The 226,534-nt window shown below is 40.4% G+C and overlaps 1 protein-coding gene and 2 long non-coding RNA genes across 9 annotated transcripts; 1 reads left to right on the top strand and 2 right to left on the bottom strand.

The window, feature by feature from the left end:
- Nucleotides 1–5,420: 5,420 nt before the first annotated feature.
- On the bottom strand, nt 5,421–7,273 carry LOC144017487 (uncharacterized). Its single transcript, XR_013283192.1, has 4 exons — nt 6,921–7,273; nt 5,974–6,217; nt 5,690–5,873; nt 5,421–5,589 (listed from the first exon to the last, which is right to left on the bottom strand). It is a non-coding gene; the product is annotated as an uncharacterized LOC144017487 (long non-coding RNA).
- Nucleotides 7,274–8,179: 906 nt separating this feature from the next.
- Nucleotides 8,180–174,073, top strand: celf6 (CUGBP Elav-like family member 6). Of its 7 annotated transcripts, none has more exons than XM_077519732.1 (13): nt 8,180–8,461; nt 21,316–21,398; nt 112,783–112,831; nt 125,774–125,896; nt 132,626–132,705; nt 146,382–146,555; nt 148,330–148,477; nt 150,871–151,020; nt 153,394–153,456; nt 155,066–155,146; nt 156,430–156,573; nt 162,308–162,457; nt 171,092–174,073. In XM_077519732.1, the coding sequence occupies exons 1-12, from the start codon at nt 8,209–8,211 to the stop codon at nt 162,433–162,435; spliced, it is 1,476 nt and encodes a 491-aa protein (XP_077375858.1). In that variant the 5' UTR covers nt 8,180–8,208; the 3' UTR covers nt 162,436–162,457; nt 171,092–174,073. The 7 variants fall into 7 exon arrangements, with proteins under 7 accessions (XP_077375858.1, XP_077375861.1, XP_077375860.1 ...); XM_077519735.1 differs by having other exon boundaries at nt 125,774–125,902; nt 146,382–146,525; nt 148,333–148,477; nt 155,069–155,146; XM_077519734.1 differs by having other exon boundaries at nt 125,774–125,902; nt 146,382–146,525; nt 148,333–148,477.
- On the bottom strand, nt 143,296–145,722 carry LOC144017812 (uncharacterized). Its single transcript, XR_013283260.1, has 3 exons — nt 145,348–145,722; nt 144,605–144,714; nt 143,296–144,511 (listed from the first exon to the last, which is right to left on the bottom strand). It is a non-coding gene; the product is annotated as an uncharacterized LOC144017812 (long non-coding RNA).
- Nucleotides 174,074–226,534: the final 52,461 nt, after the last annotated feature.

Genomic DNA, 226,534 nt, shown 5'->3' with positions numbered 1-226,534 from the left:
GTTTAGTCCTAAAAATTGCACAAATAATTTATTTGTGCTTTTGCACATTTAGAAAAATGCTGCAGTATATAAACAAAATGTATTTGTAATATGGCAGTAGGGTTATTATAGTTTTGGAATTTTTCATTTTAGTTAGTTTTTATTAGCTTTCAGAGTGGTTCTGTTGGTTTTTATTAGTTTAGTTCTTTAAAAATGCTTAGTTTTAGTTTACTTTGTTAGTTTCAGTATTAGTATTAGTTTTTTTATGTGTATTACTTGTGCGCAATATTTAAAAAACATCATGGCTGCATCTGAAGGTGCTTTTCTTTTAGCTGCTGCTAGATGACGTCACTTCTGTGTGACATACTTTCAAATGTCATTATTCTGGTTTATATCCAAATAAATCTAAAATAAAAATAAATAATAAATCTACTAAATAAATCTACTAAAAATCACATTTAAAATCAACCCCAAAGGTTCATGCATTTAATTAATTACCAAAGACTAAAACGAAGGACATGTTTGCTATAATTATAGTTAGTTTTAGTTAGTTTTGTAAACATAAAATGTAGTTTCAGTTAGTTTTCGTTTTTTAAGAAGCATTTTTGTTTTTATTTTATTTCGGTAACAATATTGTTTTTTGAATTTTAGTTTTAGTTTTTTCATTAGTTTTAGTTAACTAAAATAACCTATAATGGCACCTCTTTTTCGATACCCTCCCTTCTTACTTTGAACATCTCCAAACATTTTTGTTCTGTTTATTTCATTTGAATTGAGTCAAATGCCATTTTTAGCATATGCCGGGGGCCACTGAAAAATGGACGGCGGGCCGCAAATGGCCCCCGGGCCGTAGTTTAGACACCCCTGATTTACAACTACGTCAACAAAATAAAAGTACGCATTTTCACAAACGACACGTTAAATGACACAACGAACAAACAAACTCAAGGATGTTCAAACATCGCACACGTCTCAGCGCTTTGTAAGCTAGCATGCAACCCTCATTAGCGGCACTCTTAATTGACTTGCGACATGCAATCAATTATTGATACATGATACCACGCCATCGCATCTAACTTAATTACCCGTATCAGCGTGGGGGCCAGGCTGCCCTTGTATTGACGCCACATCCCCGACTGCGCTAATTATTAAGCCTCTCCATGTGCGGCTCGCACGCTCACACTGACAGGTCACATGCCAATTTATATCACTCACTAACAATTTCTCTTGACATCACTGGAAATAAAGCTTGCCCGCAGTGATCTCGAGATTTAAATAAAGGTTTGGAATTGAATTGAATCATATACAAATAACTGTGAGAAACATATGGCTTGTGGCCCATACATGGCCCGACACAGCAGTTCATCTGGTCCACCGTGCAATGCTAAAATGCTAAAAAAAAGAAGCTCAGAGGATTCTTAACTCATTCACTCCCAGCTGTTTTACTGGATTTTGACTGATTTTGCAAAGGCCCATAGAATATTGTGTTCTATTTGTTGTAAAAACATGGAACCTACCAAAAGAAGGCTGAGCATCTCTTCTTTCATTAGGAAAAAAAATATATACATATATTTCCGTTTTGCAGCAATTAGCATCAGAATATAGCTAAGTTTAATCATTATTCACAAATCTGTTTAAAACAGTGGGGAAAAGAGTTTTTTGCAACATGGCCCCGATTGATCTCGTATACTCTGCTGCCACCTGCTGGCCGTTTTTGTAATAACTACTTTTGATTCCAGCGTTCTCTTCAGTTCAGAGGCTGCATGAAAGCCTTTTGTATGCTCTAGCATACAAAATACAAAAAACATATAAATACGTCTTTGGGAGCAAATGAGTTAATTGCTTGTATACAAATATGTGCACATCCATCAAGTGTAATTTGGCGGTTTGCTGCCTCCAGGAGTGAAAATAAAATCAATGTTAGACTGGTGGCTCAAAATTCACCATTCATCCCCTTTTTAGGTTATACAGCAAAAAAAAAACAATGACTTTCTGCACTGTGGGGTTTTTGTTCGCATCAAGTTATTGTGTGGTAACATTCCAGCACCCTACTCTAAAAATGTGATGCTCTTTATGTGCAAACCCTCCAGGGATGCCATTTATGAGCTGACCTTGACGCCCAAAGAGGTCCAAACACGTGTCTGTCTCCCCCCCTGTGGGTGCAAGTGGATGAATTGGTGTGCCACATGACCTCTGTCTTTATTTTCATTTCTTTTTAGGGGGAGTCCACTTCTGCTCGGTTGTGACTCAGTCAGTCAGTCAGTAAACCATTGATCCGTCATTGCTTGAGAATGTCATATAAAATCCCCCCAAAGACTTACTGTGTATTAAAGTCTTTTCAGAATTGTGTTGGTCCCAGTCAATTGTTTATTTCACATATCATAACATGGCATATGGAAGCTTAAAGCCCCAGTGTGTAGCTCACGACCGCCATCTATCGGTCAAACAAGATAATGCAATGATTTTAAGCACACGAACTACGGCGTCCCAGAGAGACCCTACTTCAACAGCCTACCACCAATTTCACCGGAACAGAACGCAAACAACTTCTGGTATTCCCTCGAGTGATGACGTAAGTGAATTGCATTTGTTAGACATACTGTACAGATCCCTAATAATTGTGATTTAGTCATTTAATTTCAGAATTAATATTTTTGTCGGCATTGTTTGGAAATACTGTACGTCAGCTAATGATAATGGCTATCTATGTTCATATTTGTTAGTGCAACTAAACTATGCAACAGAGAACACACAGTTATGTTGTATGTTTTATAGACATGTGGACCATCTCAAAGGGGGCGAGAGAGACGACGAGGAAGAGAACGCGGTGCCTCGTAACGTACAATTATGTCATCATGGAAAAATAATTCCATTCGAGCATGCATGTGAAAGGCTCAAAACATACCTTTGCTTGGAATATGTGGTATTTAGATTACATCGTTTGCTGATATGTTTAGTATATCGTACAAAAATAATGGTGTTAACTGAACTACACACCTGCAACTCAGACTCGTAATTCCCCCCGTGTCTTGTTGCTACTAACCACTCAGAAAAGTGCTGCTTACAAAAACATTTGAAACCCTTTACTCAGATATCGATTTGTCACCATGTTGAACAATTTTACCTAATAAATATCACTAAGCAACTTAATTAGTTTTGATTGAAGATACAACAGCTTCCTTGTACTTCGATGTGCAGGAATTTACATGGCTTTCACAAATAGTCTTGCTCATGTAATAATGTACTTCATTGGCTCAGTGACTTTCAGTTCATTGTTTGGTACCTCATCTGACATACAATTGTTACCTTCTTGCAGAGACTCGTACAGGAAATGACCATGGAGGAACATGAAGATATCCAAGTCCAGCTGATAGACTGACACCAAGAAATACTTTTTGACACATTGCTGACTAGAGGTGTGCAAAATTTCCGATTCTTAGATTATTCACGATTCGGCCGTGCAACAATCGAGAACGATTCACAAATGTCCAAATTCCGATTATATAAATATGCCAAGGGAAGCGAAACGAGCGAAAAGTACGCGGAACTGAAACGCAGTAGCGCGCGCGGTCTTCGGGACGCTTTTTGGGACGGACCGAGAGTACACATCCACAACTCACGCCTCGAGATTCAAAACAACAACAAGCATGGCTGAGCTGACCAACCCACCTCTTCGTGAGATCAGACCTGCTCCGAAAAGGCAAACAACTTCAGGCGGAAGTATCAGCTAGCTGGCTGCAGTGCGTCGGTTAGCGTTCTACAGGGCGCCGCGCAGTGATACGAACGAACGAACGAACAGAAAAGTAGTGGCTGGCGGTAATGGCGTCTGACTTTATTCAGAAAAGAGTATTGTGGTGGAAATGTATCACGCTTTTGAAAACAAATAGTTTTTAGAAGAAAAACGCTTTATTTCCGAGACCCCAGCCAGCTTGCTGGACTATTTTCCTCTCGTCCAACGCCGAAGTCAGCGCTGATCGCACACACGGGAGGTGAGGATCAAATTGAGATTCATGTTAAAAAAGCCGAACGATCCCATTAATGTTTACACCTTCATGTTTACACAAGTTAAAAAGCAGAAAAGCACTTGAGGTTTTTTTTTTTTTTTGTACCTCTGAGAAACTTTAATGTTTACATGTTCATCTTTAAACAACTTAAAAAGCAGGAAAGCACTTTTTTTTTAAGGCATTTGTATTGAAGTAGTAGTTCACATTGTCTTTCATTTATACCTCAGTGCACTTTTGAGTGGATAAAAATAATATATTTTTGCTCAATGCTATGTTTTATTCTGTTGAAGACTGAATATACTTAAAAGCTGTTGTTACAGAATGAGGACTTGAGTATTTTATTTACTGTTTTGAACTGTTAACTTGATACTGAAATAGTAGTTTATTTAGGCCTGAGAGGACTTTTGTACTATTTTTGTAACTAATGTACGAAACATTAAAAGCGCCAAAATACATTGTTTTTTTTTCTGCTGCCTGGGGGGAAATCAATAATCGTTTTATAATCGAATCGTCGCCTCTGAATCGTAATCGCAATCGAATCGTGAGGTGCCCCAAGATTCCCACCTCTATTGCTGACACATCAGCACCACCATGATTTCCTGTACCTGGATCCCACATCAGCACCACCATGATTTCCTGTACCTGGATCCCAGACTGCAGCACCTTGGTGACTTGTGGCAAATAAGTGACACTTTCCCAGATCCTCGAGGACAATACAAAGGTTTTTTTACCTGGCATATAATTTGGCCATGTCTGACACTTGTTGTTGTAGTTTGTATAACTTGTATATTGTTGTTGTGTGTTAATTTGTACATTTTGAATAACTAAAAAATACTATTTCCTTTGGCGTCAACACGCAGTGTTCATTCGACACCTAACCTAACACTATTTTACATGACCAGAAATTTAAAACATCAAAAGCCTGGAGAATTATTATAAATGCTTGCAATGACAAGGAATTCTTCATTGGCCAATGAATGTAAGGTACAGTACATGAAAATGAATAAATAAAATAAAGTAAAATAAAAGTCTACATGAAATGAACATATTAACTACAAAAAAAAAAAAAAAAAAAATGGTGTTAGAATATAATGAGCTACATGAATTGCAGTTGTTCCAGAAATTTACCAATACGCTGTGCATTTCAAAATATGGAAAATAGACATACAGGTTTGGGCCAAAAGTAGTGTTACAGAGCAGGTATGTGTTGTACACAGCTAAAATATCTGATTAACTCAATACCATGATGTTTTTTTGTGTGTGTGTGTGTGTGTGCTGACATTGCCCCCCATTAACATTGCAACATTCCTCAAACTCTCCCGAACACAGTATGATCTGTAACACTACTTTTCGCCTACTCTATGATGTTATTGGGGCAAAATTAAGGAAGGCTTGTCCATTGATTGTGTGAACAGACTGCAGTAAAAATGAAGTCACTTCAATGTTTGCTGGTTTTATTAAGTTTGACATGCTCCTTGACTGCACAAGTACATGTTATGGAGTGAGGGCATGTTCCCACCAACGATGATATCATATTCTTCAAAGGCTTGCTGAGGAAAGTGAGGGAGGAGTCACTCCATGGCTTCAGACACCTGGTCAGCAGGTCCTGTGTAAAATAAGTGGTGCTTGTACATGTGACCATTACGTATTGCTTCACACAAAAAGTTCATGTAGTGTGCAATGCCGTCCATATGTAAATGACATACCAAGACGTCGGCTGACTTCAGTTTGTTGCAGCTCAGATATGGTAGGTGGAGATACTGGTGGTACAACACCGAAGCCTTCTGGGGTCCTCCATTCAAGTGTCCTCATTCGGGGCATTCCAATTTGGCTGCTGAGGAAAGTGAGGGAGGAGTCACTCCATGGCTTCAGACACCTGGTCAGCAGGTCCTGTGTAAAACAAGTGGTGCTTGTACATGTGACCATTCCGTATTGCTTCACACAAAAAGTTAATGTAGTGTGCAATGCCGTCCATATGTAAATGACATACCAAGACGTCGGCTGACTTCAGTTTGTTGCAGCTCAGATATGGTAGGTGGAGATACTGGTGGTACAACACCGAAGCCTTCTGGGGTCCTCCATTCAAGTGTCCTCATTCGGGGCATTCCAATATGGCTGCTGACTCTCCTCTTGATATTTTTTTTTCTTGCAGGTCGGTGATGTATTTAAACGGTGCATGAATGCTTGTATACATCAGAATATGGTTCTGGAAGCCCTCAAGTTTGGCTGTTGATCTAGTGTGACACAAACAAAAACAAAATTATAATATAAAATAAAATAATTGATGATACTACTATATGTCACCAACTTTCCAACAAAGCCCCCAAAATAGAGGTAAGATCTTTAGTTTTTGGGCCCAAAACATTGTATTAGCTAGATAAAAGTAACTTGACTGCATACTGCATAGAATATGCAAAGGCTGCTTGCTTGTCGAATTTCCGTGGAAAACGTGGCAGCCTGTAAATTCTTGTGCACCCAATTACACAATGGACCAGTACACACTTGAGTGAGAGAGTTCAGACTCTAGCAGTGCTTACGGTACAGCCAGCATTTAAGTCCAGAAAGTTATTCCCTGCCGAAAATTAATTTCGAGAACACTATTTTCACCAACCACAACGAAAATAATTTTCAACTCCTCCACTAATACACTATGCTTTAGATTCTCCATTGAAGTTATGGGCAAATATACCTCCGAAATCACAGTTACATTACATTACACAATAACTTGCGCATTTACTCTAAATATAACGTGCCAGCGGGAATCTTTTTTTTTTTTCAAAGCAAGTATTTACATAACGAACTCGTTCGAGTGGTACGAAGTTGCTAATCAACAGATACAGTGATCGTAAAACAAAGGTACGAACATCGTATTAATTAGTACAGTGTATACTTTTTCTCTCGCTCTCAAAACGTAAACACAAATGTACTCTTACTTACCGGTCAAGTAGAAAGCAGTCGAAGGCACCGGCACGTCCCAAACCTAGTCTGTTCCTCATTTCTCTCCATCTGGCAAATGCGGCTACAATATAAACTCTTGTTTTGTCGCGCTGAAATAAAATAAATTCCCAAAGTAAGTGTGATGCTTGATAATGCTCTCTTCGGGGACCGGAAACTCTTCTTCTTCGTGGACATGCGGTCGCCATACAAACCGGAAGTGCGTTCCAAAAACGCGTTAAGAAATGGAGCGCTGAAATTTGTCTTTGACGGCACCCGTAGCAGAAAGATGGCGGCGAAACATGGCAGACACTAGCAGGCGAGGCGCGGACATGTAAGATAATTTGCGATTTCTAGACTAACCGTTATATTTTAAAAAAGTACGTTTATGCGATACAACATATCTTTTTACATACTACTAACACAAACAATTGTGTGTTTTTTTCGAATGATTTATTATTTCACCACTAGATGCCACTGTATAATACTGAGTGTACCTTTAAAAGAAAAAAGGTTAATCAATCAAAATTATTAAATAAATTAATATGATTTGATTGTCTTGTCTTTTCGAGAAAAGCCCACAATTGTTCATCATAAAAATATTTATCTGTCTGTCTCAGTTTGCCAGTCTGGCAGTATATTTTTAACTAAAGAACACACAACAGGGTGCTAGTTTCATGAACATAATACATACTGTATATAACATTAAATACCAACTGATTAATTCCACCACTGATTCATCTGACGAGCCACCAATTTATCTATAGTTAAACCCATTAATTCAATACAATATTTGTGCACAACAGTGTACAGGGTGTCTAAATAAATAGGTTGATTTGATCATTTTATGAAATAAAAGTATGCATATATCATTTTGATGTATTCATATGAATAGTATTATTTAAGCCAATACCATGGAAAAACGTATTTTTTCATATATAAATGAAAACAAAGGTATTTCGAAAGAAATGTACATAATATGCAAGCGGTGGAGTTTACGCTACTGTTTGCCTTCTGTGCTAAACCCCGCCCCTTGTGGATCCTTCCCGCTCTCCTATTGGCTCATGAGGCGGGCGCTTGCTATATGCAAATGAGACTATGGGTGGCCGCGTCTGTTTGTAAAAGTGACGTCACAAAAAACGACGAGGAAAAGGAGAGGGGAGGGGCGACGGGAGAAGGGGGGCGTGAATGTAAGAAAGAGAGCGAGCGAGCGAGAGAGAGCGAGAGAGAGAGAGAGAGAGAGAGAGAGAGAGAGAGAGAGAGAGCCCCGCCGGCGGCCCATTGAGGAAAGATGGCCACAGTCAGTGCAAACGGAGTGCTGCGGGAGAATGGATTCAGCACCACGGACAGCGGCGGCAGGATGAACGGGCTCGGCCTCGGTAGTCAGAACACCATCCCCATGAAGGACCACGACGCCATCAAGCTCTTCATCGGCCAGATCCCCCGCAACCTGGAGGAGAAGGACCTCAAACCGCTCTTTGAGGAATTCGGCAAGATTTACGAACTCACAGTACTGAAAGACAGGTTTACCGGGATGCATAAAGGTTGGTTCTGGACGCTTTCACTTCTTTGCCATCTTTGGCGTAACTGTGCAAACAGGAAACTGTGACCTCATTTTGTTTTTGTTTTTTTTGTTTTTTTTGGGTGGGGTAGTAGTGGGGGCGCGGACTGAACTATTTAACACGTGCATGTGGTTTTGGCGCGTGTTAATTGCATGAGCACGTGAATGAAGGCAGCGACTACATGCTTTTGTGCGTGTGTATGTGTTGTTTACATTGACAATCATGAGCGTGGAAGGGGGCGGGACCCCGCTGAGAGGCTCGTGCGGCTTCAACAACACATAGCAGGCAAAATACATCAAAAATGGATCGTGGTGAACTTTTAGGGCAGGGGCATGGCATTGTACAACCCCTTAAAAAATTCTATATATATATATATATGCACACACGATAAGTCAAATGGATGGTGGGTGAACTTTTAGTGCAGGACAGGGGTCACACAACCAAGCACAGGCACACACAAACACAATGTTTTTTGCAAGGCGAGCATTATGTACAGAATAAATAGATCATTATGAATGATCATAATGCTGATGTTATGTAATCACAATTAAGTCACTATAATGCAAAATAAGGACAGATATTAAAGAAGAAATGATAGCTTGACTTTTTCTGTGCATAGCATAAAATGACAGAAAAATGAATTAAGATGTAATAATAAAAAAAAAAAAAAAGTGCATTAAAAATATCTCCCTAATGTTAAGAAAACAATGTTAAAAAAAGAAAGAAAGAAATCTTCCACCTGTTTCTTTCTAGCCGGTCATTGCAGACCCCTGTTGAGGGCACAATATTTCCTCATATTATGGCCATTTACTCAACTGCAGATGGTGGAGGCATCTCCAAAGGACAAATGCTTTTATTTTCATGTATTTATCTGGTAGAAAGCAACAAGAACTGAGGCAGATTGGGCGGAGCTAATACGTCACAAAACTCCCTGGAGCATAAACTTGTACACACACAACGTTGTGGAGTGTCCACATATAGTGACTGTCTTTACATGATGCAAGATCACTTTTATTACTGTCGAGAGGGAAAGACAAAGAAATGGCAATGGCTGGGGCAGACGGGGCAGGGCTAATAGGTCACGTAACTTCCCGTAACATACACATGGACACATACAATGTTGTGGAATGAGCACATATCAGTCACCTGGAAATCAGATGATAGTTAAAGATGCCTTCTCAACTTAACATAAAAACAGGCAAGTCATACCACACTGAAAGTCAGCAAAGATACCCTTTTACACATCAGTAAGTGCTGCTGTTTTGGCTAGCAACATCGTTCAAATTAGCTTAGCAATTTTGTGTGAATTTAGCATCTGAGATAATTAGACTGACTTTTGTTATTTTCCCTCATTTGGAGTGTGGCATTTACTTGTCCCCTATTAGCATAGTGGGCCACTATTTGATGAATGTTAGACAGCACCTTGACTGTTCAGCAGTGAAATGCTGCAAAACAGCGGCGACGCCTTCTGCTCACCGTCCCTCCCGACTGAGCGATCAGTAATCACCTCGTAATTACGACGACAAGCCGCTGATTACGCAGAGATCGATCACTTCTTAATGATAACCAAAAAGCGAGGGTGCGAGACTTTTTCTAGGCATGGGGAGCCATTAAGTCCAAAGTCCATTAGGCGGAACTTTAATTGCTTTCTGCACTTTTCCTATACGTTCAACGCACGTCTTCTGCCAGGATAAATGGAATGAATGTGTTTGTTTGACACTGAGGGTTGACTGTAATACATTTTGTGATTGTTTCTTAATTTAGTTCCAGTTTCTCAAATTTTTCAATTTTATTTGTGTTCATTATTTAGAATGGTAATACGTTTTCATTTGATTTAAATGCTACTTTCCCCATTATAATCATCACCTTTCTTTGCTGGTTATAGGAACTCATTTGCTTCTACTGTGAGGTGTTTCTTCTGACTCAAGTTGCTAAATATAGTTAAAGAGCTTCTTATATTGAGGACATCTGCCTGTTTGTTCATTTATAGCAGATAATGACTTCACAGGCTCTTTTGGATCATATAGCTCCAATGTGGAAAATATGCAGTCACATTTACAACTTTGCTTTATCATATTGCAAAAAAAAGATGGGATCACACTACGATACAGCAGTAAGATTTGTAAATGTACTGTAGAGGGCAGATAAATTAAGGGAAAATGAACCTATATATTTGACTTTATTTCAATAATAAGTGAAAGGAATCCACTTTTTTAACGATAAATTTGAAGCATTTTCAAAAATGTGATAAAACTATCATTTAATTTTAGAACGTAAGTAGACCTTTTAAAAATAACATTTCTATTTTGATGTATAATTACAATGTACATTTCTTTACTTATTTTGGATGTGGACATTTTGATACAATAATTCCCATTATCAAGGTCTATAGCACTACCAAGTTATTATGAAAACATTCATCATTATTCCTCCATTTTATGCTCTTATTAGGATATGTATTAGGATATATCACAATATGTATCAAATTGAATACAAGTCAAGGTTGCATGGCTACGTTTGAAAAATTGAGTGTTAAAATTTCAGCGTTATTTTTTTGGGAGTTTATTTTAACTCCTAAAGTGTAATTTTAACATTTTCAGAGTTAAATGATCCAGAGTTGATCACCTATCGTTAAGTTACCTCCGCATTTAGCACTTTCAAAAGTGTTGTTGTTGCTACATTTAATATGGGCCAATATAAACACATTTGAAAACTTCAATTTAACTGTAGATGCTGAATGAATACTGCCGATTTTTCTGTGCATGTGGTTTTGAGTCTACAGATTATCATTACTAACACTTAAATGAAGTGTTCAAATTCATTTGTGTTTTAACTCGCTGGACATTCACTTTTTTTTAATGAATAGGATATGTAAGGCAATATTCATTTGGAATTATTATCAATATTTTTCTTTGCTGATTGGCTGAGAAAAAAAAATCACATGATCTTATAGTGAGGCGTCCATTTCAGTTATCAAATATGGCCCGTTGCCCTAAAATGGCTACTTGTCAGTCATTTATACATTAGTATTGGCATTAGCATTCATCATCATTCCCCTCAGTGCAAGCCGTCAAATTATGTATGATATGTAAGTCGGTGGCTACAGTTCATGATCTTATTGATCGCGTTGAGATGAGTTCAGCTCAAGCAGCCTTGAAAAGTCTCCCCCACCCTCCTTCCGCACCACCTGTTCCTCCTGCGCTCCACCTCTTTTCCCGCCGTGATCGATTAAAACAATTTCTCCTGTTGCCGTTGTTTACGCACCGTCCTCGGTCATCCCTGAATGTCAACACTAAGGATGAGCGAGGTCTGACTTGTGAAGAGAGGGATAATCCTGTTCCGAAGACCGACCTAAGCGGAAGCAAAAAAACAAAAAAAAACAAAAAAAAAAACACCCACCCGCCTCGGCATTCATTCCTGCCGATCAGTCCCATGTGAGATTCAAAGTCACTTTGTGTGCACTTTTAATGAGATTTCACCAATGCATTACAGGGATGAGTTTTTGCTCATGTAACACGTGTTCATGTGGTAGTACGGACCCGAGCAGGATGCAAGAAAATGGGATTAGTGTCATTAAGGAAAACCAAAGTAGGTGAAGTGAATCAGCAGCTGTGTCGCCCCAAGGGTGGGGCGCCCGCTAAGGGACAGACATAAGCTCTCATTGGATGAAAGCATTGACACTTGTAGAATATAAAGACCTTCAGTATACATTCACAGTCTCGCCAGTGTGTTCAGTATTCAGCATATTTTGATTAATTTGAAATGTTTTGCCACCCATTTTTTTCCTTTTATCCTAAAGGAACTTCATAATCAAGACTTCATATTCAGATTAAAAAATAAAAGCAAGTTTTTTAAATTTTTTTTAATCCTTTTTAATGTCCAAGGTTATAAGGCGGTACAGACCAAGTTTGAAGTCAAGTCTCTTGTACACTGGGTGCAAAACTTGGACCCCTGTAAATGTGATAAAATTTTAGGCTATGACTACTGAACACTTTATGTATGTCTCAAGGTGCTACATATGCCTACCAATTTTCATAGCCCTAGGTCAAACATAACAATAATAATAATAATAATAATAATAATAATAATAATAATAATAATAGGTTGAAAATTTTGGACATGATTCCAAAAATATGTGTGCTCAAACACAACACCGCTCATAACCAAAAGAACACCTTACCTACAGTGAAATATGGCCGCAACAGCATATGCATTTTTTGAAGCCATGAAAAGCCTACTAGAACAGCAGACATTTCGGTTTAATCACATGCACTTGTGTGCTGTGTCCTATTTAACTTAGTTTGAATGTGATTGGTTAATTCTGAACACAGCTACATTCCATATATGTTAGCGGGTGTGCACACTTGTGCAACCATATTTCATTTTCGTTCTCTACTTGCTGGACGTGACAGATACTGTAGGAACTCTTGAGTAGGAAAAAAATGTATGATATTTTAAAATATTTATGACTACTTTTACTACTAAGGTATATTGTTTTTCTTCTTTTGAAATGTTGCACTACCTAAAATGCGGAGCCGCTGGCTACCGCCGCCCTCGACTGCCCCATGCGACGCTAGTGGGCCTTTCATATAGTCAGGCTAGATTGTGCAGACTTGTTTTGAAAACCAACCTTTTAAGGATTCCTGTGAGTACCACATAGTTGACCAACACAGACACTCAAATACGGAGGACATGCAGAAGCAAGTGGGGTGTCAAGACATCCTTCTTCTAGACGCACGGCTGGGTGATAACTATATAGATGTAATTAAAAATAGTACCACCCGTAGTTCCTCATAGTTGGCAGGGAGTTGCGTCCAAAACAAGTAGAAGCCTAAGGGTAGTAAACCTAACTCAACCTTATTCAAATTTATTTAATGATTATTGGAACAAATAAAGATACAAAATAAAATGTAATGATGATTAATGATTTTATTTGTCTCCACTGTGTCGTTACTGGAGACCAAATTCTCATCGAAATTTTGCTGGTTTCCTGTCGTTGTGTCAACGGCGTGTTGGCCGTCTCAAGCTGTGTCAAGTTGTGGTCAGATTCCCCAGAGGCGGGGTTGGGAGGAAGAGGAATGCTTCCGTCACACTGTCAGAAAGGAGATGCAGAGTTGTAGTTCCTCTTTTTTCACTTTGTACATGTGAAGTTGTTCGTAGAAGACAGAGAGGAACATGGTTGAATTAGTGATGGGAAAATGAAGCTTCATGAAGCACTTGCGATACTTGCGTACTCTTCTAAATGGTCATCTCGGGTTAGTCAGTGCAATGGAAACTGATTAAAATGCAACTGCATCTTTAACTCAACTCAACTCAACTCAACTCAACTCAACTCAACTCAACTTTATTTATAAAGCGCTTTAAGAACAGGCATTGCTTTATACAAAGTGCTGTACATAAACATAAATATCGGTTGTGCAGTAAAGAAGAAGGTAACAAAACAAGAACAATACATTTTACATCAGTAAATTAATAAGAAGTAGGCGAGTGAATAAATAAATAAATAAATGCATAAATAAGTAGACTAAAAATCTAATTCATACACACCACAAAAAAACACATCAAGTCTCATGGTGCACCAAAAGCCAAAGAATACAGATGTGTTTTAAGACGTGTTTTAAAAGAGGATAAAGAGGGGGACTGCCTAATATTTAGTAGAAGGTCGTTCCAAAGGGAGGGACCGGCAACAGCAAAGGCTCAATCTTCTCTAACCCGCTTAGCCCTCGGTACCTCCAATTGAGTCTGGTCTGCTGACCTGAGCCACCGGGCAGGTATGTAGGGGTGCAAGAGCTCGGCGAGATAAGGTGGGGCAAGACCATTTAGCTATTTGAAAACAAATAGAAGAATCTTAAAGTGTACTCTAAATTTCACGGACAGCCAGTGAAAAGAGGCCAGAATAGGAGTTATGTGTTCCCTCTTACGGGCACCAGTAAGGAGACGAACAGCAGCATTTTGGACAAGCTGGAGACGCTGGAGGGAGGACTGGCTGATTCCAAAGTAAAGTGCATTACAGTAATCCAGCCAAGATGTAACAAAGGCATGGATTATCGTTTCTAAGTGTTCCTGAGATAAGAGATTTTTTACTTTAGCCAGCTGCTTAACCAAAACAAAAACAAGAGTGCCATCTCGAGGAGTAAAAAATAAAAATAATAAATTGCAAGTGCTTCATGGAGCTTCATATGTTTATTTCTAGTTACAAGGGAACTAAATGGCACTGTGAAAATTGGGATTCACATGATTTTTTTTTTTTTCATTAAAAAAAAAGACATTAACAACTACGCTATATATGCTAGAGTTGAAAAGTTTGCAGTCAAGATATTTTTAACTTATTTTTTTAACCATATCAGCAATGTCTATACTATAGGTGAAAATATGCAAAATATAGAGAAACCATTAAAAAACTGACTTCACACTCCTTCAGGGCATGGCGCTCGTCAGCCCAGGTTGCGCTGTTGAACATCCATCATTTTGGCCCGCCACTACATTATCATAACACTTAGTGTCAGCCATGGAGCCCGTGCGCGCCCCTCAGACATGCTGAATGATGGCGGGGGGCAAATCCTTTGCTTGAGTAGCGTTATTTATCAATCCGTCCGCGACGCTGAGAGGAGATGCAGCGCACAGCAGAGCACAAGGAAGAGCACGTACAAAAAGAGCCTAAATGTCCTCATCCATTGTGCGCTCATCGGAGGGTCCGCGCATGCTATAAACACACCAAGAACCGAACATAAAACCCTCGTAGGCATACCATTAATAAAACATCACCTTTCAAAAAAGTCATCACATGGAATGTTTTGTTCGTGCTACTTTTTGATTTGGAGAATGACAGACTGCAGCGCTAAAGCTGGAAGCGTGACAAGTGATGGGTCATGTATGTTGCAGTCAAGTGAACTGTGTGTGAACCAGACCGCTTGCGTTATAATGCCCGGAACGGATTGTTCTAGACTGAAGGATGTAAAAACACTCCACGGGCGCGGCGTCACCGTCTCGTGAACGTCTGGAGCTCAGCGGCTCCAAGTCGGTCACGGCCATTTCAGAAGAATATGGTTAATACAGTACATCAAGGTGGGCAAATAGCTACCATAGACAGTGATAGGACATAACTGTTTAGATTCCCGGCTAGGGCTCCAGTACCCAACCATCCAAATAAAAAATAAACGGGTTGCATCAGGAAGGGCATTCCACGTTAAACTGTGCCAAACAAATCATTCGAGTGACTCACAGTCATGACCCCAAATGGGAACAAGATGAAAGTCACAACAATAACAACCATTAGTCAGATACAGCTACAATACACTGGAATGCTAAAGTGCTGATTCCTGCTTACCAATAAATACCTGATGCATTCATCCTTTTCAATATTTGTTTAAAAGTCCTAAAAAAAATGCTGTCTTTTGTAACTTGGGTGCCCAAACAAGCTTGCTAAGGACAGGGAGAGATGACAGGAAAAAGATGTGAACAGGCACATCTATGTAAAGTGGAACTTCTCTGACATTCAGTTTGTTTTAATGTCACAATTTTCTCAGAGGAAATGGCTGAAAATGAAGAACTACTGATCATGGGGCATCATCGTAAAAGTAATTTAACGAACGGTTTAATTCTGAAAGGTCATGCAAGTATAAATAGATGACTACTGTTATTAGTGAAATGTGGAAAAAATAAAACTTTTCAAGGGGTCTTTCCAGGATTAACTGGTCTTTGAGATTTTGAATGAATGAATCTTATTGTCATTGCACATGTGCAATTACTGAGCAACAAAATTGACTTAACTCAACCCATCCAAGAAAGATGAAAAATTGCTATTGCCAGATTAGAGCATTGTAAGCCTAGAATTTATTTTTTTTCACACATGCAGCACATACAGACATTACAACGAATCTGATAAACTTGTACATGTACAATTGTGCTTGAAAGTTTACTTGCCCTTGTGGTATGTACGGTAAACTTATGAGCACAATTGCAAATGTACAAAAGCTAAACGTCACTCAATGACAAAAATGGCATGAATCGTCACCAAAATTCACATTCACCTCTCTACTCATGTCAACGTCAACTAAAATAACAAAACAACTGCCACAATTTTCCCATGTTTTTCTGTCCATGGGACATTTTGACAGAGCACACCAGGAAACTTTTTGAAATTATGGGAATGGAAAAAAAAAAACATGCATACTTTAACATACACTTATGGCCAAAAGGTTTGATACAACCAAAGGAGAGCCATGCTAGTGCTTTCATTTGCATCATCTTCTCCGCTCAGATGAACACTGTAAAAAGCCAATCAAATAGGTCTTTATATGTCTTTACAAAAATATATACAATGTCTGCATGGTTGTAATTGCGAGTTCATACTTAGTTTCCATTTTGAAAAACATGCCATTAGGAAATAAAGTTTTGAAAGTAATCAAACAAATCACGTTGGAACTACTTCACTTTTCCATTTAAATGGAATTTGTGGGACTTTTGTTGCAATGATGGAAAAGTAAATTGTCCCCACCCCACTTAACCTGCTCATCACAGGACGCCGCCACTTCCTCTGTTGAACAACCGCCACACTTTATATCCCTCATTTCCCAGCCTTTGTCCATTTAACGCCGCCAACTTTCACGTCTAATTGCTTCAGAAACTTTCAATATTGACATAGCTGAAAGAGCCTTTCCAACATATATAATTAAGTGATTATTTTTAGTTTGGAATCAAGAACAACAAATGTTTAGTTTTTTCGTCAATTTGAGGTTCTGTCTTACGAGAAATATGTATAATTAAATAGTGGAAAATAAAGGGTAGGGTCATCATAAGTTCTCTGAACTTCTACCTACTCCTTTTGCCAAGTTTGGTAACTTTTGTTGTAAGTTTTTTTTAACTTGTTTTTACTCAAATAAATGGAAAAAAAACTGAATTGAATTGAATAAATACAAAACGAAATAAAGCATTTTGTTGAAGTGCTCCTAACTATTCACCATTTAGTTTTTACAGAACAGTCTTAAACTCTGTTGGAATTAGTTTATTATTTTTCATTTGATGAATGCATAGTCTTTTGGAGGACCAAAATATATAAAACGTAAAAACGTGTGCAACCGGATGAAAATGTTCTTTATAAACATGACTGTGAGAATTGTCCTAAACAATCCCCAATCAGAAGCAGGCAACAAGAACTGACACAAAATTAGGTTTTTGCCTAATTCTCTTGAATTGTTCTATCCAATTAAGATCTGTTTTTTCATAAACCAAAATTCTAATGTATTGGGTAAGAGAAGCCGGTCTATAATTAAGCCACAAAGACCTAGAGAGGGGTAATATCATTTTTTTGATCATTTTTCAGCGAGAGTGATTTAAAGTTTTATGGCTGCAATCACATCTGGGGGATTTATACCTCAGTGATTTATATGACAATGAATAATTGTGCTGTATACTTGATTTTAGAGAAAATGTGGTTTTTCTTTAGATTTAGACTTTTGGCCAATTTTATTACTCATAATTATTACATTTATTTTTTATAACAATAAATACATTTATTAATTATTTTTATTAAAAATAATTATTTTTTACTATTAAAGATCAAATGAATACTATTATATAGACGATGTAAAATTAATCATTATTTTAATTATTCTTTATAATTAGTACTTTTAATTGTATTTATTTTTTACATATTGCGAGCATTTCAACCATTCTTTTACCGGTATTACAAGTCAGAGCAATATTAATTTTGTTGCTAAGTTCAAAGACGACTTAGGCAAGCGCGTCAAATTACACTTGAACTCCTTCCAACCGTATGGGAATACCGTTTTGTAAATGTGCAAGAATTCCACATGCTTTTGATGCTGAAGTTTAATGTGTTATCCTGAGCAATGCCATGTGATTTTTGTAGGACTTTATGCCTTCAAAATCCCATAATAATAATAATAATAATAATAATAATAGCAACAACAACAACAACAACAACAACAACAACAACAACAATAATAATAATAATAATAATAATAATAATAATAATAATAACATAGCAATAATCCTATGTAATGAGATTCAATGCACTTAAGGACAAAAAGCTCCAACAGGAAACACAATGACAGCCAGATGTGACCGTTCCACAACTAATATATATTATCATCACAGGATCCATATTTACCTGGTGGAATTCATCCTGACGTGTCAGTTGTTACAGAGGCATCGTCATTAGTCAATTCACAGGTTTTACGCTGACAGCAACAACCTGCCGCCAGCTGCTGTACTCCACTTAAATGTCCCTTCTCCTCCCATCACTTCCCAAAACAAGCCTTCTCAATCACAGTCCTTTGGGCTTAAGCCACCAGAAGCAGGACTACAGAACTTAATGGACACGAATCTCACTGGAAGCCTTGCAGATGGTCTGACAATTTAAATACTTCATACAAGAAAAATTGAAAGTGACATAACAGGTGAGAAAATGAAAGTAGACATGGTTTGTGCTTTGTGGTATTGTAGATGGAATGTTCTGGAATTGCTGTTCTATATTAAATCATGAATGCTTTGAATTTTTAATGAAGATTCAGAGAAGGCTTCAAAAGCATTTGGAATGAATTACATTGGGGGCTTGAAGTTCAGTTGATTTTGAATGATATGCTATTAGGATAATATTGTGTTGATGAGAATGACAAAACAGTGTGAACAACACCAGTAGCGCCAACTACTGTCGAGGAGGACTTCCACAATATCAGACTTTCTTTGTATTAAGTATAGGTAGACTACCAGTTGGTATCAGCAGCCTCCACGACAACCCGATACCTGAAAATAAGGTCGCCCAACTAATAAATGACTTGACTTGACTTGAATTGACTAGTTCTAAGATATGTTAAAATTTGGGGGGCACTATTGGCCTTTTTGAGCAATTTGAGCTCCCTGGCATTATATTTTCGCCAGTGATCAACATTTGAATCCCCTCATTGGCATGGCACGCTAATATTTACGGGTTTGTTTGTTATTCCCGGGGTGAATTCCCACCCCTGAAGTGAGGCGCGTCCTCTGATGCGTTTCCAATCATCTTATTATTGCTGGCGTTTGTCAAAGCGAACCACATGTGACACCAAGACAGCCGGGGATCGCCTCCCGAGACGCCGACACGCCCACCCCGCCTCATCCCGAGGCCTCGCCTCACAGTTTTGTAACGTGGAGGAGGTTGAAGAGCGTTTTCCTCCCCCCCGGGTGGCTCCCAAACTTTTTCCGCTTTGCTCGCACGGCATGCCGTTTCATCAGTGTCTCCGGGGGTGATTTTTTTTTTTCCTCCTGACTAAGTGCCTGGTAGCGGGTGAAGGTTGTCGTGAAAGGGAGCGTTCTTGGCCGGGTGCCAGTCGCTCGGCTTCGGGGGCGACTATATGCTGTGAGTGGGTTATCATCGCCGTGTGTGCGTGTTGGTGCATGTGTGTGTGTGTTGTGCTCCTTCTTCTCTCGTGGGAATGCTTGGCAGCCGCTGTGACATGTAGTAATGGGAAATTATGCTGCACGGTGCAAAACCTCAAGCTGAATGGGGTCACCCACTGTCAGCTGTGCACCCAACACACACGACACGCTCCCTGACGGAAGCTGTCGCACATTTGTTAGCGCCTTGTTTATCCGTGCATGTTTACCTCCTGCAACTTTTTTTTTTTTTTTTTTTTGCTGAGAAGTCTCCAGAGAGGATGCAAGTTTCATGTCATAGCTGCTTTTTTTTTTTTTTTCCTAATGACTCATGTGTTTGAAACGACAAAAGAAAAAAAAAACAAAAAGGCCAGATTGAGTTTGACCCAGTATGGAGTTATAAATAAAGCTTATGCTCGTTATATGAAGTTATGAGGGGGTCAAAAATCAGCCATTTGACTTAACATCAGAGATGTGAGACATTTCTAGTATAACTTGCCAACTTGCCCTTTTGTGTAACAGGAACAGCCTCAGACTATACTCTTAGCAAAATAGGTTTGATGGTATTGATGTTTTCTTTGGATTTAATTAATTTAAGGGGGAAGTCAACCCAAAAGTATCCTTTACAATATTCTATGCGCCTTCACTAGTCGAAACGCAACATTCCGATTACCATTGCGTTTGTAGACTGGAGCTTGAGAACATCACGTGAGCGGTGATTGGTTGTTACTGCATGAGTAACTGTGATGTCATTTGCAGCTGACTGCAAGTGGCAAAATGGCCGCCCCCTCAGGTAGTTAAAAACAGGTGGATTTTGCTGCTTAATTCACAATCCACAAACGCAAGATTAAACAGAATGTCTTGCTGAGGGGCCACATAAAACATATTATTGTGAAATAAATTTTGATTTCCCCTTTGGAGATTAATAAGAGTTATTTATAAAGAATAAAATTATTCTATTGAACCGCAATTCAAACGCGTCAAAAGTCTGAGATTCATTGGTTAATTTTCATAAAATGTGCAATTATTATTATTATTATTATTATTATTATTATTATTGTTTTTTCTTTAACAGAAGGGTACCAATAATTTTGCCCACATTGGCAAGATCTAAGTTTAGCCTGGGTTGTGATTCAAAGTGATGGAGAGTCTTCGCCTCACGCATGCACAATTGCACATGCACTTTTCTCTAAATCAACCATTTGTTTTTAAGTTTTATGTTGATAAATGAGGTCAAAATGATATGAAACAGTTTGCGGATCGTAGTTTGTGGTATGTATTGTTATGGGTTAAACTATTAATATATGCATTTTTAGGACATTTTGGAGCGGCATCAATTACAATTTTTCACTCTTCTGGTGTCTATTACCCACAAATTCAATGAGAATGATGCAATGTGCATTCTTTATTTATGATCCAGTCCTTGGACTGTTTGAATAATATCTTTCTTGTCTGTGCAGGATGTGCCTTTCTTACATACTGTGCCAGAGAGTCAGCACTGAAAGCCCAGAGCGCCCTCCATGAACAGAAGACTCTGCCAGGGGTAAGTTTATCCTCCCGCCTTATCGTCCGTAAACCTCGGGCCGAAGCCCTCTCCGAGTCCCCGGTTGACCAGGTTGGCATGGCGACTTATACAGACATCCACCTGTGTCACCCCCATAAGTAGGAGCGGTCTACCTCACCTTGTGGGCTCTTACACTAAATGATCTGAGTGAAGATATTTGATCAGCGCTGCTTCATAACATCCGTCCTTCCCCACGTCCTCTCACAATATGGCAGCCGCAAACACTAATTGCCTTGAGGAATCCCTCTCTCATTATCACATATAATCAAACAGTAAGTATAAACAATTATTTTCACCATGTATATCGCCATCTGCTGTTTTTGTTCTCGTTTATTTTCTCCCTTCGTCCTCCGTCTTGTCTTCAGCGAATGGATAACTTTCCAATTCAAGTAATGGCTGAATGACGAAAAAGGTTAAAAAAAAAAAAAAAAAAAGTGCCTGGTGGTGGGCGCCTCTTGCATCCGGCCTCGGCGCGGGTTGTGTCTGCACTCTGTGCGCGAGTACATCACATCAGGGGGAATTATCGAGGTGTGATTGAATTACGCCTACGGGTCCTAAAGCAGGAGACGCCACCCAACCCCCACTTTTACCCACCCTGCCAGGTTGAGGCTTTAATCAGAGCCGTGGGATCTTAAACCACCAGGGGGCTGGAGGAGGTTGGGGACCAAAACCAATTGTGTGCAAAGAAGGGGGCCAGAGGTGTTTGATGGACTTTCGTCGTCTCCCTCCTGCTTTTGGATTAATCACATGTTTGCACTCAGCAGCATATCGCAGGTACTTCAACCCGCAGCCCAAGAGCACCCCCCAGACTCGCTTCTGCTGCACCATCTCCCCACCCCACGCGGCTTAATAATGAGATGATTGTCGTGATGCTTTCTGTCTTTATTGGCCTCAAGATGGGACACTCTTGTTTGTCTTGTCTCAAAAGAGGTTAATGGCCTGCTCTGCCAGCTTTGGGTAAACATTGGCCCTGTACACAGCTCAGTGAGGGGTCACTCCTGCAATCTCATGCAGAGCCCAGGCTGCACACGAGGGCTAATAAAGATGTCCTGACCTTCTCTGTGTTTGTGTGTGTGTGTGTGTGCTGTAAAAGTAAGGCCATAAACATGTGGAGAAAAAGACAGGAGGACTTCTCGACAAGCCTGATTGTTATTGTCCTGGCCTGATGCTTTGTGATGGTCGGTGCTTCAGTGGCTTTTCCTTACAGAGCATGATTGAGTCTGCTTGTGTGTGGTTGTCAGGCAACACAAAAGCCTTTTTTTCCCACACTCCCGCCTGTCATTGAACGAATGAAAATAACTAGCAGTGATTTTAATCTGATTGGCAACTCTACTATATCCTCCAGATGTTTTAATGCTAGGTGTTAGTTAGCAGGTTTAATCTAGGCTATGCTACATGACTGATATATGGAGCATGAACTAATTTTGTTAACTGTAGTTATCAAACTTTTAACCTTTCCCTCTCACTAAATGATCCATAAATCTTAAAGGGATACTTTACTTATTTAGCCATTTTTGGCAGTCAAACATGAATATTTAGCCTATAATAAATGTGATATTTTCTTCTTTTCTTATGTACAATTAGTACTTTTAAAAACACATTTTGCAACTTGCTGTGGACTGAAACTGACATCACAAGGGCTCGGTTAACCAATCACAGCTCAGCTTGTCAATGTCACATGACCAAACCTAGAAAACAGGTAAGCTGTGATTGGTTACCTGAGCCCTTGTGATGTCAGTTTCAGTTGACAGCAAGTTGCAAAATGTGTTTTAAAAAGGTATTAATTGTCCGTGAAAAATAATGAAAGTATCTAATTAATTATAGACAAAATATTAACTTTTTATTGCTATCATGGGCTAAATAAGTGAAGTATTACATAATGGCCTTTTAAAGTCTGGTATACACATAAAGACTGTTTTGCACATCCTCGTTTAAGGATGCCTGACTATCTTTTAAGATTACCCTGTGAAATTATGCTGTACTTCTGTCTGTGGTATGTTCGGAGTGTATTTTTCCCCTGATAATAGGATGGTCCAACAATCTTAAATATTAATTGTGTCCAATATTACTTACAAAGCAGAGTGTGGTCTTGTGAACTCGCTAAGTACCGTCTTCCTTAGTATCCAACCGATGCATCCTTGGTTTAAGGTAGCTGAAAAGAACACCAGCCGAGTGTTCCATGCGTTCCTAGTTTATTCGTACTTCCAATTAGAACAGTACTTGGGCTACGACAGCTGACGTTTCACAAGATCACAAGGACGTAAGAACGGACAAGAATTCCAATTGAGAAACTGCTAATGACTGCATGACCTGTAATGTCAACGGAATGAAGCCAATCAAAGAAAACACCCGAACTTATCTATTTGCAGCACTGTTTGGAAACACATCTGGTAACATCTGGTAAATGCTGGATTTTTAATCTCTATGTGTGGGGGTCTATAACAGATAAGCAATCTTTTAAGACCTGAAAAATCCTTATGCGTGCCCCAGGCCTAAGTTGGACTTTCCCTCTTTTGTTGTCTAGTGTATAAAGTAGTGAGTGATGTGTGGTGAGGGGCTGTTCACTCGCAAATTTTCTTGTTTTGGACTTAAGCACAATTACTGTTTACTTTGACACTTTTCAGAAACTGTGATATAAAAAAAAAAAAAATATATATATATATATATATATATAAGTACCAACTCTTGTTACATCTCCCATACACTTATTTGATGGGAAAACAGTGTGAAATTGGTCTTATACGGGTACGTTACATGCAAATAACCTAGTAAAAATACTTTTGTTTCCATGTTTTTATTTTTTATTTTTTAAGTTTCATTGTGTACACCAAGTGCCTTTCCATCTGAGTCACGTCTAAATATATACAGTAAAATGTATACTCATTAATTATACTTCGATACATGTTATCAATATTACCGTCCGATAATATTAGTTGAATACATTTTGAAAAGAGCCACTGAATGTAACCTGAAATGGCCTCAATCTCATTTAACACAAGTTTGTCTCACCATATTTATAAATTGGCCTCCTATAACAAGTCTTCTTTATTTAAAAAATTTCACTCTCTCACACTGTGCTATTTTCTTATTAGCACATTGCACGCCTTCTCACAATATTTGAGACAACTTTGGGCCAAACACTGAGATGGAAAAGAAGCAGATATATACAGTGTGTGCGTGTGCATGAGCGAGTGCTGAAATTTGCAGGAAGTCACGATTATTACATCATCGCCGTACTGGCTGAGAATCTTCAAGTCTTCCTTAATTCGCTCTAGCTTATTTACTTAATCTCGCAGTGTTGTGGGAATCGCACAAGAGGGAATGATGCTGGTTCTCTTGCAGCAAACTTCATTAGCGTTATTTGATGAGTTGTATGGAAAGACCATCATGAGCAGCGTTGAATGAATAATAAATGTATTCAACTGAGTGTAGTATACAGCGTGTTTTCACATTTTTCTGCATTTTCCGGCTCTCACTCTTGTCTTCATGCAGTAGCTGGTCTCACATGTCAATCATTATACAGAAAAACATACAGTAGCTTATTCAATTAATATTGGGGCACGCATTTTAAATGTGTCTTTTATTTCAATTTAAGAAAACACAAGTACATTTGACCCCTAAGTCCGTCCTAGTGCCCAAATACTTGGCCTTTGATTGTTCAAATAGTCTATACAATCATATTTTGCCGTTCAGTCGTTCTTCATGAAGTGAATGGTTTCACATAAAAGTATTAATATTAGTATTAGCATTAGTATACCAGCAATACTGATGGTTATGATAACTGTATCTGTACCTAAACCACAACTACAGTATTAATTGGTAAGCTATGTGACAACCTTAATATCAATTTTGGTGAATATGTCTCTAAAATGACCACAAGGACATTCGCACTCGGGATGTAACAATATCCAAACATCACGGTACGATATTATCACGATATGAAGGTCACGATACGATAATTATCACGATATTGTGGGGAGGTTGGTGATACCAAAAAGGTCACAATATTGTAAAAAAATGAGCTCATACTAAAAAAACAACACAATATGGTGTTTTAGTACATTATAGCAATGCATAATAAACAACTTACTATCTCTAATAACACTTCATATTGAGGTACTTACTTGATAATGTACGCACACATTGAATTCCTCCACATATTGACATTACGTGCCCCTTCACCTGACCATTAGCGTGGATTTTAAACATAGAAGAGCCAAAACATGTCTTGTGAAAATTAAACTGCACTAAAAAAAAAAACTAGCCACCGGAGGGTGCTAGAACTGCACAAATGGAAATCAATCAGACTTTTTAAACAGATGTTCAGCTTTTAATATCGTGACATGACGACGACGATATATTGTGGCAGTTTTAATATCGCAATATCATGATATTGCCGTTATCGTTACATCCCTAATTAGCACTGAGTTAGCAAGCTTCTTTCTTGCCGGTGATCTACATAGAATATTAAACATATTTTGGGGCGATACGTAACTACAGGTTTGTGTGATTGATAAACAAAATGCTAAGAAGAAAACACATTTGACATGTTTGAAGTCGAGTTCCCCCTCAAAGTAAGTCCCAATGCCTTTTTGATTGCCCAAACATTCTACAACAATCATATCCTCCCATTCGCAACGCCATCTGGCCATAAAGGCGGCACGGAAGTGTAACTAATATTTGCAGTTGCCGCTGCACTGAAATGTTTCTTACAAGTGTTTGCCAAACACCCTCCTGACATTGGAGGAGCTAATCTTCAAATGAATGCTGCTCTCTCCTCTCGGGGGCCACGCCACCCTCTCCTCTCGGGCCAATTAGCTGCTAGTGTTTGCGTGTAACAAGCATGCTAATTGGGTGCGAGTGAAGCCCAAAAGCCAATTATAATGTTGGGGGATAAAAAAAAAGAAAGGCTTCTCTTTGTCTGTCTTCCTCCTCCCATCATGCATAATATCTCTTCTGCTTTTACTTCCACCCCCTCTCCTCACTTCACACTCTGTGTAATGTGATGAGTTCTCATATATGTAGAGTTGTCTTTGTTGGGATGGGAAGCTGGGGGGGAGTACAATCAGCACCTGTCTGCTGTGTTGATGATGAAACCGCCAAATGAGCACACTGCAGGGGGAAATGTGTCCCAAAATCTTGGGGTTGCTTTTTTTTTTTCCTTCCCCCAACCATGTAAAATTCCAAAGATTGACTCATGTATGCATCATACGAAAATGGGGTCAGGAGGAGATTGGGTGTCGTCCCACAGCTCCTGTAATCATGTGTGCTTGCTGAAGGGCTCTTGGCATGTGTGCTGCTGTATTTGCAAATGTTGTATTTGTCTTATAATGCGTTTTGGCTTAATAATCTTAATTATTTCCATTCATTCTAAAAAAAATACAAATTTAAAAAATAATGTGCTCCTGTAAACATAGAGCAGGGTGGGTGCACGATTCTGATATAAAATGATCTTTGTCTTTTTTTTTTTAAATATTTATTTATTTATTTATTTATTTTTTTTTAATTTTTTTTTATATTTGGGTATAAATAAAATCTCATCCCCCCATTTAACACTATTTTATTCTTAAACAAAATATCGAATATTTAATGTGCAATAAACATGTACCATTTTAAGTAAAAAAAAATAGTAATAAATGTTAACATTTGTATTCTGTTTTAATTCTTCTTAGCAAGTCACACCACTATCCCATCACTGGTGAGCTATTTTTAGAACAGACCCATGGGCTACTCATGATGTCCTTGGGGCTAAATAGTACCAGCTGGCACTTATTGTTACATTGTTTTCTTTAGGACAATGCACATTAATCACAGCAAAAAAAATAAAAAATAAAAAAAATAAAAAAGGAGAAGGAGAAATACAATAATTGGGGCTATTAACTTCAAAGAGATGGCAAGCAACCAATCAATATGTGCACTGCTTTGAAGTCGTCTTAAAAAAAAAAAAAAAAAAAAGCTAATTGCTGGTGATAGCCAGTATTTTTGCATAGTTTCCAAAAAGTGTGAGAAAAAAACAAACAAAAAAAAAAAACAATAAAATCAGCGCAATGTTAAAATGCCATTATTCCACCCCACCTACCACCAAAAACAAAAAAACAAACAAAAAAAAAAACCCCAAAAAAACCAAGTAATTCATTTTGGGCTCTGAGAGTAACTTGATCAAAACTGAAAAGAGTATTGTTAATAAATTTTCTTGATTTTGAGTTTAGCATACGTGATTTAGCACAATGAAATAAATATATGCAGTGTCAGGTTTCCTGTCTACAGGCTTCCAGGTGTATGTTTTACACAGAGCTCCAATAGATCAATTTTTCCTCTTTACTTGGACACCACAGTTCCTTTATGTATCCTTTTATGGGACTAATTGTGTCTGCTGCTGATCAATTTGTCCTTAGTGTGAGATTATTCCGCCCCCGGAGCCCCCTGAGCTGTGGCAATTATGCTACAAAAGGTCCAGTTTAAAAAAAAAGAAAAAATGTTGAGAAACTGGATGCGAGAACTCTCCAAACGATCCCTGTGCTCTCCTAATCATCAATTAAGTCGGTATCATTTCCCTTCTACTGTCCGCTTTAGAAAAGAAATTAAAATGGCCTATTGTCTTTCTTATCCCAGCGGGATGAAGGCATTTACTCCACCGTCGCGCTGTGCAGAGCCATTCCGCCTATTTCGGGAGCGAATGGACTCACAATTACGGTACGAACTTGGCATTGTCCCCTGTTATGTGGCCGGTGGCCCTCCTTATTGTGCAGAAATTAATTTTGTTCCATCTGATGGGATTTTCAACCTTGGAGAGTGTTAAATGGTAATCCTGACAAACAAATCGAATGGGGGAGGGGGCAGGACTGTTATTTTTTATTTTATTTTTTATGACAAAACAGTTGATTTTTAGAGGCAGCCAGTAAATGTGGCAGACCCAACTGGACGGACGGATAGCGGTTTTATAGTCCTCGAGGCTGAAGAACTCTCGGGCAGGAAACGATATCGAGAACGAACAGTAAATCCTCTTGGGTTAAACAAATGCGGAAATGAACAAGAACAATGTTTCTATTTCCACATACTCTCCTTTTCTACACCATTGGACAGAAAGCTGATAAAACGTAATGGCTATGCTAAGGAAGTATGAAGCCTTGGTAGGGATACAAAACAGAGCCAACATTAAGTTTTTTGCTGACATAGACTGGTTAGTAGGATGAATGATGTGTGATGCCAACTTTGACCTCAAGAGACATTTTTTATTTATTTATTTTTTGCCATACTAGAATAAAGTGTAATTGCACATCCACTACTGTAGGTGGCAGTGGCGCTTTCATTGTCAAAGAGTGCAAGCAGTATTGTATCCTCTGCAGAGGTGTATTTGTACCAATTTTGTAGACGAATGATAATATTTATAGTTGTGCGGAAGGATCTTTTCTTGTCTTTGGGGAGGGTGTAACAAAAAAATAATTGAGAAGCACTGGGTTAAACTAATCGAAACAACACCAAACAACTGTTGGCGACCATCTTTTGTCAACATATCTCAAGAGAATAAGGACTGAATGTAACGGCTAGTCCTTTCATTAGACCATGACATTTTACGAGAATTATTCGCGAGACGGGACGTTGCGATAATTATGCCTCAGAAGCCAAAGACTAGAAATTTTATCGGAATTGTAGAAATGTTGTTTTTATTATGCGAAAACCTGTAATGAAAACACAGCTTGAGCTGTCGTGTAGAAAACAAATTCTCATTTTCAGTTTCTTTTACATTATCTTCGAATCATCCCATTTTTGTGCTGTACTGTCCTGGCATTAAAATATTAAAAAGGATCGTGATTGCGAGATAGAAAAGCCCGCATGTAATGTCCTTGCATAAAGAAGCAGGGTCGCAGCAGGTTAATTTATGACAAGTTCTTACCCTGCGCTTATGAGACCGACCTTCCTTTCCCCCCCGAAATGACCAGAGGGACAAATTAAGAAGGGATTATCGACTAAATCTTTCAAGATAATAAAAAAAAAAAAAAACTGGGCCAGACACTTTTGATCGGTCAGCAAATATTGCCTCTGCTGTAGAAACGTCGCTAATAATGAAGCAGACGCTAGAAGATGAGAAGCCGGCCTGGTTTGGTTAATAAGCGTGTTCAAGTAAGCGCTTCCTTTACCTTCCCTCCCCTTCGTCGCCACCCTCTCTTCCCCTGGCTGACAGGTGCACGCTCTCCTGCACTAATTTAGCCGCTTCTTTAGCTGTAATGAGGCAGAACTGGTAAATGTAGGGGGGGACAGCATTGTTAACATCCCTGCTTCACAGAGAGAGCGAGAGCCAAAGAGTGGGGAGAAGGCTGACAAATAGCGAGGAATGGAAATGAGAGTGTGGGTGCTGTCATCGTTCCAGGAAGGAACGCTTCGAAGTTTCTTAACTTTACTTTCGCTCGGGCTGGGCCGCCGCTTCTAAGCCGGGCTGCCAGCTGGGCGAGTCCACTTCCTCAAGCAATTAAAGCCCGTTAATCAAAGCCCGTTGCTGCAGCAAGATCAGCCAGTTGACAATAAATATGAAAAATAAGAACTTTTTTTAAATTTTTTATTTAAGTTTCTTTTCGGGCTGGAAATAAACTTGCTGATTAAGGTGAACCCAGAACTTCTTGAATGTGAGACATGCTAACCACGAGTCAGCATGCTGCCAGCAGCATCCATGCCAAAGCAAAAATAAAACGTTGCACCAGTGAGATTGTTTGCTGAGTCACAATGAGAGAACGAAAATATGAAACACAATTATGAGCTCAGCATCACCGGGACAAACTCCTCCATCAGCTTGTCCGAAGGATTAACCACATGCACGTTCCTCTTATCTCCCGCCGTTTATAGTGAAAGGAAGACAATGACCTTGCGCTTGTTTACGCGCTGATTAAAGACAGGAGGGCAGACAAGGAGAAATGGCGGGAAAGTCAAACGGTAATTGGGAGGAAGTTTGCTCGGGAAGTCAGATTGTGCGCCGGCACAGCGAGCGGCCGCAACATACAGCATTAAAAAACTAAACAAAAAACAAAAAAAGAACGCCGCGTAGCAGGATAACGAGCAATGAGTGGGCTGGGACGAAGCGCGTGTGTGCATGTGCGTGTTGTTTGTGAAAGTTGTGTGTGTGAGATTTAAAAAAAAAAAAAAAAAAAGTATGCTTTGTGTGTGGGTGGTTCCATTAGTTAGTCTGCCTGTTTTATTGCACTGGGAATAACTGCTGATGGTGGGCTCATATGAGTCACACTGTACACTACACTACACTACACGCCACTACAGTGTGTGTTAATATTTCTTTCCTTAGGCACGTCAAACTTTTACAGGAAAATGTCCTTTCTGTATGTAACAGTGTATTTGAATAATTTTTATTAGGCATATAAAAGTAATACATAATGCAACAAGGCAAAACAAATGCTATGCTATAATTTGTGTCAAAGTGCAAGAGGTCTGAATTAATTGAAAAGTGCATTCCTTATTCAACTCCCAGCAAGATAAACAAACTAAAAAAATAAAAAATAGCTTGACTGAAAAGAGAAAAACAAGTATTAACTAGGGCTGTCAGTCTAACAAGTTTAATCGTAATTAATTGCAAGGCTTCAATAATTATCTCATGATTTGGGATTTTTTAAAGAAAAATCTTGTTTTTTCCTTCCATGAATCAAAACAATATACAAGAAACCACTTTGGAAATGTCTTCAAATATTCATATCTGGAGTTTGAGAAAAAAATAGTTTACACACAGCACATCCTTTTCAAAATATTCTACTTCTAATATAATGCAGTTGTTTTTTTGTATGATTAATCAGAGTTTTATGAGAATTCTCAAAAAAAGTAACAGTATGTCCAATTGTCCACAATTGTTTGTGTGCTGCAAAGCTTGTTTTGCATGAGCCTGGAAATGCGAACAACGCAAGACTCTTGTCATGTTATATCCTCCTGACTACCAACAATTCAAATTTGTCCTCTGTAGTGGACCTTTTTAAATATCTCCCACCCAGTGCATACGATTGAATTAACTCCTTTTGTGCTCTATAGAGGACATTCAGAGCTTTCCAATGATACCAAATGTGTAGGGGTGGGGCTTTGCTACCTTTGGTTGTATCATAAAGAAAATGGCTTCCCTCAGTGCAAGCACTTTTTAGGGAAGAGGAAAAGTAAGTGTATAACACTTTTTATTGAACAAATTTAGGCTTTAAATGTTGTTAGCATGTTTTCTATAAGACTCTTGAGAATACATTAAAGTATTGTTTGAATTATTTTAACGGTATTTGAGCCTAGCATTGAAGTTTTTAAAAATGTCCTCTGTAGTGGACACATCATAGCTTAAAAATAAAAACAACTTTTTTTCAGAAATGTATTTTGCAGTATTCCAGTTACTTCACAAAGATTGGGGAATATCAAAATAAACATGATTGGACAATATTTTTTTTCCTGGTCATCAGGAGGATATGAACATGATCTGGTTTTGTGCAGTTTTCTACTAAATTCCCTTTCTTGGTCATGTGGAAGTCTGTGATTCCTAAACAAATACCATGTTTAGATTAGTTGGGTCACAAGAACATGTTTTACTTGACTACTCTTTTAGGTGATGTTGTGAACATGACTGCCACGTCTGTCTCCATATGTGGCTTATGATTGACTGGCGACCAATCCAGGGTATCATCTGTCTTTTGCCTCATGTCAGCAGAGACAGATACCAGCTAGCCTGGAACAGGACAATTGTTAGAAAACGGAAGGTTGGACGGACGCCTTGATGGATTGACTCAATCGTTAGATTTTCACATTATTGCAGTCAAGTTCTTGTTTTAGTCCAATCTGAGTGAAACTTTCCATATCGGAGGGAAAACTCTTTACCTTTGCCTGAAATCTTTTGCGAGATGGAGGTTGCAAGCGTTCGGCACACGGAGTCCTTGGTGGCGACAGAAGCTCCTGCTTTTCCATTTAAACTGTACCATTAAAAGGGGAGACGGCACCTCCATAGCTCATAAAGCGCGAGTGCCACCGCAGCCGAGGAGCCACGCACGGATGCTTTTACAGCGAGCCAAACACCCCCCCACCCATCCACCCCCTACTCTCAAATGCGTTTAGATGATATTACTCACTCTCCGTTCCCCTACTTTTTTGTGCCCCTGCTAAGTATTGACCGATATCTCAACTGCCCCCTTTAGAGTGCTGCCTTTTTCGATGTCAAATTTCCCACAAGGAGGAGTCAGAGCGTAACATTGAAAGGGTATAATCAAGGTGTGTGTGTGTGTGTGTTGGGGGGCACTCAGGGAACCCATTTGAAGCATGCTGCAGGGCAGAGTTGATTCAAGGGTGTAGATTGAGTCAAGCCTCATTTCGCATCCCCCCCAATTAGTCATCCAGCTTGTGCCCTCACACCACCTCCCCCTTCCCTCAGCCAGACGTCCTCCCATTTCACACTAAACTACCGACGAGTTTTATTTGAGTTATTTTACCATGCAATAAGACATAGCCGTTTAGTTCCCCTCCTCCCGTCTCACCTGCTTCTCACCTTCGCCGGGATAAGCCGCAGCAAAACCCTCCTTCTCCGCAAACCCTCCTTGACTTCCTCCTTTTTCGCTCGCACCTCTCCAACTTTTTCACCCTGCCACTCGTTCTCCCTCCGCCATAAATCTCCACTCAAATCCTACTTAAACCTGCATCGGCAGCTGTCCTTAAAACTCCATTATCTACAATTACTCCAGCATTAGGGAGCCGGAGCACTCCTGCCCTCACATAAAAGCGCCTTGCTTTACAAAAAATGAAGAAAAATATTAAACCTGCCCAAAAGGGATTTTATGTTTTTTTCATTATTTGTAGTACCTGGGCTGTAGGCGCCCCCGCGGCAAAGCTCGGTAACAGAAAAAATGCCAGCAGTTGGGATTAGCGTGGTGAGGAGTGGGTGGGTGTGAGTGTGCATGCACAAAATTTAGTAAGGTGTCTAGTGGGGAGACATGCCCAAAACTACAGACCATAGAAAATCTAATTTGTTTCCAGCTGCAAAGTGACAGATAATTATTCCTTTTAATACTTTTACTATTTTGCAAATTGTAATTGTTTTTCAGTGATTTGTATGTTGTTAAAGGACAATACAGTTGTTGATGCTCTTCAGCCGCTTTATTCCCACAAACCAATACCGGCCACAGCTCACACCAAGTCACTCTGCACATTGACTGCCTCACTTAGGCCAACATTCAAGATTATATACCGTATTGTAGCGCTCATACCCTTTCATCTGAAATGTTCCTTTGATCATTTGATCCTTTCATCCTCGTTCCTTTGCTCTTCCATCTCCAAAGACATCACAGACACGCTTATGACAAAGCAAATAATGAGCAACTTTTAACTTATTACGATTATATGCGACTATTTCAAGCACGCTGGGAAATACGTGGCTTCACCATTGCGGCAGTATATTATATATATTTAAATAATTGTCATGCAAAAATAAAGTTAAACAGTGCCATTAAACTGAATAAAATTAAAACTACTTTTGAAGACGCCTTACAGATAGGTAACAGAGAGGGAACAAAATAAATCAAATATATAATAATGTCGATGTATATCTAATATTGGGTAGTTCGTTGTTTAAATAACTGATAGTTGTGAAATACACATGGGCCCTTAATAAGTATATGTTGGTTATTAGCCAGGGCGGCACGGTGGTTGAGTGGTTAGCACGTCCGCCTCCCAGTACTGAGGACGCAAGATCGAGTCCGGGATCCTTCCTGGGTGGAGTTGGCATGTTCTCCCAGTGCCTGCGTGGGTCCTCTCTGGGTACTCCGGTCTCCTCCCACATTCCAAAGACAAGCATGGCATGTTAATTGGGCACTCTGAATTGTCCTTAGGTGTGCTTGCGAGTGTGGCTCGTTGTTTGTCTCTGTGCGCCCTGCGATTGGCTGGCAACCAGTTCAGCGTGTACCCCGCCTACTACCCGAAGCCAGCTGGGATAGGCTCCAGCACCCCCCACGACCCTAGTGAGGAAAAGTGGTTACGAAAATGGATGGATGGTTATTAGCCATTCTGCTTTCGGATACCTGTTGTTTTAATTAATCTAATTAATTTATCTGTTTGGTAAAATCAATTTGCACACATAATTGATATTAAATTGCTTGATGTCCTGGCGAATAAAATTCAAATGTCAAATAAAATTAATAACCCATAAAGCAACCCCATTTTTTGTTGGTGTTGTTTTGTGGGTTATTCATTTGACTCAACTTTTTGGGTTAATTCATCCATCCATTTTCTTGACCGCTTATTCCTCACAAGGGTTGCGGGGGGTGCTGGCGCCCATCTCAGCTGGCTCTGGGCAGTAAGCCGGGGGCACCCTGGACTGGTTGCCAGCCAATCGCAGGGCACACAGAGACAAACAACCATCCACTCTCACAAGCACACCTGGGGACAATTCGGAGCAACCAATTAACCTGCCATGCATATCTTTGGAATGTGGGAGGAGACCGGAGTACCCGGAGAAGACCCACGCGGGCACGGGGAGAACATGCAAACTCCACCCAGGAAGGTCGGAGCCTGGACTCGATTTTTGGGTTAATTGCATAACCTAATCAAAGTGGGTCAAAAACGAACCAACCCAACTTAATGAGCTATTTAACCCAAATTGTTGGGTCAAATTACATTAATTAAAACAACAAACAACAACAACCCAGTTTTGTGGGCTATTCGTTTACTTTTGGGGTCAGTTGAAGAGCCCAAAAAGTTGGATCGGTTTCTTTTTGACCGAAGTTTAGGTTAACATTGATCCACCTGTTTTTAATGTGAGGTTTTCAGCCAATAACTAAGGAGCGGTACAACAGTAGAAAATGCCAATTGGTGAATTTGTGATTAGCGAACCACAAATAAGTGAGTGTACACTGGACATTTGTAAAACCCAATTTCAAAATGTTGGCATTTCTAGGCTCCAAAACACCATTGTCGTGTAAGGGCCAAAATTACTTTCTTTTTTCTTTTTAATCCGTGTTCAATAGAATAAAGTATTATGTAAAATGCCTGTTTGGTGGTTAGGTGACCTGATCTGCTGCGATTGACAGCAATGGTAGATTGGTAGATAAGAAGCAGGGCTGCAAGCAAATATAACAGCCAAGATTAGCACCTTGTCCCAACCACCCTTTACCCCTCACACGCACGCACACCGACAGGGTGGAAAAGTCCACATTAAAAGTGACAGATTGAGATGTCGATGCAGAAAGGTCTTGCCTGGTGAACGCAACATGATGCAAGACTTTTTTTTTATTGTACACGTGTGCTATTGTGCATCAGATTGTTGAGTGTCCGCTCTGAGGAGGAAAAGGAGGCTCGCTAATGAGCTCATAATCCAAGCGGCTGCCGTTTCCTGGGCAACGCCGCTGCACACTCATGAGTAGCAAACAGATGCGCTCACTCGTCTAATTCTGTCTCCTTGTGCCCCTCTCGCCATCCCACTCAGCAACCACCACCACCACCCTTCTCACCCTGTTGCTTCCTCCTTCCTGTCAGCGCAGGCCCTCCTGTCAGCTCTAATTCTCGGCTTCCTCCGTCATTCCTAATGTCTCTGTTCACTTTTTCCCCTCTCCCATTCGCCTCTCCTGTGATCACAGCGGCCCCCGAGCTTGCCCTAGCACTTCCACCAATTTTCTTCCCGCATCAAAACAGGCCTCTCACCGGCCTAATTCACCTTCTTCTTCCCGTATACACTCTTTTGTCTTTGCCTACCTCTTGTCCGAGGCTGGCTGTGGCTGTGCAGGGACGCTGGAGGCACGGATGAAGGCTCACTGGGAGATGATTATGCGGTCGGGACCCTGCAGCCTCCTCCCCCTCCTCCTCCCATGCCCCGCACCGCTGGAGCTCAACTGGGCTTCTATTTAGTCCTGTCGTGTGCATGTATGCAGCATGGAAAGTGAACTTTTTTTATTTTTGCGGGAAAGAAAACAAACATGATTTTATTATTTGTGAATGTGAGTGCAAAAAAGATGCATGCTTATGCTGTGGTTGTTGAAAGGTCAGTAGGGTTGAGGTTCTTTCTGTGTTGTTGAATACAGAGATATAAAGCATATTTTCAATGTCCTCTTGGCCGTTTCAGTCTGATTAAATGCAAGCAAACACATTAACCCCAAAAGCTTTGTTAATTTCAAATTGCTTAGTTCAATTGCTTGCCGGCTACATTAGCAATTTTTGATGACATGCATGTATGTTAGGGTGACTTTAAAAAAAAAAAAAAAAAAGATTAAAAAAAAAGTCCAGTTTTCATTGCACGATAAATGGGAGGCGAAGTGCATTCCGTTACCGCGACTGGTAGAACGGACACTGGTCCCAAGTCAATCACGAGTGGTGGTGGGGGGGAAAGTTGGATTTTGTGGGTGCATGTTACTATTGTTATATATATATATTTTTTTTTAAAGAAAAAAAGTAGGTCAACTTTTTATGTACCTCAATTCTTAAGCGTTCAAATAAGGCCCAGGGCTGTGCCGGCAGCCCAGAATTTTAGCTCAGTGGTAGCGCTCTGTGCTGGAAACCTGGTCACGGCGCGGGTTCGAGTATGTTACAGGAGACGTTCCGACTGATGCGTTCCATGTGTTTTTTGCAGTATTATTTTGCAGTGTGAAATCAACCACATTAGATTAGATTGAGCTGGTACTATCATGACTAGGGTCATGCAAGTGTTACGTTTGGGTCATGACCGTTTGGTCAAGTGTCTGTTTTGAACTGAGGTCAAGTGTTTGTTTTGAACTGGTGTAACCAGCATCTCCAGTTTCAACTGGTAGACGCTATGTGATGTCAGAAGCTATGTGATGTCAGGAATTTTTAAATCTCTTTATCTGGCCAACAGCCAATTAGATAATTCCATGTCAGTCCTGTTACCCACATGTCTAGCCACAACTAATCAGATCGATTCACTGTCTATATAAGCCTGTCTGAGAAGTGTGTGTTTTTGTCGGATTATTACCTCTATTCCTCCGTGCAACTCTTGTTGTTTCTCGCCTAGTCAAGTTTGTTCCACGCCTTTCGATGTGAATAAATAGTTAGGGTCTTATCTGTGTCTGCGTTTTTGGGATCCAACTCTAGAACATAACAGGTACTACGCCATGGAACATCGGAACTGTGGTGTAAATACAAGTAATGTACTAACTGAACTTCCGTTTTTCCTCTTGGCCCACTTTGACCTACGGAGCAACAGCAAGCAGAGGTTGGGCTGAGCCTCGGGTTCCACACAGTCAATCGACCGTCTTCACGGAACGAGCAGTGGACATGAAAGGAGTTTGACAAACGGCCGGCTATTTGGCCTCTAATTGCAGCCCTTTAAAACGTCTCGCCGGTGATTGGAGAGAGCTTTGACTCAAGTTAGCCGGATCAAAGTAAAGAGGGGAAGATTAAATCACGCCGGGGCGGCTGCGCTTCGACTAACAGCGCATCTTCCACTGGTGACCCCGCGTGGCCCCCACGGCGCCGGGAATGGTCAATATTCCACGCCTCACATCCAAATAAATCAAAGTCTCGGCGAAAAGCTATCTTATCATGAGTTATGCCAGATCCTGGATCCTGTTGCAGTTAATCATCATTGCTCAACTTCAGCCCCATTATTGCTTACTACATCTGAATAAATGTGAAAGGATGGCAGGAGGCGGAGATGGGCTACGTGAGAGTTACTCATACTCTTGTAAAATACATATATTAAAAAAAAAATGTGTTATGGTAATAAAAGGATAAATATTCAATTTGGTCACATAATAAGAATCTTGTTGGTACTCTGGCTTATGGACCAACTAATTGGTTCTGTTGCCTTCTATTGTCAGTTACAGAGATAGAATTGTTACTAAATTTACTGTTCAGAATTGTGGACAGTATTTGTTCTGTATATCATTTGATGGTATAATCAAAAAGGGTTACCGGTAAATGGATCCTCACTGACATTGACATAAACAGTAATCTATTCAGTTTGTCTCTAATTCTGCGGTCACCATGAGCTTTGTAACTAATAGAAGAATTAATAAATATCATTTATGAGACACTTACATTTATGACTAAATAGCAAATATGGCAACAAAAAGATAAATGTCACCATCCCACATCTGCACCTGTTCCTCTTACAATTGGACATACCGTAATGATCACATCCAACTTCTGACACTTATTTGTAACCAAATTCTGAACACTCAACGCAGATTTAAACATTGGGTTATGTTGGGTTAAAAATCTACAGAATGGGCACCATACCTAACTCTATTCACAAGGTTCACCTGTGTCAAGGACGCTTCTAGTTGGGCATGCCTGAAGGAACTCTGAACTAGCAACCCAGATCTGAAGGGAAGGCACAGTATATTGGTTTAAACAAACTGTAGACTTAACACATGTATTTCTCAAGGTTAACTTGTCCTTCAAACTGGCCCTCCACCAATGGACTCATGGCAAACCATTCCAGTTCTGACACCATTCTCTCATTGAACTCTCACACTGGATATTAACCAAGTTCTGTTGGGTAGAAAAACCTGCACACTGGTCACAACACCAAAAACAACACCAAAGAGCCAAGGCATGAGAGCCAGATTGCCCACACAGATGTAGCAACGGTATTCTCCGTCCAAGTTACAATTTATTGGACTTAACTTTGTCCATCATTTCCTGAAGCTCTGATATTGAATATCCACAATATGAAGGCTTCCCGATTTCAACAAATAGGTCACTAGACAGCCATTTAGTCACCGAAGTCTGTCCAAAATCCAATCTCTTACTAACCTCGCCTCTTCCGTCTTGTCAATAAATGCACATTCACCGCACGTGATTTGTACTGTATATATACCACAGTGGCTTCTATTCGCTTTTCCTACTGCTGCTTTAAAAGCAAAATATAACCAGCATACATGGAAGCCATTGTATAGGGAAAAACAAAACAATAATAAAGACAAATGACAGTCAAACAAAGGCAACATCACTGTTAGAGCGCTGAGTGTGTGCGTGTTGGCTTGTGATGGAGACAAATGGGGTTAGTTCACAAGGAGCCATTAGGACAACGGCGGCGGGGGGCGAGGCCAGTCGGGAGGAGAGCGAGAGCGTCGCCGGTCCACCTTAGCCTCCCTCGAGTCGTCTCGGAGACCATGTTTAATCGGGCCCGTGAACCCGCGAGGCTGAGGTCACGGCGTAACGCTCATTAGACCTGGAAGGAACGCTGCGCCACGACGGACGGGGCGCAATCGCCGCTCTGTTCATCCATCTTGAAAACACACATAATCACCTCCCACACACCCCTGAACTTTCATCCTATTACTTGCACGTGAACCCTGGGCTACAACAAACACACCTACGCCTCACACAACGAAGCCGCTTGCGCTTTGTGGCTTTGGCTGATCTACTGTACGCACTCTGGCCAGCAGCCAGGCATCTCCAGGAAAGATGAGCCTCTCCATTGATAAAGTGGGCAAAAGGAAATTACTCCATAATGGATGGCACACGGCTTGTAGGAACAAATAAATACAAGGCTCCAACAGCAACAGGAAGTCACCCTGTCCAAAATGCTCGAATGGCCCCGGCTAGTCAAAAAACAAGCTATGTTTAATCAATATGTTCGACCGTATTGAAAAGATTATTACTCCGCTTCTGACCCAAATGGGAAGTTGATCAAAACGAGACGGGCATGTTTGGACAAGCTAAGCACACACACACACAGTTCCGCGTGATTCCTCCAACTACGGTAAAGAGCGGTGAGATTTATTACCATGCAAATGACAGCCCACAGCGCATGCCAAGGAGTTAATTACATGCCAAGCTATCAGACGACAGACACCAAGAAAGTAGATGTGGCACCGGTAGATTACAATATAGGACGGGACTAGGTGGGGGTGAGTCATGGGTGAGTGGAAAGGATGGGTCATGGTGGTGGGACCGAAATACCAGATTTGGATGGGAGAAGCAGAGACAAGGAAGGGTTAAGCATAACTTTTGACTTGAGTTTCCAAACATGGTTCCTCTATAAATCAGAATTGGCTTTATTGGCCAAATATGTAATGAATTTGTCTTCACCGTCACAACCTGTCCGAGAACCATAAAACATAATGGCCAATAGAGGGAGACAACACGGTAAGCCTGCTGGTTCGCTACTGAGTTTTGCATGTTTCTTAGAAGAAAAAAAAGGAAATATGAGGAATGAGGGAGCGAAAAAAAATAAATAAATCAAAAAACAAGGCCCAATCTGTGCTGGAAAAAAATAATCCCGCACATGGCCACAAAATAATGAAATGCATACAATAAACTTCGAATACGGTGGGGGTGGGGGGGGGGGGGGGGGGGGGGTCGGACAACACCGCCACACTAACCAGCAGCTGCGGCTTTAATCAAGACGAGCATCCGTTGTACACCTGTGCTGTCACAGGGAGGATGAGGGTGTCGGAAGGTCAATGGAAGGCAGTGATAGATACATTATTACTGAAGATGGAATTTTACAAAAAAGTTACATTTATGTCATGTCATAATATGTCATCAGATAAGTGCCACCGCTACTGTTTTTAGATTAAATAAATCACTATTTTGAGGGATTTAGAAAAAAAAGATTTATTTTTCGGGGCAGCTTGTTGAAAATTTACATCTGGGAGCGGCTGTGAGTGTAGCACCTTAAAATTGGTTCAGTAGTATTTTTTTTTTTTCTAATGCAGCCACCTAAAGCTAGCTTCATTTTGCAACATGAAATTTCTACTAAAGAGATGGGCAATGAAAAACAGTGGGAGTTTTAGTTTGACTGTGACTTTTTATCCCCCGTCTCTCGAATTAAAATTATCATTCAGGGACGGCGCAAAGCAACATTAAGTGCAAGAACTCATTTGTGCATTTTATTTTCCGGATAAATAGTCACACTCAAAACTTTAACACGGTTGTTTTTCCTTCATTCTATATCTGCAAAAAAAAAAAAAAAAATATTAGACCTCCTCATTTTTTAATATAAGGCAATATAAAACCCGTTGTACATAAATGCAACAAAGCCATGTCTGCCATCTAATGGTAAATTGTGATATTACAACTTAAAACTACAGTCAAATCATATTCACAGTTCAGCACCTACCAATTTGCATATTCATATTATTTTTCAAATGTATTCATTAATTTATTCATTAAGTATTTTTTCCATTTTTTTTTCAAAAATATATATATATTTTTTAATCATTCGCTCAGGTTGTGGTCCCCTGTTGCTCATCCTTGAACTCGAAGGGCAAAATATGATGTTCCCAGTTACTAAATGAATAAACTATTTACAGATACATAGCAAGAAGTAGACAAGGCTGGTTTGGCCACTGTTAATCTGGTATAAAACTAACTTTCACTTTGTATGAGGAGGAACGGTTTATCAGTGGGTTTGACAGCAAATATCCCAGAGGTGGTCAAGAGAAATAAGTGGATTTGGACAGCTGCGGTGCTCTTATTACATCAAGTATTGAACAATAAGCTTTTTGGCAGACTTTTTATTGGCCTACCTCCACTTTGCCAGCTGACCAGTTGCAAATAATAAAATCCCTACACAGCTTATTCGATCCCGGGGGGGGTGACGAGAAGTGTCAACACAATGAGACAATATTTCCACTGGGCATGCAGCGGCAAGAAACAGGCAGAGGTGAGATGCATAGTGCAAAGGGAGAAAGTAGTATTTCTCTTATGGGGGGGAGAGCAAAACTGCTCCTATAAATCCCGCTCATGACAAGTGTGTAAATATTTATGTTCACAAGCCCGAGCCTGAGACTAACAGCGGAGGACAATGCGACTGGGCGAGCCAGAAAGGAGCCCGACGCCGCTCAGCACGTTAACTCAATATTCATCTTCTTCTTCTTCTTCTTCCCCCTCCACTCGACTTCTCGCCGCCTCATGCCTCCCGCTGCAGACCGCACATGTATATTCATTACTGACCTCCGACTGTCTCGTAAAAGTCACGAGCCCCGAAGGCTGGCTGGGACGCCGCCGAGAAGCCCATCATGAGCGCTCGGCAGCGGCGGTGGTGGCTTCGCTTCAAGTTATTGTGTGTTGTAAAAAAAAAATGTACAAAAGCAAGGTAATGGATCCCAGAAAAGATTTTCTGGAGTACTCATTTGTCTTATTTCAGTAGCTGTGTTAGTATATGGAAACAGGACGATTCTGGGGTAGCTTAGAGAGATGGAGGACATCCAGGGGTTGAAGTGGCAGTTAGTGTCTTTGATCTCGTATTAACTGGTGTCTTTGAGATATTGTACTGTTTGAGGCTGAAATTAGGGAAAATTTCACTTCTTACATGGGGGGGATCAGAAGCGATGATTTAAAGCTGCTGAAAATTCAATTTCAAATCGCTACTCCCATCTGTGGCCGAAAAATCAAACTACACACACCCATCTTCTAGTACACAATGTGCACATGATGTCACATCCGCAGACATAGGGTGGGAAATTCAAACCTGAATCCAGTCAATGCTGTTCAAACATGAAACAGATTACAACCTGTTTGTTAAATACATTGGCTCACAGACTGAAGTTATTTCCGACACTCATATAAGACTTTGGATGCAGCATCTTGTGTCTTGATTGTGCACGACATTCACTGATGTGTGACGTGTTCACTGCATGTCGAGCCAAGATATCCTATTGGCCCTTGAATGCTGTGAACCAATGGCAGGGAAGTTTTTTCATGTTAAAAAACAAACAAACTAGATATCGGTTACGGTATGAGGGCCAAAAAATGGTATCGCAACAACACTAGTCATACATGGTGAAACAAAAAGGCTATTGTAAATATTATATATGATATTTTGGGGCAAATTGTTCCAAAGAGCAGCTGTAAACACCATTTAAGGCTGTCCATCTGTCTCGTATACCTGCTTCCATTTGGATCTCATTTTGTGCACCTCAAAATTAGCTTTTATTATGCTAATCCAATACAGTTCCCAAAAAATGAGGCTTTTAGAAAAAAAAAAAAAAACTTTTAAAATGCTTGCACCACATTTATATATTGAAAAAACACACAATTTGTGCAAGACTAAGCCTCCAACTTTATGATCTTTTTAATCTTTTTTTTTTTTTATTCAAAATGGCACGTATCAGAGGCTGATCTTTGCGCTAATGCATCTCTCGCTCTCTGGAGAACTACTTAAATGCATTTTTTTTTCTTTCACATAAGATTGAATAATTAAATAGATAAATAAAGATGAAATTAAAGGGTCGCCTTGCAGACATACCGAACAAACTCGGCAAACAAAATCCTACTCAATTTTCATCTGAGCCCTTTAGCCCCTATGCTTTTTTTTTGTATTGTTTATGTAAATAAACACACATACAGTAGCATATTTTGTTAAATTGACTTTTCATTGTTTGTATACCAATAGTTGGGTGTGTGGGGAATATGATTTCAAGTAGCCAAGCGCAATTGCCATTCATTTGCAGTATGAATGCCGAGCGCCACTTTACCGGGTTGCTCAGCAACGTCATGGACACGGTGAGGCATATAAATCATGACACTATATGACTCATCTATTCATCCATCTATGCCAGCGACATACAGTGACACTTCCACAACATGGCATCATTGTTGATATCATTGAATTATATCATTGTAGTTCATAAACAGTCTCAGATTTGACTCTATGTAGATATTTTTGCAGTTGAAGTGAGACGAGAAAAAAAAATATCTTATTTGACTTTTGTTTGGCGGTGTGCTGTGAAATTCTGTAAATTTATTAATGTGTCTTGACTCAAAAGGCTGAGAAACACCGTGGTCAAGAATTCCAACAGAAACATCAAAATAAAGGACTTGGGTGCTGAGAGACAGCCATAATCAATATTTGACACTTTTGTAGTGATGCTATATCTGAACAAAAAACATCATATTCCTATTTCTACTTTATATGCAATCCATCATGTGAAAATCTGAAAAACAGTCCACACGTTTTTGTCAGGGCGATGGCAGAGCAGGTGTGTGCCTGCGTGTGTGCGTGTCCAATCGAGTGTTGTGGAGATAAAGGGGACCATTCTGGCCGACGGGAGACAGGAGGTCTAACGAGGATGTATGGCAGCTGCAAGCATCCGCCCTATGACTTTGTTTTGTGCTGTCATTCAACTTCGGCCCGCTCACTTTCTCTCTCTCCACAAACACACACACGCTTGCTCCCCATTCACACCTGAAACCTTCGAACACTTTAGTCACATAACAGCGGCAAGGGAAAATGGCTAATTGGCCCCAATTTGAAGATTTTTTACTCAGGGGTGTGCTCACTTTTGTTGCGAGTAGTTTGGAATATAATGGCTGAATGAAGTTATTTTTAGAGGAGAGTACATTTACACTGTTTAATAAAACCTTTTCACCGAGTACTTTACATTATATACATTTAGAATTTCTAACTTGTAAAAAATATATATATATATCATTGAATGTGTGGACTCACTTTTGTGAGATACAGCAGAAGTAGTCCAACTTGCAACCACTTTTAGAACACTCACTCTTGAATCTGGACCAGCATGAGATACTCAAGAGTATTGTCTTTTGACTCTGATATGGAATTGGAAAAAACAACAACTTTATCAGTACTTTTTGCTGCATTTATCCATACAGTATGTGTGCGTGTGCATGTGTGTCTCATAGTTATTTAGATCCATTCAGCACAGGAAGCCCAGCAAAGGTCGTATTATCATCTAATTTCCTCGAGCAGCTGATTAATTAGCTGATAGTTTGGTATTCTATTAATAGCGCGTTCGAGCTCAGTCTGATGTTTTACACACACTCACCGACCACAACATGAGGTACACCTGCACCATTCGATGAGATTCAATACAAAGGCTTTTTCTTAAAATTTGCCTTTGGAAAATTTGATATTTAATATTATTATGCAGGTATAGAATCAATTTTGAAGTCACTGTATCATACTGAGAGCTGTTCTTTTTTTTTGCTTTCATAGTTCAATTGTATGAATAATAAACAGCTGTCAGTACGATGCCAAGCAGTTTCAATTTCTGGAAATATTATTGCCAACCAAACACATGAAATATGTAAACAAATGAAACTAGCATAACACAAAATAAAATAATACAATATAAATCTAACCTAGCAATATCCATCTGGTACCGTTCCACAATAATTTTGTCAGGAAAAGGCGGGACATTCTGTACAATAATTCGAGCTGATTGGACGATGCGACATTCTACACGTTTGTTTTAACCAATCACGGCCACGGATGAAAATTTCATCTTCGTTCATGTCGAAGGGGGGAAAAGCATGAACATCGTACCAGGTAGAAATGCACGAAGCGGCCCTCGTCGTTCAACATTCAACAATGAAACGGTGAGTAATTCTGCGAGAACAGAATTAATTGTCGCGCCCATTCGTCCATGTTAGGTTTGTTTGTTAGCCCCTGCGTCTGCGCTGACTTCCTGGCTTCGTCACTGTTGCATATCCCGCTCCCAAATACAATGTCGCTCTGTGATTGGTCCGACCCGCCAGTGATTCGGAAACGGCAGTTATCAGCGGGAGTCGTACAAGATGGTATTATCCGGAGTTTGTGAACTCACAAATGCCGCGAGAATTCATCTTGCGAGAGCAAGGTTAATATAAATCACTACTTTGATGGACACAAAATAAATGATGTTTGGTTTGGTTTGGTTTGTTTTTGCTTCCCTTTAAAAAACTAACCAGACATTTTTAAGAAGCCAATTTCTTTCCTATTAATTCCTGAGAATTCCCAGGGAAATTTTAAACAATAAAAATACATCAATAAATAAATAAAAAATGTAAACATAAAATAATAATAATAATAATAATAATAATAATAATAATAATTAGGATACATGAAATAAAGTATAAAAATAAATACAGTACATTGAATAAGGCATGAGTAAAAACAAGTATGCTCCATGCTGTAGACTCAGCTGCAATTTTCCTACTTTCCACTAATTCTTATAAACTGCAACCACAATCAAAAGTGAGCATAACCATGTATTTTTTTTTTTTTAAATCACATTATAAATGTATTGAATTGTTGAATAACGTTGAGCTCACATTGTGGAAGTCATTTGCATGTGTTGGTGTACCTAATCAAATGTCTCATAGGATTTAATGTGAGGTTATTTTTCTTACTTTCAGAAGTTATTTAAATGCATTTTAAAACAAGGATGATAAGAGTCGTCTTCCTGCTTGATGTAACAAATGTGTCATTCTCAGCCATATACTTGAATACATCCGTGATTGACAGAGTATTTATGGTCAGAGGATTTTAATCCTTGCTCAGACAATCTTTGACTTCACAAGGTCCAAAAAAGGAAAACCCAGTTGATATTCATGTGCACTTTTTGTGAACACTTGTTGGGTTAGTCGTAGAATTGGAGGAGCTCAACAATGCCGCCCCCGCCACATGCAGCACATTCTCACAAGCGCCAACATTATTTGGACGGATTAAATGCATGCGCCACCTAAAGATAGACGTGGCAGTTCTCAATTAACTCCACACAAAAGTTAAAGTGGAAAATCTATTTTGACAGAAGCATGCATAAAATCAGTCATGTCACAATTGAGCAGCTTCCTGCTGTTTTAAAAGTAGTTTTGGCAGCTCAGACGTGTGCTGATTTTAATACCGATTAAATCAACTCTGGGGGGGTTTCATATAAATTCACTGAGCCCAAAAAAAAAAAAAGAGCCAAAAAAAAAATGCAGTACTTGCTTGCAGCCAGCAGAGGCACTCTTGACTCAATTTGCAATTTGCTGTCTAAAGAAGCTGGTATGATGGATGGAAGTTGAATTACATCCAGGCCGGAAGATTACTCTATTCTTAATGCATGCATAAATAAATAGCTGTAATTTCAGTTTAAATTGCATACTTAACTTTATTTGATTATATTATATTCCTGTCTTGATTTCATTTCTAACTCCTAACATTGCAATTTATTAGACAGCAACAATATTTTATTTTGTGCTTAAAACTCTTGTATTCTTTGTCTCCCCCCCCCCCCCCCCCCCCCCCCCCTGGTGCCAGTATCTGAGGATGATGTCAGTGGAGAAAGCATTAAATGCATTCCCTCTCATTGGAGATGGAATAAATACATAAATAAAGATTAAGTTACTGCGGTTGAGGTTGGATGACGGGCTGTTTGAATAATTTCAAGCTTCACGTGTCCCCTTGCAGACTTCCATACAAATTCAGTGAACAGCAGTAATAAGGTTTCAGAGCGCTTCCAAGCAACAAACACTCCATTACACAACATTGCACATAAACAATTAGTGTTATTCCAATGTTTTTCGGCAACACATATAACCACACGCGACTAAAGATGATTTTATTAAAAGGTTGGAGCTTATTTAGGTTTTTACATGTATTTAAGATGGATAGAAAAAATAATAAAATAAAACTTGACATTTACAGGCTGTTTATAGACCGCAACTAATCCGAATATTGAGTCGAGGGGTGTATTATAATAGAAGCGGAGTTGTCACAGCATGGCGTTGAAAAGGCAGAAAGCACTCAGCACTCCACACCAGAGGCCACTAAATCAATAAAGGGGCTGATTTGCATCTGCTGTACAAACATGATCCATCTTGTTGCTGTTTGGGGAGGCTGGCGTGTAACTTGTGCTGCTGGGAACCACTCGTCGTATCACACAACGATACTATTGACAAATCACAGCATTGGAGGATTATTACAATGGGATCAATTTCTTCAGCTCTGTTTGTTTTGTTCCCATCAATTTTCGAAAGCCTTAGTCCTCATTAGGGTCGTGGGTGAACTGGAGGCTGTGGCACTTTGTGACGGTACTGATTTTATATATTTTTACGTCTTATTAATTGCGGTTTGCTTATAAATTGATAGTCAAAAACAATTCATTCTTAGATGCTGGCGGAATAAACTAACATTTCCCACAAAGTATGAAATGCACAGAATGAAAATTCACTGTTTTGGTCATTATTTTTGCTTGTTTATCACAAAGTCTGCAGGGATTGGCTCCAGTTCACCTGCAACCATAATGAGCACATGGATGGCTGGATAAAAATAAGTGAATTCTCAGATGCTGGTATAAATGTGTGGGGACTTACATGGACACCCTGCTGCACTCCGGTGCCATCGCCATCTTCATTATCACCAATTAGCCTGAATATTACAAAGCAAAATGTGGCCATCTCGGTTGATTGTCTTTCAGTTGACCTTCCTCATCGCTTCTTCTTCTCATCCACCCACATGGTGTCATGACTCGAGTCATGCAGGGAGGTATGTTTGGGTCTTGTCTCTTGTCTGGGGTCACGCCTGGGTTAGGTTTGAGTTCATGCGTTCATGACCAAGGTCAAGTGTCTATTTTGTACTGAACCATCATCTAGTTTCAACTAGTTTAGGACTATATGATGTCAAGGATCCTTTTTACTGTGTAATGTTTGGTGATGTCAGGAACTATCTGTAATTACTGGGTTAACAGCCAATCAGATAATGCCATGTCGGTACTGGTACTCACATATCTAGTCACAACCAATGGGATCGATTTGCTGGCTATATAAGCTGTCTACGAAATGTGTGTGTTCGCCGGATTATTACTCACTGTTCTCTGTGCATCTCCGCAGCCCAAGGGGGCTTGGCGCAACGTGATTCTCGATGCATTCTCGTTGTTTTTCGTTTAGTCAAGTTATGTGAATAAATAGTTAAAACCTTATTTGTGTATGCGCCAAACCTCTCAGCACATAACACATGGCGTCCTATGGATCATTTCTCTCAGGTAGCTTCATCAGAACAGGGCCAACCATTGGGTTTTTCTTATGCAGTTCATAGATATAAATTCGGACCCTCCCCCCAAGTGTGTTTTGTTGTGTATCCGCCCACATTCCCTTGCATAGCCCCCAAAGCCGATCGCGCACCCTGCTGGGAGAAATTCTCCAGCAGTTGTGATGAAGCATTTCCCGGCTGAGCGATTCACGCCTCAGCGCCCTAGCTCGTGTCTCTATTCTCATTTCCAGAAAGCAAGCAGCCGCTGGTTAAACCGAGACGGCCCCCCCACCCGAGACGAAACCTCCGTCCTTTCTGCTGTCAGCATCTGAGTCACAGACAAATTTATAGCCACAATTGTTCCTTTCCTTATGTGCATGTCTAAGTCCTTGGTGTGCTTGCTCACATATGCATATGAACCACAAGTGTCTATTTAAAGTGGAGGTTAAGGGCCGGTTCTACTCTGGAAGGCAATTAAAAGATGAGGGAGTCAAAATAGCACTTTAAGGATGTGGAAACTCAGCTGGCAAATGGACGGATCCCCTTCCTGTTCAAGTGTCCGCTGATGACTCCCAATTTTCTCAAAAAATTATACTTGCACTCATTTAGGCATGATGGCGCCCACTTTCCTCTCATTCGACCAAAATTGTTTGAGAGTCATAAAAATACTCTATACTGTGCTTGTTGTAACTAGAGTCAAAGTTGAGCTGGAACCTTTCCCAGATTTCTTGGGGCGAAAGAGTGGACTACACTGCGGAGTGGTCATGAGCCATTCACAGGGCACATACATACAAACAAGCATTCATACTCATGGACAATTTAGAGTATTTGATGAACTCAACATATTTTTGGTATATGGGAGGACGCAATAATCCCCAAAGGTGCTGCCCACATACTGTAATTAATTACTAATGGTAAATTCAGTTACATATTTCACATTCCAGTTCAAAATCGTAAGAAATCGAAATCTCAATGCGGAAAGAGTCCGCATTAAAGCACTTTGTGATGCTAGATTGTCTCTGAGACAAATCAGCCATGGCGGTCTAATACTTTGTGAAATAGCACCCTTATTCCGATTTTCAGCTACCACATCATACGCTCCCCATCAACAGTAATAGACAGCTCATGCATGCAGCACCCACAATCCGCCAAGAGTTATTTCCACATTCTATCGAGGGCATTTTTTTTTTTTTTTTTTCCTATCGGAAACCCGGGAATTAAAACTTCAGCCGGTGGCGAAGGGAGGAGGCTTGTGTGAGTGGCAATAATTGAAGGAATATTGCCTGAGTGGAGGAGCGAGCCACGCTTTTTACATGAGGGCTCGCAAAGTCATTTCATTTTTCTGCCCATTACTTTTTCCCCTTCACTGTTTTTTTTTTTTTTTTAAAGGAGGGAGCAGGAGGGATCAAAATGCTGTCGAGCGCTCATTTGGAGAGGCCGAGTCAAGAGAGTAAAAGGAGTTTGATATGAGTAGGACTGATGTGACCCGGGGAATTACCTGAAAGAAAGATGAAGGCGAGGGTGATGGGAGTCAGTTGTGGATGGGATGGACATGTTGGATGTGTCACGAGTATATATCTGTATCCCTATTCTCTCAGACGTTCCCCATCCTGCTTCACTCCGCTCATCCGTCCAGCTCTTCCCCATTTCTCACTTCCTGTCTCCCCTCCCTCGCAGTTGACTCTGACAGTGATGCGACAGACGGCGAAGGCGGCAGGATAAGCGATTGTCTGGCCCGAGGAAGCGGCGGCGAGATCGGTGAAGGGGCCCGACCGGACAGGGCAGTGACGAGGGGGTTGAGGCGGGGGAGCTGTCGCTACGGTGACGCGACGTGGCGGGCTGTGGGCGAACTCGACGGCCCTGTCGGTGTTTTAGCTTCTAAACTTGGTCCAGTCCTTATCATGGGGAAGAAAAAAAAAAAAACTGCCTGGAAATCACCGTGACACATTTCCACCTGTATATGGAGGTCCAATTATCGACATAAATTGTCAGCTTCCCCCAAAAGTGCTAGAATAATATATACAGGAAATCTGGTATAATATTTTTTCAACTTTAAAATGCTCACTCTTCATCCATGAAAGACACACATAAACCAGAAAAGGTTTGCAGATTCATGCAGCAGGCTTTCCTCATTCACATCCATGATGACTAACTCTGCAAGTATACACAATAGACTCAGTGCCAATTTAGTTTGATTTCATGCATTGGACCAGCAAAATAAACACACAATGTACACATGGCATGTACACAACTCTCGTAAAAAAACAAAACAAAAATAATTGTAATAATAATGATAATCATAATAATACAGACCAAACTAATATTCCAAAGCCACAGTTGTAGAGATATATATTCCCCATCAGCAGTCGTGCCGTACCTGCGGACACATCAGAGGGGTTTATGGGATCTTTATTTCTGATTGCACCCTTGTGAGCTGACAGCAGCATAAATCTCAGCGGCGCTTTAAGCAGAACTATATGCAGCTATGAAAAAAGCTCAGTGAGGTTGTTACAGTGGGTGGGGTGGGGGGGGGGGGCTGATTCCTTACTTGGGCCTACGTGTATATCTGCGGAGAATCTCCACTGACTTGGAGATGTTGAAGACTCAGTGGAAGAATTGGGATAGTGTGACGTATATTGGAAACGAATGACTTCAGACGTGCTATATTCTTGAGGAAATGAGCTAAAAATGTAGAATAGTAAGTAACTTGGTCAATATAAACTGTATTTATGAAACCTGAATATAATTTAGTGGGTTTTTATACACCCAAAATTATGCAATGAAATACTTAGAAAACTAAGCTTTATGTGGCTTTGCTGAAGAATGCCTTAAAGAGATAGTTCGGATTTTTCGACATGAATCTCTATTTCATCCTCCCTGTGTGCGATCATCGCTGACTTACCCCTGACAGCGTTCTGTGACACGAGTTCTGGTCCCGTGTTGGACGAGAGGAAAATAGTCCAGCAAGTTGCCTGGGGTCACCTAAATAAAGTGTTTTTCTTTTTAAAAAAAATTTGTGTTCAAAAGAGTGATACATTTCCTTACAAAATTCCTTTCTGAAAAAAGTCAGACGCGATTACCGCCGGGCACTATTTTTCTGTTCGTTCGTATCACTTCGCGGTGCCCCGCATGCAGCTGATAGACGCACACTAATCTACAAGTTGTCTTTTCGAAGGCGGGAAGCGCGCGGATCAGCTGTCTGCAGCGCGTCGGTCAGCTATCTACAAGGTGATGCGCAGTGATACGCATACGTTATGCTTCTGAGGTTCGGGTTTGAATTTCGACTTTCTCCTACTCCAGCATTCCCAAAGCACGGCTGGAGATCACTCTTGACTCGAATGACAACAAACACTATTGCAAATGGATGGATGACGGTCCATTTGGCTGATTTCTGTGCAACTAGGGCGCTACTCAGTATGGACGACGGATCAATGGATGGCAACATTCTGCAGCACGGTTTCTTTATCCCTAACGAGGAACGCGACCACCTCAAAAACTGAGCTCACGAGCCATAATCTATTCCCGCTCATCTCGAGGACAGTCACGCGTCACAGCGGTGTTTCCTTGGCAAAGCCGATCCTTAACGAGGACTTAGCTTCCCTGCCCGCCGCAGCATCTGCGCTCTCGTCTTCCTGCTTGCGTACATCATGCGGCCGCCACCGCTCCCTCGCAGGCCGTGCTTAATCCGACCTGCCGAGACGTGGCACCTCCTCGGCCCTCTGGCCATATGTTCACCTAAAAGATCAACTCTGGCGGGAAGGCGGTGAGGCGCAGTTTGGTGCTTTTTGGATATCATGTTTCTTTATCCGTTCCTTTGGTCTTAAAGTCGTGACAAGATAAAGATGGCAGCGCCATCCGAGAAATCCGAGCAGCCACTAGTGGCTCACTAATCATGGCCCAGTTCACGAGCCAGGGTTCATCTGGGGATATGTAGATGCTTGACATTACGGATCCCACATGCTGGGACAGCAGGGCTCCCCATAATATGGATCGATCCCATATAGAGAGAAGGTGGAAGGGTGGGGGCTGGATGCTGAGGGCCCACCGTTGAGATATGCCCTTTCTACAGCCCCTCATCTGGTATACTGGAGACGGGCTTAGCCTCAGGGGAAGTGGGCGGATTTAATGAAATTATACTTTAAATACACACATATATATTTTATAAGCCAAATTATGCAACTAAACTGCGAATGTAAAAATCGTCAGTTTCCTACAAGAGCTGAAGGCTACGTTCTGTTAGAAAGTAATGCTCAACCATGAGTAGTGTGTAATTGTCAGAATGTCTTCCAGACATGCATTAACATACCTCTGGCAACAGGACACAAAACAGTTCCATCTAAATAATAGACTAAGGAATGCCAGTGACAACAATTCAGTCATTCAGACAACTTTTAGACACGCCTTCTAGGCGTGTACATGCTAATGCAGTATGCTAATTACACCGGGGAACAATTTGAAGGGGGGGAGTTAGATTTTTATTTTGAAGAAAACTAACTATTCCATTTTAATGTTTTTTTTTGCATATATACACACATTTAATTTAATTTTTTCATTATATATATATATATATATATATATATATAGAAATATATATATATATATATATATATATATATAAATGTATATATATTAGTGCTGTCAAAGTTAAAGCGTTAACTAATTAATTAATCACAAAAAATTATCACATTAATCATTGTATTACCACAGATTAAGATTAATCACACTATTAATTTTGACCACAGATGATCCTTCTTAGCCGACAGTGGATGGTTACGTTAAAGGTAGCTGTTCAAGTTTGAGCAATAAACATAACTGTAAACATAAATGTTTACATATGCCGTAGGTCATTTTTTCCCCCCATTTTAAATTATGTAAATAATTGATTAGAAAAAGCAGGATGAGTGTGTGCAGTGGATATAAATTTTTGATGATGTCTTCATAACATTAAATGTCGAAAAAATTAACACATAACAGGTACGCTTTAAATTTAGCGGGCAAAATATGTTGGGAAAAAAAAGCCTTTTTAAGTCAGTGATTAATCATGATTAATCAAAATTCTAAGATGTGATTAATCTGATTAAAAAATTTTAATCGTTTGACAGTTCTAATATATATATATATTAAGAAAAGGGAGATCTTATAGCTCAAAAGCCTGACATGAAAAACTTAAATTTGGATTCTGCACCTAAAAACTAGCTAAAAACAGCTGTCAGACTTAACCAATATATGTAAAAGAATAAAAGAAATCTGTGTTCACCAATGTTATGGGTCTAAAATATTAAAGTGTGAAGTTTTATGACAATTGCTGTCCACCAATTACAACAATCTTTAATAGTTCACTGTATTTGTGTTGTGTAACAATAAAAGGCTTGAACAGAGCCTGCAATCAAATCCAGGAATGTAGTCAGTGTCCCATCATCTCCCTTTGCAGGACTGTTACCTGCTTGTAGCCACTCAAGGGGAAAAAAAATTCTCCCGTCTTTGTCTCAAGTCATCATCATCATGATCATCATCATCCAACTCCCTACTTTACTTCTCGTTCAAGCTCCATTTTATCTGTTCATCAAGTTACACTGAGAGGGACAAAAGAAGAAAGAAATCTTGACATGATTACTGTACTTGCACTGGAAAAAGAGTCAAAAGTGTGTGTGCGTGTGTGGGGGAAGATGTGAACATTTTAAAGATAGAAAGGTCACGGTGGTAAATTGCCTCTCAGTACATGAGTCTCACTCGTCCTTTGACTATAATGTGGGGGTTTAATCCGTCCTCCTGCCCTTTGTGCTTAGAACAAGAGATTGTAATTCCCGACGGGCTGATTTTTACATTTTTTTATTTTATTTTTTGGAACGTTAGTGAATGTTTGCGCCTCCCCCTTCTTCAGCACTCTTTGAAAAGCAGCCTTTTGAGAGCGGAATGAACGGGAGAAACTCCTATGAAAGCTTTTTTTTTTTGCTTCAAAGAAGAAAACTGTCCATTTAGGTCAGTGTTTCATTTTTAAAAAGTTTTATTTAGTCAATACGCCGTGGCCACGACAAACATATTTTTAATCAACTAAATTATTTGAAAAGTAGTAATGTTTTTTTTTTTTTTGCAATATCAATTTGGATTCAGATCCAACTACCCAACAACCGCTGCTATTCTGAAGTTTCCAAATGATGTATTTTCAGCAGCGGATCAGGGTTTACGTCCTGGGTTAATTTTTGCTGACCTTAAAAAAACATTTGATCTTGTTAGACAATTGGTTTATCTAAGCATTGTGGTTTAATTGTTATTTACACAGTAGAAAACAATGTGGTTCATTGAAAGGCTTATTTATTAATTCAGCCTAGTGGTGTTCCTCAAGGATCTACCTTAGGTCCACCTCTTTGTTGTATTTTTATTAATGATCTTCCATGTATTTTTTTTTCAGACTGCTCTGTTCAATTATATGCTGATGATAATTTTCTTATACCTCAAAGTCATCTTCACAAATCTGAGAATCGTTACAGCACGATTTTAATATTTAATAACCAGTGTACTGTACTCCTCTGTTACCACCCAGCACAAATGAGCACCGATCAAATGGGCATATAATTTATTTAAGGTACACAGAGGCGGTCAATTTACAACTTTTAACTCATTATAATACAACCCTGTTGCTGTCCAAATATGACATTTTTCTCTCAACATGATCACTATGCTGTAATCTTTACAACTTTTAAGTTGCAAATGATGACTTTTTCTCCTAAAATGTTCTTTCAAAAAATTACACTATTAATGTCATATTATTGCAACTTTTCTGATTTCACTTTTTTTTTTTTTTTTTGCTTGACTCGCTTGATAAAATCATTGTAATCCTCCTTTCATTTACCCCCATATTTTTTTTCTTACCTTGACAACATTTTACAATAACGTTTCAACTTTCTTGTCAAAATATTTTTTACCTCGAACTTCAAATGTGCTAGCTTGACATAGCTCGTAATTCTCATGTTGACTGAGCAGTGCTAGCTTGACATAGCTTGTAATTCTCATGTTGACTGAGCATGTTTGGTGTCAAATGTTTGACTGAAAAGTGTAAAAAAAAAATGTATTTATCACTGTTGCTGTAAAAGAAGTCATACTGTGAGTTGTTTCCAATATTTTGTTCACTGCTTGCCCTCAGTGATTCAGTAACTACAAGAGCAACAATAGTAAATATGTGGCCAGTGAGTGTATATCAATGGCCAAACCGCAAAACCTCTTATTTGAAGGATTTTCTAAATGGCTGACCTTGGAAGATGTGGCTTCCCGTATTCAGTATTTATAATGGTATCCATCCATCCATTTTCTATATCAAATTACAAACCACATATACAAACAAACAATCATTCTCAGTCACAAGTCACGGGTAAGCGTTTAAAGTTTTCAATTAACTAAACATGTATGTTGCTGGAATTTGACAGGCGGCCCATAGTACCTGGAGAAAAAAAATTATTTAAAGGAAAATAGCATCCAAACTCCACACAGAAAAAGTGGAACTGTGACTTAAAACCTGAACCTTGGAACTGTGAGGCGGCAGTGCTGCCAAACACTGTATTATGCATTGGATAGCCTAAACAAATGTTATTCTGCAAGAATGAGAAAGGTTGTCTCCTCAAACCCCCCCAAAACAAAACACGTTTTTGAATTTGGCCATCTATATAGTATATACAGTACTGGATGCCTTTGTCTGAGGTTGTCTTTTGTTTCCTCGCTCTCATTCTTCTGTGAGACCGATACACGCGTCGGGCTTCATTTTCATATAATTGAATCGCGCCGCTCCCCACGGCGAGCCGGGATTCAGTTAAGCTGAGAGTCCTCCTCGACTACTGTTACCTCGGCGCCGACTTGGTTACAGCTGTTACCGCGGCAGAGCAGCCTGCCAAAGCCCCGTCTCGGCGGACGCCTCCCCCTAATTGCTGTGTTTATTGGAAATTAAAGATATACCAGTTAATGAAACACGGCAAACATTAGCGCCGATGGAATGTCATTAATTCTAGGCCGGCTCCCCATCTCTCATTTGAGGCACGGGCGGGGAAGAAGAGGGATGCGGGATATTAGCATGAATATGATTTGTTTTTGTCTGTGGGAAGGCACTTGAATATTTTTTCATATTTCCGGCATGAATGTAAATAAAGTTGGTGGACGCGCCGCGAGCTCCTCTTTGTTTATGGATGGAGGGGAGGGCATGAAAGGAAGGCCTGCGGAGTGGTGGCATCTGCGCAGCATACGGCATGGACCCCACTCACTGCCCCCGAACCACTTCCCCACCAAGGACACATATAGAGGCTGGAGTGCCTATATCATAAACAGCCTGAGTCTCGGGAGATAGCGCAAGCTGCCAGCGAGCTGCTGATCGATGTTTACTGTCTGTTTGGCACTCAGTGATGCGCTATAGTGGCTCATTCATTCTTGTCAATGAATATGCAAAGGGATGGTTATTTAAGCTGCAACACTGCTGCACATTCAGTATAAAAAGTCCAGCCAGGCGAACATGAGCTTCCTCCTAATAGAAAACCGTCCTCCCAAGTCAAGTTTTTGTGCCGCATCTGGTCTGCAAATTGCCGCTAAGGGACCACTGTTCGATCCCTGCTTCCATTTTTTTGCGGCGGGCCCGTTTGTTTCACTGCCACGGCAAATGTTCACGTCTCAGTTGAGTGATTCCATTTAAATGCGAGTCAGCTGAGATGTGTAATTGAAAAGCACAAATGGATAAATGTGTTTTAGAAAAACTTTGGTTTTACCTTTGTTTCATGAAGTTGAGTTACTCGAGTTTTGTTTTTAATGGCAAGTCATAAATTTTTGCTGCCATACTCGGCACTACAATTTTACACAATTTAACGTTGCCCAATTGTATAGCGCAGTAAAGGCGGTGAAGAAAATCTGACGAAATATATATCGGTTGGGTTTTCTCTGATGACACCTGGAAATGGGTCACAACAACAACAAAATGACAGACCTCTTGCATTTTTCGTTGTTGTTGTGGGTTTATCCATGATAGACATGGCTTCCAAATTTTATGCAGCTCAGTTAAACTGGCTTCATCTGTCATCACACACGAGATGTTGGGTCGATCGCTGACCTTCTGGAGTGGTGTTATTAGTTTTGCATTTTTATGATGAGTCATCAAATTTTTCTGCCTTGTTCCGCAAACATTTTACAACAAAAGTTTAAGTATTTATAAGGATTTATTTCTTTTAATTTATGAGAATTTATTGTCATCCAGCTGTCTAGTACACCTCATTCAAATTCGGTAGTAATTGGACAAAATCGGAAATGTCCAAAATGACCCTAAAGGTGTCACTTCTAAACCAAGATGGTCGACTTCTCGAGTGTCTTCGGACATGACAGTTTCAGACCTTTTTGTGAGTGTAGACCAAACGTTGCTTTTTAGCAGTATGTTCATGCCTGACAAATGTAGGATCTTATCATTTTGAGTAGGGGAAAAGCCTCAAAATGGCAGTTTAGTTTGCCTTCATAACTTGTGGTCGGGCCCTAATAGCAAAAATACTGTTAAAACTTATGTAATTGTATCTAATTGTCATGTGCTGGAGGTTGGATCCCAAAGCGCAGACGCAAATAAGGTTTTAACTTTTTATTTACACAACTTGACTAAACAAAAAACAGAGAATGCATCGAGAATCACGAGACGCCAAGCCCCCTTGGGCTGTGGAGCTGCACAGAGGAACAGTGGCATACAGAAGCAATAAACACACACACTTCTCAAACAGCTACTACAGACAGTGAATTGATCTGATTGGTTGTGACTAAGTAAATGATTAACGATTGACATCACAAAGCTCCTGACATCACATAGCTGTCACATAACTTAAAACCAGTTGAAACTAGATGCCGTTACATCAATTCCAAACAGACACTTGACCTGACGGTCATGAACTCAAACTTAACCCTGCCGTGACCCAGATATGACACTAATGCTGTGGTTACAAGAGAAAAAAATATCTGTTGACAGCTTTCTAGACTAACGTGTGGTACAATGTTCCACTGTTCTCCACCACTTGTCCCCTTTATTTGCTTCAAAGATGCCTGTAGATGCCAGTCAAAGATAAGAACGAGATAAATGAAATACTTTCCCCCCCTCCATTGCCGAGTGAATCGTGCCTCCCTTGTGGCCTTCAGCTGCGTCACTCAGAGTGGACACAAGAACTCAAGAGACTTCCTGACTGTACTTCAACAAACTTGTGAAAAAGTACTTTACCCGAAAATCCCTTCTCTTCCATTTTCTTCCTTTTCATGTCGAAGACAAGCAGAAGGTTGTGTAAGGAGATGGAGATCAGAAGACGTACGAGACAGATATGCGGCGTGCTTTTGTTCTGGCAAGATTTTCACTTTCTTTTTGTTCACAATTTGATGCTTCGCTGCTAATTACGCTCCCTGTGGAAAGTTATAGTCTCTCTGCGTCTTTAAACTGTAAACACAAGCACTCCTGCTTGTGTCACGCTGTTGGTTAGCCTCCCTGTGGTGACGTATATATATTTTTTCCCTATATCACTTTTGTCCAACAGCGTGTTTGCTTGTGTGCAAATGTTCTCCTTTCACCTTGAAGCTCAGCTGTTATAAGATTAACAAAAAAAAAAAAAAGTCATTGCCACTGCTGCACGAGCGCCGTGACCGCCCTTTGGAATACCTACGAAGATGGTGATGACAGCAAACACATTTATCAACGCCGTTGGAATTAAAGAGCGCCAATTTCATCATCTGACGGCCAGGCAAGCCTAAAAATAACAATAATAACAGTGAAATCCAATTTGATAAAGGGATAATTGAATTTGCAAACATCAGAGGAGAGATGTGATCCCAGATTATGTTTTTTTTTTTTTTTTTTTTAAATGAAGTCTAGCGATATTGGCCATGATGCAAATTGTGAAACGGTGAAATGGATACATGATTAGGGTCCAGCCGTGATGAAGTCCTGTCGCTTTGGATGTGAATGATGTGGGCTGCTGGGTGATGTTATAAATTGATTAAAGGTAATGAAAAAGTATACGAGCTGGGGAATGAAGGTTGTCATTGTAGAGCAAAAGTCCTGTAGCGTAATCGGCGTCGGTCTTCTACCTTTTTAAATATTATTCCTTCATGTTCCTATTTTTATTTTCTGCAACAAGTCCGGTGTGCTCCTGTCAGCTATACTTTCAATTTACTTGTGACCCAGAATAGGATAAAGAATTAGTCATTTCTTGGACAAACAACCACCTAAACCGGAATGGGAATCGACGCACTATGAGGAAATACTGAAATACTAAGGAGTGAAGGTTTCAGGTTAGGATAGCACTTTTTTTTATTTTTTTATTTATTTATGTATTTATTTATTTATTCATTTTTACAAAATTTTCAATAGAAAATAACAGAACACAATTTGCTGAATCTTGTAGCGCCCTACCACCCTCCATTTATAACCATTATTACTAGGGATGGGCGAGTACCGATACCAGGTATCGGTATCGGGCCGATACCAGCCTTTTTTCAAGTACTCGTGACACAGACGAGTACAAGCGACCGATGACAGAGGGGGAAGACGTTAAGTGAGTCCTCCTTGCCTGTTACTGGCGCTAGCTTGCAGCAGTTTTTCACCAAAATTTCACTGGTTTGGAAATACTTCAAAATTGTGAATCTTAAACTAAAAGAAAATTTTTGTGTTTTATTTTGAGCGTTAAGACTATTGAAGAGTGACTGTGCTGGTTTTTTTGTCAAAATTAATGGAAATATATTTGTTTAAAAATATCTTTTAGTGATTTTTTATTTATTTATCAAAATGTACTGCTGGTATTGGCAGTTGGTATCGGTATCGGTGAGTACTGAGGGTCTGAGTATCGGTATCGGTCTGAAAAAAAGTGGTATCGCACATCCTTAATTTTTACCTGTTACAGTCCGTAGTAGTCTGCATTAGCAATTCATTTGGTACACCGTTTAACTTTTGAAAATAGATAAGCTAATGATTGTGTAGCACTGTAGCATTGTTCTTATAGCTAGCGTACATTCTTTCCGAACTCTCATCTCCCATTTTCTCCAAAGCTGTTCACGCCATGTACCTTTTATGCTGTTGTAGTCTCTCGGCTATCCCGACAGGAGGGCTACTAGAAGCGTGACCCACTTTTATCAGCATGTCCTCTCCTGACCTCCAGGCCAGACTGCGAGGGTTGCTCAAGGAATATTTGCTTGTTTACCAAAAATCATCCGTAAACCCTTATCTTTATTAGAGGTCATCGCAGCATGGGCTCCCTTGCTGTCGTGCACACGCAAGGACGGGTCATTCTGCGCGATATGCTTTACGTGGTGGCTGACGCGTCGAAGATATTAAATCAACTGCATGTTTTATTATAGTTGGACCTTGGTCCTTTTTAAAATCAATGGTTGCAGGCCATTCTCTGTTAATACATAGAACCACAGCAGAGCAGGGTTATGTTTTTACAACAGAATGGGCCAACATTATAAAAGCTTTTGTGAGTTTTCATCCAGTAGCCTTGGTGTCCTTTTAGCCTGTAAGTGTACCTCCATTTTCATCTCCTTGACCCTCCCACTGTGCATGTCCTTTCCATGAGAATCAATGGGGCCTTGGATCCGCTTTAGCAAAATCACTGAGAATATGTAGTCTCCTGGTTGTTATTATTATTAGTATAGCGAGCATTAAAGATAAAAGAACCGGTGAAAGTCTCCATCTGAACTTAACAATCCATTATTATTTGGTGAACATCAATTTAAAAATGTGTAATTTTATTTCTCTAAGTAATCCACCCTCCTTTCCCCTAAAATGCAAGTAACACACAGTCTCTTGCACAGTCTACCACACTATCTAGCAGCTGATATTGAAATGTGATTTCATGTGACTTTTTGGAGCAATTAGCAATTCATTAGAGTTTGAGTGGCAGGCGGTGCCAGAGGACCTCAGTGAATCGCTGTGTTCATTATTATTCAAAAAAATCACCTGTCGGTGGATTCAACTTGTGTGAAACTCAAGTGTTTATATCCTGGTGAAAATGTACTTTCAGAGTCCTGAGCACGGCCCCTGAAAATTCATCGGGCATTTTGGTTTGAAGCAGCCATTTGGGGCAAATTTCATGGCTCGTACTTTGACAAACTCCTTCGAGTGAATTGGCCCAAATGAGCCTTGAATTAAAGCAGGCAACTTTGTCAGATGCACAATTACTAAGATTCTTTAAAAAATTAGACTTGCTATGACAATATGGGTGCGAGGGCCTGTTCGTAGCATCCTGTAGTTTTAATTACACTTAAAACATCTGGGTCGGGGAAAAAAAAAACTTCTTGGCTATTTGACCTAACTTTGGGTTGTTCAAAAAGCAACCCGAAAATTGGGTCAAATTGACCCAAATGGTGTGTTGGTCCAATTTTTTTTTTTTTTTTTTTTTAACCAAAATTGGGTTATTTTTTTGACCCAGCAGGTCTAAGAGTGTATCTGGAAACTCAGCTGAGTGTCTTCATGTAATTTCCTTTTCATAAATAAATGAATACAAACGTGTTTTAAACTACTGTGAGTACTTTGTGTTGGTATGCAGACCATATTCCTTCCACCTTGGTGGAGGTCTACACTCTGCTGTGTGACTTTCTATTTGTAACAGTTGAGCCTATTTGGAATTCTAAGAAATAGATGCATCTTATCGCGAGCATGTTTCTACCAGGACAAAGAACCTGCTCCTCGGCAACAGCATCACTTTGTCAACAGTCCCTGGCTACAAGCACAGCCTCCCCCATCTCTCGCTTTTGTTGGGTGATTTTTCAGCCTCCAGGTGTTTACCTGCAGGATACACATTCCTCTTGAGGAGCACATGAGTGTCACATACGCCAGCTGTGGGCAGACACATTGCTCAGTGACATCGAGGGAAGGAGGCGGGCTGGGCCAAACAAACAAGTGAATGGAGGGCAGCGCTGCTTTTATTATGCACGCGCCAAAAGCTTAGACTCATTAGGTATGCAGACGTCCCAGAGCAAGCATCCATATCTGGAAAGTGATCCCAGCAGTGGCTATAATCACATTTTTCCAAGTCCAAGGTCAAAAATAACTTTTGAAGGCAGTGACTTCATAAGCCAAAGCAACAGGTGGCCTGGAACTTTTAGCCAATCAATAGTTTCAGAAGGAAATTAAAATACAGTGCCTAAGCAAGGAAAATAATATGTGTAGAATGACAGTGAGGTATACCCATTTCACAATGGTAGGTTTCGGACCCAAAGAGGGTCCCAGGTTGAAATGAGCACAGGAATTAGTCTCAGTGACCCAAAACTGAAAGTGTACAGGAAGTTGACCATTTTGCATTGACATTTTGGGCAAGTTCCAGGAAGTACTTTGACACTGACTAGGGAACTGAGTGAACAGTAGAACCCTAGATCAGTAGGTGGGGTTCCATTTATCTATTTTAATTTTAATTTTCAAGAACTGCGAAAATAAACCTGAATTGAAATGCTAGAAATTTTAAAAAATATTTGCAAACAAGTATTTACATATTTTCACATTTTGGAGAAATCGGGGGTTTGGCAGTGGATAGATTTGTCAGCGTATCGAAAAAAGGATAATTTAATTTGGGCTATGGAGACAGGTTTTGCTAATAAACGATGACATAACAACCAGGATACCACGTCCGTAAGATGTTCATGGTTCTGCCCCGTCAGAAGAGTCTGCATGACGGTAACATGCGGTGAGAAGGCAAACTTCAAAATAAACCTTAGAATACCAAAGAATGCATGGACATAAATGCCTTGGTTCGCTGTTATTTTGATGATATTCTCAGCAGCGCGTGGTGACGTGGTGGTGGCTGTCTTGACTCATATTGGGGGCCAGTTTATAGCGATGTCACAAACTGTTGCCACTAATATCATCAACACAACGCCATCCCAAAATCATGTTCAATGGCTAATTAAGGGTGCTAAAAAAAAAAAAAAACTTCATTACACTGACAGTCAGCTAAGTGTCTTATGGCAGGCAGACGCTCTCATATGACATCATCTCATGGCGCAGTCTCCTCTGCTCTAAATTCTGAGAAGGCGTCATCAACCCATTTCAAGCTGGGAGGAACTTATGAACTATCAAATTTGCTCTAAGTATTTAATTTTCAAATTTATTTCCTGTTGTTCTTCATCCATCCATCCATTTTCTTGATCGCTTATTCCTCACAAGGGTCGCGGGGGGTGCTGGAGCCCATCCCAGCTGGCTCTGGGCAGTAGGCGGAGTACATCCTGGACTGGTTGCCAGCCAATCACCAAACCTGTTGTTATAATAATAATAATAATAATAGTAATAATAATAATAATAATAATAATAATAATAAATACACATTTAATGAAAATTAACCAATAAAACACATCTCACTGGCGATATATTTTAAAGACAGACCTGCAACCTACATTTGTGGAATTTACTAAATTGGGTTTACTAAAAGTTCACTTTAACGCTAAATTTCACCAGGGAGGAATGACTAACTTTCCTCTGAACTGTATTCATATCAGTTGATATTATACACATTTATTTGAGTAAGTTTTGGTTCTGGCCAGATAGTTTTAAAAGTCAAAAGGTTTTAATGCATTTTCTGAGGACAAAAGGTGAAAACGCACAGCACAAGAGGCATGTTTTAAACATACCCTTGTTGGCACGGTCATCAGAACTACTTTGGTTGACCTTTTTCAACACATAACACAAACACCCACCCGGGCTCTATTCCCTATCTTCCTTCCAGATCCCATCAAAAGACAGAATGGAAATTCTGGGCTGCTTAAGCCTTCTGCAGCTGCTTGCGCGAGACGAAAGCTCGGCGCGTTTGGTCAACGTGATTTTGCCCTCTGCGTGCGTGCCGCAAGTTGCAAATGGAAGAGGGAATAATAGATGAGTATCCGCTCGCGTCTGATGAAAGGTCTAAGTGATACAAATGCGTCCTATTCCGGTGATCCATCCGGGGCCGTGTCATCGAGGTGATTTGTGGGAAAGGTCGAGCAAGAAATGACTTTGGCCGAGGAGGCGAATCCCCTTGTTTGTGTTTTGGCGGCCCCCGTCGAGCGGCGGGCTGCGGCGACGGGCGTCTGGCGCAGGTGGTGTTTTCGGCGGATCGGGCCGATATATCATTTTGCCAAGGTCGTACTCAATTAGGCTATTTGTTGAGCACGGCGGCGTGAGGTTGGTTTAATCAAGCGAGGGACGGAGACAACAACGACAAAAGAGGAAATAAATTAGGCATGGCCAGGCGACGCTGTCAGGCTGGCGGCAGCCGGCTGGAGAAATGCTCCATTTAGCTGGTCTTCTCCTTTGCGAGAAAACCCAACGTCCACACACAATTACCCACAAAGAAACCCGAAGAGATGTATACGCATACAGATTTTAAACAACATAACCATTTTTTTTTATTTTTTATGTGAGAGAATCCAGACATGATTCGGTTAAAAAAAATCACCAACTATTATTAATGCTCTCAAAGTGTGTGAAGTACTTGACATGACATAATCATTTTGATGATTAACAATGGCAAATCTCCAACGGCAATTGTGAGTCTCCATTTTATGGTTGTAATTGACTTGTAAGACACATTCTACAATCACTTGAAACAGCGTAAGCTGCAGATCACTTGGTGATTGGTTCAATAGATTCGTTTCACGTCAACCCGTCATTCATTCAGTCTTAATTTTGTCTCAGAACATAATCATTTGCAATTGTAAGTACAGAACACATTTAACATTATGTCATCCCCCACCTGAACGTGTTCTGAGCCTTTCCTGAATATGATTGCAAGGGAGGGTAAGTAGTCAAATTTGGATCGACTGTAGGAGCATCCATCAATCCATTTTCTTGACCGCTTTTTCCTCACAAGGGTCACGGCTGTCAGAACATGTTAAGTTAAAATAATAATAATAATAATAAATAACTAAATAAATCAAATTTGATGATAATGGTAAATGTAGTGCACTTATATCACACTTTATCTACACCATATATTGTCCAAAGCACTTTACCAAGCCGCTTATTCAATTTTCCTAAAACATATCGGCGATTACTATGTGGCCGTTGCGCGAATGCAGTCCCATCTACCTTTGGAAAGGTTTTCCTTTAAGTTTAAAATAACTTGCGTAACCTCATCTCTCGCTGTGCACTGGCCAATGGCAGAACACATAGTAAGTTTTAAATCCATTCAAATCGTCCATCCATAATTTCTCTGTCATATTAGCTAGCTGCTAGCTAGTGCTAAGCTAACTTGGGGGTTTCATCTCTCTGGTACACTGTCAAAGTTTGCAAACTCCTTTTATGCTAGGACAGCGTCAGAGGCCAACAGCGAATTAACCACAAAAGACGTTGATACACTGACTACAGTTTAATATACACGCGTTGCTATTTTCTTCTGACTCTAGTACACATGATAATCACTCAAGGATAATCTTTACTGTATATTTGACAATCAAGCCTTTGCTTCCAAGTGAGGGATTGTTAACACTCACCTTTCCTTTTTTTGTTTATGACTTTCTAATGCAGTCATAACCTTTTTTTTCTTGAAGCACAACAGGCAACACACAAAGGTTAATTACACCAGATGGGCATGATTAGCAAATGCGTTGAAATAGACATGGGTGGGGGACATTTAGGTGTGGCTGCGAAGAGTGGCATGCATCAAGCAAAGTGACAACAGTTGTTTACCCTGATTAAGCCGAGCCCTTGAAGGGCGCTTAAGCACCTATGCAAGCGGGTTGCAGCCCTCAAGGAGAAGAGTCAGGCTGTGTTAATAGCCAAGCAATCAGCGGCCATTCAGGTTAATGGGCTTTCAGCGAGTCGGATCCAGCTAATGTGTGATTTGCGGGGTGAGCCCGTAGCTCGGCATTTAAAGCCTCGCCACACACTCTGCCAGGCGGGCCCGGCTCCGCTTTTTCCTCGCCACACCCTCCGGCGCTGCGGCATCTTATGGCGGTAAATATTTGATTGAATAAAAAGAAGCGGCTCGATTTGCTCGGCCTTAGCTTTCATACTAAAGGGAGAGTTTCTTTATTACCTCCTGTCTACACTGTCATCTCTTCAGGCTGTAAATAAGTTAAGGGTGAGTGAGGTGGTGGGTGGTGGTGGGGAGTGATGATGATGATGAATTGATAGTACAGAAAGTCAATGGCGACAAAAATGGGGAGTCGCGCTTGCTTTTCTCTGCACTTACCTGTCTTTTCTCTCTCTCTCTCCCTCACTCGCTTTCCACGAGACCTCTTAAGCTGTGACATTTCCGTTTCCCTGGAGACAGAGCGTGCCAGGCGGTTGCCATGGCAACTCCCTGCACTTTAAGCGTGTGTGCACACCCCAGGCGGGGATGGTGCTAAAGGAAGGAGGGAGATCCAGAGGAAAAGCACACCTGCTGGCTTCCTGCTAATTGGCTATTTCTCTTTCGCACTTTTTTTTTTTTTTTTTTTTATACACCCCGTGTCTGCTTTTAACTTTGTACCCTCTCCCTGGATTGCTTCTTTCCATTCCTGACTTTAGAAGTTCTTTCTCCCCACCTATTGTGGCTACTTTTAAATTGCTCTCCTCTGTAAGTTCTTCCCCACTTTCACAGGCACTCAAGGCCTCTTCGTCTTCGCGTGTGTGTGTGTGTGTGTATAAAGTCCAAACACAACTCCAGAGTCTGGCATTTATCTTCACCTGACCTTGTCACTCCCTATAATCACGCTCAGCTACATGCTACATTGTTGAAACTCTTGAACGCACCGTGCTTTTATTATTAGCTGCTTGTCATACTGGCTTTTTTGTGATGGGCTTGAGCTGAGGGTCAACCTTTTACCATTCCATCCAAAAATTGTCGCTACATACACAGTAGGGGTGTTAAAAAAAATCGATTCGGCGATATATCGCGATACTACATCGCGCGATTCTCGAATCGATTCAATAATCGGCAGAATCGATTTTTTATTTTTTATTTTTTTTGGATTCACACCTTGAGCATGGAAGAATGTTATATGAACGGCACATTAAGCCTTAATATTTTTATTTTAATGCTGTTCAAACATGAAACAGATTACAACCTCTATAAGACTGAAATTTAAGATAAATAAATAATACATTTTCATATAAATCTTACACTCTACAAGCTTACTGATAGTATTTTCTAAATTTGAATGGAAAAAAATCGCAACAATCGACTTATAAATTCGTATCGGGATTAATCGGTATCGAATCGTGACCATTCGTATCGGGATTAATCGGTATCGAATCGAATCGTGACCTGTGAATCGTGATACGAATCGAATCGTCAGGTACTAGGCAATTCACACCCCTAATACACAGTATAGGGGGTCCTCAGTTTCAGACTGAATTTTAAGCAGTGAATATAAAAACATCCAGTGGAATACAGTTCGCATGTCGGTAAGTGCCGTCTTGTGTTGCGTGACGACACAATCACATCATCAAAATCTCAGGACCGTCATAAAACCATTGACATAGACCGTCCACATAGACATAGACATTACCTAAGGCAATGTTTCAATATTAGGAACAGCTCCGTTGAATCGGATATTGACTGAATTACTCCATGAGCACAGGTTAGTGATAGAATGCAGTGATTCCGACTTCAGGATTCCATGGACAAACAATTAAAATGTCACTTTGTCATACTATGTCCCCTTTAGGAGACACTGCAGACCTCATTATTACAAATATCAGAGCTAACCTTTTCTATCCATGCGCTACCGACCACCTTACTTGAGACCTCTGAACATACTGTGTGTATCATCAGCTGTTTGCTTGTTCTTTGAGCTTTGGGTAAATCCTTTGTCCTTCCACCCATACATCGCCATTTCACTTGGATAAAGGCATAAATCCGTCTCCTACACCAATAAACATATCCCTCGCGGAGATGGGAGCACACTAAGATGGTTGAATCTACTTGCAGTCGTGATTCCTGGCTGTCACTTTCATCTGTCCTTTTGTCCCTTGTGAATGTTTAAGGCGCAACTCTATATTGCAAATATCACAGATAATCTTCTAAATCCGAGCGCTAATCATCATGCCTGAGATTCTTGGGCATACTGTGATTATCATTAGCTTCTTGCCATGGTGGCTTGTTGTGGTAGATGATCTGTGAGACATGCATTGAGTAGGCTAAACAAAATCATTTGTCCTTCCACCCAGATTAACTGTCATATTTACAAATGTACACCGGGTATTAGGTTTACACTAAGTTGGTAGGTTCCAAATCCAAATTTAAAAGCCCAATTCAAGTTTGTTGTCTTGGGTTGGCGCAGAACCCATCACAGGGAGGTTTGACAGAAGGCCAAGATGAGCCTGTCACCGTGCCCGCCGGTGACATTCGAACGGTATGGAACGGACTTTGCTTGTGTGACGCCGAAGCACAGCTATCCCTATTTAATTAGTCCATGAACAAACCTTCTGTGTGTTTTACTGCTGATAAAGTCCTCACTATTACTTGAGAGAGGGGGTGCGATAAGCGATTATGAAATCTGTTTGCAGCCACATAGTAAATGTTAAGTAGTTTACTATTTTCCCGGCAGGAAATAGGCAAGTATGTTGATGTAATAAGGTTGTGGGTGGGAAAAATAAATAAATAAATACATATAAAACACAACAGTAAAACCTAACGGCAATGTGCTAGAATAAAATACATTTAATTTTTTCATTGCCCACCAACTTGTCGAGCAAGGTGTTTACTCCAACAACTTTCTGGGAGTGAAAAATAGATTTAATACAAAAAAAGACAATGTGGATACAATAAGTCCTTTGACCTTTTATGGACTGATGCGGATTGGGTCCAGTCCCCCTGACCCATTTAAGCTTCGCCACATGGAGCTCACAATTACACTATTGATCCGACTGCTGGCCAGGCTTCATCCGTCCAACTCATCCACCTTCGAGCACTTCAATTATCAGAGCCATCACGGCCACGCCGCTGCGAGTGGCAGCTTGTCCAACACTGTAATCTGTCAGGGAATGAGATCCTGACCGCCTCGTCATATGCCAGATGCTCCCCTATATGTCACCTTGATCATTAAGGGCCGTCAAGCACTGACAGGGTTGTGAAAGGGCCTCGGGTCCCTTTAGATCAGCGATTCTCAACCTTTTTTTGTACCATGGAGCAGATAACATGCACAACAATATTTTTGTTTGCTAAGCTTGGGTGATACTTGCAAGATGCAGTCATGTATCTGACTGCACATAAAGTGATGCACAGAAATACAATAACGTTATTATCAGAGTCAGATTTGACCAAGTCTGTAAAAACACACAGGATTTTTTCTACGCAGTCACAATCTGTAACTCACAAAAAAGCAACAATGACCAAAAGAGGGCGAGGGAAGGGGATGCCTGGTGGTTCGCTAATTAGCGCCCCGAGATTATTAGATGAAAAAAAAAAGAAAATATGAGAAAGAGTTTTTATTAGCTATTAGACTATTATATTATTGGTGATACAAGAAAATGTTACTTATTGTAAATTATTAAGTGTTATTTATTGTAAATTATTTAAAAATGACAGTAGAAAAATATCAAGGTGTTGTCACGACTGTTAACAGTCAAATGATCCATTCACAACCAAAGTAAAGGGAAGGCTTTCAAGGTTTTAGAAGTTTAGGTTTTGTTTCCTTTATTCAAAACATTTTGAGGTCAGACCTTGTAATCCTAATTTTGATTTCCCTGCAGGCATTTTTTTTTTGTTTGCTTGAGGAAATTAGTTCCCGTGTGAAATGCTAACTACACACATAGAAATTGCATTTAGAGCAGATTAATTTGGTCTCAGATTACCAACAATAGTCTTGTATGTCTAACTTACTAAAAACAAATTTTACACCTCCCAAAGGACAAGCAAATAGAGTGGAATGAAAAATGACCAGAGTGTTTAGGACACTTTTGAAAAGCTGCCTAGGCTGAACTAGCTAGCAGGGAGGGGACAGAATATTGATCGGATATCCACTTTGCGCCAAGTGAAACAGCACGGCCTCAGCGATGCCCACGCTGACGTGCAACTCAACAGAAAGATCCAGGCTGCTTCTAAAGCCTGCTTTTCTTTGTGCACGAACACCCTCCTAATTCCCTGCCAGGATTGCCCCTGCTGACAGCCTAAGGTCTGGAGGTCTGTGACTCAGAGCTGCACAAATGGACCGAGCTGGACGGGAAGCAAGGCCGATGCAGAATAAACAGGAGTGAATGCATAAAAATACTCTACAATTTTTTTTTCACAGATTGATGACTAATACACTACAAAAACACAGTTTATCCATTTGAGTTGTGATTAACTGAAGGGCTTTCAAAATGATCTCAAATAAATTTTGAATGAAGATTAAAGCTGTTTGTGATGAGACGTTTCACAAACCATTACGCGTCGGTATGTTCACATCTCAATCTTGTATCCATCCATTCCACAGTGTTTCCTTGGGAGGACTTTTTGACATGTTTTGCTTCCATTTGAATTCCTATCCAGCTGCGTTCACTCTACTAAGATTGCTAACTAGAAAATGCAGCATTCATTTTTTTGTTTTTCTGTTTTTCCCTTGCGGATTGCTCGCGGAAACTTTGGCCCATTCAATTGTTTCATCTACATAATTTCACTGAGCAGTAATTACCATAACAAAGATTTGGCATCCTCCGGTGACATTGCTCAGACAACAAATGCCATCCCAATAGCTCTAAAATAGCATTTAATGTGAATGAGAATTGGAGGGGATGTTGACAGCTTTATGATATGCAGCGCGCATTGGTGAGATGCGCCAAATTAGAGCTGTTTTCGCAGCAAAGCACCTCCCAAGTCTCATCTTCACCATGTCATTCCAGTTAGCTTTGCACTCACTAGGAAGGAGGGAAGTGATGCATTTGCCACATAGCGGGAAAGTTAATTATGGTCTTTTTGTTCTTGTAGAATGCCCAAACGATGACAGAATAATCATCACTTTGTTATTATATTTTGTCCAGATAAACAATTTAAACAAACAAATTAAAAAAAAGTTACTCTGTTACCTCAGTTTCTTGAGTGTGATTTTAAAAATTGCTATAAAGTTGGTAGAGGAATTTATGAAAACAAGTTAGTGAAACATGGAAAACTGTTGTAGAGGATAATTTATTATTTAATAATTTTGGCCAACTAATAAATTGCTTTAAAAATAGACAAATGTGAAATTTGATGCCTTTTCCCTCAAACATCTTGGATTAGATCGGTGCTTCTCACATAGTGTGGCGGGCCCCCCTAGTGGGACGCGAGGCACCATGAAGGGGGGCGCGTTTGACCTTGGGGAACATGCTTTTTTATTTTTTTATTTTTATTTTTTTTATTGTCCTAGAATAAAGTGCAATTGCACCTCCACTACATTAGGGGGCAGTGGCGCTCATTATTGGCAGAGTGTGCGCAGGGAGCATTCGCTCGGTGGTGGAGGGGTTCTGTTTGCACTGAGCATGTGCGCTTTGCACACAGCAAAAAAAAAAATCAGCACAAATTATTTTATATATTTTTGTTTTGCAGGTTAAAGTTTGTTTTTTTTGTTGTTTTTTTTTGTTTTTTTAATATTGTGCTCCTGAGTTAATGTTGGTGATCAGTTTGAATGCATTATTATTTATTGATTTTATGTAATTTTATTTTTCCGTATCATATGGTGATATACTGAATATAGGTGTCTGGTTTAAGGTCACTGGTTAATGTTCTGGCCGCACAGCCACGAAGCAAGATCAGGAAAAACCTTTGTTCTTAGATATCTGGCACACCAAATAGTCTGTTTACAGGATGTCATTACTTCATGCTCTGTACCGGCATATTTGCAGCTGCCGTGGGATTGATTCCTTTTCAGTGACTGATGGTGTGAATGTGAATGTAAATGATTGGCTGTCTATATATGCCCTGTGATTGACTAGAAACCGACCCAGGGTCTAGTCTGCCTTTTGCCAACCATCTGTGGGGATATGCTCCAGTTCATTTGTGACCAGAACAGGATAGGCAGTAGAAAATGGATGGATGGATGGATGGATGGATGGATGGAAGGACGGATGCTTCCAATTTGGCTCTCCATGAGAAGGCTTTTTAATTGTTGCGATATATCAAGTAAAAATAATAGTGGCACCATTGGCAGTGGTAATGAGGACAGCGATTGAGTAGGTTCTCCTTCAATATGGCCACATTTACATTTGATTTTCTACACAAATAAATGTTTCACATTTATGACTTGAACTGCCCACTTATATAGCTACAGATGGCCTGAGAAAGATAATTGTAATATGAAACGGAAGCAATAGTATTACGTTGTTGACAAAACTTGTTACAACTGCCCACAGCGCAAACAACATACTCTACGTGAGTCATGTTTGGATAGCCCCTGGTACAATGCAAAGCGAAAAAGATATTACAAATGCAGCTGGGATAAGAAAATAACCAAGTCAATGTCAAGAGATTAGAGAAGCGCTTTAAATCATAAAACTGGAGTGACAAGGCTCAGAAAAGAATTATCAAGATGAGCAAGGCTCTCCTTTGCCCCCGCCTTTCTTAAACAGCCACTTTGCCGTGAAAATTGCTTTAAGCCACTGTATATTCAACACTATCTCCAACATATCATAAAACTGTCAACATTCAACCGCATTTTCATTCATATTGGATTTTAGTTGAGAGCTTCTGAATTTGAAATCCTTCTGTAAGGGTTCAGAGCCTTTGTTATGGGAAATTAATCTCGGTAAAATCACTTGGGAGAGCACTGCGGCGTAGTTAGCGCTGTCCTGTCATGGTTGATTTGACTGCAGAACTGTCGTCATTACCTAGTTGTCCAGCTCTTTGCAGTCCCGGGATGAGCAGGATTGGCTCGACTCCACTTTGCACCCCACGAAAACTCAACAATAGAATTGAATTTAGTACCACCCTATTCTTGCAAACTGGCACATCCCCATCACAGTTGACTTTGTGCGAGGAACAGTATAGGCTATATGCTGGAGCAGTCATCAATCAGTCACTGGGCACACTTCGTAGGATGGATGACCAGATTTTCAAAACTAAAAACCGGGACACAATTTCTCTGAAAATGAAATCTACAATAAATTGAAGTATTTATAACATTTAATTGCTGGTCAATCAGGTGGTTGCGCTATTGCTTTAGCTAATGCTGAGTGCTATCTTGGTTTACAGTTTAAGTGCGCTAAATAAGTTAATGTATTCACCACTTTTCAACCGTATTTTTTGCTCATCCCGGCAGCTTTGGAAGCTGGCTGTGCTGTTTACCTCGTGCCGGTACCACATTGTACTCTTGGAAATATGCTACCAGAAAAGCTCAGCTTGTGTTGGGTCTGACCAATGACCACATTATTAGGCCAGTAGGACTACATTCCCTACAATTCTTAGATGTGGAAGCAGGAAGCAGTTCTAGTTTTATCGTGTGTGATTGACATACGCATGATCCAAACAATTGGCTTGAAAAAATAAAAAAATAAAAGAACAGAATAAAAATGGAGCTATCAAAATGCATCGGGACTTGGGACACAAGGCTCAAAGCCAGACAGTCTCGACTTAACCTGGATGTGTGGTCACCCGAACATAGAGAACCATTTATACTCACATTCACACCTATGGACAATTTAGAGTCTGGAAAGAATATCATGTATAATACAGCATATCTGGATAACGGATCCAGGACACTTTGTTCATCATTGCCAAATAGTGTAATATGCTCTGTCTTCAGTATTTTTTTTTTCTTCCCAAAGAGACAAGGGCCTACAAAAAAAATGGTCTGACTCAACAACATGGTTACAGACACTGCTACTTTCCAAGGACCCATACAAAACGAAGACCAAGAAAGTTTTGCAGCATGCTCCATGTTCTGCAACATGACCGCCGTGAAGTCAACACGAGCCGACTCAATTACTCGAGCACACCACTAATCCCCGCCCTCCTTTAGCCCGCCGCCATTATTCCCGCACATAAACAGACTCGCTCGTACGTTCACGCTTGTGTTTAGTTTACCGTTTATTTTTAGAAGCCCCGCGCCTAATTAGGGGGAGCTGGTGTAGAACACAAGCATAAACGGCAACATTAGCGCTGATGGCTAATGAGAGACGCTATTGTGGGTATAGCTGGGGTAGTTTCATCATATTTTTATTATTACTCTTTCATTATCCTCTCAGTAGATGACCGACCCCTCTGCCAATTAAAATACGAAAGATAATATATATTTGTATGTTAACGTAGATGTCACTGGTATGTTATTGTTCAGTACACCTTAGTTTACAATAAAATGTAATGTCCCATTTAATTGGGGGTGCAGACCAAACCTTCTAAATTTGGCTCATCATCTTTTGGTTTGTCATAGATGTCTATTTCATATGCCTGAAAAAGGTTCATATTTTTCTTTGCTGTAAAATTAGGAAAACATTTGGCAATAAATGAGGGAGAATAATCCAAATCATTTTCCGCACAGACGTTGATAGCTTCTGCAGTGTCGCTGTGAGATGGAGCGGTAGCGCAAGGTGGCCCGTGGAGGCGGAGCAGTCGGACGGATTGCTTTGGGCAGTCAGCTGTGCAGAGCTTGATGTGAACCAGCGCTGTCACGGGCTTGTTATCTTTATCATTTTGCCTCATAACAGCGGCGAGTCGACTGTGTCTTCCTGGGGCCGATATCTGTGATATGTTGCACTTTTCATTAGTGTGCAAATAGATGCACTCATCCCTCTGTGCTATAATTTTGTCACATAAAGATATGGCTACGTACAGTAAGCAGTCTTGTTGTTGGATGCTGGATTTGAGGATACTAGGAAAGACGATTAATTCTACTGTGAGGTTTATGATGTCTGACCCAAAGTCAGACTTTTACTCTTCTAAGTATAATAGAATCTTAGTTACAGAACTGATTTTGACACCATTTGTTCAATATCTAGTAGCCTGGAATATTAGTAAATGCACCTATCAGATTTCCTCAAATGTTGGCCATGCGTCTAATATACGTACTTTGCTCTAAGCATTTGTTGACCCTCTCAATTAGATGCTCATTCTACCATCAGGAAAATATATTATTTATATAATATATTGTGTATTATATGAAATATATCATATATTTACTGCATTTTCTTTTTTTGTACGTACTATACGTGCAACATTATACACTGAAATTGGGCAGTGTTTCGCTCCGATTTTGTGAGCACAAACTCAACTTTTCTTGGTTGGAATAAGCACGAAACCATATCTAAAAATGCGATGTTTTGTTTTGTTGTGCTTAATTTGTGGCTATAGTTTGCAGAGACAACGAGTACATGACTGTGAGTTACCAATGGCTACCTGAACAAGGAAGCCCGAACGCCGTCACGGCTGTCTCCCCGCTGACCCTCACGGGCCGGAGCCCCTCTGCGCACATCAGCCTAATCAGGCTGCTCAGTATGCAGAACAACCTTCCCAGACGGCCCCGGCACTGAGCCCTCAGTGGCTGACCTCCCCTACAGCAACGCAGACGAGTCGGGCTGAGCTGTGCCCAGTCAGCCGGTGCCAGATGTCAGACGGGATGGATAGCGGCGATAGTTATGCAGAGGAACAGGCGAGGGCCGGATCAAGTGGTACTGGCAAGATTTTTTTTTTTTTTTTTTTTTACGCCTTGCCCTACTGGGGAAAGCAGGAAATGATGTGGCTGATAAATCAGCCCACATTAAATTCTCCCTTGGCCAGTTTGTAAAGGCAATGGATTGAACTTTTTCAGGGATGTTTCATATACTGGACCCAATGTGCACCTTTTTGCATGTTTAATTAAAATGAAAGTCATATTCAACCTTTAATTTATAATGTATAATGAAAGCTCACATTTACATGGTCTGTTAGCAATTAAACGCGGGGACGGAAATGAATGAAGAGAAGAAACATCCAGCAAGGCCAATTATTTTAATGTGACTTTATGGAGTTGGCTAATGCTTAAACATGTCCACAGAGTTTTGGGAAAATCACCTCTGCATTTTGTTTTTGGTCGAGAGGATCCAAAGACCCCAAGGAAGAAAAAAATAAATAAATAAATCACAGGCTTCTAGAATATTTTTCACTAATACATACACCATTAAATTGTTAATATATTTTTTTTTAACTGAAAACAGATTATAAATTATTTAATCACAAAAATAAGCAATACTTTATTATTATATATTAACTCTTTTACTGCCACACGTTATCAAAACGTTATCATTCACGTCATCCTTGAAAACGTCCTATTTCATCAGATTTCGTCATCTTTCATTGTAATTTGATACACGGGCAGCCCATTGAAGCGATACAATGCTGCCATCTGGTGGCCATAGTTAGTGAGTGTTTTTGATTCCACAACCCATTGACCAGGCAGCATTGCACTTAGATGTTGCACTGCCCATTGATGAAAAAATAAAATAATAATAATAATAATAATAATAATAAAACAAGGTAGTTGACGTCATTTAACGTTTATGGCGGCATACATTGTGATTTTATTAATCGTGATTAAACGTTTTTGGCAGTCAAAAATTTAAATTTATTTTCACACATCAATACCTTAATATTACAGACAGAAATGTGATTGAGAATAGAAATTACAAGTCAACTGGAGCTTCTAAGAACTACTGTCGGAACAAATCTGCAGACCCACAGTTTCTCGGAACATAACAAATGGACACCGCACATATTGCAGACGCGAGTGCAATGCTAATTGCCAGACAATGAGCCTCCAAACAATGTTAGAATATGTTTAACACAAGCCAGGGATCTTCTTTACAACCAGATAGACCGTACACACTGTTTTACACACTTTAATTTAGGTGCTGCTGTTTTGGTTATCAACAAGGTTAGCAATATTCTACAAGAAGCAGCAGGTAGCTCTGTTAATTACACCCACAAAAGATGGGCAACAATTCCAGCGATAATTGAGACATGCTGTCTAGTGGAGGCCACTATTTGAGGAAATAAGGTTCAGTTTTTTGAATAGAAAACACAAATGTTCGCTGGAGGTAATCGCGTCCTTTGGTTTAAAATGGAAACGCTGCCTTGATTGCAGTAGCAGCAACGACACATTATGTGAGCACATATTGGAACTAAGGGTGCCCCTCCCTCTGCAGGCTGATGTAATCCAAAGCAACACAGCACACACCCATATATTCTAAAATCCCCTCAGAGACAAGAGAGGGAGGAGGAGAGTAGCAGAGAGAGAAATCACTTCTCCGAGGGAATTTAGGAGTAGAATTCCTCGTCTGCCCCTCAACATGTCACCCTTAAAAAAAATAAAAAAAAGAAGAAGCTGGTTATTGATCCCTGGGAAGAGAGTCTGTCAGATTTCACCGTGCGCCTCCTGCCCCCGGCTCCCAGCTCATGCGGATCCCAGAGAGGATGGTATCCCCCGGGGGGCTGATTAAAGACGTTTTCCTGGGAGACTCCTGGGTCAACCTTTTAAGCTCCTTCCCCCACTTTTTACAGCAAGCCTGCTACATTCAATACTTAACACTTGGAGAGATGACTATATGAACACCTGTCCTTACAGCTATTATCCTCCAGTTGCTCTTCATGCTTGCTAGGGAGGCTCAGTGGAGCTTCTAAAGTGGATCACGGTCCATTCCATAAGAAATAGAAAGAATTTTAATTTCACAACATTTTAAGATTCTTAGTGGAGTATGAGATGGTAACCGCTGATAATGAACAAAAATAAAATTATGATGAACTAAATTTACTCATAAACTGAAGATAAATGACAAACATAGAACACAGAGGGAGCAGGAAGGTTTTTGTTGAGCAGCAATGTCTTTTGTTCGCTTTGCTTTTAGCGACACGAGGGTGACCATATTTTGATTTCCAAGAAAGAGGACACTCAGCCGATCCTTAAAGTGCAACTCAACAGGAAGTCAGACTCTTGCTCCACCCCTCACTAAGACTTGAAATCGGTGCTGAAATGGGCTGTATGCCTCTTCTGTATGCATAGAAAATACAACTACACTAAACTAATTCAGAAAATGGGGCAAAAAAGGAAATAAAACGAAAAGTATAAGTCTTTAAAAATCTTAACAAATGAATAAATAATGATTCAATGTTTTAAGACCAGCCTTTTCTTGCTTTAATGTGGTGAGGTGGGGATCGAACCCACACCATAACCACGTCTCCGGTTTGTGAGCACAGAGTGCTCCCAGTGAGCTCAAACTTTGGCCCGCCGACACAGCTCAGCTCTTATTTGAACACTCAAGAGGTGAGATACATAAAAAGCCGATATTGTGACCTGTTTTGTGCTTTTTGAATTGTGACCAAGCTATTTCAAAATAAAATGCTACCTACGGGTTAAAAAAAAAGAAAAAGAAAAAAGGAATGTATAAAAATAGTACCACACGTACACAAAAATGTCCTTCTATTGTTTATATGTTGATTTTATGAGTGTGACATTTTGACCCAAGAATAGACTATTTCTATTTCCAATATTTCCAGGTTGGTTCACCTCAGACTTAGCCCGTGTTTGCCCTTGGCACTGCATGGATATAATTTGAAGCAGCTTTTTCGGCGGCAGCATGCTGTCTAAATGGCAACACTTCCAATTATGTTTTGCACCGAAATTGTCTGGATGTGCACCTCCAATCTGAGACCCCGAGGTTGCATGACGTGGAGCCTTCTGTCTCTCAGCGGGTCGGAGCTGGGACAGGACCGGTCGACCGCGGGGGCCAGGCCGACCTTTACCTTATTGAGTTAACTATGATGAGATTATAGAACAACCTGAACTGCCACAGCCATTACCAGCCTGTTGTCCATTAGTGACCTGTGGCTACGGTGTACACGGTGGGCACACACACACAGACACACAGAGAGGAAAAGTAATAAAGGTAATATATAGATACCACACAAGCATGCGCAGGCTAATGTAGCTAATATTTGTGTGTTACTGAAATCTTGCAGCTAGAAAAATACCGATCATACCCGACATCCTTTGTTGTATGGTGCAACGTATCTCCAAGACCAACAACATTTTATGCATGTAACCTCGAGGCAATTTATGGAAGCGTCCCAATGAAAGTTGGTTTCAGTATTTATTACGATGTGGGCGTGCGCGTAATTCTCTGCACATGCACGTGGCGAAAGCGTCGTCGCTATGATAAGTGACTCGCAGGGTGATTAAAGAGAAGTCTCTCTCTCTCTGTCTCTGCGTAATGAACACAGGAGATCCATCAAGCGAGCGCCTTTGAGGAGCGCCAGGCTCATCGGCAGCTAAAGAGCCTGTGATCTCTCTCCGTTTCAAGCAACCTTGATTAACTTGGCGGCGTATTAAATGGGAAGGTATTGAGCGAGGCAGGTGAGACAAAAAATAAAAGACGCAAGTTTGCATTAGGTTTGAAAAGAACATTTGTTGAGATATTGTAAGGGGTTTGAGTTGTAAGAGTGTCATTGGGGTCTCATCACTTTGCAGTGGAACTGGCATCCACCTATTCAATATCTGGGCTGGAGCCTATCCCAGCTTAATCTTGATGAGAGGCAGAGGTACACCCTGAAATTTTGTTGTTGTTGATTTTTGAATTTAATACATGGACAGGTTTTGTTTAGATAAGAATAACAGTAGCCGTAGCTGATATTAAGGCTGCCCTGTAACTTCCAACTTGTTTTCTTAAAGGGGCACGATGCAAGAAACAAACGTAAACACGGAGCACAATGCCTTTTTCATAGGCTTAATAATGTCTACAGAGGTAAGAAACGTATTCATCTTCAAGTTACTTTGTTTGTGAAAGTCATTTTGAGTGCCAAAAGCTTACGTAATTACAACCTTCCAAACGTAAATAGTGCATCCCGTGAATCCGATGACATTGAGGATAGCAGTGCGTTGCTAATATGCCCAAGTGCGAGACATTAGTTAGCGACCACGTGGTAGTTTTATTTTGCACTGCTAATCATAAATAGACTCTATCGTATTTTCGTTACGAAGTCTTAACTTTTTAGCAAAAAGTTAGCAAGCTGTGGGTCCCGTTTCATCCCCAGGATAGCTCTTAGCTCTCTCCACCTGACAAATGCTGCTCTTATATTTATCCGCGTCCTCCCGTGACGCTGGTCTGAGAGTTTTTTACTTCTTTGTCTTCCGTGGAGTCTCCGCAAGGGATTGAGACATATCGGGTGCAGGTCTCTTCAAGTCCATCTTGAATTAGCTGTCCTGTCCATGAAGTTGCGTGAACAATCGCGAGAGCTAACAGGGACAATTCCATTTACAGAAAAATAGGGGCAACAGTCATCGTGCCACAGTCGTGCCTCCTGTCCATTATACAATTCTTAAAAACGTGCGGGTGAAAAATATGGTTATTTTAACACTCAAATTTGAGTCTAATCTTGCATCGTGCACCTTTAAAACAAATCGCACAGCCTGCAGCCTGCTTTGAGCTACTTGAGCTCCACATTGTCAGGAACTACTGGAAGTTTCTGGAGATGTTGAGGGCAAACGGGGACTCGGCGCAAACGTACAAGGTAAACTTCAATAAGGCAGCGTGGGGACCAGTCGTCTTTTATCATTTTATTGGCCGGTGCTTCGGCAGCCTGCTGGGAGTTGCTCCACTTATTCCGCCCTATACACACTGCCACTCAGGTGAACTCTAATATGGGATCGGCCGCCGCCTCTTGATCTTATCGCGGACCTATGGGAAGGTTCGTAAGCGTGTTCATTCCGACTACTTATCCGTAAGTTGTCACCCATACATTGAACTCGGGGTCAGTGAATCTGATTTAAAATTATCTGAGCGGAAATATACGAGTCACACTTTTTTTTTGCAGTGGGATTTTCCATCCCCAAATAGTGAGGCATCCTTTGATTTGTGTTTTCTGTAGTCAGTCATGGACTGTCGCTCCCACACTGTTGTGGGTAATTTGTTCCCGCATGTTTACAACATCAAACATGGCATGAGATTATGTATTTTGTGTTTGGAAACAAACTCATTTCAAAATGCAAACTGGAGCGTGATTTCAAGCACTTCATCATTTTATAAAGTGACCTCTAGACCCTAGGCATGATTGTGTCGTGTAATGCATCTGATGATCTCCCCGTGGATTAAAAGTGTAATTAAGTGTGTCACTATGCCTTTCCATCGCTAAAAATAGCTGAATAGACACTATGAGGAGTCTTGCTAAGCTTGCTAGTAAGCTTTTAACCAGTAATGCGTAACAACTTTTCTAACACGTCACTTTTCACAGTCAAGTAATCAGATGATAGTTACAAATACCACGAAACTTTACTTTGTCTTATGTATTTACTTCTACATGCTTTACCAGATGAGAATGCTCACAGCTCCTCTCACATTGTGTTGTACAAAACACACTGAAATGCGACAATAGCATCGAAACAAGAGTTTTTGGAGAAGCTTGCAGCAAAAACATTCAATGATGCCATTTGCTGGTGTTGTTGAATGTCGGCCATCCTTCGTGGCAAACATTGGGCCGCCGGCGCTGGCTGCTGGATGTTGTGGGTCACCTTTGTGACAGAGACGACACGCCTGATCAAAGGCTGGCCATTTGCCGCTGCGAGGCCTTGGACTCCCGCATCCAGCTGTGTGTGTACGCTTGTCTGACCTTGGCCTCGCGTTGCGGAGGTTTGTGTGGCAAATAATAGCTAATCTGACCCCGGCTTTTGCGCCTTCGGTGTCCCCTTCATCCCTCGTTTCATCTCGCCGTTCTGTTTCTCCAGGCTACGTGGGGGAGCCCTGATGAGGCTTGCCAAAGCGGGAGGTTGGACACTGGAGAACATTATAACAGTAACAGTTGTGCGCAGATAAAAATAAAATGTTGCACAGACTGTGTCCACGCATTTCTGGTGCACTTTGCCCGAAAGGGGGCACTCTGTACCGCCGCCATCTGCCCGTGACGGCTGGACAAACCGCCAACATTAGCAACAAATCTCACACCAGCTGCCTTCATCTGCACCGCTTTGTCTCTTTGTTCGTGTGAAAAACCATTTATTTTCCAAATTGAGTATAAACAACTTGTAATCTGAGCACAGCGGAAAAAGGTCTGCCGTATGACACCGCTTTTATGTGCCGAGGCAATTCTACCAACTTACTATGAAAAGCCCAGACTTGTTTTTTTGTCTTTCCAAAGAACCTGACAAGTGATTCATTTGTAAGGCCTCCCATTGCAAATGGCAAATCTTTCTTTTCCATGTAAACCACTCAGCCGCTTTTATTGGGGATCATTGCACTGGCAGTAACTTTCGGCTAAACATCAGCATTGGCATTCAAATGCTGAAATTAATTCCACAGACAGAGTAAAGAGGTGAACAGTCATAACACACTGTGTTTTTCCATTCATTGCCAAGAGCAGTTTTATAATCTCTTTTTGTATGAGGGGAAAATGCATTAATGCACAAGTCAGGTCAACCCGGTTCACTGAAAAGCGTAACGTAAGATTGGCACTCAATAGAGCAGAGACTTCCGCCAAGGCCAAACTGTTAACAAGTGTAGTGGAAAGAGGTGAAGTGTCTTATTTATGCTGGTGTAGAAGCTGTGCTTGATGCTAGAACAACTGATGCTAGGAGCTGTCACAGGAAATTGTGTAAAAGCCGGTTTGGAAATTGATGCTAAAAGCTACTATTACAATCTTATTGTAGGAAGTGGTGGGCAAACTTGTTGGTTGTGTTATTACTTTAGCTAAATACCATCTTGGTTGACAGTGCTAAACGATGCACTCACCGTTATCCAACCTGTTTACTGGCAGCTATTGAAAGTCGGCTTTGCTGTTTACCTTACGCCGATCTCGTATTGTAACATTGTAGATATGTTGCCAGAAAAAGCTTACGTTGGGTCTGACTGGCGACGGCTGTATTAGGTAGTAGGACAGCATTCCCCATAATTCTTAGGCATGGAAGCAAGAAGTGGTTCTAGTTCCGATATGACGAAAACACGCCTGCTAGTGATTGGATGCGGATGAAAATGGGAACACAAACATGATGAACGTAAATATGAAGGAATTTAACATTGAAATTCGTTTTTAACTGGTTAATTGGATGAATCGCTATGACAACTGTGTGATTGGCATACACATGGCAACAATGAAGTTGGTTAAATCCACTGGGACTCGCGACACAAGGCTCAAAATTCCGGGACTGTCCCGGTTAAAACGAGATGTCTGGTCACCCAATGGTAGAAGCTGGTACTGGCACCTCGTATGTGGCTTAGTTTATTGTATAAAAGGTGGTACCAAGAGCAAGTGTAGAAAATGGTGTTAGCATCTAATTTGGAAATTGTATTTGTATCCAGTCCAGAAGTTGGCACAAGAATGTGTAGAAGCTAGTACTTCAAGCTGAAAGCAGAAGCTAATGCTAGAAACTGGTTCAGAAGATGTTGTAGAAATGAGCTGTGTAACAGGTGTATAAACTGGTGTTAAAAGAAACTGTTGGACAGAACGAGTACTCGTAACAAGTGTTGAAATTGGTCACCTATCCACACTTATTCTGATTTTCAACACAGTGTGATGATTATTAGCATAATTCTTCAAGCAAACCTTCTTGCATTAGTGTTTCTGTTCTTGGCAGAGGTAAAGTATTGCACATCTCCATGCGTCTCGCAGCGTAGGCACCACGGGAAGATTTATCGTCTGCCTCGTGTTTTTGCTGCCACTCCTCCTGACCGACCAACTCTGACCCTGCCCTGCCGACACAGCAGAGACGCTTAATCTCCTCTGACAACTTCATTATGAGCACACATTAGTCAAAAAGCCCCACAACTAATAGTTTGGACACTACTGGCCACCAGGAAGTACCAGGCCTGCCTCCAGCCTGGTGCACTGTGCTTTATGTTTTTGTTTTGTTTGTTTTTACTGTCATCGGAGGAGTGTGGAAATAAGGTGGGATGGGAGAGCATGCGGGATGGATGAAGTAGAGGCTTTGCCATATGGTTGTTCAGGTTGCAACAGAAACAGAAAAGAGAGCAGGTCCCAGTAGTGAGCTTTGTTGCTTCCACTGAAGTCAGATACAATGAAAACATTGTCAACTTGAAGCTATGTTGCAATGTTTCAATAGTTTTTACCTTGTCAGTAACAGAACACACTTGTGCTGAAATTCACAATTTACCTGCATATTCGGTCTCACAACAACATATTTTATCTAGAGTATTTACGTTTGTGGATGTCATGGGCCATATCAGTAAAATAATTGACAAGTGTTTTGGTGATAAAATGCTGCATGTGATAATGCGATGACATCTTAATGGGCTCCATATTCCTTATGGAGAAAAAAGAAATGATCTCAAATCGTGGATCTCCTTTGCTAACCAAAATAGCAGCACCTACTGAGGCATGTAAAGTAAATTATTTTTCAAATATTTTTGAGAATGAGATGGGATAATTTCTCTTTTACTGTTGTAAACTGTTCTTTCTACTGATAGAATATGTATGTCGTGATAATATGTTGCCGCACCACAGCACACGTTTCTGTTCTATGGTTACCAAAATGGTGTTTTTCTTTGTCAAAAAAATAAATTAAAAAAAATTGACTGCGGAGAGAATGTTTTACCACCTCAGCAAAATTATCCTGTCTAACTTTAATGACAGACAATAGACACTGATTACTGCTTCTGCTTGGGAGGCGAGTCCCTTCACATAATGACTAAACACACACCTGTCATTGTACTGTATACAGGTGCGATAATTGATTATTCATCAACTAATCAATTACCAATTTAATTAATAATTATTTATGATAATCAATTAATCATTTGGATACCTTGTTTAATTGGAAACTATATAATATAAGTAGTAAATATGATCAACTTGTTGCTCTCCTCCATGAAAGCAGACTTCAAAATAAAACATTTGCATTTACTTTGGAAAACAATGATCAACATTTTTGTCAATTCTCTGACATGCTATGGAGCAAACCAATAACTGAATCATAATCCGTTTGTCTCTGCACTGTCAATTTGAAATAATGTCCTACATTTGAGTAAAGATTACAGAAATTAAAACATGTTTTTAAAATTAAATAATAGATTAAGCAACAGATTAATTGATTATTAAAATAATTCTAATTATCACATTAGCCATATGGGACTCAGTAGTCAGGACGTAACTGTAATCGTAACAGTGTTTCTCTTTGCCCATCAGTGGTTAAAAAAACAAAACAAAAAAAAGCCAAAGAACAAGCAAGGAAAAACATACTGTTATTATCTATGTTCATATATGTTAGAGTCCACACACTGACTACATATTTACTCTGTACAGCAACACCAAAGCACCTAAATAAGTAAATATAACATTCGTGCTTCATATGTAGTATATGTAATAGGCAGCTACGATGATGAGTGATGGACATCCGGCTTTTTTTTCTTTTTTTTTTCTTTTTCTCAGTGAGCACAGCAACAGACTGAGCTTCAAAACGGGTATCGTGAAAAAATCATGAAAGGCTCTGACAAGCCTGTGACACATGAGGGATATTTCTCTTTCTGGAGATCAGTGAGGTTGGACAAAAAAGAAACACGGAGCCTCAGTTGGGAGCATGTAACAAAAAGCCCAGATGCAGAAAGAGACATTCAAAGGTAGCCCGTGATGAAGCTCATGCGTTGGGATCGCCGCTCCCGACGAGTCGCTCTGATGGAAGGATTTCATCTGTTTTATCTGCTTTGTCTTCTTTTTTCCCTCCGCGTTATACAGACCAGATCCCCCTTTTTTTCCCCCTTCCCTTCCCTTTTCTTTGCTTCAGTGAGGCAAAAGATCTTAATCGCGCCTGACCGTAATCTAGCAGAGTGGAACGCTTTTCTTCAATAGACTAAGGGTTATTGTCTAGCAAAAAAAAAAAAAAAAACGGATGTGCAGTTTGTGTGTGTTTCATCCAATGTGTTCCTATTGTGGTAAAAAGTTGCAGTCAGGAATGAATAAGGCACAAGCAAGGAAAGAAATGTGGCGTTTGCCATTTGTTTGTTGTGTTCACAACAGTCAGCATGACACTTGTACAGAAAAACTGGAAGTAGAACAAAGCATAATTTGTGATTTGCTGATGGGACGGCGTGGCTTCCTCCTACTGTGTGGAGTTTGGATGTCCCCCCTCTAAAAACAGTTGGGTCAAAAATAACCCAAATGGAGTCAAAAAGGGACCGACCACACTACTTGGTTCAACTTGACCCAACTTTCTGGGTCATTTCGTTTAAAAAAAAAAAAAAAAAAAAAAAAGGTTTCAAACGCAAATATTCAACTTTCGAGGGTTCAGTGTGTTTTCTAAAGTATTCATCTGATGCCCGTAACAAACTCAAAGTGACAAGACAACAATCATAATAAAATCATCACACAGCATTTGCTTTTAAGTTTTGACTTTCTCCGCTGTGATGGCAGATGCCCCCTTTCCCCCCCTCCCCATTCCTCGTTTTTGTCTCCGTCACCTCATTTTCTTCTTGTTGCCTTTTGTCATGTTGCCTCTCTGGCTCTTTGGCATCTTTCTTGTTCTCTTGTGTCATTGTCACTTCCCATCTTGGCTGCCTCATTTGTCATTTCATTCTCCAAGCTTGTCTTTTGTAGACAAACATGGGAAAATCCGCTTTTTTCCCCCCAGTCTCTGATGTCAGAAAAAGACTTTCAAAATCCACTAAAAAGTGAGTAGCTCTGGAAAGACATTTGTGATTATTAGATTATATAATTTGAAGGGTAAATCTTGCCTACACACTACAGAGACAGTCCCCCCCCCCTATCAGAGACCACAATTAGCTTTTATGAAAGCCTCAAGGGGCCACACTAAATTTATGAAAAACAAGACAGTTCCTCAAAGGAATTTTGAGGGTTTTCCCAAACTCCAAAACTTGTGTTGATTCTCGTGACAACATTTAGTAGAGGTTACAGGCATGACACCCAAAAATTGGCCAAATGCTTTTCTTTGAAAATTCTCTCAAAAAAAAAAAATAAAGTTTCATGAACCAATTGCCCAAAAGTCTGCCATTTTGTTTTGAAGCAACCATTTCAGGGTCATTTTGGCCATTTCGAGGGGTCCTTTAAAAATTAACTATTCAAAGAGAATCTGTCTAATTATTCACAAATATTAATGGTGTTTTTGATGATTCAAATTAAGACACACATTAAGACAGTTTCACTCAGTAGCTTGAAATTTGGTAGTGATGCATTTCATAAGTACACCTTGCAGAAAAGTTCTATGAACCCATGCCGCAAAAGAAATAGTAAGGCTTTCATGTGATTTTGGCCATTTTTTAGTTTTTTTTTTTATATTAAAACGGAGTCCTTATAGCCATAGAATTGGGTATGCATGACTATCAGGCAAAAAAATGGGTGCTTTTCGCCATTTTCAGGTGAACTTAAGAAGCAAATACTTTGTAGAGATTTTGGGTATCTGCTACAATATTACAACCACACGAGAGAGAGATAGAAATGCTAAACTACTTTACTTTTAGTCATTTGGTGTGGGTGGAGCATGGCAGTATGATGACTCACCACAAAACGTGCAACTCAATTGCCGCCCTGTATTGGCTGAAATTCTGAATCAATTTTAAGGTCTCCTCTCTGTAGCATGAAAGGACAACTTTTGTTTTTCTTTTTTTTTTTCGCCCCAGAATTTTCGAACCGTGAGTATGCAAGGGTTGACTGTGCTAGATGGCAGACATGGCTTTGCACTGGGAAAAATAAAAATAATCACAGTAGGCTATGTGGTTATTTTGTTGTTTGCTCTTTGTTGTTGTTCTTTTATCCATGCATTGAAAAATGTATTGTGAAAAATGACACGTATTAGGAGTACATACTTAAAAAGGCATTTTTGTCATCCAACTGTTTCGGAAGTGCGTGCTCCTATGTGGCCCCCGAAGTAGCGCAAAATTTAAGTCGTCCATCCCTGCTCTGTCGTGCCAAAGAAGCATAATTTGTTACTCATATTAATGGATACATGCTAATATTAGACTCTGGTGTTTTGTACCATAGCAACATATCCTTCATGTGTGTTGCGCTTACATTGTTTCCTCGTTAAGCGCCGCCGCGGACCGTCCAATTGGAAAGAGTCTTATCGGGCGTAAATAATGGCATCTATCTGTACAGAGCCGTGGAGCAAAGGGGGGAGCAACAGATGCCTTTCTCCTCTTCACCGAGTCTGCTCACTGCATGCTGCCACTCACATACTTGGCTCCTATTAACACTCATCTGTGTTAATACCGTGCATATAAAAGGAAGAAAGGATGAATGAGGATGTTGATAAAGGAAATGAAAATAGATCCCGCTGAGCCAAGAGGTTCAATGTGTTCCTTAATGCCTATGCAGTTACTAGCAGATCAATGAAGCATGATGGGATGTAATGTTTATGCATCCACCCGTAAACATTTGACCTATCTTCACAAATCCACTCAAAATCGGAAGGTGAGACGAACCTCAAGGCAATTAAGAGGAATAAATGAAAAGAAAACATTTTTGTAATTCTAGGGGTCTTTTCAAAAAACAAACAAACATTGCCTCTTACCAAAATAAATAAACCTGCCCCTAGGATTATTTATCATCCATAAAAGCATTTATTAAACGCTTGCAATTGCTTCTCGCTTCAACCACGTGTACTAGCTTCCACGTTTAACTCCTCACAAAATGTTGACTGCTCCTTCAAAGCCTCATTTCCTCCTCATTTCATTAAATACAGTTGTAATATAAGAAATAGATGTGATTTTAGGTGAATGGATCAAAATCTAATTCAGAACCAGATTTCTTGGACAAGTATCTAAAAACGCAAGGAATTTGTCTTTAGACAAAACCCGTCCGAGAAAAATAAAAAATAAAAATGACCAACAGAGGGAGACAGAAGGTGAAGCCTGGTGGATTGTTAATTGGCGCCCCGAGTTTCCTCAAGTTTCCAAAAAGTGACCATGCTGGATATCGCTGGCATCGGGCCGAAACCTCATAAGTCACAATTAGGCAAATTTCATATTTTTTTCACAAACCTATTCTATTGGACAGTCCACACATGTGGGTGTTATTTTATTTATTTATTTATTTATTTATTTTACAAATAATTGACCTAACTAATGTGTAGAAAATCACATCGCTCTCTTTGCTGATGCAATGTTAATGGTTGAACAAACATGCCGCTTTTAGGGTCTTCTGAAACGTGACCATATTGGAGGTACAAGGTTTCGGCCTCATACCAGCAATATAATATAATATAATATAATACCGTACTGACTTTGGTAGTAACATATGCATAAAGTAAATGTAAAAAGGGAGAAATCAAAAAGAAAAAATGTTTTGAATGAAACCCATTGAAAGAAAGACTGCTTTTGTGGAAAGAAAACTTTTTTTTCCACCCCAACAGAGCAATAATTTCTACAAAAGGCATGTACTGAGCTAACCAGTGGAAATGGTGTAACCTTTCACTTAAGTGCAACAGCCCGGTGTGACATTGTGCACGTGTTCTGTCAACAACAAACAACCCAGTGAGCTACAGCACTTTCCGCCATGCACCTGGCGTACTCGTCAATAGCCTGAATAAAAGCCAACGCTTCCCCGCGTCCGCCGAGCCTTGTATCCTCTCATTGATTTCTCGCCGGCCGTTTGCTCGCCCCCCCCCCAGCCGAGGCCCGGATGCAATTTAAGTGCCGTGTGGGGACGCGTTTGCAGCATAGAAGCTGACGCGGTGTGGTCAATAGCCTCGGGCGGAGAACGAGCTCTCGAGTGTGCGTACTGCCGGGGCGGCTCCACGTACTTCTTCCTCGTTCCAGCTCACCTCACGTCTCCTTGTCAAATTAAATGATGGAGGCTGGACAGCGTTCCGCAGGCCTCCGGTGGGCTACCATCTCCAAGCAGACCAGGCGGGACCATGACAAACACCGCATAATCCCATGCGGTAGAACACTTCAATTGTTCCGTTTGATACAGCATTTCCAAGTGATAGCGCATTTGGGGATTCACGTGGAGAAGGACAGTATGGAAAAGCCAACGAAAGCGGTGACATATCAGAGATGTGAATGCATTGTGTGGAATCATGAATCAAATGTCCCAGCTGGCACACTAAAACATATCATCTCATTGCCGTGGGGACAGCCTCATCTGGCCTGATCAGAAAAACAAATCACACCACAACGTGCCGGAAAAGTTCCAAGTAGCAGTTGTTTTGAAGACAGGCTGACAATAGTTTTGGTCAGAATTGAGTCTTCTTCTCAAAGGGCCATCAATCGGCCAAATTTGCAATCAACTCTTCAAGTTGAGACTATGATGAATCAAATCTCATCTATTTGCTCAATAATCCCTTCTGGAATCTAAATGAATCCCCTTGAGCCAGTTTCATGTCAGTCTATCATGAGTAGACTGACAAAAGCATCGAGAACCCATGCCTGAAAAGACAAAGGATGTCAGCCATTTTAGGTTCATTTGGGCCAATTTTGTAAAAAACAAACTTTTCGTCCATGTGATTGCTGGCAAGTTAGAATACTTTTGAAGATTCAATCCCTGAAGAAAGTTTCACTGAGGTACATGAAAGCTGACATGTCCATTATAAACATAGTAAAATAGTCTCAAGAACCCATGCCCAAAGAAACACAGGAGGTCGGCCATATTGTTTTGAAAACTCCATGTTAGCGTCATTTTGGCCATTTCTAGGTGTCAAGACTGATCGATTGATTGATTTAATTTATTTGGTGATAGCACAGAAGAGAGCTAGCATATTAAAAATTCCCATCATAGGGTCAAGCATCACTGAGGATAAAATCACAATAAAGCCCGATGGCTTATTTCCATTTTGGTTCCGACATAAAAAAAGACGACAAAGAAAAACACAAATTGCTTACATTTTAACCACCTTTAGACATGGTACTAGAAACGTAAACAGCCTCAAATAGTTGCGCATGAAAATTGCAGGAAGTCAGCCATTTTGTATTGAAGCTACAGCCATGTTAAGGTCATTTTGCCTAATTCGGGGGTTCATTAAAAATTAACTTGTGATGACTGCCAAATTCTATCCTTGTACACTAGACGAATGACGTCGTAAGGTGTGGGTAGAGCATGGAAGCAAATTTTGAGTACTCTAAACCGATAATTCAGCTTAACAAATATTTAGTGTGTTGCTACTGCGTACCCACTCATATACACACGCACCCATGATTTAAATGGAATGTACAGTATAGATGAAATCATTCAAACAAAAATGGAGTTGTGTCTGGTGCACCTTCACCAAGAGAAAAGACTGTTTGTGTGTATGCAGAACAATGTTGATAATGTAAACATAAATTCATGTATTCCGGCGTAATAGGGTAGCCGCACTACATCTTTCTTGTACATTTATTATATATTTGCAAAGCATTGGGAAAGAAAAACAAATTTATCTAGGCGAGGATGAAGCCATTACTTTGTCTATTACTCATTCACGTGAGCCTCCAGGCCGATGGAGGGAAAAGAAAATGGAAATAGTAAACTACGCTGTCTACGAATACTGCTCATTTGACGCTGCCTCTTGGATACGTTCCGTGGTGGCGAGGTTTTCGCCACGCTGTTTATTTTATTCCTCGACATGAGCGTGCAACGCCGCTCATGCGTGTGTGCTATAAACATTACACTCCAATGTGCAGCCATGCTTGTCTTGTCCGTGTACTCATATGACCCCCACCCCATCCCCAACACAACACACACACACACACCCTCCAACACCAGAGCCTTTTTTTCCTCCGTTCATGCCAAAGCAGAAAGCGTCTGCAATTATACACTCTGCAGCAAAATTATTCAGTTGGCATCGACGCCGCATCGCAATTCCTCCCCACCCCGCCCACCTTCAATCTCGATGGGAAATAAAACAAAAGCATTTAGACGGGTTTGGAGCTCAACCTTTTGTTTGTCACACCTGGGGAGCACAATTGGATTCTGCTTGTACAGAAGATTGAAATGGTATGCTTATTTACACCATTCTGCTTTCTTTAAATAAACCAAAAATATGACAGCTAAGCCCAGTGTTGTTCACATTATCTTCCCGCTTCTAAGTCTTTTACTATCTTTATTGAGCCAAAGCACATATTTTAAGTGAATATAAATATAAAAATGTAACGTACTGAAATCAGACCAGTGTGACAAATCTGTTTTTCTGGCAACAGTGTTCAAACTAGTGCGGTCACTATCGAATATTTTTAGACTCGATTAATCTATCGATTATTCAATCGACTCATCTGATGGATGTTAATTTTGCATTACTGCCCGAAGCCAACTGGGATAGGCTCCAGCACCCCCAACCCTTATGCGGTCAAGAAAATGGTTGGATTGATGTATTACAACAGCATTTTCCCACCAGATTACTCTTTATTAAACAGTGATTGTTTTTTATTTCGTACTTTGTATTTGTATAATGATTAAAAACAAACAAACAAACAAACAAACAAAAAAAGGGGGACTGATGTTGTACTATGTTACCAGTTTGGTCATTGTAAAAACAGATATTTGCAAATGTCTGAATTTGATTGAACACGGAAGATAATCAGTCTTCTTTCATGACGTCTACTTGAGGAAATACGTGAAGTCACAAATGTCCATACTTATACCATATAACCATACACATTGTTGTTATCATCCATCCATCCATCCATTTTCTTGACCGCTTATTCCTCACAAGGGTCGCGGGGGCTGCTGGCGCCTATCTCAGCTGGCTCTGGGCAGTAGGCGGGGGACACCCTGGACTGGTTGCCAACCAATCGCAGGGCACACAGAGACGAACAGCCATCCACACTTGTTGTTATCATATTGTTCATAAATTTAGAATAGCTTTCGGAAGACTTTATAAAAACTGTATGCAAGTGTTCCCCCAACTTCCTCAAGTAATGTTCCGTCCTGATCCGGACCCTCTCTGTTGTCCCATTAGCCAGTGTGGCGAAAGAGGGAGCGCTGCACGGACGCTTGTTTTGTTCTGAAACTCACACACACCCATCTAGAATCAACATAAACAATCCCAAGACGATGCTAACACACACACACACACATACAGTGCAGGCACAGTGTAAAGCAAGAGCGGGATTGATTTTATGATGATGCCCCCGGCTGCTTCCAGCCATGGAGGAATTGGAGGCGGCAGAGCATCCGTGCGCATGTGTGGATTTTTTGTGTTTTGCTTTTTGGGAAAAGAGGAGCGCCGCTGCTTTGCTTTTTTGGAAGCAGTCTGCTGGACAGGCGAGGCTGTGCTACTGCTGCTCGATACACAGCTTGTACAACATGGATGATGTTGGGGAAAGGCTGACGGGACGGGGGGGGGGGTCAGCCATGCCCAACACTGCAGCCAAGCGTCCCTCCTCAGCACACACACACGCAGACCTGCAACTGCCAATCAAAGCCACCTCGGGCGCCGCCACTGCCATGTATGCATAAATTAGCATTCATTTGCATGAGCTGCCACTCGCTTAGCAGGCCCACTTGGAACCTGCTCAATCCCTACACGCAAATGGCATTTTCTCCCCCCCCCCTTCTTCCCTTCTCCTCAATTGCTCACTTTTGCTCTCCTTATCCCATTACAAGCATCGATAAGAGCTTAGGAAATAGTCCGTTAACCCTTTTCATACCAAACCGCTCTCGACATGAATTACATGATATTGAACGTGCGTGCTTGTTTGTTTGTATTCAGGCTTACAAATGAGCCAACAAACAAAAAGAAACCAAACAGAGGTAAGCATGTGTTGTGTACAAACAGAATCTAATGAGATCCAATATGAGAGCTTCATCCAGAATTTGACTTAAGTAGGATTTTGATTGACACATTCAAATACTGTAAAATACAGGACATGAATTTTATTTTTTTTTTATTTTTTTATTTTTATTTTATTTTTCAATACACAAGTGCTAGAGAAAAATGTTTGCTGCTGAAATGGGATGGAACGTGAATATGTAATGCAATGTAATAATAATGCAAGTAATGACATCCCATTCATTCTCCTGACTTTCACTACTGTTGTTGAAGTAGGTCTGCGCTCCCGAACTGGAGACACGGGTTTGATCCCCGAGTTTGTTGATCACGGGAGAGTTATGTTTTTTTTATTTTATTTTCTACTCATGCAGAGGTGACATACCTTAAAATACTGTATGCCATTTTTTGAGTAAACTTTGTGTATTATTTAAGTATCTCGAGGCCGGGCCAAGTATCCTCTTTTATTTTAAATCCAAATATGGTCAACCAAATTCACACTCACCTTTCTATGTATTTGGTTTTCAATTAACCTACCATATATGTTCTTGGAATGTGGGCAGAACCCACATTATGAAGAGAAAAATCCAGCGACTTCGAACTTGGCACTTCGGACTGTGAGCCAGACGTGCTAACAACTAGAATGATGATTCCCAAACACGGTGCTGAGGCACAGTCGTGCGCTGTGAGATATCAATTTTACAATTCCCATTATTTTGGTTAGCCTACTTTATTTAGCTACATTAGAAGTAAAAACTATTTTCTGTCGAAAGTTAGGTGTTACATTCAAAAGTTTGCCATTAACAATGTCATCTGTGACAATGTCAGTGAAAAGTGAGTCTTATTAAGTTGCGTGTCACAACTCTTGTATTGGATCTCATTAGATAGCCTGTGACTTATTTTGCCAATGCAGTCGAAATTCTTACAAAAGCGCTCACATTAAGACTTAAACTTTCCGCCGGAGAGTTGCACGGGCACCAAAAACACACACCGACTAGGCTTCATTATCCCGAGAACTCTCAAGTCTTGTTTCACACCGGGAGCAGCAGTGCATGCACGGCTGTCTAAATGACATTTTCTCCCAACAAGAAAATTCAGCATAACGGTCAGCAACAGTTACACGGGGAAGGTAAGCCAGTCAGATCGGGGAATACGGCGGATAAGATGACATGAATTTTTCACCACGGACAGTCAAACATGACACTATACAGTGTAGGCCTGCATGGGCATTAATAAGTAAAGAACAGAGAGGTCTTACGGCTGCCCCGAGCACAAGTTTTGGGAGAGAGTAATTGGTCGAGATTGTGCATTCACAGTGTAGTCGAAGCAGCGCACGTGAGCCTAATGAAAGTTTCCTCTGCTGCTTTGTTGACCTTTTTCCTCGCCCATTGTGCATATTTTCAACAGGGTTCACATTTGGTAAATTATTGAATGTGTACTTTTGTCCATAAAGTTGCCTACGATTGCAATATAAAAAAAAGAAAAACAAAACAAAACAAAAAAAAACAGGTGATGATGGTAGCAATACGAATTCTAACGCTGTTATTTATACCCAATCTCAGTTGCCGTCTTTTTTGTTGTACAGTAAGCACCTGCCAGAGATACAGAGCTAATTTTGTGAAGAAATGTGATCAACAAGTGTAGACCTCCACCAACATGGAAAGATTGTCGTCTGCATTTCAACACAAAATAATGTTTGATTGAAGACATGTTTTGTGCGTCCATTGACAACAATGATATGATGGCCCATTGCCAAATTTCAAGGTGGGTCACAAAATGAGAATAAACACCATTCACACAACACAAACATTCTCACCAATTCGCGCATTTGTGCTTGGTGGAGGTAATAAAACGGTAGTTACCCTATTGACAAAAAAAATAAAAAATCACTTATTCACATTTTTATACGCTACTTCTAAAGATAAAATACAGAAGACGCCATCAAAGTCCTTTCCTTTTATTATTATTATTTTTTTTTTGAACATATAAACAGATGAACAGCAGAAATAAAACAGAAAACAACAACAATCAAAAGAGAAGGAAATCCCAATAAAATAATCATTCAATCAATCATAACTTACATGTTCAAAAGGGAGTAGGAAGAAGTTATCTAGTCCTACCCCTTTTACTCAATATATTTAAACTTATTTCATTATTAATACAATTTAAATTTACTAATTATTAAAAAAAAATAAAAAAAATAATAATAATAATAAATGTCCTCACTACATAGAAAAGCAATGTAGTTTTGGGGTCATCGTTTATGGTATATTTAGTTTAAATATTCAATAGGCAATTATAACATTATATGGGGTGGCATCGAACACTTTTTGCAGCGCCGCTGGTGCACCCTATCCCCCACGGATCATGTGAGATTATGGTATTCTATTTAACAGGTTTTAGGACATGTGGCTGGCACACATTAACATAAAGCTACATTTATTAGCATAAAGCTACATATGGAGCATGTATAGTGCTGTGTATACATTGTCGGAAGCTAATCTGGGTTGTGTACCACACGGGGTGCTCGCATCTGCAAGCCTTGAAGACACGGGTGTGTATTGCATATTGTTTCAAAGTGCCCACTGTTGGTTCCAGCAAGGAGCTGTGCTCCGTGTCCTCGACCTCTTTGTGCCGCTTCCTGTAGTTGAATACGAGTCATAAGCGCTCAAAGAAGCACTACCAAGGCAATGGAGCTGCATGCTGTCTCATCCGATTTCCACATCACCTCGCCCGAAATACATCTCGGCCTTTTCCGTGTGCACTTTCTATTTATGTTGTTCGTGTCTGCTGGGAGTGAACTGAGCTATAGTTAAGGCGGCAGTTTTGTAAGGATAGTAGGTCACAATATCTTTAGGGGGATACGCAAGTTGAATACGGTATTACTTCAAGGACACAGACATTCAAAGTTAACGGCTGAGACTATGTCAGAACAGTTGCTAACCAAAACAGCAGTACTTAGGGAGGCACATAAACTGTCTATAGTTGAATTAAAGTGTTTGGTAAACGAGTACCTCATGTGGGAACAATGATCTTTTGCGATGTGGAGACGACACGTTTTCAATGATTAACACTCCAGTAGACTGTAGTCAGGATTCCATCCAATTGCTCCAAATTGTTGAAGCGAATTTACTGAAAATGCGCAAAACAGACATGCGATTTATGCCCGTTTCCATCTGTTCTTCTTTTGCGAATATTGAGAGAGGACCGCGTCTGTAGGTGGCGGTATACACCATAGAGATGTGATCCCCACCAGTAATTTAACAGAAGAAGAAGAACAGGAAGCAACTGCACCGTGCGATAACGTCAGATGAGTTTGCTTTTGTAATTCTTGAGAAACTGTAGCGTTTCTTTGCTGTTTTCCATCTAAAATTGCATTAATATTCGCTTCTTTAATTAATTCCAAAAAGATTTGTGTTTCTTCGTCCCCCCCCCCCCCCCCCCAAACAGTAACCGCGATACTTTATCGTCCACCAATGCTTCATGACTACAAATGTATGTCTGACAAAATATCCGGTCAAAACGTGTGGCATGTATCCGGTCTTGTTGGTGTTTATTCGCAAAACCTGTTGTCATAGACAAAACTCACATTTTCCTTTCTTCGATACGCTTCAAAATCCACCCCCTCCAAGCGTAATAACCTTTTCTGCGAATTTTGGGCCCTTTTTTCAAATTTGTTACTTTCCATTTAGATTTATTTTTGCATTTCTTAAAAATTCGAATAAAAATGGGTGGATGGAAACCTGACTTGTGACGGTCGGTCACTCTGCAATGTTGTGTAATATTTGGGATGTTTGTTAAATTCCACTTGGATTATGACGGGTTCTAAAATTAGGAGACTGTCAAATTAAGCTCACCTGTCAAGGTTATCGTGTATTTTTAAATCAACCTGCAATTTCACCCAAACGCTAAATGTCGCTAACGTTTCGGGGGTACTGTGTGAGGAGACATGGCCTGGTCAAGAAAGTGTTAATGTTCACAAACAACTGCTGCCACCTCTTGTTAAGAGTGCTAATGATGTCAGCAGAGGGGCCCCCGCTTGTTGATTAGCCTAAATGAAGGGCTAATAGAAGTTGCCCGAGCGTAATTAATGACTGAAGGGTCGCCTAACGAAGACGAGAGTGCGCCGCCTTGGCATGCGGGTAGTCGCGGGGTTAAATGCGCCAATAGACAACACGGCAGGGCGAACCTCATCAGCTTGGCCATGCTAGCTAACCCGTGATGCCCTGCCACTGTGAGCTACGCCAATGCCCAAGACAGGCCCGCCGTCCTGACCGGGGCCTAATGAGCTGTCACGGCAGGTGGACCAGTGGCACTGTGTGGTCTTGTATCTCTGACAGTGTGGGACCCCACCGAGCTTCCCCTTGACACGCTGCACCACAGCAAGTGAATGTGTATGTGTGAACAACAGAATACTGTACATCAATTTTTGGAAACAGGCATAATAATACTTCTTTAATGATAGCCAAATATACACTTTTGGTTGAATCTAGGACCACTTTAAGTGCATCAACTATTCAGGTTGTGTTCACCACTTCTTCAATATGCACTATTTATAAGCTAAACGAATTACGCAATGTGATGCAACGTGGCGTTTTTAGCAGTTGAACATTTTCAAATGGTTATTTAAATCAGCCATGTAAAAATGTTCAGCATGAGGGCCACGAGTGAGTATGTAGATAATTTTCGCTTTGGCCCACAGGATAGTTCAATAAATAAAGTTATATTATTAAAACTCTTTTGCTCCCAAAGACGTTTTTTTTTTTTTTTTTTTTTATGCTAGAGCAGGGGTGGCGAGATCCGGTCCTCGAGGGCCGCAGTCCTTCAGGTTTTGGATATTTCACTTCTTCAACACAGCTGATTCATGATCAGCTCATCAGCAAGCTCTGCAGAAGCCTGATAACGAGCCTGTTAATTGGAATCAGCTGAACTTCGAGTAGGGAAATCTATAAAACCTGCAGGACTCCGGCCCTCGAGGACTGCAGTTTGCTACCCCTGTGCTAGAGCATACAGAAGGCTTTGATGCAGCCTCGGAACTGAAGAAAACGCTTGAAGCAATGGTAGTTATTACAAAAATAGCCAGCAGGTGGCAGAAGAGTATAAGAGATCAAACAGAGCCATGTTGCAAAAAACTCTTTTCCCCACTGTTTTAAACAGATTTGGGATGAAACTTAGCTATATTCTAATGCTAATTGCTGCAAAACAGAAACAGATAGAAATATAACTTTTTTTCCTGATGAAAGAAGAGATGCTAATTTTTCTTTTGGTAGATTCCATGTTTTATAGCAATAGAATACAATACTCTGTGGGCCTTGCAAAAGCAGTCAAAATCCAGTAAAGGGGTTGCTTCAGTGAAAATGGCCGGGAGTGAATGAGTTAAAATAGTTGGGCCAAAAATAATCCAATTTTGGTCAAAAATAGACCGATCCACTACTTGGGTCAGTGTGATTTGCATACATGTGTATAAAACAACCCAATAAATTGGGTCGTTTTTTTACAAGAAAGAAAGTTGAGTCAAACTGACCAAAGTAGTGTATCGGAGTTTCACCCAAGTCATGTAATCTTTAGTTTACTTCTTCATGATAACTGTCAAATTGCATAATGGAAACAGCATCATCAACACTGTCAAAAAGGTTCACACAGGGTCATGATAAGTCATGTAATTAATGAATTATTAATGAGTAATTAATTAGCCAATTTTTAATGCTAATTAAAATAAACAAAATGACAAAAAAAAAAAAAAAAAGCCAAAAAGTCCATGGCAGCAACGTGCCCATGTATGTATTACTTCTTTCACTAGTTACTCATTATAACTGGCACCAGGCCCAGTTGAAATAAAATGACTAGAAATAATACAAACTAAAATAAGACTAGTTCACACCATGCACAATGCAGTCAAGAAAATTGTAATAACACCACATTGTATGAAATCAAATGGCCCGGTGTGAGTACATGAGTACTTATTTGTATGACAACTAATTTGAGCAATCCATCATTGTTCCCAACAATTTAAACACAACATTCCATCATTGCCCTGCATGTTGTGTTTGTATACCCTTCATCATTCCTGCTGAACATACTTAGACACAGTGTCAAGTGTTAAACACACATACACACAACAGCGTGCACAGTGATGTATGGCTCATTTGCGGCGTGATATGTTCTACACGCGGTCACTATACATCAGCCACTGATGTTGCGCGAACGGGTCCATTTGATCCTCTTTGGCAGATGGATCCAATCGGCCGTATTGGCCTGTGACAGAAAGCAATCTAACGGCAGCCTCATTGATGATGATGAGTTCTGTTCCATTGCTCCCGAGATCCAGTCCAATTTCAAAAGCAAATTCAGCCATTCATCTTCCAAATAATTGTGGCACTTTATCAATTGCTCCCGGCTCTTTTATCTATCATTTCGATTGATGTGATCATTTTCTAAAACAGCCGTCTGCGCCGAGTCTGGTCTTGAGACACGCTTGCGTGGCTTTTCTGGTATGTGTGTCAAGATATTATCTACGCTACTGTATGTGAACGGCAAGTGTGCGTTTATAAGGGTGAGCACACTCAAAAACACTTTTTTTTGGTGTTCATCTTGGTGAAATGTTGGTTGTTTTCGTGGTCTAATTGCAAAAATATTGTCCCAGTATTTTTATTTTTATTTTTTTAAATTCAGCCCCTGGAGCCAGTTTCACTTCTCATTATGAATAAACCCACATAAGTGTCTAATATATATATATAAATGATTTAAAAATGAACACTGTACAAAAGATACAGGAATTCTGCCATTTTGGTTTAAAGCGGCCATTTTAGGGTGATTTTGTATTAGATGGACGGCATTAAATCACATTTAATCATTGTGTGTGGGTGGGGCATGGCTGCCAAACTTGAAATCTAAAGCTGTGGGCAACGATGAACCGACGCGAGCATCGGATGGAGGATTGTGAGAATACGAGTTTGAAGGAAACTGGAGCAACGGTAGTTGACCATTTTTTATGGTAAGATTAAATGTTTTCCTCTTGAGCTTATAAACCTTAGCAAACATGTATTCCACCACGTATACCACCATATTCTGCCACTGTATAGATTGAAGTGTATTTTTTAAATTAGGTGTTAGCAGTGCAAGAGTGACCTGTTGAATGGCTTTAATTTGCATACCACCTGGCTTTGACCATTTTCAGGTAATTTGCATGCTCATGTACGTTTGCCTTCAGTCAACACTTTCTTTGATTTTGTGCTTTCCTATATTAACATATTACACGGGTGCCCCGATCCGACAGATCCAATTTCTGCATTGTTGTCAGCGCCCATACTACTTAGCATTCCAAGTGAACGTATGAGGGAGAAGACGAAACAGATGCGGTATTATATGCCCTGTCATAAACCTTCCTCTCAATGCGGGGTCACAAGAGTTAAGTATTCTGTTTGAGAGAGATGTCAAATGTTATAGTTTTTGTTTTGTTGGACTATAACACATTTGGTCTATTAATTTGAATTAACATCCGTTTGTTTTGCTCATTAAATTGCCAAAGAGGCCATATTTGTGTCTACGCCATCAACATGGTTGCTCGTAAGGGTAATATAATCTCTCAGTTTCGATGTACGGACAGGGAGAAGGACATATACGCACACATGTACGTCTGACAGACCCATGATACATCACCGTTAGATTTATTATTCTCGACATTCTCTTTACACTACTTTGGCAGTTTCACAAAGCCCGTCTGGAAAATATTTGCACTGTGGCCTTGTGGAGTGATTGATGCACCCGGGGAGGTACCAGCTTATTGTTATGGCGTTGCGTTGATGTGCAGGGCTTGCGTCTGTTAACCTAACCTTCTGCGATATGGAAGTATTCACCGGAGTGGATATTTATTGATTTCATCTGTTCTTGATGAGTATGCATGCAGATCATTTTACATGCTATATACATGACCACACTTGATAATAAATATGCTAATACTGAAGCATATCCCTTGTAATATGTCTAATAAGTCAAGTTGTCCAGTTCTGATAAAACCGCAGCTATGGCACAGTACAAACTAATCCCATTGGGGGTGTTGCGTATCACAATTTGGCAAAAATGATATTTTTTAAACATATATAAACTATTGGTCATTCCACACATGTGGAATGAATGGAATGTTATTATTACAAATTATTTAGAAAGCTAAAGTGTTGAAAATATCTTACTCTCTTTGAGCATGCAATGTTAATGGTGGAACCAACACGCTGTTCTTGGGGTCTCCTAAAAACTGTCAATTTTGGAAGTACAAGGTTTCAGCCTGATGCCAGCGTTATGGACTAACGTAGTTACAACAATTTGGCTTCCCCGCAAGGCTATGGAAATGTATTACAAGAAGAAAAAAACAAAAAGATGCACTTGGTCCCACCCCTATTATGCAAACTAATTTACTCCTCATCTCACTCCGTATGCTAATGCTAAGCAGAAGCGAGAACTTGCTGGAAAAGTTAAACTTTTCCATTGTTCCCCGATCCCCGAGCTTCTCGTAACCGTGATTTCTTCCTCTAATCTCGCATCTTTAATCTTACTTCCTCCCGTTTAGTGTTCTCTCTCTCCCTTTACCCCGCCACTTTTACTTCCTTTCCAGAATACTTTCTGCTCGCGCCCCGGCGAGGCGTCCCCCGCGAGTATGAGCCAGAGACGGGGAGGGGAGAGCGGCCGCCTCACAAGAGCAGACCTCATAAAACTCTCTGTCACTTTGACTAATTTGTTAGTCTTATCGCTCTGTGTCCAATCGTCACCCCTCCGCTACAGAGGGAGGTAGGGAGGGAGATAGGGAGGCAAAAATGGGGCAGTAAAGGTAATATAGCAGCCTGGCCATTGGGTCCGTGGACCTCAATGGCAATCCATCTCCGGTCCAAGAAAGAAAAGAGGCTTTATGGAGCAAAGGATAACATGACGGCTCAATTTCTCATTCGCTTTCTTTCGCAGGGTCCCACCTCACGTCCAAGCAAAATTAAGCTAAGATAGGAGCTTTATGAGTGCGGGCTAGCCCCATGGTCGAACAAACTGAATTGGAAGGGATGACGGTGCCAAAGCGGGTGGAGTCTCTCAGAGAGCCAACACAGATAGAGAAAGATAAATAAATGATCCTGCCTGGTGGGCAATTACCACGATTGAGGGGGAGATTACCGAGACTAAACCAAAAGTGAAAACAAAACAAGATTGTGCTGCATCGTATGAGAGAATAACACGAGCTGGATGTGACATTTGTCACAATGGCATGTTGTAATTTGACCTTAAAGTAAACGTTTCAAAGTAATGCGGATGCCACACTGGCTTGTTTGAGAGGAGCATCTCTGTTCTAGCCATGACAACCCGCAACTTTCTCATTTCTGATGTTCTAGGTTTGAATCTCAGGTTTGGACTTCCTCTGCTGGCGGTTTATGTTCTTCCCTTGCTAGCGTTTTCTCAGACATCCCAAAACCATGCATGTTCGGTGGGTGTAAATGTGAATGACAACGGTTGTTTGTCAACATGGGGCCAGCGATTGGCTTGTGATCTGTAAAGTGTACTGCACCACTGACCCAAAGTCAGCTGGGACGGAAACTGAACTCATCCATGATGCTAAGACAAGACAAGTGTCAAAGAAAGTGGATGGATGCAATAAATGTTATTGGTGGACTATGGGGATGGGGCGTGAGGGATGGGGTGAGGTGATTAAACAAAAAAAATTACCGTATTTTCCGCACTATAAGGCGCACCTTCAATGAATGACATCTTTTCATATTTTAAAACCTTTTCCATATATAAGGCGTGTCTCTTAATAGGAGCCATTTCACGGTCTTTACACAAACACACAAATGGAAATGAAACGCCGTTTTATATATCCCAGCATGCACCGCGCACTACTTCTTCTACGGAGGAAAATGGAGTCGGCGGCTGCTTACCATAGTTGCGAGTGTCAACGCGCACTATCACACAGGCATATTTAAGGTATTTTGTTCTAGTGGGGTTGCCGTAGTTAGCGATTCAAGCGGCTCAATATTGATCCGTATATAAGGCGCACTGGATTATAAGGCGCATGGTCAGCTTTTGAAAAAATTGAAGGCTTTTGGGTGCGCCTTATAGTGTGGAAAATACGGTAATTAATGCACTGTAACTTATTTTCATATTTACTATAATTTTTCAAATTCAGTATTTTTTTTTAGTATATTTTGAAAGAACAAGCCAAAAATTGGGAACATTAGACTGAGGCCCAAGTAAACATACATAATGAATTAAACAGCGATATTCACTGATAGTGACAGTTATTCCAGTGTGTGGATTCCAATTAAGTGTTACATAATCTCGTCTGAACTCCTGCTAGGAAGCCAAGCAGAAGACTTCATGGCTGCTCCCTTTACTGTAAATTGTAGTGGCCAGGAAAACACTGGTTGAGACTCTATCAACAGCACCTCTGCTGGTTGTAGCCCAGAAATGCACTCATTTTTCATGACTAATCAACAATCATTTCCACACAATCCAATCTGTCCACCTTTAGTTACGTCCGAATATGGAGCGTGTGGATCCATTGCCTTGACTGAAATCTGATCATGTCTTAATTACAAATTGACCACTACCCATTTAACTAACTTCTATGCAGTCAGGGTCAATTGGATTCTCATTCTATGTGCTCATCACAATCGCCCTGGCCAATCCAGGCTTGACTACAACCTGGATGACAAGGATAAGCAGACAATTGGATGGATGAGCTTGAATTGGCATGTTTCACTTTTGCGACTTTGGAGTGTGGATGACTTCTCCGATCTCAAACAGCATTAAATAGCAGAAGGGGTGCGGAGCTAAGAATAGGCCACATTTCTCCGCCGTCCACCCTTATGCCAAGCTGTCAGACCCCATTCGCTCTCCCTGTGACTCCACACTGAGCCCCGCTCGTGTATTTCCCATCACTCGGATTCTAACCCCGTCTGCTCCAACAAACTCCGCCGACTGAAACTCTCCCGACTTCCTGGCCTGGCGGGGAGGCGGCGGCGAACACACGCTTCAATTTGAGAGAGAGCGACGTTCCCGCTGCGCTGGCCCTGTTTCTTCTTTCACGCCGGAATGAGGGGCAGGGTGTCCTGATGTGTGAGTGATGGGTGATGGAAGGTGTAATTTGGGCCGGTACAGCGAGGCCTCTGCTCGATCTCGGAGCTTACCTGTCAGGGAAATAGTCCCTGAGGAAGATAATTGTATTTTAAAACAGGTTGGATTTTTAACAACTATATCATCTGAATGGATCCCGAAAGCCTTTTTACCCAAGATTTTTTTTTTTAAATGCTAATTTATTCAGAGTAGTTTTCTCTCATTGTCATCAAGAAGAGAAAGACTTGACCTGGATTTTACTACAAGCTACACTTTTTTAAATTTTGTCACAACCTTTTTTCATGCAAGAGTTCTAAACCAACACTAAAAGCAAATACACAAAGCTCCCTGGCTACATTTGGAGAGAAATATAATTTTGGAATGGATATATTTTTTTAGTTGAAAAGGAAATTTGTCAAAAGATTCAGCGGTTCTTACACAGGGAAGTAGGAAGTAGTTCTAGTTCCATTATGACGAAAACAGACAAATGCTAGCGATTAGATGTGGATGAGAATGAGTATGCAAACAAATTGGAATTATTGAATTATCAACTGAAATGCCAACATCCATCAGCCACCCATCCATCCATCCATAAGACACACCGCATTACAAAGTGCACTGTTAATTTTTAATAATAGTGAAGTGCCCCCCCAAAAAAAAAATAAAAATAAAATATACATATATATATATGGTAAATAAAAAAAACACCGTTGTGCTTGCTATAAATTTTGTTTTTTCCTGTTTTCCAAAAATGTTTAAAAAAAAAAAATGCCTTAAGCAACTATGCTTTTAGACTAACTAAATACAAATTAACTTTAACGCAGGATTTGGCCAGAGTATATTAAAATTTCTGGAAATCATCACCGCAATCAGCAACTATCAATAAAACGCAAAAGATAGGCCTCACGCAGCATTTTGCCTTCACAAAGGGAGGATTCTCCATCTTATCAAGTGCCATCGGCCCTTTGTTGGCTCTTTAAGAAAAGTCAGTCAGCATTAAACACCTTTAATGAGCATTGAAGGCTGTAAATGGCACCAGCAGCTCCAATGAAAATACAGACAAGCGGCAGAAATCACAAGATGGATCAAACAGATGATGGCTTGTCGAGGTGGAAATATGTGATAACCTTCAAAAGGAAAAAATAAATAAAATGAGGTTTGTTTGTTTCCTCCATCGAGTATGTTTTGTTTCCACTACAACTTGTTTTCCAGTCTGGCAGTTGGATTGCACTGAAACGACCACCGTGGTTTTCAATTTTCAGTGGACATTGACACAAAATAGAGTTTTATTGGAAATTTCAGTGCTCAGCGGTGGTGCGCTGCGGCAGTATTTGCTTTGCTAGCCGTTGTCGATCAGGCCCAACAGGACAGGATAACCAAGCAAATCTTTTGCTAGCTGCCTATTTCTGAAAAAGTGTTTGTCCGTGTGCAAACACTATTTTGAAATGCTCTGGCCATGACTTGGAAGCTTGGCAGAGTGAAGAGCCGCCATTTTCAAGCAACAGTCATCTCAATGTCTGAAACACTCATGGCAAAGCCAAAAGTTGAGTACAGCTACATTGAATTTTGTTGTATACACTGATAGCGAAGAGTATTAATTTCTGATAACCAACTTTTCATTGATTGCTTGGTGAAGTTAGTGACGCGGTGGTGAGTCGGTTATTTGTGTTTGGTGTTGTGTACGCTGCATGCGCCGCATGGATGGATCCACTACACTAATTGACAAGTTTAATTCACAGGGAAATTACAATTCTTGCTGTCTTTATGGTGGTGGTTGGTGAGCACGTCAAACCTAGTTGTAGCAAAATCTGTATTGGCCATAGGCCCAGCAGTACATGGGAAGGTGGGGCGGGGGGGTGGATGGGGGGGGGGGGGTACCACAGACAGGGTTGCTCCATCAAAACTGTATAATTTCAGCAGGACAAAAATTAAATTGTGTTCAACGTAATCTAATTCATTACCAGGTAATTTTAACAAAGCATGTCACAGACACGTTATGTTTTACAAAACATCTTGTGACTTCTTTAAATGGTTTAAATGGTAATTTTTAATTTAAAACTGCTCATTTCAAGGTCTTAATGAATTTCTTTGTAGTTATTTTTTTTCTTTATTATTCCCAAGCTGCTGCCAGAAAGTGTAATTTACGTCTTTGAAAACTTTTTTTTTTTTTTTTGAATGACTAATTATACTGTTCAGACTAATACATTTTCATATGGTTAATCAATTAATCAGTCAGGCTCCATATTATTGATGACTTTAAGCATGTGAATTAATGAATACATATTTGAGAGGTTCATTATCTGCCATTGGCACCACATCGAGATGTACTTTTTCTTCACTTTCTCTCCCGGGTGACATTTTTCCTCATGGAGGACTCATACATTTGTCATGCTGCACCATGATTGGCGCAGCTGTTTAAAAGATAAGTATTGTGAATGGCTGAGAAGATTTATCATGGCTCCTTTAGATAAATATAACAGTTCACAAAAAAAGACAGTTTAGGGTATGCTTGAAGAAGAATCACAGGTGTGTTGATATCCCCAGAATACATTGGGAAAAAAATAATATTAATTGATTACGTCACATTAATTTAGAGCTAATCTTGGTGACACAATTTTGGCATAATTTGCATTTAACTAAGGTGTATACATTTTATATTAATCATTATTTAAGTAGTTTTTTTTTCTTATATTTAAGCACTGTGTTTATATTAAAACTATGCAAAACGTTACAGTGGCCTACAATAATGTTACTGTAAATCTTGAATAAAATGACATTCACATTTTACGAATTAAAACTCTGCCTTGTTTTTTGTTTTTTTAACAAATACGTAGACTTAGAATGCTACTGTATTTTAATGTTGGTCATTGGGGATACTTGGGGAGAAGTTTAAGACTGCGTTACCCACTGTGTTTGGGCATTACATTTTTCATGTTTTCGGACTGTCGGGCAAAATGAAAAAAAAAAAAAAATGTTGTTGACTTTTGAGTATCCCTTTAGACAAAGCATGGTCAAGCGTGGTCAAAGGCCAGCACTGACCTTGTCTTGCTTCCTCTCTGCTGCACTTGTTATCAATCAGACACACTAAGATTGAGGCACGTGCACGCAAACACACACACTGGCACACACACACAAGAAGTCCTTCCGTGGAACAATGCAAGCAAGCTCCACTCTTCCACACTATTGCTTTTCCAACCCTCCATGTCTTAAACACACTTTTATTCATCATAAAATAATGAAAAATATAGATTCAATGCTGCAGAGTGGGAAAAAGAAAAAAGAAAAAGTGAATGTATAGACATAAAGCAAATAGAGCATGAAGGAGGGGAAATGTGAGGGAGATGGGGAGGGTTGAATGTAGAAAAAAAAAAAGAAGTGGAAAAATGGCAGAGATGAGGAGAAAGAGAGATGGACTCTCTAAGTGCGCCTGCGTAGGCGCAGAGCTGTGAGTTCCCAGGCAGGACAGCATGAGCTGCCTATTTGTCAGCATTGATCAAGCCATTAAGGGGCTGTGGAGGGAAGCATATTGGTTTTGGAGGCCAAAAGGGCACTGAGAGACAAATATAAAGCAAGACATGGACGGGTGAGGGGGTGGAGGTGGTGTGGGACTTCTATCCCCCGCAGCCAGACGTCTGCCAGATGAATAAGCCGGACGTCTTTCTTCCGGATGTTGATGCAGCTTATTTCGTACGGGCCCGACGGGAAAACGTTAGAAATCGTTTCACTGAGGCTGGATTTACACTGCGAAGTGCTTTAGTCTGATTTAGTGCCGGTATCTGATTTTTGTAATACCCCCTTCACACTGTCCTGTGTTCCTGGAATGTGTGAAAGGGACTGCCATGGAATGCGTGGACGAAAGCCACATGCCTTCAGAGACAACGGCAACTGTGTGAAAGGTAATAGCGCAAAGCTGGGACCAGGGGTCGAATTTTTGGTCAGGGCCTGTATTTTCATCGTCTTTGGCTTTTATGTATCTTTCACAGTTGTTTGAAATGTACCAAGTGGAGCTGTCAAAAGCAAAATTCTTTAGCATAGATTATTCTATCGATAGCGCAAGTAATCACCATTCCTATCGCTGATCACAGCGATAAGTCTGGTGTCCAGGCTACCTCTTTGCAGTCATACATAAAACCATATTTGGATCTCTTTTCAGTCTAAAGATTAGGTGTAATTATACCTTTCCAATTTTATTTACTTGTGTGCGGGAAAGTGGGAGTGCACCAATTCCGACCCGATCTGTTTAGACTGCAGTAACACTAGCAAAATATTTGATTATTTAGCATATCTGACGTTACACTACTCATATCCGACTTTGTGCGCATGGAAGAACAAAAACTGTAATTGTGTCACTTGAACCATATAGTGTAAATCCATCTATAGTCAGCACCGCAACACTAAAATCCTTATTATCCAACTTGCCCGAATAGACCTAATGTGACTTGTCTTCATTTTGTGTGAGCAAGGGTTGGTGGTTGGTGGATGCTTGGCCCAAGGGGGAGGTAGGCTGCCTCTTCGCCCAGCCTCTGATGAATTCATATAATTAACTCAGCCTTGATCTGTTGGCTAATCCTGCACTCGGTAATAAGGGATTAAAATGTCACCTAAACCACCTGCTGTTATTGAGCCCCAAGACTTTTTGTGCTACTGTGAAGGAGGATGCAGTGGAGGGGGACAGATTTGAATAAAAAAAAAAATAATGTGTCAATTTGTTTGCGAATAACATTCTCCGCAAGGGGACACTATTAGGGGACTTAGCTGCTGCCATAAGCATGTGCGTACGTGCTAGCAATAACTCAATAGTTGGCCCAGAAGTTGCAGCAACAGACTTGCTCTGAAAAGTCCTGGTCAGAGTCAGTGAAAAGGGACAGAAAAGTAGGACATGCTGGAAGGTGTGGGAGTTTATGGAATCTTTCTTGCTCACTCTCGCTTCGACCTCCTTGGACCTAGCCGAGGAAAAAAAGAAAAAAGCGAGAAGTGCCAATTGGTTGGCAAACTGCCGGCAGACCGACGGGCCAGCTCGCTTCTTCTGCCTGCCGGGCACCTCCACTCTGTTGCTTAGCAACCCCAAGTGTACTTTTGGTACGACTAATGACTCTTGTTGCGGGGCTCAAGGCCACTAATGAAGCTTCTTGCCCAATTGTTGCCGTTTAAAAGTCCTGGAAGCTGACTGATCACCAAGAGCAGAGATCTTAGGGACTTCAGGCTGTCTTTAACCTCTTATAACCAGAATAAACTATGACACTTTCAGAGATAACGCAACATTTAACACTTGCTACAACTGACCTACATTAGTACTGATGCATGGCGGTTGCAGACAACGACAACCTTTATCCAAGACATAAACAGAAACATTGCTAAGTAACATCCAGGCATAAATAGTGTAGGATAAAGCTTCTGTGTCTATGGTCGCATGTGATTGTTTCTTTCTTTTTTGTTTTTTTGTTCAAAATAGCACAACCTGTTGTTGTTCACTTCAAAATAGCACAACCTCTGTACTCCGATTAAGACTCACTAACAAAGAAAAACAATTATTATTTACTGTACATCCGAGGGAAGACTTTGGAGTACCATACTTCAGTGTCCAGAGCTAAGGCACAGCGTTAAGGTTATGTCAATTTACATCCATTTTCCATACCGCTTACCAGAGCTGGGCAAAAGCGACATTACATCAAGCCGTCATTGACTTTATGACGCGAAGCCTCATAAAAATACACAGGCCGAGAAGGCCCGTCTGTACTGACCCGCATCGACGGGTGTACACCTGCTTCAGTCGGTGCTCAGTCTGTGTATTTTTTCCCGGCTTCGCGTCATAAAGCTCTCGCTGAAAATCGGAAGTGCTTACCAAAAGTTGGGCATACTGCCCCTGTAGTAGGAAACTGAAAACCACTCTGCATTGATCGCATCAGTCAGATGTAGACACACGAACAAACAACAACAATGGAGGAGAATGTATTTACTGGGCTTTCTTAGTGGGATGACAGATTTTATTTGAGGTGAGCAAGATAATGAACTGCTGAAACAAAAAGTGTTGATTGTGGAAAATAAGAGTGCAGTGTCCAAACCTAAAGCAGATGAAAAGGGTAAGCTTTAATGATGTTTGTCATAGGAAACATGTACAGCTGTTCATAAGCACCTTCACGCCTTCATCTACGCATGATGTCCATCCCTTTTGTTCCAGGGTTCAGCATATTGTGATCCGAGTACATTGTGTCCCCGGGTGTCGCCATGTATCTGAGTCTATACATGGCCACCAGACTCAGCGCTATATTTAGCTCAACGGTCCCGGCTCATGTCAACCACTGTCAAGTGCTGCGCTGCCTCGGGGCCCGACACCCACCGTGCTGCCCGAGCTGAGTGATCCGAGCGGGCAGCGCCTTCTGCCGTTCACATGTAGTCGGCTAGACGGGCCCACAAGTGACAAAATCACCAAAATATGACACGTGACCTGGATAAGTAAGGGGCTGCAAGAAAAACTCCAGCTCAGGGAGGGACAAGCAGACCTTAAGTGCTTTTTCTGCTTGCACACCCCAACTCTTGGGAGTGACTCAAGATGAAACGGCAGACATGAGTACAAGAGGAAATGGGGGGTGCTTTTCATTTTTACACGGTCACATTTTCCTCACACATCTTCAAATGTTGCTTACTGATTCCTTATGGTTAACCTTGTACGAGCTATACATTGGATCTGGGTTTATAAACTGGTGGCATATTGGCGGCGATTCAGGTCAAGAAGGAGGAAGGGAAGATGACAGGAAAAAGGAGGGATTGCTGAGGGTCAGGGACAAGCTGGTGACTGGTAGTCTGGAGCCGTGAGAGGACAGGAAGAGTGAGGGCTCGGCCAGAAGGGACCTCTGCCTAGAGGTGCGGGAGTGGCTGATGTAATCACATTCATCTCCAAGCACCATCTGACACCGTCATTGAAAAGTGCGAACTCTGCTGAACTGTGAGGGGAATTCGGGCATCTCTAGAGGCGGCACCCTGCATTAATTAAACTCACTGCCTGGGATTTTTGTGTTTAGCTAACAAAGCAGTCATTACACACCAGGGGCTACCATTCACATCTTCTTCCGTCACTTGATGAATTAAGTTGCCCCCATTGTTACACACTAACCATTCTTTCTTTTTTTTTCCCTCTCTCTCCAGATGAATCGGCCCATCCAGGTGAAGCCAGCAGACAGCGAAGGACGGGGAGGTAAATAACCTTAAAAAAAAAAAGCACACTGACACACACACAGAGCAGTACAACCACAATCCTTAATATTCTCCTCTCACTTGAGACGCACTGGGAGTTAGCAGCGTGGTCTGTAATATAGGTCACTTGCTTCTATTGACTTCCCATCTGTGCCAGCAAAAAGGGGGCTGTCGCGGTTCACAGTCACTGCGAGCGGGTCAAAGACAAGCGAGAGGAACACGACGGAAAGACGAAAGAGGATGCCGAGCAATAAGTAGACACTTTGAACCTTCTGCTTGAGGCTTTGGGGAAAAGGCGTTCACACAATGAGAAGCCAAACAAACTTGGACAAAGAAAGAAGGCCAGAGCTAGACAATCTGAGGACGCTACCTTAAGTTGTATTATTGAATTGGAAGTGGAAAAAAGGACAACCTTTAAATACAATAGGAGGTTCTGTTGTGTACAGGGGCAGGGAATTTTGGAGGAAATGATGCTACACAATAGGTACCAATTTTGGTAGGTTTTTTTTGTTATTGACTTTTTGAGTGTATTACAATTATTAAAAAAAATAGTGAAGTCAATGGAAATTGAGCTTGCATTCTTGTGCTCTGATGTATTCTTATGTCATTAAGCAAACTACTCTATTAGGCACCGTTCGTAACTTTGAAATGTATGTTGGGTCTGTCTACACAGAGGAGCCCCTCATAAATACTATATATTATGGGTGTAGGATGATCCAGCTCGATTCCATACACTCACAAATCAAAAAATGATTTCCCGTTTATAGTTTTTGTTACACCCCTAATGTATACTCAGATGTTGGTTACCTTAACATTTGTATGTGCCCTTAACGTTTAAATCATCACCACATGAAAAAAAATATATCAATTTTCCTCAGTTAAGCCCAATGTGTGGCAGAGACTCTCACAATAAGGCACGATGGCACCGTGACTGACTACCATCACAGGAGGTTAATGCACATGAAGCCAGTTAAACATGTGCACACTGGGTGGAATTGGCTCTAATTGAACCAGGCAGCGTCTGCTTGAATTTCTGGGTGGTGATTCGGACGGGATCAGACTGAGCCACATTGGTGATTTATCCGCCCCAAGTGTGAATCAGATGGCTCATTTCCATTGGCGCGCGCACCCCCAAAGCAGGTCTTATTTTTGTCATGGTGGCACTTTAATTAATGGACATCTAAAAACAGGCAAAGTCTGACCGACAAGGCTTGTGTGAGAGCCAATTGGCATTCTCACCAAGATAAATTAGATCTCAAGGCTTAAGAGGGGAGGATGGATGGATCCCAATATCAATTACTACCCATCTTTCACCGAAAGGGAACGGAGACGAACAGGCAGCGTGAATGAAATACAGGCGGCTCTTAGGCTGGCACAGCCGCCACTCGTCTGTTAGATGAAGTTTCTATATGGGAGGACAGGCTCGGTAACAGAACGGATTGAAATAAGACCAAGCAGACAGGCCCCAGCAGAGATATTGAGCTTTAATGGCAACAGGAAGTCGGCCGCCCAGCAAGGGAAGTAAACCACAGTCACGGCTGACAATGAAATGAGATTTACTATGAAGCCGTGCGGTTAAAGGGAAATAGACAGCCCGGGTTGACTACGAGAATGAGGAGGAAGCACAGGATTCGTTTGGAAGGGCCAGTCAGGTGTAATTACCAGTGGGAGCCACTAGATTGCCGACTGGGACATTTGCACCTTCAGTATGAAGTCACTTTCATTTGGTGTGCCCTGAAGACCCTCTTTTGTGAGGCTCTCCCTTGGTGACGTCAGACGCCTATCGGCATATGTCGGGAGGAGGAATAATGCCAAAGTGCAGAAAGCCAAAGCTTGGCTGTCACTGCAGACAATAGATGTGTTCCAATCCAGGGATTGGATCCTTCCGAGGCTGTAAATGAAGACCATAACACCAAGGAAGGTAGTCCCAATTTGAAGACTGCCTTCTTTTACGGTTTTCATCTATCTATAGTGCCCTCTGATTTTACAACACTTTGGTGTCGTTATGCAGTCCTGAAAAAATCTCAGTATGGCAGCAACGTGGAATTAATGGGTTTTTACCCATGTAAAAATGGATTTAATTTGAAATATGTGATGGAACAATATACATTTTGTTAGCCACTGAGCACCATGTCTAAGGGTAAGATTTTCCTAACCAGGAAACCTTCCCAAGATCATCTTATTTAACAAGGCTTGATGTCAGTAACAATCCAAGTCTTTCATTTATTTTGATACCAAGGTCAACCACAGCGACCTTGTAAATACAGACAAACTTTATTTTAAAGCAAACTGACGGACGACCTAAGACACATTGACGATACACTGTAGGCATTGGGTTTCGAACTCATCATTATGTATGACTGCGATCCTTGAAAGTTCTGTTGTTGTAGCTATCTAGTATCATTAGAAAAGAGTAAGGTTAAAAGCATGACGCAAACAGAAAGTTTTCCGAGGATTAGACCATATGATTGTAAAGGTGGAGCACATTGTTGAATAATCATTCAAGACTCACTGTAAACAATTTTCTCTGTATTTGTAAAATGTAGTAAATATAGAAAATATTGGCCAGAACACCAAATGTTGCCACGTCGAAAGGTGTCGTCTCTGTAAAGCAAATAAAGATGGCTGTTCCGAAGGATACCACCACTGAACTTGTTCAATACTAATGTCTCATCTCTTATTTTGTCCATGGATTACTGAGATAGGAAGATGTTTGGAAGCAGAGCTCCCTATCTTCTGTTCTTTGTTTCAATTTTCTCTTCCCTTGCTCAAATCTGTCTGACGTGTGAATTGAAGAATGGAAACTTAACTCACTCACTCCGTTGGCAGTCCATGGATAGGGAAGCTATACATCTCCATTCAAAAGCCTCGGTAATTTGCCACATTCCAAGATGGGGCAAGAATCAGAAAATGTCAACTCCTCTTTACACTCTCGCCCTCATTCCCTCTCTCGCTCGTGGCTTTCTTCTTACGCCATCTCATTGGTACGCCGAGGCGAGAAGATGAAGTAAGCGATAGCAAGGCCCGTGGAAGAATTTGAGAGATAGAAGGAGGAATGAGCAAAAGGGACAACGACAACAGGATGAAAAAGTTAACGGAGAGCGATAGAGGCAGCTGAGTGAATCTCAGTAGTAAATCATCTGAGAGCCGCCCCCATTCCCTATCGCCGCCTTGCCTTGCCCGGGAATCATCTCCCCCTGACCTTGTCTGTGAAGAAAAGATGGGAGCCAGATTATCTATGATTGGAGATGGCCATTATCTAAACACAATCTCTGAGCCGGGGGTCCCACTTCGCTTGCCACTACTGTCAGTGATGAGGAGACTTGAGATGGGTCAGCCGGTAACAGCGTCGACTTTCGTTAACTCTGATAAATGTTCTCAAATGTCCATCAATATGGACTTTTTCCTCAGTGTGTCGCTTTGCCTGCCATTGTCCTGCCTATGGGCTTAAGGTACTGAAGTGGTTCACACACTGTGCAGTCCAGTGAGTGTGCCATTTCCAATCGCCATATGATTGACTGGTGATCATTCAAAGTTGTTATCAACTCGACAAAGCTCTTCTTTTTCTTGAAACGGTATACTGCCAGATACTATGAGGTACTACTTCTAGCACCCGGTCATCTGGGTTCCAGACATGCCAAGCCGATACAATATGGTTGATGCTGCTGGTCTCTCATTGGTTGAGTAGAGTGAACCAACATTAAAAACGTTCGGCTTACCCAACTGCAGACCTTATCGCTGAAAGCTCAAGTATTTTATACCCCATAGTCTCCATTTTGCTGATTTCTTGCAGCCCTTAATCTCCTCTTGGATTAAATGGGTTTCCTCCCCGCATTCAGTTGATCCTTATTCTCCCATTCTTCCGTGTTCCAAATGATGCATCTGAAGTGGAAAACCAATCCCCAGTACTACGCAGTGAAAATGTAGCATAAGTCACCCGGGAAAGCCTTCAGGCCCTACCGTAACCCCGAACAGGATAAGCGCAATAGAAAATGGATGGATGAATGTCCTCGTTGTTTATTAGCTCCCCCATCCTTTGGCTTTATTGGATGCTTATACAGTGCCAGGAGCATCGCGGCGCCTGAATTCGATTCCCAGTGGTCCGAGTGTGAGCCTTTTTAATATCTCTATGCCTTTTGTCTGTCTAGCTGAAGGGGAGTGTCTGCGAATGGCTCACGTTTGTCCTTGCCAGCCAGTTCTTCAGAAGAATGACCCCAGTCGGGGCAGTTTGCAGATTGACAGGACCTTAAGATGTCGCGCAGTGTGCTGTCATAGCCCAGCCCAGCAGGCACGGGATAAGGGAGGGCCCGCTGGCTGGCACAGTCTGGCAGGCCACACGGGAGCGGCTGTCTGGAGGCACCTCATGCCGTCAGAGGACTGTGTTCCACTTTACATGCAAATGAAGCCAAAATATCCCTCTGTGCCCCGAAACTACCGTCTAGCAAACGCAACTGCGGTGGACAGTTTTGAGTATGGGCAGAACAAAGCAGGGATTGCAGGACATCAATTAAAGGTTTGTTAAACGTTAATTTATGGAGCTTTGAGCGAGGGCCTTTGGACAAAACTGCAACAGGCAATTCCCTCAAAGGTTTCTCATTTTGCATGCAGACTAGGAGGTTTGAAGCACCCGACGATATACAAGAATGTCAGGTAGAGTTGTAAAAGTAATGCATTTACATGTAGACAGCCTGTTGTTGCATCACAACACTGACGGTGGAAATGTTTGTTTTTACGTAGGATGTTACTCTCATTACATTTATATGAAACCAATTCCTTTCAATGCTGCACTTGAACCAGACACTGAATAATGCCTTATGTGCATCAACTCAATGAAAGTTGGCAAAGAAACAGCATTCAACAAGAGGGATCCCAAACGCCATCAAGCGTTAATAATTATGAAAATTAAAAATAATGATTCCCTCCAATGGAAAAGTTTCATTTGGCTTTCTGTGTTTGGAGGCTGCTTTTCCCAGCTAACAACCTCATCGACTAGAACACCTCTAGAGAAATTTATCTGGAAGATTGCTCATTCAAGAAAGCAGCCATGGCAACCTTGCAGCACTGATTGTCCCTCACTCTCATCAGCATGAACACATCTTTTTTTATTATTATTATTCTTTGTGAACTTACGATAGGCTGAATGGTGGTCAGCATCAAATTTGTTTTTAAGAGGTAGCTTTTCCCGTAGGAAATAATGGACACTGTTGTAAGGGAATTGATGGATAAGATAAATATATGAGCTGGTTTTAATGTACGTGGGGCATTGCTTGGGTGGTGAATCTCTAAATTGAAACATTGCTGATACAAACCATTATTATTATTATATTTTCAATCATAATTCGGATAATGGATGGATATTCCTGGCCTATTGGTCTTAGCAGCTAGGACAGTTCTTTGGTCATAATCATAGTTTTATTATTAATTATTTTCCATCATTTGCACCCTCTGCAGAAGGAATCACACACAAAAGGCACACACAAAAAAATCTCCCCCCAAAAAAGTCAAAGAAAGAAGCCTTCAAAACCTCTTTGACGCTCACTCAGCCGTAGTCTCACGAGGCAGGCCGAAGTCTCGTGGGATTTGCTCAAGTTTTGAGGTATGCCTCATGCGTGACGTAAGTTCGACTTTGGAAGTTTTGTGAGGAACTTTTTAGTCAGAACCATCCCTCCAATTTAAAAAAAAAATAAAAAATCTGAATCTGCCAAGGATGTTATCCAATACAGTAACTATTATTATGATGCTATTCACAGTGGGGCAGGGATGAAGCACTGCCATTATAGCGAAAAAAAAATAAAGAAATAAACTCCATTAATTGAAACCCCCTAAATATGCACCTAAATATAATTGCCTTTAAACAGTTTAAACCGTACATATACAACAGATGATCCCACAAAAATAAATAAGCATTACAATTACAACTAAGCATGCTACTTTGTGTGTGTGTGTGCGTTGGACTTCTATTGAAACAAAACAAAACAAAACAAAACATATCCTTGAACAAAAGTTCAGTTGTCGTGTTTTTCAGGAGGTGGAAGCGTATGGAATGCCCATTATTTCCCAAACCGGGCTGGACTAAAAAGCAAATGGCGCGATTTAATTCCAAACTGATTCCCGTGGCTGTCACGCAATCGGGACACCGAGTAGATGATGCGAAACAAAGCCCAACTCGATATTAAAAAAACACTTTTTTCACATTTTATACAACCATTCTGTGCACCTTCATGTGCGAGTGCGTCCGGTGGTGAGCCTCGCAGGCATACCAAAATAAATAAATAAATAATAAAAATCATGCTTTTCTAATGAGTCCATAAGAAGTGCAACTTCTCTGTTGTGCTGCCTGGAACATTACACTGCATTTGAAATGCACCCGGCGGCCTGGTAGGCATCTTTTATTGTCGGGTGCAGCTGTCCATGCTTTGTGAACACTTGCTACTACCAAGTCTCCTCGACAATAGCCGGCGGGCATGGTGGGACGGAATGGTGAAAACAAAAGATATTTACCGCGGTACAGGAGTCATTCTTGTAAAAAAAAAAAAATAAAAATAATAAAAAAAAAAAACATTGTTACCAAAGAAACACAATTGAAATATAGGCTTTGCAGCAACTACCGGTAATTATTTGCCTAGAGAGAGAAAAGAAAACGAATGATGGCAGTACAGGATCAAGAGTACATATGATGCAAGTAGAATGTTATATTGAGAGAAGCATCAGTCTTGACAGCTTATGTCTTGTGTGAAAAATCTATTAATTTTTAATATACCACAGGGATGGAATGAGAAGGCATCCTAGTGACAAGCAACAGTCAGAGATGACTGTAGTTTTCTGGTAACTTTTCTGGTTTCCATTTCTATGTACACAGCTTAAGGGAGCCAGTGCAGCATTTTGTCACAATTTATAATAGTTCCCAGGTGTCTTCACAACGTGTCTATGACATGCTTTTGTCAAAATACCTCAAGGATGAAGACTAATAGCACACATGCGTTTGTTGTATTTGGCTTTATCTTATTCAAGTGTCACCACAGTGAATCATCTGCGTGCCCTCGCCTTCTACAACTTCTTCTATAACTCTGCAAGTCTTTCATAACCATAAATCTCCTCTTCTTTTATGGATGCATCCTCTGTCCAAACCCTCTAGAGCAGTGGTGTCCAAACTACGGCCCGGGGGCCATTTGCGGCCCGCCATCCATTTTCTAGCGGCCCTCAGCATATCAAAAAATTACTTTTGACACAGTTTGCTTTTCTAGATATGCAAAGAAACTATTTAAATCTAAAATAGAAATATTTTTCTTTGTAATTTAATGAATTAAGTCAGATATTTCAAAAATGTTTTCTTCCATGTTCCGCTGTCTGTGCCAAGGTCTAATTTGTGAACATATCACATTAATGATTAACTAAGATCCTCAAGTAAAAACTGCTTTAAAATTTGTAATTTTTATTACTGAATTGATTACTTTTCCTTTGATTCTGAATGTGAAGATTGGTTCAGGGCTGGGGCGGATCTATTCTTGTGGGATACACCCCAAAATCAAGAAAAATCCCAACTGTCCTGTTTAAAAATAAATAAATAAATAAAATTAAATAAAAAAAAACAGCTAAACTATAGTACATTGTTTTACTGTGTTTAATGTCCATCCATCCATCCATCCATCTTTTTAACCGCTTTTCCTCACAAGGGTTGCGGGGGGTGCTGGAGCCTATCCCAGCTGGCTTTGGGCAGTAGGTACACCCTGAACTGGTTGCCAGCCAGTAAAATACCGGCAAATAATTACCGGTAGTTGCTGCAAAGCCTATATTTCAATTGTGTTTCTATGTTTGTTTGTTTTTTTACAAGAATGACTCCTGTATCGCGGTAAATATCTTTTTGTTTTCACCATTCCATCCCACCATGCCTTTATTAATCAGCCAATTAATAAAGTCAGACAATTTCAAAATGGCCCTAGCATCCTTCAATTATTCTGTATGTGGCCCTCAAATGAAAAAGTTTGGACACCCCTGATCTAGAGCTTGCCTCTCTAGCTTTGTCTCCAAACCTTCCAGTCTGTGCTGTCCCTCTGATGCGCTCATTCCTGAAATTGTACATCCTCATTCTTCCCAAACAGAATATCAGCATCTTCAACTATGTCATTTCAACTTTTTCTAATGTCTTCTGGTCATTGTTACCGTCTCCAAACTATACAACATGGCTTACTACCGTCCTACTTATACACTTGTACATATACATATGTATGATATATTATTTCAGAGTATCGGTACTCGCAAGTACAATGTAAAGCATTAACTTTGTAGATTAAATTTATAAAGCTTAAAAAAAAATACTCAGTACTAACCTCTGCTCACTTTGCAGCCAAACTTTGAATCTGGCGCAAAGACAAAGACTCACTTTCACATACAGTAGTTTTACTTTTAAAAATAAATTTTCATCATTACATGTTGGTTCTATATGTAGGTCCTCGAGCCTCTTAATGCAAATATACAACTACACATAAGGGCTCTCTGTTTTTTTCCGCACCTCTTCACTTTTAATGGATTACTCTTTAAAGTCGTGGTGTCATCCTCTTACGCAGAGGGTGCATTACATGATATTCATTTTCATAAAACGGCAATTTAAAGTGTGCAAGTGGCCATGGGAGATGTGTGCGGGGGGTGTGGGGGGGGGGGGGGTGAACTTGTAAAAATCCAGCGCGAGCAGCTTCGGAGACAGGTGCAAAGAGGACTAATTAATAGCAATCAATACTCGGGGCCAGGGCAGGCGGCTGGCCGGCGGAGACTCTCTCAGGTCAGGCAATGAAAAGATAGCAAGCACCAAATTCATTCTACTCTCCCGGAGGACGGCTCTGAAGTACACTCACACTTCCTTTAATGCCTTCGCAGGGGTGTCATTTATTTTTGCGTTTGCCAGCACATTTGGAAAGTTCATTACCTCGCTCATGGCTTGTTAATTAGCCTTGTAAAGCCACCATTAGATCTCCTCGGGCCAGGACCAAGATGAGACTTTTTTTTTTTTTTTTTGTCCCACAACATTAACACACAGTGGGGGGGCCTGTAAAACTGCACTCTGCCCATTTAACAGGGACCCCTCAGTGGAAATGTGAAAGATAGAGGGGCCTTCATGGCAAATTAGGTCACATGTGCTCTGGACAGGCTGTAGCCTTCCTTCATATTTCCTCTTCGCTTCCTTGAACAGAGGTCAGCTTCATTTACCCCAACACATGTTCAAGCTGAACGTCCACGGATCGGCTTTCGGCTACATTTCCTTGATCGGCTCATAATTTAAAGGGGACATTTTATGGAAAATTGACTTTTTAATTGCTTGTATAGAAATAGTTCTCTAGAGTGCCTTCCCAACCCTCAAGTGTGAAATTAAACAACCAACTCATTTTTTTTTTCTGAAAAAGTGTGGTAGCGAGCATTTCTGCACGTTCATCCCACTGTAACAAACCGGTGGGGCTAATTTCCATTATAACCGCCCTCACACAGAGTTTCTCTACCCGTGACATTAGCTGTTAATCTGGGTGAATATCGAGAGAAACTTTCGATCAACACTGAAACACTAGCATGCAAAAACACATACAGGTGTCTGTGACAACAAAAAACAAATAGAGTGGAGTTTAGATTTGTTGCCCGCTCAAATTAGCATTAGCCAACAATGCTAGCTTCCATACACACACAGTGTCTTGTCAGTCTTCAAAATCATATCACATACATTTTATTAAGGCACCTGTTCCACTGTTTTAAAGTCTTAAATCACTGTGAATATTGTGAACTCTTCTATGCTAGTGACCAGAGGACTCTAACTGAGGTAGATTGATTGAAAGTGAATCATGTGATATTTATTCCCTGACTGCCAAATGTCTCCCTCAACATATGCTTAAGTAAAATGAAAATTTTAACCCATATCTCCTATTTCTTAATAGCAATCAATAGGAAAGTCATTCAGTTCCAGCTCTTAAGTTCCTGTCCCGCTATAGTCTAAATATCGGTTCTGGCTGTGTTTCAGCCAGCAGATGTTTAATTGTTCTGAGTATTGATAGAATTTCTTCCTAAAATGAAAACTCCTTTTGAAAAAAAAAAAAAAAAAAAAAAAGTCTAGTGTAATATTTTTTTCTTAATTTGTTTTAAAAAAAAAATCAAATACTGGAAACATTTTATGCTAGAATAAAGTGTTTTTCTTGATTTTATGTATTTTTTTTTCAGGAGGCGGTATTTAATATGAATACATTTTAATCACCAATTAAATGTTTTTGTTGATAAGCATGCCCAAAGCTATATGAAATACTAACAAGGCAGAAAATAAGACAGAATGCACTGGTCTATTTGTATGTAAAATAAATATTTAATGCTAGAAAAAAAACTTCTATTATCTTCGTTTAAATGCAATATATATATATATATATATATATATATATATATATATATATATATGTGTGTATGTATTTCATTAATTGGAAAATAATTGCTAGTCAATATTTTCTGCTTTCAAACATGAGCATGTTATATTTCTAATTGTATCAATTATTAAATATCATTTTAACAGTGCTTCATATCTCCTGCCTTCAAAAATTAAACTATAAAAAAAATCCAATTAAAATCAGTATTTTTTTTAATGAAAAAAATCAAATATAAAAATATAACTAATTAAATGAGACTTAAAAAAATAATACAATTCAACATCTGGTGATTGACCAGTGACCAATCCAAGGTAGTCTGCCTTCCACCCACAATCAGCTGGTGCAGGCTCCAGCTCATCCCTGCCTGTGAACAGGATAAGCAGTATAACATGGATGGATGGATATTATTAAATATTTACAACCTTCAAAAATAAAAATCAATGTTTGAAAAAAGATGGTATTCAACAGTTTTCTCGATGAAAAGTACCCTCGGCTGCAATTCAATCCACGTCTAGAAAAACCCAGCTAGACACCGGGATTATCGCAGCAGCAGCAGCAGCAGAGCCCAGGCAGCGAAGCCTTATTGATTATGCAGGTGGTCATTTGTGTGGCCAAGCGGGTCGCGCGCACGTGTCTCATTTGAACTTTACAGAGATGGAACAGGATCCGATTTCCCCGCCGCAAAGGAGGCGGCGGCCCCGGGTGCTTTATTTTTAGACCAGATGCATCTAATGGGGCCTGGCAGGTACAGGAGGCGTCACATCTGTTGAGGCCCAGGTGACGCTCTCGCCATCCTCACCTCCCCCACCACCAGCACACCTCCACGCTCCATACCAGTCAAATGACTCACGTGGAAGATCAACAGTGTCATTGCCAATGAAGTTCTCCTCCTCTCGCTGCCACTTTCTATCAGTGCCGGGGACGGGCTCTTGCTTGTAACCATTTTATTCCACAACACAGCTGAATTGGAGATGAATAATGTAAAAGATGTAAAATAAGATGAATGCTCTTTCTATACCAGGAGGATAGATTGGGAAAATTAATCTTTCCGACTTTACAAAATGATAGTGGAGTACAACTTTTATTTTGATCATGGAAGGAACAAATTTATTAACAAGCTGGCTTAGATTTAAAATTTGGTTTAAAACCAGAATAAACAGATGCAACACCGTGCTTGTGATGACGATAATTCGTAGAAAATGTGAATAGACTAAGAACGTGTTCACAAAATAGATTATTTGTTAGACTTGGTGCTATTGTTATGAAGCCTTGCTTATAATTATCTGCAATAACAGAATAATGTTATTCATTATTCCCCCTCAGCACCCTGCACATTCCAAAAGCTTGGTGTTTATCCTTACTTGCACTCTAGTTGACTTGTTTCAATTGTTGCTGAGAAGTTTTCCAAAGTTGCCACTTGCCACACAGTGTGTGTTTGTGTTATTAAGTATTATTGCGCAAACTGATCATATTTTGTTGATAAAACAATTTTCAGGGGCATTCAAAAAGTAACTTCATATTGGACTTACTTTCTTTCAACTGTGCATTTTTCTTTTTTGTCCTCAACATAAGGTTTTGCTACTTTTATATCTGCGGATACAACAAACTATACTAAGTGGTTTTGGTGGATTTGATTAAGGCGCAGGCAGACAGATTCTGATCTCTACAGACGTGCGTTGTGGATGTTATCGGACAATCTCATCTATCGGACCCCAGCGAGTCAAGTTCTGCTCCTGTAATATCAAGCATAGGTGTACCTCCATCGACCTGACTGTAATGAAGGGAGCCGCTTTGATTGGCCTGAGTCGGCTGCATTCCATCCCACAATGGTGCAAAAACCCTGATTCTATTGGAACTACCCGTTGTTTAGCACAATACCAAAAGGAAGAACTTCACCCATGGTCAGTTATGGCGCTTTTCCAGCGTACCGGTTCCACACCGAAGCGGCAATTTTTGTCCCCGGATGTTCGTGTCTCCACGGGACTTTTTCAAGGCCGAGCCGTTCCGTTGTAACCGCTGTTTAGAACCCTTTCGACAGCAGTTGACGTCACCTGTCGTCTGATTGGCCGACACCAACGCCGCTGCCACCTCAAGCACGGCCATTTCCTTGTTTTAGACGAGAGAGGCAGAACCATCGCCGGTCTTCACCAAAGTCATAAAAATACAATATATACAATAAATATAATAATGTTTTACAACAACGGTTAATTATATTTACAATTTAAGAGGTACTTGTGGATGGATTTGTAATGTTTGTGGTGCGCGTGAGGTGTGGTGTGGTATCCGGCGTGCGGGCACGATGGACAAGCGGCAATAGACTGCGCTTTGCGCTAGACTTGCACTGGGAATGAAAATAGGGCACCCTGTTTTTACTTGGATTGCGCAGCACACCAGACATGACTGTGCTAGTCACACAAAGCTTAGAAGTATGCCAGTATGGCAAATTATTGGCTTTGCATGGCTGATTTTTTGCTAAAAACCTAAAGTTGGGTGGGCATAGGGGGGTTGAGTTGCACAAGCCATCAGCTGTTGTTCTCCTCTCTCTTCCGATCCAGAAGACAGGAAACTGTTTGTGGGGATGCTCGGCAAGCAGCAGAGCGAGGACGACGTCCGGCGGCTCTTTGAGACCTTCGGCCAGATCGAGGAGTGCACCGTCCTGCGGGGTCCTGATGGGGCCAGTAAGGGTCAGAGCACACACACATGCATACGGTCACTCCTTTTGCATGCCCGGCCTCGCTGGAGCATCCTTGAGGCAGCACAACTTGACGCTCGCTCGTTCCTTCTTTTCTTGTCACGGTGCTCCAACACTTTTTTTTTTCCCCTCACTACTCCGTTTACACTTGCGTCTTTTTACGTAGCAGCTCATTTCCCTCCTTCCGCACCTGTGCGTTTGTTCCCCGCATCGCCATCATCCCTCCCCAGACGACCATTATGTCCTACTGTAAATAAAGCAGCCAAGCTCAGTTTAGCTGCAGTCACTCTCAATAGATCAGAAAAAGTGTTCATGTCTTTTCACATCAGGAGTGATGATTTTTTTGTTTTAATGGTGTTCACCTTTTTTAACACACCAAAATCCAATATTGACAACTTGTCATACCAAAGTGAACTCCACTGCCAGTGCAAGGGGCTCGATTAGCATCTGTAAGCTGTGACACGTCCATCTCCACCACGACGTGTGTGATGGCAAGGCGGCGCTAGATAATGCATGCATCCTCCGGTGAAATCAATAAATCTTGCTGGTATCCAACCACGGGCCTTTCAGCGTCTACCGTGCCCCACCACATTCGTCCACCCCACCACTACACCCCGCCAACCGCTTGCTTCCACTTTCTTCATACCACCTCCCTCCCTTTCTTCCTTCCTGTCTGCTCAGATGCCCGGGGCTGATTGACAGCACATAAAATGAAATCGGGCCGGCGCTGGCGTGTTCGACAGGAGCTATACTTTTGCTCATTTTCACGCTCCTCGCGCCTCCTCTCTCTCTTTGTGCGCCATATGTTCCCTCTAGTGGCATCCGTCTCTCACTCTTTCTTCACTCCTTCCATAGCGGTTCACTGTGACATAGTGAAGGAAAATTAGCAGTACAGCAGAACCTCCAAATGTTGAATGCCCCAAAGTCATACAAAAGTTCAGCGAACATTTTCGGGAAAAACACGTCTCAAAAGTTGGACAGAAACTTGAATGAGACATCAGCAAATGTCGTGAGACTTCAACACAGTGAGCATCAAAAGGATTATCTCCATAAGTGGGTTTTGAGATGAAAAGTGTGATAACCAAGCTGACAAGTCACTTTTTGTAATGTGGCTGTCGTGTGGAAGAAAACATGGGGATCATGTCCTGGCTGCTCAGTATACAATATGGCTAAACAGTGGTTCTTAACTTGGTTTTGATCAAATCTCAGGGGTTCGGTGCGCCAGTCTCAAGAGCTCGGTGGAGGTCAAGACACACCTGACTCAAATGATCCATGATGATACGCGCCGCTTGGCCATCATTGGCTGCAGTTGATCACGCTATGTCTGGCCTTTCTCTGCTGCAGGGAATTTTGTGCGCTCAGTAGTTAAAGGCACGATCTTCCGTTTTCACTCAGGAACATGCACTATATAAATACAGGATGTATACCCTTGAACTCCTTCTCAATCTACACCTCTGGGCTTCTGTTAATGTCTGGTGGTGATTTTTTCCTCAACCCCACACGTAAGCTTGTGTTGAGTGAGTAAGTGAAAAAAAAAATAATAATCTGTGCGTGCTGTCAAGTTGCCCCCCGTCACCCCCCGCTCTGCAATTGGCTGGAGGGGTAAACAACTGTCTGTCCACAGAAACGTCCCGCTGTTGACAAAACAAACACAAAATGGCAAAATACAGGCTGGGGGGGTGGGGGTTTAGGAAAAAATCACCACCACACATTAACAGAAGCCCAGAGGTGTAGCTTGAGAAGGAGTTCATGGCTAAAAATCCTGTATTTATATAGTGCATATATATACTAACTCAACACGTGAATTTCACTTTTTGGTTTGGCTTTTTCATTAGGCCATTATTCATCCATCCATCCATCCATTTTCTTGACCGCTTATTCCTCACAAGGGTCGCGGGGGGTGCTGGCGCCTATCTCAGCTGGCTCTGGGCAGTAGGCGGGGGACACCCTGGACTGGTTGCCAACCAATCGCAGGGCACACAGAGACGAACAACCATCCACACTCACACGCACACCTAGGGACGATTCGGGGCGCCCAATTAACCTGCCATACATGTCTTTGGAATGTAGGAGGAGACCGGAGTACCCGGAGAAGACCCACGCGGGCACGGGGAGAACATGCAAACTCCACCCAGGAAGGTCCGAGCCTGGACTCGAACCGGAGACCTCAGAACTGGGAAGCGGACGTGCTAACCACTCGACTACCGTGCCGCCTAGGCCATTATTCATTGAAAAGCAAATATAATTTATCGGTAGAGTGCTACACACAACAACTGGTTTATTTAATTGAGTAAAATGGAATGTACACTATATAGAAAATAAAAAAAATAAAAAAAACAAATGCAAAAAAAAAAAACTCATGAAATTACTTTAGATCTTACTAATTTGATATTATAGATATGTTTTTTTTGGGCTTTTCATTGATGCTAATGGCTGGTTAAAGTGGTAGTAAAGCAACATTATGAAAGAAAAACTGAATGTACACTGCAAACAGTTCAATTTGATATTTAATATTGGAATATTTTAGCTGTCCTGCAGACAGTTGCTTCACTTTATTTGAAAATTGGTACCATCAAACACATTTTGCAATCATCAAACTTGTAGTAACTAAATACAAATAGATACAGCATTAATTCCACGATCAGGACAACATACAGTGAGGCAAACATTTTATGAGCACAAGAAAAAATATCTCACTGCACTTGCCAGGAGAACTAATCTAAAATTTGAGGCCCCAGCTCCCGTTCCGTTCTGTCTCTCGGATGCTTTGTTCTGCCCTGGATATTGTCTTGAGATTCAAAATTTATCTTTCTATGCTTTGAGTCTTGAAACTCCTCTCTTCAAGTCTCAGGGAGAACGAGTGACTCCCTGGGATATGTTAGCCCAATTCTATGCGACATCATCTTCAAAGCCTTGCAACACGGAGACATGTCATTTACAAGTATTTCCTACTAAAAGTTTTTTTGATTATTCAAAGGAGGAGGTTGATGGACATCTTCGAACATACTGTGTTCAGCTTTTGAGGTTAAAGAAAGACTGTCTATTTGTGTCCAATCCAGTTTCTAACTGTGAACAGTCCCGTGGCATTATTATAAAAACATTTTATTTTACCCAGCATCAAGGTCTGGATGAACCTTGTGTAATTCAAATGAGAGTGACCTTGAAATTGACTGCGCTCCATGATGCAGGCCCGACTGTCATCTTGATGTAACGGGTGCTACTCGGAAGCCTTTCAGCACCCCCACCGCCTTCGTCACCCAATAGAAAGGCCAAGAAGTTTCCCACCCTCCCCACCACGCCGATTCTCCAAACTACTTTCAGCGTTTGCCGCCAGAATTGAATAGAGCCCCGAGTTGTCAGGAATAATAGAGAGATGGCTTTTAGCTCTATAATTAAGTTGTGTTATAAATGTCACCCATCCAGCCAGATGGAATTCATGCATACATATTACTACCCGGGGAATTCAAAAGGCAGCGGCGAGATCCCCTCACTTGAAAGCAATACAATCGCTCTCTTTGCCGCGTTCACCCCGACTCATTCGGAGACGTCAAATTTGAGAAAAAAAAAAAAAAAACTCAAGACGTGTGGTATAATTCATGAGGTTCTGGCACTTCCATTTAATTGGAGATGTTTTGGCACTGTGTTACACTTTCTTCCTGGGCTGCACATAGGGACAAAAGTCAAAGCGAGTGGATGTTTGATATGAAAATGAAACTTCAGTACCATGTGCGACATACTATATCCATGAAGAAATTTGATTCAACCAAGGCAGCACAATAGTCGAGTGTCTGCCTCAGGTCAAATTGTTCCAGGGCTGAATCTCAGTTAGGCCCTGCATGTGCGTTTTTCCCCCGCTTAAGTTGACTTTACTTCACGTCATGTGAAGAAGAATGTGAATGGTTGTTTCGCTATGTGCACCTTGCGATTGGGATGCAAACAGCTCATGTTGTAACTCTCCTCTCGTCTAAAGTCAGCTTCGATAGGCTCCACAACCCCTACAAAAATGGATGTCATACAAATATAACAATCAACTTTTAATAAAAATTAAGATGCCAAAACGTAATACATGCATAAAGCACCCTTTGATCCCAATTGGAAAGAACATGGTAGCTAACAAGCTTGCGACTAATGTGAGGGGCTAAAATAGTAGCCTATAGCTACACATGCATAGTGCTTACTTTTGTCAAACTTCGTAAACATGGGCGCAGATGCACCACAATAATCATATGCCAACAAAATGCAGATCCTTTGTTTCACCAGCCCCCACCCCCAAACCACCACCAACAAAAAAAAAATGCTATGATAAGATCGTCTCTTTGCCCAAAAGCGACAACTTGACAAAGTACCTGTTCGGCCAGATTAAGTATTCTGTCAGGCCATACATTGTATGCTCCAGAGTCCAGATGCTAATTTTCATTGTGGTCCACCCAACCCTTGCTGGAGAAAGAACCAGACGTTATCTTGCCCTATAAAACCAAAGGTTTCTTGAAAGAACACACTGAACCCAATCATTTTTTTCCTACAAAAAGGTCAAATTTGTTTGTTCTTTCAAAGGAAGACTTCAAGTCACCAACGTCTTTCAGTCAAACAAATGAAGACCCTTCCTGCCTCAGCCCCCCCCCGAGAGCTGTTCGAGTGAAGTAAAAAGGCGGGGGGGACAGAATCAAAGTGTTCTTTGACGTTTGCGGTTCCCTTCTGTAGATCTATTCAGCTTTAAGGACATTTGACACAACAACAAAACACACATGGCCTTTTACTGCTCACTTGAATGTCTCCACACAAACAGTTTACGCAGCTTTTGTAGTGGATGGGAAGCCTCAGGTGAAAGTGGATTTTTTTTTCTCTTCTTCTATTGATTGGGGACACAGCGCAAGAGTCCCCGAGTTTTGAAACTTTTGATTTGGAAAAGTTACCTGCAAAGTCAGAAAAATAACTATCCTCTAAAGTCGAACACGATAAGCTGGAGCACATTTCAGATGAATTGAGGCCGGAGGTGGGGTAATCTCCTCGACTAGCTGAAAAATGGACAATTTGGAGTCTTTGATGAACCAACATACGTTTTTGGGATGTGGGAGGAAGCAGGTGTACACAGAGAAAACTCACGTATACGCGGTGAGAACATCCAATCGGCATATATTTTCTATCGAATGTACACAAAAGTTTGCATAAAAGACAATTTTTCATTCCATGATGGTTTCCTTGACTCTGGTTCATTTGAAACACCTCCTGTAGTTGACCTGTGGACAGTGATTGTCCAAATATACCAGTCAAGGTCAGAGAGCCTGAGCCAAAACCACAGCAAAATCATCATCAGCTGACTTAAATACAAAACTATTTCAAATCCGATTTGCCAACATCTCCGGGGTACTCGGTTCAGGAAGCGTGTGCCAGCTTCCGTGAGCAGAGCACTTCTTTTGCTCGATTAATGAAAAGCAGCTGAATAAATCCGCAAGGTTGTTAATTAGATAGCCTTCTAAAGTTAAAACATGAGCGACCTGAGGCCAAGGATAAAAATAGGATAGAACAGAGTAGTCAATGATGGTAAAGCTGATTAATTCAATGCGGTTTCCAAATGAACTACCATTCACTTCCATTTTCGTGTGCCGCGCGTAGTGCAGTGCTGCATCTGTCTGTGGTTAGACATACGTATTGAAATCTGAAAGGGTCCAAAGTTTTTAAATGTTGTCGTTTAATCAATTTATAGATGTCATCATATCACGTGCATACGTTGACATCGTTTCACCTAGCATCAAAGAAATAACTGAATGGGTTTTTTTTTTCTTTCTTTTTTTTGCAATGTGTTTCTTTAAAAGGATGAAATGGGCCAGCAGTTGCAAGTGTTTCATTATTGTGATGGTCAGAGATGATCACCAGCCGCCTAGCTTCCAAGTCATGGGCAGAACCGCACATCGGGTTTCTCCACCTGTCACTACTGTAATGCTAAATTTGCAGTATCGCACACCGCTATTTTATGATGGTGTTAGTTTGGTCTCTGGGACAAATTATTCCAAGCAATTGATCTCAGTGAGAATTTTTGGGGATAAAAAGTCCACAAAACTTTAAGGTAACACTTGATCTTGTGGTTAGCATATCTAAAGTACCAACATGCATTAATATTATCCACTTGAATCACTTTTAATATCGTTTGAAACGTTAATCCGGCAAAGCTCCACAACGCTGCTGCCGATGCTTACTTCGCTTGTTCTGGCCAACTACTCATGTTGACTCTTCCTTCCTGAGCCTTAACCACACAACAGATTTAAGATGATTTCAACGTCCTTCGAAGCAAAAAAAAAACAAAACAAAACAAAACAAAAAGAAAGTCGTCCCTCCCCAGATTGTGTCCTCCGCCACCACCGCCAACGTCTTAAATTTGAAGCGAGCGACGATTCCTTCGGAGAGGCCGATTATAAGACCGCGCTATTGTCGTGCTAATCTCCTTTATGAGCGACTGCACACAAATCACAATGTGTAAATATTAAACAGATTAATATTCGCAAACAAGTCTGTGGAATTAGTGCTGCCGGGGCGAGGGACGGGATGTTCCAGGCCGCTAATGCCTTTAGCGACGATCCCAACACACAAGTGACCAGAATATATTTATAGATCAGATAACGTGAAGACAATAACTGGTGATTTTTTTTTTTTTTACTTGATAAATCCAAGGCCATCTGCCTGATGTTTCGCCTTTCTTTGTGTGTGTGCGTGTTTGCAGGCTGTGCCTTTGTCAAATTCTCCAGCCATGCAGAAGCACAGGCTGCCATCAACAGCTTGCACGGTGGACAGACCATGCCTGTAAGTAACACACTCTCCCAACACACAAATAACAGAATTAGCATTCATATCGATGCTAATAACTTTGGGGCAGGGTTCACTAATCCCGGTCCTCGAGGTTTGGGGTCCTGCAGGTTTTACGAGCACACCTGATTCATATCATTAGCTCATCAGCATGACTGATAACAATCCTGGTCTTTCGTATCAGGTGTGCGAGTAGGCAGAAACATCTAAAACCTGCAGGACTCCGAACCTCGAGGACCAGAATTGGTGATCCCTACTTTAGGGGGTTTAACCATCAGAAACAAGCTAATGTGATAGTACTGCAGTTCTGATTTGGTGGAACATTTCAACCAAGAGTACTAACATCTCTTAAGTCAGCTCTCTGCTACACCCAGAGGAAAAAAATATTACATAACAAGATGGAATAAAAAGGATACAACTTAAAAGGTATAGTGGTATTGACCAAGTAACCACCATTTGTTGCTAAACCGGTGGTCCTTAACCTGGGTTCGATCAAACCCCAGGTGTTCGGTAGAGGTTTTCACTGAAGCAACCAAACCCCCTTCGCTCCCAGCTGTTTTACTGGATTTACTCAAGGCCCACAGAATATTGTGTCCTATTGCTATAAAAACATGGAACCTACTAAAAAAAAAGATTATAATTTCTTCTTTCATCAGGACAAAAAAAGTATATTTGTATCTGTTTCTGTTTTGCAGCAATTAGCATTAGAATATAGTTGTTTCATCATTATTCACAAATCTTTTTAAAACTGTGGGGAAAACAGCTTGTTGAAACATGACCCTGGTTGATCTCTTATACTCTGTTGCCACCTGTTGGCCGTTTTTGTTATAACTACCATTGCTTCAACGGTTTCCTTCAGTTCAGAGGCTGCATCAAAGTCTTCTGTATGCTTTAGCATTAAAAACAAACAAACAAACAAACAAACAAAAAACAAACAAACATATAAGTACATCGTTGGGCCACTGGTAATATTTAAAATAGAACGTATTTATACGTTTTTGGGAGTAAATTAGTTAATACACACACACGACTCATATGATTTGTAATGTCACGCCCCACTTGGCCATCATTGGCTGCAGGTGATCGCGCTACATTGCTTGGCATATCTGTGCTGCAGGAAATTTGGTGCGCTCAGCTAGTTGACGTGTTGAGATGGTACATCATGTGATTTCTTTATTACTGTAATCCCTTCATACTAATTCTGTTGACCAAAAAAAGAAAGTGGTCGGATCAATATGCGCAATATGAATTCACGTATTACGGAATGGATGGTGTTTTACAAGGTTAAAGTCAGGGGGGCCCTGCTCTTTTCATTGATCTGCTGCCACTGTGTTCAATCAGAAAACAGCAGGTTGTTTTAAAGTACTCTAAATATAGAGTTAAGTTGAAAGTGATGGGAGTCCCAACTGTATGATTTGTAATGTCAAGTTGAGCAATTCTAGTCCAGCACAACTTGATATCTAGCAAGACTAAAGGAACACTTCCTTTAAGATGCATGGAGATGGGGAATACAACACACACACACACACACACACAAAGTTACAAAAATATACAAATATTACTCACTATCACAAAAAGACAACTTACCATCTTGGCATTTTATTATATCATTTCTATCCCAAATAAAATGAATTTATCCAGGATATATCATTTGCTAGCAGTCAAGGTTGTTCTACAAAACAATCAAGTCCCAATTCTACAATCAGCTCACTGTTTTTCAATGACATGAAATCTATGGTGGATAAATGTCATCAAAATGGAAGAGGTACAATTTTTGACCAAGGTGGAGATTTCAAGAACTGTTACAAAGGCATAAAATTTTAATGTAGGCCAAATTAAACTCTCACCTGCTACGAGGGCTTTTTATATCGCGCGCAATGCTCAGCTTTCCTTCAGAGAGTTGCGGTATGAGTCCCGAGGGAATATTGTATGTGTGTTCACATCGATTTTGAAAGCAGACAAATCGAGAACCAGAGGCGGGTCGGTCCCCTTGGCGGAGGGCCATTCCTGTCGGCTCCCAGTATAAAATTGCTCTTGGCAGGCAGCAGTGGCATCCATCAGACGTAAAGTGACCCAGCACAGCAGAGAGGACATGAGTGAAAAACTGAGTATAAATCAGGAGTTTTGGGACACACTCCGGTCAGAGACACATTCATACTTGTACATACAATTTCCAGACCAGACACTTTTGGGGGGGTAATGAACTAATATAACCTGGACTGGTGAAACTAGAGGGATGTAGTCTTGTAAGGTTAAATAGGAAAGAAGTCAATAGTTTAGCACAAGTACATTGTTGAAATAGTTCTGAAGTTTCTTTTTCCCCCGTAACAGATTTTTTTTTTTCCCAGTGAAGAAATTTCTCTTACTTTGCTGACAGTTTCGACTGTCATTCGAGCCATCGTCGGAGCTGTCACCACATCCTTGTGCGACGTGTCTAAAAACAGCCGATTGGGTCGGGAAACCTTCAAAATGGTCGGTTTGGGGAAGTTTATTATGAGGGTTTCCCGACCCGATCACCTGTTTTTAGTCACGTCACACAAAGAAGTGGTGACAGCTACGAACGAAGGTTCGAGTGACAGCTGAAACTGTCAGAAAGGTTGAGAACATTTTCTCTTTACTGGAAAAAAACTTTTGGCTTGAAAAAAAAAAATTAACTTCAAACCCATTTTCAAAAAAGAAGACAAGATGAACGTGACAGTATCTGGTTGAGTCACACAAAAGGTTAAAAAAAAAATATATATATTTTTTTTTAATGTTGTCTTTCTGGTAAAACTGCATCATCTATGATCAATCCATTTTTACTATAAGGGGCACCAATATTTGAAAGTTTGAAGCCTGTCAAACTGGATTGGTGAAAATACGGTGACGTATAAAGAATAGATACCGGATGTATAATATATGTTTTCAGTAAATATTGTAGACAGACTGATATAGACTGCCATTGCAAGGACCTAAAATACACAAACAATCTACAGACATACCACAGACATTATTCACTGTTATCATCCACAAAAGATCCCAACAGTCAGCATCGGCCTCCTTACAGTTGCACGGCTCTTTTCATTTCTTTGCACTTCATCCGTTCTTTCTGCATCTATTTAAACTAGCTTCTCAGCAAACAGATCGCCTTCCCATTCGAGTCTTACAGAAGATACGATGACTGCGCACACGCCACACGCATCCTTAAATGTGTCCCCGGGAGACATTGTGCCGCAAATGTCTTATATGCGATGTTATTTACGAGTAACGGTTCAATTGCCGGTCAAAGAATGATGCAGAGGCTAATGTGAAACGGTTCTTACATAATTCATGCAAATGACAAGGATGAGACTTTGATCGGAGGGAAGTTGAAGAAGACAAATTGGTTGAAATATCTAAATATATTTATATAATGTAAGCTTAACTCGTAACAAGTATTTCCTTATTACGGATGTTTGATTATGATGCTTCAAAAGAAGAGACAAAATGCTCTCTTGAAATGACAGCAAAACGGAAGTGCTTGCTCTCACAAAAAAAGCGCACTAAAAATATTAAAAACAGCATAAATCAGTCTTGATCTTAACTATTTCAAATTACAACAAAATCACATTTTTAGGGCTGCTATAATCATGAAAACTTGAGTGATGTTCATGTCAGTTCACCCTCAAACGAAATATGCTGCTTAACCTTTAGTAGGATTTAGTACTTAATTGTCACAAGGGCTTGTTGATCTACAAAGTGCAAAGCGGGATGACGGCGCGTGTGTGGGAGGAAAGAAAAAACAGTGCGTGTGAAAGTATGCATAAGTATTCTCTTATCACAAGAAGATAGGACTGTTTTTCCACTCAGGCAAAGAGGCCTCCGTCATATGATAAATGCCCCTCTTAACCTCCTCCTGAAAATGTAAATGAGTGTATAATTTTGGGCTTTACGTTGGAGAGTGTGTCTGGCAACAGTGAGCAACACCATTTTTGGGCTATGGGCAACGGCTATGCAGGTCATGCTCGCGAACAAATATGTACAGTACACACAAGAAATAAAAAGTTACTCACCCCTGTTATAATTCAAAGTTTTTTTTGTGGTATACTGTAATAAAAATGAGACCAATTCATTGTTTTGTTTTGGGGGGTTTTTAACCACAAAACTACTGTGTGACCTATAAACTTTGTGCATGGGTGGAGTTTACTTTCTTTTGGTATTTTGTAGGGATGTCCGATACCACGTTTTTCAGACCGATACCGATACTCAGACCCTCAGTACTCACCGATACCGATACCAACTGCCAATACCAGTAGTACATTTTGACAAGCAAAAAAAATCATTAAAAGATATTTTTAACAAATATATTTCCTTTAATTTTGACAAAATAAAAACAGCACAGTCACTCTTCAATAGTCTTAATGCTCAAAATAAAACACAAAAATGCTCTTTTAGTTTAAGATTCACAATTTTGAAATATTTCCAAACCGGTGAAGTTTTGGTAAAAACCTGCTGCAAGCTAGCGCCAGTTACAGGCAAGGAGGACTCACTTAACGTCTTCCCCCTCTGCCATCGGTCGCTTGTACTTGCGTCACGTACTGTGTCACGAGTACTCGAGTACTTGAAAAAAGGCTGGTATCGGCCCGATACCGATACCTGGTATCGGTACTCGCCCATCCCTAGTATTTTGTTTCAACAGGGTATTTTGTGCTTTTTGTGCATCATTGTAGGATGATACACAGCCAACTCCTGGCCAATCAAAGCAGCTCCCCAGGGTGGTGCATGTGCACATTACGAAAGGAGAAATTGACTCGCCGGAGTCAAGTGCATGCTATTGGCATGTCCACAGTCATAATAGTTTGACTAAATAAAATGCAGACATATCTAAAACCTTGCTCAACACATTCATAATGCAAGCAAAAGGCAGCATTTTGAATTGTGAAAATCAAGATCTTTGTATCATTATGCTTTTTAGATATCAGCAAAATGTTGCTTTTTAGACTTGATCCTGCATATATTATGAGTGAGATGAGCAATGTTCTGGACATGTGTGCATTTTATTTTCTTCTCAGTTACACGTGCATATAGAAACATGGGCCGATATAAGCCAAAATGGCAGGTACTTTTTTTTTTTTTTTTTTTTTTTTTTTTTTTTTTTTTTTGTGCCAGTCCAGCTCTGGATGATCGAGATGCTCAAAAGGGTGGAAGGACAAACCCTTGGGGCCAATCCATTATTTATTTAAAGAAAAAATAAGCCAGAGGCAGTGTATTATAGATGAAAGGCCCGTTATTGACTACTTGCAATATAACATATGGAAAGGTAAAAGGCTTTGCACAAGATGGAAAAATATCTCGCAAAAAGACCATCATGACTGAATTATGGGTTCAGTTTAGCCAGTGTCAGGGAGCATGTATTAAATATTTAAAACACTTATCAAGGGAGGTTTCAAGGCGCCGACTAGATGGGTTGGTTAACAAGTACGTCAATAATGTCGACAAGCACTCTCCCGAGTTGAGATTGACCTGCAAAACAAGGTCAGGTTATTAAGGTGGCCTACCTTAACTGATTCTCTAATATTTCAGCCTGGCTGTTATGAACCCATTAGACCTTCATAATAGTGTCGGACAAGTGCCATTTATCAGTCTACCTCCATCAATGGCAACAATATTAAACTGCTACTACAACGCAAGGACAAGGCTGCAGGAGTGGGCTGCATTGTGCAATATAAAAGTTGCCCTTTTGGTTTTCTTTGAGTGGCGTTTAACAGTAAATGCACTGTAGCAGCAACTCCAAAGTTTGAGGGTGTTTTTGTTTACCATAAACTGCAGTGCACTGGATGGTGTTTATTTGGGAACTGGAAAATGGGGCCACGAGAACCGGAAGCTGTCGTCAAGAGGCAGTTAATTATGAATCCGATATGCTTCCGACTCGCTCAAACAAGGCCGTGTAAGTATAAGAAATGATGTACGGCAGGACACGCGCGCACACACATACACACAATCTTTGGCAAACACTCACTCCTCACACACTTCACTGATGTGCCGCGATAAATATTTACGGATGCTTCCTGGCAGCCATGAAACCAGATGTGATTTACACTTCTTTTTGATGCAGCCCCATTTCTGCATTACATTGAAGGAGCGAGGGAGGGAAATAAGTCTGTTTAACTTTGTGCACAGTTGCCCTGCAGAGGATTTATAAACACGTAAACTATGAGGCTCAAAATCCAACCAAATAATTATCAAACTGATTAGAATTACATTGATTTGTTTATAGTTGACATCTTTTTTTCACCCAGACTTTGTGCCATTGTATATTCTGTTAAAAGTAGTGAAGCACCTAATAAAAACATGTTGATTGGTTTATTTTGCTTCAATAAGTCTATCAAGTATCACCACTGGCCAGCAGAATTGTTCTTCAAATACTTCAGACCACACCCATTTACTTTATAATCAACGATGAAAAAATAGAAGTCAAAAGCGTATCACCATTATGTTATTTTAATAAACTAATTGCAGACAGCTTTGACCGTTTTAACATCATACAAATTTATTTGTCATAGTATCCATCAATGGTAGTCAGTATGACATTTATACATTTTTCTAAAATCCAATTTAAAAATACTTAACTTACATGTCCAATACAATGTGGGTGTTGATTTCTGTGACTAAGCCTGATGAAAAATGGTGATGTGTGGCATGGTTTTATAAACACTTAAAAAGAGGACATGATTTAACACTCAAATGCTTATGATAAACGCTTTTTTCTAATATCGGTTCACGTTCTTTCATATTTTTTGTAAATTTACTCTGACCTACACGGTCCATTCAGTTCAGTGCCCATTCCACTAGCGAGGATAAATGCTAGTAAAAATCAATGGACAGACTACATTTTACAGGCTTCTGTACAGTTCTGTCGTACATCTGCAGCCTTGGCAATCGTTGCATTAGCTTGAGCCAGTGAGCCGCTTGAGCTCTGCTGCAGATGAACTGTCCGCGGCAACAAATGGCGGCACAAACAGACCTTGGGCTGATAAACAGCAGCCATCCAAAAAGTTCACTAATACTCTTTATTAACTAAATCTCCTGCCTCTATCCCTGCACCTGTTATCCTCTTTTCACCCCAAATCCAACTTCCTCCCAGATTAATAGGCCAACTACGGGTATGCTATTGGTGCGGTTAATTTGGATAATATCGCTGCCACATGTCGTCAACAACCAGCGAGCAGGAGGCATGATTCGGCGTCCTGCTGCCAGCTGTGAGGTTTGCATGAACATTGAACTAAGAATCTCTTAACGTTCCCCCTGTCACATCTGCGTTACCTGGCATACACGTACAAAATCATAAATAAATGTGACACCGAAACACAGCATCATTAAAAATATAAATACGTAAGTGAAGTAGAAAGTACAAAAATGAAGTACAGTACTTGCACCACTGCCAAAATCGGGTCAAAGTGTCCCTTTATGTTTACGACAGACTGCAGGTGCTTCCGGAATGAACTCAAACGACAGTCTTGGATGAGTCAGGCTAAAGAGACACGCGTGTGGCAGAACTTTAAAATAGAATGCGGCAAGGGTAAGGCAGGCGGGCGGGCGGCGAGCAAATTGCCGCCATTGTCATGTTGGCTGTCACGGCATGGCTGACAGGCCCTGCGGAGCCTCGGCGGCGTTGGCAGCGACAAGAGCGTACAGGTGTGTGTGATAGTCTACTTGTGGATTAATGAGAGATAAGACCGAGCCAGAGAGCATTGTCTTGGAAACGTGTAGTGCATCAAACGTCACGTTGAGGTGTTGTGGAATTTCAAGCTGTGACATGCTGCATGAGGGTTTTGTATGTCCTCAGTCCGAGTGTGGCTACACTAACACACACTTTTACATAGAAGCAACATTTTGATTAGGTTGTGCTCGGCTTTGATTGGCTATGTGCCTGCCAATGATGTTGGGTTGTCTAGGCATGGGCATTTGACAAAATTTTGTTGTATGGAAGGAAAAACACACAAATCAAGAAGCATTAGCCTATAGTGGTTCGCATGTCTGCCTTTAGTGTGTCCTAATTGTCCTCCTTTGGTAGTTGGTAAAGTTTGGCACATCTGTTGAGCCCTTTTCACACTGCACTTCCTCATAGCAGCCTTACAGGAAGTAAGACCAGAGATTTTGCCACTGGTTCGATCACACCTCGGTAAGAGGTATCTTTCATTGCTTCAATAGAAAGCCATAACTTTGTTCATTTTAAGAAGGATGAGGAGGACACAAGCAGCAGAGGAAAAACTAATGGCTCAGCGGGAACGGGAACTTGCATAGTTTAATAACGTTACTAAATAAGTCCACCCAAATAACACTAAATCACTTCGCCAGATCCTCTCCAGTTGGAGGTCCTCGTCTGTCGTCATGACGCCGCCACTTTTGAATAGATCATCAACGCTCCCTTCCATGGTCCCTGCTCCTCACAACGTATACAATGAATGTGTTTGATGATAAATACAACGTGAAAAGGACTTTACACTTGTGATGCTTTGTCATAAGTCTGCAACTTCAAAAAGGACAACTTCATCCACCTATTTCACATCTGAATGTTAAACAAAGCCATCTTTGAAGGCCAGTTTGTTAGGAGCTATAGTCAAAATCTGCTTCCATGCCAGTCTTGAAGAATTGGTATGAAGATTAATTTCTCAAAGCTAACCATGATGCCATCTTTAGTATGAAAACTAGTAGATACTGAATCAACAGCACCTCTGTAGAGACTCTGGAGACCAAATTCCCACATTTCCCCAATTACTAATGTTGTGTATTGTCAGACATCACAGGCAAATGACCAATCTCATTTTGTCCAAAAGTCTGAATGGCAGTATTCCTAGTCCTTTGTGTTTCTGGGTTTTATGCGGCTTTACTCAGCAGCTGCAGCAGTCTTTGGGGGGTAGAGCAGAAAGGCCAAACCGAGACAGCAACATGCACCGCTAATGAGCGACAACCTTCCCGAGCGGTTTTACCAGCCGTGCAACACTAGGCCCAGTGGGAGTTCACTCATTTACCAAAGAACTCGCTATCATATATTCAATTAATTCATTACACATGCTCAGTTAACACCCTGAGAGTTTAAATGTGTCAACAAACTTTCGCTTATCCTTTAAAAAGTATTTTTGCTCCGCGGGGAGGTAAAACTTTGTTGTTATTGATAATTTGTGTGCTTATTTTCCCTCCAGAGAACATCTTGCTGTAATATTACGTAATGTTGCTCAAGATAAACGAAAATGAGGCTGTTTACCTGTTTGCACATATTTTACACACAATTGAGTCGCAAGGACTGAGGCGATAAAGCCTAATGCCATTCCACGGGCGTAGTCGAGTTCTAATCCCTCAATTACCGGCGTGTATTGTTCCATTGCCACGTTTCCCGGCCTATATAAAATCCAATACGGGGAGATTTTCACAAGTCAAGTGTGTTGTTTAAGAAATTAGATTAGTTTTTGAACCCGTTGAAAATTCCTTCGTTGTACCTGTCAAAAGTGACGGCTCCCCGTTGGCCCTTATCAAATTCAGCAAATTCATTTTCTCTCCAGGTATGAGGACTTTTGCTGCTGGAGGTTATTATTCTGTTTGTTTGTCAGCTTGGGATTTTCTGCATCCAGTTGGGAGAGTTTTTTTTTTTTTTTTGGTCATCGTCGGTAGCCACCTGTTCCTTCATTACCCGGCCACATCTCGCTCGTCCTTTTTTGTTAATGGAAACTGTCGATCCACGAGATGAACCCCACATCTCGTCGGAACGCATCAGAATCCTCACAATCAAGGGTGAAATTTAGGCTTGAGAAAGCGGGCACCCATTTTTTTTTCTATTTTTTTTTTGTAGTCGACAGCACAGGCCGCCTCAGGCTTTGACTGTTCCAATTGTCACAACTCATTCTTTGCAAGGTATTAAACGAATATGAGAACATAGGAGGGGGTGTGAGCTAAATGCCAGGCGTTGTCGCCACAGTGGGCAGGCTTCACTGGCAGCAACACAGACGGACAATGTTTGCTCATCGTCAGCCTCATTAAACCAAACCGCCTGGCGCCTTCAAATGGCCACCAAAGTTGAGAAAGAAGTGGGAAAAAGGTCAGGAAGTGCAGTGGAATCAAATTAGAAATGGAAAATAAAACAATTCTGTTAATGCCGCCATATTGATTTAACTAATTGAAATGGCACGGAAGGAGAGGAATCAGACGGCTTGTCTTCTTGCCTGAGGAGCAACGCTCGCTGCCTCCAATATAGGATCCGATGTGCGGCAAAATGTCCCCAAGGGGGCCACGTTGATGCTCTCCAGCGTGGGGTTGCTGTACATTTGTCAGCAGCCAGCAAACTCGTTGTTTTAATAGCTACTAAAAATAATATAATAGGAGAAAAGCTGAGTTCTAGTAATACAATTACCATTTGTTTAAAATTGGTCATCAATCACAGCCTGTTTCCTATATGGCACTTTTGAATCAGGGCCGAATTAATGTCCATTCAATGTGGTAGTATAATGTACACGGGTACGAGAAGCAATTGAAAGCTCCCAAACACTCCATGATGATTGGATGGATTTTTTTATTTTTTTTTGCATAAACATGAGCAATGAATGCTCATTTTGTTATGAACATTTATTTAGTCTGAGCAAATGAAATGGCAGATGAAAGTTCTGACAATGGACAACGGTTTAAAATGCATGCTATTGACAAAGACTTAAAGAGGAAGTCAACACAAACATTTTCTTTACAATAATATGTTCCATGCAGCCCCACTAGTCTGAATATGGTCATATGATTAACACCTCTGCCTCGGTCGAGAGGTCCTGGGTGTCTCCACATTCTCTGGATACTCCAGCTTCCTGCCACATTCCCAAAACATGCTTGTTACACTAATTAAACGCACTAAATTGTCGAGAGGTGTGAATGGTTGTTTGTCTGGTGGTTGCGCTCTGTGACTGGCTCGAGATCATTCCAGAGTATGCCCCACATTTTGCCCAAAATGCACCGGAATGGGTTCCAGCTCTCTTGCAACTCTAATGAGGACATGCACTAGTATAGACAATAGACGGACGGTTTATTGTGGTGTATTTATGATTATTAGCCATCCATCCATCAATCCATTTTTAATCATTACTTAAAATCTAAAGATTTATTTTTTTTTTAACCAATGTTGATACCTCAAGTACTGGTGGTATAAACACACCAAATTAGATTGTGATCCACATTAAAAACTGAACTGCAATCAGCAATCACTACAGTGGTGGTCAGACAACTATGAATCCAATGTGGCCCGTGGGTTCCAAAAAAATGAAATACTATTACCGGTAAGTATGGCTGCTGTACAGTAAGATAGTGTCTGTGTCCATACGGCAACAGACTGTTACTGCTCTGTTGCATTATTTGGTTGTCGAGGGCAAAGGCATCCGTGCCTCTGTGCTTTTCCGTTGGGATAAAACTAGTACTCATGCTCATGCAATCTGACATGGGGAGCATCTGGGCATAGCTTTCTCAATTTCACTTCATTCATGCGTGAGAAACAGGTGGATGGCAGCACTGGTCACTTCGTTCCCACTTTTAAAGTCCACACTCCAGGAGACAATAGAAATCTGAACCAAAGCCCCAATTTGTAGTGACCCTGTCAGCATGGGGCATTTTCTAACAGAATCCCAAATTTTTGATCTCATCACGTCATGTCTTTGCTTTTATGATCTTGCTAATCATATCCCGGACGATCCCCTGGGGTTCCTGCGTCCTACCGTCCTGGTGCTCTGTCCAAGCATACAGAGCTTTTAATTAAACGGTCACAGTGAACTTTCTGCACCCTGGATGTCACACGAGGAACTGACTCTGGTCTCTATTCCTGAAATGATTTAATTGGATGCAAACTCAGGAGTGCGGACATCAATATGGAACTATATATGCCATAAGGTAAAGCCATTAGTCAATACTTCACCCTTCATATGCCGAAAGCTCTGGTCAGATCTAATTACTGGCAACTGTATGCAGCAGAGTTTCACCGCCGGGTGATTGGAACTCCTGCGGGATCTGGTTAGGATCACAATTCTGTTGGAGTTTGAAAGTTAGCAAAAGCATGCATCAGTCACCATTGTCTTCCATTTAATACTGACAGCTAAATGACTGCGCTCATAATGGTTGCATATTCAGTTCCACTGGCTTCCTTGATGGATGTCAAGACATTCATTTAAAAAAAAAAAAAAAGCCATGCCACATAAGTCTCCATTTTTACATTGACGGTCATGAACATAACATTGCAACAAACAGACTCTGAAAGTACGGAGACGTAATACCCCTCCATACCATTGGCGGCAGTAGTCACTATTCCTAATTGTTAGAAATACGCAACCAGAAAGCTCTTTACAGGGCCAGGGATATTCTAATTCTATAATAATAATAATAATAATAATAATAATAATAATAATAATAATAATAATAATAAAATACATCAGATTTCTATAGTGCTTTCTGGACACTCAAAGATGCTTTACAATGGCTACATTATTAATTCACTCGCACATTCGCACTCTGGTGGTGGCAAGCTACTTATGTAGCCACAGCTACCCTGGGGCTATAAAAATGTAAACTTAGCATAACTTTTTCACTCATGATGTACTCCCACGCGAAACACACCCTCAAGTCTCTTTGCAGAGTATTGTGTAATATAAAAGTAAATCCTACCTGAAATATCTAGTTGCGTCTCCATGTCTCACCATAGTTTGGGTTTCAGCACTCGATTGGTATACCCTTTAACGGTAATGTCATTCAATGCTGGTCTCTCTTGAACCATAGTGATAAATTCATCTTCTTGATCTTCTGTCCAGACAGACGTCCAAATGCAAAGCGTGATGATGTGCAAAATGAACGAAATTGCAAAACCGTTCCATCACTTCCTGTTTTTTCCGCGTTCGTCAGTTCCTGTGCTTACCCCATGCGCTGATTCGCTCGCTAACAACTTATCAGAGTGCTCAAATGTCACGATGATTCAACACTGATTCAACATGTTTAATCCGCCGAAAACGACCCGCAGACGCTCCACCAATGGATGCGACATTACAACGGCGCATACCGACACCCGGACACTTCCCAACTGTCGACGTCGGGTTAGTGGATCACGGCAAAGTTAAATGCTACATTCCTTGACCAAATTTTATTAATAATTTGTCGCTAGACTAGCTGTTGTAAAAGTAAGGCATTGTTACTACGCTTTTGACTTCTTTTCAGGAAAGAGCAACGGGAAAGTTGATGAGTTGACATGTATGTCCTATATAAAACAGACTTAAACCATTTACCATTCTTTGAAGATGCATTTCATATCCATATATATTTGTGTATTCCTTTGTGCATTTTCCAAGTTCATTGAAACAATTTTCAAGAAGCATCAAATGAATTTTTAAACTCTCTCACCCTAGTGGAAAATTGTTTTGGAGCACATTATATCTTCATACATGGAAAAAATATATTTCCCTTTATCATATACAAAGAGAGGGTAGTGTGCTCTCTGATTCATAATAGCAGAATGAGCAAATGTGTCACTGAAAACAGGCTTAACTAACACGAAAACTATTCGGATTAAATTTAAATTTATTTTTAAAGTATAATAAATATATTTCATCCAAAATACAAGCCTACAGACCTCACGATAGCTAATTCATTATGCAGAACATGAAAACGTACATAACAGATTTTATTCTAATGTGTCTACGTACCAATAGGGCGCCTCGTCCAGCCTGGTGGTCAAATTCGCAGACACCGACAAGGAGCGGACCCTGCGCCGGATGCACCAGATGGCGGGTCAGCTCGGCATCTTCAGTCCCATGACTATCCAGTTTGGGGCCTATGGCGCCTACTCTCACGCTGTAAGTCTCAGCCCGGCGGGGGAGGAGACGGTGAGCTTGAAAACAGAAAACAAAACGCTTGTCATTGAAGGTTTGACCTCACTTCTCTTTCCCACTAGGAATGTGATCATGTCCACTTGTTTGAATAATACACTCACTGGCCACGACATTGGGTACACCTGCACAGTCTAGTCTAATACAAGATACAGTCCCAAATGTTTACCATAGCAGGGGTGCGCAAACTATGGTGCTCAAGGGCCACATGAGATTTTTCACACCAACACATTCATCAATCGATGATGTAAAAATATTAGAGCTGTCAAAGATTAATTTTTTTTTAATCAGATTAATCACATCTTAGAATTTTGATTAATCATGATTAATCACTTATCTAAAAAGTCTTATTTTCCCAACATATTTTGCCCGCTAAATTTGAAGCACACCTGTTATCTGTTAATTTTTTCAACATTTAATGTTATAAGGACGTCTTCAAAAATTTATATCCACTGCACACGCTCATCCTGCTTTTTTCTAATCAATTAATTATTTGCATAATTTAAAATGGGAAAAAATTACCTTCAGCATATGTAAACATTTATTAAATTCTTTACTTTAATGCATGTAGTTATGTTTATTGCTCAAACTCCAACAGCTACCTTTAACGTAACCATCCGCTGTCGGCTAAAAAGGATCATCTGCGGTCAAAATTAATAGTGTGATTAATCTGTGGTAATACAATGATTAATGCGATAATTTTTTGTGATTAATTAATTAGTTAACGCTTCAACTTTGACAGCACTAAAAAAATATACACTTGATTCAGCAGATTATGGGAGTGACATTCAACTGATGTCACAATGACCCACAACATAAATTATTGTATCTATCAGTTAATTTGTTTTGCCCATTTGGTACATTTGGAACTGTGTACGTATTGCATATAGAGGGGGTCTTCAGTTTTTGATGGTCCCGACATACGACATTTCGCAGTTACATGTGCATAAAGAACCAGTTTGTTCAGCGGCGTAAGAATATGTCATCATGCGGGACCACAACATATGCTCAGTTATTGCCATACTTATTTGTTTTATATTCAGTTTTCATAAATATGACATTGTAAAAACTTGTAAACTGAGGACCCCATGTACTTAGAGCATGTAAGTGTACCTAAAATTTTGGCTTGACTCTGTAACACATTTTTGAGAATTATGCAACACTTTTTGATTTTGTGTATTTTTACCATGTGTATGCATTGCCATGTTGTGCATCTACTTCCCAATCAAGTCACTTTTTTTAGGACTACTCCCGTGAATTTCATCCGCCAACACATTTTACCTTGCACTCAAAAACTCAAGTGTATGTCATTACCGAGAACCAACACCAGCTCCCCCACTACCCGCGCCAGCCCCCTGCCCTCCCCGTTGGCACCATCACCACCGTTTCATATTCACACATGAAAGTCACAGCCCGAGTTAGAAGTCTGTGAGATTTTGCACTCACACGGTAGCTAACAACTCATCCTGACAGGTGAGAATCGCCCACTCACGCATTCGCAATCCCTCCCTCATTCTAGCACATGTATAATGCCTATAGATGTAGTCTATTGAATCATCCGCATCTTGATCATGATGCAGTACAATGAGGCCAGAAGTGTGTTATGGACTGGTAGCTGGAAAGTGATGCTGAGGGGTGATGCGGTCCAAGAACAAGGCGCGGGCCAAGTAAACAGAGACGTGAGAGTAAACACGTTCTGCTCCCGCGGCTATTTCACCCTCCTCTCCGTCCTTCCCCTCCTTCCCCCGCCCGCTGATCTCTAATCCTACAGCAGATGATGCAACAGCAAGCAGCCCTGATGGCGGCAACACAAGGGTCCTACCTGAACCCCATGGCGGCCATTGCTGCCGCGCAAATGCAGCAAATGGCGGCGTTCAATGTCAACGGCCTGGTGGCGACTCCGATGACACCATCCTCAGGTATGAGCGGGGATTTATCTTCAGAACCTTCCATTAGAATTCAACCATATTATGCTTATATAGACTTTTGGATTCCCAGCTCCTCACAAGTGTCTTTGGCAGAAAAAGTATCATTCAGAATTCAAGCACATTTCAAGCCTTGAAAAACTTGTGTTAAAAAAATCAAGTACTTTCAAGAATTCCAAGTAGTTGTAGGAAAGCGATTTTTATGGGCGGGATTGTGAGAAGCAGCAGCAGTAATAAATTCATCCAAGGTCTTTGTACACATGCCCTTGTTACATTTTTTAAGATTTCACTTTCCGTGCTCTAAGAAGCTCGTGCTGAAGGAGGCCATGATGGTAGGACATGTGCGGCATTCCCTCCACATTCGTTGGCAGCCGCATTACAATCTTCCTCTCGCTCTCATTATCGCTCACCACCTTGCTGTCACTCGCTCTGTGACGGTGTGTGTGTGTTTTTTTTCCCCCATGGGAACGAGGCCAATCCTGATGACTTTGGATTCAGAGTCCTTGGTTTAACAAATATAAGAGCGATGACTCGAACGCGATAATCCCGGACCTCGGTCTGAACTACCTTCTCGGCCGTTGACACCAAAGACTTTTTTTGACGGCTCGACACTAAGTCGGCAGGCGGCCTGAAAGGCAGGGTCATTGCAAATACATTAAATAAAGTGCCTCGACGCTGTACGGAGCATTTGTAATCCACAAGGCCTACACATACCAGGTAATGCCTATCAAACATAATCCCAGATGCCTTAAATGTCCTTCGCCTTGGATTTAAAAAAATAATAATAAAATCCATCAGCACAAAAAGGCGCTGACAAGGCAGCCTCCTACATCCAAAAGATGCACTACAATCTCGTTCCTGAGACTCATATTTGGGTCATTGGATGTTTACTATCTTCAAATATGCTCATTTACAATTCCTTCGAATTAGAAATGATGCTAATCCTAGTCTTCCATGTTATGATTGGGATTTGAGCCGTTAGTTCAGGGATAGTTTGATAGGATTAGTATAGAGAAAATGATGAATTTGAGGCAGACTGATTCAAATGCGTAGCGATGCATTGACTAATTGTAAATTATTAAAATTAACTATACATAAAATAAATTTAAGGTCTGTAAAATCGGATTACACAAGTGTTCTCAGGAGAAGTCATACTTCACTAGTGGATAAGTGGCATGCTGTTGATGCGGAATTTGAGCCCACTCGATTTTAATATATGTTTCCCAGTGTCCTGCTCCATAGTTATCATATGATTATAAAACTATAGCTAAAGAACTACATACAGCATGTTTTACTAAGTGGAGTATCTCCATTGACTGCGAGTACTGTCATTCAAAAGAAGTCGTTCCTCCACAGTCCACACTTCGCACCATTAAACTGCCCATGCCTTGCACATGGAACTTGCAGAAGCGTGAAATTGCCATGTCCATAGTTGCAGTTACAGCTTCACACATTCAGATAATTGGATGTATGGCAACATCAGTGCCAGAGTCCCGGACAATAACAAATTCTTTGTCTTAAGTATTAAAACTCAACCTGGCGGGGTGATTTTTTGCAAATTCAAGAGCCAACTTGTGCCCCATATCCCATATTTGGTACTTTACACGTAAGACCGCAAGCTGAGAGGGGGGGGGAGGAAGAACAAACAAAGATGGAAGACATCTCAGGGGCGGACATTTTGCTGATCCCTTGGGTACTGTGATGTCATTTTCAGTTAAAAGCAAGTGGCAAAATGGTCACCCCCTGAGATGGATAATAGCAGGTGAATTTTGCTGCTTAATTCATATTCCGCAAAACCAATATTAAATCGAAATAGCGTGTTCAGACTGGTGGGGCCGCATCTGTCAACTTTGGATATTGTTTTGAGCAGATGATTGTAAGTAAAGGTAGATTTTTGTTTTGGGTAAATGAAAATAACTGAAGCCAAGAGGGAGTGTCACTGTTTACTATCCACAGCTGTTATTTGAATAATTACAGATAGAAATAGGTTAGGCTAGCTTACATTTTTGCAAAGCTAACAAAGTAAATTCCAGCTAAACCAGCTCATTTCGTTATTTTGTGGGTGGTAAAATGCCCCCCCCCCCCCCCCCCACCCACCCAAAAAAAAAGAAAATTGCATCTTAAGTGTGTCATATATTACACAGTGGCTAATGTTTTTCTTGAATTGCCTTTCCAGGACAAAAACAAAAAAAAAAAAAAAAAAACATACAAGTATTTTATTGAATTGAATTGCATGCCAGTTATAATGCACAAGTGCCTTCCTTATTTTCTACACCGATTACACACATTATGTTGCTCTGTTTTGAGTCTGCAACACATCATTTCACTATTTTTCATTTATTTACAAAAAAACTAAACAAAACATATTTTTGCATATATATTTCCAGGCACCAGCACACCCCCAGGCATCACTGCAACCGCCGTCCCCAGCATAGCCACCCCCATCGGGGTCAACGGCTTCAGTGCCCTCGCGCCACAAACCAATGGGCAGCCCACGTCCGAGCCAATTTACACCAACGGCATTCACCCTTACCCAGGTGAGATGAAAACCTGTTTCGCGGTATGGATTTGTTGTCTAACCAAACGTGTCACCCGATGAACAACATGTCACATGTGACACGATGAATGGCGTCGCATGTTACGGTTTAAAAGTTGACAGGTCTTTTTTTTTTTCCAGTTTACCCTCCTGTGACATGTCTTTTTGATTTGAAGCCTTTTAAGCTCCGGGGCCAGTCGACTGCGTCTTTGGCAGATTTCAGAGCGGCCAACCTCCATATGATGATGAATCAATCATTTCACCCTTCAATCTATTCTGGTTAATTTGACGCGCGTCAGCCTGTCCTGAGCTTCTTGATGCCGTCTGCGGATGATTCCTGGAGAAGTGACAGGACTGACGCTCCCTTGCTTGTGTATTATGCAAAGAGAGCTGCGGTTGTAATGAACTACAAAGTGGTTTGTTTGGCACGTTATTAATATTTGATGCAAACATCTGGGTCGAACAGGCAATTTTGAAGAACTGAGGGGGATGACAACCCAAATATCTGCCATTTCTCAGTTTGATCTTGCCCCCTGATGGCTCTCCACAGTCAGTTAAGCCAGATTTCCTCAAAGCGCTGCAGTTCACATTAGCTCACCACAGGTAACTTTCAGCAACTGAACTGCATGAAGGTTTACGGGGGGCATCGCAATATCTGCTCTCTTCTGCTGCATGCAAACTGTGACATCATGACAATGTGATGACACAAGTCAAATTACAAAAAGAGTGACAACATTATCCCTTCTGTACTAGGTGTTCTAGACGTTGCTTTTGACTTGGCTTTGTTGCTGTTTGCATTATGAATATGTTGGGCTAAATTGGTATATGTGCGCATTTTATTTCATGAAACCGGGTGGTATGATATATAATGGCTTCTCAGCAATGTTGTTATGGTGTGGAAGTAATTACCGTATTTTCCGCACAATAAGGCGCACCTCATTATAAGGTGCACCCTCAATGCATGACATATGCAAACTGTTTCCATATATAAGGCGCACCGCACTATAAGGCGCACCGCATTATAAGGCGCACCTTCAATGAATGACATATTTTAAAACTTTTCATATATAAGGCGCTACAGTAGAGGCTGGGGTTACGTTATGCATCCATTAGATAGTGCTGCGTTAAAGGGAATGTCAACATAACAGTCAGATAGATCAGTCAAACTTCCTTAATACATTACAAACCAGCTTTCTGACAACTCCATTCACTCCCAAAATGAATAAACAGCTGTTTTTATTATTTTCTCTGAGGTAAAGTGTTAGTATTAGCGAGCGATCGAAGATGGCGGGCTCTTCTGCGCATGCGCGTCACTGATCGTGCACTGTTACGGCTCAATATTGATACATATATAAGGCGCACTGGATTATAAGGCGCATGGTCAGCTTTTGAAAAAATTGAAGGCTTTTAGGTGTGCCTTATAGTCGTGAAAATACGGTATTTTGATTGACACTGACTGTACACCAGGGGTGGCAAACTGCAGTCCTCGAGGGCCGGAGTCCTGCAGGTTTTATAGATTTCCCTACTCGAAGTGCAGCTGATTCCAATTAACAGGCTCGTTATCAGGCTTCTGCAGAGCTTGCTGATGAGCTAATCATGAATCAGCTGTGTTGAAGAAGGGAAATATCCAAAACCTGAAGGACTGCGGCCCTCGAGGACCGGATCTCGCCACCCCTGCTGTACACTCTAAAAACAGTTGGGTCAATAACCCAATGTGGATCCAAGATGGACTTGATTTGACCCAACTTTCGAGGTTGCTTTGTACAAAACTACCCATTGTTGGGGTGTTTTATACAAAACGACCACTTTTTGGGTGATGTTTTATCCAGAACAACCCATTTTTGGAGGTAGTTTTACACAAAACGACCCATTCTTATTGGTTTGTTATATGCAAAACGACCAAGAAAATTGTGTCTAATTGACCCAATGGTCCATTTTTCACTAAACAGTGTGTAAGAATCAAAATGTCTTTACTAAAGAAATGTTTGTATTGAGATCAATTGTAAATTTCTTCTTTAAATGTGCGGTTATAACAAATGAATTGTGGCAAGGGTCTAAAAATACTGCATCCATATGAAAATGTCAAAAAAAAGTCATATGCATGAAAATCTTCCCTTGGGGGTGGCCAGAGAGTGACCACCGCGTAGCTCCGCCCCTTTTAATCATCCCACGCCCCTTTTAATCATCCCAATTTCACTTTTTTTTTTTTTTTTTTTCAATCCCATACCATTGCGCACCAAACTGAACTGCTGAGCGGAAAGCAAGACATTGGTATCCCATCTTTCGCCTTTGTCTCAGAGCCTCTCTTGACCACCCTCCACCCTCTCTTTGTTTTCCACCTCCCCCTTTTTCCACCCCACTGCCTCTCTTGCAGCACAGAGTCCGACGGTGACCGACCCTCTCCAGCAGGCTTACGCCGGCGTCCAACACTACGCAGGTGATCCGTCTGTCTTGCATCCGCTCGCTAAAGTCGCTCGCCCACTCCATCTGCACCTCCCTCTCTTCGTCTCCCTGTTTGTCACACTCGTAGACACTGACAAGTAAAGATAGCAGCCACAACCGGCTAATTTCCACCAGGATTATTCTGCTTTACATTAGGATTGCGAAAGGATTTTGAGTTGACTTGATAGTACACCCACACACAAAAAAAGTCTTAATTCCAAAATACACAAAGAGCTGAGGATCTGAACTTGTCATAGCCTATGCGAGAGATGACATAGGCTTCTCATTGCTGCCTGACATCGACTCTCATTAACAAGTCTTCATGCACGGATGAGTCGCTGCTTATTGACTCTGTGTGGTGCTTTAGAATACACTGGTACCTCGAAGTGAGACCCCAATCCATTAAGCGACCCTGGTCTGACTTTAATTTGGTCTATTTAAAACATTTCCCAATGTACGGAAGCATGGAAATGCCAATGTGGAATAAACATTTTTGACTGGCAAATACGTTCAAATGTATTTACAAATGCGTTCTAAAGTATTTTTAAGTATGCTTGAAGGTACGTTTAAATGTAACAATGTGCTTGAAGGCTAAATGCTAAAAAGTTGCTAAATGCACAAGTAAATACCCCGTGGTATTATGGGAAAAATGCGGAATGGAAATCATGACTGCAGACATAATTATAAATGATAAAAATTACAAATAAACAATGTTTACTTATTTAATGTAAGAAAATGTATTGGTAAAATGTTGGCCATATGCAAAAAAAAAGTTGTTGTTTCTTTTTGTATTTGCAAATACGTTTAACCGTATTTACCCCAAGTCAAAAATGTTTACTCCATGTTGGCAGTTCCACACTTCTGTACCACTGCACTGAGATAAATTATATTTAAAATATTTTTTTTCCAGAGCCAGTAAACAAATGGCAAAATATGATCCCAAAACATGTTCATATAACTTCAAACTCATTTTACAACTTCACCCTGAAAAGTAAATGGCTTGGTGAGGATTGGTTCTGCAGAATAAAAAATAATAATAACGTAAATTAGTAAATTAATAAATAGCAGTTTCTCTGTATGTACAACGCTCATCATAAATGAGTAGATCCTAACAGGGTTATAAGAACACCTTTAGTTTTCTTTCAGATGAGATACTAAACTACAAAATGCTCCCACGAGTGTGGGCCATTGATTGCAAACAAGATTTGTTAATTAGTACACACACACACAAAAAGAGTAGTTTTCTTAAAAAAAAATAAATAAAATATGAAAGAACATTTTGCACAAATAAATAGACCCCGAGAAAAAGACTGTTGGAAATTGTTCTCATATTCATTAAGATACTGAATAAAATCTCATATACGCTGAGCACTGTACATATATTTGTTATGATTTCATACAGTTAATCAGTTGTTAGGTGCACGTGAGGTCATTTATGATGATGAAATCTAAATGTTTCAGGTATGAGGTACATTCTTCCGCCCAAATTGTGTACCCCTTTTGTGTTGTTCAATACAATGTACCATCGTATTTGTTCCGTCAAATATGAAAACGGAGAAACGATTATCCCCCACCACTCTTGCTTTCTCCCCCTTTTGCAACAGCAGCCTACCCCGCCGCCTATGCGCCAATCAGCCAAGCATTCCCACAGCAACCGACCATCATTCCCCAGCAACAGCGGGAAGGTAAGAGCGGGTGAACGCGCCCACCCAAGATAAAAGGTGATAATTGCTGTGTTCCATTCTAATCTTGCTGTGCTGCTTTGAATTAGCAACGGTAAGGGGAAAGAGAAGGGGGTGGGGTTATGTTGAGAAAGGAAAAAGCTGTCTTGGTGTAGGAAGAAAAAAAAAAGTGAGAAAAAGGCTCTGCAAGAACATTAGTAAGGAGACGAAAGTTACTCTGTCATTATTCAAAAAGCGCACTAATTCACACTCGGACTGCTTAATCAGTCCATTACAATGTATTTAAGTGGTTATAAATATTCATCAGATTAATTATCTGCATGCATAATCATTTAGCGCTATTACTAGAAGAAGCATTCACATGCACACGTACGAACATGCACACGCATACACACACTCACATGGGCCATGGCATCAAATGTAATAAAGCAAAGGATGTGCGCTGATGTTAAATTACTCTTTTTGACATAATTCCTCTGTCTCAATTATTCATCTGTATGATTGTATGTCGGAGACAGCTTAGAGCTGGCATGAATATTCTATGTAGGCGGTACTGTATGAAATGAAGTGCTTCCAAATTCGTCTTTCACAAAAAGTTTGTTTACCACCGTGGGAGTGCATGTGAGGGTCCCAGTCCGGAGTCAAGTGCGCTGCTTGGCTGCAACCAGCTGTTGAATCAATCTCAAAGAATTTTCTGTCTTAAAAAAAAAATCTTGATTTAAAGAAATTGACATCAACGATGGGAGGCTATGGGAACTGTGAGCCAGACATGCTAACAAATCACTTGGCATCACGTTGGACTTCAGTAAACTAGTTGAGTGTGAAACAACAGTACTTCTGTTGGTTTTCGCCAATTACTAAATTGAATCTTGTCTCAGTTAGCCCCAAGCACAACATGAGTAGCCAAATGGGCCAGTTCTAAAAAAATAGCTCACCGCTGATGTACCAAATATATTTTATGTGAAATTGAACGGGATTATTTTCAATAGGGGGAAAAAATGCCATTTTACTTTTTACTTGCACAAATATTTCCAACAAGGTAATTTTAAAGCTCTAATTTGAATACTGTGCTACTGCAATGTCTGTTATCATACTGTCAAAATCTAATATGGGCTGACGCCTAGTCCAAGGTGTACCCCGCCTCTCCAATGTCAACTGGGATAGGATCCTGCTCAAGCTTGACCCCAATGATGATAAGTGCTATAGAAAATGGAAAATGCCTCCTTGTGTGAAAGTGTCCTGTGGATGTCACTCATGTCCTCTGTGCCGTCTCCTCCCTCCACCAGGGCCAGAGGGCTGCAACCTGTTTATTTATCACCTGCCCCAGGAATTCGGTGACGCCGAGCTCATGCAAATGTTTCTCCCTTTTGGCAACGTCATCTCGGCGAAAGTCTTCGTGGACAGAGCGACCAATCAGAGCAAATGTTTCGGTGAGTCCAAAATCAACAGTGGGAGCCGATGTAGGTGGGGGAAACGGTTTTAATGACGCGGCTGTGTTTTGTAATCTTCTCATGCCTCTTGTTTCTTTTCCGCAATTAGCATTAGGTTTTTTTTTTTCCCTTCTTAATTCCCGCCGTCTATCCTAATCAAGCTGCAATTAACATTTCAAAGGTGGTGTTTCGAACCACCGAGCAGGGGGGGGGAGCATCCCGTTATCAATCGACCCTATCAGAGAAGGTTGGTAATGCAGCGATTGGGGAGGGAGGCGAAAATAAGGAATACCATAATGTGTTATAAAGGGTAATTTAATTTTTAACGAACCATGCTAAGGCAGTAAACACACATTTGTAGACAATCTGATAGAATTAAGTTTGATTATGGATATTGAAGAGACTATTAATCAGTTACTGGCGATTTACATTCTGCATTTCTAAAGACCTTCCTACCATTTCTTTCATTAATTCACTTGAGAGCACACATGTTGTGGATATAAAATATCCCATTTCCTCAAATAGTGGTGGCCCGGTCTTGTGGATCTTATAAAGTTTACTTTGACATCATCATGTGGTCATAGCAGACAGAACCTGTAAAGTAAACATGGCAACTGTAAAGCTGACATTTACACTGAAGTTTGAAGGGCAGAATGGAGTTTAGAGCTGAAGAAGAAGCAAAAAAAAAAAAAAAAAAAAGTCCCTACAATCTATGTCAGAGCAGCAACCACTAAAACAAAACAGCTTGTCCAGGAGGTGCAAAATATGAACAATGCATACGGAGGATACATCAGTGTGCCATTTTTCCCCCCTTCACTTTTCGAATACAATCAGCATCCACATTCCCCTCTTCTGGGCCTATTCTACCACCCCTTAGCAACAGCATCCCACTTTGCCCCCTTCTTTCTGCCTCCCCCACAGCAACCAGTTCATCAGGGTGGCGTCGGTGCAGGTGGACTCCACAAGCTTAAAGAGATAATAATAGACTGGTGTGGACCTTGCTGTTGATTCAGTTGGACAGCAGCACCCAGGAGAGAGCGCGCGGAAGACTCCCAGCATCGGCTTTCTTTCAGCATCTCTTCGACATGCTTGTCTATGAGGCGCTCCGCAACCCCAACCCCGTAACCCCCCCGCATCCTTCTCAGGACAGAGCCCCTTCCTTACTGTCTGTCACGCCGCAGGAGAGGACGGCAACCCCGTCAGTCTCAGTCATTAATGAAAATGTCAGGAAAAGGTCTTTGATGGACTGGAGGCTATGATACGAACAAAGTAGGCAAAAAACTGTGTCTAAAAGAAAAAAACAGGAGTTTCAAGAATATTTCTGCTGAATATGTTTGAAGTGGTGAAAGGGCTAAGTGTTAACATGAGTGGCTATTATGTTCAACGGTACACGCGCGTAAGAACGAATAGTAAAGTGAGCTAGAAAGGTTTAAGAACACTGCAGAGAATGAGGCTTTCGAAGTACGCCTATTCATGTCTGAAAGCAGGTGCACTGGTGCAATCTTCTTTCAAAAAAAAAATGTTTTTACAAATGGAACTCTTTTTCCAAGAAAACAATCTTGTTTATCTTATTTATGTAGTCGTTTTCTGTCTACCCCGCCCATGCGATCTTGTCAGGTGGATAGACAAACATATATAAAAAAAAAAATACAAATAAAAATAGTGAACTAATATTTAAAATCTCGTTTTTTGGAGAGATTTTTTTTAAATGTATCACAGTTGATTTAATTAGAGCAGGGGTGTCCAAACTTTTTCATTTGAGGGCCACACAGAAAATCAGAAGGACGCAAGGGCCACATAATGTTATGAAGAGAAATTGTGTTTAGTCTTAAAAATTTTACAAATAATTTCTTTGTGCTTTTGCATATTTAGAAAAATGCTACAGTATATAAACCAATTTATTTGTAATTTGGCAGTAGGGTTTTTATAGTTTTGGAATTTTTCATTTTAATTTTTATTTTGTTTTGAGTTTTTTTTTAAATTTAGTTAGTTTTAATTGGTTTTCAGGGTGGTTCTGTTAGTTTATTTAATTAGTTTTAGTTCTTTAATAAATGCTTAGTTTTAGTTTAGTTAGTTTCAGTATTAGTTTTAGCGTTTTTATGTGTAGTATTGTGCGCAATATTTAAAAAACACCATGGGCGCGACGTCATTATTCCAGTTTATATAAAAATAAATCTACTAAAAATCACATTTAAAATCATTCCCAAAGGCTCATGCATTAAATTAATTACCAAAGACTAAAACGAAGGACATTTTTGCTATAATTATAGTTAGTTTTATTTTAGTTAGTTTTTTAAACATAAAATGTAGTTTCAGTTAGTTTTCGTTTTTTAAAAAGCATCTTCGTTTTTACTTTATTTCGTTAACGCAATTGTTTTTTGAATTTTAGTTTTTTCGTTAGTTTTAGCCAACTAAAATAACCTTTAATAGCACCTGTGTTTTTTTTTTTGACACCCTCCCTTCTTACTTTGACCATCTCCAAACATTTTTGTTTTTATTTTATTTGAACTGAGTCAAATGCCATTTTTAGCATATGTCGCGGGCCACTAAAAAATGGACGGCGGGCCGCAAATGGCCCCCGGGCCGTAGTTTGGACACCACTGAATTAGAGATTGGGAGCATTTAAGTACATTTGCATCTATCAGGTAAAACTGATTGATTGAAACTAATGAAATTGGAGAATAAATCTCAAAATGTATTGAACGTCTATTTCCATGCCTCCTTTTTCGGTTTCTTTCCTCATAGGAATAAGTGAAAAGCCATACTGTCTTTAACATATAGCAGTGATACTTGTTAATTTAATACAGGGATGAATTGCACTTCGATTAATCCCCTAACCCTCAACTGGTCATTTTTATGCGATAGACCTTTACAGTATGAGGTTATTTTGTTATTTGCTTCAAACTCTTTGTTTCCTTAGGATAGTGGATCTTTTATACATGCATTGAAAAAAAATGTATTATCAAAATGAAATATATTAACTATTAAGTGCACGCATCTAAAATAGTATTTTTGTCATACAACTGGTTAGGAACTATGACCCCAGTAGCACTGATGAAAAAACTGTGCCCACTCCAGGCATTTAAAGTTTAAGTTGCCCATCCCTGCTTTAGTAGGTTAAACATGTTTATTTCTTTATTTTTATCATTCAGTTGCACCTCCTCTCAAGCGCTAAACCCTTAAACAGAAGTGATCAGACAAAATAAAGCATTACAGCACCAAAATAAATATGTACTGGCCTAATTATTGATTAATGAACTGATTAATTACGGAAATTGTTAATTAAATCCGTGTTAGCGCAATTCATGAAAACTGTAGAGCGCCACTTACTGCAATTCACTGTCAACTAATTTGCCTTCTCCAGAAGTACAATGTCAGCTGTGGGAAACTGAACTCAGATCCGCACAGACTTCGTCACATTACCCGGCTCAACGCAACACTGCCGTAGATCAGGCATTGAGAACATTCAGAGATTGAATGATCATTTAGCACTATCGAGAATATTAAAGACGGTTATTTTCCTTCGTCATGGAAATGAAGTCAAATGCCATTCATACTTTGTACGACATCAATTCTACAAAGTTAACACTGCAGTATTCTGGTATGCTGATTCCTTTCAGAGATCCCGTCCCAAACAAACGACCCACATGCACCAAATCAGCCCCGAAACTGTCTTGTGAAAACAGCCAATTAAATGATGTCCAGAAATCTTCCAGTAGCTTTACACTTCCTGCCGCCCTCTAACAACACTTTGCCTCCTTCCTCCCCAACTTCCTATCACCTCTTTCTGGCATGAGGATGTAAATGTGAGGTATGGCGATTCATTAAATGCGCTTGCTAGGATCGCAAGTGTGTGTCTGTGTGTGTGTGTGGATAGTGGGGGATTTGGAAAGGTGGGGTGGGGTGGGGGGGGGGATCACTGCCAACTGACAGGCCCTTGCCTGCTCCGTTTGTTTAAAAGGTTTGTAAAAGCAGCAGCCTTATCTCATCCGCACTGACAAAAGCCTGCCCTCTACCCCCAAATTAAATTGGACCCGTAGCAGTGCGATGAAATCAGCTGGCAGGCGGAAAATTCGCGCCGTCAATCACAACTGTGTCTGATAAGAACGGGCACGGAGTCCCGGTGTGGAAACCTGTGCTCTCATTGCGCTGTGACACCCAGGTGATAACTCAGTGCTGCAGGCGTCTACATCCCGTAACCCCACCCCCCACCCGCACGGATCACATCTCATCCCAACCCGGTGCCCTTTACTCACCTGCGAGCTTTGACACGTACGTGGAACATTTACACGACAATCATGGATTTGCAGACAAAACGATCCCCATTCATACTAACCTAGGAAAATGACTGATGACTCTGTCATCTAGTGGATCTACCCCAAAGATTTTACACCTTTTTAATAGACATTTTTTTTGTAGCACTTAATATGTGACTTGAAGATAAATAAATACTGATAATGCATATTCAATGATGTATGTTTTAAATTAGTAATACATTTACACATAATTTTGAAGTAGATTAATTGAAGCGATGAAAAAGTTGAGGAGCCAAAAAAAAGCGAGCTCTTTTTAGGGGGTCGAGCCTGGAAAACCAGCTCTACAAAAACAAACAAAATTCTCATTATTACTAGGAACGGGCGTTGGCGATATTTAAAAAAAGATCGCAATATTGTAAATAAGAGAGCTCCTACTAAAAAAAAAAAAAAAAAAGCACAATATTGTGCTTTTGTACATAACAGCAATGCATATAAACCACAATATTGAGGCACTTACTTGGTAATGTAAGCACACATTGATCGCTTCACAAGCAAATTAGGTTCCACTTCATCTGACAATTAGCATAGATTTGAAACATAGAAGGCCAAAACATCCCTAATGATGTTAAATGGCACTAATAAACTAGCCACTAGAGGGTGCTAGAACTGCACAAATGGAAATCAACCTGACTTTTTGAACAGATGTGTTCCTTTTAAATATTGTGACCATGACGACGCCGATATTGTGGCAGTTTTAATATCACGATATTGCCCTTATCGTGACATCCCTAATCATTACTGTAGTATGTATTGCGTCACACTACTCACAGTGCTCAGTGCTTGTTCTTTCATAGGTTCCCAGGCCTATCACTGCTGACTTTGTGCAAGACTGAACTAGTTGCCAGCCAATCGTAGTGTTGCATACAACTCAAACTCACATTCAGAACTTTGGACAATGTAGAGTCTTCAATGAATATAATATGCATGTGTTTGCGGAAAGAAGCCGGAGTACCCGGAGAAGTGCTATTAAACAGCGAGCAAAGCCACCACTTTGTGGTCAACTGAAGTTAATGAACACTTGGTGAAAATGTGGTTTTAACGATGATATGCTTCTTGCAAATCTCTTTACTATTTAATCTCTTCACACCTTTTTATGTTTGTTTTTTCTTCACTGTTGCGGTTCCACTTTGAGTTTCTAATAGCGCCTTGTGTTTGATCGTATTATCTGCCTTATTAGGCTTTTGTGCTATTTTATGTAATCTTTTCTTAATTCCCAGAATTTCAATTAATGTGCTGAAAAGACAAAACAAAGAGCTATTGTCGTCTCATTGTTGCCAGTTAAAAGGGGCCTCCTTTCAAACACTGTCTCATCTCATCTTCCTCCCATCACCCCTTTCCATCCCTGCCGATATTCCTTTTTCTTCCACTCTCCCATTCCCTTTTGTTCCCCCTCCCGCCCCTCTGTGGTCTCGTCTCAGGCTTTGTGAGTTTTGATAACCCGTCTAGCGCCCAAGCCGCTATCCAAGCCATGAATGGCTTTCAAATAGGCATGAAGAGGCTGAAGGTGCAGCTAAAGCGGCCAAAGGACGCCAACCGACCTTACTGACTGGTCTACAGTCCTGATCAAGGTATGAGGACACCCTTATTAAAACTGTCATCTTAGGTGTCATGCCAATGTCAACCGTGTTGAGCAACCAAATTTAGGCTATGGAGAAAAAAAATAAATACAAATGAAAAAAATCAATATAGTTCTGTCCCCGTGAAAGACTAAATGTTGTGAAATTTGCCCGCTGAAAAGAATCATCGGATCCGTGGGGTTCGGAATCCCATTAACAACTGCGGGATTTGCCAGTGTGAAATTGATGACATCATCAATACCCAACTGTGCATAATTACCTGACAACTGGAGTCACAATCAATGCGAGTTGTCGAGCGGACAAATCCACAAAAGCCGACAGCCCGCACAGAACGTGCAAAGCAAAGCCGCGGTGCTGTTGAAACAGGGCGATTTCACATTACAATGAGGAATTTCAACTTGAATTTGCAATAACGCAACCTGCTTGAAAATAATCACATATGATTTATTTTTTTTTATTTTTTTTGTGGTGGTGGGGGGTTATATGTGGTCTATTGTTTGGCTCAACTGCTACAATATTAACTTAAATGTGCCTACCTAAAAAGTATTGTATGTTATTAGGGTATTTAAGTTATATTTCTCTTTATACAAAAAGGTGGTAACTTTAAGTATCTCAATTCATATCTGACACTTTAAATATCATTGCTAACCAAAACAGTAGCACCAAAATAGTAGGCAAATGGCAGCTATGCATCGTCAGTGCACCTTTCAGGTTAAATATTTTATTCCCTTTGAACACCAATTTCCTTTCCCTTCTTTATTCAGCCTAATTTACACATGAAAAACAAATCATAAATAGTTGTTCTTCCTTCTTAAGCGACACTTCACCCTAATTAGAGTTGTAAATTGTGCACCTTGCCAAACACGTTCCAAAATATTGCTTTCCGCAGACACCAAGCCAAAAAAATACACGTCTTATTGACACCTTGTCCAAAACTTCACTCCTTATAATCATAATAGATATTGTTCTCCTTTTTGACACAGAATTTAACTCTGTACCGTTATTAGAGACTTTGTACCAAAATGTTGCACGTTATTGTAATAGCCACTCAGTTCAAAATTGTGTAACTTTTCCCTAAGATAGATAGATCAAATTTCACACGTTAATTCTAATAGTAGATGCCTGATACAAAATGTCACACCTTACACCTATTTAATCGACTCAAAATTTTGCATCATTCCCTGAATAGACACCTGATCCAAAATGGCTCTTTTTAAAGTCTATTTCAACCTTCAACTAACTTTATCAAACTTTTGCAACAGCTGCTGGCTTTCCAGCCTTCCACACGATCTACATAGTAATGAAGAGAAAGAAAAAAACTATAATAAAACTTCAATGTTGTTTCCCTTTGGTTAAAAAAAAAAAAAAAAGGAAAAAAGAAAAAAAAAAAGTAATAATAAAATAAAACTTTCTTTCATATGATGATAAACTCTAAGGCCATTGTACTCCTCTCTGATACTTAATTTTGGTTGGTGAAATTTTAATTTAAAAAGAAAAAAAAAAAAAAAAGATCAAGCGGTGTTCTCTTCTACCGGGAAGAAGCTACTCATAAATTGTGTTTCTGTGCAGAAAAGATAAACCTAATGCAAAAAATATATATAAATAAATAAGTAAAAAGAAAGAGTGCAGCCCTCACTGTGTGGCCGACCTCATCGCAAACAATGCAAGGCAAATCCAATTACTGTAGACAGGAGGGTTTTTGAAATGTGCATTTCTGCCTTCAGGGTTATCTTTGTGCATATACAAAAAAAAAAAGACGAAAAAACATCAATTCATCCTTTTCAGACCGCAAGTTGTCTGTGAATATGTCCTCGCGACCACAGAGTAGCAAGAAATGACTTTCTCTGGTGATGTGATTATAATTATTTGTCATTTCTATTTAACATGTCAATCCTTTTGTTTGGTGTTTTTGTTGACCTAATCATTGTGGTATGTAGCAATAGTAACAAGAAAAGCGGGTACATTGTGACATAAGGACCATCCCACTGTGTATGTGTGTCTCCTTTTCCAACAACCTGGCAACCCAATTGGCCAATTACAGTGTGAGATGCCCTTGCTTCGCTATAGCCACGCCCATCACGGGGGCCAGCCACGTTGGCGCAGCTGTAAGTTGGCGCCATGGTGTCATTTAACTTCTGATTACATCATGTGGTGGGACTGTGACTGCGTTGCATGACATGAGCGTAGATTCAACACCGTATTCTGTCCGCCGGCGGCTTGTGAAGTGCAATGTAACTGATGACTTTCTTGTAATCTGTTAACGTAACTGCTGCGCTAAACTCGGTCACTGGACAATCTCCGGAAATGGCCTTCATTAACCCTTTTTTTTTGCTGCTGAATGGTGTGCCCTTGTGATGCTTTGACTTTCTCTTGTGAGGTTCATGTATCGGCGGAACTTCCAAAGTTGAGCAATGTTGTGTGATGCCGGGTGACTTCCAAGCAACATTTGTTCCCATAGGAAATAATATAAAGTGAATTAAATTGTCGTAGTGCAGAAAATGTTCTCAGTAATATTTTAAATTTAACTGTAACAAACTTATGTGGTTTAATTCATTCTGGGTAACCATAAAATTATTCAACTCTTCTAAGGGTAGTTAACTAAAATAATGTTGACCAAAACTTAAATAACGTGACACACAATAACGGCACTGTAATGGGTATCGCTCAAGTGAATAGATGTTTGCACATCATCCCACCATATTTTTGGCAACAATCTCTATATTATTATGATACAGACAAGAGTTAAAATTGTTGTTCTATTGAGGATCTATTTGTCCAAACTTTTTCCTCAGAGGGCCGCATACTGAGGATGTTTATATATTCCAGTGTCTTTTGAAAAAATGGCTACCTAAACAGCTTTCCATGAAGCAAATGTTTTAGGATGTTACAAGATTTTGGGGTGGCCAGAGACCCTGCAACCCACAAGAAAAGATCTGTCCCTGCACTGAACAGCAGTCGAATCACTACAATCTCTACATTCACAACAAAAACAAGAACAATCTGTCGAAACTAGTTTTAAAGCACTAATTGTTTAGAAAAGCTCTAGAGTTTACAAAACTAATTTATTAGTAGCAAATGTAATTTTTAGTATATGCCGTGGGCCGGTTAGAATTGGATAATGGCATAGTTTGGACAACCCTGATCTATGACATTTAGATATCATGTGTTTGTGTTGGAAATGATGATCTTGCACATTGCACTTACAGTGCAATCAAAAATTTTACAATTTTTAGTTTTAAATTTAATTGTATTAAATTTTAATTTAATTTATTTTATTTGATTAAAAATGGCATTTTAATTTTTTTATTTTACAGTAGTAATTTTGCAGTAGTAAATATACAGTAGTGTGAGTCAAGATTTGTTTTTACAGGAATTTATATAAGTAATTTATAGTATACAATGAAGACTAAAACTGACTCAATATATTTCAACTTTGAAGAAATTAAAAGTATGCGTATATACCATGCTAAAATGAATTGCAATGACGACAAAAAAAAAAAAAAAAAAAAAAAAAACACTGCAGAGAATGAGGCTTTCTAAGTACGCCTATTCATGTCTGAAAGCAGGTGCACTGGTGCAATTTTCTTTCAAAAAAAAATGTTTTTACAAATGGAACTCTTTTTCCAAAAAAACAATCTTGTTTCAACTCTTTATGTACGTTTTCTGTCTAAACAAAAAAAAATAGTGAACTAATATTTAAAATCTGCAAAACACACTTGGAGTGTCAGTGAATGCTCACTGACGTTAAAGCAGTACAACTGTACGACTTTCGGGGTGTTCGGCATTGGAGGTTCCACCGTGTTTGTTGATGTTTCTCTATATCACTATTTCCTCACGTTCACAGTGTTTCCTCAAGCAAGCTATTATTTGTGTTTTTGTATGAAAGTCTCTGCAAAAAGGACCTTCTTCCAAATGCAATCTACAGCTGTTTAGTGGCGAGATGGGTTGACGCCGAGATGACCCCGCCGTGTTTACGCGGCCAATTAAATCTTGCCGAGAGCGCGGGCAAATGTTGACACGCCACTTCTCGGTGGATTTCCATCTGCGCAGGCCTCGCTCGTGCAAGATTGTTTTGTTTGCCCAACACCAGAATCACTTCTCATTTATTTATTTATGAGGCTGAAAACCGATTACACTGTGGCAACAGAGCAGCTAGCGGCACCGCCTAGCTGCATTAGCCCAAAAATATCACCACCGTGCAGCCATACTGAATGGATCCTGTTGGTAACTGAATGATCCCATTATGTAAATTGTTGTAAATTATTTACATGCCGGCATCAGATTTGCTGCGAAAAAGGTCCTTTCTTTGTAAGTTTTTAGTCTGGCCAGGTCAAACGATAAGTCTAAGTCAATTTGAGTGAGAGTGTGTTCTCTCAAAGGCAGGTGACTCTGCCCTTCCTTTTGTCTAGCCAGTTGCACCCATGGGACTATCTGCACCGGGTGGGGAGGGTCACTGCAGGCGCCTTTGTGGCTCTGAGTACACCTCTTAAGGTTCTCTGAGCCTTTTATGGAGGTGTATACCCAATGTGGCAGAGTGAGGTGCAGTATTCTGCAACAAGTATAGTGGAAGCTCAAAGGTCAAAGCAGTCCAAGACTCCTGATGCTGTTCACATTTTGAAGCAATAATGGCAATTGCAATTCATGTGAATACAAAAAAAACATCTTTCTGAGTCAAAGGGATACAGTATGTATTATGGCAAGACTTCTCTGTCTTAACATGACATTTTCAGTGTTCTCTTACTGATACAGCAATGATTCCCCATAACTTCCACTAACAAAACAACTCAAATTTAGCTCCTCCGTGACATACAAAGCTCGTCTCTCAGTGGAGATGTGCATGTCAACATACCTACTTCTATTTAGATGGGATTTTGCGTGCTTCTTGTGGAATCTTTGAGTTTTCAGACACAGCGCACAGAAAGCGTGACTACGCTCTATTTTCGTCAACAGTGTTAACTCGTGCGCAGTGTAATTCTATGCAGAGGCAGGTTAGACCCAATATTGATAATTTCACAAACAAGCAGAGGGAATGAGAAGGTCTGCATACTTTGATTGGCTCTGATTGTGACTATTCTCTGGTGCAGACCTCACTTTTTCAATCCCGCTAACCTGCACATGTCTGCAGAAGCGGCAAATCCAGGTCAAGAAAGTCGAAACCGCCGTTTGGCTTTAGCTGCAGGTGCGAGTTATTGGACCTAATTTATTTGCTGGTTGAATAGAAGGAACTTTCTGGACCTGTATTTGCCACCTGTGCAGACCTCTGGGGAACTGAAAGGGGAAGGCCTGAGCCGGACTGGGAATAGTCACATCCAACTTCAATGTGGTCCAATCAGAGCAGATCCTCTCATTCCCTTTAAATGCCGAGCACTAGTTGTGCATTTATTCTCAACAAGGTGAAGTGCACATCTAAGCCATGAAGTGGGCACTCTGAGACCGCCCGCCTACCCGGATCCTTATCATTGCACAGTCTAAGATAATGTTTTGAATGACATTAGGAATGCCCGATAATATCGGTGGCCGATAATTATCGGAAATTGTCAACCAATTTGACGTCAAAAAGATAATCCAGATAATAAAGAGATCTGACGAATATTATCGACCAATTTGACATCAGACAGATAAACCAGATAATGAAGAAATCCACTGATAATAATAGACATGCCACGTTGGTCCATCTGTTGTGGTTGTAGTGCAAGTTGTGCCCAACTCCTCAATCCCTCCCCTCCCCTATGGTAGTGTAGCATATTTGTGACATCATAATGCGCGCAACCTTGTGTTCACAGTTGATGCATCATGGCAACATGGCGGTCGCCAGTGTGGGCTTTCTTTACTGTGTCTCCCCAAAACGTTTACTCTCGAGGTTTTTTGTTGCATTTTTAAAAAATGACTTGTTTTGGCAAATTCAAAATGAGTTACCGGTTGTCTTGGAAGCAGAGATATCAATAAAATTCAGCTTCATGGTGCCTTACACAATGTTTCAATGTATTTGTACACGTTAAGACTTATAGTAGGACTCAAAAGTATTTTTATTCAAGTTAATTTTGTAAACATATATCGGCTTACTTACCGGTTACTGACATCGGCACTTTCTAAATTATTGTTTTTCATATCAGTTGAAAATAGCATTGCTGTGCATCCCTACATGACATCCTTAAACAAACAAAACATACGGAGGGAATCAACTTCAGAGTGATCCACTTTTTATAGGAACAAAAGCTAAATAAAAAACATGAGAAGCATTACCATTTAACCCAATTTTAGACACAGTTTGAATTCTGAATTGCATGACCTTTGGAGCAATAAACTTTAGAGGTTGTATGAACTAAGTTGTTCAAATCTAGCAAGGTTTTAGAACTGCAATGTTTTCAGAGAACTTGTTAGCATAGAAACTAAAATAAAACACCATTAGAGCCATTGATCTTGTGCTCTGGTAGACATCCAGCTAGAGTCAGTTGTTGCCTCTAAACCAGAATCCATAATCAGAACCGTTGGCCGTTTGTATGCTGCTAATGGCTGGCCTCGATTTGACTAACATCTAAAAAGCAGATCTATTATGGAATGATAACAAGCTCATTTTACAGGAGGCGGACGGTAGAACAAAGAGTGTCTGGCGGCGGGTTCGCATCGGCGAGTCACGGCCTTTCATGTTCGCTCTTTCGAAGAGCAATTTGCTGTGATATCGCAGCCTTTCTTCACCCGCATCATAGCTCCCAACATATTAGAGATAAACTAGATCTTTTATGTCCAAATCTCCAGCGCATGGATACATTTATCTGTAATGCGTCGACACAAAGGCAGAGCTCTGTCTCATGGGCTGCCTCTGGTGTGGTTGTTGCTGAAATTGCTGTCATTTCTACGAGCGGTTTTGTTGCTCGTTTTAGCCAACAAACAACTGAAAAAAAGTAAAAAGGTGTGCCAGATGTATCGTCCACACAAGGGAATCGCTCACTAGCAAAGAATGTGATACCACCTTTGCTACCTTAAAATGTTCAGCTTGAGCTTTCTTCAAACTTAGCGGGGTACTTAGTACTCCATCACAGACAAGAAAGATTGTTCAGAAAGTGCCACCTCTCCATCTTCTATACCCCTTGCATTCCTTTGTATCATTGGGTAACTGGAGCTTATCCCAGTTAACTTTCGACAAGACCCTGAACTAGTTCAGGTTTAACAATCACAATCAAAAATGATGTGCGGCTTCTTGTTAGATTTACCTGTTACATCGGGTCAATCTCTTACTAAACCAACATCACATTTTTAAGTGTATACTGTACATTGGCAACCAGAACTGTCTTTCAAAACACATACCTCCTCTTCAGACCACAACTCCCTATTTGTTTTGTTTTGAAGAACAAAAGACGTTTCAATAAACCAAGAGCGTCAACTTTGGACAATGACTGTATAGTTTCAACAAATGGCAATGCGTAACAGGTGCCGCTGTGCACAGCCATTTCCTCGTTGATGAATGGTGGTCAGTCGTCCAGTGTTGCGTTCGCCATCGCGCGCACCAACCCCTCCCCCATTCCTCACCCCACCCACCGCACCATCGACTAATAGGTTTAGGCGTATGCCGTTCGGTGACCACACCCACCCATCCCCGTTAAATATTTTCCTAGGCAGAATTTTGTTCACCATCAGGCCAACCAAGTTTTCAGAGTGAAATAATGCATATACTTTCATTCGGGCTTGAACATTAACTCATTCACTCCCAGCCATTTTCACAGACGCAGTCCCGTTCGCTCCCGGCTGTTTTACTGGATTTTGACTGATTTTGCAAGGCCCACAGAATATTGTGTTCTATTGCTATAAAAGCCTGGAACCTACCAAAAGAAAGATTAAAGTCTCTTCTTTCATCAGGAAAAAAAGTATGTTTCTATCTGTTTCCATTTTGCAGCAATTAGCATTAGAAGAGAGCTAAGTTTAATCAGTTTTCACAAATTATTTAAAATTGTAAGTAATTGAGCTTTTTTTCTAGATGGCCCTGGTTGATCTCCTTTGCTCTGCTGCCACCAGCTGACCGTTTATGTAATAACTACCATTTCTGCAACCGTTCTTTGCAGTTGAGAGGCTGCATCAAAGCCTTCTGTATGCTCTAAGCATAAAAAAACAAAAACATGTAAATATGTCTTTGGGACACTTAGAACATTAAAAAACAAACATATTTACACGTTATTGGGAGCAAATGAGTTAAAAACAAGTCACATTAAACATTTCAAAACAAAACATACTACCTACAATTGGAGGGGACAATGTGATTCTGTACGCTTTCATGAAGACAAACCAATTTTCTAATTTGAGTTTCGGAAAACCTGACAGTAAACTCATCTTTAAATGTATCAATCAACTCCATTTGAAACTTTAACGTCACTGGACTTTTGTTGGACCCCAATTCCTTACCAAGTCCCTCTAAAGGAGCCACGATTGGATCAGGGTTTAGATGTGATTGGTTAAAAAGAATCTACACAGTGCCTGAAGCGCACTTATTCCTGGATTTGATTGACATGTATGACTAATTTAATCTTTTTTTTTTCTTTTTTTTTACCCCATCTGTTCATCATGTTGTTGGCAATGCCTGTCAGTCAACCTGTGTGATGACTTCTTCGCTCTCTCCCGCTGTGTGTGTCGCAGGATGAAGGGCCCCAACACCTTATTTCCACAAGTGCAGTCAAAGTACAAAGACTCCTTGCTCTGCTACATATCACGACGGACAGGTGGTCCCTTGATCCTGCTGGTATCCCACTGGAAGATTGGGTGACTGAGTGAAGGATCCCAAAGTTTTTTTTGTTGTCCCCGCCAACCCCCTTTTTTTCGAAAATGCCTTTTTTGTCTCATTTATCCCTTTTTCTTTTTCTTTTTTTTTTTAATTGAATTTTTTGCTTTGGCAACCGTTGGAAGCAGAATTTTTGCAAAGACCAACTTTTTTGCTGCTCTTTTTTAGACATGATGGGTTGAAAAGAAGAAAGACATTTATAGACTCATTATGCTCCAAGCATGCATACCATCAACACGCATACAGACAAGATGATATAGCGAATGGAAATAACAAAAAAAAAAAAACAAAAAAAAAGACAAGTTGTACATAAGTGCAAATGCCAATTTCAAGTACTGACGCAAACACGCATACACGCAAACACACGCGTACACACACCAGCCTGCTGCCATTTTGGTTTTTGTGCCTACACAGACGTTATGTGCTCTGTGAAAGGACCGAGCACTGGAAGGATGACGACAAAGAAGAGGAAGAATCCAGGATAATTTACATGCATCATTCCTTAGGAAATAGGGACCAAAGGACTAAAAAAAAAAAAAAAAAAAAAAAAAAAAAAAAAAAAAAAAAAAAAAAAACGCTTTTTAAAAGAATATAAATATATAAATATATAAATATATATTTAAAAAAAACTCATACCTTGTAGCTACAAGTATTACTCTTAGTCAAAAAAGGAACAAAAAAAATCTTTAAATCAATATCCAGTGGCCTACTGTAATAGAAAATGGACTTCATATATAGAAAAAAATGGAATTGTAGCGTAGGGGCTGATTTTTGTTTGCTCTGGATGCTAATCGGGCACCACGTTGTATCATAGTGAAGTAGGTTTAAAAAAAAAAAAAAATGTAGATTTTCTCATTTTTCCTGTTGTTAAAAAAAATACTTGAAGTTGCAAAATAAGGGACAAGAAAAAGTGAACATTGGACAATGCTGTCTTCGCCACTGGATATAGCGTTCATTACGATGTCCGAGGCACCACAAAAGAAGAGACTGCTTCCCAGAAAGGGCAAAGACTGAATTTACTCGTGCCTGCGCTGGACAGAGTGCAGACACTCAAGGCTTCTTCCTTAGCCTTTACGTTCAAGCGACAATCCACTGTAAAAGACCAAGCAACACGGACCCCCGGGGCGTCTTTTCGATTTTTTTTCTCTGACCTTTTTGTATTGCGCAACGTGAAAAGCAAAGTGGTTCAATGGAGGGTGGTGAATACAAGCATTTTTAGGGAACAGAACAGAAAAGCTACTGAAACTGCCAGAAGAATGAAACTTAAAGTCACGTTTCCACCAGGTGGTATAGTTTAGTTTGCCACGGTATGGTTCCGTAAACCCTGACCAGGCTTCAATAGTAACGAGGTAGGGTGTAATCTGTCAATTTTCTAATGCTCATCTTATTCTGTCCTAGCTAGAGTGATTAGAGTCGCTGTTTAACCAGGACAGCCCCAGTTTTAAGCCACAAGGAAAGGATCAAGTTAAGATTTAACCTGATCCTTTTGGCAGCCACAAAGTCCACCATTCTAAAGTGTCTAATTTTGCCAAACAAATTATGGTACAGTGCTGTGTACCGACAGATTTTCAAACAATGATTTGTCTGCCTTTTTATTTTCCTGTTGGCTGTTCTGTATAAACAACATAGACATGTAATGTGGTGAATGGTGACCACAAAACTTCCTAGGTTGTATCAGAGGCCCAGCTATGATGATGTGTGGAAATCAATTCCAGGAAGGTGAGCCAAACGCAAACTTGACCCTTACATCTCCCACTGCCGTTTGCTTTTAATAATGTTGGGTTGTTTGTAAAAATGCACATGATTGCAATAATATATCCCGCGTTTGCTGGGTTGTGGGTAACAAGCAGAGATGTGGTTATTTTATCACAGCTGTTTGCTGTGCAAGTGGGACAGAGAACGCAAAAAAAAAAAAAAAAACTGTCTCGCTCCATCTTACATGAGCGTACCAAAGTTATCACAGTGACACCCCTAGAAAAAGATACTCAAAAGAAGGACACAGCCACAAAAACAATAAAATTCATACCAAAATGCACTGAACCATACCGCTTGATGGAAACACGACTAAGAGTTGTATAGTTGTGTCCGACATCCCCTGAACAACATCAAATAGTGTTATTATATGAACAACTACCTATAGATGTAAGACATAAGACCAACGCAATTACACAATATCATGGACATTCCACTGTGAACACGTTCCTTGACCTATACTTTCTTGGTAACAATCAAATCCATATAGATTCCAGAAAAGACGAGGACACACTCCTTCATAAAAGGTTGACTTGTAAATTAGCTCTGGCTCTGAACGTTCCCCCAATTTGCTCGTTTGGAACGCTGCAACGATCTGATCCCAACAGCAGTGGATGGTAGGCAGTAAGAAGAACGGAGGCGGGGGAAGTAAACATCCTTCAAAGTAATGCTTCTAGGATGAAGCCCAAACACTATAAAAATAGAAGGTGTAACCAAGCTCCTGGTGACAAGCACCATATATCTGTGCTGTGTTCCAAAAATGGGGGTAGGATTAAAAGCTTCAGTCTGTTAGCCTATCCAAACAGTCTGAGTATTAAATCCCATTTTCTATCAAGAGAAAAGCAACTAAACCAGATTTATTGCAAATACCTGACAAACGATGTACTACACATTTGTAAATTCATTGTGATAAAGCACAAGTTGCCAAGATAGTGTCAAAACCCCATCCCTGAGTTGTGCTCATATTATTGAACTCAACGTCTGTTCATACTACTGCTCAATTACTCAATCCTTTATAATCCAATATTGCACTGTAATCACCAGCTTTTATCCAGCAACAGTTCAAAAAAGAAGAAAATTACCGGGACCAAATGTGGGCAGAAACCTCCTTGGATGACAGAGGAAAGATTAGCCAAAATTATGTTTGTGCCTAGCCCCACATTGGAGGGTCCGTTGACAGCGGACCTGGTATTTGAAACACTGCCAAAATCTCCCCAAAGACAAGAAAGCAGATGTGGTACAGAATGTTTTCATGTCATGGCTCAAATCGGTTTATACTGCCTATGAAGTTTTTACAAAGTTCCAGCAAAAATTTTAAGAAGAGAATATGGGATTGTAGTGCATCTTTAAACGCATACAAATGATCGTTTTTCAACTACGGAGGTCACAGTCAAACTAGGATGCCATATTTTTCTTCAAATTCAAAATGATTGAGTCATCTACATCAAACACTAAACCTCAAATGGACAGATCCTATTTTCCCCCTAAAAAAAGTACAACCTAACAAACAAAATGCCTAAGTGATACCTTGTACTCTCTGCAGTTGAAAGAACAAACATCCCTGCCCACAATATGAGGAAATATGGTACTATTACTCTTCTCACCTCTGTCTTTGATTTGCTATCAGGTGCATTCATGAAGCAAAGAGTCAGTCAAAACAAAGCGGTGCTTCTTGAGAGGCAGAACTAATTGATGGCAAATCTAATGTTCCATAAGCAATGAAATTCCCTGCGCTCATCTTGGCCTCACATTGCCGCGCACGCCGTAAGCGGATAAGGAAACCTCGCACAACTACTCTCGCGGGGTCGTTACCAGATGCTGTTCTAGTTCCCAGTGGCAAGTTGCGTGCCCAGGTGAACCGACACCCACGCTAGCTTATCATGCTGCTGACTAACCAGTGCTGAATTTACGACATGTAATATCCTACAGCAAGGTGAAATTAAACTGTTAGATGGGCAAGCTGGAAACTTTCAACAAAGAGAGTGTGTATTACATTTGCCCCTCGAGTAGTAAAAACAAAGAGCCATGTAGCTCTCCCCCAAACAAGTTTGTGTTCAAACAAGTTTACAGTCTGAACCAAACTGACTCTTAACCTTGAGGCCATTATACCCAATTAGAACCCTGAAGAAAGCCACTCTCTTAAAAAAAAAACTCTTCTAAACTATTTAACAGGCTTATGTAGCCCTGTGGATAAAATTTAATCTGAATGATGTGGCAAATAGCCCACAAAGCCCACATGACTAGAGCTGGGAAAAAATGTCTGTACATCGGTACGTCATTGATGAATGCCCGCCTTTCGGCAAGATCTTTCATATTTTTGGCGAGTGCTTTACGATGCGAAGCTTCGAAAAAATACATGGCCTGAACACCGACTGAAGCAGGTTTACGTCCGTTGAGCCGAGTCACTCAGTACCGACAGTCCTTCTCAGTCTGTGTATTTTTCAATGAGGGGCTGATGTAAAGACTGTTTTTGCTAAGCTCTGGATATTTTTAAAAACATCAAAACCAAATCGACCATGGTGCATATTGTAAGGCTTCAACACTGAAATAGGGTTTTTAGTGTCAGGATCATGACAAGGTTAAAGTTGGTGCTACAGCTAAAAAGGGAATACAGATCCTTCTATCTGAACTACAGACCTTTAGTTGGAGCTTTGCGAGCTGTACAGTGTATTGTTGGTCATTTCCCCAACTCCCTGGCAAAAAGTTCAAAGTCATTGGTCCAGACTATTATTTGGATCATCACCAAAATGTACATTCTTGTTCATTAGATTATCGCCCGTACACTCACAAATGAAAAAGATACCAAATATTGGTTAGCTCATCGTGACTTAAAAAAAAAATGTTGTTTCCAAAATGCAATAAGTGCACCTTTAGACTTTGAGATCCTCTGCACCTAATGTGGTGATGTGCTTGTCTACCAATTTCCAACACGAAGCCTAAAATAGAGATTGTCAGGGAAAGGAAGTGAAATGTAATTGACTGAAAGCGTAGAGATAATTAAGGCAACCTGTTGGACAGGAGGGAAGAAATTAATGCTTCTCATTTAAGACAGAGCTTTTCCGTCATCTCAATCCAGCTGGGACAGCAACACTGCTGTGGAAATGGGATTTTGGAGATGGAAATAGGCACTGAGTGGTGGTAGTCGGGAGGGAGGACTGATACCTGAAAACTCCACAAAATCACTCCTGATACTCAGGGCATCAGGCACGATGATGTCATGATTAGTGGAGAGGTTCAGAGCCTCGCCTTACCACCTCATCCTGAGATAGAAGATCACATTCCGTCTATGGGATAGTGCGCTTACAGGCCGATGAAGTACCAAATTCCTATCAACCAATCACAAGAGTAACAAGAAACAAAAGCATAGTCTAAGCCAATAATGCACAGAAGTCGCTCGGGATGTACGATCATGTTTGACTCGGAACAATAATGACCAATTTTTGTGTTATAACTTTCTGTAAATAGCCTATAAAATACAAACATTAGAGAGATTGTACAGTAGTGTGCTTTGAGAATCCCCGCTCTCTGGTACAATGATGTCACTTGATACAACACAGCAGTGCTGAGATCTGCGAGTCATTTTTCACTCCCTCATGTTTTCAATTTGTCTTACTCTTCCAAGTGCTGAGAGAGTAGACAAAGAATTTCCTTTGGTTGAGTAAAGTTATCTATCATAACAAATAGAAGGTGTTTCCACCAGGCAGTTCAGATCGCCATGGTTCAATTCCAATCGATAGACTTGAGTTTTCACTGTGGCATGAGTCGGCAGACTGGTAGTTTTAGTTGCGGCAGCGAAGATGGTGGACCAAAAGGACCGCAGGCATACTGTATTTTATTTCACCTTTTACAAGTGTACCGAAGCGTACTAAAGCCGGACAGCTCTGGTTGGATATGTTGGGAACCTTTACAATGCAGGGTGAGGTCTTGCACCCCAACCTAAACTGGACTGTACTGCTTGGTGAAAACAAGGAGATGGTCACAATGAATCATGGGAGGTACTAGTTGTGGAAAATGATACCAGAACTCCAGATCATGTTCTTAATCTGCTTTGAAACATTACAGAGCAGTAATGGACCTAAGATAAGTGGCACATGGAAGAAGGGGACGAAGTCGTTGACCAGTTATCGAATAAACATGTCGCCTTCCATGATTCTTGACCACACTGCTGCCACATCTCTCTTGTACATACAATATAGCTTATTTTTCAATTTTGTTCAGCCTTCTTTATGGGCTTGGTACAATATCTCATGTTGAAAAGTTAAAAAAATAAAAAAATAAAACTAAATAATATATTTCAGTCAAATAAAGAGAAGCAACCTATGGAATAATTAAAAAAAAAAAATAGATAATACAATTTTATTTCTTGTACAGTGATTCACAAGGATTTTATACTCATGTTGGAAAATTGGTGATTTCTCCAATGTTTTCCAAAGCTGGGATGGGCTCATTATCATGAAGTTTATTATGATGTTTTTTTTTATTTACTGTATTTATATTTTTCAGGCTGCATATGTAACAAAAACAAACAAAAAAAAAAAGCAAAAAAAAAAAAAATCCTTAAGAGATTCCGCATGCTGACAGCTTTTGGATAATAATAAACTGGACAAAATGCACTTATGGTACTGGTCATGTGGAATCGAGGAGGAAGTCCAACAAACTCTTGATTATGTCACTTTTGGGGACCCTGCAGACTTGTCATCCAATAAGCAACATTTTGTCCTTTATTGGAAAAATAATGTTAAGCAGTTTTCCACACCAATTAATCACTTTTGACCCTTGTTATAGACGTTTTAATTTAAAACTGGCCCTCGGTCAAAAAGGGTCCCCGAAAGGCAACAAAGTCAAGAAAACCCACCAACGTCATCAAATCAAAACCTGTGCTGTAATCTTTTATTTAAGCTATGGCTAAAATACCCTTGTTTGATTATGTTTCATTTCTTAAGGGCTGGTGGTTTTTCACGTCTCTGGACTCCATCTACTCTGTGTTTACATTCTTGTTTTGTCATATTTTGCGGCGAGGGTTTTTGCCTCCCAACCGCAGTCCACTGGAGATGGTGATTTGCCAATGTGATGAGGGAATTCTGCCTTAAACCCAGCCTATTCCCTTTCTCTCTCGCGGTACTACCTGTGAACACTGCTTGGACACCCTGTATTGTAAAAAAAAAATGGGGACATACCAAATCCCAAGAGTCGAGGAAAAAAAAAAAAGAAACCCTGCTGTTTAATTTACCTCAAGGCCATTCGTTGCATGAATGAGAACGTCTCAATCGTCATTGGTTACAAGGACCAAAATGTAGAACTCAGAAGACTGATCGGTTTGTGCCAACTGAGAATCCAGTCAGAGCCTTCAGAGAAGTCACACTGAGTCATGAGAAATGTTTGCCTCATGGATTTTTCTATCACGAGTCATTCCCAGCTTTGCCGTCTAATCCTGGTCATTCGCTCCCATGTATTTATTCAAATTAGCAATGAATGAAACAGGTATTATTCCATGACTCGAACCAACTGGCATAACATTTTTTCATTTATTTTTGAAACAGAGATGTAATTTGAATTAATGTTGGCTCGGGTCCAATCCCCCTGGTTTTGGAGTGATATCCTCCCCATAGTGCTCCTGAACGCTGTAGTTCTCTAGTTCATTATATTCTGCTTAGACTAAAATAAAGCACAGTCCTGTAGAAAAACGATCATGCGCTTCGTCCTTTTCATTCCTTCATATTGCAGAGCTTGTAATGCTGCGGGTATACTGTAAATGTGGTTACTGGCCCAATCATTTGGCTGATGATACAAGCAGAGCAGCGCATTGAGTCTGAATATACTCTGTAAATAGAAACTATAGCCACGTTCAAGGAGGCCATCAGAGGATTCAACAGAAAGTTCTTGGGGAAAAAAAAAACAAACAACAACAGTTATCTGATCATCTCTACCTTTGGTCATATTGAGTATATTTATGACAAGGAATTGAAGGATTTATTATGTTTATAGTTGTACTTTTTCAGTATGTTGTTGACGCAACTGCAAATTGTAATAAAGGTTGACAACAAAAACAAAGATGAAGCAGAGAAAATGTTTGCATTTTAGGCTGTTATTTGACTTGCCATAATGACAACCGTAGCACTTTTTTTTTTTCTACAGTCTCCACCACATTGAATATTTCTACCTAATGCCACGTTTTTATCATCAAAAGAATGATTGTTTGGCTTGCGTGCTCCACTTACTGGGATGACCCAAAGAAAAATGATGTGTTGTCTGGCGAGCCTCATAACATTTATCATACATGTCAGACATGTCATTGCTTTATCTAACACAGCCAAATACCAAATCAGATGAGATGGTTAGTAGAAAATCATCGAAAAAGGGTGACAAAAAAAAAGCATAATAAATGGAAGGAGAGCAGAATGAATGGATCTTCATCTCTTGTTATTGAGGCATTACCACAGAACCGAAAACCTGGTGCAAAAGGGTGTCAGTGGTCCCCACCACATAACAAGCGGGAGGTCAATTGATTAATTATGCTGCATTTTATTGATGTAGACTGCATGGCAAAGGAGAGTAAAGGTCACATTGAAAGCTTTTGTTTAGTTTCCATTAAATGGCCCTTTGTCTTGTCCGCAATCATTATTCCCAATATTTAACATTTAAAGCAGAGGTTACGGAGGGAGACAAGCCGGCATGTTCCTGATTTTGCCATGCATATTTGGCAACTGTCGACCAACCAAAGAAAGTCATCAAGTGTAAGATTCTAATTTAGCTACATGTGATCATTGTTCAATTCATTCCCCCATAGTAAATCAAAGATATCGTTAAATGCCTGTTCTTTGTTTAGAGTAGATATTCCACCTCATGCCCAAGTAAGTCAGGTTAGGTCAGTGCTTCTCGAATAGTGGGCCCCAGGGGGCGCGAGGCTTCGTCAAAGGGGGGCGCGTTTGACATAGGGGAACATGCTTTTTTTTTTTTTTTTTTTTTTTTTTTTTTTTTTTTTTAAACTGTCTTAAAATAAAGTGCAATTGCACCTCCACTACATTAGGGGCAGTGGCGATCTCATTGGCAGAGTGTGCGCAGGGAGCATTCTCTGGGTGGTGTCGGGTTTTTGTTTGCACTGAGCATGCGCACTTTGCACACAGCACATAGTATATGAAGTGTAGGCACGAAGTGTAGCAGACCCATCAAGTGACACCAAGAAAAAAATATTTAACAGGGATGAGAAGACAGGCGGAGAGAGACGGAGATAAAGAGACAAACGAAAGTCGCCCGAAAGCTAAGCCGAGGAAATATGACGAAGTGTATGGGGGGGCGCAAGATGTTTTCTTCTTCCTAGAAAATAATTGAGAAGCACTGGGTTAGGTAAACCTGAACAGGAGAAACTTTCCAGGTGTAAAGACTTGAAGCTAATCTTCTGTATCACAAGGTGGTGGTTGGAATGCGCCAGCTCTTTCCGAAACATAAATCGACCAATTCCTACAGCCACAACTGCCCCAATCTCGATGGAAACATCTAAACTCCCTGAGACAGTTATTGTTCCCTGAATGGGACGTTCCACCCCAGGGGACTCCAGTGGCCAAACCATGTCAGATACACCGCTCATAAGTTCTTGTTTATGGCCCTCCATGGTGTATCTGTACCCTAGCATTGGTGTGGAAACAGATTTAAGGTTGCTAAATTTGCAGGTGATAAAAAAAAAAGGGCAAAGTCTAAACCACTAACTCTTCGCGCCTCGATTCACGCACTCAAGTCTCCCGAGAGCCGCTCCATTGTGAGGGAAGACAATCCATGATTCCACATGACAAACTAGATTGTTCCTCGAGTGAGTCTTGCTGAATTATTTTGGTCCCTTCGATTGAATCTTCCATCCCGGGAGAATTTCCCTTCCACTGTTGCCTTTGAGCCATAAGCCTCGACAGCCACCCGATGTCGATACTCAATCTGCTGCATAGCCCCTAAAGTTGAATGAAAGGTGCTAACAGTGGGGGTTTGTTTGTTTGTCTCCAGGAGAGTGGGGTGGGGGGGTAGAACAAGACCCTTTTGACAGCTCCATTTTTCCAATGTTTCAGAGTTGGGGATAATCAAGGAGTATGGATTGGACAGGGGACACAGTGCTGTCTTTATCCGTGTTGGACTTGTAACAAAGAAGGTGTGACAGATTGTTCCAATCGGTTATTTTTGGGGAGTTTTACATCGTCTCAATTCGTCACAATTTTGATTGATTTTATTAGTCTTCAATATCAATTACACATCAATCACAATGTTAATTACAAGAAACACACTTTTACTGGATCAATCCATTTGTATTGGGCTGATACAATGGCCGAGGACTTTAGAGGAGTAAACAATAAAAATATGTTATATCACATGTACATGCTGTTAAGCTGGTCAGGACTGAGTCTCCCCCCCATTGGTTTCCTACCAGAGGCCATGGATTGTTTTCCATGTTTAATGGTGTATGATTTTCACTGGAATTTGCATTTACGATGATGTTTTTTGCTTAGTTTGGGTGGACATGATCAATGACATCAGTCTCAATGCATACGAGTTGGCAGTTTGCAGTCACATTGGCTGATAACAGATTCTGGCATGATTCTGATCTGTAGATATTAGATTCTATAGTTTTGTTTTGTTTTTTTCCTTTTACGCTTCCGCAACACATATCCAAGTAGTTCCATATAGGAGAAAGTTATTGGAATCGTATCACTGGAACCATGTAATATCACTTGGATTTTGGAAAAGTTAGCCAATAATTCATATCGAAGAAGTTTTGCATCGCGTTATGTAAATTCAAATATCTTGTGTCAGATACATGTAACCTGTAATGTGTCCCGAAAGGAAAAAATGAATAAAAAACAAACAAACCCCATCATTTGAGCTTTTGAGCAGCATTACAGGGAGAAATGGTTTATGGTACAGCAGACTAATCCGTCATCCATTTATGATTTGTTTGAAGCTGATGCTAACCTCAATATAACCCAAATGTGCCCAAGACCATTTCATCAGAATTCATGCTCCGTATATTATAGCGTTGGATGGCTCGTTTTTAGGTAATCCTGAATAACGACCTTTCAACTTCTTAACTATGTCCTATGCAAATATTTACCACATTGACTTATCACTTGTCACTTAGAGCGCATTTAGCGCTTGACTTTTATCGTCCATTAATCTATCAGTGCATCCATTAGGGACACTCAAGCACTCGAAGCCTGTGCACTTTCCAGAAGGCCCTCTTTACTATTCTCTGCTTTAATGGTGAAGCAGCTTGCAACAAGTGAAGCATAAAGCAAGCCGCGGTCAGAACTTAAATTAGAGATGATGCATAGATGAGACTCCTGTATGCATATATAGTGATGTTCTCCCAAGAGGCTTTTGTGCAGCGAGAGGTCCCCAGGCGGAGGAAACGGAGGCTCTCGACAAAAGGGTGGCAAATTCCAATTTCATTACATGCAGATTCTCTGAGTAACAAAGGATTATAACTAAATGAAAGCACGCGCAAGACGTCGGTAAGCAAAAGCAGCAGAATCCCCGGGATCCCATTATGTATTACAAAAGCTTAATCAATATCTAATCAAGGGGAATACAGCACGCCGTGTCTTATGGAGGTCTTTGTTGTCGGAGGTGAGGGTTGCCATGGCGATTGGACAGGTGCGGGAGACCTGTGTGCTGCAGAGGTATTGATGGAAATTAAGAAGCATTGATGAGACCTGACGAGGGCAGGATGGAAAAGGGAGATAATTAAACACAGATGCGGTGGGGGGGGAGGGCGGACCCAGAAGAGACGCAGCTGGGGCCAACCTGGGAAAATGTGGGCAGTGTACGTGTTCAAACCAAGAAAGAATAGATCGTAGGAACACAGAAGTCTGTCTGTTGTCTGTCTATCCATCCATCCAGCCATTTTCAGGTCACAGTTAAAAGAAGCCTGATTTTCTGACTGTCTGTCCGTCCGTCCATCCATCCATCCATCCATCCATCCATCAGTTGTCCTCAACAAACATAACATGGAGTTGTTTTGAGCATTAACAGTGATTAACGTCTTGTTACACTTGCATGGCAGTTCACGTTACAGAAAGACAACTCGTTACTCTGCGCATGACTGACATTAACTCTTTGACTGCCACACGTTATCCGATTTTGAGCATTTTAACTCATCTTTCAAGGCAAACAGAATATTTTGTACTTTGAATACATAAACATGGCGGATACCAAATGAAAGATCGCGATTAGAAAAATAAGTATGTTTCTACCTTATTCTGTTCTTTAGTAACCACCATTTGAAAATAGGTCATTTGAGTGACATTGAGCAAAAATTGAAAAGATAAGGAGAAAACAAACTTCTTGTGAAAAGATTTTCTGCACAACAGTGACTTTGACACTATTTTTTTTTTTTGTTTAGTGACGCTCTGTGAATTTGATTTAATGTGACAAATGCTTTGATCATTCGCGTCATCAGTTCTATTATGTTCTATAATGTCTATTTCCTAAGATCCGCCATGTTTGACTGCAATTGCATACACCGGCAGAACATTGAAAGAGATACAGTGCTGCCATCTGTTGGCCATGGTTAGTGGTTGTTTTGTGGTTTTTACACCCATTCACAAAAAGGAGCGCTGCACAAGACGTTGCACTGCCCATTAAGAAAAAAAAACAAAAAGTAGTGAACGTCAATTAACGTTTTTGGCAGCATTCATTTGTATTTTAGTAAACGTCTTTAAACGTTTTTGGCAGTCAAACATTTGTGTTTTTGAAGAGACACGGTTAACTTAGTTGTGCACAATTTTTCTTATTGTATAGTGGTAGTTTACCATTCTAATGATCCTATCTGAGGACTTTGGAATTTAGTCACTGCCGTCACATGTTGAATAATGAATATTTTACAACAGTTATTAATACAATACATGAAAGTGTATTCTACTAGTGGGAACAGCATTGAACGATGACAATCATAATTACTTTTTATTCCCTGCCAAAAGTCACAAATCACAATACAGTGTTACAATACTTTTTCTTGTATTATTATACCACCACATATTTCCAATTTGCATCCATTTTAACTTGTGATTGCAGTACAATGTGACCATGAGTTGATTATTAGAATTTTGTTAAAGTTCGGAATGACACAAAGGCATGATTGACACCTCTGAATTACTTTCTGGCGCACTCTTGAGTCCCCCTTCCCATTCCCAATAAAATTCCCGTAGGGTAATATTTCTCAGAGTTAAAATGGGCTTTCTAAATTTATTAAGCTTGCATGCAGGCTATAGGAACATACAAAATGACTCTGTTTGTTCCTTGTTCACTCCTAGGTAATTCATAGGGTGATAAAACTGTAAGAAAAGATTGAAAGGAAGCCCACAATTAAAAAAAAATGCTGAGTACCAACTTGGGTGTTCAGGGTGCTCATCCTGCAGGGCTTTTTGTCTGCTCGTACTGTATTTCGTGTGTCCAGTCTGTCGACACCTGATTAACACTTGAGATAATATGGTCATTAAAGTTAGCCCTCAATCAATATGTCCGATGGAGTAATCAAGGCAGAGATTGAATGAACTCGGACCACCGTGGAGCACATCGGAGAGCTTTTAATCAGAGACAGCGGTGCATTATACTACACTGTGTGTTTCCTTTTGTTTAATTGACAATATACTGTGTGATGATTTGCCATCATGATCCATTTACAGGCAAGTAATGAATGAACAAATAAGTAGTAAATTGACCTTGAAATAACATCTTCAGAAACAATCGGATGGTAGGCTGGCTTGAAATAAGGAGCATAACATCTCCGTCACTGCCATGGTGAACTCAGACGACCTTCTTTCCATGTGACGACAAGAAAAAAAAAAAAAAAACATTGACGACTTTGGCTCTGTGACAATTTAAAGGGATATTTGCATTTTCTTTGGCCTTTTTGATGTCACAACAGAAGAGTACCAGGGATTGCAAAGTCCGAGCACTTTAAAGTGTCCAGTAGCGTGATCAACAACAGTTCTGCAAATAACGCAGTCCTGAAACTAGAATAATGAATATGGCAAAATTCTGGGATGTTTGATACCACTTTTTTTTCAGACCAATATGAGTATTCACTATTGGAATACTCATCAATAACTTTAGTACTTTGATATGTAAAACTTAATTTAAAGCTGCTGAATGCAGCAAATTCAATTTAGAATGGCTACTGCCACCTGTTGATCAAAAAATGAAACTGCACACACACACCACTGATGTATATCATATGGCTGCAGAATAGCGCCAACTACTGGTGAGGAAGAATGTCAAAACAGAAATGTGCAAATTTGGCAAAATGCTACTACATATTTCTAAGTCAACTGTTGAGGACGTTAATAGGAGCAATTGGAATGTCAGCTGGTTTTAATTTGCATTCGTCGAGAGCGCCCGATGTCTCTCGCATTTCCTGTATCTTGTTTGTTTAGAGTGTCTCAGTGAAAGGTGAATTAGAGTTCACTTAGAATCTCTAGATGACTGTTTTTTTGTTTTGTTTTGTTTTAAATCCCAGTTACCAGACCAGGCAGTTACATAAAACCAATGAATTAAAAAATAGATATATATATAAAGAAAAACAAAGAAAATAGACACCAGATGCCTACCTGAGGGAAGCAGCTAGAAGAGGTGGCTTCCAGGATGTGCCGCTCCGAAGAGAATTTTTATTTTTCTTGTCTTGCAGCGGAGTCTGTGCAAAGGCGGCAGGAGGGCACTGATTATTTTTTGCACCAAACTGGTTTACGATACGGTATTATCGCGATATGAAGGTCACAATACGAAAATTATCACAATATTATGGGGAGGTTGGCGATACAAAAAAAAAAAAAGTCACAATATTGTAAATTAAAAAAAAAAAAGACCTCATATAAAAAAAAGACAACATTGTGCTTATGTACATTACAGTAATGTTTATAAACAACCTGCAATTTCTAATAACATTTAATATTGAGGCCCTTACTTTCTAATGCAAGCACACATTGAGTTTCTCAACATATTGCCTCGGTTCACAAACATATTATGTGCCCCTTCATCTGACCTTTAGCATGTATTTTAAACATACAAGGGCCAAATCATGCCTTGTGAAAATTAAACTGCTCTAAAAAAACGAGCCACAAGAGGGTGCTAGAACTGCACAAATGGAAATCAACCTGACTTTTTTAACAGATGTACTGCGTCTAACATGACGATATATCGTGGCAGTTTTAATATCGTGATATCACGATATTGCCATTATCGTGACTAACATCAGTCAGAATTTATTAGACTATTTGTTAAATTATTACATTATTGGGTTTTATTACATTTTTTATTAAGTGCAAATTGTATTACATTTTCAACTGTTATTATACTTTCAGGACATTATTACATTATAGGGTGCTACAATGACAAGACCGCAAATATAGCAGCTTCACTACTTTTACTGAGCATGACCAAAACTTGAGACTTGAGAAGGATCATTCTTTCTTTATTTGCTCTCATATCGAGCTGGTGCACTTTTCACCCGGAATAAAAGTACACCGGAGAAAGACACGAAAAGATGACAACAACAACAACAAAACAAAACAAAAAAAGGCACCACCATCACTTTTACCAACGCCAGCCACTCTTGGAATGAATCAAGCCAGCTGTGCTATTACATCACCTTACAAGCAACAAAAGGATCCGCAAAAGCATCTCTCCTGGCAATTTAACAGCAGTTTGCCCCTGCAGGAGCTGGCACACACGATGCCAGTGCGGTTCATAAAAAGGACCATCACTGCGGGGAAGTGAGGCTAATTCTTCTCCGAGAGAGCGGCTCTCGTAAAGAGACATTGCGGCGAGCCCCCACTTTAATGGAGCTGATGCAACTCGGAGGCAACGCTTTGGCTTTTTCCACCCTCGCTTCCCTGCGCACGCGTCGCGCGAGCAGGCCGCCGCCGATTGGCCCGCCACACGGGCCAACCGCTCGTCAGGTCGTCAGATTTAGCCAATTTGTTGTCATCCCTCCCCGAGTGTGGTCCGTGCAACGGCTCGACTTACTTTACAACTCATTTTACATTGCTGCACAAGTTGAAAGTTTGTTTTCGTTAAAAAAAAAAAAAAAAAAAGGTGTTTTAGCATCGGCCCGCCGGGTGTAGGATGCTGCTGGTATCTTAGCAACCCGTGCGGCAATTGAGGGGGGTCTTATTAACCTGTTGCTATGACTACAGTGATAGACAATAATTCTCCCTGAGCGCCATGATCAGAATAGCTTGAAAAGGAAATATGTTTTCTTTTCACTTGTGCATGACTTTGCTGGATCGCCGTCGCTTTGTGTTTGCTCATCAAACTGATGCAAACCGCAGCCAACCAACAAAAATGAAAACAAAACAAGAAAAAGAAGAAAGGCCTTTTGTGTCCTTCCTCTGCATGGTGCATTTAACGCATTGCCATCTAAATGCAGCATCCGATCAAGGCTGGTTTGAATTGATGTTATTCCAGGAAAGGAGAATGGAAAAAAAATAAAATGTATTTGCTTTTTTTATTTCTCTCTCGCTCTATTTTTTTTTTTTTTTTTTTTTTTTACAATTACGCCCCTCGCGTCAATTCATCAAGAGATTTGCATGAGGTAATTGTCAGTTCGCTGTCTACTGATGCATTTTTATTATGTTTCAATTAGGGTTTGAATCCAATTAGGGCTGTCATTCCCATCAACCAACAAGGGGTCTGTCTCTCCTTTGCCAAAGACACCTCCAAGGCTGAAGGACGACTCTTGTTCTTATGTAAAGCAGATCATTGCAGTCTAATGACAACAATGACAAATATACTATTTGAATCGAATCGCCATAAACAACAGCTTTAGTATGTAATTGTAGGTTAAATGTTTATGCAAGCTTTAACAAACTGTGAGTAACCTAGTGCTTCTATTATTATTATTTTTTTGTTATGCCAACCCAGGAAGAAGAAACTGTTTTGCATCCCTCAACTCTGTCGCCACTATAAATAGTATAATTTGTCAATAAAATTGTGGTTAGTACACCTCTGCAGAAGAGCTAATACTCATTTCCGCACTCTGGCAATGAGAGCACCAATGCCACCTACTGTAGTGGATGTGTAATTGCACTTTATTCTCGTACAGCAAAAAAAAATAAAAAAAAAATAGGAAAAACATGTTCCCTGATGTCACACACGCCCCCACCTGGCAAATTTTCGTCACAGCACAAAGCTCGCTTGTTTGTGCCAAACTGGCAGTCCTTTCCCTGCCAAGCAGGGTGGGCCAGCTAGCGCAGCAGCAGGAGTGTTTAGGAGATGCACCTGGCAGAGTGACAATTTGGTGGCAGAAAGTTGATATAAATCGTTCACCTGCTTAGACTGTAGTGTGAACGCCAGCGCAGGACAAATGTAACGTATTTCAGTGGTAAAGATGTGAACAGCAGGCATCAAACTATCTCTAATGCGTGACTAGCAAACTGTATTTAAAGGCCATGGAGCTGCTTAATTGGTCATGATTCAATCAGCAGTCAGTGCAGTTATCCATCTCGCATATCCGAAACACAAATATGAAATTATTGATATGTTGCACTGAAATCAGCGTAATTCATTGTCCTGTGTGTATTAATAAGACTTTTTGAGGTGTTAATGCATTATGAAAATCACAGTTGGGATAATTCAGATAATGGCTGGATTCAATTCAAAATAGTACATTCCTTATTCAAGGTTGCCAATGACTTGGGTCATTTAAACAAAGTTACAGCAAAAAGTGAATGGAAGCAAATGGACAGTCTTGTAACATAAAACGTGTGCGCCATTTCTGTTTCCTAAACAGGAAAAACCGTGAAATAAAATTGAAAAATAAATGACTGAGAGATACTCTCTTGAAAGCGGATAACCAAGACAAAGCAGAAAGGATGTTGATCAAATTCAAGTGTAAAAGTTGATTCTTCAAAGACAAAAGTCTGCATGTTGAACGATAGTTAATGCGAAAGCTTGCCATCGTTTTTCTAAAGCTCAGCACATGAAAGCGCTCACCTCAAACCAACCCCGACATGTTCCATTCCCTCGCCAGATGACACAATACCAGCGAAATATGCTAACAATCAGCCAACCTGAGAGGCAAATTCACACGCGTTTTTTTTTTTTTTTTTGTTTTTTTTTTGTGCTGTTTATTCGCTTGTGAATTAACATCCTAATAATAATGTCAGAAGCGAGGCAAGGATAAAGTGTGACGTCCATTCAAAGTCAATTTTTTTGGAGGTCGGCCTCTCATCTGATAACATTGTGTTAATGTCCCCTTTCTTTAAAACAAAAAAGAAAACTGGAGAAACTAGTCTTGAAATAGATGGGAGATGTGTGTGTGTGTGTGTGTGTGTGTGTGTGTGTGTGTGTGTGAAAGTAAGTCTTGGACAAGATTTTGAGTACTGTCATACTGCCCCCTAGGGATTGGGTGACGAATTTCAACCTGACACTTCAGCACCAAAACACAAGGACCCCTCATGAGGGAGCGCTCCCATGGGTGTCTATCATCAACACACTAATTGGGCCTGCCTTAAGAAAATAATGATAAGAGGGGGGAAAAAAACAGTGGCAGCTTGTCTAAGGTAGGTGTTTATGTGGCTAAAAGCACTAAAAGAGTAAGAGTCCCTGAGGGTAATACAATACTTTAAGAATATATTAAGAGGAAAAGTCTTGTGACACCCCTCTTTATTAAAAGAATATTAATCTTACATTTATATGTCCGACTTGTGGGAACATTCAAAAGTATTGGAACAACAAGGTCAACTCAATTCCTTTGCTTTTGTTGTAAACTGAAGATTTGGGTTTCAGCTCAAAAGTTGATTATTTACATCAATTTCTCGAACCGTTCCTGAAACCAAGATTAAAGGGAGACTTCACTTATTTAGCCCATTATAGCAATAAAAAGTTAATATCCATCCATCCATCCATCCATTTTCTTGACCGCTTATTCCTCACAAGGGTCGCGGGGGCTGCTGGCGCCTATCTCAGCTGGCTCTGGGCAGTAGGCGGGGGACACCCTGGACTGGTTGCCAACCAATCGCATGGCACACAGAGACGAACAACCATCCACACTCACACACACACACACACCTAGGGACAATTCGGAGCGCCCAATTAACCTGCCATGCATGTCTTTGGAATGTGGGAGGAGACCGGAGTACCCGGAGAAGACCCACGCGGGCACGGGGAGAACATGCAAACTCCACCCAGGAAGTAAAAAGTTAATATTTTCTCTATAATTAATTTGATACTTTCATTATTTTCACGTACAATTAATACTTTTAAAAACACATTTTGCAACTCGCTGTCGACTGAAAATGACATCACAAGGGCTCAGGTAACCAATCACAGCTCACCTGTTTTCTAGGTTTGGTCATGTGACATTCACAAGCTGAGCCCTTGTGATGTCATTTTCAGTCGACAGCAAGTTGCAAAATGTGTTTTTAAACATACTAATTGTACATGAAAAATAATGAAAACATCATTTATTATAGGCAAAATATTCATGTTTGACTGCCAAAAATGGCTAAATAAGTCAAGTATCCCTTGAAGCTCTACCAAAGTGATGGAAAGGCCAAAGTGTGGCGAAAGAAGGGCTTCAAAACACACAAGCTCATCTGTGAAGATTGGTGGAGCTAATACATGGCTTGGGCTTGCATGGCTGCTTCTGGAACAGGCTCACTTGTTTTTAATGATGTAACTAATGATGGTAGGAACAGAATATATTCTGAAGTCTACACATTTGTCTGGTACGTGACAGGAAAATGCATCCAAACTAATTGTGACTCCCTACATAACAAAGGACTTAATCAGGGGGGAAAGTGGAATTTCTTAGACTGGACACGTCAATCACTGGACCTTAAACCAATAGAGAATGCATTTATTTAGTAAAGAGGAGAAACCCCCATAAATAAACAAGAGCTGAAAGAGGCTGCAGTGTAGTGAGGTCAATGGGTCGCAGGGTTGGTGAAGTTTTTGTGTTATACCACCATATATTAAATGCTTCACTTCATATTTGTCATCACCCTTCTGGGTGTACTGTAATTATAAAAAAACAAAACAAAAAAATAAAACGTTTTGTTGGACTTTTGACCCATATTTTGTCAAGAAAACTTAAATGGTTGGACTGTAGCTTTAGGGCCCAAATCTCTTCTAATCAGTGAATCAATCAGGAGTTGAACTAAGACATGTTAATTCCACTTGAATCTTTACTCTTCATCTCATCAAGACAGTATGAACAATTCTACGTTTCCATTTTTGTAGAAGTCATATTGAGAAGGTTCCTCAACGGGACTTCGATGATCGCACTCATGTTCTTCACAAACATTTCCGCAGACACCAAACATCTTGTACGCAGTCTTCCCATTAAAGTGAGGAGCTGTGGACTAACTCCACATTATTATTTTTTTCCTCCTGCTTTTATCCACGTATAGCAACCACAGCTGTGCAGCTTGTCATGTATCATTTAAGGGAGGACAGCTATCTTGCAAAATGCAGGCCATGCTAGAAAGTTTGTGAGCAACATTTCACTTTTTGAAGAAAACCCACAAAGGACTCGGTGATTGAAGTCGTCCGCACCTTTTCCGACCATGATAGCGGCCTTTTTTTTTTTCTTTTTTTTTTCCCAAACACATTCAGCATGTTCAGCTCTGGTTCTGTCTTGCCCAAATAAAATGCAGCGGTAGCAGATTGCCCACTTTAGCTGCTCTATCATCCTTCCCTAGCTGTTTCTCAAGCGTGAATTTCGCACCACTGCCTCACTGTCCCGCCTCTTGTCATTCTTTCACCTGTCCCCTCATCTCAGCGCCATCGGCCAAGACCCTCCGGCCTCCTACGTAGCGCCGGCGGCAAATTCAGGGGTCGGTATCTCGGCAACGCACCTAGCAACCGCTCCTTGTAACTATGGATGATAACCTGTTGCCAAGGGAGACAGAGATGGAGGATTGATTTTTTATTTTATTTTTTTTTTTTAATATCACCAAAGCTTCAAGTTCAAAATGAATGAGATGTATTAATAAACAACACAGCCAACCATTCATGAAGTTAGTTGTATTGGTAGAAGTTGTAGTAGTAAGAAAGTATTTTGACAGAACACATTTAAAGAAAAATACAGAAACAACAGTTTTAATTTTAAAGTTAAAACAAGAAAAACAAGTAGAATATTTTTGATATAGTAGTAGTAATAGGAATAGCAATATGTATGTGTTAAATTTTCAGCTGAATTTTTGAACATTTAAAAGTTCTTATAAGTTGTTTTAGCTTCAATTATTTAATGATGACAATATGTTACATTGAGCCTTAATTTATGAGTTTAATTATTTATGGGGAGTAGATAGAACATGCACTGTAATACATTTAATTTACATTTCCCCTTCTGGTTCACTTGCGCCTTATCAGTTAGCACTTTGAACAAATCAAGTTAAAAAAAAAAATTAAAAAAAAGACACATGGATTATTATCTAGTTGGACACTTTAAAAGAGCCTTTGTTGTTATTATGTTTTTTTTTTATTCACTATATCAAACAATTTTCAGGTTTTGAATAACAGTTATTAAAAAGAAGTATGGTAGAATTGTTTTGTTTTTATTTGATCATGCTGCTTGAATTGCAAGCTTTCATCATTTGGGTATATTTATTTCTTTTGTATTTATGTACATTGTGCATAAGGGGCAAACACATAATGTGTTGGTTTTGGTACGTGGACAGCCCACTCACCGACAAGTGCTTTTGGGGTGGACACAAGAACTTGTCATTTAAAGTATAGGCCGGCCTTTTCCACGACCTCTGAGCTGAAACCGCCACACTTTAGCTTGGAGTCCCACAGACCGGCTTTTGTGGATGTGAAAGCTCGCAATTCCCCCCCAATCTCACAGGCCCCGGCTAATGATAGGCTGCCAAAGGAGAGCGGCCTGGAACTGAGCCGGAGTGTCTTTGGAAAGTGCAACCTGGTGAAGCCACCTGCTCTGTGTCATGCACACTCGTTCACCATTTAACTCGGTCTCGTATCCAAATGAATGGCCATCTTCTGACTTTAGCCTTCGCTTGTTATTAAAACATACACTTTAAAGTCTACAAATACATCACACTTTCATTTTTTTGCATCAGGATTTGAAAGTCTACCAATGACTCTTATTAGACAAAAAAGCCACTTAGTGTTTTAATTTGACTCATGATGCAATATGATATTGTTTTAGGAGTTGGATCTACAGTACTTCATAGCATTATTTTGGTGCTCGCAAATCAGAAATAAGTAATCCTCACACCATGAACATTAAATACTGATAATGCATTAACGCTTAGTTTCATTTGGAGACTGCAGATCTTTTAATCACACAATTTGATGAATACATATTTTTAATGGACAAAATATGTTTATATTAGTCAGCCGTCATATCTATCTATCTATCTATCTATCTATCTATCTATCTATCTAGTCATGTTTGCCGGATTTACAAATTCACAAAAGAAAAAAAGTATTCTGGCACCATCTTGTGGTGTTTTGTATGTTTACAGCTGGGAGTTGTTACATAGTTACGAGTTGTATAATAATGATAGTAATGTGTGTGTGCGAGAGAGAGAGAGAGAGAGAGAGAGAGAGAGAGAGAGAGAGAGAGAGAGAGAGAGAGAGAGAGAGAGAGAGAGAGAGAGAATAAAAATGATTTTTAATGCAACAATATGCTTGGAATTTTTCATTAATGTCAGTCACACATACAGTATTATATTACATTTTGACAGTACTATTATATTACTGTACTATATTATATGATTGTATCATATTACATTATTATGATTTTTTTCACGTAATGCACAACAAAAATCATATGGACACTGACATGTAGTAAACTTTTCTGCCACATGAGGGAAGTCTAAGTCTGTGACAGTAGAGCTCGTTGGCACAAAGGAGGAGTTGGTGGTCCAAAGCCAGGCAGAAAGTGTTGTATGTAAATTACATGGAGGGTTTATGCCAGTCTAATTTCATGGCCAGTCAATCCACTGGGAATTGGACCTTGAGCCAGGAGAAGCATTGTTGGAAAGTGAGTGGGGAGCAAAGCATTGTAAAAACAGACAAAATGTATTTTTTTTTTCTGCATTTCAATTGGTTTTATATCCTCATCTGTCTTTGTTTGCGTGTGTGTTGACGCTAGCATGTAAAAGTCGATGAGGCACTCTTATTTTTTGGCGTGATCGGTCGCCTGAGGACATACATCTTGTGGAATGTGTTTGGAATTAATTTGGAAGAGGAGCAACGGACACATGTAAATATTGGCACTGCTCAACACATAATGGGAGGGGCTGAGGAGCCTACTCTAGACAGCTAATTGTTCAATTTGGTAAACAGAGGCCTCTTCTGGATGGGGGTGGGGAGGCGATGAGGGGGGGGGGGTAAATGTGTGGGTGATAACACTAAAGTGCTAATGACTCATCTGTGGCTAAATGGAGTCAGGAGATGAGAAGGCAGCAGAGGAGCAAAGCAGCTGGTGGTCAGTGTGGATGCACAATAGTGCCAAAAGGCTTGGGTAGAAAAGAAAAAGAAAAAAAATGGATTTAGCGGCACTCAATAACATGCTTGGAATATCAAATTGGGGACCATGGCATTAGGAACACCAGACCAATACTGTGAACCCCTGCATATTTGTCATTCGTAGCATTCGCAGATTTAATTTATTCCCTTTTTGGGGGACCCCACTCTCGTTACACACGGAAAACTCACCTGTGTTGTGTTTTTGTGACACTATGTTTAATGTAATGTTGAGTGAGGGAGAACAATTCATACTCACACTTATGGACAATTTAAGAGTCTTTAATTTGCACACATTTTTCTGACTTAAAGTGCAAACATTTTAGGCATACATTTGATGTTGCCGTTTTAATCAGGCTACAATGACCGTCACTCAACCGCTGACCTCCACCAAGGTCGTATTAATATATTGTTGTAGTCATGTCACGATATCAAAAGCAGCACATCTGTTAAATTTCCATTTGTGCAGTTCTAGCACCCTCTGGTGGCTAGTTTTTTTTAGTACAGTTTAATTTTCACAAGGCATATTTTGGCCCTTCTATGTTTAAAGTCCACAGTAATGGTCAGATGAAGGAGCACGGGTCAATATGAGGAACTCAATGTGTGCTTGCATTAGCAAGTGCCTCAATATTAAGTCTTATTAGAGATGGCATGTTGTTTATATGCATTGCTGAAATGTACAAAAGCACAATATTGTGTTTTTTTTTTTCTTGTTAGCATTTTGCGGTCAATATTGTGACCTTTTTTTGTATCACCAACCTCCCCACAATATGATGATAATTATCATATTGTGATAATATCGTGACATTTGGATAACGTTACATTCCTAAAAATCATTAACAAACGTGTGTGTACGTTTATTTTAATGTAGTTTTATTTATAGTGGTCAAATTCTATTTCCATGTGAATGAAAGTTAAAATGCTGCCTCTATGGTTCATGTGACAGTGTGATCCAGGGAACAATATATTTAAATCATAATTAATCAATTATACGAATCAACAACAATAGAAAAAAAACATTTTTGAAATTAATTAATTAATTTCCTGCTAGCTGTACCTGTCCCACTATTTAATGATTTATTGTGTCAAAATGTCTGCCGTGGAAGAGCTCATTAAAACCACCAAGATATGTTTGGCTTTGTGCCTTATGCGCATAAGGTATCTTATTAGTTACTTCATAATGCGGTTCATTCAATTTGGCGCATTGTCACCCTGCAGGGGTGGGGACGTGGACGTGGCGGTGCGGGGGGTGGGGCAATGCATTGACAAGAAGCACTGTGATGTTCTCAATGTGCCGAGTAAGTGGTGCTGAACGAGACGAGCTCGGGAGTCTGACAACCAGGTGGATTGGGTCCCCACCCTCATTCCCACCGTCTTTCATTTGAATAATGCATGCTAATTACCTACTTGCCAGAGCACAACTGTCACCCCACTAGTCCCCAGAAGACATTCTCACACACACGCACTGCATGTATAGCGGACACACACTCCGGAATGTACAATCACTGGCGCCCACTTGCCTAAGCGCTGGCACGTCCGCCACCGGAACTTCAAGAGAACCCAACAAAAGGCGCTGTCAAGTTAGCATGTAGGCTAATGATAGCGTACGTCCACCCCTCTGCTGGAAGAGCTCAACACAGGACTTATTACACTAGAAACCAGTAGCAAAAGTTAATCCTATTGTACTTAAAAGTACCGGTACTGTATTTATTATTTAAGCACAAGAGAATTGAAAGATGTAGCCAATTTTAGCAGATTTGACCAGCATGAGATGTTCAATGCAAAATTGTTTTGTTTTTTTGTCAAAAAATGCCTTAAATCCTGTCTTTAAGAGGGTGACACAATAGGCACCCTTAGTCCAGAAAGACTTCCATTGCGCCAGCTTGTTTTTGTTGTTGTTTTTTAATCCTCAAAATTTGAGCCTTGCTCCCACGGAAAAATTGTTTTGGCACAACCTGCACTTCCACTGATGAGCTTCCTGGCTGCAATATGCTGAGGTAAAACTTGGCAAACTGCATGGGTGTGCGTGTGCATGCGTGTGTGTGCATGTGTTGCTCAACTTGCAACTTCTATTCACCCAACAAAAACTGTGGCTGGCGGCCGTGATTTGCGGATCATTTGCCGCCCCCCACTTTTCGTCCGCCAGTGAACGGCCGGCCTGCCATTGGTATGCAAGGCGTGGCGTGTCCTCAACAATAATTTGAGGATAAAATCAATGACGCCGTCAATGAACGCTCTGTGGTTTTTACGGCCGCCATCAGTGACTTTGAGGAGGGCGGCTGTGCCTCGCCGTCGACGCTTTTTTGACGGATCTTCAACAGCTGGGGGGCCCGTGTGTGAGCAGGGGGCTGAGCATGTTGACGAGGCTGTCCATTAACGCTACGCCTGACACATGCGAAACGCACTCCGGCCCGTCTGTGCCATTTGGGTCATCGTGTCACCGCTTTGCCGCTGCGGTGGGCCACGCTCCGCCATAATGGACCACCCACCCCCAACCCCCCCACGTGATCCCATCTCACTCTGATCTCCATTAAGATGTCAAAGCAGCCGTTCATATTTTTCAGACAGCCCCCTCCCCGCCACCCCTCGGCCTGCTAAAGCGTTATTTATGACGCTTATTAGCAAGTGTAACCCAGCCATCAATTAATGTCCTGCAGGCATGCTCAGCAATCGGGTCCATTGACGTCGGACCAAATGTACTGGAAAGTCCATTAATACTGAAATCCACACGCAAGTGCTCATTTCAAGGAGCGCATTTAGAAAGAGGGTGTTGATGATACATCCGCAGTATAGCTTTAGCAGAGGTGCCAAACATAAGGCCTGCGGGCCAGAACCGACCCTTCATGGTCTTCAATCTGGCCCGTAAGGACACAACACAAACTACCATTTGTTCAATAAAATTATCCGTTGTTGCTAATTTTGTCCACTGGAAGGTGCACTGACGACAACATCAATGGTAAATGGACTGCTTTTTATATAGCACTTTAACTCCACCATATGGTAGGCAAAGCGCTCTTACTCAGCCTCACATTCACCAATTCACACACACATTCAAATGCCAGTGTTTGGTTGTTGCCATGTCCACTGGACAAATTAGGGTTCAGTGTCTTGGTCAATAACACTTTGACATGGTGACCAGACGTGAGGATCAAACCCACAACCTTCTGGTTGGGAGACGACCACTCTACCAATGATCTATGTCATGACATTCTAAAATTTGTCTGCTACTCTGGATTTGATGTAAAAATTTAGCATTCATTTTTGCTAAGGAATTTCAGATTACTTTGCAATTAGATAACAATTACTAGGAATATTTTCAGAATGTACATGTAAATATTAGGGGCATCAGGCAATTCAAATTTTTAATCATAATTAATCTCATAACTTCAATAGTTAACTCACGATTAATCGTAAATTTTGCATGTAAATGGACAATAAAATGTACAATAAAACATTTTTTTTTCTTAATTTCATACTCCAGTTAAAGGCACGGTCTTCTGTTTTCACTCAGGAAAATGCGCTCTATAAATACAGGATTTACACCCATGAACTCGTTCTCAATCTACACCTCTGGGATTTTGTTAATATGTGGTGGGGATTTTTTCCTAAACCCCCACACCCCCAGCCTGTATTTTGCCATTTTGTGTTTGTTTTGTCAACAGCAGCACGTTTCTGTGGACAGACAGTTGTTTACCCCTCCAGCCAATCGCAGAGCGGGGGATGGCGGGGGGGGGGGGGGGCGGGGGGCTTGTCGCAGACGGGGCCGGGCGAATTTGTCGGCTGCATGACGTCACTCCACTTGACAGCACACACAGATTTTTTTTTTTCACTCACTCACTCACTCACTCACACAAGCTTACGTTTTTTTTCTCACTCACTCACTCACTCACTCACTCACTCACTCACTCACTCACTCACACACAAGCTTACGTGTGAGTGAGTGAGTGAGTGAGTGAGTGAGTGACTGAGTGAGTGAGTGAGTGAGTGAGTGAGTGAGTGAGTGACTGACTGAGTGAGTGAGTGAGTGAGTGAGTGAGTGAGTGAGTGAGTGAGTGAGTGAGTGAGTGGAAAAAAAAAAAAAGTTGCCACTGGAGTGACATCATGCAGCCGACAAATTCGCCCGGCTCCGTCTGCGACATACCCCCCACCACCCCCCCGCTCAAATATTTCATTTCAAATATTGATTTAAGATGAACTAATTCTGTGCATTCATCAAAACTGTGTAACTGCTTACTTTTTGGTTTTGACATAATTGCAGGCACGTCACACGTTTTTACATGATAGTGCTAATGCATGATATTGCTCAAGTGTTCCAATTTTTGTTGTTTCAAAGATGTTGCATGATAGTGCTAATGCATGACAGCTCAAATGTGTTTGTTGTTGCTGTTTCTTTGCTGGTGAAGTTCCAAGAAAGAAGACATTTTTCTACAAAATCTCAATGATTTCATCACAATTCACTTTGGTAAATGGGCTGAGGAGCCAGCGCCGGTCTGAAAATTGCAGTCTACCTTTGTTATTGTTATGTGACCATTTTTCGCCGAGCAGACAACAAAACAATTATTAAATCAAAAAAGGTGACGCACGCCATCGCTCATACGAGATGGCCAATTAGTCAAACGCTGTGCGCTGGCTGTTATCAGCACAATTCCATAGCCCCGCAGATGAAGGACAGGAGTAAACACATCCCGTGTATTGAGCAAATTGTGTTTTCTCATTATGTGCGTGTGCGCAGTGCTGCGAAAGAAAGTGTTTGTGTAGATGAAGTGGGGAGTCTACAAAGTTTGTAAAGTAAATCGCTCAAGTTTTTCTATTTGTACGCGCGGTCAGAAGCTGGAATGCAAAAAACAACAACAAATTCAAGAAAGATGTTACGTTACTTGAAGATTGATTAAGTCATGTTTAAGCCTTGATGGAGACGTGCAAACAATGTGTTCTTGAATAGTGTAGTTCTTCAAAAAGTGTCCTCAGTGGCGTTAATCACAAGTGTGCGCTAAACACTTGTTATACTGTTAGCATATCATTGGACTTGTGTTGAATCTTTGTACTTCCAAAATCAGCAGCTTTCAAGGAGACCCCTGAAACTGGCTGACCAATACTAGAAATTTGGAAAAAAAATATTAAATTCACCAAAATGTGACATAGGAGGTTTCAGCCTGATGGCACTGGTATTGTATTTAAAAATAATAATAATAATAAAAAAATACTACATTATTGACTGCTCTTTTGAGCTGTTCATTATTCCGTCCTCTTTTAATGCTCCAGTTCTAGCTGCAGAAAAACAGTTTCAAAGCATGATGCTGCCACTGCCATGCTTTAACTGTAGGTACGGTGTTCTTTTGGTGATGAGCAGTATTGTGTTTGCACCACACCACACATACCTTTTGGAATTATGGCCAAAACGTTCAACCTTGGTTTCACTGGACCAAAACAAAATCTCTCAAACACTAGTGTGATTTTAACTGTATGATTGAGGAAGCTGCGTGTCAAAAGTCATATAGAGGTGATGGAACAGATGCTTCCTTGATATTTATCACCGGAATACAACTCGCAGCAAACAGTTCCGCCGATTAGGCGGAGCCGCACCGATCCTGGGGCGACAAATCACATCAAGAACGGTCAAACTCAGTTTCACAAGCACAGACTTGCGGGAGCAGGCCTGCATTTCAAATTGAGGCACTGTGGGAACCCCGGAAGGATTAATTTAGGGCATGCTGGTCTGTTTGCAAAAGGCAGATAGAGTGGCAGACGTCCGTAGAGGACATAACAACAACAAATGACAGACTCGTGAGGATTGCTAAATGCAGACAGGCTCAATGCCAGGCTATAAACTATCCATTGTTACTACTGAACAAATGAAAAATAATGTTTGTTTGCTTGTCTGTTTGTTTGTTTTTTTAATAAATAACATGTATTAAAGGGGCTGTCTGCCGGTTTCATTCAGAAAAATGCACTTTTTAAATACAGGATTTAAACAAACAAACTACTTCTCAATTTATAGATATGGGCTTTTCATAACGTGTGGGGGTGATTTTGTCCTACACCCCCACACCCCCAGCCTGTATTTTTCCATTTTGTGTTTGTTTTGTACGGGCCGTTTCTGTTGAAAGACAGTGTTTACACCCCTCCAGCCAATCGCAGAGCGGGGGGTGGCGTGTCGCAAACGGGGCCGGGCGAACGTGTCAGCTGCGTGACGTCACTCCCGCGGCAATTTGAAAGCGGGCACGAATTTTTTTTTTTTTTTCACTCACTCACTCCCAGAAGCTTACATGTGTGAATGAGTGAGTGAAAAAAAAAATCTGTGTATTTGTTCCAAAACAAATACAAAATGGCAAAATACAGGTTGGGGGTGTGGGGGTTTAGGACAAAATCACCCCCACACGTTATGAAAATCCCATATCTATAAAATGAGAGGTAGTTTGTTTGTTTAAATCCTGTTTTTAAAAAGTGCATTTTCCTGAGTGAAACCGGCAGACAGCCCCTTTAATACAATTATCCAGAGTTATGTATCTTCAAAATTTCATTCATTGTTAAAATTATTTTGAATGTGTAGAATTTATTGTTGTTTATTCATTGTGTCCTGAAACATTTGATCCAAAATAGGCTGCACTATTTGGCTGGTACCAACAGAGGCGCTGTTGATTCAGCTTCAACTAGTTTGCTACACATCTGACAAACAACATCCACATTATGGCAACTTATCAGACATACTTTTGAGCACTATGACATAAGCATGGAAATAGGAGTTCAGAACAATGAGACATTTTCATCCCGATAGAAATGTTTTGTTTTGTTTTTTAAATGGTTCCTCATTTCTGATCAAGGAAAATTAATCAAATGCCCACAACAGAGTTACATTCGAATTTGTACTTAAGTCAGAATTACTGAAATGCCGTGAAGTTTTTTTTGTTTTTGTTTTTTTTAAACCACTCCAGTGTAGTGTAGTGTTTTTTAAGTGTCCTTTTGTAAGGCAACGGTTCACCCCTGAGAATAATAACAGCTTGTCTTCTCTTCTTCTGCGAGGTGACATTTGCCGCCTATGATTACCGCCCAGCGTCTGCAGCCACTTTCAAAGACAAACTGTTGGTGCAGAATAACAAAGCCGTTCAAAAAAATAAAACGCAAGTGTGCCGTGTTAAATCCTGGTTATTTTACATTTGACATTGGGCATGGAAATGTAGGTCAATGCACAATGGGATGACACCTGCTCAGCTCTTTGGAAGTGATTGAAAAATAAGGTGAATAGACCTTTTTCTTTGTTGTTCTCTGCAAGACAAAACAAATACCAATAATAAACCTTTTGAAACAGACATGGTTTCTCAAAACATATTTTTTTTTACCCAAATTGTTGCTCTACTTCAGCTTTTGACACATTTCAACAAACTACTCAACTCAACTATATTTATAGATCACTTTAAAACCAAACACCATAACTTCTGTTTTTTTTCCATTCCTTTCCTCCAGACAGGACAAAAATGGCCTTAAGGAGAAAATGTCCTTTTTGCTTAGTGGGATATACTGTTTCTCTGCCCGTCCCCCAAATAGCAGTGAAAGGAAATACCATGTTTTCTTAAAATGGAATCCAGGGGCGCAAACACAATAAAAACATCAGGGTCACCGACATTGAACCCTGCGGAACACCATACGATAGTAGGGCAGGGAGGCGACCTGGAGCAACCAAGGCCAACACAAAAAATGTCCTGCCTGCCAAAGTAGGAGCTATACATGGACGGTGCAAATAGTGTTGGCCACTGTGAATTAAGTAGTACAATGCTAGTACAAGGATCATTTTGCCGGGCATAGTAAGGAGCCGAGCTGTACCCAAGATGAGACTGCGGGCAGCAAGAAAACAGATCAAATTGGAGACTGGATGCACAGTAACAGGGTAAGCAAGTCTGAGACTGTACAAGAAATGAGGGAATAGAAGTGGTACGCGGTGTTTAGATACTACGAACAGTACCTTGCAGTGCCTTATTTTGTTGGCGGAAAAGACCCAATAATTAGTCGAGTATGGAAAAATGGGTCTCGTGACCAACATGCTTGATTGTAAGATCCAACTTTTTAATTAAATAGACCACAAAGTAACTGGTTTTAAATGTAGTTTTATCTACTGACCACGGCAAGCCGCAGTATATTCCCCACGGTATCATTGTTTCACTATAAATAAACACACTCGTCTATTGCCAACTCGCCATCTTTTGTAATTAAGTCTTTTAAAGCCGAGATAAAGACCCCTGTGTTGGAAAAGTTCTCCACTTCAGATGATAAGGCTAATTACTTTCTTTCAAATGAAGGTGGTGCCCTGACTCACAGCTCATTTAAATTCAAATGCAGTTGTTCACTCCACACGCACACACATCGCTGTTAAGCTGGATTTATTTAGGACCACACAGAGACGGTATTTTAATGTAAAGTATGCTTTTAATCGACCAGGAGCTGCTGAATATAAAAGTTGGGGGAAATTTGTCATTATTTTTTACCTCTTCTATAATCTGCTTTCATAATGTGGCGGAATATTATAATGTGTTAAAATTAAGGGTGCTGTAGTGACCACCAAAATGGAAAAAGTGAACAATATTGAGGCCCAAGTGTGTTTTAACAATTTGCTGCAACAGACTTAAGACAGTGGTTCTTTACCTTGTCGGAGGTATTGAACCCCCAACCAGTCTCCTATGTGCATTCACATAACAAACAAAAATGTTTTTTTTTTTAGTTTTTTCAAATTCAAGATATAGGTGTAGGGTTTACTGGTGAACAAAATGAACAGCAAGAAAATACCCTTTTTATTAAATATGGCTCTCTTCACCTTCAATTAAGAAAGTGTTGTGTTCTTGTATTCCCCATCTCCATGAAGCCATGAAGGTAGTGCTCCATTAGTTTTGCTGGATAACTAGTTGTGCTGAACTAGAATTACTCAACTTGGCATTGCAAATCATGCAGTTAGGACACTGACTCCCCCTCACTCAACTCGATATTTATAGAGCAGTCTAAAACAGCTGCTGTTTTTTGTTTTTTTTTTGTTTTTTGTTTTTTTAAGATGAAACCCAGAGGCACCAATGAAAAACCCAGCGGAACACTATATGTTCTGTTACAGGCTACATGTGAATTAATATTGCACATATTGTCCGAATATTGACATTACAGGTTAAAATAATAAATAAAGCACGTTATTTTCCTATGAAGTGATATTTCAACAAAATAGTTAAATATTTGTTAAACATTACAACATTGCAGCATGCATAAAGATATGTGCATGTGGCATGTCTTTTTTTTCTGAGAGTAAAAGCTAAACTAAAGGTCTATTTAACTTAAAAAAATATATATATAAAAAAAAAAAACTCCGAACAGATCAACAGCTTTCTGGAATGGATCGAGGTCGTCCATTTTCCACATGGTTTATCTCTAGCTGATGCAATTTAGTCTCTGATATTAGCCGTTTGCAGCTTGAGGTCATTTAAAATACAGCGTAAACATGTTTGACTGATAGTGTATGTTTACGGCTCGCGGGTAGTTACTTCATTGCTGCTAGTGTGTGCGTGCGTGGGTCTGTGTGTAGCGGCCTGTAGGGTAGAGGCTTCTGTCAGACACATGGGTGAGTGATGAAGGTGTGTCTCGTAGGAGGAACCCAGCACCAACTGTCTGAATGTGTGTGAGTGCGTAAGACAAAGACCGGAGACAACACTTTGTTTATTAAGCGAGCATGACTAAGTTACATGTAGAGATACGTATATAGCCCCCAGAGAGCATGAGATCCAGCCTGCCATGCAATGCTAAAAACAAATGAAAGCTGCAAGCAATAATGAATGGCCCCTTGCACACCACTTTTCATGGTGGATACACATTTAAAAAAAAAAAAAAAAAAAAAAAAAAAAGATTCACATAATTGATTCCACCCATCTGTCTAGGATACCTGCAACTGATTTGGACAAATTCCTGAAATTTGCCCCAAATAACTGATTTCCTGTTATAATGTGGCCATTTGTTCTTTAGAGTTTAGATCTTGATGCGCGTTCTTAACTCTTTGACGACCAGAAACGTTTAATAACGATTAGTAAAATCACAATGTATGCTGCCATAAACGTAAAATGACGTCATCTACGTTTTTGTTTTTTTGTTTTTTTCATCAATGGACGGAGCAACGTCGATATGCAGCGCTGCCCGGTCAATGGGTTGTGGAATCAAAAACAACACCTAAAACTATGGCCAGCAGATGGCAGCGTTGTGTCTCTTTTCAATGGGCTGCTGGTGTATGGAATTACAATGAAATGTAATCAGCGAAATGGCACTGTTCAGGGGTTGGATTTTTTATTTATTTTTTCCATAACTTGTGGCAGTAAAAGAGTTAAGTGATAGATATATGCGTCCATTTGCAGAAACTAGTGACAAGAGCCGATTTTCAAAATCTTCTGGTTTTGTTAATTAAGCTGTGACCTCATGGAGCAGAGTTATTTTCATTCATGTTTCGATCCACGTTCCAATCACACAGGCACAATAACAACAAATGAATATCTTGTGAAATTAGCATCATCCATACGTCTTGCATTATCATGTGTGTAGAAAAGTGGTTCAAATTGGTACGAGTAGCTATCAAAATACATTTAAAGGACAAATGTGTCTTTCTAGGACTGCTAGAAATGGCCAAAATGACGCTAAATTATGAAAATTAAAGTAAAATGGTCGACTTCCTGTGCTTTTTCTTACGGCATTGATCCTAGAGACTTTTTAACTCTTAATGACGTAACAATCCCAAGACCATTTTTAGATTACACGCCTGGCACCAGGGCTGGACTGGCAGTCAGGCATAGCGTGCAAATGCCTGGTGGGTCTGCGTCTTGAGTACAATAGATCTTTTTTTTTTAGTAACTTTTTGCAATTAATTTATTACTTCCATATTTCCACATGAGCCCAGCCCACAAAATCAGCGAGCGTAGCCTATTAACTCATTTGCTCCCAATAACGTGTAAATACGTTTTTTTAATGTTCTAAGTGTCCCAAAGACGTATTTATGCGTTTTTTTTGTTTGTTTGTTTTTTATGCTAGAGCATACAGAAGGCTTTGATGCAGCCTCTCAACTGAAAAGAACGGTTGCAAAAATGGTAGTTATTACACAAACGGCCAGCAGTTGGTAGCAGAGCAAAGGAGATCAACCAGGGCCATGTAGAAAAAAAGCTCAATTACTTAAAATTTTGAATAGATTTGTGAAAACTGATTAAACTTAGCTCCCTTCTAATGCCAATTGCTGCAAAATGGAAACAGATAGAAACATACTTTTTTTTCCTGATGAAAGAAGAAACTTTAATCTTTCTTTTGATAAGTTCCATGCCTTTATAGCAATAGAACACAATATTCTGTGGGTCTTGCAAAATCAGTCAAAATCTAGTAAAACAGCCGGGAGCGAACGGGATTGCTTCTGTGAAAATAGCTGGGAGTGAATGAGTTAAGCTATTTACAAACTAAACAGTACATTGAACCAATGAAAACCATTGGCAGAGATGCATAGTCAGGAGTGGCACTGGCCAAGGGGGCACGTCAAAATGCCATCTGACAGTATATATAGTTTGAAGAAAATCATTTGCTTCTTATAGTCAGTGTTCATCTATTTTATTTTACTTTCAATCAAGAAAAACCCTCAAAATAGTGATTATATTTTTTTAACTCATTCACTGCCATTGACGGAAAAAGACGTCAAATGATGCATTTTTTTCTGGTCTGGCAATGAATGTGTTAATAAATAACTTTAAAAAAAAAAAAATCCAAGTGGCCTTTGCAGTTTTCTATTTTTCTGTATGTGGCCCTCAGAGGAAAAAGTTTGGACACCCCTGCTGTACATTATATCAACAATTTATAATTGCTTCATTGATTTTTACCATGTTTAACTCATTCACTGCCATTGACGGAAAAAGACGTCAAATGATGCTTCTTTTTTTTTTCCTGGTCTGGCAATGAATGTGTTAATAAGAATGACAAAACTAAGTCACTTCAAGAGGTCACACCGGATGCTTGTGTCCTAATACAAACTACAACAAAGCAGACTAGACATTTGCTCAAAAAGTTGCACGATTGAAATGTCGCCTGATAGGACAAAGGTTCCCCACCTCAGTTGTAGTGCACAAAAGTGCATAAAAAGCCACACGACGTACACATGCACTATTCTTACAGCATGGCGAGATAATGCTTCTCCCCGTTCTCATCTGCCTCATCCTCGCTCATCCTGACACCCCCCATGCCCTCTCCGTCACACTGCTGCTTCTCATCACAAACCTAATCGTCTCACCCCCTCGGCAAGTACGTGCTGTGCGAATTAAAGTGCCCTTGCCCTCTTTTCTGTGTTTCTTCATCCTCTTTGTCTTCTCTTGTCTCCTCCTCCTCCTCGTGTTGCTCTTTCTAATAATTTGCTGTTTTTGTATGGAACGGGCGTCCGACTTTTAAGTGGACACAGCATTTAAATAATGCGTTTACTTATCTCCATTTAAGCTATTGAGCTCCTGACATTTTCAATTTATGTTTACAAATTGCCAGCATTAACATGTAAATGTAGTGGCGGGCGCCTCACGGGGGCTCGCGTGCGCGGGCGAGGAAGGGTCACAGAGTAGGACAACAAACCAGTAATGGCACAGCTTGTTACGAAGCAGTCGCGCTAATGGAATCGGATGTGCACTTAGAAGATCTGCTGTGTAATTTCTAAAGTCCTGTTTTTATATGAAATGTATACTATTAGACATTACATTAGTTGTATCAATACAATTCAAAAGAGATAATGCTTTCAGAGATTAGTAGGTTACTTAAAAAAAAAATCCTTTTGACTAAATTTCAAATAAATTGTGGGGGAAAAACAAACAATAATTACCGGTACTAATTTCTTTATAAAAATGTGATTGGAGAAGTTCTCCGTGAATATTCTGCACCCATCCTCAGTGTCAGTATTGCACTACAAGGATAATGATGTCTGGGTGAGTTATAGCAATAACTGGATATATAGCATAGCATGGATGAAGCTTAACTTTGCACAGTAAACAGGTCTCTAGACTGCCCTGAAATGGTCATTTTGCCTTTAAAATTTGAGAAAGTGCAACTTCTTGCATGTGTGACCTTAAAATTTGCCGATTTATATACTGTACATATTTTTTTTATTCTTGAATATTTTTTTGTTTCTGCCAAACTTCTACTCCATACTTCTGCCTATTATTAATACTATAATGAAAATGAGTGGAAAATGTGAAGTCAATTTGTGATTCATGTGTGCCCCAAAGTTTTCTAATTGCGCCCTTAAAATATTAGTTCGTAGGTTATTGTGCTCCTAGCAAAAAGAAAAAAAAAATCTTTATCTTCTTTCGAACAAACAGTGACTTAATGGAAACCTGTCAGGCTTTTTTTTTTTTTTTTTTTTTTTTTCCCCCCACAATTCAAAAAAGCCCCAATAACAAGTCTGTCACATTTTTAGGATCGTCACTATCGAATAGTTTTAGAATCTATTAATCGAATAGTCGGTTAAAATACTATTTTGCATGAAATATTTGTTACAAAACCATTTTTTAACCAATTATGTTTGTTTATTTGGTATAGTCTAGCGATGAATAAAAAACACCAATTAGTATCATACAGCGCTTGCGGTCAGTTAAACCAATCAGATGGCTTGCTGCCCAAAGCCTTGGTTATGGGTGGCCAATGTCAATGCCAGGTCTATTTTGATAATCTGCAAAACTTTACTTGAACTTTCTTTGAAGAAGGACATTGATATTCAGGGGGGAAAAAAAACATAAAACAAAACATAGTTGGTCTTGGTCGGGTCCATGAAAATATTTTGGGAGTCAGAGACGAGTTTGAGTCAAATGCAAGTGAGTCCGAGTTAAGTTCAAGACAACAACAAACAAAAATGTGTCATATCTGGACTCAAGTACTACAGCCCTGATGAGAACAAAGCAATTTCTTTTCATCATCATGTGGAGTTTGTCACATTTTACAAATGAGTTAAGATGTTAAAAATCGGTAATGTGACCACCCCGGTGTAGCCAGTAAAGAAGATTCCGATGCACGCATAAGGCTTCTATCAGCAGATACTCTTGTTCCTCAACTTAGGACACTGGGGGTTGAGGGGTGTGTTGAGTTTGAACCTAAATGAGCCGCACAGCATCCATCCCAAGCGGCAACAGCGTATAATCCAAAGAGAATGGCTATCATGAAGCGGCAAGCAGCACCCTCTCAGAAGGCTTTTCAATCAAGCCAGACACGCTAATTCACTTTCTCCTCCAAGCCGCAGCAGGTCGCGCTTGAAAGTTAAATTACACGGACAGACAGAAGGACTAAATGTTCATGAGGGGGATAAAGCAAGGCGAGCAAAGTCTATATTCCGGGACTTCAAACTGTGCTTGCCGAGCGCTAAGAAGAGGCGGCTGCCTGTAGCTGAAGGGGGAGTACAGCAGGAGTCATCTATAACTGAGAGGCTCGTAATGAGAAAGATGTGCCAGCCGTCTGCTCACTGTGATAAGATGCGGAAGTTCCCCCGGGGGCCGAAAGCATCGCTGACCCCAACAACAAAAAGACAACAAACGGGTGACTGCCCAAACCGTTCCCTCTTATTTCCATTCTCTCTTAAGCACCTTTTGTTTCCAGATCCACGTCCTTCTGCCCAAATCCAACTTGGCACAAAGGCCCGCCGCCATTTAATCGGTTTCATCAGCGTTTTTTTTTTTTTTTTTTATTAGCTAAAGAAGAATACACGGTAATTAAGGGGAGGGCTGCAAAGCGTGACGGCGGGGTGGGGAGAGAAGCTTCACTCGGCCGCTGATGTGGAACAAGACGGGAAGAAAAGGAGGAGGCGCGGGACCAAGGACAGGAGAGAAATAGCAAAGACAGCAGCTGAAAGGGCAAGAGCAAGCGATAAGGCAGGCTTGAATGGTAACAGGAAATGAAAGGCTCGGAGCATGAGGGTCACAATGATTTTTCGCTCTCCTGCCCGGCGCGGGTGCTGCACGGCGGCGGAATGGAAATGAGTCCTTAATGTCCTGTTAATGCGGTCCGAGAAGAGTCACACTGCAGCCGATACCAGGCCGGCGTCTGCTTAATCCCCTGTGTCCACTCCAATGGCCCATTCGGGATGAGTGCGCAGTGAGGGCGCTATCAGAGCGTTGTTTTCATGCTAGGTGGGGTTTTATGTTCTTCGCGCCCTCCGAGCGATACTAATGAAGTGGACGAGAGATGCTTCTGGCAGCTGAGGAGCTCTGAGGACCGACCAGATCCGACTTACATTCCCCTGATGTGCTTGACATCTTAAAACGCAACATCTTTATGAGGGTCATTAAACATGCGATTAGAAAGGAATTAACCTTGCAAGGCTGCTAAATTGTTGAGAATACAGCAAGTACACTATAAGGGCAAAAGCCTTCATCAGGAGTTGGCACTTACGTTCTTCATGAAACTTTATATTGAAATGGAAAGTCAACTCAGAGATATACTTTATGAGAAAAATAAAAAGTCTTATTTTAGCGATGAAATATACATGTAGCGCTTCTCCCAGATTTATTGGTACAACCGTCTGTCATACATGGCGGCATTTTCGTAATTTGAAAACGCCGCAGAAAAATCAATCTATTCAAGTTAGGCAGGCTTAGTGAGTGGCAACGTAAGATGGCCGCCGGTGGCATTGTTATGCTGTATTCGAGGAAGGTGGGAAGTCGGACAAGTCCGACTCCATACCAGGAAGTATGCATATTCATAAGGGGGACAGATGGGGGAAAATGACTTTTAAACTGGTTGTATGTCACAAAATGTGTCTGTTTTCTAATTTGAGTGTGGAAGTATATCTATGGAAATGTATTTGTGCCATCTCAGTCAGAATGTTGGTGTTAATTTTAAGTTGAGTACACATACAATTTTGATTGTAAATATAAAAACATGAAAAAAACAAAACAAAAAACAAAAATGAGTGCACTGGCAGGTTGGTTGGAAGCCCATAGGCCTACCGGTTAGCGCACTCAGCTCTCAACTTCTGCTAACCCCCATTCTTACTGTCCACCGTCCCATTTACATGTAGTATTTGTTGTCCATATACAATTGCTCATTGTCATTGCCTGGTTTTGTAAATATGTACGTGACATTTATCAATTTTTGACATGTTCATCTTAATCTTTCCTTCACACACATTGCTGCTGTAAAACTATTGCAGCACTAATAAGGCAAAAACCAGACTCGGAGTAAATACAGTATCCACCAAGCTGTGCTAACATTAATTTTCTGCTGAAACAGCCAGTGGCCAGCGAGCGCAAGTTTGCCTAGAGCTGAAATATCAATTATAGTTTTCTCCTTGGCAGAGAGTGCAAAGCTTTAATCTTTGCACGGCCAATCAAAACGTTGACTAGACTGAAGTGAAGTGAAAATGGGCAGCGTGCGAGTGTAGGAAGGGGGTAACGGGAGGATTGGGGGGGTAGTAGAGCTGTTGGCCACATTTAAAATGAGCAGCGGTTTCAACCAGTTTTTGTCTCATGTTGTCACTCATAAAAATGTGTAGGAATCACAGAGTAGTACAAATTTAGGGTATGTCTCTTAGGGGTGTGCTCAAAAAACGATACGGCAAGATATCGTTGCGGGCCTCATTACAATACACGCATCGATACGCAGGCGATATTGCTTGTTAACTTTAAACAGGCAGTTAATGTTTGCCGTTGCAGCTTGCATTGTAGCTCAAAAATAAAAACCAGCAGCGTCTTTGAAGTTAATTGCCTTCAATTAATGCAAAAATAGCTCACCAGTGATTGGACACTGTCTTGCTAAGAAAAATTAAAGCAGAGGAAGAATATTAATATTTATTTACTTATAAACTTAACATTGCACATGTCTTAATGTACCAGTTTTCCTATATTTTGTTACATTGTTACATGAAAAAAAACGCTGTTTTTGTTTCCCCAAATATTTCAAATAAGCACATTTTAGAGCTGTAATTTTAATACGTTGATATTTTTGCTCATATCGGCTCATGCCTATTAATAATTGTTCCCGGTGTGTCTGTGAAAACTGCAAATTTAGACCAGGCACACCGCTTTGGTGGTAAACCAGAAGAACTGCTAACAAAAATATTTTTGTCAGTCAGCATAACAAACATATCCTTTAGGCCAGGGGTGTCAAACATAAGGCCCGCGGGCCGGATCAGGCCCGCAAAAGGGTTTAATCCGGCCCATGAGATGATTTTGTAAAGTAAAAAAAAAATAAAAATAATAATAATCATCCGGCCACAATCAAAATATATAAAATGTGTAATTTCACAAGCGGTCCTCAGATGAGCAATGCAACTTGTACGGGATAATCGTCCTGGATGTCATTATTTTACACACAACTTAAAGTTCCGGTTTGTTTAATTATTATTACTTTTTTTAGTCATAGACCGACAAACTTGTTAAATACGGCACAAATTAAATTACTGACAAACTATTACTGGTAACACAAATAGATATGACAAGGATTAGCATCCTTATAACATCTTTAACTGCTGCACGCAATGCATTCTGGGAACAATATATTTTTATGCAAAACAGGTAGATTTAATACGTCTAGAACTCAGTGTTGCCGCATCCCATTTGCATTTGTATTATTTTTTGGAACAATATGATTACAGTTGAGCTCCGTAATTTAGGGCTGGCACACAAATAGCGAAAATCTGCGTATAACTGACAGCAATCGTTTTTAAGTTGTATACCGTTATTTTACCGATGCGGCCCACTTGGTAATATATTTTCCTCCATATGGCCCGTGAGCTAACATGAGTTTGACACCCCTGCTTTAGGCATACATATGACTGTTATTATAAAATGCAAGAAAATTAATGTAACATATTGGGATACGTATTGGGACACAAGTATCGCGATACGTATCGTATCGCGGCCCCTGTATCGTGATACATATCGTATCGTGAGGTTGTCGGCAATACCCAGCCCTAATGTCTCTGGTATAGACAGAAATCGGAAACAAATAAGTCCTGTACTGTACTATTCCCAAATACTTGATATTTGCTTATGCCACCTGGAAGGGCTGGATTGGCCCAGGCAATTTGATATATGCCTCTTTTCAAAATGGGGATGTAATGTTTGAAAAACGCATGCAAAATCTACAGACCAAGCTCGGGGTTACTCACTTTCTAAATAAGTCAGATTCAAGACTTAATTTCACACCAACTCCTTCAAAATTAATAATGTGACAAAAGTGTTGAGACACACACACACACACACTGGCATTCGTGTCTCCTCACATACATTATACGATAAAACGTCTGCTTGATTCCTCAGCCAAGCCGCAGCAGCAGGCTTCCTGGCTGGCATGTGAAGACTGTAATTTTCCGCCACGCTTCCCCTGCTGTTTCTTCCTTCTCCTCGCTCTACGGGCCGGGCTGTGGAGTTAGCGAGCGCAGAACAAGGTGCGGCCTTGGCTAGCTACAATCCCGCCTCTCCCTGTGACCGTTAATGCAGCGCTAGCCTGCATGGCCGACAGCTTAAAGCGGAAATCGGCAGGCGCGCGAAATAAGATCATTCACGGCCTCTTTTGAAGACAGATCGAGCCGCGTGGCACGCACACATACACATTTCTTTGAACATGCCTATGAGTGGGTGCAATGCACACATAAGGGTTAAGACTTAACGCCTACTATAGTTAACTTGCACCAAGGGGGTTATGTTTTCTTTGTAGAGACATGTGCTCTAAAATCTATCTGAAAAAAAAAAAAAAAAAAAAGCTTCAAAAATCAAACCAAATATGTGTGATGTCAAGTGAGACTTTTGCTCAGTGAGTATGTAAAGCTGACACATTTATTATTGTTCTGGGCCACATTGGAGATAACATGGTCTCCTAAAAAAGGCTGTAATCTAAACTCAGCATACTATCATACACTAGAGCTGTCACAATTGCATCTTTTCAGAATCGATTATCCAGGCTTTTCCCGAGAAAATTCGGTTAACTCTGCCGTCAAAACGTATTTGTCAACGTACAGGATGTCAACTTACAGGACGCCGGCCAACCGTTGAAGAACATTTCCCACAAAGGTAGCAGTGCATCATCGCAAAAATCCTTCATTTGCTAAAATTGTTGTAAAATAACAAAAGACAATAGAAAATATTTTCGTATAAATTTAATTGTGAAAAAAAAAGAAAAAAAAGGGGTGCACATCAGATGGCGTGAGTGCTTTCTTGCACATTTTCCCGCAAATATTATATTGATTACACTGACGCTTGATCTCTGATTTGTGATGTGTTGATAAGACATGTCTCTTTGTTTGCAGGCAGCAAGCTATGCTAAGTTCAGCGCTCTTAGCACAAAATAAGTTTCAATTTCAACTTTCCACATCTTCACATGATGTGTCGTCTACAAACACAATACAGTATAATTAGCAATACTACAGTAACAGCACGTTGTACCCGGCCATGGTACTGTAGATAAACTAATATGTCACCTTGCGGCTAGCGATGTGATGGATTGCTGAGTGGCTAACACCGCTTTGTATATACCGGCAACTTCAATTTGCAGTCACGGAAGGAAAAGTCCTCGTCACCCGTTAAGACCCTTTACGCTACACCTATATTATATTATATATATGTAACTAAAATAAGAACAAATCTACTTCACAAGAATGATGAAGACAATATTTGCTTTAGTGGACCACCTTCTTTTTTTTTACTTTTCACAGTCTATTTAGTTGTTATTAGAGGTGTTAAAAAAAATCGATTCGGCAATATATCGCGATATTACATCGCACAATCCTCGAATCGATTCAATAGGCGGCCGAATCGATTTTTAAACGTCCAATTTTGATGGAAAATATTCAACAAAATGTCTTACTTAGGGTTAGGGTTCACACCTTAATCATGGAAAAATGTTATATTAATTAATGGAACATAAAGCCTTAATATTTTATTTCAAAGCTGTTCAAATATGAAACAGATTACAAACTGTTAAATACAGTGGCTCACAGTTAGAAGACTGAAGTTTCAGATAACTAAATAACACATTTTCATACAAATCTTACAGGGCACATGTACAAGTTTACTGGTTAGTATTTTCAAAATTTGAGTAAAAAAAAAAAAATCTCAACAATCGACTTACAAATTCATATTGGGATTAATCTGTATCGAATCGAGACCTGTGAATTGTGATATGAATCGAATCGTCAGGTACTAAGCAATTCACACCCCTAGTTGTTATTGTATAATTTTAGGAATGTTAAATATTACAAAAATAAATAAATAAATAAATAAATAAATAAATAAATAAATAAAAACTACCTGCTCATTTAAAAGCAACAGTTTGGACCTCGAACTTCACTCATTCATTTACATTATTTCCCAAAATTGCTTTGTAATGAGACCAACTTGGAAGTCAACTTTAATGTCAAGGCTTACAATCCTCCTGCTGCTGATCCAAATTGGAATTGTTCAGCCTTGAAAGGGGTTTGCTCTCTGATTCGCTGTAAAACTACACAGATAATGCATCATAAACATGCAGCAAATTAGAAAAGTCTGGAATGAGTAGATTTTTTTTTTTTAAGTGCCGTTTAAAAACAAAGAGCTATCAGTGTGCCCGCAACTAATTAAACCAAGTGAAGTTAATTAGCATTAAGTGTGTGAGGTTGCAAAAGATAAACATAAAATGCTCTTTGTAAACAATCTGCACAATGTGTTGATACAGAAAATCAATGCAATCTTTTTTCTTTCAATTATTTAAGCAAACATTGCTTAATAAATGCATTACATCCGCACAAATTCTAAGCTTTATGCCACACTTGCAATAACTAAACAGCAATGGCAACTTTAACAATCACTGAGTGCATATCGCATTAATTTCTTTTGTAATATATATTTTAAATTGTAAAGGGACTTTGTTGACACTTTGCATTGCAGAAAAACAATAAACTATATATAATGGTCTTATTTCCTTCTTTCCAAATGTCTCAAAAGTAACCCGAGCTTGTGCATGGCGCCAATGGAAATCAACATGAAGTGGGGGGTTGTTGTGTAAACAGATTATTAACGCTGTGTTGTATGCACATTCCACTATATTTCGTGCCACTGTGATTCTCGATAGACGCCTCCCCACCTCTGAAAGCGCAATGGATTCTTAGGTGCAGGCTCGTGAAAGAAATCCATTGGTAATTTCAGTCTGATCAATTATCCGCTCGAGCTCGTCACATTCTCCAATGGGCTCGTACCGATGTGCGACAATGGAAAAGCCACTTATTGCGGCTGAACAGATTTTAGTATAGATTGTTTTCCCCCTAACTCTAACGTCCATATATGCACCTTATATTCTTGTGCTACATTAGGCACACCTGTTCAATGTAATGTGCTCAAATACAAGAGCTGTATCAAATATTCTGCCTTTGAAATGATAACAGTATTAATGTAAGATTAAGCCCCTCTCCCACTGAGTTACGAACATTGCCGAATTAGGTTTTTAACTTTACATCGCCCTTCACCTCTGAGTGGGTCAATACCAGACCTTTAGGCAGCCTGCGTCGACAGTGACTGATAGTCATCTCATCTGGTTTGTTCACGCCTTCGGGAGCCTTTAAAAAGTGGCCGTGCATGCCCAATCTTAAGCTCCGCCTGAAGCGCAAAATCGCTGGTTTGGAATGATTTCGAAGCAGTTTTTTTTTTTTTTTTTTTTTTTAAACAGATTAATCGAGTAACTGATTATTTAGAATTTGATTGAATGAGTGGAATTATTTGTTGATTAATTGTGTTGTTGCAAAGTAATTTTGGTAAAATGGAGTGCATTGCTTGGCTGTAACCAGAAGAGGTGCTGTTGATTCAGTCCCAACTAGTTTGCTGTCTCAATCTATCCATCCATTTTCTGAATGGCTTGCTCCTCATTAAGGTCGCAGGTGGCGCTGGAGCCTATCTCAGCTGGTTTTGGGCAGTAGGCGGGGCACACCCTGAACTGGTCGCCAGCCAATCGCAGGGCACACAGAGACGAACAACCATCCACGCGCACAGACAGATTTAGGGACAATTCGGAGCGCCCAATTAACCATAAAAATGTCTTTGGAATGTGGGAGGAGACCGGAGTACCCGGAGAAGACCCACGCGGGCACACTCCACCCAGGAAGGCTGGAGCCTGGACTCGAACCCGAGTCCTCAGTACTGGGAGGCGGACCTGCTGACCATCCATCCACCGTGCCGCCCCCGTCTCAATCTAATCTAATCTGATCTAATCTAATTAATCTAATCTAATTAATACTAATCACTGGCACATAAGTACATGACAAGAAAAAGTTGGCAACACATCCTTTCTTCGCCCTGGTTGTCATCAAAGTTGTACTGCCCACTTGCAGACAGAACTTCTCCCCAAAACCCACTGATTTAACCAGTGTTAAAAAGGGTATTGAGTGCTATTATTCTTTTGTATATTTTTAACAGAACATCAGAGACTTTTCATAAGGGCACATGGGAACAGTTTTAAATCGTGAACAATGTGCAGAAAATACAAGCAGCCAGCTCACGAGTGAGAGAGTCATGACAACACCGGCAAGATCAGTACATTTGGCAGCAGAGGCAAGTAAAGAAAAGAGGGTACGGGATTGCGTTTGTGCTTGTGTGTGTATGCAGAATTGTCCAAGTGTGGCGGTAGTGGTCCTCAGTCACTTTATCAGTGCCACAGCAGCACTTTTCCCTTTCATCCGTCTGCCCGGCGACAACACTCCCCCCCTAACAGAGCAAGACAAAAAAAAAAATAAAATAAAAAAAAAAAAAAAATAAAAAAAATTCCTCCCTCACCAGAGGTGGCACATGCACACTATCCCAAAACCACTCTTTGTCTAAACACACATAAACACACGCACACCCTTTCCCCATCGCTCAATCCCGCATTTGTGGATTTGCCAAGAACTGAAGAATTACCACACTCGACCTGCTCTGCACATGCTCTATCTATCCACTTGCTTAACATCAGATGTAAACACCACGCTCGGCTACGCCCAGTTATCATTATTCATTTATTTTTAGAAAAGCTTTTCAGCAATGTTACTAGAGTGTAATTCTTAATGTGTGTTGTCCACATTCACACAGCCATTGCGGCTTCATGTCTTCACATAATTAATTACACGCATGGCAACACTGTTCTCAGCGTCTAGGACCGCGACAATGGTCCTTAACACCCAAGACTCACTGCTTATGCAAATGTTTTAAACTTCACACTCGACTTAAATATTGGCAGAATTCTAGCACTCGTCAGAAAATATGCGGGTTGAACTCAACGCCATCAGCGCCATCCTGCATCGGTACCTGGTACACTGACAAAGCTCCTTTAGGGCTCACTAATATGTCCACCGATTATCAAAAGTCTTGCTCAGTAAAACATAGCATGATGTAGTACCCAGAATGATTACAAGTGTGTTATTTTCACAAAATAAAAAGGTTCAAAATAGTATTTCCTAATAAATCACTCCTCCTAGCATCATAAAAAAATGTAGCTTAACTCAACAGCCATATGCAAAACAAAAACAAACAAACAAAATAACAGTTATTTCCAAAACAGTTCTGACCAAATTATTATTATTGCCCATTATGGGAGCCACAATGTGCAACTTTGTGAGTTTACATACGTCATTGAGAGGCGTTATGTCCGAGTAGTTTTTTCATGTTCCCTCAGCCAAAGTCAGTATTTCTCCCATTCTTCTCCCAACAATACATCACTAGTGGGCATTTACTTTGTCGATCCAGTCAGAGGTGGCGCGATCAATAAGAGTCACTTGAATTAACAACCGTGTTTATGGATGGCTGCGATCACCAGGCCGCCTACTTGCGTGTCGTGTTCACGTGCCTGCACATAAACAAGATGGATATTGTACCACAAACAGGCACACAACCTGCAATGAATCTTATTATTAGATGCACATAAAACATATTCAGGCTATCAAATACCAGAAAACTCTTCTAATAATACAATTGCCTAAAAAAGCGAAGGAGCGTAACATATTTTCAGATATAGTTTGGCCAATGCAGAACAGGGTCAAGTTTGACCATTACATGAAGATGGTCAATAATTTGACTCTAATAACGTGATATGTCTCATTTTCCACATTCCTCATTTGGCTCATAGAGAAAAGTGACTCAAAAACAAGGCTTATTTGACAGGAAATGTAGAAAGGAGAAAACTGTTCCAGACCAGAGAAAGCAACCTGTAGGTGTGCAACAACTTTTGACCACAATCATATGTAACGCAGAGCGGCCATTCACAGCACCGTGCAGAAAAGTGGCTCAAATGTTTCCTGGTTTTTCCTCTGTGACAAGTGCTTTAACTTATAGTCATTTATTAAAAATGACTGATACATCTTTGTCTGCTCCTAGGTAGGTGTGAAATGTAGTTACAGAATTGAGCAGCAGACATGCTAACCTAGTTAGCTACGCATAATAGCCACAGTGCTGGTTGGAATAATAATGATCATTACTAGGGATGGGCCAATATCCGGGCATTATTTCAAGGTATCAGTACTTGCTTAAAATCAACGGACAGTCCCATGTGGGGTTCCCCAGGTAATTTGTGCTCCTTGTTGTGAATGTTTTTTTTTTTTTTTTTTTGGTCAGGGACAAAAGGCACACATGCGTGACAGATGCCCATGAAGAATTTATTTATTTGTTTATTTAAACTCATTTTACTGTATATTATATACAAAATATGTATTCGATGAACATAAAAAAAATCATAGAAAATTGCAATTTCATGCAATTTTAAGGAAAATGCAATATTTGGATGTATAGGTCTTTCTTTAAAATGTTCTGTCATTGTTTTTTGGGGGGAATTTTATGCATCAAAAGTTCTAGTGGTATCAGTACTTGGTATCGCTGACTACTCAAGAGCATGCTTGTGTTGGTCTGCGAAAAAAAAAAGTGTTATTAAACATCTCTAATATTACAGTTATTATGCAAACACATTTCAAAATTCACGTAAGATGTGATAAATCACAGTGTGCATAACCTGCTTTACACTGCATCACAGCCTTGCAAGGGGAGGCCAACCCTCAAAAAGTGTTTTAGATCTGCACATTACTGGAATGTATAAAAAAAAAAAAAAAAGAAAAGAAAAAAAAAAGTCTGTACGACAAGCCCAGCCAAAGGAAGGACGAGAAGGGTGGAAAGAAAAAAGAAAAAAAAAAAGACATTAGCACAAAAAGCTTCACAGTTGACGGCTTGCAGATTCGCTGACGCCTGTAATAAAATAAGGCCATCCGGGTGTGCAAGAGTTGACATTGCGTGCAGGTGTACAGTCAGGCATCTGCATAAAGAGCCTACGCTTCTGCCAGCAGCCATCATGGCCTCGACAGATTAGAAATTGTGCGCGCGTGTACGGATTCGCCGCAAATAATGAGAAATGAGTTTTAAATTGTGGCTCCGGCAGCAATGGGGAAAAAATGGGCCTTGTCAATATGTGGCACATGCGATGCAGCCGGTGAGCAAGAGGATTTAAGGGCGAGCTAGATTGGGGGAGACAGACAGCGAGAGAGAGAGAGAGTGAAGGGGAGGGAATCAGGGGATGACTTTGTTTTGGTTTACTGCTTATTACCATCATAATCCTTTGTCCCGTTTCCCCACTCTGCAGTCTGGGCACACCTCTCTCGCTTCGCCGTCAGTCGCCGTGATTGCCTTGTATTTAAGAAGCCTTCTGTGAGCCTCTGTTCCGACAAATGCCTTTCCAATACCAATCACAGCTGAGTGCGCCTCATTTGAATGTGTGAAAAGGGGTTTTGATTCCATCAGCAGAATGCTCCGCCAAGCGCAGCGCCGACCATTCAATACCAAGCCTGCAAATATTTTCACCTAGTAAATATATATAAATATGTACACGAGTGCATTGCAAAGGGCTCGGCTCTTCAAACACATTGTTCATTAATCCCTCTTTTATTCTCTACATACGGCATCATTAGCTCTTCTCCTTTATGGTGCTTGGAACTTGTCAGCGGCGCACCAAATGCGCGATGAAACAAGTGCTGGAGTGGTCGTAAACCCCAACGAGGAGGGAAAACAGGCTAATTGTGCTCGCAGTTTTGCTCTTTGAAAATGTTATTGCCACCTGGTCACCGCCTAATGCGTATATGCACTCGACGTTGCAAGACTGATACCACGTAGGGGGAGCGCGGGGAGCTCCGCCTAAGCAGCTGGTTGACCTTCATACTTATCGGTGCATATCGTTTGCCTGCTTCTTGGGTCTGTGAGGGGTTGGGATAATGCATCCCAATTAAAATCTTGAGCAAATCCCATTGCTTTATTACTCAGAGCCACTGAGAGTTACCAAACATCAATGTTGAAGAGCTTCCTAAATCCGAAAGTAATTTCCTTCGACAGACGTGTATTGGAGACGCACAATTAATCCTACACTTCAGTACTGCAGATCTTGGTTTGGCCCTTATGGTCTGTAATGTCGTATCCAAAAAAAAACTTCTAAACTTGTAAATAGAAGATTATGGCGGAGGTCCGTCTCATCCACCGTAAAGTGGTTTCGGTCTCCGTTGTTGGTCAGTGCTAGTTTTTCCAACTAATTAGACAATGTAATGCTCCTCCGGTCTGCTCCAGGAATGCTCCAGCGAAAATATCATTCAAGTGGTGGTCCTACTGGAGTAATCATCACAAAAACGGGGAAGAATTTCGTTACTCACTTTCAAGAAAGGACGTACGAGAAACAGCAGTGGCTAGGTGGCTGCCCAAATAGGTCAGTAAACTTTATTGTTGCTTGAAACCTCTAGCGGCTTTTCTGCGATGCCATTTTTTCCCCTTCTCCCGGGTTGAGTTTTACATCATGGGAACGAGCCAGTTACGAATACTGTAAATTCCAATGAATTGGCAAATTGTGATTTTGTCATTCCATACACCACGGAACTGGTTATATTACAGTGTGTGCATATCAACCTGCGTCAGTCCTGAATATTTCCGCTTGAATTTTATACCTACACAGCGGCCCGTAAGTGACACTTCAGCATGTCCACTCGAAAAAGTCACCGCTCGCCACTGATATCCAGGATGATGATGATGGTTCAGTAGCCATCATTAGCCATATTATAGCATTTTGTGGAACAAAACACGTGGCTCTTAAAAAATAAGACATGTCAATCAATATTATCAGTGTTCATCTTCAAATCATTTGTAACAACATATGGACTTACAGACTTAGGGCAAATCACTTCAACAAAACCATTACTATCTTTCAACCATTGAACAATCATAATCAATACATAATATACATAATCATTACTGCTGTGGCCTGTTTTTCAATGTTCTATTTTTTAGAACCAAAAATGGAATTGTGAAAAAATGTGTCCCCCCCCCCCTTTTTTTTTGTGTGACATAAAAAAAAATAAAAAAAAATAAAAATAAAAACAGTTGCTTTATCCTTTTTTGATCTTCAATTATCAGTTGAAAATGGAAATAAATAATAAATGGCTTGACATGGACCACACTTCAAACATCACAGTTAATAAAGGTTCTACTGTGGAAACAGTGTCAACCAGGGATACAGTGGACCAGTGTCATGGAACAGATTGTTTGACCTCAGAGTGCACTGTTGTGTGATTTCATTTGAACAATCATGACCTGTAAGCACAGCCAAAAAAAAAAAAAATCTCTCTAGACTTGATTAACTGGAGCCAAAAACATTGTTCTTTCTGCCCAATACTTATCTGCCGAGTATTAAAGAAAGAATAAATGAACACTGAATCCCAATGTTCAAGATTAGTGAGTTAACTTGGCAAAGTATTGTTTAATCTCCAAACGTGCGGATTTTAAACGACATCTTTCGTTGGGATTTTGCAGAACACACATTTTGCTTGGCTTGAGGCGAAGATTAAGATGTGGCAAATAGCTGAGACATTGTTTTCTTCCTCTTTTTTAATGTTCAAATTTACTAAACGTATGCAAAATGCATTTGCGGTGCAGATCTTGAAGGGCATAAGCAAAGCAGGCCTGATCAGTCTTGTAGTAAATCTTTGGTTGTAGGGGTGTTAAAAAAAAAATCGATTCGGCGATATATCGCGATACTACATCGCGCGATTCTCGAATCGATTCAATAATCGGCAGAATCGATTATTTTTTTTTTTTTTTTTTTTTTTTAGGATTCACACCTTGAGCATGGAAGAATGTTATATGAACGGAACATTAAGCCTTAATATTTTATTTTAATGCTGTTCAAACATGAAACAGATTACAACCTCTATAAGACTGAAATTTCAGATAAATAAATAATACATTTTCATATAAATCTTACACTCTACAAGCTTACTGATTAGTATTTTCTAAATTTGAATGAAAAAAAATCACAACAATCGACTTATAAATTCGTATCGGGATTAATCGGTATCGAATCGAATCGTGACCTGTGAATCGTGATACGAATCGAATCGTCAGGTAGGCAATTCACACCCCTATTTGGTTGTATGCTTAAGTGCTGAACAAATAATACACAGTACAACTTCATACATTACAATGAAAACAGTGCTAGGGCGGTATAAATACACCATCCTGTGCATTATTTTTCTGTTACATCAAACCCAATTTCATGGGTGACATGGTGAAAAAGGATTAACACTCAATTTATATACCTTTAAAGGGAAACACAGGGCTGCAAATGCACTCGTGACTAATCCTTGCAGTACACCAGGGTGGGATGTGCTCAGTCTGCGAACCCATTGGTCTGTCCTGATGACTAACGTGACAGAGGCAGTGCAAAAGGCTAGTGGGGAAATCAAGAGTCGTTGTACCCAGCAACAAAGTGCGGCGACTTGACGATGTCAAAGGATTATGTTGTGTGGGGCTAACAATACTAATGGCACTTCTTTTGCATTATAATAATTGCCAAGACAAAATTGCTGCCTAATTTCTCCCTGTTTCTAATTATTGGGCTCTTCAGCGCTAGCAGGCTGTGGGAGCAGAGCATTGGCAGGCAATTAAACTCTCGCAATTATGCCTCTATTGTAAAACACGGCTTTACCAAGGATTTGTAGGGCACAGAGTGATTGCTCGGTGACGCAATTAAATCCAGGATGAATCTGGTATCAACCTGTGAGAAGATCCTTTAAGTTGACTGCTACTGTTCCGAACAGGCTGTCACCATAACTGGCAACAATGAAAAATCTGCAAAGGTAGCGACGCCTACCAAGTTTTGGATTTAGTTGTGGCTGGTACCCCTAACTGGTTGCACATAGCCTAAGCTAACATTCAAAATAACAGATTCACATCATTCCCATTTGAAATTGAAATTATTCAGCTCATTCAAATTGAATGATTTTCAACATGCCAAACTTTAGAAATGAAATGTTGAATTTTTGGTTAGTTGCAAAATAGCTACTATAAATTCTCTATTCATTCTCAAACAATGACATATCCATCAAAATAGATTTGTATTGTTATGATTTGAAATTTAAATAATTCAGCTCATTCAATTCACCTTGAACGATTTTCAACACTGTGTGCACATAACAAAAATTGCCAATTTCTCAACTGAAAAAATTCAGGGCATATTCTACGTTATTCATTCCCCCTAAATATTTCTTGTCAAACTATTACAACTTCATCATGTTCAGATCGTTCCATGTCAGACAATATTATTCCACATCATTTCAAATAATTCCACATCATTCCACATGATACTTTTTTTTTTTTTTCTCATTCATCCTTTCAGCCTTCACGCACAATTTCTCAGGAAATTGCAAATGTCTAGTTATTAAAATGAATTGATATTTGGTACGGTCATCAGCGATACTGGCCTGCTAAAGGTTTGGGTACAGCAGGAGAAAGGAGAGAACTTGTGGTCCGTTGGCATCACTTGATATATCAGCTCAGTGAGCATTAAACCATTTATTTATTTACTTACATTTGGGGATGTTGATGCCGCTTCAGAAGGTCAGAACTGAAGACAGAGGACAAACATTGTATGCTGGCCATATAACCACAAATACAATGTACAATATTGTGTTTGCATCTCTGTCCTGGCTGCTCAGACTATTGGTCAGTTTGATACACGCATCTCTGTTTAAGATACTGAGTACAAAATAGATAAGTCATCAATTACTGAAAAATAATAATAAAAGAAGTTCAACGATGACAATTACTGTGTTTAAAATGGCAACAATTTGTTACTGCAACTACTAAACTGCTGAATTTCCCTGATCCCCAGTGGCACAAATGGTTTTGAAACGTGAACAAATCGAAAAGGTTGACCAGCGCCCCGGAACGGATTGTGATCGACCCCCCGCTGTACTTGCAAAGAGAGCATTTTCAGGGTGGCAAGCTCGGCAGGATTATAGTACTCGTGGAAGCGAGCAGTGACCTGATGCAAATGTGTGCTCCGGGAAGTTGTGAGCGAGGAACGGTGGGATGCAGAGGAGTGAGGCCATCTGGAAAACTACAAAAACAGGAGGATGTTGATGAGAGACTAGACGGCAGAATGGGACAAAAGAGACCACCTACTTTGTCTCTATTTGTCTCACACAAGTCACTGATCCGGTACAGCACAGTCAAAAGGCTTTTGGAGTGCCAGGGTTGAAAAGCTTACACTAGGGCTTGAGTGGGAAGAAAAAAAAATCAATATCCAAGTAAATGATATGGTGTCTACACTCAGATGGAAGACAAAAACATGGACGCGGATGATTGGGTGAGCAGTCAGAACCAGCGAGGATACAGAATGTAGCGTTTGATACTTAAAAAAAAAAAAAAAAAAAAAAAGCTTAAATTGTTGTTTTGATGTTTCAATGCTCTGATTTACCAATGTGGTTGTGTTTAATAAGATTTTTTTTTTCAAAAGTTCTGTTAGACAAAACCCAAACTACAGTGATGCTTTGAAAGTTACACAAGTTTTAAATTCATACCATGCTAGTAAGTCAAAACACTCAAATCATCTTTCCCCATTGAAAAGAATGGAAATGCCATTAATTTTGTTCCAGTCTATTTTTTTGTCATTTATTTTTAATACTAAAAATGACACGTTATCATAGTGTACTTCATGAATGTACAATAATGACAAATAATACAAACCAAAAAAATAAAAAATAAATAAAGTAGTTTTGCCACCTTTTTTTTTTTTCAGCTCAACGTCTTTCTGTTGTGCATAACTTGGACAGATGAGGGCAATATAATACAATAACACAGACAGCAACGTGCAAAAAGGAGGTCAGTAACAACTCAGTTAGCTGCAGTAATATAGTATAAACTGTTGGCCAGTGTACAGTATTTCACTTTGTGGTTCAGTCAACTTTTAAGGTTCCATGGAGTGTATAACTTTGTATGATTTGCATCTAACCATCAAACCATAAGTCATATCCAGGCCTCACACAGCGGAGCCAGCACAAATCAGTCAGGGTTGTTTAAAAATTTAAATTCCTCACAGAAGAAGAAGGGTTTGATTGGAGAGCAAACGTCTACATAATTACAGATGATGGGAAAATGTATTTATGATGAGTTAGAAGCCACAAAATTTCGGAGAGACAAATTGAGGCCAACTGATACATAAGAAATGATTTGTAAAATAACATTTTCATTCCCCCAACACGCCTGCCTTTGGGCTACAACTACATGGAATTTTCCCGTCTATTTGTCATCACGATGTTGATTTTTCCATTCAGGTGTAGCGTTGTTTGTCTGCACTTGTACAGTGGAGAGGCACAACACTTCCAAATTGAAAAGTAGAGATGGTGGATTGTGGCTTCGAGGCGTTCATTATGCTTTCCGAATTTGCCTCCGCATGGTCTATTAATTCACAATATAATTGATCAACATTTTTCTATAGCGTCCATTAACTTTTAGCCTGGGGGCCAGTCAAAACAGACGCAGACACAAAAGTCCATTATGAGCTGCTGCCGTTCTTGTCAATTTAAATGGGCATCATTCATCAAAGCGCCTGCAATAACAAATAAAAACATCTGCAACAGGTTTCTGTTTGTAAAAAATGATCTATGTCGAACTAAAGCAATAACTTGCATGACCTCTTTCAGAATTGGATTTACCGTCTATCTTTTAATGATTAATCTAATGACACTGGATTGCACAAATCTTTGCAGTTTCAATTGTCAACAGGTGAGACGTCAGCGTACTTTACAAGACATCAGGTCAGCAAGCAAATGATTTACT

This window comes from Festucalex cinctus, chromosome 4, assembly GCF_051991245.1.
Source record: "Festucalex cinctus isolate MCC-2025b chromosome 4, RoL_Fcin_1.0, whole genome shotgun sequence".
NCBI classification, from domain to species: Eukaryota; Metazoa; Chordata; class Actinopteri; order Syngnathiformes; family Syngnathidae; genus Festucalex; species Festucalex cinctus.
Note: the sequence above shows the minus strand (reverse complement) of the source record. Positions and strands in the feature narration are given on the sequence as shown.

Excerpts from the sequence above, each read along its gene's own strand:
- celf6 (XM_077519729.1), top strand. The coding sequence starts at position 8,209 with ATGGCCACAGTCAGTGCAAACGGAGTGCTGCGGGAGAATGGATTCAGC. Across the intron at positions 112,832-125,773 it reads AGACAGCGAAGGACGGGGAG|AAGACAGGAAACTGTTTGTG; the intron begins GTAAATAACCTT and ends CTTCCGATCCAG. Across the intron at positions 151,021-153,393 it reads CGGCATTCACCCTTACCCAG|CACAGAGTCCGACGGTGACC; the intron begins GTGAGATGAAAA and ends CCTCTCTTGCAG.